The sequence below is a fragment of the Ovis aries genome, chromosome 20, assembly GCF_016772045.2.
Source record: "Ovis aries strain OAR_USU_Benz2616 breed Rambouillet chromosome 20, ARS-UI_Ramb_v3.0, whole genome shotgun sequence".
Taxonomy (NCBI): domain Eukaryota; kingdom Metazoa; phylum Chordata; class Mammalia; order Artiodactyla; family Bovidae; genus Ovis; species Ovis aries.
In genome coordinates this window covers 33,911,204-34,199,561 of record NC_056073.1, presented here as the reverse complement: position 1 = coordinate 34,199,561, position 288,358 = coordinate 33,911,204, and the positions used below count along the sequence as shown (strand labels likewise).

Genomic DNA, 288,358 nt, shown 5'->3' with positions numbered 1-288,358 from the left:
AACAGTGAATGTTTTATAGACAGAGCAGAACAAGTGGATAAAACCAATGTTCTAGGGTCACTTTGTTTTGCAGTCAAAGACAAAATAGTTTTCTCCTAAGCACAATCATCAAGCTCTGGATGTGGCCCTGGTTGCACACATGCAGACTGAGAGCCACAGGCATGTGTGATGTGACATCAGGAAGTGAACAGATGAGTGTATTGGTGCCCAGTCACCTGCATCTGCTAATAATGGGAACTGGGGAAAATTACTTGCTCTCTCCAAGTCATTGCATCTTTATTAACAGAACTTGATGATCATAGTGAAGATTAAGGCTATCTCACAAGGTTCTTGTGAAACACAAATTTTAAGATGTTTTAAAGCTTTGGGGAAAGTATCAAAAACATGCATGGGGTTACTAAGGTGAGTGAGCAGATCCAAGGTACAATAACCTTTTCTCTTAGTATTCTCTTTTGTACTCAATAGTAGTAATCAGTCAGTAATGTGTTTCCTCTTAAGCCAATGTGATGGTAAACCACACAGATCAACTGGGCTTTTCTTGTCATTTCAGTGTCTAAAATGCAAGCATTAGTCAATGTAGAGTGAAAAAAGTACAAACTCCTAGAGGGCCTTGCTGCCAAAGTCTGCAGACTCCAAACATTAAACTGTCTTTAAAAAATGGCCTAAAAATTCTTGCTCAGAATTAAGTTACAAATGTTTGCAGAGCACAGAAATACTTCTGGGAGCAATATAAAATTACAGGGAGTAACATGCTTCTCCAACTAGCTATCTGTGCAAATATCATCATCCTTTTAAACTGACACAGAAAACACTCCTTCTTCCCCAACCCAGCTACTACAGTACCAACTCCTGCTCAGAGCAACAAGGAAGGAGAAGGCTTTCCTCCACGGGACAGATTTGATAACCTCAGGTGACTAGATCATCTCAGAATGGCTCGTGTTTTTAATTAAACAGGGTCCTGCCTGCTGCTGCTGCTGGTCATGTCAAATCTGCTCCTGTGCCACGGCAACTCATACCAGTCTTCCTGTCCTAACGTGACTGACATCCCCCTGGAATCCTTTACAGTACTGGTACTCAATGCCTCCAGGCTGTCCCACAACATCTTTAAGCATTCCAGAATAATGTTCAATGAGTTTGTAAGTACTGCGGTGGTGGTTTAGTTGCTAAGTTGTTTCCGACTCTTGTGACCCCATGGACTATAGCCTGCCAGGCTCACAGATGGAGCCCTTGCGTAAGTGACTGGGCTATACTGTCCTTTCAACAAGAAGGCTGCCTCAGCCAAACTTCAAATAACACAGTCTCTAGGTCAAAGAAGCCATCAACTCATAAGATGTGGAATACGAAGAATGGATCAGTTTTGCGAAATCTCAAGGATTCCTAAGAAGTGCATTTAGTTTTTCAATTTCCTTTCATTCATTTTCTTCAGTAAATTTCCAAAATAAATGATTTTGTATTTGTCAGCCAAGAATGCCATAAAATAATACAATAGACTCAGTGGAATAAACAAAATAAATTTATTTCCTCACAGTTCTGGGGGCTAGAAGTTCCAGATCAGGGTGCCAGCAAGATGAGGTTCTGGTAAGAATTCTTTCCCCCCAGGCTGGATTCTCCATGCATCCTCACACAGGGTGGGGGGTGGGGAAGAGAGATAGAGGAAAAGACACAGAGACACAGAGACATGTATTGCTTCAGTGTTCCACCCTAAGAGCTCATTTCACCTTAATGGGCTTCACTGGTGGCTCAGATGGTAAAGAATCTGCGCGCAATGTGAGAGACCTGGGTTCTATCCATGGGTCTGGAAGATTCCCTGGAGAAGGGAATGGCAAGCCACTCCAGTATTCTTGCCTGAGAAATCCCACAGACAGAGGAGTCTGGTGGGCTAGGGTCCATTTCAAAACACAGTACTTTGGCAGTTAGGGCTCTAATACATGAAGTTGAAGAACACGCATTCAGTCCACAATACTACCTGACATAAAGCACCTTTAGGTGGGACTGGGGAAAAGGAAGCATGTTGATTTTCTGGTCCTTCAGTGTCTCTCTGGGCTTTCTTCTCCAGGCTCAGAGTAAATATCCAATAAATGAGAACTGCTCTGCAGTGAACTTGGTGGATGGAACATGTTAAACAAAGCTGAATCCTGGTGTTTTAAGATTTGCAGAGAATAGCTTTAGAGCTACAATAGGAGGGGAGTTTACAGTTGGAAACAATTATTCTGTTTCTAATGAAAGTATTTGAAAGTTGTATGTTCATTCCTTTAGATCAATCAAGGAGCCCAAAGCAGAGCCGACAGCTAATAAAAAGTGGTGCTGAAGGTTTCTATTAAAGAATACTGGAGTAGGCTGCTCAACCATCTTGCAAGGGATGCTCCGCACCTAGGGATCAAACCTGAGTCTTCTTATATCTCCTGCATTCACAGGAATGTTTTTTACCACTACTGTCACCTGGGAAGCACCAAGTATTGGTTCAAAAGTACTATATGTGGTTCAAATACTAAAAAGTAAAAACAAAACAAAACAAAAACAGATTTAAAAAAGAGAATAGAAAAGGTTGAACTTAGAAAAGTTAGATGTAAAATCATTTCTATAGAGACAATTTATAGAAAAAGTAGGAAAAGGATGACTTTCAAATTTTGTGATGGCTGCTCGTTAAAATTACACGACTGTCAAACATGTTGATGTTCTGGTAATGGGTTCACCTACTGAATGCCCAACAACCCTAACTAATTGCCTGATCACTTTCAGGATGTAAAATATGCCCAGGGCCAACTGTACTATATCAATGCCACCAACAGCTGCCACAGCAATTCCCTCCACACTCCTGAAGAAAGAGAAAAAGTCCTAGAGGCAACTGTGAGTCTTTCACCTGGGTTTTTCACCGGATCAAATGAGACAGTATGTAGCTTACCAGGCTTCATAATATTAGAGGTTATGGTAACTGTACATGCAGAAAATGGTGGAGGAACCATAAGCAACTGAAGAGAAATTATATTATGCACTTGATGAAGCATGAGTGAAATCAAGGGATGACTAATGATCTGTAGTAGCAACATAAACAACAGATCTATAAATTGTCCATGCAGACAACGTTAGTTCAACCAAAGCATTAGACACAGGATTGCAGCCAATATACTGTGTGAAAACAGGGAATGAATGGGAACTTCCATGTGCAAAATATAAGATTGCAAAATTCATGAATATGTAAGAAACACACGCCAGTTTTGAGTACTCCCTGTTACTAGTGACGGCTAAGTGGGAGTCCTATACCGCACCACCCAAGCCACCGAGTCTGCCTTTCAAGGCTCTCCTGATTCTGCTTCTACTTCTCTGACACCTCCTTCATTCATCATTCTCAATGACTCTTCTGTCACCTTTTAATTTATAAGTCTCCTCCACAATGGCCTATAAAACATTGCTTTGCTTCTCATGTCCGCAACAATGGCTCTGTTCTGAGGACAACACAGTTTACATATCAAGCCTCAATCATTTATGGCAACTCCAAATTTTCACCATTATAATCTCTCCTTTCTGATATCATGCATTATCCTTCCTCCTAACATTATATAATATCTTTTAACATGCATCCCCCATTAAAATACTATCTTCTCTCTCTACAACCTTCTTAATGATCCCAGAATTCTTTTCCTCTGTTAAGCTCATTAGTAATGAGGATGATCAAGTAAAGAAAAAAGGTCAAAGAGGAAGAAGAGGAGGGATTGTTCAATAAGCTTAAATTTAAAGTTTATTGAGAGTTACCATTAGGCCATACATTTACTAAGCACTTTATGTGCATTACCAATTTAATCCTATTCCGTTCTCTGTTCTTTACCAGTAAAACAGTTTATGGCTGTAAAGAAATCAAGCATATTAATTAGAGATCTTCAGCCCCTGGGATTTTCAGGCTCAATTCTGCTAGTAGTAGTGAACTGGCCGGGGGGAGGGGCGGGATCACTCCATTGTGAATCCCACTGATGCTGTAACTAACTACAATGCTGTGCCATTTTCTGCCTGGAGACATGTCAACAAAACAGACTGCTCTGATGTCAGCAGGGGGCTGGTGTTGGGATCAACTGTGGAGAGAAAGCCAGTTTAGGGAAATCATGTCTCTTTGCTGTAATATCATAAAACAATTACTGATCAAACATCAATATGAATGACTCACTTGATTCATTAATATGAATGAATCACTGGGTGACAATGATGTGGGCACAGGTGAAATCCCTCTTTCCTGGGTTAGGCACTACAGACACATAATGACTTGCCATAAATACTTAGATTCTCTCACGCAAACATACAAACATAAAAGAACTCTCTGAGTGGTGGTAGAACTTCAGAAGAAAAAAGAAAATTATTCATGTTATAAATTAGAATGCATCAGAAGAATTAGTTCCTAAAATAACCTAGATTTTTAATAATTCAGCAAAGTGTGAACTAATAGCTTACATTTTATAATTTTGAAACTTTTACTATCTTCAAAAATCTCTGCATACACACAGGAATAACCAAATTATTTAGGTCGGCTGCTCTGAGCAAAGATCGCATGTTACTAAAACCCCTGAATTATGATTATTTTAATGAGACTGTGTCTTCTGGTTGCTTAGATTGAAGACCTTAGTAAGTGGATACTCATGTTGCTGTACTCCTGGAATAGACCTCTGTGTTATCTAGTCACGGACCTGCGGAGTATGAAAGAAGTCTCAGATACTATCGTATCAAGTGCCAGAGAGAGTGTGAAAAATCTACTAGAACTTCAAGCATTCATAGAGAGGCAATTCTGCCAGGTGAGCATCCTGCAGAGGGCTTTCTTGCTTTGCTCATCAATGAAAGAGGTGACCTCTGTAATGTGTAAGGTGTTTGGAATTATCTCATTTTGCAAGAAAAAGATTCATGACTTCTATATGCTAGACTACTACTACATAAAGCAGGAGCCTAGGCATTCATAGTGATAGACTCTACTGTAAAGGAATCAGAACTTCACTGCAATTTTTGACATGGGCAGCCTTCCCTGCATTGCACACAATTCCACCAAAAGCTTGGCTCTTCCTGAGCACAGTTGGTTGAAATATTTTCAAGAGTAAGAGAGCTAGAGAACAGAATTTCCAAGATCAGCATTTTCTTCAAAGTAACCCAGGACATATGCTATTGAAGTTCCAACTGTCTTCTTTCTCTGTTTTCCTCAAATCAAAGGATGAGAGTGGGAAGGAAGAAAAGAGAAAGTTAAAAGTAACCTTGAGTTATGTTTCTACATTTTAGACTCCTAATAGTTTTTTCATAGGCTGGCTTCAAAATCCACATATAGAGAATTTTATATACATATGTCTTCCCCAAATCTTAATTTGATAATTAGAAGCAAAGAAAAAATAAGCAAATCTTAATAAAATACATAAGAAGTCTTTATCCTTTGGGTATTCAGATTATTGTTCCAGTAAGGCAGAAGATGTTGAAGGCTCACATTTACTGGTATGCACTCCCATCCCTGGAGTCCAGCAATGAAGATGTGCGCCATTCTGCATTTTATAAGCTGTTCAAGTGCCTGTATAGGGATTCACGTAAAGTTGACACATATATGAAGATGCTGGGATGCCGAATCACCAATTCGTGCCAAATCCACATCCATCCCATCCGGCTCTGAGGTGGTCATGATGATGTATCCCATAGCAAGCTTTTTTGAACTTATAGCTTTTTAATGTATGCTCTGTGAAATTGGTCCCCTTTTAAAAAAATAAACACAGACTCTGTATAGATGTCAAAATCTAAGAGGCCAATTTCTTAACATTTCTTATCTTCATTTAATAGAAAATCAAAAGAAAATCCACCCCTACAATTGAGAGAATGAAGCTCTATTACAATTAGTCACAAGTAGCAGAAGCTGGCACTCCACTCCAGTACTCTTGCCTAGAAAATCCAATGGACGGAGGAGCCTGGTAGGCTGTAGTCCACGGGGTCGCTAAGAGTCAGACATGACTGAGTGACTTCCTTTTCACTTTTCACTTTCATGCATTGTAGAAGGAAATGGCAACCCACTCCAGTGTTCTTGCCTGGAGAATCCCAGGGATGGGGGAGCCTGGTGGGCTTCAGTTTATGGGGTCGTACAGAGTCGGACACGACTGAAGTGACTTAGCAGCAGCAGCAGCAGCAGCAGCAGCAGCAGCAGCAGCAGAAGCTGGCATTACAAAGAAGACCATTAAGATATTACTTCATAATCACAGTCAATTATTCTGGTCAAGTTATTAGAATCAAAGAATTAGATAATTGTTCATCGTTCTGGTCATACCAATTCTACCAAGAGAATTCTCAAGATTCTTTATGAAAGCCAGCCATGAACTCTCAGGCAACTATCACAATGTTACATCAGACAATATAAGTACTTCACACCTTTGTATAAATAGCATGAGGTTTACTGAACTGTCTAAAGATTGTTAGGATGCTGTCTTAGTCCTTCTGGGTTGCAATAACACAGGCTTAAAAACAATGGAAATGGATTTCCACAACATGGTCATGCAGGATCCTTACTGGTCATACACTTCTTACTGTATCCTCACACGGGGGGAGGGCTCGGGAGCTCTGTGTTTCTCTTGTATATAAAAGCATTCATCTTATTGAAGAGGCTTCATCCTTATAACTCCATCACTTCACAAAGGCTCCACCTAGGGTTACCATAACCATGGGAATCAGGATTTCATAATATGAAACTTCTGGGGGACACAAAGTTTGAGACCATAGCAGATACAAAGGTGAACTGGCTCATCCTACTCCAGGGGCTATCGTCACCCACACTCCACTGCATCCTCATCTCCTGCATCACCTTGCAGCCATTCATACATTGCATCACTCTGGGTTTCCCAAGTCCAGGTCAGTCAAGTGTCAGCTCCTTCTCATATTCAGCCTATTCAATGTTTCCCTCTCCCCTGCTGAGGCCCAGGGGACCTACCAGGAAGTGCAGATGTGTCCATTCTGCAAGGTTCCTTCTCTCTCCCTCCCTGGATCTTCATTCCTTGGGCCATATTGGAACAGGGCAGATGGTAATGAGATGGGAATAGCTTTCTCTTGGTCCAGATGGACTGATCTGAAATTCCCCCTGACTGACAAGTGTTTCTCTTGAGGGTTATCCTTTTGATTTTCCAGGACATTCACAAGTTGGGGATCCCCAATGTCATAGTTTCCTTTTTAATCAGGGGAAATGTTCTGGAACCCACAGCTCCCCACCTGCAGTAGTCATCAGAGCTTCTCTGTTTCCCTCACTCTGCAAGCATCATCTGGAGAATATTAAGCAGCCTACAGTTAGCTGCCTACTAGCTGACACACAGGAAACCCATGTGTCATAAACACTCTAAACAATTGAATGGCAGAAATTCTAGTGTGCATCTGCCCCCCGCCCAGGGATTTTGGACAATTGTCCAACTGGTCACATAGACACTGAGTAGATCAGAATACTTGATTTAAAAACACATTTATCTGAGATGTGAGATACCATTTTCTCTTCCTTTTAGAGTAACTATCCTTTTCATTAATTATTTGGCCTTACAAACATACCGTAGTAGGTCCCAGAATTATAAAATCCTCCAAATAGACTGAGTCTCTACTGAGACTGGATTAGGGTTGCTCAGCTTGTTCAACAGCCTTCAAACAAACTGGTGTGAGGGCCAATCTCTTGACTGGCTGTCCTAAGAAGTCAGTGATGTTGTTGGGCTGGTTTTGTAGCATCTTTAGGGCTTCAGAAGTAATTCCTAGTAAACAGCAAATGGGAAATCAAAAGGTAGAAGGCAAAGGAGGATGAATATGAGAGAAGGAAGAGAGAGACAGAAGGAGGAAAAGCAGCAAAGAAAAAGTGAGCCAAGAACTCGCAGGAAGGAAATTGCAACTATTTCTAGTGACACATGTTCACCAGACTTATTGCAGTGATCATTTTTGCAGTATGTATCAAATAATTACATTGTACCCCTGAAACCAAAATAACATTATATGTCAATATGATCTATGTATAATGATACCTGAAACTGAAATACAATACTTGTCAATGTGACCTATATATAATGATCATATAATCATTGTGTTATATACATAACACATATGCATACCTTCAGTTTAAGTTCAGTCATCAGGCTCCCCTGTCCTCCACCATCTCCTGGACCTTGCTCAAACTCATGTCCATCAAGTCGGTGATGCCATCCAACCATCTCATCCTCCATCTCCTTCTCCTCCTGCCATCCATCTTTCCCATCATCAGAGTCATTTCCAATGAGTCAGTTTTTTTGCATCAGGTGGAAAAATCACTGAAGCTTCAGCTTCAGTACCAGCCCTTTCAATGAATATTCTGGGCTGATTTCCTTTAGTATTGACTGGTTTGATCTCCTTGCAGTCCAGGGGACTCTCAAGAGTCTTCTCCAACAGTGCAGTTCAAAAACATCAATTCCTCTGTGCTCAGTTTCCTTATGGTCTAGCTCTCACATCCATACTGACTGTTGGAAAAACCATAGCTTTGTCTAGATGGAATTTTACTTATATATATATAAACATATATGTACACAGAACTATGTAAGGAAAAGTTTTGAAAAGGAATATAATTCTATTTTGGATGAAGAAAACAAATCAACTTGTATATATTTGTTTGCAAATGTGCATTTTAGCTATCATGTTAGGTCTAAAACTTTATCTTCAAATGTAGGTTATGTTTATGCTGATGAAACAGAAACGTGTCTTAACCTTGTAACATTAACTGCAGAACAGCTTATTTACAACAGCTAACCGAAACCACAAAATTTTGAAACCTATAGGCCTGCCCAATACTCTGCTTTTTGTCATTTAACCAATTGATCATTGACTTAATTCCTCCCTGACTCAGATACTCTTATAGGTGCTTAGTCTACATCAATAAACTAAGCAGGCAGACACTTATTCTCATGGAACTGATATTACAGCCTGGGGAAGACAGATAATCTGCAATAAACATGAATCCAAACTAATTAACCTCCAATTAAAATAAATAAATTTATATTTATGAAAAAGTTTTAGTCTTGCAAGTACATTATATGATATGTTAACAGGTGATCTGTACTATGGGAAAAGAAATAGGAAAGCAGAGGATGGGGTTTCGGGAATGAATGTGAAGAAAGGGACATGACTTAAAGAAAAACAATTTAGACCACACTGAGGGGAGCAAACATGCTCTCTTGCATTCAAGATTCAAGTTTTCCCCTGTCCAATCAAGACTCTTGGTCTTCTACCCAACTTCAAAAATGTTTCCGTCTCTGAGGCTCTATGCAGACTCATGCAAACATGGATGTTCTGAACATTCTGCCTCTCTTCAGTTGAACTGGTTTCATAAAAATTGTTGGCAAACTCCCCCAAATTAAGTAACATTTTATGCAGCAAATTTTGATAATTTTCTGATTCCTGGAGATCTAATATCCAAATTATTTTCCATTTTTCAACACACTGTCAGTGACCTAATTATATTATGTAAAAATATTATATATGCATTGCTATTCTAATATATTATGACTTTTAAAAATATACACAAAATATAAACTAAATTACAGTGAGATAAAAATAAATAAAAATAGAAATGGTAACATTTTCTTCCCCAGGGCATGAAGATATTCATTTTTATGGCCACTGGACTAATAGATTCTGAATGTACACACATAATTATACCAGTTGTTTAACTATAATAATAATGTAGTTTCTTTTATGTATAGCTTCAGTCAAAGTTCTCAGAATACCACAAGGGGCCAAGAATGAAATTAGTGAATAACTCTCTTCATATGCATATATAAAATTTTGAGCTCAATTAAGTAATCACCTAAAGTTCTATTGTCATTCCATCAATGCATCTACTGGTAAGTAATCCAAACTCTACAATAGATTTCTTTTTTTTTTTTTCAGGATTTAAATCACAAATCATAATAAAGGCAGAGCAATGGACTTGAAAAAAATGGCCTAGTGAAAAATTTGGCTTAAAGCTCAACATTCAGAAAACGAAAATCATGGCATCTGGTCCCATTACTTTATGGCAAATAGATGGGGAAATAGTGGAAAACATTGGCTGACTTTATTTTTCTGAGCTCCAAAATCAATGCAGATGTTGACTGAATCTGAACATTAAAAGACGCTTACTCCTTTGAAGGAAAGTTATGACCAACCTAGACAGCATATTAAAAAACAGAGACATTTTTCTGGAATTGAACTGCAGGAGTTGCTTGTATATTTTTGAGATTAATTGTTTGTCAGTTGCTTCGTTTGCTATTATTTTCTCCCATTCTGAATGCTGTTTTTTCACCTTGGTTATAGTTTCTTTTGTTGTGCAGAAGCTTTTAAGTTTAATTAGGTCCCATTTGTTTATTTTTGCTTTTATTTCTAATATTCTGGGAGGTGGGTCATAGAGGATCCTGCTGTGATTTATGTCGGAGAGTGTTTTGCCTATGTTCTCCTCTAGGAGTTTTATAGTTTCTGGTCTTACGTTTAGATCTTTAATCCATTTTGAGTTTATCTTTTTGTATGGTGTTAGAAAGTGTTCTAGTTTCATTCTTTTACAAGCGGTTGACCAGTTTTCCCAGCACCACTTGTTAGAGATTGTCTTTAATCCATTGTATATTCTTGCATCCTTTGTTGAAAATAAGGTGCCCATAGGTGCGTGAATTTATCTCTGGGCTTTCTATTTTGTTCCATTGATCTATACTTCTGTCTTTGTGCCAGTACCATACTGTCTTGATGACTGTGGCTTTGTAGTAGAGCCTGAAGTCACGCAGGTTGATTCCTCCAGTTCCATTCTTCTTTCTCAAGATTGCCTTGGCTATTTGAGGTTTTTCATATTTCCATACAAATTGTGAAATTATTTGTTCTAGCTCTGTGAAAAATACCGCTGGTAGCTTGATAGGGATTGCATTGAATCTGTAGATTGCTTTGGGTAGTATACTCATTTCCACTATATTGATTCTTCCGATCCATGAACATGGTATATTTCTCCATCTATTAGTGCCCTCTTTGATTTCTTTCACCAGTGTTTTATAGTTTTCTATATATAAGTCTTTAGTTTCTTTAGGTAGATTTATTCCTAAGTATTTCATTTTTTTTCATTTTAATGGTGAATGGACTTGTTTCCTTAATTTCTCTTTCTATTTTCTCATTGTTAGTGTATAGGAATGCAAGGGATTTCTGTGTGTTGATTTTATATCTGAAACTTTACTATATTCATTGATTAACTCTAGTAATTTTCTGGTGGAGTCTTTAGGGTTTTCTATGTAGAGGATCATGTCATCTGCAAACAGTAAGAATTTTACTTCTTTTTTTCCAATCTGGATTCCTTTTATTTCTTTTTCTGTTCTGATTGCTGTGGCCAAAACTTCCACAACTATGTTGAATAATAATAGTGAAAGTGGGCATCCTTGTCTTGTTCCTGACTTTAGGGGAAATGCTTTCAATTTTTCATCATTGAGGATAATGTTTGCTGTGGGTTTGTCATATATATCTTTTATTATGTTGAGGTATGTTCCTTCTATTCCTGCTTTCTGGAGAGTTTTTATCATAAATGGATGTTGAATTTTGTCAAAGGCTTTCTCTGCATCTATTGAGATCATCATATGGCTTTTATATTTCAATTTGTTAATGTGGTGAATTACATTGATTGATTTGAGGATATTGAAGAATCCTTGCATCCCTGGGATAAAGCCCACTTGGTCATGGTGTATGATCTTTTTAATGTGTTGTTGGATTCTGATTGCTAGAATTTTGTTGAGGATTTTTGTATCTATGTTCATCAGTGATATTGGCCTGTAATTTTCTTTTTTTTTTTTTGGCCTCTTTGTCAGGTTTTGGTATTAGGGTGATGGTGGCCTCATAGAATGAGTTTGGAAGTTTACGTTCCTGTGCAATTTTCTGGAAGAGTTTGAGTAGGATAGGTGTTAGGTCTTCTCCAAATTTTTGGTAGAATTCAGCTGTGAAGCCGTCTGGGCTTGGGCTTTTGTGCACTGGAAGATTTCTGATTACAGTTCAATTTCCATGCTTGTGATGGATCTGTTAAGATTTTCTATTTCTTCCTTGTTTAGTTTTGGAAAGTTGTACTTTTCTAAGAATTTGTCCATTTCTTCCACGTTGTCCATTTTATTAGCATATAATTGCTGTATATATTATTTTTTTAATTTACTTTTAATTGGAGTATAATTGCTTTACAATGTGTTGGTTTCTGCTGTACAACAATGAGAATCAGCCATAAGTATACATGTATCCCTCCCTCTTGAATCCCCCCACCACGCACCCCATCCCACTTCTCTAGGTTGTCACAGAGCACTGGCTAAGCTTCCTGTGTCACACAGCCACTTCCCACTAGCTACCTATTAATATTTTACATTTGGTAATGTACTAAGTGTCAACGCTACTCTCTCAATTCAACTTGCCCTCTTCTTCCCCCATTGTATCCACAAATCTCTTCTCTGTCTGTGTCTCTCTTCCTGCCCTGAAAATAGGTTAACCAGTGCCATTTTTCTAGATTCCATACATACATTAATATACAATATTTGCTTTTCTCTTTCTGACTTACTTCATTCTACATAACAGGCTGCAGGTTCATCCACCTCAGCTCAAGTGACCCAAATCGCTTCCTTTTAAGGTTAATTAAAATTCCCTTGTATAGATGTACCACACCATCTTTATCCATTCCTCTCTCAAAGCACGTCTAGATTACTTTCATGTCCTGGCTATTGTAAACACTGTTGCAATGAATTTTGGGGTACATGTGTCTTTATTAATTATGGTTTTCTCAGCGTATATGCCCAATAGTAGTATTTCTAGGACATATGGTAGTTTTGTTAGGACTTCCCTGATGGCTCAGCAGCTAAAGAATCTGCCTGCAATGCAGGAGACACAGGAGACGGTTCAATCCCTAGGTCGGGAAGCTCCTTGGAGGAGGAAATGGCAACCCACTCCAGTATATTTGCCATTTCCACCTACCCCTCTGCCATAGTGCTGACCCTCATTTACATATATATTAGAAAAGATTTTCCCTGTTTATTAATAAGTCACATTCCTGTCATCTGACATGTTTACCTTTTATTTTTTGAAGAGAACACAGGTAAGTTTCACTCTATTATACAGCATCAATTGTACAACACAATTTTATCAGTTATAGTCATCATGCTACACATTAGATCTTCAAACCTTATGATTTTCATATGTTAAGATGTGAATAAAAATATGTGTTTTACAAATACATTCCTATTTCCTCCACTTCAAGCCCTGGCAACCACTTTCCTACACTGTTTCTGAGTTCTACTTTTTTTTTTTTAAGATTCCTCACAATTGAGGTCATACAGTATCTGTCTTTCTTCAACTTATTTAACTTAGCATAAGCCCCTCCAATTTCATCCATGCTGCCACAAATGGAAGAATTTGCTTCTTTATTAATGGCCAAATAAAATTCATATATATATATATAATATATATATCACATCACATTATTTTAATCTCTTCGCCTGCTGACAGATACTTAGATTGTCCTATAAAAGGTTGTTTTTAGGCTTCTGTGATGGAGAAGGAAATGGAAACCCACTCCAGTATCTTGCCTGGAAAATATCATGAATGAGGAGCCTGGTAGGCTGCAGCATGGGGTCACTAGAATCAGACACGAGTGAGCGACTTCACTTTCACTTTTCACTTTCATGCATTGGAGAAGGAAATGGTAACCCATGCCAGAGTTCTTACCTGGAGAATCCCATGGATGGGGGAGCTTGGTGGGCTGCCATCTATGGGGTCGCAAAGAGTCAGACACGACTGAAGCGACTTAGCAGCAGCAACAGGTTACTGTCAATATTGATATAATGAATAAGGGAGTACAGATTTCTCTTTGAGATAATTATTTCATTTCCTTTGAATGTATATTCGGAAATAAATATACATCCAGAAGTGGGATTAATGGCTACATAACAGTTCTTTGTGAAACTTCCAGAAGCTATTCCATGGGAGTTGCACCAATATACATGCCAATCAATAATCCATTAAGACCTCCATTTTCTACACATCCTCAATCACACTTATTTCTTACTTTTTGGTAAAAGCCATTTAAACAGGAATGAGGTGGTATATGTTGCACTTCCTTGATAGTGATGTTGAGCAACTTGCCATATACTACTTGGGCATTCTGTATGTTTTATTGGGGAGATGGGATTGTCTATTCTGTAAAAAAAATAGCATGCATTTTTTAAACTGTGTTTGAATATACAAAACTCAGTTAACTATCCATACACCAAAACAAATTACAGAAATACAAATAATTATGTTTATAATTGCACACCAAAAATAAAATACTTAGAAATAAATTTAAGCAAGGTTTTTAAAGAACAATGTATGAAAACATTCAAGACACTCATGAGAGAAATGTTTAAAAGACACAAAAGGAAACGTATTTCATATTTATTGACTGGAAGAATTAATATTGTTAATACATCCATACTACCCAAAGCTATCTACATATTCACTGCAGTCTCTTTCAAAATTCCAAGGCATTTTTCACAAAACAGAAATAAAAAATTCTACAACTTGTATAAAATTGTTGTTCTCTTTCAGTTGCCAGGTCATGTCTGACTCTTTGTGACTCCACAGCCTTCAACATGCCAGACTTCCCTGTCTTTTACCATCTCCTAGAATTTGCCCAAGTTTGTGCCCATTGAATTGGTGATGCCATCCAACAATCCCGTCCTCTCTCAGCCTCTTTTTCTTATGTCTTCAATCTTTCCCAGCATCAGGGTCTTTTCCAATGAGTCAGCTATTCACATTAGGTGGCCAAAGTATTGGAGCTTCAGCTTCAGCATCAGTCCTTCAGAAGAGTATTTGGGGTTGATTTCCTTTAAGGTTGATCGGTTGATCTCCTTGCTGTCCAAGGGACTCTCGAGTCTTTTACAGTACCAGACTTGGGAAAACATCAGTTCTTCTGCAATCTGCCTTCTTTATTGTCTGTCCACTCATACATGCATACATGACTACTGGAAAGAGCATAGCCTTGACTATACAGACCTCTGTCGGCAAAGTGATGTTTTTGCTTTTAACACACTGTCTAGGTTTGTCATAGCTTTCCTGCCAAGAAGCAATCATCGTCTAATTTCATGGCTGCAGTCATAATCCACAGTGATTTTAGAGTCCAAAAAGAGGAAATCTGTCACTGCTTCCACCTTTTCCACTTCTATTTGCATGTAAGTGATGGCACCAGATGCCATCATCTTAGCTTTTTTGATATTGAGTTTTAAGCCAGCTTTTTCACTCTCTGTTTTCATCCATATCAAGAGGCTCTTTAGTTCCTCTTCACTTTCTGCCATTAGAGTGGTATCATTCACATATCTGAGGTTGTTGATATTTCTCCCAGCAGTCTTGATTCTAGCTTTTAGGACTCATCCAGTCCAGCATTTCACATGACATGCACTGTATATAACTTAAATGAACAGGGTGACAATATTCAGCCTTGACAGACTTCTTCACTAATTTTGAACCAGTTTATTTTTCTTCGTCTGCTTCTAACTGTTGCTTTTTGAACTGCATACAGGTTTCTCAGAAGACAGGTAAGGTTGGTCTGGTGTGCCCATCTCCTCAAGAATTTTCCACTTTGTTGTGATCCACACAGTTTGGTGAGATCAATGAAGCAGATGATTTTCTGGGATTCCCTTACTTTCTCTATGTTCTAGCGAATGTTGCCAATTTGATCTCTGGTTCTTCTGCCTTTGCTAAACCCAGCTTGAACATCTGGAAATTCTAGGTTCACTTAATGCTGAAGCCTAACTTGGAGGAATTGAGCATAACCTTGCTAGCATGGGAGATGAGTACAACTGTTTAGTGGCTTCAACATTCTTTAGTACTACCCTTCTTGGGAACTGGGATGAGGATTGACCTCTTCCTGTCATCTGGCCCCTGATAGCTTTTCCAAATTTTCTAACATATTGAGTGGATCTCTTCAATAGCATCATCTTTGAGGATTTTAAATAGCTTTGCTGGAATTCTATCACCTCAAATAGCTTTATGGGCAGAAGTGCTTCTTAAGACCCACTTGACTTCACATTGCAGAATGTCTGGCTCTGAGTGAGAAACTACACCATTGTGATTATATGGGTCATTAATATATTTTTTGTATAGTTCTTCTGTGTACTTTTTCCATTTCTTCTTGGTCTATTCTGCTGTATTAAATCACAAAAAACCAAAGAGTGAAAATGATCCTGGGAAAGAAGAACAAATTCCGACACTAGGGTTGCTGATTTCAAATTGTATTAGAAAGCTATAGTAATCAAAACAGAATGATTTGCTTCTGGCACGAAAATAGACACATAGGTCAACAGAGCAGAACAACGAAGCCAGAAAGAAATGCACACCCATATATTGTCGGTTAGCTTATGAACAAGGAGCCAAGAATATCCAGTGGGGAAAGGACAAGCTTGTTAAAAATGGCACTGGAAAAACTGGATAGTCCTATGAAAAAATGAAACTCTACCCGTCTTTTACCATGCATAAAAATCAGCTAAAAAGGGGTTAAAAGTTGAATATAAGACTTTAAGCAATTAAACCTCTAGAAGAAAACATTGTGGTAATCTTGCCATCAGTCTTTGCAATGAGTTTTTGGGTTTCACACCAAAAGCAAAGGCAACAACTCCAAAAACAAACTAGTGGGACCACATCAAACTCCAAAGAAAGGAACATCAACAAAATCAAATGGCAACTTACAGATTGACAGAAGATATTTTCAAATCATATATTTGATAAGGGCTTAATATCCAAAAACACATGAGACATACAACTCAAGGGCAAAATACCACAAATAATCAAAAAATTTATTGGAGCATAAGAAAAGTAACAGTTTCATGAATCTGAAGATTAGACTGTAGATGAGAGACACAGCAAGGTTTTCCTTCTAGAACAACAAAAGCATGTTCCTTCCTGGCATTAATTTATTCATCTCCACTCACTTGTTTGACAATTACAGTTTACAGTGTACATTCTCCGGTCAATAGCAATCACCCCTCAGTGAGCTGTAATATGTACTAAGAACAACCCACTGGGGGCAGGGAGAGTGGTGAAAAAAACCAACAAACTAATATTTGCATACTTACCAATGAGGCATATCAAAAGGAAGATAATTTCCAGAGTTTACCATCCATTGTTTTCTATATTTTCATTTCAAAATTGAGCCATCTAGTAAGGAGAATGAGTTAAGAGACGTCAATAATATATAGATAGAAAATCAGTTTTAAATGGGAGCATTAATGGATTATAATTTGGGGGTAATTTATTACTACTCTTGTAACTATAGTCCTTTTGGTTCTCTATAGCATCAGGTTAATTATTTATTATAAATATTATTACCAACACAGGGACACATACTTCTAAAGTTATAGTGAATAGAGAAAGACATAGAATATATTAGGCAAGAAGTCAAAGTATGGGAAGTCAGCAATGGTAGTAAAGGAAAGGGCAGTTTTGCAGTGAGAGGAAGGAAGGTTCTCAAAGTTTCTTTAAACACCAAGAATAAGCCAGTTGTGAGGAATTAGCTTAATTTTAAACCAGAAACTCTACCAGAAGAAATTTAAGTTCATAAAAACATTATGATGCTAAAACCAAGAATTTAGACAGAGAATAGGGTTCAGTTCAGTTCAGTTGCTCAGTCGTGTCCGACTCTTTGTGACCCCATGAATCGCAGCACACCAGGCCTTCCTGTCCACAACTATCTCCCGGAATTCACTCAAACTCACATCCATCAAGTCCATGATGCCATCCAGCCATCTCATCCTCGGTTGTCTCATGAGTCAACTCTTCGCATGAGTTGGCCAAAGTACTGGGTAGGGTATATAGACATTTAAAATTCTCCATTGCTTAGTGCATCAGCCACTCAAGGACCACCTGCACTTAAGTATTTCTCTATTGCTCACCCTACAGGTACCAGCATGGAGAAAGAGATAGCTACTCCACGGCAGGAGAACCCTACTTGTATGGCCTCATGGCTTTCATTAAGAAGCATTCCATGCAGCAGATTTCCACCATCCCATCCTGCTGGGAGCCAGTGTGGAGAATCCCGCCCAAGGCAAAGGTCATGAGGAAGAGGCCTGATGGGCAAAGGGGAGATCAGGCCTTGAGGGGCCCCCCTTCTCAAGCATCTACCCCAAAACCAGAATCTGTCTGTCTTACTATTTTATGTCTTTCACCAACTCTTCTGACATTAACAGGGGGTGGAAATCTGCTGCATGTATTCTGCATTTGGATGGAATGTGCTGAAGATATCAGTTAGGTCTGTTTGCTCTAATATTTCCTTTTAGGCTTATGTTTCTTTACTAACTTTCTGTTCTGTTGATCTGTCCATTGGTATAGGTGTGGTGTTAACATGCCCTACTATTATTGTGTTACTATCAATTTCCCCTTTTAAGTCAGTTAGTGTTTAACTTATATATTGTGGTGCTCCTATGTTGGGTACATAAATAGTTAAAACTGTTATGTGTTTTCTTGGACTGACCCCTTGATCATTTGGTAGTGTCCTTCTTTATCTCTGATAATAGTTTTGATTTTCTGGTCTATTTTTTTCTGATATGAGAATTGCCAATCTGGCTTTCTTTTGATTTCCATTTGCATGGAATATCTCTTTCCGTCCTCTCACTTTCAGTCTGTATGTGTCTCTAGGACTGAAGAGGGTCTCTTGTAGACAGCATATTTGTGGGTCTTGTTTTCATATCCGTTCAGCCAGTCTGTGTGTTTTGGCAAGAATGGCAGAAGATAATAGCAAATAAAGCAATTGATAAAGGATTGCTTTCCAAAATACAAGCATCTCAAACAACTCAGTCATCAAAAGCCAAGGGAAGAACTGCAAAAATAAACTAGTGAGACCACATCAAACTCAAAACCTTCTGCATAGTAAAAGAAGCCATCCATAAAATGAAAATGGAATTCTATTTCAAAATTGAAACACCTAGTCAGGAAAAGTAGGGGACCTCAATAATACATGGATAGAAAGTCATTTAAAACTGAGCATTACCGGATTATAATTTGGAGGAATGTATTATTTCTAATACTATTGTAATTTTATTCCCTTTAATTCTCTGCTATACTAGGTTGATATTTATTTAAAATAGTAATACAGCCATTAAGGAGAACAGGGTGGAGATTCCTTTAAAACTGGAAATAGAACTGCCACATGACCCAGCAATCCCACTGCTGGGCATACACAGCGAGGGAACGAGAATTGAAAGAAACATGTGTACCCCAATGTTCACTGCAGCACTGTTTATAATAGCCAGGACATGGAAGCAACCTAGATGCCCATCAGCAGATTAATGGTTAAGAAAGCTGTGGTACATATACACAACGGAATATTACTCAGCCATTAAAAACAATACATTTGAATCAGTTCTAATGAGGTGGATGAAACTGGAGCCTATTATACAGAGTGAAGTAAGGCAGGAATACCAATACAGTATACAATTCATATATGTGAAATTTAGAAAGATGGTAACAAAAACTCTGTATGCGAGATGGCAAAAGAGACACAGATAGATATATAGAACAGTCTTTTGGACTCGTGGAAAGGGCTAGGGTGGGATGACTTCGGAGAATGGCGTAGAAACATGTATATTTATCACATGTGAAATGAATCTCCAGTCCAGGTTCGATGCATGATACAGGATGCTTTGTGCTGGTACTCTGGGATGACCCAGAAGAATGGGATAGGGAGGGAGATGAGAGGGATGTTCAGGATGGGGAACACATGTATACACATGGCAAGTTCCTGTCAATGTATGGCAAAACAAATAAGATATTGTAAAGGAATTAGCCTCCAATTAAAATTAACACAATAAAATAAAATAGTAATACCAATATAGAGACACATAGTACTCAAGTTACAGTAGATTGAGAAAGGCAAACCTTATGAGGCAGGAAGTGAAATCATAGAAAATTAGCAATGTTACCAAAACAAGGGGCAGTATTGCCTAGAAAGAAAGCAGAGTTCTCTAATTGTTTGGAGACAACACGAACAAGCCAGATGGAAGCCAGCCAGCTTAAACTGTGTACCAGGAACCACACCAGAAGGAAAATGAAGTTCATAAAAATATGCTGATGCTAAACACCAAAATCCAGACAGTAAGAGAATAGGGTAGGGTTTATGCAGATGCTAAAAACGACTCAGAGAGGTAGACATGGAAGCAAGTACACTAATGAGCATCAGAGAAATCAAAGCACAAAAGGGTCGGAAAAATAAAGAGACTTGGTAGTCTTATTAAAAGAATACGAGAATCAAATTAGAAAACCAAAATATAAAGACTTGTGCACATGATAGACCCAGAGAATGCTCAGCAGAGAAAATTTCAGCCTTAGTGACAAGCAAACAGAAGCCTCTAGCATCAGGAACAAACACCCTGGGCAGGACTCAAGACTATGCACTTTTGGAAACAGTCTCAGTTTCAAAGTTTGGGCACTGTACCACCTAAAAGTGAACACAGACAAGAATTATAGCTTGCTATGGCACTGACTCACAGACAGTAGTGTTTGTTAGTTTATTTTTCTCATTCAACTATAAAGTTAATGAATCATTAACCAAAGATAATTGACACCATCAGTTTCCAGTCAGATCCTCATTAGTCATACAGTGGCTATCTGAACCTGTTATACGATCCACAATAACAGTTTTTAAAATTGAATTTATTGATGTTTAATTGATGGGGAATTGCTTTACAATACTGTACTGCTTTCAGCCAAACATCAACATGGATCAGCCGTAGGTATACCTATGTCCCCTGCTCTTGAACCTCCTTGCCACCTTCCTTTCCATCCCAACCCTTGAAGCTGTTAGAGAAAAATATGGAAGACTTCACAAATTTGAGCATCATCCTTGGGCAGAGACCATGCTAATCTTCTCAGTATTATTCCAATTTTTTTAATACATGTGCTACCAAAGCAAACACATGAATAACAATTTAACAGAAAAAATTATCATATAGTTAGTCATCTACCAATAAATGATCAATTACATTAGGAATTAGGATATTCTGCTATATTTCAGTTCAGTTCAGTTCAGTTTAGTCCCTCAGTCGTGTCTGACTCTTTGCAACCCCATGAATTGCAGTACGCTGGACCTCCCTGTCCATCACCAACTCCCAGAGTTCACTCGGACTCACGTCCATCGAGTCAGTGATGCCATCCAGCCATTTCATCCTCTGTCGTCCCCTTCTCCTTCTGCCCTCAATCCCTCCCAGCATCAAAGTCTTTTCCAATGAGTCAACCCTTCGCATCAGGTGGCCAAAGTACTGGAGTTTCAGCTCTAGCATCATTCCTTCCAAAGAAATCCCAGGGCTGATCTCCTTCAGAATGGACTGATTGGAGCGCCTTGCAGTCCAAGGGACTCTCAAGAGTCTTCTCCAACATCACAGTTCAAAAGTATCAATTCTTCGGTGCTCAGCCTTCTTCACAGTTCAACTCTCACATCCATACATGACCACAGGAAAACCATAGCCTTGACTAGACGGACCTTAGTTGGCAAAGTAATGTCTCTGCTATTGAATATGATATCTAGGTTGGTCATAACGTTTTTTCCAAGGAGTCTTTTAATTTCATGGCTGCAGTCACCATCTGCAGTGATTTTGGAGCCCGAAAATATAAAGTCTGACACTGTTTCCACTGTTTCCCCATCTATTTCCCATGAAGTGATGGGACCAGATGCCATGATCTTCGTTTTCTGAATGTTGAGCTTTAAGCCAACTTTTCACTCTCCTCTTTCACTTTCATCAAGAGGCTTTTTTGTTCCTCTTCACTTTCAGTCATAAGGGTGATGTCATCTGCATATCTGAGATTATAGATATTTCTCCTGGCAATCTTGAATCCAGCTTTTCTTTCTTCCAGTCCAGCATTTCTGCTGTATTTACCACCTCTAATAAAATCGAATTTTATAAGGTCCAAAGTTCCAAGAAGGAATTAAGCATATATTTATGCATAACACATGTATACATGCACAGAAAGATATACACACAAATGCATCTATGTTATATAAGCTATTATCCTCCTTGCCTGTCACAATAAGCTCTTTAGTTGATGAAAGAGATAGTCCCAGATTTCTCCACCTTATATGTCTCTTTTTTGAGAACCACTTCTTTTATTTTCATCACCTAATTTTGCCGTGAAAATGCTGAGCTCAATATGCCAACAAATTCGGAAAACTCAGCAGTGGCCACAGGATGGGAGAAGGTAAGTTTTCATTCCAATCCCAAAGAAAGGCAACGCCAAAGAATGCTCAAATTACCACACAATTGCACTCATCTTACATGCTAGTAAAGTAATGCTCAAAATCCTCCAAGCAAGGCTTTGTGAGCCGTGAACTTCCTGATGTTCAAGCTGGTTTTAGAAAAGGCAGAGGAACCAGAGATCAAATTGCGAACATCCTCTGGATCATGGAAAAAGCAAGAGAGTTCCAGAAAAAACATCTATTTCTGCTTCATTGACTACGCCAAAGTCTTTGACTGTGTGGATCACAATCAACTGTGGAAAATTCTGAAAGAGATGGGAATACAGACCACCTGACCTGCCTCTTAAGAAATCTGTATGCAGGTCAGGAAGCAACAGTTAGAACTGGACATGGAACAGCAGACTGGTTCCAAATAGGAAAAGGTGTACGTCAAGGCTGTATATTGTCACCCTGCTTATTTAACTTCTATGCAGAGTACATCATGGGAAACGCTGGACTGGAAGAAACACAAGCTGGAATCAAGATTGCTGGGAGAAATATCAATAACCTCAGATATGCAGATGATGCCACCCTTATTGCAGAATGTGAAGAGGAGCTAAAAAGCCTCTTGATGAAAGTTAAAGAGGAGAGTGAAAACGTTGGCTTAAAGCTCAACATTCAGAAAACGAAGATCATGGCATCTAGTCCCATCATTTCATGGGAAATAGATGGGGAAACAGTGGAAACAATGTCAGACTCTATTTTGGGGGGCTCCAAAATCACCACAGATGGTGACTGCAGCCATGAAATTAAAAGACACTTACTCCTTGGAAGAAAAGTTATGACCAACCTAGATAGTATATTCAAAAGCAGGGACATTACTTTGCCAACTAATGTCCGTCTAGTCAAGGCTATGGTTTTTCTTGTGGTCATGTATGGATGTGAGATTTGGACTGTGAAGAAGGCTGAGCACTGAAGAATTAATGCTTTTGAACTGTGGTGTTGGAGAAGACTCTTGAGAGTCCCTTGGACTGCAAGGAGCTCGAATCAGTCCATTCTGAAGGAGATCAACCCTGGGATTTCTTTGGAGGGAATGATGCTGAAGCTGAAACCCCAGTACTTTGGCCACCTCATGTGAAGAGTTGACTCATTGGAAAAGACTCTGATGCTGGGAGGGATCGGGGGCAGTAGGAGAAAGGGATGAGCGAGGATGAGATGGCTGGATGGCACCACGGACTCCATGGACATGAGTCTGAGTGAACTCCGGGAGATGGTGATGAACAGGAAGGCCTGGTGTGCTGCGATTCATTGGGTCACAATGAGTCGGACACGACTGAGTGACTGAACTGAACAGAACTGAACTGAATTGAACTGAATTTTAAATAACGATTTTATTCTTAGATACCATGCCCCTTTAAACTAAAAGCAGAGAAAACCTAGTAAATGCTTATATCTTATCCTTAATTAAATTATCTCTCTTCTAGTAAATTGGAAAAAAAGAATCATGCTCAGATCTCATTCAGAAGGATATAATCTCTATTTTATCAGTTCTCTTTGTCCAAACTCAATTCTTGCTCACTTCAGTCTTAAATTCTGCTTACTTACAAAGGGTGCACAGGAAAAGTAATATTAAAATCATGCTAGCAAGAGTCTATGATTTTATGCTTCTGTTGGCCAAAGGTAGGGCTAGGAATAATATCTGAAATATTACAATTCATCATGGAAGAATGAAGGTCTAGTTCTACTGTCAAAGAGGTGATGCTTTGAGACGGTTCAAAAACTAAGCCCCATGGGTTGTTAGGATGTACTCCCGACCAGACAAGTAAATTTTGTCCCTAAAAAGTCAACGTCAGGAAAGGGCAGGCCTTGTTCGCAGAGCCGATGACGTTGTCTTGGGTGCTGACCAGGTAATAGTGTTGTATTACCATTTGGAGATTTATTTGCTATTTTTTAAAGAAAGAAACATAACAAGAAGATTAAAGATGCATATAAGGAGCAGATCTCTCAAGGTGCCTAGAAGAAAGGCTAGCCAGGAGACCAGGCCCCCACACTGATAGTCAAAGATTTTAACAGTGAGTATTTTATAGACAGAGCAGAACAAGTGGATAAAACCAATGTTCTAGGGTCACTTTGTTTTGCAGTCAAAGACAAAATATTTTTCTCTTTAAGCAGAGTCATCACAGCTCCTGCTGTGGTCCTGGTTACACACATGCAGACCGAAAGCCACAGGCATGTGTGATGTGACATCAGGAAGTGAACAGATGAGTGTATTGGTGCCCAGTCACCTGCATCTGCTAATAATGGGGCCTGGGGAAAATTATTTGCCCTCTCCAAGTCATTGCATCTTCATTAACATAACTTGATGATCATAGTGAAGATTAAGGTTATCTCACAGGGTTCCTGTGAAACACAAATTTTAAGATGTTTTAAAGCTTTTGGGGAGGTCCTAAGATGGCGGAGGAATAGGACATGAAGACCACTTTCTCCCTCACAAATTCCTCAAAAGAACATTTCAACACTGAGCAAACTCCACAAAACAACTTCTGTATGCTGGCAGAGGACATCAGGCAACCAGAAAAGCAGACCATTGTCTTCACAAACAGGTAGGGAAAAATATAAAAGACGAGAAAGGAGACAAAGGAGGTGGGGAGGGAGCTCTGTCCCGGGAAGGGAAGCCCATCCCGGGAAGGGAATTTTAAGAAAAGAGGTTTCCAAACACCAGGAAACACTCTCCCTGCCAAGTCTGTGGCGAGCCTTGGAAACACAGAGGGCAACATAACAGGAAGGGAAAAATAAAGAAATAATTAAAACCAAGAGATTACAAGCCCAACAGTAACTCCCCCAGCGGAAAAGCAGCACAGATGCCTGCATCCGCCACTGGGAAGTGGGGGCAGGGCAGGGAAGAGCGTGAAGTGCGGGCTGCAGTGCTTTGTAAGAATCGGGCAGGAACGCCCCACGCACAGCCAGAACGATCTAACTTGGGCTAGCAAACCAGACTGTGGGATAGCTATCACACGAAAAGCTTGAACATAAGACACCTCCAGGACCGAGCACAGAACAAAGGAAGAAACGGAATAAGCCGGCTGCAGACCATCCCCCACCGGGGACAGGCAGCCAGAGCCATAAGGGCTGGAAAGGGGCACTTGCAGACCCGGAGAGACTTCACTTACCAAACTGCAAGCAGGCTTCTTTTCTAAGACTTCTGGGGGTGCTGGACAGTCATCATCTGCCTCACAAGGGGAGCCAGCGGTCCACCCAGAAAACTGAGCAGCAGAGGCAGAAAAGGCAACAAGTCGCAGCTATAGCGCTCGCCAAACTTCTGAGCTACTTGGACCTGGGAAGGGCACAAAACACATTCCCAACCAAATCTGTGCCTCTGAGGGCTACCTGAGCGCCGAAACTGAGCAGCTTAGACTGGGAAAGTACACGCAGCCTAGGGCCGGCCTCAGACAGTTCCTGGCTGAGCATCATAGAGCTGGAGCGGTTTGTACGCCACGAGAAGGGACAGGTCCAGCGGGGCTGAGACACTGTGTGCACAGGACAGCACTATTTGTTTGCAGCATCCCCCCTCCCCACAGCGCGACTGAACTAGTGAGCCTAAAAAACCATCATAAAGAAGAAGTTAAACAGAGGGAACCGCCTTGGAAGCGACCCCACAATGCCCACAACATCAGAGAAGGGCCAATATATTTTTACTATTTTAATAATCATTCCTTTCTTTTTCTTTTTTTCTCTTTTCTGACTTTTTCTAAATAGTTAAGTCTTCTATTTCTCCTCTAATTTTTATTTCTATAACCTAATATTAATATTCAAAAAAAGACTTTTTTTTTTTTTAAGGCAAACACCATATATAGTCTTTGGGTGGTTATTGGTGTTTTTTTTTAATAATTCTTGTGGCTTTTTTTTTCTTTTTTCCTTTTTCCTTCTGCTTCTTTTCTTTAATATTGTATTTTTGAAAATCCAACCTCTTCTCTAGATTTTTAATCTTTGCTCTTCAGTTTTTGTTGTCAATTTTGTACATTTAAAAACCCAGACTTCACTACCCAACTTTACCTGAGAGCGAGATTACAGGCTTGGCCACTCTCTCCTCCTTTGGACTCTCCTTTTTCTCCACCAGGTGGCCTCTGTCTCTTTTCTCCCCCCTCTCTTCTCTATCCAACTCTGTGAATCTCTGTGTGTTCCAGACGGTGGAGAACACCTAAGGAACTGGTTACTGGCAGGATTTGTCTCTCTCCTTCTCATTCCTCTCTCTTATCCTCCTGGCCACCTCTGTCTACTTCTTCCCTCTCCTCTTCCCTGTATAACTCCGTAAATACCTCTGAGTGGTCCAGACTATGGAGCGCACATAAGGAAGTGACTACTGGCTAGCTTGTTCTCTCCTCTTTTGATCTCACCGCATCTCATTCCAGTCACCTCTAACTACCCCCTCCCTCTTCTCTTCTCCTTGTAACTCAGTGAACTTCTCTGGGTGTCCCTCAATGTGGAGAAACTTTTCATCTTTAACCTAAATGTTTTATCATCAGTGCTGTATAGATGGAGAATTCTAGAGGCTACTGTAAAAATAAAACTGAAAACCAGAAGCAGGAGGCTTAAGTCCAAAGCCTGAAAACATCAGAGAACTCCTGAATTCAGGGAACATTAAGGAATAGGAGCTCATCAAATGCCTCCATACCTACACTGAAACCAAGCTCCACCCAAGGACCAACAAGTTCCAGAACAAGACATACCACGCAAATTCTCCAGCAACACAGGAACACACTCCTGAGCTTCAATATACAGGCAGCTCAAAGTTACTTCAAAACCTTTGACGTCCCATAACCCATTAATGATCACTCCACTGCACTCCAGAGAGAAGAAACCCAGCTCCACCCACCAGAACTCCAACACAAGCCTCCCTAACCAGGAAACCTTGACAAGCCACTGATACAACCCCACCCACAGTGAGGAAGCTCCATAATAAAGAGAACTCCACAAATTCCCAGAATATAAAAAGGCCACCCCAAACGCAGCAATATAACCAAGATGAAGAGACAGAGGAATACTCAGCAGGTAAAGGAACAGGAGGGTTGCCCACCAAACCAAACAAAAGAGGAAGAGGTAGGGAATCTACCTGAGAAAGAATTCCAAATATTGATAGTGAAAATGATCCAAAATCTTGAAATCAAAATGGAATCACAGATAAATAGCCTAGAGACAAGGATTGACAAGATGCAAGAAAGGTTTAACAAGGACCTGGAAGAAATAAAAAAAAGAGTCAATATATAATGAATAATGCAATAAATGAGATCAGAAACACTCTGGAAGCAACAAATAGCAGAATAACGGAGGCAGAAGATAGGATTAGTGAAATAGAAGATAGAATGGTAGAAATAAATGAATCAGAGAGGAAACAAGAAAAATGAATTAAAAGAAATGAGGACAATCTCAGAGACCTCCAGGACGATATGAAATGCTCCAACATTCGAATTATAGGAGTCCCAGAAGAAGAAGACAAAAAGAAAGACCATGAGAAGATCCTTGAGGAGATAATAGTTGAAAACTTCCCTAAAATGGGGAAGGAAATAATCACCCAAGTCCAAGAAACACAGAGAGTTCCAAATAGGATAAACCCAAGGCAAAACACCCCAAGACACATATTAATCAAATTAACAAAGATCAAACACAAAGAACAAATATTAAAAGCAGCAAGGGAAAAACAACAAATAACACACAAGGGGATTCCCATAAGGATAACAGCTAATCTTTCAATAGAAACTCTTCAGGCTAGGAGGGAATGGCAAGACATACTTAAAGTGATGAAAGACAATAACCTACAGCCCAGATTACTGTACCCAGCAAGGATCTCATTCAAATACGAAGGAGAAATCAAAAGCTTTACAGACAAGCAAAAGTTGAGAGAATTCAGCACCACCAAACCAGCTCTCCAACAAATTCTAAAGGATATTCTCTAGACAGGAAACACGAAAAGGGTGTATAAACCCGAACCCAAAACAATAAAGTAAATGGTAACAGGATCATACTTTTCAATAATTACCTTTTATGTAACTGGGTTGAATGCCCCAACCAAAAGACAAAGACTGGCTGAATGGATACAAAAACAAGACCCCTCTATATGCTGCTTACAAGAGACCCACCTCAAAACAAGGGACACACACAGACTGAAAGTGAAGGGCTGGAAAAGATATACCATGCAAATAGAGACCAAAAGAAAGCAGGAGTGGCAATACTCATTTCCGATAAAATAGACTTTAAAACAAAGGCTGTGAAAAGAGACAAAGAAGGCCACTACATAATGATCAAAGGAACAATCCAAGAAGAAGATATAACAATTATAAATATGTATGCACCCAATATAGGAGCACCGTAATATGTAAGACAAATGGTAAAAAGCATGAAAGGGGAAATCAACAATAACACAATAATAGTGGGAGACTTTAATACCCCACTCACACCTATGGACAGATCAGCTAAACAGAAAATCAACAAAGAAATGCAAACTTTAAATGATACGTTAGACCAGTTAGACCTAATTGATATCTATAGGACATTTCACCCCAAAACAATGAATTTCACCTTTTTCTCAAGTGCTCATGGAACCTTCTCCAGGATAGATCACGTCCTGGGCCATAAATCTAAACTTGATAAATTCAAAAAAATTGAAATCATTCCAAGCATCTTTTCTGACCATAATGCATTAAGATTAGATCTCAATTACAGGAGAAAAACTATTAAAAATTCCAACATATGGAGGTTGAACAACACACTTCTGAATAACCAACAAATCGCAGAAGAAATCAAAAAAGAAATCAAAATATGCATAGAAACTAATGAAAATGAAAACATAACAACCCAAAACCTGTGGGACACTGTAAAAGCAGGGCTAATGGGAAAGTTCATAGCATTACAGACATACCTCAAGAAACAAGAAAAAAGTCAAACAAATAACCTAACTCTCCACCTAAAGCAACTAGAAAAGGAAAAATTGGAGAACCCCAGAGTTAGTAGAAGGAAAGAAATCTTAAAAATTAGGGCAGAAATAAATGCAAAAGAAACAAAAGGGACCATAGCAAATATCAACAAAGCCAAAAGCTGGTTCTTTGAAAGGATAAATAAAATTGACAAACCATTAGCCAGACTCATCAAGAAGCAAAGAGAGAAAAATTAAATCAATAAAAATAGAAATGAAAATGGAAAGATCACAACAGACAACACAGACATACAAAGAATCATAGGAGACTACTATCAGCAGTTATATGCCAATAAAATGGACAACGTGGAAGAAATGGACAAATTCCTAGAAAAGTACAATTTTCCAAAACTGAACCAGGAAGAAATAGAAAATCTTAACAGAACCATCACAAGCACGGAAATTGAAACTGTAATCAGAAATCTTCCAGCAAACAAAAGCCCAGGTCCAGACGGCTTCACAGCTGAATTCTACCAAAATTTCGAGAAGAGCTAACACCTATCCTACTCAAACTCTTCCAGAAAATTGCAGAGGAAGGTAAACTTCCAAACTCATTCTATGAGGCCACCATCACCCTAATACCAAAACCTGACAAAGATACTACAAATAAAGAAAACTACAGGCCAATATCACTGATGAACATAGATGCAAAAATCCTCAACAAAATTATAGCAATCAGAATCCAACAACACATTAAAAAGATCATACACCATGACCAAGTGGGCTTTATCCCAGGGATGCAAGGATTCTTCAATATCTGCAAATCAATCAATGTAATTCACCACATTCACAAATTGAAAAATAAAAACCATATGATTATCTCAAAAGATGCAGAGAAGGCCTTTGACAAAATTCAACATCCATTTATGATAAAAACTCTCCAGAAAGCAGGAATAGAAGGAAGATACCTCAACATAATAAAAGCTATCTATGACAAACCCACAGCAAACATTATCCTCAATGATGAAAAATTGAAAGCATTTCCCCTAAAGTCAGGAACAAGACAAGGGTGCCCACTTTCACCGCTACTATTCAACATAGTTCTGGAAGTTTTGGCCACAGCAATCAGAGCAGAAAAAGAGATAAAAGGAATCCAAACTGGAAAAGAAGAAGTAAAACTCTCACTGTTTGCAGATGACATGATCCTCTACATGGAAAACCCTAAAGACTCCACCAGAAAATTACTAGAGCTCATCAATGAATATAGTAAAGTTGCAGGATATAAAATCAACACACAGAAATCCCTTGCATTCCTATACACGAATAATGAGAAAGTAGAAAAAGAAATTAAGGAAACAATTCCATTCACCATTGCAACAAAAAGAATAAAATACTTAGGAATCTATCTACCTAAAGAAACTAAAGACCTATACATAGAAAACTATAAAACACTGGTGAAAGAAATCAAACAGGACACTAATAGATGGAGAAATATACCATATTCATGGATCAGAAGAATCAATATAGTGAAAATGAGTATACTACCCAAAGCAATTTACAAATTCAACGCAATCCCTATTAAGCTACCAGCCATATTTTTCACAGAACTAGAACAAATAATTTCAAGATTTGTATGGAAATACAAAAAACCTAGAATAGCCAAAGCAATCTTGAGAAACAAAAATGAAACTGGAGGAATCAAATTGCCTGACTTCAGGCTCTACTACAAAGCCACAGTCATCAAGACAGTATGGTACTGGCACAAAGGCAGACATATAGATCAATGGAACAAAATAGAAAGCCCAGAGATAAATCCACACACATATGGACACCTTATCTTTGACAAAGGAGGCAAGAATATACAATGGAGTAAAGACAATCTCTTTAACAAGTGATGCTGGGAAAACTGGTCAATCACTTGTAAAAGAATGAAACTAGATCACTTTCTAACACCATACACAAAAATAAACTCAAAATGGATTAAAGATCTAAATACAAGACCAGAAACTATAAAACTCCTAGAGGAGAATATAGGCAAAACACTCTCCGACATAAATCACAGCAGGATCCTCTATGATCCACCTCCCAGAATACTGGAAATAAAAACAAAAATAAACAAATGGGATCTAATTAAAATTAAAAGCTTCTGCACAACAAAGGAAAATATAAGCAAGGTGAAAAGACAGCCTTCTGAATGGGAGAAAATAATAGCAAATGAAGCAACTGACAAACAACTAATCTCAGAAATATACAAGCAACTTACGCAGCTCAATTCCAGAAAAATAAACGACCCAATCAAAAAATGGCCCAAAGAACTAAATAGACATTTCTCCAAAGAAGACATACAGATGGTTAACAAACACATGAAAAGATGCTCAACATCACTCATTATTAGAGAAATGCAAATCAAGACCACAATGAGGTACCACTTCACACCAGTCAGAATGGCTACTATCCAAAAATCTGCAAGCAATAAATGCTGGAGAGGGTGTGGAGAAAAGGGAACCCTCCTACACTGTTGGTGGGAATGCAAACTAGTACAGCCACTATGGAGAACTGTGTGGAGATTCCTTAAAAAATTGCAAATAGAACTACCTTATGACCCAGCAATCCCACCGCTGGGCATACACACCGAGGAAACCAGAATTGAAAGAGACACATGTACCCCAATGTTCATCGCAGCACTGTTTATAATAGCCAGGACATGGAAACAACCTAGATGTCCATCAGCAGATGAATGGATAACAAAGCTGTTAGTACATATACACAATGGAGTATTACTCAGCCATTAAAAAGAATACATTTGAATCAGTTCTGATGAGATGGATGAAACTGGAGCCAATTATACAGAGTGAAGTAAGCCAGAGAGAAAAACACCAATACAGTATACTAACACATATATATGGAATTTAGAAAGATGGCAATGACGACCCTGTATGCAAGACAGGAAAAAAGACACAGCTGTGTATAATGGACTTTTGGACTCAGAGGGAGAGGGAGAGGGTGTGATGATTTGGGAGAATGGCATTGTAACATGTATACTATCATGCAAGAATCGAATCGCCAGTCTATGTCCGACGCAGGATACAGCATGCTTGGGGCTGGTGCATGGGCATGACTCAGAGAGATGTTATGGGGAGGGAGGTGGGAGGGGGTTCATGTTTGGGAACGCATGTACACCCGTGGTGGATTCATGTCAATGTATGGCAAAACCAATACAGTATTGTAAAGTAAAATAAAGTAAAAAAGAATAATAATAATATTACATTATTATATTAAAAAAATAAATAAATAAAGCTTTTGTTTGGGAACACATGTAAGAATTAAAGATTTTAAAATTTAAAAAATAAAAAACTAAAAAAAAAGATAAAAATAAAAAAAATTTAAAAATTAAAAAAAAATCATTATAAAATGCTGAAAAGAAATAAAAAGCACTCTTTAAGAATAAAAAAAATTAAAAAAAATAAAGCTTTTGGGAAAGTGTCAAAGACATGCATGGGGTTACAAAGGTGAGTGAGCAGATCCAAGGTACAGTATCCTTTTTCTGTTAGTATTCTCTCTGTATTCAATAATAGTGATCAGTCAGTCATGTGTTTACCCTTACCCCAGTGTGATGGTAAACCACACAGAACAACTGGACTTTTCTTGTCATTTCAGTGTCTAAAATTCAAGCATTAGTCAATGTAGAGTGAGAAAATTACAAACTCCTCGAAGGCCTCGCTGCTCAGAGTCTGTAGATTCCCAATATTAAACTGTCTTAAAAGAATGGCCTAAACACTCTGGCTCAGAATTAAGTTCCAAATGTTTGCAGAGCACAGAAATACTTCTGGGAGCAATTCAAAAATACAGGAAATAACTTACTTCTCCAAGTATCTATCTGTGCAAATATCATCATCCACGTAAATTTTACACAGAAGGCACTCCTTCTTGCCCACCCCAGCTTCTACAGCAACAACTCCTGCTCAGAGCAACAGAGAAATAAAGGCTTACCTCCACAGGATGGATTTGATAACCTCAGGCAAATAGATCATTTCAGAATGGCTCATGTTTTTATTTAAACAGGGTTCTGCCTGCTGCTGCTGGTGGTCATGTCAAATCTGCTCCTGTGCAAAGGCAACTCATGCCCCTCCTGCGGTCCTGACGTGTTTGTCACCTCCCTGAAATCCCTTACAAACGTGTTTATTGATGCTGCCAGGCTCTCCCGCAACTTCCATAACCTTTCTGCAATAATGTTCAAGGAGTTTGTAAGTACTATGGTAGTGGTGTTTTAGTTGCTAAATCGTGTCCGACACTTGCGACCCCATGGACTGTAGCCCACCAGGCTCCTAGAAGTAAACTTTGCCTAAGTGATGGTGCTATACTATCCTTTAAACAAGAAGGCTGCAATAACATACTCTCTTGGGCAAAGAAGCTGTCAGCTCATAAGATGTGGAAATTGAAGAAAGGATCAGTTTTGTGAAATCTCAAAGTTTCCTAAGAAGTGCAATAACTTTTTCAGTTTCCTTTCATTCATTTTCTTTTTAAAATAAGCAAAATAAATGATTTTGTATTTGTCAGCTAGGAATGCCATAAAATAATACATTAGATTCAGTGGAATAAACAACAGAAATTTATTTCCTCACAGTCCGGGGGCTAGAAGTCCAAGATCAGGGTGCCAGCAAGGTGAGGTTCTGGTGAGAATTATTTCTTCCCAGGCTGGCTTCTTCGTGAGTCCTCACAAAGGGGGGGTGGGGGTGGGGAAGAGAGATAGAGGAAAAGACACAAAGACACAGAGAGAATTCTCTGGTGTTTCGCTTCATGAAGACACTAAACCTATCGAATGAGTGTTCCACCCTAAGAGCTCATTTACCATTAATGGGCTTCACTGGTGGCTCAGATGGTAAAGAATCTGCCTGCAATGTGAGAGACTTAGGTTCTATCCCTGGGTCTGGAAGATTCCCTGGAGAAGGGAATGGCAAGCCACTCCATTATTCTTGCCTGAGAAATCCCATGGAGAGAGGAATCTGGTTGGCTATAGACCATGGGATCCCAAAAAGTTGGAACCCTTTTCAAAACACAGTATTTTGGCAGTTAGGTCTCTAACACATTAATTAGAAGAACACAGATTCAGTCCACAATACTACCTGACACAAAGCACTTTTAGGTGGGACTGGGGAAAGGAAGCATATTGATTTTCTGATCTTTCAGTGTCTCTGGGCTTTCTTCCCCAGGTTCAGAATAAATAGGCAATAAATGAGACATGCTCTGCAGTGAACTGGGTAGATGGAACTTATTAAACAAAGCTGAATCCCGATCACAAAAACAAATACTGGTAGTTCTTTTAATGCTACAAATTATTGTTTTAAGATTTGCAGTGAATAGGTTTCGAGCTACAATAGAAGGGGTGTTTACAATTGGAAACAATTATTCTCTTTCTGAGGAAAGTATTTGGAAGTTGTATGTTAATTCTTTACAGTCAATCAGGGAGCACACAGTAGAACAGACAGCTAATAAAAGGCGGTGCTAAAGGTTTCTATTAAAGTCACGCAGTTCTTTTTACTCACTAGAATTTCTTTCATCCTCCATTTTGACTGTCCATTTTTTTTTCCCAACTCTTGCAAGTAGACAAAAGATTAAATGGTTAAGTATAGGTGCATGCATACATTCTAAGTCAATTCAGTTGTGCCCAGCTCTTTGCAATCCTACTGACTCTAGCCCAACAGTCTCCTCTGTCCATAGGATTGGCCAGGCAAGAATACTGGAGTATGCTGCTGTACTCTCTTGCAAGGGATGCTCCACACCTAGGGATCAAACCTGAGTTTTCTTATATCTCCTGCATTGGCTGGAATATTCTTTATTACTACCATCCCCTGGGAGGCACCAAATATTGGTACATATGTACTATATTTGGTTTAAATAGTAAAAAAAAAAAAAAAAGATAATAATAGAACAGAGAAGGGAAAAGGTTAAACTTAGAAAAGTTATACGTAAAATCATTTTTATAGAGACAAGGTACAGAAGAGTAGGAACAGAAGGACTTTCACATTTTGTGATGCCCCCTGTTAAAAAAAAATACGTCTATGAAGCATGTTAATGTTCTGTTAATGGGCCCATCTACTGAATGCCCAACAACCGTAACTTACTGCCTGATCACTTTCAGGATGAAAATTATGCCCAGGGCAAACAGTACTATATCAATGCAACCAACAGCTGCCACACCAATTTTTTCCATACTTCTGAAGAAACAGATAAAGCTCACCAGATGAACGTGAGTTTACCCTGGGTTTTTCATCGGATCAAATGAGACAGTATGTAGGTTACCAGACTTCAGATTATTAGAGGTTATGTAACTGTGCATGCAGCAAAAGGTGGAGGTAATCAATTGAAGAGAAATTATATTATGCAGTTGATGAAGCATGAGCGAAATCAAGGGATGACTAAAGATCTGTAGTTCAGTTCAGACGCTCAGCCGTGTCTGACTTTTGCGACCCCATGATTCGCAGCATGCCAGGCCTCCCTGTCCATTACCAACTCCCGGAGTTCACTCAGACTCATGTCCATCGAGTCAGTGATGCCTTCCAGCCATCTCATCCTCTGTTGTCTCCTTCTCCTCTGCCCCCAATCCCTCCCAGCATCAGAGTCTTTTCCAATGAGTCAACTTTTTGCATGAGTTGGCCAAAGTATTGGAGTTTCAGCTTTAGCATCATTCCTTCCAAAGAAATCCCACGGTTGATCTCCTTCAAAATGGACTGGTTGAATCTCCTTGCTGTCCAAGGGACTCTCAAGAGTCTTCTCCAACACCGTAGTTCAAAAGCATCAGTTCTTCAGTGCTCAGCCTTCTTCACAGTCCAACTCTCACATCCATACATGACCACTGGAAAAACCATAGCCTTGACTAGAGGGACCTTAGTCGGCAAAGTAATGTCTCTGCTTTTCAATATACTATCTAGGTAGGTCATAACTTTCCTTCCAAGGAGTAAGCGTCTTTTAATTTCATGGCTGCAATCACCATCTGCAGTGATTTTGGAGCCCAAAAAAATTCAGTCTGACACTGTTTCCACTGTTTCCCATCTATTTCCCATGAAGTGATGGGATTGGATGCCATGACCTTCGTTTTCTGAATGTTGAGCTTTAAGCCAACTTTTTCACTCTCCTCTTTCACTTTCATCAAGAGGCTTTTTCATTCCTCTTCACTTTCTGCCATAAGGGTGGTGTCATCTGCATATCTGAGGTTATTGATATTTCTCCCAGCAATCTTGATTCCAGCTTGTGTTTCTTCCAGTCCAGCATTTCTCATGATGTACTCTGCATAGAAGTTAAATAAGCAGGATGACAATATACAGCCTTGATGTCCTCCTTTTCCTATTTGGAACCAGTCTGCTGTTCCATGTCCAGTTCTAACTGTTGCTTCCTGACCTGCATAAAGATTTCTCAAGAGGCAGGTCAGGTGGTCTGTATTCCCATCTCTTTCAGAATTTTCCACAGTTGATTGTGATCCACACAGTCAAAGGCTTTGGCATAGTCAATAAAGCAGAAATAGATGTTTTTCTGGAACTCTCTTGCTTTTCCATGATCAAGCTGATGTTGGCAATTTGATCTCTGGTTCCTCTGTAGTAGCAACATAAATAATAGATCTATTGATTGTCCATGCAGACAACTTTAGTTCAACCAATGCATTAGACACAGGATTGCAGCTGTTATTCTTTATGAAAACAGGAAATGAATGGGAACTTCCATGTGTAAAATATAAGATTGCAAAATTCATAAATATGTAAGAAACACACCTCAGTTTTGAGTCCTTCCTCTTACTAGTGACTCCTACTTGGGAATCCTATACTGCACCACCCATGCTCCCACATCTGCCTTTCAAGGCTCTCCTGATTCTTCTACTTCTCCTATACCTCCTTCATTTGTCATTTCAATGACTCTCTGTCACATTTTATTCTTAATTTGTAAGTCTCCCCCACAATGGCCTATAAAACATCGTTTTGCTTCTCATGGCTGCAACAATTGCCTCTGTTTTGAGGACAACACAGTTTATATATCAAGCCTCAATCACTTATGGCAACTCCAAATTTTCACTGTTATAATCTCTCCTTTCTGATTTCGTGCATTATCCTTCCTCCTAACATTATTTAAACTATTTTCACATGCATCCCCCCTTAAAATTCTTTCTCTCTCTACAACCTTCTTATGATACCGGCATTGTTTTCCTCTGTTAAGCTCATTTATTAATGAGGGTGAACAAGTAAAGGAAAAAGGACAAAGAGGAAGAAGAGGAGGGATTGTTCAATAAACTTATTGAGATTTACTACATGGCCTCACATTTTACTAAGCACTTTATGTGCATTAGTATATTTAATCCTACTCAGTTGTCTGTTCTTTACCAGTAAAACAGTTCATGATTGTAAAAAAAAAAAAATCAAGCATATTAACTAGAGATCTTCAGCCCCTGGGATTTTCAGGCTCAATTCTGCTAGTAGTAGTGAACTGGGGAGGGAACCCTAGTATGAAAGAAGTGTCAGAGATTTTCCTATCAAGCGCCATAGAGATTGAGAACATGTCAGACAAACTTCAAGCATTCACAGAGAGTCAATTCAGCAAGGTGAGCATCCTGCAGAGGGCTTTCTTGCTTTGTTCATGAATGAAAGAGGTGACCTCTGTAATGCGTAAGGAGTTTGGAAATATCTCATTTTGTAAGAAAAAGATTCATGACTTCTATATGCTAGACTGCTACTACATAAAGCAGGAGCCTAGTCATTCATAGTGATAGATTCTACTGTGAAGGAATCAGAATTTCACTGCAATTTTTGACATGTGCAGCTTTGCCTGCATTGCACACAATTCTACCAGAAGCTTTCCTCTTCCTGGGCACAGGTGGTTGAAATATTTTCAAGAGTATTAGTACTAGAGAACAGAATTTCCAAGATCAGCATTTTTCTAAAGTATGCCAGAAAGAAAAACATCAATACAGTATACTAACACATATATATGGAATTTAGAAAGATGGTAATGATAACCCTGTATGCAAGACAGCAAAAGAGACACAGATGTATAGAATGGACTTTGGGACTCTGGGGGAGAGGGAGAGAGTGGGATGATGTGGGAGAATGACATTGAACATGTATACTATCATGTGAGAAATGAATCACCAGTCTATGTTTGATACAGGATACAGGATGCTTGGGGCTGGTGCATGGGAATGATCCAGAGAGATGATATGGGGTGGGATGTGGGAGGGGGCTCAGGATTGGGAACTCATGTACATCTGTGGCAGATTCATGTCAATGTATGGCAAAACCAATACAGTATTTCAAAGTAAAGTAAAGTAAAAATTAAAAAAAGTTGAAAAATAAAAATACAGTATCCCAGAACATCTGCTATTAAGTTCCACTTGTCTTCTTTCTCTGTTCTCCTCAAACCAATGGATGAGAGTAGGAAGGAAGAAAAGAGAATGTTAAAATTAGACTTGTGTTATGTTTCTACTTTTTAGATTTCTAATAGTTTTCTCATAGGCTGGTTCCCAAATCCATATCTAGAGTTTTATATTCATATGTCTTCCCCAAATCTTAATTTGATAATTAGAAGAAAAAAAGATAAGCAAATACTAATAAAATGCATAAGAAGTCATTATCATTTGGGTATTCAGATTATTGTTCCAGTCTTGCAGACGATATAGGAGGCTCGCATTACCTGGTCAGGACTCCCATCCCTGACGTCCAGCGATGAAGATAGGCGTGATTCCGAATTTTATAACCTGGTCCACTGCCTGCGCAGGAATTCATGTAAAGTTGACATGTACATCAAGATCCTAGTGTGCCAAACCCGCAAAATGTGCCAAATTCACATCCATCCCATCCAGCTCTGAGATGGTCATAATGATCTATCCCATAGCAAGCTATTTTGAAATTTACAGCTTTTTAATGCATGCTCTGTAATGGGTCTTTTCTTAAAAAAATAAACACAGACGCTTTAGAGATGTCAAAATCTGAGAGGGCATTTTGTTAACATTTCTTATCTTAATTTAATAGAAAATCAAAAGAAAATCCACTCTTACATTGAGAGAATGAAGCGCCTATTAAAATTAGTCACAAATAGCAGAACCTGGCATTACAAAGAAGACCACTAAGCGATTATGCAAGAATCACAGCCAATTATTCTGGGTCAAGTTATTAGAATCAAAGATTTAGACAATTGTTCATGGTTCTGGTCATGCCACCAAGAAGACTGAATTCTCAGGATTCTTTATGAAAGCCAGCCACGAACTGTCAGCCAACTATCACAGTGTAAAACCAGACAAGATAAGTGTTTTGCACTTTTGTGGAAATAGTATGAGGTTTATTGAACTGTCTAAAGATTGTTAGGATGCTGTCTTAGTCCTTCTGGGTTGCTATAACAAAATATCACAGACTTAAAAACAATGAAAATGAATTTCCACAGCGTGGTCATGCAGGGTCCTTTTTGGTCATACACTTATTACTGTATCCTCGCACAGGGGATGGCTCGGGAGCTCTGTGTGTCTCTTATATATAAAAGTGCTCATATCTCATTGAGGAGGCTCCACCCTTATAACTCCATCACCTCACAAAGGCCCCACTTAGGGTTACCATAACCATGAGAATCAGGGTTTCATCATATGAAATTTCTAGGGGACACAAAGGTTGAGACCATAGCAGATACAAAGGTGATCCTGCTCATCCTCCTCCAGGGGCTGTCGTCACCCACACTCCACTGCATCCTCATCTCTTGCATCACCTTGCAGCCATTCCGCACATTCCATCACTCTGGGTTTCACAAGTCCAAGTCAGTCAAGTGTCAGCTCCATCTCATATTCAGCCTATTCAATGTTTCCCTCTCCCCTGCTGAGGCCCAGGGGACCTACCAGGAAGTGCAGATGTGTCCATTTCTGCAAGGTTCCTTCTCTCTCCCTCTCTGGATCTTCATTCCTGGGGCCATGTTGGAACAGGGTAGATGGTAACAAGAGGGAAAGTTCTGACATCACTGACTTGCATGGTGCTGTTTTAGCCTTCTCTTGGTCCAGATGGACTGATCTGAAATTCCTCATGACTGACAAGTGTTCCCTTGAGGGGTATCCTGGAGATTTACCAGGACATTCACAAGTTGGGGATCCCCAAATTCATAGTTTCCTTTTTAATCAAGGGAAAAGTTCTCGAACCCATAGCTCCCCGCCTGCAGTAGTCACCAGAGCCTCTCTGTTTCCCTCACTCTGCAAGCACCATCTGGAGAAAATTAAGCAGCCCACAGTGAGCTGCCTACTAGCTGACCCACAGGATACCCATGTATCATAAACACTCTGAACAACTGAATGGCAGAAATACTGATGGGCATCTGTCCCTGCCTGAGGCCTCTGGACAATTGTCCAATTGGTCATGTAGACACTGAGTAGATCAGAAAGCTCAATTCAAAAACACATTTATCTGAAAAGTGAGATATCATTCTCTCTTCCTTTTAGAGTAACTATCCTTGTCATTAATTATTCGGCCTTACAAACATGCCCTAGCAGGTCCCTGAATTATAAAATTCTCCTAATAGACTGAGACTGGAGCAATGTGACTGGATTAGGGATGCTCAGCTTGTTAAACAGCCTCCAAACAATCTGGGATGAGGGCCAATCTCTTGACTGGCTCTGCTAAGAAGTCAGTGATATTGCTGGGCTGGTTTTGCAGCATCTTTAGGGCTTTAGCAGTAATTCCTGGTAAAGAAAATGGAAATCAAAAGGTAGATGGGAAAGGGGGATGCATAAGAGAGAAGCAGAGAAAGACAGAAGGAAGGAAAAGCAGCAAAAAGAAAGTGAGCCTAGGGCATGGGTAGTGAAGGATGAAATGCTGTTAGAACACTTTATTTTTAAGGACCCAAATATATAGGCCTTTTTTTTTTTTTAATATCCTAAGAGCAAATATTTCATATTACCTTTCCATGAAAAAACCTTGTAAGCACTTTCTAAGTCAATTACTGCCCTAAACATCTAATTCTGTTACTTGTTTAACTTTCTTTCCTTCAATGTCTCTATATTTCCAGCAGATAGGATGGCATTTATTAGAGGGATAATTTGGCAATTAGGGGGACAATACAATTGGAGGAAATACACACACAACAATAGACCACACACATCTTCATGTATTTGTCTCTTATAAAATTTATTTCAAGCATAAATTTATGTCTTTAGATCAACAACAGTAGTGGTGACATTCAGAGGTCTCTCCTTGCTTGACTATGACATAAAAAGTGAATACTGTAGGTTTCAGACAATATTGAACAGAGCCATGGATATACTATAGAGTCAGTCAGGAATAGCCAAAGTGGGGATACTTGGACAGCATTTAACAATCACTCCCTTGCCATCCACAAAGTGTTGATTTCCCCCTCTTTTACACATTTCCATGTAATATTACATTTGAAGAAATGGCCCTGTTATATCAAGAATAGTAGTAGTGGTTACCGAAAAGAAACAAACAAATGAAGAACCTCTGAAGTTCAGTGACCTTATAAATTAGTAAATCACATGTCATGTATACAATGAGGACTTAAACTGAGGTTTAATAAAATCTCTATTTTCCAGAAGCAGGCCCTCAGTTTGTGGAGAAGGAGAGGGTGATATAAACACACAAAGTGCTATATTGCATGGTAGCGTGAAGAAGAAGAAGTGATGCCACCACAGAGCTACGGTGGATTGAAGTACAGCTAGGAGTTGTCTGAGTGTGTCCTAGGAGTGATGCTCATGGGATAGCGTTATGATGGAGTTTTGAAACGTTGATGGGACCTTGATGTGCAAAAATAGGAAAACAGTATATCTGTCAATTCATTTAGGATCATCTTATGAAGTAAGGATCTCTGACATTCCATATCAAGGAAACTGAGATATTACTATATATAGCATTATAAGGTATTAGTGAATAATCAAGTCTGACAAAAACACAAGAAATGTTCATTTTTTTTACCATTCATGTTTATCTCTCATGATTATGCTTCCATGATATACTGCGTATATTATTGTAGGGTTAGAATGGGGAAATACTTGTATGGATTTTTATGCATTAGGGAGAATCATATATTGCAAAATGGACAGTTTCTCTTTATTCTTCAACCCAACAGGAATCCAAGAACATTCAGTCCAAGACAGCAATATGTCCAGACTTAGAAAAGAGAAACTTTAATGTGGATTGTGGAGTTGTGGCTATTGGATTTGGTAGAGAAAAAGAAAGAGATCAGAAAGAGCTGGGAATATTATGGCAATAAAAATCAAAGTGGGTTCATGTTGATGTATGGCAAAACCAATAAAATATTGAAAAGTAATTAACCTTCAATTAAAATAAATAAATTTAATTTTAGAAAATCAAAGAAGGCTCTGCCAAGTAAACCGATGCAAAGCATGTGAGAGGTATAGGAAATGAAATAGCCCTTAACCACATGCAAGGAATGAGGCAGACATAACAGTCAAAAAAGGTATCCAACAATATGGGACTAGTTCAGTCAATAAATGACTGAAAAGTGAGAGAGAAGGGGGGGAGATAAATTACAATTTTATCCAAAATCACCTGAGTTCTATTTTCCTGTATTTCATCAACTTAGTACCAGAAATCACCAAAAAATGTTAAGGTTCTGCAACAAATGATAGAAATATGTACCTTAAGGTGCCTCTGCTAGACCCTATGGAATACCAGAACCAAAGAAAGACTACCCAGTGATAACAAGCAGTAAGTCACTAGTCACTCTCAACACTTAAATAAGACATACATTGTAAAGCATAGAGGATGAATGGAAATCAAATGGAAACAACCCATACCTTTACAGAGACAGCCTAGACAAAACCTAAAACCCAAACAAACTAGAGGTAACGGTCTCCTTAATCATGTGTCCACTTTCTCCAAGAGTTTCTCATTCCTTTTGCCTGAATCCTCCCTTGTTTGCTAACTCTTCATTGCCCTACTCTCAGCAGACTGTCACCTAATCACTAATCAAATAAATAATTAAACAGTGTTCACTCCTGAGACATATTTGTATTGATGGATTCTTCACACTGAAAAGCTTTCTAATCCCCTGAAAGTAAAATGCTAATCCTGGAAGGACTCCATCCCAGCCTCTTTCCAAAGTGCCCAGTGGGCAGCAATTGCAAGTCTAGCTATTTAGACGTCTTCTGCCATAATTATAACATCTTTGGATAGTGAAGACAGGAGACGGATGAAGCACTGAAAGATGTCGAGAAAGAAATGGATGGACAAGTGGAAAATATACCATAAGCCTTAAACACTGATCTATGCCTGCATACCATACTATGTGTGACAGGAGCCAGATAGGCCTAATGAGGGATGGATTTTTCAAGAAAGCTCTCTATGAATGGGCACTGAGAAGTTTGATTCAATTCAACTGTTTCAACATGATTCTTTGATTCTAAGACTCACAGTCACTTGTCTCATTTAACTGCACTAAGTCAGAAAGGGAATATACTTATGGCCTATTTGAACATTGCCAAGAGATCGTAAAAGTTTTCATCACAAGGAAAAAATTGTAACTATTTCTAATGATGGATGGTCACTAGAATTATTACGGTGATCATTTCGCAATATATATCAAATAATTATGTTGTACACCTGAAAACAAAATAACAGTATATCTCAATATTATCTACGTATAATGATACATTAAACTGAAATAGCATATTTGTCAATGCGACTTATATAATAACTTACATAATGATCATATAATCATTATGTTATGGACATAATGCATATGCATACCTTCAATTAACTTCAGTCTCTCAGTCATATCCAATTATTTGAGACCCCACTGACTGAAGCACATCAGGCTCCCCTGTCCTCCACCATCTCCTGGAGCTTCCTCAAACTCATGTCCATCGACTCGGTGATGCCATCCAACCATCTCATCCTCTGCCATCACCTTCTCTTCCTGCCATCAATATTTCCCAGCACCAGGGTCTTTTCCAGTGAGTCAATTCTTTTCACAGTTGGTCAAAATATTGGAGCTTCAGCATCGGTATCAGTACTTTCAATGAATATTCAGGGCTGATTTCCTTTAGTATGGACTGGTTTGATCTCTTTGAAGTCCAAGGGACTCTCAAGAGTCTTCTCCAGCACTGCAGTTCAAAAGCATCAATTCCCTGGTACTCAGTTTTGCTATAGTCCAGCTCTCACATCCATCCTGAATACTAGGAAAACAATAGCTTTGACTAGATGGAATTTTATTTATATATATAAACATATATGTACACACACCTATGTAAGGAAAAGTTTTTGAAAAGCAATATAATTATATTTTGGATAAAGAAAACAAATAAACTAGCATAATTTTTTTTCAAATATGCATTTTGGCTATCATGTTTTGTCTAAAACCTTATCTTTAAATGTAGTTTATTTTTATGCTGATAATAGATACAGAAACATGTCTTAACCTTGTAATATTAACTGCAGAACAGCTTATTTACAACAGCTAATCAAAGTCACAAAATTTTGAAACCTATAGGCTTGCCTAGTACTCTGCTGTTGGTCATTTAACCAACTGATCATTGACTTCATTCCTCCTTGACTCAGAAACTCTTTATAGGTGCTTTATTTACATCAATAAACAAAGCAGGCAGACACTTATCCTCAGGGAACTGATATTCTAGCTGGGAGAAGACAGATAATCTGCAATAAACATGAATCCAAGTACATTATATGGTATGTTAACAGGTGATCTGTACTATTGGAAAAGAACTAGTAAAGCAGAGGATGGGGTTTAGGGAATAAAGGTGAAGAAATGGAGGTGATTTAAAGAAAAACAACGTAGACCACACTGAGGGGAGCAAACATGCTCTCTTGCATTCAAGATTCAAGTTTTCCCCTGTCCAGTCTTGGTCTTCTACCCAACTTCAAAAATGTTTCCATCTCTGAGGCTCTATGCGAACTTATGCAAACATGGATGTTCTGAACATTCTGCCTTTCTTCAGTTGAATTGGTTTCTTAAAAAAATTTTTGGTAAACTCCCCCAAATTAAGTAACATTTTATGCAGCAAATTTTGACAATTTTCTGACTCCTGAAGAAGTAATCTCCTAAGTATTTTCCATTTTTCAACACACTGTCAGTGACCTAATTATGTAAAAGTATCATATATGCAATGCTATTCTAATATATTATGATATTTAAAAAATATACACAAAATATAAAGTAAATGACACTGAGATAAATATAAATGGAAATGTTAATAGAAATAGTAATATTTTCTTCCCCAGGGCATGAGGACACTCATTTTTATGGCCACTGGACTGAAGGATTCGGAATGTACACACATAATTATAACAGTTATTTAACTATCATGATAAAGTAATTTCTTTTACATATAGTTTCAATCAAAGTTCTCAGAATATCACAAGTGGCCAAGAATACAATTATATGTGAATAACTCTCTTCATATACATATGTAAAATTTTGAGAGCTCAATTAAGTAATCATCTTTAGTTCTTTTGTTATTCCATCAGTTCATCCACTGGGAAATAATCCAAACTCTACAAGAGGTATCTTTTACTCAGGGTTTAAATCTCAAGTCATAATAAAAGCGGAGCAATGGCCTAGAAGAATGAATAAAATGTCATATGAATATCATCATATATATGCATTTGTAAAGAAAATTAATGAAAAAATATAGGCTTACAGTTTGCTGAAACAGAAAGTGTACTCATTCAGAACTGAATATACATATCACCTAGAAAAAATACTTTCTCAGCTTCTGATGACTTCTAAAGAAAGGGACTCCATAACTTTCATCTCCAGCCTGCTGTGGACTCTTTTCCACTTTCCTCCTCAACTTCCCTCCATGAAATCTCTTCCTTAGGTTATAAAACACACCTTGGGCTTCTGGTTCTGACAAGATGACATTAATCTCTTTGTGCCCAGTCCTCTGTTCTGAAAAAAAGAAGAGACCACTAAAGGGGACTTTGTATATTTGGCAAGAAGAAGGTGAACTAGTTTAGGGCCTGAAGAATGGCAGAGCAACACAGCAGCACCTAAGAGAAGACAAGCCAGGCCCAGCATTCCTGACTTCCAACCTAGCATCAGAAGGCAGTCTGAGTAGGGCTGTTCCTCCCAAGCAACAAATGTGAAGGAACACCAAGTGGTGGTTTAGTTGCCAGGCTGTGCCTGACTCTTTAGGACCCTATGGACTATAGCCCACAAGATTCCTCTATCCATGGAATTCTCCAGGTAAGAATACAGATTCCCATGTCCTCCCCCGCGGGATCTTCCCAACCCAGGGGTTGAATCCAGGTCTTCATGAGGCAAGTGGATTCTTTACTGTCTGAGCCACCTGGAAAGCCCAAAAACTCAATAATGGCATTAATACCTAGAAAATAAAAGGATAAAAGCATATGTTAATATTAGATAAAGTAGAGTTGAGAGCAAAGAAAATTTCCAAAGACAAAGGAATACAAGGACATTACAAAAGAATAAAGAGTTGAATCCCTGGGTCAGGAAGATCCCCTGGAGGAGGGCATGGGAACCCACCTTAACATTCTTCCCTGGAGACTCGCCTGGACAGAGGAGCCTGGCAGACTATATAGTCCACGGGGTCACAAAGAGTTGGACATGACTGAAATCACTTAGCACACATGTAAGGGAGTAAAACTTAAAAGTCCTCACCAAAAAGATTTTGAAAGGTAAATATGTGAGGTGATATTAATAGATATGTTAATTAAATCAATCAGGTAATCCATTCATAATGTATACCTATTTAAATTGTAAGGTATTCTTTAAATATCTTGCCATTTTATCTGGAAAATATATTTTTAAAGTAACTAGCCTCCAATTAAAATTAATAATTTTAAATTTAATTTTAAAAAAGAATGGCATTCTAACATGTATATTATCATGTAAGAATCGAATCGTCAGTCTATGTCTGACGCAGGATACAGCATGCTTGGGGCTGGTGCATGGGGATGACCCAGAGAAATGTTATGGGGAGGGAGGTGGGAGGGGGGTTCATGTATAGGAACGCATGTAAGAATTAAAGATTTTAAAATTAAAGAATAAATAAATAAATAAAATTTTTTTTTAAAAAAGAGAGATGCTCACCATACTCTGAGTTGTTTTTACTGCAGAAGAAAGGCTATGGCCCAAGTTTATTCAAGGGACTTATCTATAGCAAAATTTTCTGCTTCACTCTAGAGGCCTATTTAGTAACATACTTAAGTTAAATATCAGTAGCAGGATGTAGAGTAGCCAAAAGCACCTCTTAGCAAAATCAAACCTATTTTTGACATAGGAGTTGGCGTAACTTCCAGTTAAATCTGCAGAACTAAAAAAATCCTTAAATTCATATACATGTATACAAAAGTGTCCCAGCTCTTCAAAGACCATGAGAAATTACCAACAAGTAACAAAGAAAGCAATTATAATAAAATAGTAAATATTTCATTTCATTAGAGAAAAAAATCAACCACATATTCTTTGTTCAAAAGAATGGAGAAGTGAAGGACCTCTTCCCAAAAGCAACTGCAGTGCATAACTATTAAATATGAACTAGTCCAGGTTCGATGCAAGACACTGGATGCTTGGGGCTGGTGCACTGGGAAGACCCAGAGGGATGGTGCGGGAAGGAAGGAAGGAGGGAGGGGGTTCAGGATGGAGAACAAGTGTTACCTGTGGCAGATTCGTGATAATGTATGGCAAAACCAATACAATATTGTAAAGTAATTAACCTCCAATTAAAATAAACAAATTTATATTAAAAAACCTGAAAAAATAGCAAGAATTTCAATGCTTTTTATATAATTTGTTTCAGACATTACACTTGGTATGTAAAGGGTTTTTTTTTTTTTTTTTTTTAATTCCAGATAATAACCAGTGGGATTCATTCATCAGATTTTCAGAAAAGTCAGACACCTTGGAAATTATCTAGGCAATCCTCCCATATTAAGGATATATAAGTAAATCCAAGAATGATTATGTCACTTATCTAAATTTATAAAACTTGATGCAAAAGTAGCAATAGAAACCAGGTTTCCTAGGTTTATGTGAATCTTTACCGAACTACCCGGCAAATTGAAATATCTCCTATGCTCTGAAAAACTTGATTCTTATCTCTTTCACAGAACTGATCATATTCCACTGTGTATTCATTGTCCAGTTAGCATAAGTTTTACCAAGTAAATTGAATTCCCTGAAGGTTCAATCCTGGCATGTCTGTTCTCACTCTATATTCTCACATATGGCTAAAGCTCTTTATAAATGCCTTCTTCTCCCTGAACACCCTTTCTCTCTTACATGATTACCTCCTTGACATCTTTCAGATCTCAGTAAAAACAATCACCTCCAAACACCGTTTCCTGACTCTGACAGCTCAGGTCTCCTTGTTATGTGGACATATGGCATTCTGTGCTTGTCCCTCTCGACAGGTATCCCAATTGTGGCACAACATTTAACTTTGAAATTCAACTCATTTCTGATTTTCTATTAAAATTTAAGTCCTAGTTCACAAAGTCCACATGTGTGCTCTTCGCTGCTGTCCATTCTTTGCATCCAGCAGGCCTTGCTTAGGTGTTTGTTCAATGAAACACTTTTATTCGTGCAGAATAAAATTTCAATGAATTTTTGAGCTGCTCTCACAGCATACAGTGAACTAAAACCTGTTTGGTCTTTTATTCCACCTACACTAGCCCTCACAGTTTCATGTCCTAAGATAATGTGATAATCGATCACTGACAAAAAGGCTGAATAGGACAGAATCTTAACTGCTATTCCAGATAAAAGTTCCTTTTGTGTGTGTGTGTGTGTTTTTTTTTTTTTTCCTTTCAGAAAGAACTTGCATTCTAGATTGCTTTCAGGTGAATAGAAACTGGACCGACATGTTAACCGGGGGGAAAAAAAATAACACTGTTGCAGTAAACAAAAGTAGACAAATCACACATCTTCTGTATACGTCAAGAATCATTTTATCAGGAGCTGTTGGCTCAGACCGTAGAGTCCCCCTGCAGTACGGGAGACCTGGTTTCCATCCCTAGACAGGAAGATCCCTGGAAGAGGGCAGGTCAAACCACTCTAGTATTCTTGCCTAGAGAATCCCCATGGACTGAGGAGCCTGGTGGGTCGTCAGACCATGTAGCTGTAAAGTGTTGGGCTCGACTGAGCAACTACACATAGAAAAATTCCTCAAGGTAACATACTGACATTTAGAAACAGTATCTCTCACTAGTGTGCTTAACTACAACTTCTGCTTTTCAATGAAAGACCAAAGATAAAAGTAGTATTCCATAACAATCAAGTAATTATTTCTATCAAGGAATTTTTCTTAAAGGTAAGCCAGAGAAATACACAGTGAGATAGAGCAGAAAATGTGAAGTAGAAGAGTTCAAAACAAGGAGGCTTCATGGCTGATAATTTCCTTTTCAGGAAAAAGAATAAAACCTCAGTTTGGGATCATGTTTTATACAGAGATTTGCATACTCTTTGGAAATGTAAAAAATGTTCTACTCTAATTTCCTTGTTTAGTTGAGAAAACCAAGGCCTAGAGAAGTGAAGATAAGTTTTCTAAGTCAAAGAGAAATTATGTTAGGATCTGATGAGAACCCAGTGATAGGCCTTAGGGTCCAGTTGCTTCACCTTTAGGCTGACAGGCTGGAGATTGGGAAACCAGTAATGGTGCCGTCTTCAAGCTGAATTGCTTTTACTTTGGGAAACCTCTGTCTTTGCTCTTAACACCCTAAACTGATTGCATAAAATCCATAATCTATTGGTTTAAATGTTAATTACATCTAAGAAAATATCTTCCCAGGTGAGCATGTCAAAGAACTGCAATTTGAAGGAAATGCACAATTCTATGGAATATGTACCACGTGCCACTGGAATTGAATATCTATGCTACCTGTTCCACATTCATAACCTAGGAGGGGAAAACAAGATTGACAATTTTTTTTTTTTTTTTTTTAGCACTTAACCATATCCAGTGTTTTAGTGCATGCAGGCTTCTATTACAAAATGCCAGAGGCTGGGTGGTTTATAAACCACATTGTTTATCACAGTTCTGGAGGCTAGAAGTCCAAGATCAGGGTGCCAGCATGGTTGAGTGAGTGAGAGCCCCTTCCTGGATATATCCCTAAATAAAAGGGATGAGCAAGTATTTCAGGCCTCTTTCACAGGAGCCGTAATCCCATTCATGTGGGCTCTGCCTTCATGTGGGTTCTGAACTCATGACCTAATTATTTACAAATGGTCCCACCATCTAAAATCGTCACTTTGGGGATTAGGTTTTCAACATATGAATTTTGGGACAACACAGTATAAGACCATGGCACCCAACAAGGAGACTGTCTTGGCTAAGGTAACTCAAAGCTTCATCCATACTGAACGCTCTGTGGTGTTGATACGAAGCCAAGGACTAAGGAATTATAGATTACTCCTGGTATACACCCAGGGTATTGCAGGGTTTTGATAGGTACAGATAAAAAACTGCCCAGATTAAAAAATTTTTTATTTGAGGGAAAATTGTCTATTCTGTAAAAAATAGCATGCATTTTGTATACTGCATTTAAATGTATAAAACTGGTGTATCTATCCATACACCAAAACACATTATAGAAATACAAATAATCCCATTTACAATTGCATCAAAAAAATAAAATACTTAAAAATATATTTAAGCAAGGTGTTGAAAGATCTATGTATGAAAACATTCAAGACACTCATGAAAGAAATGTTTAAAACACACAAAAGGAACATATTTCATATTTATTGACTGGAAGAATTAATATTGTTTATACATCCATTCTATCCACAGCTATCTACGTATTCACTGCAATCTCTTTCAAAATTCGAAGGCATTTTTCACAAAACAAACAAAAAAATTCTGCAACTTGTATAAAACTGTTGTTGTTCAGTTGCCAGGTCATGTCTGACTCTCACTGACTGCATAGACTGCAACATGCCAGACTTTTCTGTCCCTTACTGTCTCCTAGAATTTGCTGAAGTTCATGCCCTTTGAATTAGTGATGCCATCCAATCATCTCATCCTCTGTCACCCTCTTTTTCTTCTGCCTCAATCTTTCCCAGCATCAGGGTCTTTTTCAATGAGTCAGCTGTTCACATTAGGTGGCAAAAGTATTGGAGCTTGAGCTTCAGCTTCAGCATTAGTCCCTCTGAAGAGTATATGACGTTGATTTCCTTTAAGGTTGACTGGTTTTGAACTCCTTGGTGCCCAGGGACTCTCAAGAGTCTTCTAAAGCACCACAGTTCAAAAACATCAATTCTTCAGCACTCTGCCTTCTTTATTTTCTGTCCAGCTCTTACATGTGCACATGACTATTGGAAAGAGCCTAGCCTTGACTATACAGACCTCTGTCCACAAAGTGATGTTTTTGCTTTTAACACACTGTCTAGGTTTGTCATAGCTTTCCTGCCAAGAAGCAATCGCCTTATAATTTCATGGCTGCAGTCACCACCCACAGTGATTTTAGAGCCCAAGAAGAGGAAGTCTGTCACTGCTTCCACCTTTTCCCCTTCTATTTGCATGTAAGTGATGGCACCAGATGCTATGATTTTAGCTTTCTTGATATTTAGTTTTAAGCCGGCTTTTTCACTCTCCTCTTTCACCTCCATCAGAGGCTCTTTAGTTCCTCTTCACTTTCTGCCATTAGAACGGTATCATTCACATATCTGAGGTTGTTGATATTTCTCCCAGAAATCTTGATTCCAGCCTTTAGGACTCATCCAGTTCAACATTTTGCATGACATGCTCTGCATATAAGTTAAATCAGCAGGGTGACAATATTCAGCCTTGATGGACTCCTTCACCAATTTTGAACCAGTTTATTGTTCCTTGTCTGCTTCTAACTGTTGCATTTTGAACTGCATGCAGATTTCTCAGAAGATAGCTAAGGTTCATCTGGTATTCCAATTTCCTTAAGAATTTTCCACTTTGTTATGATCCACACAGTTTGGTGAGATCAATGAAGCAGATGATTTCCTGGAATTCCTTTGCTATATCTATGTTTTAGCAAATGTTGCCAATTTGATCTCAGGTTCCTCTGCCTTTTCTAAACCCAGCTTGAACATCTGGAAGTTCAAGGTTCACATAATTCTGAAGCCTAGCCTGGAAGATTTTGATCATAACCTTACTAGCACTGGAGATGACTGCATCTGTTCAGTGGCTTTAACATTCTTTAACACTGTCCTTCTTAGGAATTGGGATGAAGATTGACATTTTCCAGACCTCTGGTCACTGCTGGCTTTTCCAAATTTTCTGACATATTGAGTGGAGCATTTTAATAGCATCATCTTTCAGGATTTTAAATAGCTTTGATGGAATTCTATCACCTCCACTAGCTTTGTTGACAGCAGTGCTTTTTAAGACTCACTGGAGTTCACATTCAGAATTTCTGGCTCTGAGTGAGAAACTATACCATTGTGATTATCTGGGTCATTAAGATATGTTTTTGTAGTTTTATTTGTATTATTTTCCATCTCTTGGTCTATTCTGCTGTATTAAATCACAAAACACCAAAGATAAAAGTGATCTTGAGAAAGAACAAAGTTTCGACTAGGGTTGCTGATTTCAAATTGTATTAGAAAGCTATAGTAATCAAAATGATTTGCTTCTGGCACGAAAACAGACACATAGATCAACAGAGCAGAATAGCAAGCCAGAAAGATACACACACCCATATATTGTCGATTAGCTTATGAAAAAGGAGCCAAGACTGTCCAGAGGAGAAAGGACAAGCTTGTCAAAAATGGCACTGGGAAAACTGGATAGTCCTATGAAAAAATGAAACTGTACCCCTGTCTTTGCCATGACGAAAAATCAGCTAAAAAGAGATTAAAAAGTTGAACATAAGACTTTAAGCGATTAAACACTTAGAAGAAGACATTGAGGTAATCTTCTTGCCATCGGTCTTTGCAATTGTTTTTTGGGTTTCACACCAAAAACAAAGGCAACAATTGCAAAAACAAACTAGTGGGACCACATCAAACTCCAAACAAAGGAACGCCAGTAAAATCAAATGGCAACTTACAGATTGACAGAAGGTATTTCCAAATCATATATTTGATAAGGGCTTAACATCCAAAAATACATGAGACATACAACTCAAGGGGCAAAAAACCCAAATAATCAAAAAAATTTAATGGAGCATAATAAAAGAGTTTCAATAAATCTGAAGATTAGAATGTAGATGACAGACCCAGCAGGGTTTTTCTTCTAGAACAACAAATGCCTGTGCATTCCTGGCATTACTTTCTTAATCTCCACTCACTTGTTTAATAATTACAGTTCAATGTGTACATTCTTCAATCAATAGCAATCACCCCACAGTGAGCTGTAATGTGTACTAAGAACAGCCCCACTGTGGAAAAAAACTAATATTTGCATCCTTACTAATGAGGCATATAAAAAGGAAAGTAATTTCCAGAGTTTACTACTCCATTGTTTTCTATATTTCATTTCAAAATTGAGCCATCTAGTAAGGAAAATGAGTTGAGACCTCAATAATATATAGATAGAAAACCAGTTTTAAATGGGAGCATTAATGGATTATAATTTGGGGTAATTTCTTATTATTGCTGTAACTCTATTCCTTTTGATTCTCTACTGTATCAGGTTAATAATTTATCATAACTATTAATACCAATAGGGACACCTACTGGTAAATTACAGTGAGTAGAGAAAGAAAGAATATATTAGGCAAGAAGTCAAAGTATGGGAAGCCAACATTGGCAGTAAAGTAAAGGTCAGTATGGCCCTGAGAGGAAGGAAGGTTCTGAGAGTTTCTTGAAACACCAAGAGTCGGATGTGAGGAATTAGCTTAATTTGTAAACCAGAAACTCTACCAGAAGAAATTTAAGTTCATAAAATAGTATGATGGTAAAGCTCAAAATTTAGACAGAGAATAGGGTAGGGTCGGGTATATAGACATTCAAAATTCTCCATTGCTTAGTGCATTGCTCAGGCACTCAAGGACCACCTTCACTGAAGTCTTTCTCTATTGCTAACCCTACAGGTACCAGCATGGAGAAAGAGATAGCTCTACTCCACAGGCAGTAGAACTCTCTTTTATGGCCTCCTGGCTTTCCTTAAGAAGCATCCCATGCAGCAGATTTCCTCCATCCCATCCCATCAGGCTGACTCCTGACAGTCAACAGGAGTTCTCTCCCTGGGATCATTCCACAATCCCCATGGCTCCAGCTCCCAGCTTCCGTGGACACCAGTGGACTTACAAGCCTGTCCAAGGTATGAAAGGCTGCAGCATGGCTTGTCTATGTGGTTCTCACTCTGTTCAGACTGTCACAGAGTAGTGAGTTCACTGCCCAACTGCTCAAATGCCTCCATCATCCCAGTGAACGGCCATGGACGTGGGGATCTCTCCCCTGCACTTCAGGTCCCTCTTCCACTGATGCAGGCTGGTCCCCTTGCTCTCCTACTTCTTCCCCTCCACCTTGCCCCTTCTTTCCTTTGTCCTACCAAGTTCCGTATGGATCCAGATAATCCTTCTCAGTAGTCAGGAAGTCCCTCCAGTATTCGCCTGGTCTTCTGTGAGAACTGCGGCATCTTTAGACGTTCCTGATGCATCCGCGGAGGGAGGTGTACCCCACTTCCACCTACCCCTTTGGCATCTTGTGCACCCCCATTTGTGTATGTATTTTTGAAATGAGTTTCCCTTTCTATTAAGTAATATTGCCATCACCACACATGTTTAACTTTTGCTTTTTGAAGAGGACACAGGTAAGTTCCACTGTCTTCAGTTGAGTCAGTCATCCAGTTGTGGCCGACTAATTGAGAACCCACGGACTGCAGCATGCCAGGCTTCCCTGTATATCCCAGACTCCCAGAGCTTAGTCAAACTCAAGTCCATTGAGCCGGTGATGCCACTTGATGATGTCCACTTTCTCAGAATATTTCAAAAATACAACGCAATCTTACTGGTTAAGGTAACCATTCTCTACATCAGATCCTCAGTCCAGTTCAGTTGCTCATTCATTTCTGACTCTTTGTGACCCCGTGGACTGCAGCAACACAGGCTTCCTTACCCATAACCAACTCCAGAGCTTGCTCAAACTCATGATTAGGTCTCATGATTAGATCACGAAGCTAAAATTTAGATCTTCAGACCTTATTAATTTTTTATATATGAAAGTGTGTAACCTTTCAAAATCTCTTTCTATTTCCCCCTACCCTCCAGTCTTTTTTTTAATTTTAAAATCTTTAATTCTTACATGCATTCACAAACATGAACCCCCCTCCCACCTCCCCTCCCCATAACATCTCTCTGGGTCATCCCCATGCACCAGCCCCAAGCATGCTGCATCCTGCGTCAGACATAGACTGGCGATTCTATTCTTACATGATAGTATACACGTTACAATGCCATTCTCCCAAATCATCACACCCTCTCCCTCTGCCTCTGAGTCCAAAAGTCCCTTATACACATCTGTGTCTTTTTTGCTGTCTTGCATACAGGGTCGCCATTGCCATCTTTCTAAATTCCATATATATGTGTTAGTATACTGTATTGGTGTTTTTCTCTCTGGCTTACTTCACTCTGTATAATCGGCTCCAATTTCATCCATCTCATCAGAACTGATTCAAATGAATTCTTTTTAACAGCTGAGTAATACTCCATTGTGTATATGTACCACAGCTTTCTTATCCATTCATCTGCTGATGGACATCTAGGTTGTTTCCATGTCCTGGCTATTATAAACAGTGCTGCGATGAACATTGGGGTACATGTGTCTCTTTCAATTCTGGTTTCCTCGGTGTGTATGCCCAGAAGTGGGATTGCTGGATCATATGGTAGTTCTATTTGCAATTTTTAAAGGAATCTCCACACTCTTCTCCATAGTGGCTGTACTAATTTGCATTCCTACCAACAGTGTAGGAGGGTTCCCTTTCTCCACACCCTCTCCAGCATTTATTGCTTGCAGATTTTTGGATAGTAGCCATTCTGACTGGTGTGAAGTGGTACCTCATTGTGGTTTTGATTTTCATTTCTTTGATAATGAGTGATGTTGAGCATCTTTTCATGTGTTTGTTAGCCATCATTATGTCTTCTTTGGAGAAATGTCTATTTAGTTCTTTGGGCCATTTTTTGATTGGGTCGTTTATTTTTCTGGAATTGAGCTGCATAAGTTGCTTGTATATTTTTGAGATAAGTTGTTTGTCAGTTGCTTCATTTGCTATTATTTTCTCCCATTCAGAAGGCTGTCTTTTCACCTTGCTTATATTTTCCTTTGTTGTGCAGAAGCTTTTAATTTTAATGAGATCCCATTTGTTTATTTTTGTTTTTATTTCCAGAATTCTGGGAGGTGGATCATAGAGGATCCTGCTGTGATTTATGTCGGAGAGTGTTTTGCCTATGTTCTCCTCTAGGAGTTTTATAGTTTCTGATCTTACATTTAGATCTTTAATCCATTTTGAGTTTATTTTTGTGTATGGTGTTAGAAAGTGATCTAGTTTCATTCTTTTACAAGTGGTTGACCAGTTTTCCCAGCATCACTTGTTAAAGAGATTGTCTTTACTCCATTGTATATTCTTGCCTCCTTTGTCAAAGATAAGGTGTCCATATGTGTGTGGATTTATCTCTGGGCTTTCTATTTTGTTCCATTGATCTATATGTCTGTCTTTGTGCCAGTACCATACTGTTTTGATGACTGGAGCTTTGTAGTAGAGCCTGAAGTCAGACAAGTTGATTCCTCCAGTTCCATTCTTCTCTCTCAAGATTGCTTTGGCAATTCGAGGTTTTTTGTATTTCCATACAAATCTTGAAATTATTTGTTCAGGTTCTGTGAAAAATATGGCCGGTAGCTTGATAGGGATTGCATTGAATTTGTAAATTGCTTTGGGTAGTATACTCATTTTCACTATATTGATTCTTCTGATCCATGAACATGGTATATTTCTCCATTTATTAGTGTCCTCTTTGATTTCTTTCATCAGTCCAGACAGCTTCACAGCTGAATTCTACCAAAAGTTTCGAGAAGAGCTAACACCTATCCTACTCAAACTCTTCCAGAAAATTGCAGATGAAGGTAAACTTCCAAACTCATTCTATGAGGCCACCATCACCCTAATACCAAAACCTGACAAAGATACTACAAAAAAAGAAAACTACAGGCCAATATCACTGATGAACATAGATGCAAAAATCCTCAACAAAATTATAGCAATCAGAATCCAACAACACATTAAAAAGATCATACACCATGACCAAGTGGGCTTTATCCCAGGGATGCAAGGATTCTTCAATATCCGCAAATCAATCAATGTAATTCACCACATTAACAAATTGAAAAATAAAAGCCATATGATTATCTCAATAGATGCAGAGAAGGCCTTTGACAAAATTCAACATCCATTTATGAAAAAACTCTCCAGAAAGCATGAATAGAAGGAACATACCTCAACATAATAAAAGCTATCTATGACAAACCCACAGCAAACATTATCCTCAATGATGAAAAATTGAAAGCATTTCCCCTAAAGTCAGGAACAAGACAAGGGTGCCCACTTTCACCGCTACTATTCAACATAGTTCTGGAAGTTTTGGCCACAGCAATCAGAGCAGAAAAAGAGATAAAAGGAATCCAAACTGGAAAAGAAGAAGTAAAACTCTCACTGTTTGCAGATGACATGATCCTCTACATGGAAAACCCTAAAGACTCCACCAGAAAATTACTAGAGCTCATCAATGAATATAGTAAAGTTGCAGGATATAAAATCAACACACAGAAATCCCTTGCATTCCTATACACGAATAATGAGAAAGTAGAAAAAGAAATTAAGGAAACAATTCCATTCACCATTGCAACGAAAAGAATAAAATACTTAGGAATATATCTACCTAAAGAAACTAAAGACCTATATAGAGAAAACTACCCTCCAGTCTTTGGCAATCATTTTTCTACTCTGAGTTCCATCTGTTTTTTGTTTTGTTTTGTTTTATTTTATTTTTTTGAGATTGCTTATAGTTGAGATCATATGGTATTTGTCTTTCTATGACTTAGTCCACTTAGTGTAATGCCCTCCAGTTACATCCATGTAGTCACAAATGGGAGGGTTTCTTATTCTAACGGCTAAGTGATGTTTATCTCTATATCACACTGTTTTCATCCATTCCCCCATTGAAGGATTCTTGTTTCTATACCAAGGCTACTGTGAATAATACTGCAATGATGATGGGAATACAGATCTCTCTTTGAGACAATTTCATTTCCTTTGACTATATATCCAAAAGTGACATAACAGTTCTCTTAAATTTCTTGAGGAACCTCCACACTGTGATTCCATGGGAGTTGCACCTGTATACATTCCTACCAATAGTGCACAAGCACTCCTTTTTCTCCTCATCCTCAATAACATTTGTCATTTCTTACATTTTGGTACTAGCCATTCAAAGAGGTATGAGGTGATATCTGTTGTGCTTTTGATCTGCATTTCCTTTGATTATTAATGATGCTAAGAATCTTGTCATATACTTCTTGATCTTATTTGTGGGAAAATGTCTTATTTGTGGGAAAATCTCATTCTTTAAAGATGTAGCATACATTATGTTTATCATATTCCATTATACGAAACTCAGTTGCCGACCTAGATATCAACAATGAACTATCAGAAAGTGGAATAAAGAAAACAATTCCATTGCTATTGCATCAGAAGATGATAAAACACTTAGAAATAAAAGTAAGCAAGGTGTTAAAAGATTTTATGCAAAACCTTTAAGACATTGATATAAGAAATTTAAAGAGTTAAAGATATGTAAGTTAGGTTGTCAATTCAACGTGGTTCTTGAGGTAGAATTTTTATTTCTAAAAACGTCCCTCCTAGAACTGCTTTTGTTGCTTCCTCTAGGTTTTAGATCATCACGTTTTCATTGTTCCTTGTTTCTAGGAATGTTTTGATTTCCCTTATTTCTTCAGTAACCTGTTCATGATTTAGAAATGTGTTGCTTAATCTCCATATGTTTGTGTTCTTTACAGATTATTTCCCCCCGTATAATCGGTATCTACTCTTATACTGCTGTGGACAGAGAAAATACTTGATATAATTTTAATTTCCTTAAATTTACTGAGGTTTGATTTGTGACCCAAGATGAGGAAAATGTTCCATGTGCACTTGAGAAGACAGTATATTCTTCTGCATTAGGATGGAATGTATGAGATATCAATTAGGTCTGTTCGAATATTTCCCTTTAGGCTTATGTTTTCTTATTAATTTTCTGTTTTGATGATCTGCCCACTGGAATAGCTGCAGTGAAAATGTGCCCTACTATTATTGCGTTACTGTCAATTTCCCCTTTTATGTCAGTTAGTGTTTACATTATGTGTTGAGGTGCTCTATTGTGGGTAAATAATATTTAAAATTGCTATGTCTTTTCTTGGACTGGTCCCTTAATCATTTGTTAGTGTCCTTCTTTATCTCTTATAATAGTTTTCATTTTAAGGTCTATTTTTTCTGATATGAGAATTGCCAATCTGGCCTTCTTTTGATTTCCATTTGCATGGAATATCTTTTTCATCCTCACTTTCAGCCTGTATGTGTCTCAAGGACTGAAGCGGGTCTCTTGTAGACAACATATATATGGGTCTTATTTTTATATCCATTCAGCCAGTCTGATTCTTTTGGTAAGAATGGGAGAAGATAACAGCAAATAAAACAACTGATAAAGGATTGCTTTCCAAAATAGAAGCAACTCAAACAACTCAGTTGTCAAAAGCAAAGGCAAGAACTGCAAAATAAACTAGTGGGACTGCATCAAACTCAATACCTTGTGCATAGTAGAAGAAGCCATCATTAAAATGAAAAGACAACCTATGGAATGAAAAAAAATTATTTGCAAATCACATGTTTGGTAAGGGCTTCATATCCAGTATATATAAGAGATTCATGAAACTCAGCAGGAAAAAAAATCAAACAACCAAAATTATTAAATGAGCAAAGGAAGAGTTTGTGGTTTTAAAAATCTGAAGAGTAGATGGTAGATGAAAGACACTGTAAGTTTTTCCTTCCAAAAAAGAACCCTGTGTCTTCCTGACATTGCTTTCTTTGTTTTCAATCACCTATTTGGTGATTACAGTTCATAGTACACATCCTTCACTCAATAGCAATCACCCTACACCGAGCTATATGTGCTAAGAATAGCCACACTAATTATAAAAAAAATAATAATTACATACTTAATCTTGAGGCATCTAAAATCCAAGGTGATTTTCAGAATGTTCACTCCATCATTTTCAACATTCTATTTCAAAATTGGAACTTCTAGTAAGGAAAAATGAGTAGGGGACCTCAACAATACATGGATAGAAAGTCATTTAAAACTGGCAGCATTACTGGATTATAATTTAGGGGAATGTATTATTCCTAATACTATTGTAATTTTATTCCCTTTAATTCTCTGCTATACTAGGTTGATATTGATTTAAAATAGTAATACCAACATAGAGGCACATGGTGCTCAAGTTACAGTAGGTAGAGAAAGACAAAGCTTATGTGGCAGGAAGCGAAATCACAGAAAATTAGCAATGGTTTCAAAACAAGGAGCTGTATGCCTAGAAAGAAAGCAGAGTTCTCCAATTATTTGAGACAACACGAACAGGCCAGATGTGAGCCAACCAGCTTAAGCTGTATACCAGAAACAGCACCAGAAGAAAAATGAATTTCATAAAAATATGCTGATGCTAAACGCCCAAATCCAGACAGTAAGAGAATAGGGTAGGGTTTATGTAGATGCTGAATACTACTCAGAGAGGTAGATATGGAAGCAAATACACTAATGAGCATCAGAAAAATCAGCACACAAATGGGTGTGAAAAATAAATCGTAAAGAGACTTGGTAGTCTGGTCTAAACAATAAGAGAATCAAATTAGAAAGCCAAAATATAAAAACTTGTGCACATGATAGACCCAGGGAATGCTCAGCAGAGAAAATTTCGGCCTTAGTGACCAGCGAACAGAAGCCTCCAGCATCAGGAACAGACACCCTGGGCAGGACTCACGACTGTGAGCTTCTGGGAACAGCCTCAGTTTCAAAGTTTGGGCACTATACCACCTAAAAGCGAACGTAGACAAGGATTATAGCTTGCTATGACATGGAATCACAGACAATACTGTTTGTTAGTTTACTTTTCTCATTCAACTATAAAGTTAATGAATCACTGACCAATAATAATTGACACCATGAGTTTCCAGTCAGACCCTCTGTTATATGATCCCCCAGTTTTAATAATTTAATTTATTGATGTTTAATTGAAGGGGAATTGCTTTACAATACTGTACTGCTTTCGGCCAAACATCAACATGAATCAGCCTTAGGTATACCTATGTTCCCTTGCCCTTGGACCTCCTTCCCACCATCATCCAGTCCCACCCCTCAAAGTTGTTAGAGAAAAAATCATATGGTTAGTCATCTACCAATAAATGATCAATTACATTAGAAATTAGGATATCTGCTATATTTACTGGCTCTAATAAAATCGAATTTTATAAGGTCCATAGTTCCATGAAGGAATTAAGCATACATTTATGCATAGCACATGTATACATGCACAGAAATAGATGCACGCAAATACATCTATGTTATACAAGCTATTATTCTACTGTCCTGTCACAATAAGCTATTTAGTTGATGAGAGAGATAGTCACAAGTTTCTCCAACTTATATGTCTTCCTTTTGAGAACCGCTTCTTTTATTTTCCTTTTTTTTTTTTTTTCAGTTTTATTTTATTTTTGGAGTCTTTTCTCTCCACACTTTGAACTTATTATGTTGTATTGGGGAACAGTTGATAAACAATTTTGTGATAGTTTCAGTTGAATGAAGGGACTCAGCTATACATATCTATGTATCCATTCTCCCACAAATTCGCCTCCCATCCAGGCTGCCACATAATTGAACAGAGTTCCATATGCTATACAATATATCCTTGTTGTTATCCATTTTAAATGTAGCAGTGTGCACATGACCATTCCAAACTCCCTAACTATCCCTTCCCCCCAGCAACCATAAGTTCATTTCTTCAGTCTGTGAGTCTCCTTCTGCTTTGTAAGTAAGTTCATTTGTATCATTTCTTTTTAGATACCACCTGTAAGGAATATTGTATGATATTTCTCCTTCTCTGTCTGACTTAATATACTCAGCATGCCTCTCTAGGTCCATCTATGGACCTAGCATATGCAGTAATCTATGTTGCTGCAAATGGCATTATTTCATTCTTTTCAATGACTGAGTAATATTCTGCTGTATATATGTACCACATCTTTTTTTGTTGTTTATATGTATCTATTTATTAATATTTACCACTTAGTAGAGTCACCATTTCTTTCCTGTATCCTTTTTGTTTTCTTTTTTGGATGTATCAATTTATTTAAAACTTTTTTAAAAATATAAATTTATTTATTTTAATTGGAGACTAATTCCTTTACACTATTGTATTGGTTTTGCCATATATCAACATGAATCTGCCACAGGTGTACATATGTTCCCTATCCTGAACCCCCTCTCACCTCTTTCCCTTTACCATCCCTCTGGGTCATCCCAGTGCACCAGCCCCGAGCATCCTGTATCATGCATCAAACCTGGACTGGTGATTCGTTTCACATATGATATTATACATGTTTCAGTACCATTCTCCCATATAATCCCACCCTCTCCCTCTCCCACATCATCCCACCCTCTCCCTCTCCCTCAGAGTCCAAAAGACTGCTCTATACATCTGTGTCTCTTTTGCTGTCTCACATACAGGGTTATCATTACCATCTTTCTAAATTCCATATATATGTGTTAGTATACTGTGTTGGTGTATTTCTTTCTGGATTACTTCACTCTATAATAGGCTCCAGTTTCATTCACCTCATTAGAACTGATTCACATGTATTCTTTTTAATGGCTGAGTAATATTCCATTGTGTATATGTACCACAGCTTTCTTATCCATTCATCTGCTAATGGACATCTAGATTGCTTCCATGTCCTGGCTATTATAAACAGTGCTGTGATGAACATTGGGGTACATGTGTCTCTTTTAATTCTGGTTTCCTCGGTGTGTATGCCCAGAAGTGGGATTGCTGGGTCATAAGGCAGTTCTATTTCTAGTTTTTAAGGAATCTCCACACTCTTCTCCATAGTGGCTGTACTAGTTTGCATTCCCACCAGCAGTGTAAGAGGGTTCCCTTTTCTCCACACGCTCTCCAGCATTTACTGCTTGTAGACTTTTCGATTGTAGCCATTGTGACTGCTGTGAAGTGGTACTTAATTGTGGTTTTGATTTGCATTTCTCTGATAATGAGTAATGTTAAGCATCTTTTCATGTGTTTGTTAGCCATCTGAGTGTCTTCTTTGGAGAAATGTCAGTTTAGTTCTTTGGCCCATTTTTTGATTGGGTCATTTATTTTTCTGAAATTGAGCTTCAGGAGATGCTTGTATATTTTTGAGATTAATTCTTTGTCAGTTGCTTCATTTGCTATTATTTTCTCTCATTCTGAAGGCCGTCTTTTCACTTTGCTTATAGTTTCCTTTGTTGTGCAGAAGCTTTTAATTTTGATTAGGTCCCATTAGTTTATTTTTGCTTTTATTTCTAATATTCTGGGAGGTGGGTCATAGTGGATCCTGCTGTGATTTATGTCGGAGAGTGTTTGCCTATGTTCTCCTTTAGGAGTTTTATAGTTTCTGGTCTTACATTTAGATCTTTATTCCATTTTAGTTTATTTTTGTGTGTGGTGTTAGAAAGTGTATTTTCATCACCTAATTTTAAATAACCATTTTATTCTTAGATGCCATGCCCCTTTAAACTAACTAAGAGCAGAGAAAACCTAGTAACTGTTAATATTTATCCTTAATTAAATTACCACTGTTCTGGTAAATTGGAAGAGTAATCATGTTCAGATCTCATTCAGGTGGATAAAATTTCTATTTTATCAGTTCTCTTGTCCAAACTCAATTCTTGCTCACTTCAGTCTTAAATTCTGCTTCCCTACAAAGGATGGACAGGAAAAGTAATATTAAAATCATGCTTGCAAGAGTCAATTATTTTATGCTTCTGTTGCCAAAGGTAGGGCCAGGAATAATTTCTGAAATATTACAATACATCATGGAAGCATGAAGGTCTGGTTCTAGTATCAGAGAGAAGATGTTTGGAGATGGTTCAAAAACTAAGCTCCATGGGTTGTCAGGATGTACTCCAGACCAGACAGATAAATTTGGTCCTTAAAAAGTCAAAGTCAGGAAAAGGCAGGCCTTGTTCAGAGAGCCAATGACGTTGTATTAGTGCTGACGAGGTAATATTCTTGTATCACCATTTGGAGATAAATTGTTATTTTCTCAAAGAAGCAAATGTAATGAGAGGATTAAAGATGCATAAAAGTAGAAGAGCTGTCAAGGGGCCCCCACACTGATAGTCAAAGAATTTATTTAACAGTGAGTGTTTTATAGACAGAGCAGAACAAGTGGATAAAACCAATGTTCTAGGGTCACTTTGTTTTGCAGTCAAAGACAAGATATTTTTCTCTTTAATCAGAGTCATCTCAGCTCCCGATGTGGTCCTGGTTACACACATGCAGACCAAGAGCCACAGGCATGTGTGATGTGACATCAGGAAGTGAACAGGTGAGTGTATTGGTGCCCAGTCACCTGCATCTGCTAATAATGGGACCTGGGGAAAATTACTTGCCCTCTCCAATTCATCACATCTTCATTAACATAACTTGATAATCATAGTGAAGATTAAGACTATCTCACAGAGTTCCTGTGAAACACAAATTTTAAGATGTTTTAAAGCTTTTGGGAAAGTATCACAGACATGCATGGGATTACTAAGGTGAGTAAGCAGGTCCAAGGTACAGTACCATTTTTCTCTTAGTATTCTCTTTGAACGCAATAGTAGCAATCAATCAGTCACGTGTTTACTCTCACCCCAGTGTGATGGTAAACCACACAGATCAACTGGACTTTTCTTGTTATTTCAGTGTCTAAAATTCAAGCATTAGTCAATGTAGAGTGAAACAATTACAAACTCCTTGAAGGCCTCCCTGTCAGAGTCTGCAGAGTTCCAACACTAAACTGTCTTAAAAATATGGCCTAAACAGTCTGGCTCAGAATTAAGTTCCAAATGTTTTTAAAGCACAGAAGTTCTTCTGGGAGCAATAGAAAAATGCAGGGAGTAACCTACTTCTTCAACTATCTATCTGTGCAAATATCATCATCCATCTAAATTTATACAGAAGGCACCCCTTCTTCCCCACCCCAGGTACTACAGCACCAACTCCTGCTCAGAGCAACAGGGAAAAGAAATGGCTTCCCTCCACAGGAATGATTTGATAACCTCAGGTGACTACATCATCTCAGAATGGCTCATGGTTTTATTTAAACAGGGTCCTGCCTGCTGCTGCTGCTGGTCATGTCAAATCTGCTCCTGTGCCAAGGCAACTCATGCCCATCCTGCTTTCCTGACGTGTTTGACATCCCCCTGGAATCCCTTACAGACCTGTTTCTCAAGCCACCATGCTGTCCCACTACATTTTTGGCCTTTCCTGGATAATGTTCACTGAGTTTGTAAGTACTATGGTGGTGTTGGTTTAGTTGCCAAGTCATGTCTTGCTGTTGCAACCCCATGGACTATAGCCGGCCAGGCTCCCAGATGGAACCTTCGCATAAGTGACTAGCTATACTGTGCTTGCAACAAAATGGCTGCATCAGCCAAACTTCAAATAACACAATCTCTAGGTCAAAGAAGCCTTCAGCTCATAAGATGTGCAAATGAAAGAAAGGGTCAGTTTCGTGAAATCTCAAAGATTCCTAAGAAGTGCAATAACTTTTTCAATTTCCTTTCATTCAATTTCCTTTATAAATTTCCAAAATAAATGAGTTTGTATTTGTCAGCCACAATGCCGTAAAAGAATATAATAGACTCAGTGAAATAAACAACAGAAATTTATTTCCTCACAGTTCTGGAGACTAGAAGTCCCAGATCAGGGTGCCAGCAAGGTTAGGTTCTGGTAAGAATTATTTCTTCCCAGGCCGGCTTCTCCATGAGTCCCCACACAGGGTGGTCGGTAGGGAAGAGAGATAGAGGAAAAGACACAGAGACACAGAGAGAATTCTCTCGTGTTTCACTTCATGAAGACACTAAACCTATTGGATGAGTGTTCCACCTAAGAGCTCATTTAACCTTAATGGGCTTCACTGGTGGCTCACATGGAGAAGAATCTGCCCACAATGTGAGAGACCTGGGTTCTTTCCCTGAGTCTAGAAGATTCCCTGGAGAAGGGAATGGCAAGCCACTCCAGTATTCTTGGCTGAGAAATCCCATTGACAGATTAGTCTGGTGGGCTATAGTTCATGGGGTCCCAAAATTCAGAACTCTTTTCAAAACAAGGTACTTTGGAAGTTAGGGCTAAAACACATGAATTTGAAGAACACACATTCAGTCCATAATATTACCTGACATAAAGAACTAAAGTGAAACAGGAAAGTGAAAAAGTTGCTTAAAGCTCAACATTTAGAAAACTAAGATCATGGCATCTTGTCCCATCACTTCACGGGAAATAGATGGGGGACAGTGGAAGCAGTGTCAGACTTTATTTTGGGGGGCTCCAAAATCACTGTAGATGGTGACTGCACCCACGAAATTAAAAGATGCTTACTCTTTGAAAGGAAAGTTATGACCAACCTAGATAGCATATTCAAAAGCAGAGACATTACTTTGCCCGCTAAGGTCTGTCTAGTCAAGGCTATAGTTTTTCCAGTAGTCATGGATGGATGTGAGAGTTGGACTGTGAAGAAAGCTGAGTGCTGAAGAATTGATGCTTTTGTACTGTGGTGTTGGAGGAGACTTTTGAGAGTCCCTTGGACTGCAAGGAGATCCAACCAGTCCATTCTAAATTAGATCAGTCCTGATTGTTCTTTGGAAGGACTGATGCTAAAGCTGTCCTTTACTTTGGCCACCTCATGTGAAGAGTTGACTCATCAGAAAAAACTCTGATGCTGGGAGGGATTGGGGGCAGTAGGAGATAGGGACGACAGAGGATGAGATGGCTGGATGGCATCACCGACTCGATGGATGTGAGTTTGAGTGAACTCCGGAGATGGTGATGGATAGGGAGGCCTGGCATGCTGTGATTCATGGGGTCGCAAAGATTCAGACAGGACTGAGCGACTGAAATGAACTGAACTGAGGACAGGGAAGCATGTTGATTTTCTGGTCCTTCGGTGTCTCTCTGGGCATTCTTCTCCAGGTTCAGAATAAATAGCCAACGAATGAGAACTGCTCTGCAGTGAACTGGGTGGATGGAACATGTCAAACAAAGCTGAATCCTGGTCACAAAGGTGAATTCTGGTAGTTTTTTTTTTTAATGCTACAAGTTATTGTTTTAAGATTTGCAATATATAACTTTAGAGGTATAGTAGAATGGGAATTTACATCAGAAACAATTATTCTGTTTCTGATGAAGGTATCTGGAAGTTTTATGTTAATTCTTTTAGGTCAATCAAGGAGCTCACAATAGAGCAGACAGCTAATAAAATGCAGTTTTAAAAGTTTTTATTAAATTGATGTTCTTTTTACTCACTAGTTTTTGTTTCATCCTTCATTTTTGACTACCCATTTTTTCCAAATCTTCCAAGTATTATCTTTAAGTGTTCATAACTTTCGCTAAAGAGTAGTTTTTCTCTATCAATGTGTTAGCTAGATTTTTCTACTCTTATTATTCTCAGTCCTTTTCTTAGTATTTCCTATAACTTTATGACAAGTTTTTCTGCCATTCCAATTTTGTCACCATAAACAACATTGTATTTGCACCAGGGATGAACACTAAGCTTTTTGGTGTGCGGATAAGTCAAAGTCATAACGGTATAAAACTTTATAAGGGAATATATTGGTTCTAACCCACAGCAAACAAGAAACTAAATGGTTAAATAGAGGTGCATGCATGCATTCTAAGTCACTTCAGTTGTGTCCAACTCTTTGCAACCCTACTGACTGTAGTCCAACAGGCTCCTCTGTCCATAGGATTGGCCAGGCAAGAATACTGGAGTATGTTGCTGTACCCTCTTGCAAGGGATGCTCCTCACCTAGGGTCAAACCTGAGTCTTCTTATATGTCCTGCATTGGCAGGAATGTTCTTTACCACTGCCGTCACCTGGGAAGCATCAAATATTGGTACGTATGTACTATATTTGGTTCAAACACCAAAAAATAAAAAATATATAATAATATAACAAAGAGAGGAAAAGGTTAAACTTCAAAAACTTAGATGTTAAATCAATTTTTTAGAGACAATATATAGAAAAAAATAGGAAAGGAATAACTCAAATACTGTGATGCCCCCCAATAAAAAAATTATACATCTATCAACATGTTAACAACTGTAACTAATTGTCTGATCACTTTCAGGATGAACAGTATGCCCAGAGGAAACTGTACCATATCAATGCCTCCAACAACTGCCACACCAATTCCCTCCATAGCCCTGAAGATAAAGAACATGTCTTTTACCTGGGTTTTTTTTTTTACTGGATCAAATGAGACAGTATGTAGGTTACCAGGCTTCAGATTATTAGAGGTAATGGTAAGTGTACATGCAGGAAAAGGTGGAGGCCTGTAAGCAATTGAAGAGAAATTATATTATGCAGTTGATGAAGCATTAGTGAAATCAAGGGATGACTAAAGATCTGTAGTAGCAACATAAATAACAGATATATAAATTGTCCATACAGACAAGTTTAGTTTATCCAATGCATTAGACACAGGATTGCAGTTATTATACTGCACAAAAACAGGAAATGAATGGGAACATCCATGTGTAAAATAAAAGATGCAAAATTCATGAATATGTAAGAAACACACCCCGGTTTTGAGTAATCCCTGTTACTAGTGACTCCTACATGGAAGTCTTCTACTGCACCACTTGAGCCATTTCGTCTACCTTTCAAGCCTCTCCTGACTCTGGTTCTAGAGGAGCTAAAAAGCCTCCTGATGAAACTGAAAGAGGAGAGTGAAAAAGTTGGCTTAAAGCTCAACATTCAGAAAACTAAGATCATGGCATCTGGTTCCATCATTTCATGAGAAATAGATGGGGAAACAGTAGAAACAGTGTCAAACTTTATTTCTTCGGTCTCCAAAATCACTGTAGATGCTGACTGCAGCCATGATTTTAAAAGACACTTACTCTTTGGAAGGAAAGATATGACCAACCTAGATAGCATGTTAAGAAGCAGAGATATTACTTTGCCAACAAAAGTCCGTCTAGTCAAGGCTATGGTTTCTCCAGTGGTCACGTATGGATGTGAGAGTGGGACTGTAAAGAAAGCTGAGCACCGAAGAATTGATGCTTTTGAACTGTGGTGTCAGAGAAGACTCTTGAGAGTCCCTTGGACTTCAAGGAGATTCAACCAGTCCATTGTAAAGGAGATCAGTCCTGGGCGTTCATTGGAAGGACTGATGAGAAAGCTGAAACTCCAATACTTTGGCCACCTCATGTGAAGAGTTGACTCATTGGAAAAGACTCTGATGCTGGGAAGGATTGGGGGCAGTAGGAGAAGGGGATAACATACGATAAGATGGCTGGATGGCATCACCGACTCGATGGACGTGAGTTTAATTTAACTCCAGGAATTGGTGATAATTAGGGAGGCCTGGTGTGCTGTGATTCATGGGGTCTCAAAGAGTTGGACACGACTGAGCGAATGAACTGAGCTGAACTGAAGAGATCATACAAGTTCTCATTGCAAGAAGAAAATTGTAACTAATTTTAGTGAGAGATGTTCACCAGACATATTGCGGTGAACATTTTGTAATATATTTCAGATAATTACATTGTACACCTGAAACCAAAATAACATTATATGTCAATATTATGTATGTATAATTATACCTGAAACTGAAATAGCATATTTGTCAATGTGACCTGTGTATGATGTCATATAATCATTATGTTATATACATGACATATATGCATACCTTCAGGTAAGCTCAGTCACTCAGTCATATCCACTCTTTGAGACCCCATGGACTACAGCACATCAGGCTCCTGTGTCCTCCACCATCTCCTAGAGCTTGCTCAAACTCATGCCCATCGAGTCAGTGATGCCATCCACCATCTCATCCTCTGCCATCTCCTTCTCCTCCTGCCTTCAATCTTTCCCAGCGTCAGGGTCTTTTCCAGTGAGTCAACTCTTTGCATCAGGTGGCCAAAGTATTGGAGCTTCAGCTTCAGTATCAGTCCTTTCAATGAATATTCAGGGCTGATTTGCTTTAGTATTGACTGGTTATTTAGTATTGGGCTTCTGTTTCAGACAAGATGGCCTTGTTCTCCTTGAGCCCACTGCTTTGTTTGCTCTGGATGGAAGAAGAGACCACTAAGGAGACCTTGTATATTTGACAAGAAGAAGGTAACTAGATTAGGGCCTGAAGAATGGAATATAAACACAGCAGCACCTAAGAGAAGACAAGTCAGGCCCAGCATTCCTGACTTCCAACCTAGCATCAGAAGGCAGCCTGAGTAGGGCTGTTCCTCCCAAGGAATAAACGTGAAGGAACACCAGGTGGTGGGTTAGTTGCCAGGCTGTGCCTGACTCTTTAGGATCCTATGGACTGTAGCCCACCAGGTTCCTCTATTCATGGGATTCGCCAGGCAAGAATAAGGATTCCCATGTCCTCCTCCAGGGGATCTTCCCAACCCTGGGATTGAATCCAGATCTTCACAAGGCAAGTGGATTCCTTACTGTCTGAGGCACCAGGAAAGCCCAAGAAACTCAATAATCACGTGGATATTTGGAAAATAAAGGGATAAAAACAGATGTTAATATTAGATAAAGTAGATTAGAGCAAAGAAGATATCTAAGAACAGGGGAATACAAGGACTTTACGTAAGTGAAAAAGAGTCAATTCAGCAGGAATTCATAATAATCCTAAATATGCATACACCAAACAACAAAATCTCAAAATTCTTGAAGCAAAAATAGATACATCATCTGAATACTCCTATAAACTTTAATGAGATTGAAACTATGACATAGAACTTTTGAAAAAGAATCATCAATCCAAGATAGTTTGACCATAGAATTCTAATAAATATTTTAAAAATTAAGATCAATTTGATGTAATCTCTTCAAGAATATGAAAGAATGAGAAAGCATTCCCAACTAATGAGATGGGGCCAATATTGATCTATATCAAAATCAGACAAAGGCAGTACAAAAATAAATTTTAGACTAACGTCTCTCACAAATTTGGAATTAAAAGTTTTCACTCTCACACATACAAATCAACGAAATGAATTCAGCAATGCATAAAAACATCCCTTTATAGTTTCTGGTCCCTTCCAAGTCTGGCCACATTAACTATCTCTTCAAAGGGTTTAAGTGAATCAAGGATACAGTCAGTTAGGGTCCCAGTAATAATATTTTGATACCAGAAATACAGTGACACATACTCAAGTCTAGGTCAAATCAGAAACTGACTTCTCCCATTAAAGTTAATCCTACCCAGACAACCTAAATGTCTAGCAAAATTAACCACAACTAGAATCGTAAGAGAAAGAAAACATAGCTACTATATAGAAATGGTGGTTGTGTTTGATATGTCCCTTGGGAACTCTGTTGATCATTTTCTATTATATTATGAAACTTTGGAGGCTGAGAAGACCAGACTTTATCCCTCTAGCACTCCTTGAAACTGAGTTCTACTTGAGTTTGGCCAGGGGTGGACAAAAGAGATTGGAGAGTCAGTGGGAAAGAGATTAGTGGATTGATTATTTCCTCTGACTCCTTTCTTGCTGGGAAGTGGCCAAGTTTCTCCACTGAACCCCAGAGCTCTGGTCAGAGGCCCTCGCTTTTAGCTGCCGCTTGTACAAGACTTTTTAGAGACTGCAGTATCCATTCTCTTCCTTTGCCCTGTTGGCCGATAAGTGTTCTTGCATCCATGTTCTTGCCTGTCTCAGAGAGTTTTGCTATTCCTTTTAAGCTATCCTTAGTTCTGATACAGCTTCCAAATCCTTAAAGTTCATTGTGTGTTAGTTGCTCAGACATGTCTGACATTTTGTGCTCCCCAGGGACTGTAGCCTACAAGCCTCCTCTATCCAAAGGATTCTTCAGAGAAGAATGCTGGAGTGGGTAGCCATTCCCTTCTATATGGATCTTCCCTACCCCAGGTATGCAACCCAGGTCTCCCACATTGCAGGCAGATTCTCTACCATTTGAGCCACCAGGGAAGCCAGTTTTCTTTATTTTCCTTACCTGTGTAAATCATCTTGATTTCTGACAATGATAGGGGTGGCTATGGAGCTGCTAGATAAAGATGATCCCTCAAAGATCTAATGCTAAACTGCTTAAACAGGAGGGTGACATCTTTTCTCCTGACTCCAAAATCATAAATACAAGAACATGTCACAGGTCATGTAAAAATAAGTGCTGGGAAATCAATGATTTAAGAATGAATTTGGTCATAGTGCACAAACTTTAAACTGTAAGATGATGAATAAGGTCTCAGGATCTAATGTGTAACCTGGTGACTATGGTTTGTAATGTGTTATTGACATTTGTGGGGCTTCCCAGGTGATGTTAGTGGTAAAGACCCCTCCTACCAGTGCAGGATGCATAAGAGACATGGGTTGAATCCCTGGGTCAGGAAGATCCCCTGGAGGAGGGCATGGCCACCCACTCTAGTATTCTTTCCTGGAGAATCCGCATCCACAGAGGAGCCTGGCAGGCTATATAGTCCATGGGGTCACAAAGAGTTGGACATGATTGAAGTCAGTTAGCACACATGTAAGAGAGTTAAACTTAAAAGTTCTCACCAAAAAGATCTTGAAAGGTAAATATGTGAGGTGATATTAATAGATATGTTAATTAAATCAGTGAGGAAATCCATTAATCATGTACACCTATTTAAATTTAATGTATACTTTAAATATCTTGCCATTTTATCCAGAAATCATATTTTAAAAAACTGAAAAAAGAAAAAAAAAACAAGAACTTCAATATTTTTATATCATATTAAAGATATTCCAGCCAGTATTCTTGGTATGTAAAAGGTTTTTTTTTATTCTAGATAATAACCAATGGGATTCACTGGATATTCAGAAAAGGAAGAAATCTTGGAAATTATCTAGAAAATCCTCTCATATTAAGGATATATAAGGAAATCCAAGGATGATTAAGTCACCCATCTAAACTTATAAAACTTGATGTAAAAGTAGCAATAGAAACCAGCTTTCCTAGCTAGGTTGCTGCTGCTGCTGCTGCTAAGTCGCTTCAGTTGTGTCTGACTCAGTGTGACCCCAGAGATGGCAGCCCACCTGACTCCCCCGTCTCTGGGATTCTCCAGGCAAGAACACTGGAGTGGGCTGCCACCTCCTTCTCCAATGCATGAAAGTGAGAAGTGAAATTGAAGTCGCTCAGTCGTGTCCAACTCCTAGTGACCCCATAGACTGCAGCCCACCAGGCTCCTTCGTCCATAGGATTTTCCAGGCAAGAGTTCCTAGGTTAGGTGAAACTTTACCTAGTTACTCGGCAAATGGGAATATATCTGATGCTCTGCAAAACTTGATTCTTATTTCTATTACAGAATTAATCATATTCCTCCTTGTATTCACTGTCCAGTTAGCCTAAGTTTTAGCAAGTAAATTGAATTCCTTGAAGGTTCAATCCTGGCATGTCTGTTCTTCCCACTCTATACTCTCACATATGGCTAACTCTTTATAAATGCCATTCCTTCTCCCTGGAAGACCCTCACTTTTTTAACCTCATGACTTCCCTGACATCTTTCAGCTCTCATTAAAAACCACTTCCCCAAAGCAGCTGTTCTTGACTCTGACACAGCTCAGGGCTCCTTGTTATGTGGACATATGGCATTCTGTGCTTTTCCCTCTTGACACATGCCCCAATTGTGGTGCAACATTTAACTTTGAAATTTACCTCTTTCTGTTTTTCTATTAAAATTTAAGTCCTAATTCACAAAGTCCACATATGTGCTCTTCACTGCTGTCCATTCTTTGCATCCAGCAGGCCTTCATTATGTGTTTGTTCAATGAAACACTTTTATTCATACAGAGTTAAATTTCAATGAATTATTGATGCTGCTCTCACAGCATACAGTGAACTAAAACCATGGAGGACTTCTCTCCCCACCCAAACCCTTGTATCCTGGTTATTTGGACATAATTACAGAACTAGAACTGTGGGGGCTTCCCTTGTGGCTCAGCTGGTGAAATATCTGCCTACAATGTGGGAGGCCTGGGTTTGATCCCTGGGTTGGGAAGAGTCACTGGAGAAGGGAAAGACTACCCACTCAAGTTTTCTGGCCTGGAGAATTCCATGGACTCTATAGTCCATGGGGTCACAAAGATTTAGCCATGCTGAGCGACTTTTACCTTCACAAAATTGTGGATGCATTTGTTTTTTTTTTTTAATATAAACTTATTTATTTTAATTGGAGGTTAATTACTTTACAATATTGTATTGGTTTGCCATACATCAACATGAATCCACCACAGGTATACATGTGTTCCCCATCTTGAACCCCCCCTCCCTCCTCCCTCCCCGTACCATCCCTCTGGGTCGTCTCAGTGCACCAGCCTCAAGCATCCTGTATCCTGCATCAAACCTGGACTGGGAATTCATTTCATATATGATATTATACATGTTTCAATGCCATTCTCTCAAATCATCCCCCCCCCCTCACGTAGTCCAAAAGACTGTTCTATACATCTGTGTCTCTTTTGTTGTCTTGCATACAGGGTTATCGTTACCATCTTTCTAAATTCCATATATATGCATTGCTATACTGTATTGGTGTTTTTCTTTCTGGCTTACTTCACTTGGTATAATAGGCTCCAGTTTCATCCACCTCATTAGAACTGATTCATTTGTTTTTAATCATCACCTTATTAGATAGAAACCACTAGATTTGCAGTCTGTTATCCATATACACCATCCCTCACAGTTCATATCCTGAGATAATGTGATAATCCAGCCACGGACTAAAAGGCTGAATAGAACAAAACTAGAGATAGTGCTCTGAACTTGCCGCTTGAGTCTACTATTTACCATAGGATTCTCACCTTCACTAAAGTAGCTCAATTTCTTAGCTGATGATGACAGATAAAAATACTTAAAGGCGAGCCTACAAATCAAATATTATTACATTGTACAAAAACACCTAATCTCTCTTGGAAGGTACAAAAGAAATTCACTTCCTTGATGAATTGTTACTTACTTTTCCCAGATGAAAGTACCATCTTCAACCTTATGGCTTCCTAATTTTATTCTCACAATTTTTATCTCAATGACCACATTCTGACCTACATTATAGTTAATTATCTGAACAACACCAATTCCCACTCCTTTAATTCAGTTCCATTGGGTCTACAGGGTTACACCAACTGCTCTGAAGTTACTATATATTGCATATCAAACATGGCAGAAACTGGCCAGTCATTTGTTCTTTCTGAGGCAAATATTATAATTAAAAGCAAATATCCAGCCTCTGGTATTTTGGATAAACTGACAACTGGACAAAATCTTAACTGCTATTCCAGATAAAAGTTACTTTTGTGTGGATTTTTTTTTTCTTTTAGAGAGAACTTGCCTTCTAGATAGCACTCAGGTAAATGGAAACTGGACTGATATGTTGGCTGGAAAAAACCCACTGTTGCAGGAAAAAAAAAGTAGACAAGTCATGCATCTTCTATATACTTCAAGACCTATTTTATTAGGAGCTGGCAGCTCAGACTGTAAAGAGAGTTCCCCTGCATACAAGAGACCAGGGTTCCATCCCTGGTCAGGAAGATCCCTGGAAGAGGCCATGTCAAACCACTCCAGTATTCTTGCCTAGAGAATCCCCATGGACAGAGGAATCTGGCGGGCTGTAGTCCAAGGGGTCTTCAGTCCAGGGGGGTCGCAAAGTGTTTGAGCAACTTCGCACAGCAAACTTCCTACAGTGACATCCTGACATTTAGAAACAGTTTCTCTCACTAGTGTGCTTAACTACAACTCCTGCTTTTCAGTGGAAGATCAAAGATAAAGGTAATATTCCATAACAGTCAAGTAATTATTTCTATCAAGGTATTTTCTGAAATCTAAGCTAGAGAAATACACTGTGGGATAGAGCAGATAATGAGAAGTGTAAGAGATCCAAACAGGGAAGCTGCACAACCAATTGATAATTTTCTTTTCGGGAAAAAGAATAAAACCTCAGTTTGGAATCATGTTTTATACAGAGATTTGCACAATCTTTGGAAATATAAAGGCTTTTCTACTCTAACTTTCCTTTTCCAGTTGAGAAAGCCAAGTCATAGAGAATTGAAGATAAGTTTTCTAAGTCAAAGAGCATTTAAGTTAGGATTCTGATGAGAGCCCAGAGACAGGCCTTAGGGTCCAGTTGCTTCATCTTTAGGCTGACAGGCTAGAGATTGGGATACCAGTAATGGTGCCGTCTTCAGGCTGAATTGCCTTTATTTTGGGAAACCTCTATCTTTGCTCTTAACACCCTCAACTGATCGCATAAAATCCACAATCTATTGGTTTAAATGTAAATTACATCTAAGAAAATATGTACCCATGTGAGCATGTCAAAGCACATACAATTTGAAAGAAATGTACAGTTCTATGGAATATGTCACCATGTGCCTCAGAAATTGAATATCTATGCTACCTGTTCCACATTTATGACCTTGGAAGGGAAAACAAGATTGACAATTTTTTCCCTCCATTTAATCACATTACTTGTTTTAGTGCATGCAGGCTGCTGTTACAGAATGCCAGAGGCTGGGTGATTTATAAACCACAATCACAGTTCTGGAGGCTAGAAGTTCAAGATCAGGGTGGCAGCATGGTTGAGTGAGTGAGGGCCTCTTCTGGGACATATCCCTAAATAGAAGGGATGATCAAGTATTGCAGGCCTCTTTGACAAGAGCCCTAATCCCATTCATGTGGGCTCTGCCTCATGACCTAATCATTTCCAATGGTCCCACTTCCTAAAATCGTTACTGTGGGGATTAGGTTTTCAACATATGAACTTGGGAGACCACAAGCATTTAGACCATGGCACCCAATGAGGAGACTGACTTGTCTAAGCTAACCCAATGCCTCATCCATACGGAATGGTCTGTGATGCTGATAGGAAGCCAAGGACTAAGGAAGCTGAATCAGGAAGAGCAGCCCCAGGTGGAAGGTCTCAGATGGCAAACTCCTTGATGGATTTCACAACAATATAAGAGTGTTTCCAGGGTCTTCCTTGGTTATCAGTCATTGAGCAATCCCCCCGCCCCTCTTATACATGTGCCTATTTGAAATATGAATTAATTACTGAGTTCTTAGACAAATTACCTGTTGACCAAAATGGAAACATCACGACTATGCATATGAAGAAAAGGGTCTTTGACAGATACAAATTTCAGTGTGGAAAGTCCTCAAGACTTTATTCACTTCAGATAGCAGTTATAAGTTTGGGGATCTCCCAAGAACATTTTGGTGTTCCATAATCAGCTAGGACTCCAAGAGTTCACTGAAAGCTGTTATACATGTGGTTATGGTTTATTCCAGATCTTTGATTTATTTTTCATTCAATTTTTATTTTTACAACAGTATAATTTATTTGCAATGCTATAAATGGCAGTTTTTGTTGAACAGTGAATAAGTTATACATATAGTATATACACTCTTATTTAGATTCTTTTCTCATGGAGCACATACAGGTTCCAAATAGAAAAAGGAGTACGTCGAGGCTGTATATTGTCACCCTGCTTATTTAACTTATATGCAGAGTACACAATGAGAAATAGTGGGCTAGATGAAGCACAAGCTGGAATCAAGATTGCCGGGAGAAACATTGATAACCAGATATATGGAGATGACACCACCCTTATGGCAGAAAGTGAAGAAGAACTAAAGAGCCTCTTGATGAAATTGAATGAGGAGAGGGAAAAAGTTGGCTTAAAACTCAACATTCAAAAAACTAAGATCATGGCATCCAGTCCCATCATTTCATGGCAAATAGATGGGGAAACTGGAAACAGTGGCTGACTCTATTTTGGGGGGCTCCAAAATCACTGCAGATGGTGATTGCAGCTATGAAATTAAAAGACGCTTACTCCTTGGAAGGAAAGTTATGACCAACGTAGGCAGCATATTAAAAAGCAGAGACATTACTTTGTCAATGAAGGTGCATCTAGGCAAGGCTAAGGTTTTTTCAGTAGTCAGGTATGGATGTGAGAGTTGGACTGTAAGGAAATCTGAGCGCTGAAGAATAGATGCTTTTGAACTGTGGTGTTGGAGAAGACTCTTGAGAGTCCCTTGGAGTGCTAGAGTATCCAACCAGTCCATTCTAAAGGAGATCAGTCCTGAGTGTTGTTTGGAAGTTCTGATGCTTATGCTGAAAATCCAATACTTTGGCCACCTCAAGCGAAGAGTTGACTCATTGGAAAAGACCCTGATGCTGGGAGGGATTGGGGTCAGGAGGAGAAGGGGACGACAGAGGATGAGATGGCTGTATGGCACCACCGACTCGATGGATGTTAATTTGAGTGAACTCTGGGATTTGGTGATGGACAGGGAGGCCTGGCATGGGGTAACAAAAAGTCAACAGAACTGAGCAACTGAATTGAACTGAACTGATGGGACTAGATGACATGATCTTAGCTTTTTTGATACTGAGTTTAAGCTGGCTTTTTCATTCTCCTCTTTCACCCTCATCCGAGGCTCTTTAGTTCCTCTTGCTTTCTGCCATTACAGTTGTATCACTCACATATCTGAGGTTTTTCATATTTCTCCCAGCAATTTGATTGCAGCTTTTCGGACTCATCCAGTTCTGCAATTCACATGGCATGCTCTGCAAATACATTAAATCAGCAGGGTGACCATATTTAGCCTTGAAGGACTCCTTCACTAGTTTTGAACCAGTTTATTGTTCCTTCTCTGCTTCTAACTGCTGCTTTTTGAACTGCATACAGGTTTCTCATAAGACGGCTAAGGTTCGTCTGGTATGCCCATCTCCTTAAGAATTTTCCACTTAGCTATGATTCACACAGTTTGCTGAGGTCAATGAAGCAGGTGTTTTTTTGGAGTTGCCTTGCTTTCTCTGTATTCCAGCAAATGTTGCCAATTTGATCTCTGATTCATCTGCTTTTTCTGTTTTTTTTAAACCTAGGTTGAACATCTGGAAATTCTAGGTTCACATAATGCTGAATCCCTTTCTGGAGGATTTTGAGCATAACCTTACTTGCATGAGAGATAAGTGCAACTGTTCAGTGACTTGAACATTCTTTAATACTGCCCTTCTTGGGAATTGGGAGAAGGTTGACCTCTTCCTGTCATTTGGCCACTGCTGGCTTTTCCAAATTTTCTGACATATTGACTGGAACCCTTATTAGTGTCATCTTTTAGGATTTTAAATAGCTTTGCTGGAATTCCATCACCTCCAATAGCTTTATGGCAGCAGTGCTTCTTAGACCCACTTGACTTCACATTCTAGAATGTCTGGCTCAGAATGAGAAATTACATCATTGTGATTATCTGGGTCATTAAGATATTTTTTTTGTATAGTTCTTCTGTGTACTTTTCCCATCTCTTCTTGGTCTATTCTGCTTTATTAAATCACAAAATACTAAAGAGTCAAAGTGATCTTGAGAAAAAAGAACAAAGTTTGAGACCATGGTTGCTGACTTCAAATATATTAGAAAGCTATAGTAATCAAAATGGAATGATTTGCTTCTGGCACGAAAACGGACATATAGATCAACAGAGCAGAACAACGAAGCCAGAAAGAAAGGCACACCCATATATTGTTGGTTAGCTTATGAACAAGGAGCCAAGAATATCCAGTGGGGAAAGGACATGCTTTTCAAAATGGCCCTGGGAAAACTTGGCCACCTTATGATATAATGGAACTATACCCCTGTCTTTTACCATACAATTATATCAGTTATAAAGGGATTAAAAATTTGAACATAACGACTAGAGCAATTAAACCCCTAGAAGAAGACATGGAGTTATTCTTCTTGCCATTAGTCTTTGCAGTGAGTTTCTGGGTTTCAACCAAAAGCAAAGGCAACAACTGCCAAAACAAACAAGTGGAACTACATCAAACTCCAAAGAAAGGAACATCAACAAAATCAAATGGCAATTTACAGATTGACAGAAGATATTTCCAAATCATATATTTGATAAGGGCTTAATATCCAAAAATACATGAGACTTACAACTCAAGGGCAACAAAACCCCAAATAATTCAAATTTTTAATGGAGTGTAAGAAAAGTAAGAGTTTCAATAAATCTGAAGATTAAACTGTAGATGAGAGACTCAGCAAGGTTTTCCTTCTAGAACAATAAAAACATGTGACTTCATGGCATTACTTTCTTCATCTCCACTCACTTATTTGACAATTACAGTTCAATGTATACATTCTTCAATCAATAGCAATCACCCCACAGTGAGCTATAATATGTACTAAGAACAGCCCCACAGGGGGAAAAACGTATCCTAATATTTGCATCCTTACTAATGAGGCATATCAAAAGAAAAGTAATTTCCAGAGTTTACCACTCCATTTTTTTCTATATTTCATTTTGAAATAGAGCTACCTATAAGGAAAATGTGTTAGGAGACCTCAATAATATATAGATAGAAAATCAGTTAAAATGGGAGAATTAATGGATTATAATTTGGGGGTAATTTATTATTCCTGTTGTAATCATCCTTTTCGATTTCTACTGCATCCATTATTAATTTATTATAAATATTAATACCAACACAGGGACACATACTACTAAAATTATAGTGAATAGAGAAAGACATAGAATATATTACGCAAGATGTGAAAGTATGGGAAGTCAATAATAATAGTAAAATAAAGGGCAGTATTGCCTTGAGAGGAGGAAGGTTCTCAAAGTTTCTTGAAACACAAAGATTGAGCCAGATGTGAGGAATTAGCTTAATTTGTAAACCAGAAACTCTACCAGAAGAAATTTAAGTTCATACCCAGAAAGATGTTATGGGGAGGGAGGTGGGAGGGGGGTTCATGTTTGGGAATGCATGTAAGAATTAAAGATTTTAAAACTTAAAAAATAAAAAACTAAAAATTAAAAAAAAAAAACATTGCAATGCTAAAACCCATAATTTAGACAGTGAATAGGATAGGGTCAGGCATATAGACATTCAAAATTCCCCTTTGCTTAGTGCGTCAGGCACTCAAGGACCACCCTCACTGAAGTCTTTCTCTATTGCTCAACCTGCAAGTACCAGCATGGAGAAAGAGATAGCTCTACTACACAGGCAGTTGAACCCTCTTTTATGGCCTCATGGCTTTCCTTAAGAAGCATTTCATGGAGCAGATTTCCTCCATCCCATCCCATCAGGCTGACTCCCCACAGTCAACAGGAGTCCTCACCCTGGGATCATTCCACAATCCCCATGGCTCCAGCTCCCAGCTTCCGTGGACACCAGTGGACTTACAACTCTGTCCGAGGTATGAAAGGCTGCAGCATGGCTTGTCTATGTGGTTCTCACTCCGTTTAGACTGTCACAGATTAGTTAGTTCACTCTCCAACTGCTTCAAATGCATCCCTCATCCCAGTGGATGGCCATGGATGCGGGGATCTCTCCCCTGCGCTTCAGCCCCCTCACCCCCTGGTGCAGGCTGGTCCCCTGCTCTCCTCCTCCTTTCCCCTTCCTCCTTGTCCCTTCTTTCCTTTGTTCTACCAAGTTCTATATGGATCCGGATATTCCTTCTCAATATTCAGGGAGTCCTGCCAGTATTCACCTGGTCTTCTGTGAGAACTGCTGCATCTTTAGATGTTCTTGATGCATTGGTGGAGAAAGGTGTACCCCACTTCTACCTACCACTCTGTCATCTTGTCCATCTCCATTTGTGCTTGCATTAGAAATGATTTTCCCTTTCTATTAAGTAACATTGTCATCACCATTAACTTTTACCTTTTGAGGAGAACACAGGTAAGTTTTCAGTCAGTCATTCAATTGTGTCCCACTCTTTCTGACCCCAGGGACTGCAGCGCTCCAGGCTTCCTTGTATATCCCTGACTCTCAGAGCTTGTTCAATCTCATGATTAGATCATGAAGCTCAAACTTAGATCCTCACCTTATTAATTTTTTATACATGAAAATATGTAACCTTTAAAAATCTCTCCCTATTTGTCCTACCTTCCAGGCTTTGGCAATCGTTTTTCTACTCTGAGTTCCTTTTTTTTTTTTTTTTTTTGTGAAACTCCTTATAGTTGAGATCATATGGCATTTGTCTTTCTCTGACTTAGTTTACTTAGTGTAATGCCCTCCAGTTTCACCCATGTTGCCACAAATGGAAGGATTTCTTTCTAATTCTAATGGCTAAATAATATTTACCTATATATGTCACGTCACATTGTTTTAACCCATTCACCTGTTGAAAGATACTCAGGTTGTGCCTATACCAAGGCTACTGTGAATAATGCTGCAATGAACATGGGGATACAGATCTCTCCTTGAGACAATGATTTCATTTCCTTTGACTACATATCCAGAAGTGGGATAATGGATCACATAAACGTTCTCTTTTAAATTTCTTGAATAACCTCCACAGTATGTTTCCATAGGAGTTGCACTGGTATACATACCTACCAACACTACATAAGCATTCCTTTTTCTCCTTATCCTCAATAATGTTTGTCATTTCTTACATTTTTGGTTCTAGACATTCAAACAGCTAAGAGGTGACATCTCTTGTGCTTTTGATCTGCATTTCCTGTGATTATTAGTGATGCTGAGCATCTTGTCATATACCTTTTGATAGTTTATATGTCTTATTTGTGGGAAAATGTCTATTCTTTAAAGATGTAGCATATGTTATGTTTACTATATTCCAATATATGAAACTCAGTTGCCTACCTATATATCAACCACAAACTATCAGACAGTACAATAAAGAAAACAATTTCATTTACTATTGCATCTCAAAAAGATAAAACACCAATACAATATTGTAAAGCAATTAACCCCCAATTAAAGTAAATAAATTTATTTTTTAAAGAAAATCAAACCAGAAAAAAGAAAGAAAGAAACTTAAGCAAGGTGTTGAAAGATTTTATGCAAAACCTTTAAGACATTGATAAGAGAAATTTAAAAAGAGTTAAAGATGTGCAAAGTTAGGTTGTCTATTCAATGTGTTTCCTGATGTAGGATTTATATTTCTATAAACTTCCCTCTTAGAACTGCTTTTGTTTCATCCTCTAGGTTTTTGATCATTAAGTTTTTGTTGTTCTTTGTTTCTAGGACTGTTTTGATTTCTCTTATTTCTATAATAATCTGTTCATTATTTAGTAATGTGTTGCTTAATCACCATGTGTTTGTGTTCTTTAAAGTTCTTTTTAAATTTTTTTCCTATAATTGATATCTAGGATGAAAGTACTCTTGCCTGGAAAATCCCTTGGATGTAGAAGCCTGGTGGGCTGCAGTCCATGGGGTTCCCAAGAGTCGGACACGACTGAGCAAGTTCACTTTCACTTTTCACTTTCATGCATTGGAGAAGGCAATGGCAACCAACTCCAGTGTTCTTGCCTGGAGAATCCCAGGGACAGAGGAGCCTGGTGGGCTGCCGCCTATGGGCTCACACAGCGTCGGACACGACTGAAGCGACTTAGCAGCAGTAGCAGTAGCAGTATCATAGTGTTGTGGTCAGAGAAAATTCTTGATATAATTTCAATTTCCTTAAATTTACTGAGGTTTGATTTGTGACCCAAGATGAGGAGAATGTTCCATGTGCACTTGAGAAGAAAGCGTATTCTTCTGCATTTGGATGGAATATGTTGAAGATATCAATTAGGTCTGTTTGCTCCAATATTTCCTTTTAGGCTTATGTTTCCTTATTAATTTTATGTTTTGTTGATATGTCCATTGGCATAGGTGTCATATTAACATGCCCTACTATTATTGTGTTACTGTCAATTTCTCCTTTTTTGTCAGTTAGTGTTTACCTTATGTATTGAGGTGCTCTTATGTAGAGTACATAAATAGTTAAAATTGTTATGCCTTTTTCTTGGACTGATCCCTTGATCATTTGGTAATATCCTTCTTAATCTCTTATAATAGTTTTGATTTTAAGGCCTATTTTTTCTTTTTTCAGATTTTATTTTATTTATTTATTTACTTTACAATATTGTATTGGTTTTGGCATACATCAACATGAATCCACCACGAGTGTACATGTGTTCCCAATCCTGAACCCCTCTCCCACCTCTCTCCCCATACCATCTCTCTGGGTCATCCCAGTGCACCAGCCCCAAGCATCCTGTTCTGATACAAGAATAGCCAATCCAGCTTTCTTTTGATATCCATTTGCATGGAATATCTTTTTCCATCCTCTCACTTTCAGTCTGTGTGTGTCTCTAGAACTGAAGTGGGTCTCTTGTAGGCAGCATATATATGGGTCTTGTTTTTGTATCCATTCAGCCAGTCTGTGTCTTTTGGTAAGAATTGAAGAAGATAATAGCAAATAAAACAACTGATAAAGGATTGCTTTCCAAAATACAAGCAGCTCAAACAACTCAGTCATCAAAAGGCAAGGGAAGAACTGCAAAAATAAACTGGTGAGACCACATCAAACTCAAAACCTTCTGCATAGTAAAAGAAGCCATCCATAAAATGAAATGACAACTAATGGAATGAAAAAAAATACATTTGCAAATCACATATTTGGTAAGGGCTTCGTATATAAGAGACTCATGCAACTCAGTATTGAAAGAAATCAAACAACCCAAATTATTAAATGAGCAAAGGAAGAGTAAGTGTTTTGAAAAATCTGAAGAGTAGACTGTAGATGAGAGACACTGTAAGTTTTTCCTTCCAGAACAAAAGCCTTTGTCTTCCTGGCATTGCATTCTTTATCTCCAATCACCTGTTTGGTGATTACAGTTCACAGTATACATCCTTCATTCAATAGCTATCACCCTACACTGAGCTATATGTGCTCAGAATAGCCTTATTAACTATAACAAACTAATAATTACATACTTATTCTTGAAGCATCTAAAATCCAAGGTGATTTTCAGAATTTTCCACTCCATTGTTTTCTACATTCTATTTCAAAATTGAAACACCTAGTAAGGAAATATGAGTAGGGGTCCTCAGTAATACATGGATAGAAAGTCAGTTAAAACTGGGAGCATTACTGGATTATATTTGGGGGGAATGTATTATTACTAATACTGTTGCAATTTTCTTCCCTTTAATTCTCTGCAATACTAGTGGATATTTATTTAAAATAGTAATACCAGTATAGAGGCCCATAGTACTCACGTTATAGTAGATTGAGAAAAACAAAGCTTATGAGGTAGGAAGCGAAATCACAGAAAATTAGCAATGGTATCAAAACAAGGGGAAGTACTGCCTAGAAAGAAAGTAGAGTTCGGTAATTATTTGGAGACAACACGAACAAGCCAGATGTGAGCCAACCAGCTTAAACTGTGCATCAGAAACAGCACCAGAAGAAAAATGAAGTCCATAAAAATATGCTGATGCTAAATGCCAAAATCCAGATGGTAAGAAAATAGGGTAGTGTTTATGTAGATGCTTAAAACTACTCAGAGAGGTAGACATGGAAGCAAATACACTAATGAGCATCAGAAAGATCAAAGCCAAAAGAGTCTGAAAAATAAATCGTAAAGGGGCTTGTTAGTCTGATCAAAAGAATAAGAGAATCAAATTAGAAAACCAAAATATAAAAACTTGTGCACATGATAGACCCAAAGAATGGTCAACAGAGAAAATTTTGGCCTTACTGACCAGCAAACAGAAGCCTCCAGCGTCAGGAACAAACACCCCTGGGCAGGACCCAAGACTGTGCGCTTCTGGGAACAGCCTCAGTTTCAAAGTTTGGGCACTATACCACCTAAAAGCGAATGCAGACAAGGATTGTAGCTTGCTATGGCACTGAATCACAGACAGTAGTGTTTTTTAGTTTACTTTTCTCATTCAGCTATAAAGTTAATGAATTACTAACCAATGATAATTGATACCATCAGTTTCTAGTCAGACCATCTTTAGTCATACAATGGATATCTGAACCTGTTATATGATCCCCAATAACAGTTTTAATAATTGAATTTATTGATGTTTAATTGAAGGGGAATTGCTCTACAATATTGTACTGCTTTCTGCAAAACATCAACATGAATCAGCCTTAGGTATACCTATGTCCCCTTGCTCTTGAAACTCCTCCCACCTTCCTTCCCATCCCATTCCTCGAAGCTGTTACAGAAAAAAATATGGAAGGCTTCACAAATTTGTGTGTTATCCTTGGGCAGAAGCCATGTGAATCTCCAACTTATTAATATATGTACTACCAAAGGAAACACATGAAAAACAGTTTAACAGAAAAAAATCCCATAGTCACCAACAAATAAATGATCACTTACATTAGGAATTAGGGTATTCTGCTATATTTACCATCTCTTATAAAATCGAATTTTATAAGGTCCAAAGTTCCATGATAGAATTAAGCATATATTTAGGCATAAGACATGTATAAATGCACAAATATATGCAAACAAATACATCTATGTTATACAAGCTATTATTCTCCTTGCCTGTCACAATAAGCTCTTTAGTTGATGAAAGATATAGCACCAAATTTCTCCAACTTGTATGTCTTCCTTTGGAGAACCACTTCTTTTGTTTTTATCACCTAATTTTAAATAACCATTTTATTTTAGATACCATGCCCCTTTAAACTAAGAGTAGTGAAAACCTAGTAAATGTTGATATCTTATCGTTAATTATATCACCATTTTTCTGGTAAATTGGAAAAAGAATCATGTTCAGATCTCATTCAGGAGGATAAAATTTCTATTTTATCAGTTGTCTTGTCCAAACTCAGTTCTTGCTCACTTCAGTCTTTAATTTGGTTTACTTTGATGGATGAACAGGAAAGGGAATATTAAAATCACACTTGCAAGGGTCTATGATTTTATGCTTCTGTTGGCCAAAGGTAGGGCCAGGAATAATTTCTGAAATATTACAATACATCATGGAAGCATGAAGGTCTAGTTCTACTGTCAAAGAGCAGATACTTGCAGATGGTTCAAAAACTAAGCCCCATGGGTTTTCAGGATGTACTCCCGACCAGACAGATAAATTTTGTCCCTAAAAAGTCCAAGTCAGGAAAGGGCAGCCCTTGTTCACAGAGCCAATGATGTTGTCTTGGGTGCTGTCCAGGTAATATTCTTGTATTACCATTTGGAGATTTATTTGCTATTTTCAGGAAGAAACAAATGTAACGAGAAGAATAAAGATGCATATAAGTAGAAGAGCTGTCAAGGTGCCTAGAAGAAAGGCTAGCCAGCAGAACCAGGCCCCCACACTGATAACTGTCAAAGACTGTAACAGTGAGTGTTTTATAGACAGAGCAGAACAAGTGGATATAACCAGTGCTCTAGGGTCACTGCTGTTTTGCAGTCAAAGACAAAATAATTTTTTCTTTAAGCAGAGTCATCACAGCTCCTGCTGTAGTCCCGCTTACATACATGCAGACAGAGAGCTCACAGGTATGTGTGATGTGACATTCAGGAAGTGTACAGATGACTGTACTGGTGCCCAGTCACCTGTATCTGCTAAGAAAGGGACCTGGGAAAAATTTCTTGCCCTCTCCAAGTCATCACATCTTCATTAGCAGAACTTGATGATCATAGTGAGATTAAGGCTATCTCACAGGGTTACTGTGAAACACAAATTTTAAGATGTTCTAAAGCTTTTGGGAAAGTATCAAAGACATGCATGAGGTTATTAATGTGAGTGAGCAGATCCAAGGTACGGTATTCTTTTTCTCTTAGTATTCTCTTTGTACTCAGTAGTAGCGATCAGTCAGTCATGTGTCACTCTTACCCCACTGTGATGGTATACCACACAGATCAACTGGACTTTATTTGTCATTTCAGTGTCTAAAATTCAAGCATTAGTCAATGTAGAGTGAAAAAATTACAAACTCCTAGAGGGCCTCCCTGCCAGAGTCTGCAGAGTCCCAACATTAAACTGTCTTAAAAGAATGGCCTAAAAACTCTGGCTCAGAATTAAGTTCCAAATGTTTGCAGAACACAGAAGTAATTCTGAGAGCAATACAAAAATACAGGGAGTAACCTACTTCTCCATCTATCTGTGCAAATATCATCATCCATCTAAATTTACACAGAAAACACTCTTTCTTCCCCACCCCAGGTACTACAGCACCAACTCCTGCTCAGAGCAACAGGGAAAGAGAAAGCTTCCCTCCGCAGGATGGATTTGATAACCTCCGCTGACTAGATCATCTCAGAATGGCTCATGTTTTTATTTAAACAGGTTCCTGCCTGCTCCTGCTGCTGGTCATATCAAATCTGCTCCTGTGCCAAGGCAAACCATTTCCGTGCTGCAGTCCTAATGTGTTTGACATCCCCCGGGAATCCCTTACAGACCTGTTTCTCAATGCCATGAATCTGTCCTACAGCATCTATAACCATTCCAAAATAATGTTCACTGAGTTTGTAAGTACTGTGGTGGTGGTGGTGGTGGTTTAGTTGCTAAGTTGTTTCCAACTCTTGCGACCCCATGGACTGTAGCCTGCCAGCCTCACAGATGTAACCCTCACATAAGTGACTGGGCTATACTGTCCTTTCAACAAGAAGGCTGCATCAGCCAAACTTCAAATAACACACTCTCTAGGTCAAAGAAGCCATCAGCTCATAAGATGTGGATTATGAATAAAGGATCCATTTTGTGAAGTCTCAAAGATTCCTAAGAAGTGCAATAACATTTTCAATTTCCTTTCATTCATTTTCTTTTGTAAATTTCTGAAATAAATGAGTTTCTATTTGTCAGCCAAGAATGCCATAAAAGACTACAATAGACTCGGTAGAATAAACAACAGAAATTTATTTCCTCACAGTTCTGGGGGCTAGAAGTCTCAGATCAGGGTGCCAGCAAGGTAAGGTTCTGGTAAGAGTTCTTTCTTCCCAGGCTGGCTTCTCCGTGTGTCCTCACACAGGGAGTGGGGCTGGGGAAGAGAGATAGAATAAAAGACACAGAGAGACAGAGAAACAAGAGAGAATTCTCTGGTGTTTCGCTTCATGAAGACACTAAATGTATTGGTTCAGTGTTCCACCCTAAGAGATCATTTAACCTTAATGGGCTTCACTAGTGGCTCAGATGGTAAAGAATCTGCCCTCAATGTGAGAGAGAGACCTGGGCTCTATCCATGAGTCTGGAAGATTCCATGGAGAAGGGAATGGCAAGCCACTCCAGTATTCTTGCCTGAGAAATCCCATTGACAGATTAGACTGGTGGGCTATAGTCCGTGGGGTCCCAAATTCAGAACCCTTTTCAAAACCCAGTACTTTGGCAGTTAGGGCTCAAACACATGAATTTGAAGAACACAGATTCAGTCCACAATACTACCATAAAGCACTCTTAGGTGGGACTGAGGAAAAGGAAGCATGTTGATTTTCTGGTCCTTCAGTGTCTCTCTGGGCTTTCTTCTCCAGGCTCAGAGTAAATAGCCAATAAATGAGAACTGCTCTGCAGTGAACTTGGTGGATGGAACATGTTAAACAAAGCTGAATGCCAGTCACAAAAATGAATACTGGTATTATTCCTTTAAGATTTGCAGTGAATAGATTTAGAGCTACAGTAGAAGGGGAGTTTACAATTTGAAACAGGTAGTCACTTTGAGGAAGGTATTTGAAAGTTGTATGTTCATTCTTTTAGGTCAATCAAAGTCTTGCAAGGGATGCTCCTCACCTAGGGTCAAACCTGAGTCTTCTTATATCTCCTGCATTGGCAAGAATGTTCTTTACCACTACTGTCACCTGGGAAGCACCAAGTATTGGTACAAAAGTACTATATTTGAGTCAAGTACTAAAAAATAATATAATAATAAAATAGAGAAGGGAAAAGGTTGAACTTAGAAAAGTTAGATGTAAAATCATTTTTATAGGGGCAATGTATAGAAAATGTAGGAAAAGAATAACTTTCAAATGTTGTGATGCCTCCTGTTAAAAAAAATACATGACTGTCAAACATGTTAATGTTCTGGTAATGGGTTCATCTATTTAATGCCCCAAAACCTTAATTAATTGCCTGATCACTTTCAGGAAGAAAAATATGCCAAGGGCAAACTGTACAATATCAATGCCACCATTAGCTGCCATACCGATTCCCTCAATACTCCCAAAGAAAGAGAAGAAGCTGAAGAGACGGATGTGAGTCTTTCACCTGGGTTTTTCACCATATCAAATGAGACAGTATGTAGGTTACCAGGCTTCAGATTATTAGAGGTTATGGTAAATGTACATGCAGAAAAAGGTGGAGGAACAATAAGCAATTGAAGAGAAATTATATTATGCAGTTGATGAAGCATGAGTGAAATCAAGGGATGACTAAAGATCTGTAGTAGCAATATAAATAACAGATCTATAAATTGTCCATGCAGACAACTTTAGTTCAACCAATGCATTAGACACAGGACTGCAGCTATTATTCTGGATGGAAACAGGAAATTAATGGGAACTTCCATGCGTAAAATATAAGATTGCAAAATTCATGAATATGTAAGAAAGAAACCCCAGTTTTGCGTACTCCCTGTTACTAGTGAGTTCTACATGAGAGTCCTATACTGCACCACCCGAGTCCCCGCATCTGCCTTTCAAGGCTCTCCTGATTCTGCTTGAACTTCTCTGACACCTCCTTCATTTTTCATTCTCGATGACTCCTCTGTCACCTTTTATTCTTAATTTGTAAGTCTCCCCCACAATGGCCTATAAAACATTGCCTTGCTTCACATGGCCTCAACAATTGCTTCTGTTCTGAGGACAACAAAGTTTACATATCAAGCCTCAATCATTTTTGGCAGCTCCAAATTCTCACAGCTATAACATCTTTTTTTCTGATTTCCTGTATTATCCTTCATCCTAACATTATTTAAAATATTTTCACATGCATCCCCCCTTAAAATACTATCTTCTCTCTCTACAACTTTCTTAATGATACCAGCATTCTTTTCCTCTGTCAAGCTCATTAATAAAGAGGATGATCAAGTAATGGAAAAAGTCAAATACAAAAAAGAGGAGGGATTTTTCAACAAGCTTAAATTTAAAGTTTACTGAGAGTTAATACATTTTACTGAGCATTTTATGTGCATTACTATATTTAATCTATTCAGTTCTCTGTTTTTATCAGTAAAACAGTTCATGACTGTATAGAAATCAAGCATATGAACTAGAGATCTTCAGCCCCTGGGATTTTCAGGCTCAATTCTGCTAGTAGTGGTGAACTAGAGGGGAAAACCCTCCATTGTGAATCCCACTGATGCTGTTACTAATGACAACACTGTGCCATTTTCTGCCCGGAGACATGTCAACAAAACAGACTGTTCTGATATCAGCAGGAGGCTGGTGTTGGGATCAGCTGAGGAGAGAAGCCTGTTTAGGAATGCCATGTCTTCCTCCTTGTCTCTTTGTTGTAATATCATAAAACAATTACCGATCAAACATTGATATGAAGGACTCATCTGATTCATTAATACAAATGAATCACTGGGTGACAATGACGTGGGCACAGGTGGAATCCCTCTTTCCTGTGTCAGGCACTGCAGGCACGTACTGACTTGCCATAAATACTTAGATTTCTCTCACGCAAATATACAAACATAAAAGAACTCACTGAGTGGTGGTAGAATTTCAGGGGAAAAAAAGAAAATTCTTCATATTATAAATTCGAATGCATCAGAAGAATTACTTCCTAAAATAAACTAGATTTTTTAATAATTCAGCAAAGTGTGAACTAATAGCTTACATTTTATACTTTTCCAACTTTCACTACCCTCTAAAATCTCTGCATACACATAGGAATAACCAAGAGTTTTTTAGGTCAGCTGCTCTGAGCAAAGATCACGTTACCAAAACCACTGAATTATGATTATTTTAATGAGACTGTTTCTTCCGGTTGCTTAGATTGAAGATCTTAGCAAGTGGATACTCATTTTCCTGTACTCCTGGAGTAGACCTCTGAATCTTCTAGTCACGGACTTGCAGAGTGTGAAAGAAGTCTCAGAAACTATCCTATCAAGTGCCAAAGAGAATGTGAAAAAAGTAGAAGAACTTCAAGAATTCATAGAGAGGCATTTCTGCCAGGTGAGCATCCTGCAGAGGGCTTTCTTGCCTTTTTCATGAATGAAAGAGGTGACCTCTGTATTGCGTAAGAAGTTTGGAAATATCTCATTTTGTAAGAAAAAGATTCATGACTTCTGTATTCTAGACTGCTACTACATAAAGCAGGAGTCTAGTCATTCATAGTGGTAGACTCTACTGTAAAGGACTCAGAATTTCACTGCAATTTTTGACATGTGCAGCCTTCCCTGCATAGCACATAATTACCCCAAAAGCTTGCCTCTTCTTGGGCACTGGTGGTTGAAATATTTTCAAGAGTAAGAGAACTAGAGAACAGAATTTCCAAGATCAGCATTTTCTTCAAGGTAACCCAGTACATCTGCTATTGAAATTCTGCTTGTCTTCTTTCTCTGTTCTCCTCAAATCAAAGGATGAGAATAGGAAGGAAGAAGAGAGAAAGTTAAAACTAAACGAGTTACAGTTCTACTTTTTAGATTACTAATAGTTTTCTCACAGGCTGGTCCAAAATCCATATCTAGATAGTTTTATATTCATATGTCATCCCCAAATCTTAATTTGATATTTAGAAGGAACAAAGATAAGCAAATCCTAATAAAACACATAAGAAGTCATTATCTTTTGGATATTCAGATGATTATTCCAGCAATGCGGAAGATGTTGAAGGCTCATGTTTACTGGTCAGAACTCCCATCCCTGATGTCCAGCGATGAAGATGTGCGTCAGTCTGCATTTTATAACCTGTTCCAGTGCCTGCACAAGGATTTTCTTATAATGGACCTTTATAACATATTCCTGGCGTGCCTACATATTGAGTGCTAAATCCACGTCCATGCCATCCAGGTCTGAGATGGTCATAATGATCTATCCCATAGCAAGCTTATTTGAAATTTACAGCTTTTTAATGCATGTTCTGTGAAATGGGCCCCCTCTTAAATAAAAGAAACAAAGACTCTGTAGCGATGTCAAACTCTAAGAGGGCAATTTGTCAACATATCTTATTTTCATTTAATAGAAAATCAAAAGAAAATCCACCCCTACAATTGAGAGAATAAAGCTCCTATTAAAATTAGAAATGAATCATCAGTCCAGGTTCGATCCATGACACTGGATGTTTGGGGCTGGGGCACTGAGACGACCCAGAGGGATGGTACGGGGAGGGAGGAAGGAGAGGGGTTCAGGATGGGGAACACGTGTATACCTGTGTCGGATTCATGTTGATGTATGGCAAAACCAATACAATATTGTAAAGTAAAAATAAATAAATAAGTAAACCACATACACACACAAAAAAATTAGTCACAAATAACAGAAGCTGGCATTACAAAGATCATTAAGAGATTACTTAAGAATCACAGCCAGTTATTCTAGGTCACATTATTAGAATCAAAGAATTAAACAATTGTTCATGGTTCTGGTCATGCTACCAAGAAGACTGAATTCTCAGGATTCTTTATGAAAGCCAGGCACGAACTGTCAGCCAGCTATCACAGTGTTACATCAGACAATACAAATGATTTGAACCATTGTATAAATAGCATGAGGTTTACTGAACTGTCTAAAGATTGTTAGGATGCTGTCTTAGTCCTTCTGGGTTGCTATAACAAAATATCACAGGCTTAAAAACAATGGAAATGGATTTCCACAGTGTGGTCATGCAGGGTCCATTCTGGCCACACACTTCTTACTATAGCCTCACATTGGGGAGGGCTCCCCCCAGCTCCCCACCTGCAGTAGTCTCCACAGCTTCTCTGTTTCCCCCAATCTGCAAACACCATCTGAAGAAAATTAAGCAGCTCGCAGGAAACCCATGTATCATAAACACTCTGAACTATTGAATGGCAGAAATACTGGTGTGCATCTGTCCACCCCTGGATTCTGGACAATTGACCAACTGGTCACATAGACACCAAGTAGATTAGAAAGATGGATTTAAAATACATTTATCTGAGAAGTGAGATACCAACCTCTCTTCTTTTAGAGTAACTATCTTCTGCTTCTGTTAGGACCATACCATTTCTGTCCTTTATCGAGCCCATCGTTGCATGAAATGTTCCCTTGGTATCTCCAATTTTCTTGAAGAGATGTCTAGTCTTTCCTATTCTGTTGTTTTCCTCTATTTCTTTGCATTGATTGCTGAAGAAGGCTATCTTATCTCTTCTTGCTATTCTTTGGAACTCTACATTCAGATGCTTTTTTTTTTTTTTTTTTAATCTTTAATTCTTACATGCATTCCCAAACTTTTCCTTTTCTTCTTGGCTTTTCGCTTCTCTTCTTTTCACAGTTATTTGTTAGGCCTCCCCAGACAGCCATTTTGCTTTTTTTCATTTATTTTCCATGGGGATGGTCTTGATCCTACAGTTCAGTTCAGTTCAGTTCAGTGGCCTCGGTCGTCCCCTTTTCCTCCTGCCCCCAATCCCTCCCAGCATCAAAGTCTTTTCCAATGAGTAAAATCTTCGCATGAGGTGGCCAAAGTACTGGAGTTTCAGCATTAGCATCATTCCTTCCAAAGAAATCCCAGGGTTGATCTCCTTCAGAATGGACTGGTTGGATCTCCTTGCAGTCCAAGGGACTCTCAAGAGTCTTCTCCAACACCACAGTTCAAAACCATCAATTCTTCAGCACTCAGCCTTCTTCACAGTCCAACTCTCACATCCATACATGACTACGGGAAAAACCATAGCCTTGACTAAATGGACCTTGGTTGGCAAAGTAATGTCTCTACTTTTGAATATGCTATCTAGGTTGGTCATAACTTTTCTTCCAAGGAGTAAGCGTCTTTAATTTCATGGCTGCAATCACCATCTGCAGTGATTTTGGAGCCCCCCAAAATAAAGTCTGACACTGTTTCCACTGTTTCTCCATCTATTTCCCATGGAGTGATGAGACTGGATGCCATGATTTTTGTTTTCTGAATGTTGAGCTTTAAGCCAACTTTTTCACTCTCCTCTTTTACTTTCATCAAGAGGCTTTTTAATTCCTCTTCCTTTCTGCCGTAAGGGTGGTGTTATCTGCATATCTGAGGTTATTGATATTTCTCCCAGCAATCTTGATTCCAGCTTGTGTTTCTTCCAGTCCAGCGTTTCTCATGATGTACCCTGCATAGAAGTTAAATAAGCACGGTTGACAACATACAGCCTTGACGTCCTCCTTTTCCTATTTGGAACCAGTCTGTTGTTCCATGTGCATTTCTAACTGTTGCTTCCTGACCTGCATACAGATTTCTCAAGAGGCATGTTAGGTGGTCTGGTGTTCCCATCTCTTTCAGAATTTTCCACAGTTTATTGTGATCCACACAGTCAAAAGCTTTGGCATAGTCAATAAAGCAGAAATAGATGTTTTTTCTGAAACTCTCTGGCTTTTTCGATGATCCAGCGGATGTTGGCAATTTGATCTCTGGTTCCTCTGCCTTTTCTAAAACCAGCTTGAACCTCAGGGAGTTCACGGTTCATGTATTGCTGAAGCCTGGCTTGGAGAATTTTGAGCATTACTTTACTAGCGTGTGAGATAGTACAATTGTGCAGTAATTTTAGCATTCTTTTGCACTGCCTTTCTTTGGGATTGGAATGAAAACTGACCTTTTCCAGTCCTGTGGCCACTGCTGAGTTGTCCAAATTTGCTGGCATATTGAGTGTCGCACTTTCACAGCATCATCTTTCAGGATTTGAAATAGCTCTACTGGAAGTCCATCACCTCCACTAGCTTTGTTCATAGTGATGCTTTTTAAGGCCCACTTGGCTTCACATTCCAGGATATCTGGCTCTAGATGAGTGATCACACCATCGTGATTATCCAGGTCGTGGAGATCCTTTTTGTACAGTTCTTCTGTGTATTCTTGGCATCTCTTCTTAATATCTTCTGCTTCTGTTAGGTCCAGACCATTTCTGTCCTTTATTGAGCCCATCTTTGCATGAAATGTTCCCTTGGTATCTCTAGTTTTCTTGAAGAGATCTCTAGTTTTTCCATTCTGTTGTTTTCCTCTATTTCTTTGCCTTGATCGCTGAAGAAGGCTTTTTTATCTCTTCCTGCTATTCTTTGGAACTCTGCATTCAGATGCCTATATCTTTCCTTTTCTCCTTGGCTTTTCACTTCTCTTCTTTTCACAGCTATTTGTAAGTCTTCCCCAGACAGCCATTTTGCTTTTTTGCATTTCTATTCCATGGGGATGGTCTTGATCCCTGTCTCTTGCACAATGTCATGAACCTCATTCCATAGTTCATCAGGCACTCTATCTATCAGATCTAGGCCCTTAAATCTATTTTTCACTTCCACTGTATAATCATAAGGGATTTGATTTAGGTCATACCTGAATGGTCTAGTGGTTTTTCCTACTTTCTTTAATTTAAGTCTGAATTGGTAATAAGGAGCTCATGATCTGAACCACGGTGAGCCCCTGGTCTTGTTCTTGTTGACTGTACAGAACTTCTGCATCTTTGGCTGCAAAGAATATAATCAATCTGGTTTCGGTGTTGACCATCTGGTGATGTCCATGTGTAGAGTCTTCTCTTGTGTTGCTGGAAGAGGGTGTTTGCTATGACCAGTGCATTTTCTTGGCAAAACTCTATTAGTCTTTGCCCTGCTTCATTCTGCATTTCAAGGCCAAATTTGCCTGTTACTCCAGGTGTTTCTTGACTTCCTACTTTTACATTCCCATCCCCTATAATGAAAAGGACATCTTTTTTAGGTGTTAGTTATATGGGAAATAGATGGGGAAACCATGGAAACAGTGTTAGACTTTATTTTTGGGGGCTCCAAAATCACTGCATATGGTGATTGCAGCCATGAAATTAAAAGACGCTTACTCCTTAGAAGAAAAGTATGACCAATCTAGATAGCGTATTCAAAAGCAGAGACATTACTTTGCCGACTAAGGTCCGTCTAGTCAAGGCTATGGTTTTTTCCAGTAGCCATGCGTGGATGTGAGAGTTGGACTGTGAAGAAAGCTGAGCACAGAAGAATAGATGGTTTTGAACTGTGGTGTTGGAGAAAACTCTTGAGCGTCCCTTGGACTGCAAAGAGATCCAACCAGTCCATTCTGAAGGAGATCAACCCTGGGATTTCTTTGGAAGGAATGATGATAAAGCTGAAACTCCAGTACTTTGGCCACCTCATGGGAAGAGTTGACTCATTGGAAAAGGCTTTGATGCTGGGAGGGATTGGCGGAAGGAGGAGAAGGGAATGACAGAGTATGAGATGGCTGGATGGCATCACGGACTCAATGGACATGAATCTGCATGAACTCCAGGAGTTGGTGATGGACAGGGAGGCCTGGCATGCTGCAGTTCATGGGGTCACAAAGAGTTGTACACAACTGAGCGACTGAAGTGAAATGATCCTTGTCATTAATTATGTGGCCTTGCAAACATGCCCTAGTAGGTCCCTAAATGATAAAATTATCCAACTAGACTGAGTCTCTACTGAGACTGTAGCAGTGTGACTGGATTAGGGATGCTCAGCTTGTTCAACAGCCTCCAAACAACCTGGAATGAGGGCCAATCTTGACTGGCTCTCCTAGGAAGCCAGTGATGTTGCTGGGCTGGTGTTGTAGCATCTTTAGGGCTTTAGCTGTAGTTCCTGGCAAAGAAATTGGGAAATCAAAAGGTAGAAGGGAAAGGGGCATGAAAAAAAGAAAAGGAAGAGAAAGACAGAAGGAAGGAAAGGCAGCAAAGGGAAAGTGAGTCTAGGACTTGGGTAGTGAAGGATAAAATGCTGTTAGAACACTTTATTTTTAAGGACCCAAATATATACGCTTTTTTAAATATCCCAACAGCAAATATCTCACATTTCCTTTTATTTCCATTTTCTCTTCTCCTCTTTTTTCTGAAATTGTCCTTTATATTAGGAGTATTCTTTTGTTGTTACTAAAGGTCATAGTTATAGAGATGAACAAAGCTTAACAACTCCTCAGGGCACAATCCAGCCAAATCATCTTCTTTTAGGCAGACACCTTTCACCCACATACAGGAACACTGTCCAGCAAAACCAATCTCTTCTCTCATAGCCAGGGTTATTCTTGCCTGAGTCCTCCCCCTGCCTCTGCCTGGGATGACACAAACTTTTCAGAACATGACAGAATACTCTCTCCCAAAGCAATCTATCAATCCCTCCTTTGACTCCTTCATGCATGTAAAGTGTCAGCTTTCTTGTACTTTCACTTTCTTCTTTCAAAAGGTAAAAGACTTTCAAACACCCTGTAAGCACTTTGTAAGTCATTTACTGCCCAAAACAACTAATTCTATTTTGTTACATGCTTAACTTTCTTTCCTTCAATGTCTAGATATTTCCAGCAGAGAAAATGGTATTAATTAGAGTGAAAATTTGGCAAAAAGGGGGAAAATGTAACTGGAGGAAATATACACACACCAATAGACCACACACATCTTCATGTATTTGTCTCTTATAATATTTATTCCAAGCATAAATTTAGGACTTTACATCAAGAACAGAGGTGGTGACATTGAGAGTGCTCTCCTTGCTTGACTGTGACATATAAAGTGAATACTGTAGATTTCAGACAATATTGAACAGAGCCACAGAAACATTATAGAGTCAGTCAGGAATAGCCAGAGCAGGGATACTTGGACAGGATTTAAGAATCATTCCCTTGCCATCCAGAAAGCATTGATTTTCCCCTCTTTTACGAATTTCCAAGTAGGATTACATTTGAAAAAATGGCCCTGGTATATCAAGAATAGTATCAGTGGTTACCGAATGGAAACCAACAAATGAAAAACCTTCAAAGTTCACTGACTTTATAGATTAGAAATCACATGTCATGGATACAAAGACTTAAACTGAGGTTTTAAAAAATCTCTATTTTCCAGAAGCAGGCCCGCAAGTTGTGGAAGAGGAGAGGGTGATATAAACACACAAACTGCTATATTATATGATAGTTTGAAGAAGAATAAGATGTGATGTCAACATGGTGCTACAGTATATTGAAGTAAAGCTAGGAGCCATGTGAATGTGTCATAGGAGTGACGCTGATGGGATGGCTTTATGATGAAGTTTTGAAAAGTTGATGGGATATTGATGTGCAAAAATGGGAAAACAGTATATCTGTCAATTAACTTAGGATCATGTTATGAAGTAAGGATCTCCAACATCCTAGATCAAGGCAACTGAGATATTAATACGTATAGCATTAAGAAATTTTCATTTTTTACCATTTGTGTTGTATCTCTCATGATTATGCTCCCATGATATACTGTATACATTATTGTAGAGTTAGAATGGAGAAATAATTGTATGGATTTTTATGCATTAAGGAGGATCATATATTGCAAAATGGACAGTTTGTCTTTATTTCACAACGCAACAGGAAACTGAGAACATTTAGTCCAAGAGAGCAGTATGTCCAGTATTAGAAAAGAGAAACTTTAATGTGGATTGAAGAGTTATGGCTGGTTGAGAAAAAGAAAGAGAACAGAAAGAGCAGGGAATATTATGACACTAAAAATCAAAGTGGGTTCATGTTGATGTATGGCAAAACCAATACAATATTGTAAAGGAATTAACCTCCAATTAAAATAAATAAATTTAATTTAAAAAAATCAAAGAGGGCTCTGCCAAGTAAAAAGATGCAAAGCATACAAGAGATATAGGAAATGAAATAGACCTTGACCACAGGCAAGGAATGAGGCAGACATAAGAGTCAAAAAAGACATCCAACAATATGGGACTAGCTGAGTCAATAAATGACTGAAAAGTGAGAGAGAAGGGGGGAGATAAATTAGTTTTATCCAAAAGCATCTGAGTACTACTTTTCTGTATTTCATCAACTTAGCACCAGAAATCACCAAAGAATGTTGAGGTTCTGCAGCAAATGATAGAAATAAGTACTCTAAGGTGCATCTGCTAGGCCCTATGGAATACCAGAACCAAAGTAGGACTACCCAGTGATAACAAGCAGTAAGTCACTAGTCACTCTCAACACTTAAATAAGACATACATTGTAAAGCATAGAGGATGAATGGAAATCAAATGGAAACAACCCATACCTTTACAGAGCCAGCCTAGACAAAACCTAAAACCCAAACAAACTAGAGGTAATGGTCTCCTTAATCATGTGCCCACTTTCTCCAAGAGGTTCTCATTCCTTTTACCTGAATCCTCCCTTGTTTGTTAACCCTTCATTGCCTTACTCTCAGCACACTGTCACCTAATCATTAATCAAATAAATAATTAAACAGTGTTCACTCCTGAGACATATTTGTATTGATGGACTCTTCAAACAAAAAAGCTTTCTAATCCCCTGAAAGTAAAACACTAATACTGGAAGGACTCCATCCCATCATGTTTCCGAAATGCCCAATTTTGGGCAGCAATTGCGAGTCTAGCTACTTAGATGTCTTCTGCCGTAATTATAACCTTTTTGGATAGTGAAGACAGGAGATGGATGAAGCACTGAAAGATGTCGAGAAAGAGATGCATGGACAAGTGGAAAAGATATCATAAGACTTAAACACTGATCTATGCCAGCACACCATACTATGTGTGATGGGAACCAGGTAGGCCTAATGAGGGATGGATTTTTCAAGAAAGCTCTCCATGAGTGGGCACTGAGAAGTTTGATTCAATTCAACTGTTTCAACATGATTCTTTGATTCTAAGACTCAGAGCCACTTGTCTCATTTAACTGCACTAAGTCAAAAAGGGAATATACTTATGGCCTATTTGAACACTGCCAAGAGATTGTAAAAGTTTTCATCACAAGGAGAAAATTGTAACTATTTCTAATGAGGGATGTTCACTAGAATTATTGTGGTGATCATTTCACAATATATATCAAATAATTATGTTGTACATCTGAAACCAAAATAACATTATATGTCAATATTATCTATGTATAATGATATCTGAAATTGAAATAGCATATTTGTCAATGTGACTTATATAATGACTTATATAATATAATAATCATATAATCATTATGTTATGGACATAATACATATGCATACCTTCAATTAACTTCAGTCACTCAGTCATATCCAATTGTTTGAGACCACACTGACTGCAGCACATCAGGCTCCCCTGTCCTCCACCATCTCCTGGAGCTTGCTCAAACTCATATCCATCAACTCGGTGATGCCATCCAACCATCTAATCCTCTGCCATCACCTTCTCTTCCTGCCATCAATATTTCCCAGCACCAGGGTCTTTTCCAATGAGTCAATTCTTTGCATCAGTTGGCCAAAATATTGGAGCTTCAGATTAAGTATCAGTCCTTTCAATGAATATTCAGGGCTGATTTCCTTCAGTATGGACAAGTTTGTTCTCCTTGAAGTCCAAAGGACTCTCAAGAGTCTTCTCCAACACTGCAGTTCAAAAGCATCAATTCCCTGGTGCTCAGTTTCCTTATAGTCCAGCTCTCACATCCATACTCACTACTGGGAAAATCATAGCTTTGACTAGATGGAATTTTATTTATATATATAAACATATATGTACACATACCTATGTAAGGGAAAGTTTTTGACAAGCAATAGAATTATATTTTTGAGAAACAAAACAAACTAGTATAATTTGTTTTTTCAAATGTGAATTTTGGCTATCATGTTTCATCTAAACCCTTATCTTTCTTTTTTTTCTTTTTTTTTTTCTACAGCTTTGTATTTCCCCTTTTTTTTAAAAAAAAATTACTTTTACTTTACAATACTGTATTGGATTTGCCATACATCAACATGAATCTGCCACAGTTGTACACATGCTCCCAATCCTGAACCCCCCTTCCACCTCCCTCCCCATACCATCTCTCTGGGTCATCCCAGTGCACCAGCCCCAAGCATCCTGTATCCTGCATCGAACCTAGACTGGTGATTTGTTTCTTATATGATATGATACATGTTTCAATGCCATTCTCCCAAAAAATCCCACCCTCTCCCTCTCCCACAGAGTCCAAAAGGCTGTTATATATATATGTGCCTCTAAATTCCATATATATGCATTAGTATGCTGAATTGGTGTTTTCCTTTCTGGCTTGCTTCACTCTGTATAATAGGCTCCAGTTTCATTCACCTCATTAGACCTGATTGAAATGCATTCTTTTTAATGGCTGAGTAATACTCCATTGTGTATATGTACCACAGCTTTCTTATCCATTCGTCTGCTGATGGACATCTAGGTTGCTTCCATGTCCTGGCTATTATAAACTGTGCTGCGATGAACATTGGGGTACACGTGTCTCTTTCAATTCTGGTTTCCTCGGTGTGTATGCCCATAAGTGGGATTCCTGGGTCATAAGGCAGTGGTATTTCCAGTTTTTTAAGGAAGCTCCACACTGTTCTCCAAAGTGGCTGTACTAGTTTGCATTCCCATCAACAGTGTAAGAGGGTTCCCTTTTCACACCCTCTCCAGCATTCATTGCTTCTAGACTTTTGGATCGCAGCCATTCTGACTGGTATGAAATGGTACCTCATTGTGGTTTTGATTTGCATTTCTCTGATAATGAGTGATGTTGAGTATCTTTTCATGTGTTTGTTAGCCATCTTTATGTCTTCTTTGGAGAAATGTTTATTTAGTTCTTTGGCCCATTTTTTGATTGGGCCATTTATTTTTCTGGAATTGAGCTGCAGAAGTTGCTTGTATATTTTTGAGATTAGTTGTTTGTCAGTTGCTTCATTTGGTATTGTTTTCTTCCATTCTGAAGGGTGTCTTTTCACCTTATTTATAGTTTCCTTTGTTGTGCAGAAGCTTTTAATTTTAATTAGATCCTATTTGTTTATTTTTGCTTTTATTTCCAATATTCTGGGAGGTGGGTCATAGAGGATCCTGCTGTGATTTATGTCTGAGAGTGTTTTGCCTATGTTCTCCTCTAGGAGTTTTATAGTTTCTGGTCTTACATTTAGATCTTTAATCCATTTTGCGTTTATATTTGTGTATGGTGTTATAAAGTGTTCTAGTTTAATTCTTTCACAAGTGGCTGACCAGTTTTCCAAGTACCATTTGTTAAAGAGATTGTCTTTAATCCATTGTATATTCTTGCCTACTTTGTCAAAGATAAGGCGTCCATAGGTGCATGGATTTATCTCTGGGCTTTCTATTTTGTTCCATTGATCTATATTTCTGTCTCTGTGCCAGTACCATACTGTCCTGATGACTGTGGCTTTGTAGTAGAGCCTGAAGTCACGCAGGTTGATTCCTCCAGTTCCATTCTTCTTTCTCAATATTGCTTTGGCTATTTGAGTTTTTTTTTTTTTTTTTTTTGTATTTCCATACAAATTGTGAAATTATTTGTTCTAGCTCTGTGAAAAATACCATTGGTAGCTTGATAGAGATTGCATTGAATCTGTAGATTGCTGTGTGTAGTATACTCATTTCAATATATTAATTCTTGTGATCCATGAATATGGTATATTTCTCCATCTATTAGTGTCCTCTTTGATTTCTTTCGTCAGTGTTTTATAGTTTTCTATATATAGGTCTTTAGTTTCTTTAGGTAGATAGATTCCTAAGTATTTTATTCTTTTTGTTGCAATGGTGAATGGAATTGTTTCCTTAACTTCTTTTTCTACTCTCTCATTGTTAGTGTATAGGAATGCAAGGGATTTCTGTGAGTTGATTTTATATCCTGCGACTTTACTATATTCATTGATTAGCTCTAGTAATTTTCTGGTGGAGTCTTTATGGTTTTCTATGTAGAGGATCATGTCATCTGCAAACAGTAAGAGTTTTACTTCTTCTTTTCCAATTTGGATTCCTTTTATTTCTTTTTCTGCTCTGATTGCTGTGGCCCAAACTTCCGCAACTATGTTGAATAGTAGCAGTGAAAGTGGGGTCTTGTTCCTGACTTTAGGGGATATGCTTTCAATTTTTTACCATTGAGGATAATGTTTGCTGTGGGTTTGTCATAGATAGCTTTTATTATGTTGAGGTATGTTCCTTCTATTCCTGCTTTCTGGACAGTTTTTATCATAAATGGATGTTGAATTTTGTCAAAGGCTTTCTCTGCATCTATTGAGATAATCATATGGCTTTTATTTTCAATTTGTTAATGTGGTGAATTGCATTGATTGATTTGCTGATATTGAAGAATCCTTGCATCCTTGGGATAAAGCCCACTTGGTCATGATGTATGATCTTTTTAATGTGTTGTTGGATTCTGATTGCTAGAGTTTTGTTAAGGAATTTTTGCATCTGTGTTCATCAGTGATATTGGCCTGTAGTTTTCCTTTTTTGTGGTATCTTTGTCAGGTTTTGGTATTAGGGTGATGGTGGCCTCATAGAATGAGTTTGGAAGTTTACCTTCCTCTGCAATTTTCTGGAAGAGTTTGAGTAGGATAGGTGTTAGCTCTTCTCGAAATTATTGGTAGAATTCAGCTGTGAAGCCGTCTGGACCTGGGCTTTTGTTTCCTGGAAGATTTCTGACTACAGTTTCAATTTTTGTGCTTGTGATGGGTCTGTTAAGATTTTCTATTTCTTCCTGGTTCAGTTTTGGAAAGTTGTATTTTTCTAACAATTTGTACATTTCTTCCATGTTGTCCATTTTATTGGCATTTAATTGCTGATAGTAGACTCATGATCTTTTGTATTTCTGTGTTGTCTGTTGTGATCTCTCCATTTTCTTTTCTAACTTTATTGATTTGATTTTTCTCCCTTTGTTTCTTCATGAGTCTGGCTAATGGTTTGTCAATTTTATTTATCCTTTCAAAGAACCAGCTTTTGGCTTTGTTGGTTTTTGCTATGGTCTCTTTTGTTTCTTTTGCATTTACTTCTATCCTAATTTTTAAGATTTCTTTCCTTCTTCTAATCCTGGGGCTCTCCATTTCTTCCTTTTCTAGTTGCTTCAGGTGTAGAGTTAGGTTATTTATTTGACTTTTTTCTTGTTTCTTGAGGTATGCCTGTAATGCTATGAACTTTCCCCTTAGCACTGCTTTTACAGTGTCCCACAGGTTTTGGGTTGTTGTGTTTTCATTTTCATTCATTTCTATGCCTATTTTGATTTCTTTTTTTGATCTCTTCTGTGATTTGTTGGTTATTCAGAAGTGTGTTGTTCAGCCTCCATATGTTGGAATTTTTAATAGTTTTTCTCCTGTAATTGAGGTCTAATCTTATTGCATTATGGTCAGAAAAGATGCTTGGAATGATTTCAACTTTTTTGAATTTACCAAGGCTAGATTTATGGCCCAGGATGTGATCTATCATGGAGAAGGTTCCATGAGCACTTGAGAAAAAGGTGAAATTCATTGTTTTGGGGTGAAATGTCCTATAGATATAAATTAGATCTAACTGGTCTATTGTATCATTTAAAGTTTGTGTTTCTTTGTTAATTTTCTGTTTAGTTGTTTATCGATAGGTGTGAGTGGGATCTTAATGTCTTCCACTATTGTTGTGTTATTGTTAATTTCCCTTTCATACTTGTTAGCATTTGTCTTACATATTGCAGTGCTCCTATGTTGGGTGCATATATATTTATAATGGTTATATCTTCTTCTTTGATTGAGCCTTTGATCATTATGTATTGTCCTTCTTTGTCTCTTTTCACAGCCTTCGTTTTAAAGTCTATTTTATCTGAGATGAGTATTGCTACTCCTGCTTTCTTTTGGTCTCTATTTGCATGGAATACCTTTTTCCAGCCCTTCACTTTCAGTCTTTACGTGTCCCTTGTTTTGAGGTGGGTCTCTTGTAGACAACATATATAGGGATCCTATTTTTGTATACATTCAGCCAGTCTTCATCTTTTGGTTGGGGCATTCAATCCATTTACGTTTATGGTAATTATTGAAAAGTATGATCCTGTTGCCATTTACTTTATCATTTTGGGTTTGGGTTTATACACCCTTTTGTGTTTCCTGTCTAGAGAATATCCTTTAGCATTTATTGGAGAGCTGGTTTGGTGGTGTTGAAATCTCTCAGCTTTTGCTTGTCTGTAAAGCTTTTGATTTCTTGTTCATATTTGAATGAGATCCTTGCTCGGTACAGTAATCTTGGCTGTAGGTTATATTTTTTTCATCACTTTAAGTATGTCTTGCCATTCCCTCCTTGCCTGAAGATTTTCTATTGAAATATCAGCTGTTTTCCTTATGGGAACTCCTTGTGTGTTATCTGTTGTTTTTCCCTTGCTGCTTTTAATATTTGTTCTTTGTGTTTGATATTTGTTAATTTGATTAATATGTGTCTTGGGGTGTTTCACCTTGGGTTTATCCTGTTTGGGACTCTCTGGGTTTCTTGGACTTGGGTGATTATTTCCTTCCCCATTTTAGGGAAGTTTTCAAATATTATCTCCTCAAGTATTTCTCATGGTCTTTCTTTTTGTCTTCTTTCTGTGACTCCTATAATTCAAATGTTGGAGCGTTTCATATTGTCCTGGAGGTCTCTGCGTTTGTCCTCTTTTCTTTTAATTTGTTTTTCTTTTTTCCTCTCTGATTCATTTATTTGAATAATTCTATCTTCTACTTCACTAATCCTATCTTCTGCCTCCATTATTCTACTATTTGTTGCCTCCAGAGTGTTTTTTATCTCTTTTATTGCATTATTCATTATATATTGACTCTTTTTTATTTCTTATAGGTCCTTGTTAAACCTTTCTTGCATCTTCTCAGTCCTTGTCTCTAGGCTATTTATCTGTGATTCCATTTTGATTTCAAGATTTTGGATCATTTTCACTATCATTATTTGGAATTCTTTATCATGTAGATTCCCTATCTCTTCCCATTTGTTTGGATTGGTGGGCATTTTATCCTGTTCCTTTACCTGCTGGGTATTCCTTTGTCTCTTCATCTTGTTTGTATTGCTGCGTTTGGGTGGCCTTTCTGTATTCTGGCAGTTTGTGGAGTTCTCTTTATTGTGGAGTTTCCTCACTGTGGGTGGGGTTTGTACAGGTGGCTTACCAATGTTTCTTGGTTAGGGAAGCTTGTGTTGGTGTTCTGGTGGGTGGAGCTGGATTTCTTCTCTCTGGAGTGCAATGAAGTGTCCAGTAATGAGTCATGAGACGTCAATGGTTTTGGAGTAACTTTGGGCAGCCTATATATTGAAGCTCAGGGGTGTGTTCCTGTGTTGCTGGAGAATTTGCATGGTATGTCTTGCTCTGGAACTTGTTGGCCCTTGGGTGGTGCTTGGCTTCAGTGTAGGTATGGAGGCGTTTGATGAGCTCCTATTGATTAATGTTCCCTGGAGTCAGGAGTTTTCTGATGTTCTCAGGATTTGGACTTAAGCTTCCTGCTTCTGGTTTTCAGTCTTATTTTTACAGTAGTCTCAAGACTTCTCCTCTATACAGCACTATTGATAAAGCATCTAGGCTAAAGATGAAAAGTTTCTCCACAGCAAGGGGTGCCCAGAGAGGTTCACAGAGTTACATGGAGAAGAGAAGAGGGAGGTGGGAGTTAGAGGTGACCCGAATGAGATGAGGTGGAATCAAAAGAGAAGAGAACAAGCTAGCCAGTCATCACTTCCTTATGTGTTCTCCATAGTCTGGACCGCTCAGAGATGTTCACTGAATTATACAGAGAAGAGAAGAGGGAGGAAGGAGACAGAGGTGGCCAGGAGGATAAAAGGGGGGAATGAATAGGAGAGAGACAGATCCAGCCAGTAATCAGTTCCCTAAGTGTTCTCCACCATCTGGAACACACAGAGATTCACAGAGTTGAGTAGAGAAGAGAAGGAGGAGGGAGGAGACACAGGCGACCTGGTGGAGAAAAAGGAGTGTCCAAAGGAGGAAAGAGCAGTTAAGCCAGTAATCTCACTCTCAGGTAAAAATGGGTACTGAGCATTGGGTTTTGAAGGTACAAAATTGATAACAAATACCAAAAAGCAAAGATTAAAAATCTAGAGGAGAGGTTGGATTTTCAAAAATACAATATTAAAGAGAAGAAGAAGAAAAAGAAAGTCACAAGAATTATTAAAATATATATATACATATATGAAGTTTGCTTTAAAAATAGGGTCTTTTTTTAAGTAATAGTAGGTTATAAAAATGAAAATTAAAGGGAGTAATAGAGGACTTAAAAATTTTAAAAGGTTAAAAAAAGAAGGGAGAAAAAAAGAAAAAGAATGATCATAAAAATAGTGAAGCTATATCTAGGACTTCCTCTGGTGTTGATGTGGGCAGTGTGGGGTCAGTTCATTTTCGGATAGTTCCATGGTCTGTCTTACACTTCTCAAGATCTATAGGTCCCTTCCTATGTAGTCAGTACTAACGACAGGGTTTTAATCTATTGCATCTGTCATTTCCAAGGTGGTTCCCTCTGTTTTAGCTTCTTCTGTTTGCTGGTCTCTTCAGTGTCTCATTTCCACCCTGACACAAGGGGGGCGGTGGTGGACACGTTTTTTAGGCTCACTTGTTCAGTTACGCTGTGGTGAGGGAGGGACACTGCAAACAAATAACACTGGCGTGTACTCACAGTGTCTCAGCCACACTGGGCCTGCCCCCACTTATGGCGCACACAGCTCAGGCTCTAGGTTGCTCCACCGGGAACCGTCTGAGGCCAGCCCTGGGCTGCATACACCTCCCAGGTCTAAGCCGCTCAGGCTCAGGCACTCAGGTAGTCCTCAGAGGCACAGACTCGGTTGGGACGGCATTCTGTGCCCTTTCCAGGTCCGAGTAGCTGAGGTGTTTGGCGAGTGTGGTTGCTGCGACTTATCACCTCTCCTGTCCCTGTTGCTCGGTTTTCTGGGTGTACAACTGGTGCACCTTCTCAGGCGGATGATGACTATCCAGAACCCCAAGAAGTCTTAGTTAACAAAGAAGCCTGCTTGCAGTTTGGTAGATAATGTCTCCCTGGGGCTGCAATTGCCCCCTTCCAGCCCTTCTGGCTGCCTGTCACCAGAGGGGGATGGTCTGCAGATGGCTAATTCTGTTCCATCCTGTGTTCTGTGCAAGGTCCTGGTGGTGTCTTAGAAAGTGAAATTGAAGTCACTCAGTCGTGTCTCGCTCTTTGCGACCTATGGACTCTAGCCCACCAAGCTCCTCCATCCATGGGATTCTCCAGGCAAGAATACTGGAGTGGGTTGCCATTTCCTTCTCCAGGGGATCTCCTCGACCCAGGGATCGAACCCAGGTCCCCCACATTGCAGGCAGAAGCTTTAACCTCTGCACCTTGTTAGAGCTTTTCGCTTGGTAGCTATCCCACAGTCTGGTTTGCTAGCTCAACATAGTTTGTTTTAGTTACCCTCAGGGTTACCCTCGGGGCATTTGGGCCTGATCCTAAAAAAGCAATGCAGCCCACGCCTCTCTGCCCCTGCTTGATAGTGGCAGATGCAGGTGTCTGTGCTGCTTCTCTGCTGGGGGAGTTACTATTGGGCTCATAATCTGTGGGTTTTAATTATTTATTTATTTTTCCTCCCTGTTATGTTGCCCTCTGCAGTTCCAAGGCTCACCACAGACTCAGCAGTGAGAGTGTTTCCTGGTGTTTGGAAACTTCTCTCTTTTTAAGACTCCCTTCCTGGGACGGAGCTCCCTCCCTACCTCTTTTGTCTTATTTTTGTCTTTTATATTTTTTCCTACCTCTTTTTGAAGACAATGAGCTGCTTTTCTGGATGCCTGATGTCCTCTGCCAGCATTCAGAGGTTGTTTTGTGGAATTTACTCAGCGTTTAAATGTTCTTTTAATGAATTTTTGGGGGAGAAGGTGGTCTCCCCATTCTATTCCTCCGCCATCTTAGGACCACCATCTAAAACCTTATCTTTAAATGTAGTTTATCTTTATAATGATAATAGATACAGAAATGTGTTTTAACTTTGTAACATTAACTGCAGAACGGCTTATTTACAATAGCTAATCAAAGTCACAAAATTTTGAAACCTATAGGCCTGCCCAGTACTCTGCTATTGGTCATTTAACCAACTGATCATTGAGTTAATTCCTCCTTGACTCATAAACTTTTTTTTTTTTTTCAATTTTACTAAATTTTTATTTTTACTTTATTTTACTTTACAATACTGTATTTGTTTTGCCATACATTGACATGGATCCACCACGGTGTACATGCATTCCCAAATATGAACCCCCTCCCACCTCCCTCCCTATAACATCTCTCTGGGTCATCCCCGTGTACCAGCCCCAAGCATCCTGTATCCTGCACCGGACATAGACTGGCGATTCATTTCTTACATGATAGTATACATGTTTCAATGCCATTCTCCCAAATCATCCCACCCTCTCCCTCTCCCTCAGAGTCAAAAAGTCCGCCCTACACATCTGTGTCTCTTTTGTTGTCTCGCATACAGGGTCGTCATTCCCATCTTTCTAAATTCCATATATATGTGTTAGTATACTGTATTGGTGTTTTTCTTTCTGGCTTACTTCACTCTGTATAATTGGCTCCAGTTTCATCCATCTCATTAGAACTGATTCAAATGAATTATTTTTCATGGCTGAGTAATACTCCATTGTGTATATGTACCACATCTTTCTTATCCATTCATCTGCTGATGGACATCTAGGTTGTTTCCATGTCCTGGCTATTATAAATATTGTTGTGATGAACATTGAGGTACATGTGTCTCTTTCAATTCTGGTTTCCTCGATGTGTATGCCCAGCAGTGGGATTATAGATGCTTTGTTTAAATCAATAAACAAAGCAGGTAGACATTTATCCTCATGGAACTGATATTCTAGCTGGAGGAAGACAGATAATCTGCAATAAACATGAATCCATGTACATTATATGGTATGTTAACAGGTGATCTGTACTATTGGAAAAGAACTAGTAAAGCAGAGGATGAGATTTAGGGCATAAGGGTGAAGAAAGGGAGGTGATTTAAAGAAAAACAACTTAGACCACACTGAGGGGAGCAAACATGCTTTCTTGCATACAAGATTCAAGTTTTCCCCTGTCCAGTCAGGTCTCTTGGTCTTCTACCCAACTTCAAAAATATTTCCATCTCTGAGGCTGTATGCAAACTTATGCAAACATGGATGTTCTGAACATTCTGCCTCTCTTCAGTTGAACTGGCTTCACAAAAAATGGCTGGTAAACTCCCCCAAATTAAGTAACATTTTATGCAGCAAATTTTGACAATTTTCTGTTTCCTGAAGAAGTAGTCTCCAAAGTATTCTCCATTTTTCATCACACTGTCAGTAACCTATTATATTATGTAAAAGTATTATATAGACATTGCTATTCTAATATATTATGACATTTAAAAAATGTACACAAAATATAAACTAAATGACACTGAGATAAATATAAATAGAAATGGAAATAGTAACATTGCTTCCCCAGGGCATGAGGACACTCATTTTTATGGCCACTGGACTAATGGATTCTGAATGTACACACATAATTATAACAGTTATTTAACTATCATGATAAAGTAATTTCTTTTACATATAGTTTCAATCAAAGTTCTCAGAATATCACAAGGGTCCAAGAATACAATTATATGTGAATAACTCTCTTCATATACATATGAAAAATTTTGTGAGCTCAATTAAGTAATCATCTTTAGTTCTTTTGTTATTCCATCAATTCATCTACTGGAAAATAATCCAAACTCTACAAGAGGTATTTTTTATTCAGGGTTTAAATCTCAAGTCATAATAAAAGCAGAGCAATGACCTAGAAGAATGAATAAAATGTCATATGGATATATTCATATATATGCATTTGTAAAGAAAATTAATGAAAAAATACAGACTTACAGTTTGCTAGAATAGAAGGTGTACTCAGTCAGAGCTGAATATACATATCACCTAGAAAAAAATACTTTCTCAGCTTCTGATGACTTCTAAAGAAAGGGACTCCACGACTTTCATCTCCAGCCTGCTGTGGACTCCTTTCCTCTTTCCTCCTCAACTTCCCTCCATGAAATCTCTTCCCTAGGTTATAAAACACACCTTGGGCTTCTGGTTCTGAAAAGATGACATTAATCTCTTTGTGCCCAGTCCTCTGTTTGTTCTGGGAAAAAGAAGAAACCACTAAAGGAGACTTTGTATATTTAGCAAGAAGAAGGTGAACTAGTTTAGGGCCTGAAGAATGGAAGAGCAACACAGCAGCACCTAAGAGAAGACAAGCCAGGCTCAGCATTCCTGACCTCCAACCTAGCACCAGAAGGCAGCCTGAGTAGGGCTGTCCCTCCCAAGGAACAAATGTGAAGGAACACCAGGTGGTGGTTTAGTTGCCAGGCTGTGCCTGACTCTTTAGGACCCTATGTACTGTAGCCAACCAGGTTCCTCTGTTCATGGAATTCTCCAGGCAAGAATACAGATTCCCATGTCCTCCTCCAGGAGATCTTCCAAACCCAGGAGTTGAATCCAGTTCTTCACGAGGCAAGTGGATTCCTTACTGTCTGAGCCACCTGGAAAGCCCAAGAAACTCAATAATGGCATGAATATTTGGAAAATAAAAGGATAAAAGCATATGTTAATATTAGATAAAGTAGAGTTGAGAGCAAAGAAAATTTCCAACGACAAAGGAATACAAGGGCATTCAGTTCAGTTCAGTTCAGTCACTCAGTCGTTTCCTACTCTTTGCGACCCCTTGAATCACAGAATGCCAAGCCTCCTTGTCCATCACCAACTCTCGGAGTTCACTCAGACTCATGTCCATTGAGACAGCGTTGAATCCTTGTGTCAGGAAGATCCCCAAGAGAAGGGCATGGCAACCCACCTTAACATTCTTCCCTGGAGACTCTCCATGGACAGAGGAGCTTGGCAGACTATATAGTCCATGGGGTCACAAAGAGTTGGACATGACTGAAATCGCTTAGCACACATGTAAGGGAGTAAAACTTAAAAGTCCTCACCAAAAAGATCTTGAAAGGTAAATATGTGAGGTGATGTTAATAGATATGTTAATTAAATCAATCAGGGAATCCATTCATAATGTATACCTATTTAAATTGTAAGGTATTCTTTAAATATCTTGCCATTTTATCTGGAAAATATATTTCAAAAGTAATTAGCCTCCAATTGGAATAAATAATTTTAAATTAAAAAAACCTGAAAAAATAGCAAGAATTTCAATGCTTTTTATATAATTTATTTCAGACATTATACTTGGTATGTAAAAGGTTTTTGTTTTGTTTTGTTTTGTTTTGTTTTGAAATTCAGATAATAACCAGTGGGATTCATTGGATATTCAGAAAAGTCAGAAACCTTGGAAATTATCTAGGCAATCCTCCCATGTTAAGGATATACAAGTAAATCCAAGAATGATTATGTCACTTATCTAAACTTATAAAACTTGATGCAAAAGTAGCAATAGAAACCAGGTTTCCTAGGTTTAGATGAATCTTTACCGAATTACCCAGCAAATGCAAATATCTCCTATGCTCTGCAAAATTTGATTCTTATCTCTTTCACAGAACTGATCATATTCCACCTTGTATTCATTGTCCAGTTAGCCTAAGTTTTACCAAGTAAATTAAATTCCCTGAAGGTTCAATCCTGGCATGTCTGTTCTCACTCTATATTCTCACATATGGCTAAAGCTCTTTATAAATGCCTTCTTCTCCATGGAACTCCCTCTCTCTCTTACATAATTACCTCCTCGATATCTTTCAGATCTCAGTAAAAACCACTTCCTCCAAACACCGTTTCCTGACTCTGACACAGCTTAGATCTCCTTGTTACGTGGACATATGGCATTCTGTGCTTTTACCTCATGACACGTGTCCCAATTGTGGTGCAACATTTAACTTTGAAATTCAACTCATTTTTGTTTTTCTATTTAAATTTAAGTCCTAATTCACAATGTCCACATGTGTGCTCTTCACTGCTATCCATTTTTTGCATCCAGCAGGCCTTGCTTAGGTGTTTGTTCAATGAAACACTTTTATTTGTGCAGAATAAAATTTCAATGAATTTTTGAGCTGCTCTCACAGCATACAGTGAACTAAAACCTGTTTGGTCTTTTATTCCACCTACACTAGCCCTCACAGTTTCATGTCCTAAGATAATGTGATAATTTACCACTGACAGAAATTTTGAATAGGACAGAATTTTCATTGCTATTTCAGATGAAAGTTTCTTTTGTGTTATTTATTTATTTTTTTCTTTCAGAAAGAACTTGCATTCTAGATTGCTTTCAGGTGAATAGAAACTGGACCGACATGTTAACTGGGGAAATAACAAAACAAAACAAAACACTGTTACAGTAAACAAAAGTAGACAAATCACATATCTGTATACATCAAGACTCATTTTATCAGGAGCTGTTGGCTCAGACAGTAGAGTCCCTCTGCAGTACAGGAGACCTGGATTTCATCCCTAGTCAGGAAGATCCCTGGAAGAGGGCATGTCAAACCACTCTAGTATTCTTGCCTAGAGAATCCCCATGGACTGAGGAGCCTGGTGGGTCGTCAGACCATGTAGCTGTAAAGTGTTGGGCTGGACTGAGCAACTACACATAGAAAAATCCCTCCAGGTGACATACTGACGTTTAGAAACAATTTCTCTCACTAGTGTGCTTAACTACAACTTCTGCTTTTCAATGAAAGACCAAAGATAAAAGTAGTATTCCATAACAATCAAGTAAGTATTTCTATCAAGGGATTTTTCTTAAAGCTAAGCTAGAGAAATACACTGTGAGATAGAGCAGAAAATGCGAAGTAGAAGAGATCCAAACAAGGAAGCTTCATGAACAATCAATAATTTTCTTTTCAGGAGAAAGAATAAAACCTCAGTTTGGGATCATGTTTTATACAGAAATTTGCATACTCTTTGGAAATGTAAAAAAATTTCTACTCTAATTTCTTTGTTTAGTTGAGAAAACCAAGGCCTAGGGAAGTGAAGATAAGTTTTCTAAGTCAAAGATAAGTTGCCTTAGGATTCCATGAGAGCCCAGTGACAGGCCTTAGGGGCCAGTTGCTTCATGTTTAGGCTGATGGGCTGGAGATTGGGGCCAGTAATGGTGCCGTCTTCAGGCAGAATTGCTTTTACTTTGGGAAACCTTTATCTTTGCTCTTAACACCCTCAACTGATCCCATAAAATCCAAAATCTATTGGTTTAAATGTTAATTACATCTAAGAAAATATCTTCCCTGGTGAGCATGTCAAAGAACTGCAATTTGAAAGAAATTTACAATTCTATCGAGCATGTTATCACGTGCCATTGGAAATTGAATATCTATGCTACTTTTCCACATTCGTGACAAAGGAAGGGAAAACAAGATTGACAATTTTTTACTTTTTTCCCCACTTAATCATGTCCAGTGTTTTAGTGCATGCAGGCTGCTATTACAAAATGCCAGAGGCTGAGAGGTTTATAGACCATGTTTTTTATCACAGTTCTGGAGGCTAGAAGTCCAAGATGAGGATGCCAGCATGGTTGAGTGAGTGAGAGCCTCTTCCTGGATATATCCCTAAATAGAAGGGATGAGCAAGTATTTCAGGCCTCTTTCACAAGGGCTTTAATCCCATTCATGTGGGCTCTGCCTACATGTGGATTCTGAACTCATGACCTAATTATTTTCAAATGGTCCCACCATCTAAAATCATCACTTTGGGGATTAGGTTTTCAACATATGAATTTTGAGAGAACACAAGCATTAGATCATGGCACCCAATGAGGAGACTGACTTGTCTAGGGTAACTCAAAGTGTCATCCATACTGAACGCTCTGTGGTGCTGATATGAAGCCAAGGACTAAGGAATTATAGATTTCTCCTGGTATATACCCAGGGGATTGCAGAGTTTTGAAAGATACAGATAAAAAACTGCCAGGATAAAAAAATTGTTTTATTTGGGGGAAAACTGTCTATTCTGTAAAAAATGGCATGCATTTTTTATACTGTATTTGAATATATAAAACTCGGTTACCTATCCATATACCAAAACACATTACAGAAATACAAATAATCCCATTTACAATTGCATCAAAAAAATAAAATACTTAGAAATACATTTAAGCAAGGTGTTGAAAGATCTATGTATGAAAACATCCAAGATACTCATGAAGGAAATGTTTAAAACACACAAAAGGAGCATATTTCATATTTATTGACTGGAAGAATAACATTGTTGATACATCCATTCTATCCACAGCTATCTATGTATTCACTGCAATTTCTTTCAAAATTCGAAGGCATTTTTCACAAAACAAACAAAAAAATTCTACAACTTGTATAAAATTGTCATTGTTGTTCAGTTGCCAGGTCATGTCTGACTCTTACTGACTGCATAGACTGCAGCACACCAGGTTTTCCTGTCCCTTACCATCTCCTAGAATTTGCCCAAGTTCATGCCCTTTGAATTGGTGATGCCATCCAACCGTCTCATCCTCTGTCACCCTCTTTTTCTTCTGCCTTCAATCTTTCCCAGCATCTGGGTCTTTTCCAATGAGTCAGCTATTCATATTAGGTGGCCAGTGTTTTGGAGCTTCAGCTACAGCATCAGTCCTTCTGAAGAGTATATGGGGTTGATTTCCTTTAAGCTTGACTGGTTTTGTACTCCATGGTGCCCAAGGGACTCTCAAGAGTCTTCTACAGCACCACAGTTCGAAAACGTCAGTTCTTCAGCACTCTACCTTCTTTATTGTCTGTTCAGCTCTTACACGTGTACTTGACCTGACAATACAGACCTCTGTTGGCAAAGTGATGTTGTTTCTTTTAACACACTGTCCAGGTTTGTCATAGCTTTCCTGCGAAGATGCAATCGTGTTCTAATTTCATGGCTGCAGTCACCATCCACAGTGATTTTAGAGTCCAAGGAGAGGAAATCTGTCACTGCTTCCACCTTTTCCCCTTCTATTTGCATGTAAATGATGGGACCATATGCCATGATTTTAGCTTTCTTGATATTGAGTTTTAAGCTGTCTTTTTCACTCTCCTCTTTCACCACCATCAGAGGCTCTTTAGCTCCTCTTCGCTTTCTGCCATTAGAGTTGTATCATTCACATATCTGAGGTTGTTGATATTTCTCCCAGCAATGTTGATTCCAGCCTTTAGACTCATCCAGTCCAACATTTTGCATGACATGCTCTGCATATAAGTTAAATCAGCCAGGTGACAATATTCATCATTGATGGACTCTTTCACCAATTTTGAACCAGTTTATTGTTCCTTGTCTGCTTCTAACTGTTGCTTTTCGAACTGCATAAAGTTTTCTCAAAAGACAAGTAAGGTTCGTCTGGTATTTACATCTCCTTAAGAATTTTCCACTTTGTAATGATCCACCCAGTTTGGTGAAATCAATGAAGCAGATGATTTTCTGAAATTCCCTTGCTATCTCTATGTTCCAGCAAATGTTGCCAATTTGATCTCAGGTGCCTCTGCCTTTTCTAAACCCAGCTTGAATACCTGGAAGTTCAAGGTTCACATAATTCTGAAGCCTAGCCTGAAAGATTTTGATCATAACCTTATTAGCATTGGAGATGACTGCATCTGTTCAGTGGCTTGAACATTCTTTGACACTGTCCTTCAGAATTGGGATGAGGATTGACATTTTCCAGTCCTCTGTTCACTGCTGGCATTTCCAAATTTTCTGACATAATGAGTGGAGCACTTTAATAGCATCATCTTTCAGGATTTTAAATAGCTTTGTTGGAATTCTATTACCTCCACTAGCTTTGTTGGCACAGTGCTTTTTAAGACCCACTGGAGTTCACATTCCAGAATTTCTGGCTCTGAGTGACAGACTACACCATTGTGATTATCTGGGTCATTAAGATTTTTTTTGTACAGTTCTTCTGTGTGCTTTTCCCATCTCTTCTTGGTCTATTCTGCTGTATTAAATCACAAAACACCAAAGATAAAAGTGATCTTGGAAAAGAAGAACAAATTTCGAGAATCGGGTTGCTGATTTCAAACTGTATTAGAAAGCTATAGTAATCAAAACAATGATTTGCTTCTGGCATGAAAAAAAAGACACATAGATCAACAGAGCAGAATAGCAACCAAGAAAGAAACGAACATCCATATATTGCCGGTTAGCTTATGAAAAAGGAGCTAAGACTATCCAGTGGGGAAAGGACAAGCTTGTCAAAAATGGCCCTGGCAAAACTGGAGAGTCCTATGAAAAAATGGAACTGTACCCCTGTCTTTTACCATGCACAAAAATCAAATAAAAATGGATTAAAATTTTGAACATAAAACTTTAAGTGATTAAAGACTTAGAAGAAGACATTGAGGTAATCTTCTTGCCATCGGTCTTTGCAGTTGATTATGGGTTTCACACTAAAAGCAAACGCAACAACTGCAAAAGCAAACTAATGGGACTACATCAAACTCCAAACATAGGAACATCAGCAAAACCAAATGGCAACTTACAGATTGACAGAAGATATTTCCAAATCATATATTTGATAAGCGCTTAACATCCAAATATACATGAGACATACAACTCAATGGCAAAAAAAAAAAAAAAAAAAAAAAAAAAAACAAAAACTCAAATAATCCAAAAATGCAATGGAGCATAATAAAAGTAAGAGTTTGAATGAATCTGAAGATTAGACTATAGATGAGAGACTCAGCAAGGTTTTCCTTCTAGAACAACAAAAGCCTGTGCATTCCTGGCATTACTTTCTTCATCTCCACTCACTTGTTTGACAATTATAGTTCAACGTGTACATTCTTCAATCAATAGCAATCATCCCACAGTGAGCTATAATGTGTCCTGAGAACAGCCCCACTGGGGAAAAAAAACGAATATTTGCACCCTTACTAATGACGCATATCGAAAGGAAAGCAATTTCCAGAGTTTACCACTCCATTGTTTTCTATATTTCATTTCAAAATGAAGCCTCCTAGTAAAGAAAATGAGTTAAGAGACCTCAATAATATATAGATAGAAAATCAGTTTTAAATGGGAGCATTAATGGATTATAATTTGGGGTAATTTCTTATTATTGTTTGAATTCTATTCCTTTTGATTCTCTACTGCATCAGGTTAATAATTTATCATAAGTATTAATACAAATAGGGACACATACTGCTAAATTTATAGTGATGAGAAAGAAAGAAAGAATATATTAGGCAAGAAGGCAAAATATGGGAAGCCAACATTGGCAGTAGAGTAAAGGTCAGTAAGGCCTTAAGAGGAAGGAAGGTTCTGAAAGTTTCTTGAAACATCAAGAAAGAGTCAGATGTGAGGAATTAGCTTAATTTGTAAACCAGAAGAAATTTAAGTTCATAAAATATTATGATGCTAAAACTCAAAATTTAGACAGAGAATAGTGTAGAGTCGGGTATATAGACATTCAAAATTCTCCATTGCTGAGTGCATCAGCCACTGAAGGACCACGCTCACTGAAGTCTCTATTGCTCACCCTACAGGTACCAGCATGGAGAAAGAGATAGTTCTACTACACAGGCAGTTGAACTCTCTTTCATGGCCTCCTGGCTTTCCTTAAGAAGCATTCCATGCAGCAGGTTTCCTAACCCCATCCCATCAGTCTGACTCCTGACAGTCAACAGGAGTCCTCTCCCTGGGATCATTCCACAATCCCCATGGCTCCAGCTCCCAGCTTCCGTGGACACCAGTGGACTTACAGGCCTGTCCGAGGTATGAAAGGCTGCAGCATGGCTTGTCTATGTGGTTCTCACTCTGTTCAGACTGTCCCAGATTAGTGAGTTCACTCCCCAATGGCTTCATATGCCTCCCCCGTCCCAGTGGACGGCCATTGATGCAGGGATCTCTCCCCTGAGCTTCAGCTCCCTCACCCCCTGGTGCAGGCTGGTCACCTTGGTCTCCTCCTCCTTTCCCCTTCCTCCTTGTCCCTTCTTTCCTTTGTCCTACCGAGTTCTGTATGGATCCGGATATTCCTTCTCAGTACTCAGGGAGTCCCTCCCGTGCTCACCTGGTCTTCTGTGAGAACTGCTGCGTCTCTAGACATTCTTGACGCATCCGTGGAGAGAGGTGAACCCCACTTCCACCCACCGCTCCGTCATCTTGTCCACCCCCATTTGTGCACGTATTAGAAACAAGTTTCCCTTTCTGTTAAGTAACACTGTCATCACCACACATGTTTAACTTTTGCTACTTGAAGAGAACACAGGTAAGTTTTAATCCATTCCCCTGTTGAAAGATTCTTGCTTCTATACCAAAGCTACTATGAATAATGCTGCAATGAACATGGGAATACAGATCTCTCTTTGAGACAATGATTTCATTTCCTTTGACTATACATCCAGAAGTGACATAACAGTTCTCTTTTAAGTTTCTTGAGGAACCTCCACACTGTGATTCCATGGGAGTTGCACTGGTATACATCCCTACCAACAGTGCATAAGCACTCCTTTTTCTCCTCATCCTCAATAATATTTGTCATTTCTTACATTTTGGTACTAGCCATTCAAACAGTATGAGGTGATATCTGTTGTGCTTTTGATGTGCATTTCCTTTTATTATTAGTGATGCTGAGCATCTTGTCAAAAACCTCTTGATCATCTACATGTCTTATTTGTGGGAAAGTGTCTATTCTTTAAAGATGTAGCATACATTATGTTTACTATATTCCAAAATACAAAACTCAGTTGCCGACCTAGATATCAACAATGAGGTATCAGAAAGTGGAATAAACAAAACAATCCCTTTTGCTATGCATTAGAAAAAGATAAAACACGTAGAAATAAACTTAAGCAAGGTGTTGAAAGATGTTATGCAAAACCTTTAAGATATTGATAAGAGAAATTTAAAAAGAGTTAAAGATATGTAGAGTTAGGTTGTCAATTCAACGTGATTTTTGAGGTAGAATTTGTATTTCTATAAACTTCCCTCTTATAACTCCTTTGTTGCATCCTCTAGGTTTTAGATCATCACGTTTTCATTGTTCCTTGTTTCTAGGAATGTTTTGATTTCCCTTATTTCTTCAGTAACCTGTTCATGATTTAGAAATGTGTTGCTTAATCTCCATGTGTTTGTGTTCTTTACAGATTTTTTTCCCATATAATCTATCAATTGTAACACTATTTAGTCTCAAGTGTTGTGGTCAGAGAAAATGCTTGATATAATTTCAATTTCCTTAAATTTCTGAGGTTTGATTTGTGACCCAAGATGAGGAAAATGTTCCATGTGCACTTGAGAAGAAAGTATATTTTTCTGCATTTGGATGGAATGTGCTGAGATATCAATTAGGTCTGTTTGCCCGAATATTTCCTTTTAGGCTTATGTTTCCTTATTACTTTTCTGTTTTGATGATCTGTCCATTGGTATAGCTGCAGTGAAAACATGCCCTACTATTATCGTGTTACTGTCAATTTCCCCTTTTATGTCAGTTAGTGTTTACATTATGTGTTGAGGTGCTCTATTGTGGGTAAATAATATTTAAAATTGCTATGTCTTTTCTTGGACTGGTCCCTTAATCATTTGTTAGTGTCTTTCTTTATCTCTTATAATAGTTTTCATTTTAAGGTCTATTTTTTCTGATATGAGAATTGCCAATCTGGCTTTCTTTTGATTTCTATTTGCATGGAATCTTTTTCATCCTCTTACTTTCAGTCTGTATGTGTCTCAAGGACTGAAGTGGGTCTCTTATAGAAAACATATATGTGGGTCTTATTTTTGTATCCATTCAGCCAGTCTGAGTCTTGGTAAAAATGGGAGAAGATAACAGCAAATAAAACAACTGATAAAGGATTGCTTTCCAAAATATAAGCAACTCAAACAACTCAGTCATCAAAAGCAAAGGCAAGAGCTGCAAGAATAAACTAGTGGGACTGCATCAAACTCAATACCTTGTGCATAGTAGAAGAAGCCATCATTAAAATGAAAAGACAACCTATGGAATGAAAAAAAAAGTATTTGCAAATCACATGTTTGGTAAGGGCTTCATATCCAGTATATATAAGAGATTCATGAAACTCAGCAGGAAAAAAAATCAAACAACCAAAATTATTAAATGAGCAAAGGAGAGTGTTTTGAAAAATCTGAAGAGTGGACTATAGATGACAGACACTGTAATGTTTTCAGTGTAATGTTTTCAGTGTAATGTTTCACTGTAATGTTTTCTTCTTGACATTGCTTTCTTTGTTTTCAATCACCTTTTTGGTGATTGCAGTTCATAGATGCATCCTTCGTTCAATAGCAATCACCCTACACCGAGCTATATGTGCTAAGAATAGCCACACTAATTATAAAAAAAATAATAATTACATACTTAATCTTGAGACATCTAAAATCCAGGTGATTTTCAGAATGTTCACTTCATCATTTTCAAGATTCTATTTCAAAATTGGAACTTCTAGTAAGGAAAAATGAGTAGGGGACCTCTATAATACATGGATAGAAAGTCATTTAAAACTGGGAGCATTACTGGTTTATAATTTGGGGGAATGTATTATTCCTAATACTATTATAATTTTACTCCCTTTAATTCTCTGCTATACTAGGTTGATATTGATTTAAAATAGTAATACCAACATAGAGGCACATGGTACTAAGTTACAGTAGATTGAGAAAGACAAAGCTTATGTGGCAGGATGTGAAATCATAGAAAATTAGCAATGGTATCAAAACAAGGGGAAGTACTGCCTAGAAAGAAAGCAGAGTTCTCTAATTTTTTGGAGACAACACAAACAAGTCAGATGTGAGCCAACCAGCTTAAACTGTGTATCAGAAACTGCACCAGAAGGAAAATGAAGTTCATAAAAATATGCTGATGCTAAACGCCCAAATCCAGACAGTATCAGAATAGGGTAGGGTTTATGTAGATGCTGAAAACTACTCAGAGAGGTAGACATGGAAGCAAATACACTAATGAGCATCAGAAAGATCAAAGCACAAAAGGGTCAGAAAAATAAATCGTAAAGGGACTTGAAGTCTGATCAAAAAAATAAGAGAATCATATTAGAAAACCAAAATATAATAATTTGTGCACATGATAGAACCAGAGAATGCTCAGCAGAGAAAATGTCGGCGTTAGTGACCAGTGAACAGAAGCCTCCAGCATCAGTAACAAACATCCTGGGCAGGGCTCACAACTGTGCGCTTCTGGGAACAGGCTCAGTTTCAAAGTGTGGGCACTATACCACCTAAAAGCGAATGCTGATAAGGATTATAGCTTGCTATGGCACTGAATCGCAGACAGTAGTGTTTGTTAGTTTACTTTTCTCATTCAACTATAAAGTTAATGAATCACTAATCAATGATAATTGACACCATCAGTTTCTAGTCAGACCCTCTTTAGTCATACAATGGATATGTGAACCTGTTATATGATCCCCAATAACGGTTTTAATAATTGAATTTATTGATGTTTAATTGAAGGGGAATTGCTTTACAATGCTGCACTGTAAATTCATCAACATGAATCAGCCGTAGGTATACCTATGTCCCCTTGCTCTTGCACCTCCTTCCCACCATCCTTCCAGTCCCACCCTTTGAAGTTGTTAGAGAAAAATATGGAAGACTTCACAAATTTGTGCATCATCCTTGGGCAGGGGCCATGCTAATCTTCTCAGTATTATTCCCATTTTTTAATATATGTGCTACCACAGCAAACACAAGAATAACATTTTAAGAAAAAAAATTCATATAGTTAGTCATCTACCAATAAATGATCAATTACATTAGGAATTAAGGTGTTCTGCTATATTTACCGCCTCTAATAAAATCGAATTTTATAAGGTCCATGTTCCATGAATGAATTAAGCATATATTTATGCATAACACATCTATACATGCACAAAAATATATGCACACAAATACATCTATGTTATACAAGCTATTATTCTACTTTCCTGTCACAATAAGCTATTTAATTATGAGAGAGATAGTCCCAAATTTCTCCAATTATATGTCTTCCTTTTGAGACCCTCTTCTTTTATTTTCCTTTTTTTTTTCAATTTTATTTTAGTTTTTTGCAATCTTTTCTCTCCACACTTTGAACTTATTAAGTTGTATTGGGAAACAGCTAATTAATAATATTGTAATAGTTCAGGGGAATGGTGAAGAGACTCAGCTATACATATCTATGTATCCATTCTCCCACAAATTCCCCTCCCATCCAGGCTGCCACATAATTGAACAGAGTTCCATATGCTATACAATACGTCCATGTTGTTATCCACTTTAAATGTAGCAGTGTGCACATGAGCATTCCAAACTCCCTAACTATCCCCTCCCCCCAGCAACCATAAGTTCATTTCTTCAGTCTGTGAGTCTCCTTCTGCTTTGCAAGTAAGTTCATTTGTATCGTTTCTTTTTAGATACCACCTGTAAGGAATATTGTATGATATTTCTCCTTCTCTGTCTGACTTAATATACTCAGCATGACTCTCTAGGTCCATCTATAGACCTAGCATATGCAGTAATCTATGTTACTGCAAATGGCATTATTTCATTCTTTTCAATGACTGAGTAATATTCTGCTGTGTATATGTACCACATCTTCTTTCTTTGTTGTTTATATGATCTATTTATTAATACTTACCACTTAATAGAGTCATCATTTCCTTCCTGCACCCTTTTTTTTTTTTGGCTGTATCAATTTATTTTTTTTAATTTTAAATATAAATTTATTTATTTTAATTGGAGGCTAATTCTTTTACAATATTGTATTTGTTTTGCCATGTATCAACATGAATCTGCCACGGGTGTACATGTGTTCCCTATCTTGAACACTCCTCTCACCTCCCTCCCCGTACCATCCCTCTGGGTCATCCCAGTGCACCAACCCAGAGCATCTTACATTGAAACTGGGTTGGCAATTCATTTCACATATGATATTGTGCATGTTTCAGTGGCATTCTTCCAAATCATCCCACCCTCTCCCTCTCCCACAGAGTCCAAAAGTCCATTTTATACATCTGTGTCTCTGTTGCTGTCTCACATGCAGGGTTATCGTTACCATCTTTCTAAATTTCATATATATACGTTAGTATACTGTGTTGGTGTTTTTCTTTCTGGATTACTTCACTCTGTATAATAGGCTCCAGTTTCATCCACCTCATTAGTACTGATTCCCATGTACTCTTTTTAATGGCTGAGTAATACTCCATTGTGTATATGTACCACAGCTTTCTTATCCATTCATCTGCTAATGAACATCTAGATTGTTTCCATGTCCTGGCTATTATAAACAGTGCTGTGATGAACATTGGGGTACACGTGTCTCTTTCAATTCTGGTTTCCTCAGTGTGTATGCCCAGCAGTGGGATTGCTGTGTTGTATGGCAGTTCTATTTCCAGTTTTTAAGGAAGCTCCACACTGTTCTCCATAGTGACTGTACTAGTTTCCATTTTCACCAGCAGTGTAAGAGGGTTCCCTTTTCTCCAGCATTTACTGCTTGTAGACTTTTGGATAGCAGCCATTCTGACTGGAGTGAAATGGTACTTAATTGTGGTTTTGATTTGCATTTCTCTGATAATGAGTAATGTTGAACATCTTTTCATGTGTTTGTTAGCCATTTGTATGTCTTCTTTGGAGAAATGTCAGTTTAGTTCTTTGGCCTATTTTTTGATTGGGTCATTTATTTTTCTGGAATTGAGATTCAGGAGATGCTTGTATATTTTTGAGATTAATTCTTTGTCAGTTGCTTCATTTGCTGTTATTTTCTCCCATTCTGAAGGCTGTCTATTCACTTTGCTAATAGTTTCCTTTGTTGTTCAGAAGCTTTTAATTTTGATTAGGTCCCATCAGTTTATTTTTTCTTTTATTTCCAATATTCTGGGAGGTGGGTCATAGAGGATCCTGCTGTGATGTATGTCGGAGAGTGTTTTGCCTATGTTCTCCTCTAGGAGTTTTATAGTTTCTGGTCTTATGTTTAGATCTTTAATCCATTTTGAGTTTATTTCTGTGTATGGTGTTAGAAATCATATTTTAATCACCTAATTTTAAATAACAATTTTATTCTTAAATACCATTACCTGTTAAACTAACTAAGAGCAGAGAAAACCAAGTAAATGCTGATATCTTATCCTTAATTAAATTACCTCTCTTCTGGTAAATAGGAAGAAGAACATGTTCAGACCTCATTCAGGAGGATAAAATTTCTATTTTATCAGTTCTTTTGTCCAAATACAGTTCTTGTTCTCTTCAGTCTTAAATTCTGCTTGCTTACAAAGGATGGACAGGAAAAGTAATATTAAAATCATGCTTGCAAGAGACAATGATTTTATGCTTCTATTGGCCAAAATAGGGCCAGGAATAATTTCTGAAACATTATAATACATCATGGAAGCCTGAAGGTCTAGTTCTACTATCAAAGAGATGTTTGGAGATGGTTCAAAAACTAAGCTCCATGGGTTGTCAGGATATACTCTACCAGACAGGTAAATTTGGTCCCTAAAATGTCAAAGTCAGGAAGAGGCAGGCCTTGTTTGCAGAGCAATAACTTTGTGTCAGTGCTGACCAGGTAATATTCTTGTATTTCCATTTGGAGATTAATTTGTCATTTTCTAAAAGAAACAAATGTAATGAGAGGATTAAAGATGCATAAAAGTAGAAGAGCTGTCATGGTGCCTAGAAGAAAGGCTAGCCAGGAGAACCAGGCCCCCACACTGATAATTGTCAGAGACGGTAACAGTGAGTGTTTTGTAGACAGAGCAGAACAAGTGGATAAAACCAATGTTCTAGGGTCACTTTGTTTCACAGTCAAAGACAAAATATTTTTCTCTTTAAGCAGAGTCATCACAGCTCCTGATGTGGTCCTGGTTACACACATGCAGACCGAGAGCCCACAGGCATGTGTGATGTGACATCAGGAAGTGAACAGATGAGTGTATTGGTGCCCAGTCACCTGCATCTGTTAATAATGGGACCTGGGGAAAATCACTTGCCCTCTCCAAGTCATCACATCTTCATTAACATAACTTGATTATCATAGTGAAGATTAAGGCTATCTCAGAGGGTTCCTGTGAAACACAAATTTTAAGATGTTTTAAAGCTTTCGGGAAAGTATCAAAGACATGCATGGGGTTACAAAGGTGAGTGAGCAGATCCAAGGTACAGTATCCTTTTTCTGTTAGTATTCTCTCTGTACTCAATAGTAGTGATCTCTTAACCAGTGTGATGGTATACCACACAGATAAATTGTACTTTTCTTGTCATTTCAGTGTCTAAAATTCAAGCATTAGTGGATGTAGAGTAAAAAAATTGCAAACTCCTAGAGGGCCTCATTGCTCAGAGTCTGCAGAGTCCCAACATTAAACTGTCTTAAAAGAATGGCCTAAATACTCTGGCTCAGAATTAAGTTCCAAATGTTTGCAGAGCACAGAAGTACTTCTGGGAGCAATTCAAAAATACAGGGAGTAACCTACTTCTTCAACTATCTATCTGTGCAAATATCATCATCCATCTAAATTTACACAGAAGTCGCTCCTTCTTCCCCACCCCAGCTTCTACAGCAGCAACTCCTGCTCACGGCAACAGGGAAAGAGAAGGCTTCCTTCCACAGGATGGATTTGATAACCTCAGGTGACTAGATCATCTCAGAATGGCTCACGTTTTATTTAAACAGGGTCCTGCCTTCTGCTGCTGCTGGTCATGTCAAATCTGCTCCTGTGCCAAGGCAACCCATGCCCGTCCTGCAGTCCTGACGAGTTTGACACCTTCCTGCAAAACGTTACAGACTTGTTTATCGATGCCTCCTGGCTGTCTCACGATTTCCATAACCATTCCACAATAATGTTCAAGGAGTTTGTAAGTACTATGTTGGTGGTGGTTTAGTTGCTAAATCGTGTCCGACTCTTGCGACCCCATGGACTGTAGTGCGCCAGGTTCCCAGAAGGAAACTTCCCCTAAGTGACGGGGCTAGACTATCCATTAAACAAGAAGGCTGCAGAAGCACACTCTCTCGGTCAAAGAAGCTGTCAGTTCATAAGATGTGGAAATGGACAAAAGGATCAGTTTTGTGAAATCTCAAAGTTTCCTAAGAAGTGCAATAAATTGTTCAATTTCCTTTCATTCATTTTCTTTTTAAATAAGCAAAACAAATGATTTTGTATTTGTCAGGTAGGAATGCCAGAAAAGACTCTGAGGAATAAACAACAGAAATTTATTTCCTCACAGTCTGGGGGCTAGAAGTCCAAGATCAGGGTGCCAGCAAGGTGAGGTTCTGGTAAGGACTCTTTCTTCCCAGGCTGGCTTCTCTGTGAGTCCTCACGAAGGGTGGGGGGTGGGGAAGAGAGATAGATGAAAAGACACAGAGACACAGAGAGAATTCTCTGGTGTTTCGCTTCATGAAGACACTAAACCTACTGGATGAGTGTTCCACCCTAAGAGCTCATTTAACCTTAATGGGCTTCACTGGTGGCTCAGATGGTAAAGAATCTGCCTGCAACGTGAGAGACCTGGGTTCTATTCCTGGGTCTGGAAGATTCCCTGGAGAAGGGAATGGCAAGCCATTCCAGTATTCTTGCCTGAGAAATCCCGTGGACAGAGGAATCTGGTGGGCTATAAACCATGGGATTCCAAAAGGTCAGAATCCTTTTCAAAACACAGTATTTTGGCAGTTCGGTCTCTAACACATGAATCTGAAGAACACACATTCAGTCCACAATACTACCTGACACAAAGCACTTTTAGGTGGGACTGGGGAAAGGAAGCATATTGATTTTCTGGTCCTTCAAGGTCTTCGTGGGCTTTCTTCTCCAGGCTCAGAGTAAATAGCCAGTAAATGAGAACTGCTCTGCAGTGTGAAGGCAATGGCAACCAACTCCAGTACTCTTGCCTGGAAAATCCCATGGATTGAGGAGCCTGGTAGGCTGCAGTTTATGGAGTCGCTAAGAGTCGGACATGACTGAGCGACTTCATTTTCACTTTTATGCATTGGAGAAAGAAATGGCAACCCACTCTAGTGTTCTTTCCCAGAGAAAGCAGGGACGGGGGAGACTGGTGGCTGCCGTCTATGGGGTTGTACAGAGTCGGACATGAATGAAGCAACTCAACAGCAGCAGCAGCAGCAGCAGCTCTGCATTGAACTTGGTGGATGGAACATGTTAAACAAAGCTGAATCCGGTCAAAAACGAATACTTGTAGTTTTTTAAAGCTACAAATTATTGTTTTAAGATTTGCAGTGAATAGGTTTCTAGCTACAATAGAAGGGACATTTATAATTGGAAACAATTATTCTTTTTCTGCAAAGGTATTTGAAAGTTGTATGTTAATTCTTTTAGGTCAATCAAGGAGCCTTCAGCAGAACAGACAGCTAATACAAGGGGGTGCTAAAGGTTTCTATTAAATTCACGCAGTTCTTTTTACTCACTAGATTTTCTTTCATCCTTGATATTGACTGTCCTTTTTTTTTTCCCCCAACTTTTCCAGGTAAACAAGAGATTAAATGGTTAAATATAGGTGCATGCATGCATTCTAAGTAACTTCAGTTGTGTCCAACTCTTTGCAACCCTACTAACTGTAGCCCAACAGGCTCCTCTGTCCATAGGATTGGCCAGGCAAGAATACTGGAGTATGCTGCTGTACCCTCTTGCAAGGGATGCTCCTCACCTAGGGATCAAACCTGAGTCTTGTTATATCTCCTGCATTGGCAGGAATATTCTTTACCACTACTGTCCCATGGGAAGCACCAAATATTGGTACATACATACTATATTTAGTTCAAATAGTAAAAAAAAAAAAAAAAAGATAATAATAAAACAGAGAAGGGAAAAGGTTAAACTTAGAAAAGTTATAAGTAAAATCATTTTTATACAGACAATGTATAGAAAAAAATAAAAAGAATGACTTTCAAATTTTGTGATGACCCCCCGTTAAAAAAAATTCATGTCTATCAAACATGTTAATGTTCTGTTAATGGGTTCATCTACTGAATGTCCAACAACACTAACTAATTGCCTGATCACTTTCAAGATGAAAAATATGCCCAGGGCAATCTGTACCATATCAATGCGACTGACAGCTGCCACACCAATTCCTTCCATTCTCCCGAAGAAAGAGATAAAGCCCACCAGCTGAACGTAGGTCTTTCACCTGGGTTTTTCACCGTTTCAGATGAGACAGTATGTAGGTTACCAGATGTCAGATCATTAGAGGTTATGGTAACTGTAAGCAATTGAAGAGAAATTATATTATGCAGTTCATGAAGCATGAGCAAAATAAAGGGATGACTAAAGATTTGTAGTAGCAAGATAAATAACAGATCTATTAATTGTCCATGCAGACAACTTTAGTTCAACCAATGCATTAGACACAGGACTGCAGCTATTATTCTGTATGGAAACAGGAAATGAATTGGAACTTCCATGTGTAAAATATAAGATTGCAAATTTCATGAATATGAAAGAAACACACACCAGTTTTGAGTACTGCCTGTTACTAGTGACTCCTACTTCGGAATCCTATACTGCACCACCCACGCCCTCACATCTGACTTTCAAGGCTCTCCTCATTCTGCTTGTAATTCTCTGATATGTCCTTCATTTGTCATTCTCAATGACTCCTCTGTCACCTTTTATTCTTCATTTGTAAGTCTCCCCCACAATGGCCTATAAAACATTGCTTGCTTCTCATGGCCGCAAAACTTGCTGCTGTTCTGAGGACAACAAAGTTTGCATATCAAGCCTCAATCATTTATTGCAGCTCCAAATTTTCACAGTTATAATCTCTCCTTTCTGATTTCCTGCATTATTGTTCCTCCTAACATTATTTAAAATATTTTCACATGCATCCCCCCTTAAAATTCAATCTTCTCTTTCTACAACCTTCTTAATGATACCAGCATTCTTTTCCTCTGTTAAGCTCACTAATAATGAGGGTGAACAAGTAAAGGAAAAAGGACAAAGAGGAAGAAGAGGAGGGATTGTTCAATAAGCTTAAATTTAAAGTTTATTGAAAGTTACTACGTGGCCTCACATTTTACTAAGCACTTTATGTGCATTACTATATTTAATCCTGTTCAGTTCTCTGTTCTTTACCAGCAAAATGGTTCATGGCTGTAAAGAAATCAAGCATATTAACTAGAGATCGTCAGGCCCTGGGATTTTCAGGCTCAATTCTGCTAGTAGTGGTGAACTAGGGGGGAAAACCCTCCATTGTGAATCCCACTGATGCTGTTACTAAAGACAATGCTGTGCCATTTTCTGCCTGGAGACATGTCAACAAAACTGACTCTTCTGAGTCAGCAGGGAGCTGGTGTCAGGATCAGTTGAGGAGAGAAGCCTGTTTAGGAATGCCATGTCTTCTTCCTTGTCTCTTTGTTGTAATATCATAAAACAATTACCGATCAAACATCAATACGAAGGACTCCTCTGATTCTTTAATACAAATGAATCACTGGGTGACAATGATGTAGGCACAGGTGGAATCCCTCGTTCCTGGGTCAGGCACTGCCAGGCACGTACTGACTTGCCGTAAATCCTTAGATTCTCTCGTGCAAATATACAAACACAGAAGAACTCACTGAGTGGTGGTAGAATTTCAGAGGAAAAAGGAAAATTCTTCATGTTATATATTAGAACGCATCAGAAGAGTCAGTTCCTAAAATAACCTAGATTTTTAATAATTCAGCAAAGTGTGAACTAACAGCTTACATTTTATACTTTTGCAACTTTTACTACCTTCAAAAATCTTTGCATGCACATAGTAAAGTCGCTCAGTCGTGTCCGACTCTTTGTGACCCCATGGACTGGGCTTCCCGTCCTACCAGGCTTCTCCGTCCATGGGATTCTCCAGGCAAGAATACTAGACGGGGTTACCATTTCCATCTCCAAAGATCTTCTCGAACCCAGGTCTCCCGCATTGGAGGCAGACGCTTTAACCTCTGAGCTAAGAGGGAAGCCCCATGCACATAGGAATAACCAAAAGTTTTTTAGGTCAACTGCTCTGAGCAAAGATCACATGTTACCAAAACCACTGAATTATGATTATTTTAATGAGACTGTTTCTTATGGTGGCTTAGAATGAAGACCTTAGTAAGTGGACACTCATGTTACTGTACTCCTGGAATAGTCCTCTGTGTCATCTAGTCACGGAGCTGAAGAGTATGAAAGAATTGTCAGAGGCTTTCCTATCAAGCGCCATAGAGATTGAGAACATGTCAGAGAAACTTCAAGCATTCATAGGGAGTCAATTCAGGAAGGTGAGCATCCTGCAGAGGGCTTTCTTGCTTTGTTCTTGAATGAAAGAGGTGACCTCTGTAATGCATCAGGATTTGGAAATATCTCATTTTGTAAGAAAAAGATTCATGACTTCTATATGCTAGACTGCTACTACATAAAGCAGGAGCCTAGTCATTCATAGTGATATACTCTACTGTAAAGGAATCAGAATTTCACTGCAAATTTTGACATGTGCAGACTTCCTTGCATTGCACACAATTCCACCAAAAGCTTTCCTCTTCCTGGGCACAGGTGGTTGAAATATTTTCAAGAGTAATAGCACTAAAGAATTGAATTTCCAAGATCAGCATTTTTCTTTAAAGTAACCCAGGACGTATGCTATTGAAGTTCCACTTTTCTTCTTCCTCTGTTCTCCTCAAATCAAAGGATGAGAGTGGGAAGGAAGAAAAGAGAAATTTAAAATTAAACTGGAGTTACGTCTCTACTTTTTAGATTTCTAATATTTTCTCATATGCTGGCTCCAAAATCCATATATAGAGAGTTTTATATTCATATGTCTTCTCCAAATCTTTATTTGATAATTAGAAGAAAAAAAGATAAGCAGATACTAATAAAATGCATAAGAAGTCATTATCATTTGGGTATTTAGATTACTGTTCCAGTCCTGCAGACGATGCACGAAGTTCCCAGCACCTGGTCAGGACTCCCATCCCTGAAGTCCAGCGATGAAGATAGGTGTCATTCTGAATTGTATAACCTGTTCCACTGCCTGCACAGGGATTCACGTAAAGTTGACATGTACATCAAGATCCTGGCGTGCCGAGCCCTCAAAACGTGCTAAATCCACAGACATCCCATCTAGCTCTGAGGTGGTCGTAATGATCTATCCCATAGCAAGCTTCTTTGAAATTTACAGCTTTTTAATGCATGCTCTGTCATGGGTCTCCTCCTAAAAAATAAACACAGACTCTTTAGAGTGTCAAAACCTAAGAGGGCAATTTCTTAACATTTCTTATCTTCCTTTAAGAGTAAATCAAAAGAAAATCCACCCCTACAATTGAGAGAATGAAGCGCCTATTGCAATTAGTCACAAATAGTAGAACCTGGCATTACAAAGAAGACCATTAAGAGATTATGTAAGAATCACAGCCAATTATTCTAGGTCAAGTTATTAGAATCAAAGAATTAGACAATTCCTCATGGTTCTGATCATGCTACCAAGAAGACTGAATTCTCAGGATTCTTTATGAAAGCCAGACACAAACTGTCAGTCAACTATCTCAGTCTTACACCAGTCAAGATAAGTGCTTTGCACTTTTGTGTAAATAGCATGAAGTTTACTGAACTGTCTAAACATTGTTAGGATGCTGCTTAGTCCTTCTGGGTTGCAAAAACACAGGCTTAAAAACAATGGAAATGGATTTCCACAGCGTGGTCATGCAGGGTCCTTTCTGGTCACACACTTCTTACTGTATTGTCACACAGGGGATGGCTCAGGAGCTCTGAGTGACTCATATATAAAAGCACTTATCTCATTGAAGAGGTTCCATCCTTATAACTCCATCACCTCACAAAGGCCCCACCTATAGATGCCATAACCATGAGAATCAGGGTTTCATCATATGAAATTTCTGGGGAAACACAAAGACTGAGACCATACCAGAAACAAAGGTGATCTGGCTCATCCTCTTCCAGGGGCTGTCGTCACCCACACTCCACTGCATCCTCATCTCCTGCATCACCTTGCAGCCATTCCATACATTCCATCACTCTGGGTTTCCCAAGTCCAGGTCAGTCAAGTGTCAGCTCCATCTCATATTCAGCCTATTCAGTGTTTCCCTCTCCCCTGCTGAGGCCCAGGGGACCTACCAGGAAGTGCAGTTGTGTCCATTTCTGCAAGGCTCCTTCTCTTTCCCTCTCTGGATCTTCATTCCTGGGGCCATGTTGGAACAGGGTAGATGGTAACGAGATGGGAAAGTTCTGACATCCCTGACTTACATGGTGCTGTTTTAGCCTTCTCTTGGTCCAGATGGACTGATCTGAAATTCCTCCTGACTGACAAGTGTTTCTCTTGAGGGGTTATCCTGGTGATTTTCCAGGACATTCACAAGTTGGGGATCCCCAAATTCATAGTTTCCTTTTTAATCAGGGAGAATGTTCTGTAACCCATAGCTCCCCACCTGCAGTAGTCACCAGAGCCTCTCTGTTTCCCTCACTCTGCAAGCACCATCTGGAGAAAATTAAGCAGCCCACAGTGAGCTGCCTACTAGCTCACCCACAGGAAACCCATGTATCATAAAAGCTCTGAACGATTGAATGGCAGAAATACTGGTGTGCATCTGTCCCCCACCTGGGGATTCTGGACAATTGTCCCAGTGGTCACATAGACACTGAGTAGATCAGAAGGCTGGATTGAAAACCACATTACATGAGAAGTGAGATGCCATTCTCTCTTCCTTTTAGATTAACTATCCTTTCATTAATTATTTGGCTTTACAAACATGCCCTAGTAGGTCACTGAATTATAAAATCCCCCAAATAGACTGAGCCTCTACTGAGACTGGAGCAATGTGACTCGATTAGAGATACTCCGCTTGTTTAACAGACTCCAAACCACCTAGAATGAGGGCCAATCTCTTGACTGGCTCTCCTAAGAAATCAGTGATGTGGCTGAGATGGTTTTATAGCATCTTAGGGCTTTAGTAGCAATTCCTGACAAAGAAAATGGGAAATCAAAAGGTAGAAATGAAAATGGGATGAATAAGAGAGAAGGAAGAGAAAGACAGAAGGAAGGAAAAACAGCAAAGGGAAAGTGAGTCTAGGATGTGGGTAGTGAAGGATGAAAGGCTGTTAGAACACTTTATTTTTAAGGACCCAAATATATATGCTTTTTTAAATATCCTAATAGCAAACATCTCAGCATTTAACAATCACTCCCTTGCCATCCAGAAAGTGTTGATATCCTCCTCCTTTACAGATTTCCATGTGAGATTACATATAAAGAAATGGCCCTATTGTATCGAGACTAGTAACAATGGTTCCCAAAAGGAAACAAACAAATGAAGAACCTTTGAAGTTCACTGACGTTATAGATTAGTAAATCACATGTCATGGGTAAAATGAGGATTTAAACTGAGGATTAAAAAATCTCTGTTTTCCAGAAGCAGGCCTGCAAGTTGTAAAGAAGGAGAGGGTGATATAAACACACCAACTGCTAAATTGCATGGTAGCGTGAAGAAGAAGAAGATGTGATGCCACCACGGGGCCACAGTGGATTGAAGTACAGCTAGGAGCCATCTGAGTGTGTCATAGGAGTGATGCAAATGGGATACTTTATGATGGAGTTTTGAAATGTTGATGGGACCTTGATGTGCAAAAATAGAAAAACAGTACATCTGTCAATTCATTTACGATCATCCTATGAAGTAAGGATCTCTGACATCCAAGATCAAGGCAACTGAGATATTAACACATATAACATTATAAGGTATCAGTGGAAAATCAAGTCTGACAAAAACACGAGATATGTTCATTTTTTACCATTCATCTTGTATCTCTCATGATTATGCTCCCATGATATACTGCATATATTATTGCAGGGTGAGAATGGAGAAATACTTGTATAAATTTTTATGCATTAGGGAGAATCATTTATGGCAAAATAGAGAGTTTGTCTTTATTCTTCAATACAATAGAAAGCCAAGAATATTCAGTCCAAGAGAGCATAATGTCCAGAATTAGAAAAGAGAAACTTTAATATGGATTGAGGAGTTGTGGCTGTTGGGGCTGATAGAGGAAAAGAAAGGGATGAGAAAGAGCTGGGAATATTATGACACTGAAAATCAAAGAGGGCTCTGCCAAGTGAAAAGAAGCAAAGCATGTGAGAGATACAGGAAATGAAATAGACCTTGACCACATGCAACGAATAAGGCAAACGTAAGAGTCAAAAAAGGCATGGAATAATATGAGACTAGCTGAGTCAATAAGTGACTGAAAAGTCAGAGAGAAGGGGGGAGATAAATTAACGTTTTATCCAAAAGCACCTGAGCTCTAGGTTCCTGTATTTCATCATCTTAGTAGCAGAAATCACCAAAAAATGGTAAGGGTCTGCAGCAAATGATAGAAATAAGTACTCTAAGATATTTCTGTTAGACGCTATGGAATAACAGAACCAAAGCGGGGCTACCCAGTGATAACAAGCAGTAAGTCACTAGTCACTTTCAACACTTAAATAAGACATACATTGTAAAGCACAGAGGATGAATGGAAATCAAATGGAAACAACCAATACCTTTACAGAGCCAGCCTAGACAAAACCTAAAACTTAAACCAAATAGAGGTCATGGTCTCCTTAATCATGTGTCCACTTTCTCCAAGAGGTTCTCATCCTTTTTCCTGAATTCTCCCTTGTTTACTCACCCTTCTTTGCCTTACTCTCAGCAGACAGTCATCTAATCACTAATCAAATAAATAATTAAACAGTTTTCACTCGTGAGACATATTTGCATTGATTGTCTCTTCAAACTGCAAAGCTTTGTAATCCCCTGAAAGTAAAACACTAATACTGGAAGGACTCCTTCCCAGCCTCTTTCCAAATTGCCCAGTGGGCAGCAATTGCGAGTCTAGCTACTTAGACATCTTCTGCCATAATTATAACCTCTTTGGATAGTGAAGACAGGAGACGGATGAAGCACTGAATGATGTCGAGAAAGACATGCATGGATACCTGGAAAAGATACCATAGCCTTAAACACCTAACTATGCCTGCACAGTATACTATGTGTGATGGGAGCCAGGTGGGCCTAATGAGGGATGGATTTTTCAAGAAAGCTCTCTCTGAGTTGGCACTGAGAAGTTTGATTCAACTCAACTATTTCAACATGATTCTTTGATTCTAAGACTCAGAGCCACTTGTCTCATTTAACTGCACTAAGTCAAAAAGGGAATATACTTATGGCCTATTTGCACACTGCTAAGAGATTGTAATAGTATTCGTCACAAGGAGAAAATTGTAACTATTTCTAATGAGGGATGTTCACCAGACTTATTGTGGTGATCATTTTGCAATATATATCAAATAATTATGTTGTACACCTGAAATGAAAATAACAGTATATCTCAATATTATCTACGTATAATGATACCTGAAACTGAAATAGCATATTTGTCAATGTGACTTAGTTTAATAATTATATAATCATTATGTTATGGACATAACACATATGCATACCTTCAATTGACTTTAGTCACTCTGTCATTTCCAATTGTTTGAGACCCCACCAACTGTAGCACATCAGGCTCCCCTGTCCTCCACCATCTCCTGGTACTTGCTCAAACTCATGTCCATCGACTCGGTGATGCCATCCAACCATCTCATCCTCTGCCTTCTCCTTCTCCTCCTGCTATCAATCTTTCCCAGCATCAGGTTCTCTTCCAGTGAGTCAATTCTTTGCATCAGGTGGCCAAAATATTGGAGCTTCAGCTTCAGTATCAGTCCTTTGAATGAATATTCAAGGCTGATTTCCTTTAGTATGGACCAGTTTGATCTCATTGCAGTCCAAGGGACTCTGAAGAGTCTTCTCCAACACCGCAGTTCAAAAGTATCAGTTCCTGGGGTCTCAGTTTCCTTATGTTCCAGCTCTCACAACCATACTGACTACTGGGAAAACTATAGCTTTGACTAGATGGAATTTTATTTATATATACAAACATATATGAATACACACATATGTAAGGAAAAGTTTTTGAAAAGGAATATAATTATATTTTGGACAAGGAAAACACATAAACTAGTATAATTGTTTTCAAATGTGCATTTTGGCTATCATGTTGGGTCTAAAATGTTTTCTTCAAATGTAGTTTATGCTTATGCTGATCATAGATACAGAAACGTGTCTTAACCTTGTAACATTAACTGCAGAACAGCTTATTTACAATAGCTAATGAAAATCACAAAATTTTGAAACCTATAACCATCCCAGTACTCTGCTATTGGTCATTTAAGCAATTGATCATTGACTTAATTCCTCCCTGAGTCAGAAAGTCTTATAGGTGCTTAGTTTACATCAACAAACAAACCAGGCAGACACTTGTCCTCAGGGAACTGATATTCTAGCTGGGGGAAGACAGATAATCTGCAAGAAACATGAATCCAAGTACATTATATGGTATGTTAACAGGTGATCTGTACTATTGGAAAAGAACTAGTAAAGCAGAGGATGGGGTTTAGAGAATAAAGGTGAAGAAAGGGAGGTGATTCAAAGAAAAACAACTTAGACCATACTGAGGGGAGCAAACATGTTCTCTTGCATTCAAGATTCAAGTTTTCCCCTGTCCAGTCAGGTCTCTTGGTCTTCTATCCAACTTCAAAAATGTTTCTGTCTCTGAGCTTTATGCAAACTCACGCAAATATGCATGTTCTGAATATTCTGCCTCTCTTCAGTTGAACTGGTTTCATAAAAACATTTTGGTAAACTCCCCCAGCTTCAGCTTCCTCACCCCCAGGTGCAGGCTGGTCCCCTTGCTCTCCTCCTTCTTCCCCCAAACTTGTCCCTTCTATACTTTGTGCTACCGAGTTCTGTATGTATCCGGATATTCCTTCTCAGCGCTCTGGAAGTCCCTCCAGTGCTCACCAGGTGTCTGTGAGAACTGCTGCGTCTCTAGACGTTCCTGACGCACTGTGGAGAGAGGTGAACCCCACTTCCACCCACCCCTCCGTCATCTTGTCCACCCCCATTTTTGCATGTTAGGAACGAGTTTCCCTTTCTATTAAATAACATTGCCATCACACACATGTTTAACTTTTCCTATTTGAAGAGAACACAGGTAAGTTCCACTCTCTTCAGTTGAGTCAGTCATCCATTCATGGCCGACTATTTGAGACCCAATGGACTGCAGCATGACAAGATTCCCTGTACATCCCATACTCCCAGATCTTAGTCAAACTCATGTCCATCGAGTCGGTGATGCTGCTTGATGATGTTCACTCTCTCAGACAATTTAAAAAATACAACACAATCTTATTACTTAAGGTAACCATTCTGTACATCAGATCCTCAGTTAGGTTCATTTGCTCATTCATATCTGACTCTTTGTGACCCTGTGGACTGCAGCAACACAGGCTTCCTGATCCATAACCAACTCCCAGAGCTTGCTCAAACTCATGATTAGATCTCATGATTAGATCATGAAGCTCAAATTTAGATCTTCAGATCTTATTAATTTTTTATATATGAAAGTGTGTAACCTTTAGAATTCTCTCCCTATTTCCCCTACCCTCCAGTCTTTGGCAATCATTTTCTACTATAAGTTCCATCTTTTTTTCTTTTTTTGGAGATTCCTTATAATTGAGATCATATGGTATTTGTCTTTGACTTAGTCCACTTAGCATAATGTCCTCCAGTTTCATCCATGTTGCCACAAATGTGAAGATTCCTTCTTTTTCTAATGGCTAAATAATATTTACCTATATATGTCACATGACATTGTTTTAATCCATTCACCTGTTGAAAGATACTGAGGTTGTGCCTATACCAAGTCTACTGTGGATAATGCTGCAATGAACATGGGAATACAGATCTCTCTTTGACACAATGATTTCATTTCCTTTGACTATATATCTAGAAGTGGGATAAGGGATCACATAACAGTTCTCTTCTAATGGGTGGATGGCATCACCGACTTGATGGACATGAGTTTGAGTGAACTCCAGGAGTTGGTGATGGACAGGGAGGCCTGGCATGCTGCAATTCATGGGGTCACAAACAGTCGGACATGACTGAGTGACTGAACTGAACTGAACTGAACTCTGCACATGACCATCCAAAACTCCCTAGCTATCCCTTCCCCCAGCAACCATAAGTTCGTTTTTTCAGTCTGTGAGTCTCCTTCTGCTTTGTAAGTAATTTCATTTGTCTCATTTCTTTTCAGATACCACCTGTAAGGAATATTGTATGATATTTCTCCTTCTCTGTCTGACTTAATCTACTCAGCATGACTGTCTAGGTCCATCTATGGACCTAGCATATGGAACAATCTATGTTGCTGCAAATGGCATTATTTCATTCTTTTCAATGACTGAGTAATATTTTGCTGTATATATGTAGCACATCTTCTTTTTTAATGACATTCTAACATGTATACTATCATGTAAGAATTGAATCGCCAGTCTATGTCTGACGCAGGATGCAGCATGCTTGGGGCTGGTGCATGGGGATGACCCAGAGAGATGTTATGAGGAGGGAGGTGGGAGGGGGGTTCATGTTTGGGAACGCATGTAAGAATTAAAGATTTTAAAATTTAAAAAATAAAAAAATTAAAAACTAAAAAAAATAAAAAATGTATCTATTTATTAATATTTACCACTTAATAGAGTCACCATTTCCTTCCTGCATCCTTTTTTTTTTTTTGGCTATATCAAATTATTTTTCATTTTTTTAATATACATTTATTTATTTTAATTGGAGGCTAATTCCTTTACAATATTGTATTGATTTGCCATGCATCAACATGAATCCACCACAAGTGTACACGTGCTCCCCATCCTGAACCCCCTCCCACAACCCTCCCCATCCCATCCCTCTAGGTCATCCCAGTGCACCAGCCCCAAGCCTCCTGTATCATGCATCCAACCTGGACTGGCGATCTGTTTCGCATATGATATTATATGTTTCAATGCCATTCTCCCAAATCATCACACCCTCACCCTCTCCCACAGAGTCCAAAAGGCTGTTCTATACATCTGTGTCTCTTTTGCAGTCTCACATACAAGGTTATAGTTACCATCTTTCTAAATTCTATATTTTTGCATTAGTATACTGTATTGGTGTTTTTCTTTCTGGCATACTTCACTCCGTATAATAGGCTCCAGTTTCATCCACATCATTAGAACTGATTCAACTGTATTCTTTTTAATGGCTGAGTAATACTCCATTGTGTATATGTACCACAGCTTTCTTATCCATTCATCTGCTGATGGACATCTAGGTTGTTTCCATGTCCTGGCTGTTATAAACAGTGCTGTGACACTTTTACATTGGGGTAATAGTGTCTTTTTCAATTCTGGTTTCCTTGGTGTGTATGCCCAGCAGCTGGATTGCTGGATCATATGGCAGTTCTATTTCCAGTTTTTAAGGAATCTCCACACTGTGCTCCATAGTGGCTGTACTAGTTTGCATTCCCACCAGCAGTGTAAGAGGGTTCCCTTTTCTCCACAGGCTCTCCAGCATTTAGTACTTGTAGACTTTTGGATAGCAGCCATTCTGACTGGAGTGTGATGGTACCTCATTGTGGTTTTGATTTGCATTTCTCTGATAATGAGTAATGTTGAGCTTCTTTTCATGTGTTTGTTAGCCATCTGTATGTCTTCTTTGGAGAAATGTCAGTTTAGTTCATTGGCCCATTTTTTGATTGGGTCGTTTATTTTCTGGAATTGAGCTGCAGGAGATGCTTGTATATTTTTGAGATTAATTCTTTGTCAGTTGCTTCATTTGCTATTATTTTCTCCCATTCCTTTGCTGTGCAGAAGCTTTTAATTTTGACTAGCTCCCATTTGTTTATTTTTGCGTTTATTTTCAATATTCTGGGAGGTGGGTCATCGAAGATCCTGCTGTTCTTTATGTCGGAGAGTGTATTGCGTATGTTCTCCTCTAGGAGTTTTATCGTTTCTGGTCTTATGTTTAGATCTTTAATCCATTTTGAATTTATTTTTGTGTATGGTGTTAGAAAGAGTATTTCCGTCATCTAATTTTAAATAACCATCTTATACTTAGATACCATGCCCCTTTAAACTAAGAGCAGAGAAAATGTAAATGCTATAATAATCAGTAGTAAATGCTGATATGTTATCCTTAATTAAATTACCACTCTTCTGGTAAGTTGGAAGAAGACTCATTTTCAGATCTCATTCAGGAGGATGAAATATCTAATTTGTAAGTTTTCTTGTCCAAACACAATTCTTGCTCACTTCAGACTTAAATTCTGCTGACCTAAAAAGAGTGGATAGGAAAAGTAATATTAAAATCACGCTTGCAAGAGTCAATGATTTTATGCTTCTGTTGGCCAAAGGTAGGGCCAGGAATAATTTATGAAATATTACAATACATCATGGAAGCCAAAGGTCTAGTTCTAATATCAAAGAGGAGATGTTTTGAGATGGTTCAAAAACTAAGCTCCATGGGTTGTCATGATGTACTCTGTACCAGACAGGTAAATTTGGTCCCTAAAAAGTCAAAGTCAGAAAAAGACAGGCCTTGTTCACAGATCAAATGATATGTTGGTGCTGACCAGATAAAATTCTTATACTATCATTTGCAGATTCATTTGCTATTTTCTTGAAGAAACAAATGTAATGAGAAGATTAAAGATGCATAAAAGTAGAAGAGCTGTCAAGGTGCCTAGAAGAAAGGATAGTCAGCAGAACCATGCCCCCGCACTGATAATTGTCAAAGACTTTAACAGTGAGTGTTATAGACAGAGCAGAACAAGTGGATAAATACAACGTTGTAGGGTCACTTTGTTTTGCAGTTAAAGACAAAATAATTTTCTCTTTAAGCCAAGTCATCACAGCTTCCACTGTGGTCCTAGTAACACACATGCAGACGGAGGGCCCACTGGCATGTGTGATGTGACATCAGGAAGTGGACAGATGAGTGTATTGGTGCCCTGTCACCTGCATCTGCTAATAATGGGACCTGGGGAAAACTACTTCCCTCTCCAAGTAGTGGCAGCTTCATTAACATAACTTGATGATCATAGTGAAGATTAAGGTTATCTCACAGGATTCTTGTGAAACACAAATTTTAAGATGTTCTAAAGGTTTGGGGAAAGTATCAAAGACATGCATGGGGATATTAAGGTGAGTGAGCAGATCCAAGGTACAGTATCCTTTTTCTGTTTGTAAGTACTTTGGTGGTGGTGGTTTAGTTACTAAGTCATGTCTGACTCTTGCAACCCCATGGACTCTGTATCCCGCCAGGCTCCCAGATGGAACCTTTGCCTAAGTGACTGAGCTATCCTTTGCTTTCAACAAGAAGGCTTCATCAGCCAAACTTCAAATAACACAGTCTCTAGGTCAAAGAAGCCATCAGCTCATAAGATGTGGAAATCAAAGAAAGGATCCATTTTGTGAAATCTCAAAGATTCCTAAGAAGTACAATAACTTTTTCAATTTCCTCATTTTTTTTTTTTTTGGTAAATTTCCAAAATAAATGATTTCGTATTTGTCAGCCAAGAATGCCAGTGAAGAATACAATAGACTCAGTGGAATAATCAACAGAAATTTATTTCCTCACAATTCTGGGGGGTACAAGTCTCAGATCAGGGTGCCAGCAATGTGAGGTTCTGGTAAGAATTCTTTCTTCCCAGGCTGGCTTCTCCGTGCGTCCTCACACAGGGTGGTGATTGGGGAAGAGAGACAGAGGAAAAGGCACAGAGACAGAAGAGAGAAGTCTCTGGTGTTTCCCTTCATGAAGACACTAAACCTATTGGATGAGTGTTCCACCCTAAGAGCTCATTTAACCTTAATGAGCTTCTCTGGTGGATCAGATAGTAAGGAATCTGCCCACAATGTGAGAGACTGGGGTTCAATCCCTGGGTTTGGAAGGTTCCCTGGAGAAGGGAACGGCAAGCCCCCCCCCCCAGTATTCTTGCCTGAGAAATCCCATGGACAGAAGAGTATGGTGGGCTAAAGAACATGGGGTCCCCAAAAGTTGAACCCTTTTAAAAACACAGTACTTTAGCAGTTAAGGCTTAACATACGAATTTGAAGAAAACACATTCAGTCCATAATACTACCTGACATAAATCACTGAAGTAAAAGAGGAGAGGGAAAAAGTTGCTTAAAGCTCAACATTCCAAAACTACGAATATGGCATCTGGTCTCATCACTTCAGGGGAAATAGATGGGGAAACAGTGCACACAGTGTCAGACTTTATTTTGGGGGGCTCCAAAATCACTGCAGATGGTGACTGCAGCCATGAAATTAAAAGACGCTTACTCCTTGGAAGGAAAGCTTTGACCAACCGAGACAGCATACGGAAAAGCAAAGGCATTACTTTGCCAACAAGTTCTGTCTAGTCAAGGCTATGGTGTTTCCAGTGGTCATGTACGGATGTGAGATTGGACTGTGAAAAAAACTGAGCACTGAAGAACTGATGGTTTTGAACTGTGGTGTTGGAGAAGACTCTTGAAAGTCCCTTGGACTGCAAGGAGATCCAACCCATCCATCTAAAGGAGATCAGTCCTGGGGGTTCATTGGAAGGAATGATGCTAAAGCTGAAACTCCAATACTTTGGCCACCTCATGTGAAGACTTGACTCATTGAAAAGACTCTGATGCTGGGACGGATTGGGGGCAGGAGGACATGGGGATGACAGAGGATGAGATAGCTGGATTGCATCACCGACTCGACAGATGTGAGTTTGAGTAAACTCCGGGAGTTGGTGATGGACAGGGAGGCCTGGCGTGCTGTGATTCATGGGATTGCAAAATGTAGGACATGAGGTAGCGACTGAACGGAACTGAACTGAACTGGGGAAAGGGAAGCATGTTGATTTTCTGGTCCTTCAGTGTTGCTCTGGGCTTTCTTCTCCTGGCTCAGTATAAATAGGCAATAAATGAGGACTGCTCTGCAGTGAACTGAGTGGATGAAATATGTTAAACAAAGCTGAATCTCGGTCACAAAAATGAATACTGGTAGTTTTTTTTCATGCTACAAGTTATTGTTTTAAGATTTGCAGTGAATAGCTTTAGAAAGGGAGTTTAGAATGGGAGTAGAATGGGAGTTTACAATTGGAAACAATTATTCTCTTTCTGATGAAGGTATTTGGAAGTTGTATGTTAATTCTTTTAGGTCAATCAAGGAGCACACAGTAGAACTAATAAAAAGTGGTGCTAAAGGTTTCTATTCCATTCACTTTGTTCTTTTTACTCACTAGTTTTTGTTTCATCCTCCATTTTTGACTACCCATTTTTTCCCATGTCTTCCAAGTAATCTCTTGAAATTTTATAACTTTTGCTAAAAACTAGTTTTTCTCTATCAATGCGTTAGCTAGATTTTTCTATTCTCATTATGCTCAGTCCATTGCTTAGTATTTCCTATACCTCTATGCAAAGTTTTTCTGCTGTACCATTTTCCCATCATCAACAACATTGCCTTCTGCACCTGGGACAAACACTAAGCTTTTTGGTGTGTGGATTCAGTGATAAGTGAAAGTCATAACTGTATAATACCTTATAAGGGAATATATTGGCTCTAACCCACAGTAAACAAGAGATCAAATGGTTAAATATAGGTGCGTGCATGCATGCATTCTAAGTCACTTCAGTTGTGTCTAACTCTTTGCAACCCTACTGACTGTAGCCCAACAGGCTCCTGTGTCCAGTGGATTGGCCAGGCAAGAATACTGGGTTATGCTGCTGTACCCTCTTGCCAGTGATGCTCCTCACCTAGGGATCAAACCTGAGCCTTCGTATATGTCCTGTATTGGCAGGAATGTTCTTTACCACTACCATCACCTGAGACGCACCAAATATTGGTACATATGTCCTATATTTGGTTCAAACACTAAAGAATAATTAAAAAAAGCTAAAATAATATAACAGAGAAGGGAAAACACTAAACTTAGAAAAGTTAGATGTTAAATCAATTTTATAGGACCACGCATAGAAAAGATAGGAAAGGAATGGCTTTCAAATATTGACACCCCCCCCCAGTAAAAATATATATATATATATATATATATATATATATATATATATACACCTCTATCAACATATTAGTGTCCTGGTAATGGGTTTATCTACTGAATGCCAAACAACTATAACTAATTGTCTGATCACTTTCAAGATGAACAGTATGGCCAGGGCAAACTGTACCATATCAATGCCTCTAACAACTGCCACATCAATTCCCTCCATACCCCTGAAGATAAAGAACACATCCATCGCATGCACGTGAGTCTTTTATCTGGATTTTTACCAGATCAAATGAGATAGTATGTAGTTTACCAGGCTTCAGATTATTAGAGGTAATGGTATGCAGGAAAAGGTGGAGGCCTGTAAGCAATTGCAGAGAAATTATATTATGCATTGATAAAGTATGAGTGAAATCAAGGGATGACTAAAGATCTTTGAAGCAACATAAATAACAGATCTATAAGTTGTCCATGGAGACAAGTTTAGTTCAACCAATGCACTAGACATAGGATTGCAGCTATTATACTGTACAAAAACAGGAAATGAATGGGAACATCCATGTGTAAAATAAAAGATGCAAAATTCATGAATATGTAAGAAACACACCCAGTTTTGAGTACTCGCTGTTACTAGTGACTCCTGCGTGGAAGTCCTCTACTGCACCACTCAAGCCATTTTGTCTGCCTTTCAAGCCTCCCTGATTCTGCTTCAAGAGGAGAGTGAAAAGTTGGCTTAAAGCTCAACATTCAGAAAACTAAGATCATGGCATCATATTATCTATGTATAATGACACCTGAAACTGAAATAGCATATTTGTCAATGTGACCTATGTATGATGATCATATAATCATTATATTATATACATGGCACATATGCATACCTCCAGTTAAGTTCAGTCACTCAGTCATATCCACTCTTTGAGTCTCCAAGAACTATAACACATCAGGCTCCTGTGTCCTCCACCATCTCCTGAGCTTACTCAAACTCATGCCCATCAAATCAATGATGCCATCCAACCATCTCATCCTTTGCCATCTCCTTCTCCTCCTGCCCTCAATCTTTCCCAGCATCAGGGTCTTTTCCAGTGAGTCAGTTCTTTGCATCAGGTGGCCAAAGTATTGGAGCTTCAGCTTCAGTATCAGTATTTTCAATGAATATTCCGGGCTGATTTCCTTTAGTATTGACTGGTTTGTTCTCCTTGCAGTCCAAGGGACTCTCAAGACTCTTCTCCAACAGCGCAGTTCAAAAGCAATAGTTCCTTGGGCTTCAGTTTCCTTATGGCCCAGCTCTCACATCCATACATAACTACTGGAAAAACCATAGCTTTGACTAGATGCAATTTTATTTATATATATAAACATATATGTACACACACCTATGTATGTAAAAGTTTTTGAAAAGGAATATAATTATATTTTAGATAAAGTAAACAAACTAGTATAATTTGTTTTGTCAAATGTGCATTTTGGCTATCATGTTGGGTCTAACCCTTTTCTTCAAATATAGTTTATCTTTCTGCTGGTAAAAGAAACAGAAATGTGTCTTAACCTTGTAACATTAACTGTAGAACAGCTTATTTACAATAGCTAATGAAAATCACAAAATTTTGAAACCTATAGGGTTGCCCAGTACTCTGCTATTGGTCATTTAACCAACTGATCATTGACTTAATTCCTCCTTGACTCAGAAACTCTTATAGGTGCTTACTTTACACAACTAAACAAAGCAGGCAGACACTTGTCCTCATGGAACTGATCTTCTAGCTGGGGGAAGACAGATACTTTGCAATAAATATGAATGTTTATTGCATTGTATGTTAACAGGTGACCTCTACTACGGGAAAAGAACTAGTAGAGGAGAGGACAGGGATTGGGGAATAAAGGTGAAGAAGGGATGTGATTTAATGAAAAACAACTTAGACCACACTGAGGGGAGCAAACATGCTCTCTTGCATTCAAGATTCAAGTTTTCCCCTGTCCAGGCAGGTCTCTTGGTCTTCTACCCAATTTCAAAAATGTTTCTGTCTCTGAGGCTGTATGCAAACTCATGTAAACATGGATGTTCTGAACATTCTGACTCTCTTCTGTTGAACTGGTTTCATAAAAAATTGCTGGTAAACTCTCCCAAATTAAGTAATGTTTTATGTAGGAAATTTTTATAATTTTGTTTCCTGAAGAACTAATCTCCACATTATTTTCCATTTCTCAACACACTGTCAGTGACATAATTTTATTATGTATAAATCTTATATATGCATTGTTATTCTAATATATTATGACATTTAAAATATATAAACAAAATATAAATTAAATGACAGTGAGATAAAAATAAATGGAAATGGTAACATTTTCATTTGCAGGGGATGAGGACACTCATCTTTATGGCCACTGGACTAATGGATTCTAAATGTACACATATAATTATATCAGTTGTTTACCTACCATAATAAAGTAATTTCTTTTATATATAGCTTCAATCAAAGTTCTCAGAATGCCACAAGGGGCCAAGACTACAAGTAAATGTGAATAACTCTCTTCATATGCATATATAAGATTTTGTGAGTTCAATTCAGTAATTATTTTTAGTTCTTTTGATATTCCATCAGTTCATCTACTGGGAAATAATCCAAACTGTGCAATAGATTTCTTTTTTACAGGGTTTAAATCTCCAATCATAATAAAAGCAGAGCAACACCCTTGAAAAAAATGGCCTCTTGAAAGAGTTGGCTTAAAGCTCAACATTCAGAAAACTAAGATCATGGCATCTGGTCATATTACTTCATGGCAAATAGATGGGGATACAGTGGAAACAGTGGCTGACTTTATTTTGGGGGGTTCCAAAATCACTGAAGATGGTGATTGCAGCCACAGAATTAAAAGATACTTACTCTTGGAAGGAAAGTTATGACCAGTGTAGACATTATATTAAAAAGCAGAGACATTACTTGGCCAATGAAGGTGCATCTAGCCAAGGCTATGGTTTCTTCAGTAGTCACGTGTGGATGTGAGAGTTGAACTATAAAGAAAGCTAAGCACCAAAGAATTGATGGTTTTGAACTGCGGTGTTGGAGAAGACCCTTGAGAGTCCCTTAAACTGCAAGGAAGTCCAACCAGTCCATCCTAAAGGAGATCAGTCCTAGGTGTTCACTGGAAGGACTGATGTTGAAGCTGAAACTTCAATACTTTGGCCACCTGATGTGAAGAGCTGACTCATTTGAAAAGACCCTGATGCTGGGAAAGATTGAGGGCAGGAGAAGGGGATGACAGAGGATGAGATGGTTAAAGACATCACCGAATCAATGGACGTGGGTTTGGGTGGACTCCGAGTGCTGGTGATGGACAGGGAGGCCTGACGTGCTGCAGTTCATGGGGTTACAAAGAGCAGGATATAACTGAGAGACTGAACTGAACTGAAATGAAATGGCCTAGAAAAATAAATAAGATGCCATAGGGATATCATTATATATATGCATTTGTAAAGGAAATTAATGAAAACATACAGAAGGCTTACAGTTAGCTGAAACAGAAAGTGTACTCACTCAGAGCTGAATATATATATAACCTAGAAAATATGCTTTCTCAGCTTCCGATGACTTCTAAGAGGGGGACTCCACAACTTTCATCTCCAGCCTGCTGTGAACTCCCTTCCACTTTCCTCCTCAACTTCCCTCCATGAAATCTCTTCTCTAGGTTCTGAAACACACCTTGGGCTTCTGGTTCAGACAACATGACATTTATCTCTGTGCCCACTCCTTTGTTCTGGAAATAAGAAGAGACCACTAAAGGAGACCTTGTATATTTGGCAAGAAGAAGGTGAACTAGTTTAGGGCCTGAAGAATGGAAGAGCAACACAGCAGCACCTAAGAGAAGACAAGTCAGGCCCAGCATTCCTGACCTCCAACCTAGATCAGAAGGCAGCCTGAGTAGGGCTGTTCCTCCCAAGGAAGAAATGTGAAGGAACACCAGGTGGTGGTTTAGCTACTAGACTGTGCCTGACTCTTAAGGATCCTATGGACTGTAACCCACCAGGTTCCTCTGTCCATGGAATTCTCCAGGCAAGAATACAGATTCCCATGTCCTCCTCCAGAGGATCTTCCCAACTCAGGGACTGATCCAGGTCTTCACAAGGCAAGTGGATTCCTTACTGTCTGAGGCATCAGGAAAGCCCAAGAAACTCAATAATCACATGGATATTTGAAAAGGATACAAACTGATGTTAGTATTTGATAAAGTAGACTTCAGAGCAAAGAAAGTATCTAAGAACAAAGGAATACAAGGAATTTACATAAGTGAAAAAGAGTCAATTCAGCAGGAATTCATAATAATCCTAAATATGTATACACCAAACAACATAACTTCAAAATACTTGAACCAAAAATAGATATATCATCTGAATACTCCTATAAACTTTAATGAGATTGAAATTGTGACATGAAACTTTTGGAAAAGAAATAATCAATCCAACAGAGTTTGACCAGAGATATCTAGTGAATATTTTAAAAATTAATATCAATTTGATATAATCTCTTCAATAAAATGAAAGAGGGAGAAACCATTCCCAACTAATGAGTGGGGCCAATATTGATCTATATCAAAATCAGACAAAGGCAGTACAAAAATAAATTTCAACTAACGTCTCTCACAAATTTGGAATTAAAAGCTTTCACTCTCACACACACAAATTAACAAAAGGAAGTCAACAATGCATAAAGACATCTCTTGATAGTTTCTGGTCCCTTCCGAAGTCTGGTCACATTACCTATCTCTTCAAAGTGTCTAAGTGAATAAAGACACAGTCAGTTAGGGTCCCAGTAATAATATTTTGATACCAAAAATACAGTGACAAATACTCAAGTCTAGGTCAAATCAGAAACTGACTTCTCCCATTAAAGTTAATCCTACCCAGGCAACCTAAATGTCTAGCAAAATTAACCACAACTAGAATCATAAGATAAAGAAAACATAGCTACTATATAGAAAGAGTGGTTGTGTTTGATATTCTTTATATGCCCCTCGGGAACTCTGTTGATCATTTTCTGTTATGTTATGAACCTTTGGAGGCTGAGAAGACAAGACTTCATCCCTCTAGCACTCTTTGCATCTGACTTCTAATTGAATTTGGCCAGGGGTGGACAAAAGAGATTGGTGAGTCAGTGGAGAAAGAGATCAGTGGATTGATTCTTTCCTCTGACTCCTTTCTTGCTGGGAAGTGGCCAAGTTTCTCCACTGAAGCCCAAAGCTCTGGTCAGAGGCCGTCGTTTTTAGCTGCAGCTATGTACAAGACTCTTTAGAGACTACAATATCCATTCTCTTCCTTTGCCTTGTTGGCCGATAAGTGTTCGTGCATCCATGTTCTTGCCTGTCTCAGAGTTTTGCTTTTCCTTTTAAACTATCCTTAGTTCTGATACGGCTTCCAAATCCTTAAATTTTCTTGTATGTTAGTCGCTCAGGCATGTCTGACATTTTGTGATCCCCAGGAACTATAGCTTACAAGGCTTCTCTGTCCAAAGGTTTCTTTAGACAAGAATGCTAGAGTGGGTAACCATTCCCTTCTGCATGGATCTTTCCTTCCCCAGGGGTATAACCCAGGTCTCCCACATTGCAGGCATATTCTCTACCATCTGAGCCACCATGGAATCCAGTTTTCTTTATTTTCCTTACCTGTGTAAATAATATTGATTTCTGACAATGATAGGGGTGGCTATGGAGCTGCTACATAAAGATGGTCCCTCAAAGATCTAATGCTAAACTGCTTACAACAGGAGGGGACATCTTTTCTCCTGACTCCAAAATCATAAATACAAGAACATGTCACAGGTTGTGTAAAAATAAGTTCTGAGAAATCAGTGATTTAAGAATGACTTTGGTCAAAGTATACAAACTTTAAGCTATAAGATGATGAATAAGGTCTGAGGATCTAATGTGTAACCTGGTGACTACGGTTTGTAATGTGTTACTGACATTTGTAGGTTTTCCCAGATGGTGTTAGTGGTAAAGACCCCTCCTGCCAGTGCAGGATGCATGAGACATGGGTTGAATCCCTGGGTCAGGAAGATCCCCTGGAGGAGGGCATGGCCACCCACTCTAGTATTCTTTCCTGGAGAATCCCCATGGACAGAGGAGCCTGGCAGGCTATATAGTCCATGGGGTCACAAAGAGTTGGACATGACTGAAGTCAGTTAGCACACATGTAAGAGAGTTAAACTTGAAGGTTCTCACCAAAAAGATCTTGAAAGGTAAATATGTGTGGTGATATTAATAGATATGTTAATTTAATCAATGAGGAAATCCATTAATCATTTATACCTATTTAAATTATAGGGTATACTTTAAATATCTTGCCATTTTATCCGGAAATAATATTTTAAAAAACTGAAAAAAGAAAAAAACAAGAATTTCAATACTTTTGATATCATATTATAGATATTTCAGCCATTACTCTTAGTATGTAAAAGGGTTTTTTTATTCCAGATAATAATCAATGGGATTCACTGGATATTCAGAAAAGGAAGAAACCTTAGAAATTATCTAGCAAATCCTCTCATATTAGGGATATATAAGGAAATCCAAGAATGATTAAGTCACTTATCAAAACATAAAAATCGATACAAAAGTAGCAATGGAAACCAGGATTCCTAGGTTTAAGTGAATCTTTACCGAATTACCCGGCAAATGGAAATATCTCCTATGCACCTCAAAACTTGATTCTTATCTCTTTCACAGATCTGATCATATTCCACCTTGTATTCTCTGTCCAGTTTGCATAAGTTTTACCAAATAAATTGAATTCCTTGAAGGTTCAATCCTGGCATGTCTGATCTTCTCACTCTATATTCTCACATATGGATAAAGTTCTTTATAAATGCCATTCCTTCTCCCTGGAAGACTGTCGCTCTTTTCCTCATGACTTTCCCGACATCTTTCAGATCTCAGTAAAAGCCACTCCCAAAGCAGCCTTTCGTGACTCTGACACAGCTCAGATGTGGACATACGGCATTCTGTGCTTTTCCCTCTCGACAGGTGCCCAAATTGTGGTGCAATATTTAACTTTGAAATTTACCTCTTTCTGTTTTTCTATTAAAATTTAAGTCCTAATTCACAAAGTCCATAAGTGTGCTCTTCACTGCTGTCCATAGTTGCATCCAGCAGGGCTTTCCTTATGTGTTCATTCAATGAAACACTCTCATTCATGCAGAGTAAAATTCCACTGAATTATTAATGCTGCTCTCACAGCACACAGTGAACTAAAACCATGGAGGACTTCTCTCCCCACCCAAACCCTTATATCCTGATTATTTGAACATAATTACAGAACTAGAACTGTGGGGCCTTCCCTTGTGGCTCAGCTGGTGAAATATCTGCCTGCAATGTGGGAGGTCTGGGTTTGATCCCTGGGTTGGGAAGAGTCCCTGGAGAAGGGAAAGGCTATCCACTCCAGTTTTCTGGCCTGGAGAATTCTGTGGACTGTATAGTCCATGGGGCCACAAAGATTTGGCATGACTGTGTGACTTTTACTTTCACAAAACTGTGGATGCATTTGTTTTTAATCATCACCTTATTAGATAGAAACCACTAGATTTGAAGTATATTATTCCATACACACTAGCCCTGGCAGTTCATGTCCTAAGATAATGTGATAATCCAGTCACGGACTAAAAGGCTGGATAGGACAGAACTAGAGATAGTGCTCTGAACCTGCCGCTTGTGTCTAATATTTGCCATAGGATTCTCAACTTCACTGCTAGGTCACTTCAGTCTAACTCTGTGCGACCCATAGACAGCAGCCCAACAGGCTCTCCCATCCCTGGGACTCTTCAGGCAAGAACACTGGAGTGGGTTGCCATTTCCTTCTCCAATGCATGAAAGTGAAAAGTGAAAGTGAAGTCGGTCAGTCTTGTCCAACTCTTAGCAACCCAATGTACTGCAGCCTACCAGGCTTCTCCACCCATGGGATTTTCCAGGCAAGAGTACTGGAGTGGGCTGCCATTGGAGTTCAATTTCTTAGCTGTGCTCGCTGATGATGACAGATAACAATACTTTAAGGCAAGCCTACAAATCAAATATTCTTACATTGGACAAAAACACCTAGTCTCTCTTGGAAGGTACAAAAGAAATTTACCTCCTTGATGAATTGTTACCTACTTTTCCCAGATGAAATACCATCTTCCTTCTTATGGCTTCCTAATACCATCCTCACAATTTTTATCTCACTGACCACATTCTGACCTATATTATAGTTAATTGTATGAAAAACAACAATTCCCAATCTTTTAATTCAGTTCCATTGGGTCTACAGAGTTACACCAACTGCCCTGAAGTTGCTATTTATTGCATATCAAACATGGCAGAAACTGGCCAGCCATTTGTTCTTTTTGAGGTAAATACTATAATTTAAAGCAAATACCCAGCCACTGGTATTTTCGACAAAATGACAACTGGACAAAATTTTAACTGCTATTCCAGATATAAGTTCCTTTTGTGTTGATTTTTTTTTTTTTAGAGAACTTGCATTCTGGATAGCATTCAGGTAAATAGAAACAGGAATGATATGTTAGCTGGAAAGAAACCCACTGTTGCAGGAGACAAAGGCAGATGAATCATGCGTCTTCTGTATAGTCAAGACCCATTTATTAGGAGCCTACAACTCAGACAGTAAAGAGAGTGCCCTGCATACAAGAGACCTGGGTTCCATCCCAGTTCAGGAAGATCCCTGGAAGAGGCCATGTCAAATCAGTCCAGTTTTCTTGCTGAGAGAATCCCCATGGACAGAGGAGCCTGGCGGGCTGCAGTCCAAGGGGTCATCAGTCCAGGGGGTTGTAAAGTGTTTGACATGACTGAGCAACTACGCACAGTAAACTTCCTACATTGACAACCTGACATTTAGAAATAGTTTCTCACACTAGTGTACTTAACTACAACTCCTGCTTTTCAGAGGAAGATCAAAGATAAAAGTAATATTCCATAACAGTCAAGTAATTATTTCTATCAAGGTATTTTCTAAAATCTAAGCTAGAGAAATACACTGTGGGATAGAGCAGATAATGAGAAGTGTAAGAGATCCAAACAGGGAAGCTGCACAACCAAGCGATAATTTTCTTTTCGGGGAAAAGAATAAAACCTCAGTTTGGAATCATGTTTTATACAGAGATTTGCATACTCTTTGAAAATGTAAAGGATTTCCTACTTTAATTTTCCTTTTCCAGTTGAGAAAACCAAGCCCTAGAGAATTAAAGATAAGTTTTCCAAGTCAAAGAGCATTTAAGTTAGGATTCTGATGAGAGCCCAGTGACGGGCCTTAGCGTCCAGTTGATTCATCTTTAGGCTGATGGGCTGGTGATTGGGGTACCAGTAATGTGCTGTCTTCAGGCTGAATTACTTTTATTTTGGGAAACCTGTATCTTTGCTCTTAACATCCTCACCTGATCGCATAAATCCATAATCTATTGGTTTAAATGTCAATTACCTCTAAGAAAATATGTTCTCAGGTCAGCATGTCAAAGAAGTACAATTTGAAAGAAAATGTACAATTCTATGGAATATGTCACCATGTGCCTCAGAAATTGAATATCTATGCTACCTGTTCCACATTTATGACCTTGGAAGGGAAAACAAGATTGACACTTTTTTTCCCCATTTAATCACAGTCCGTGTTTTAGTGCACGCAGGCTGCTGTTACAGAATGCCAGCGGCTGGGGGGTTTATAAACCACATTATTTGTCACAGTTCTGGAGGGTAGAAGTCCAAGATCAGGGTGCCAGCATGGTTGCTTGACTGAGGGCCCCTTTCAGGACATATCCCTAAATAAAGGGATGAGCAAGTATTTCAGGCCTCTTTCACAAGAGCCCTAATCCCATTCATGTGGGCTCTGCCTCATGACCTAATCATTCTCCAATGGTCCCACTTCCTAAAATCGTTACTGTGGGGATCAGGTTTTCAACGTATGAATTTTGGGAGACCACAAGCATTTAGACCATGGCACCCAATGAGAAGACTGACTTGTCTAAGGTAACCCAATGCCTCATCCATACTGAATGCACTATGGTGCTGATAGGAAGCCAAGGACTAAGGAAGCTGAATCACGACCAGCCGTCCCAGGTGGAGGGTCTGAGATGGCAAACTCCTGGATGGATTTCACAACAATCCATCCAGAGTGTTTTCAGGTTCTTCCTTGGATATCAGTTATTAAGCAATCCCCCCACCCCTCTAATACATGTCCCATTTGAAATATGAATTAATTACTGAGTTCTTAGACAAAGTACCTGTTGACCAACGTGGAAACATCACGACTATGCATATGACGAAAAGGGCCTTTGACAGATACAAATTTCAGTGTGGAAAGTCCTCAAGACTTTATTCACTTCAGATAGCAATTACAAGTTTGGGGGTCTCCCAAGACCATTTTGTTGTTCATAATAAGCTAGGACTCCAAGTTCACTGATATCTGTTATACATATGGATATGGTTTTTTCCAGATCTTTGATTTATTTCAATTCATTTTTTATTTTTAGTGCAGTATAATTGAATTGCAATGCTATAGATGTCAGTTTTTGTTGAACAGTGAAAAAGGTATACATATACGTATAAACACTCTTATTTAGATTCTTTTCTCATGGAGCACATACGGGTTCCAAATAGGAAAAGGAGTACATCACGGTTGATATTGTCACCCTGCTTACTTAACTTATATGTAGAGTACATCATGAGAAATGCTGGGCTGGATGAAGCACAAGCTGGAATCAAGATTGCCAGAAGTAATATCGATAACCACATGTATGCAGATGACACCACCCTTATGGCAGAAAGTGAAGAACTAAAGAGCCTCTTGATGAAAGTGAAAGAGGAGAGTGAAAAAGTTGGTTTAAAGCTCAACATTCAGAAAACTAAGATCATGGCATCTGGTCCCATCATTTCATGGCAAATAGAAGGAGAAATAGTGGAAACAGTGACAGACTTTATTTTTGGGGGGGTGGGGGGGCTCCAAAATCACTGCAGATGTTGATTGCAGCCATGAAATTAAAAGATGCTTACTCCTTGGAAGGAAAGTTATGACCAAGCTACACAGCATATTAAAAATCACAGACATTACTTTGCCAACAAAGATTCGTCTAGTCAAGGCTGTGGTTCTTGCCGTGGTCATGTATGGATGTGAGTGTTGGCCTGTGAAGAAAGCTGAGTGCTGAAGAATGATGCTTTTGAACTGTGGTGTTGGAGAAGACTCTTGCGAGTACCTAGGACTTCAAGGAGATCCAACCAGTCCATTCGAAAGGAGATCAGTCCTGGGTGTTCTTTGGAAGAACTGATGCTAAAGCTGAAACTCCAATACTTTGGCCATCTCATGCGAAAAGTTGACTCATTGGAAGACTCTGATGCTGGGAGGGGTCAGGAGGAGAAGGGGACGACAGAGGATGAGATGGCTGGATGGCATCACTGACTCGATGGACGTGAGTTTGAGTGAACTCTGGGAGTTGGTGATGGACAGGGAGGCCTAGCATGTGGCAATTCATGGCATCGGAAAGAGTTGGACATGACTGAGCTACTGAACTGAACTGAACTGATGGGACCAATTGCATGATTTTAGCTTTTTTGATATTGAATTTTAAGCTGACTTTTTCATTCTCCTCCGTCACCCTCATCGGAGGCTCTTCAGTTCCTCTTCACTTTCTGACATTAGAATTGTATCACTCACATATCTGATGTTGTTGATATTTCTTCCAGAAATCTTGATTCCTGCTTTTAGGTCTCATCCAGTCCAGCAATTCACATGACATGCTCTGCATATATGTTAAATCAGCAGGGTGACCATATTTAGCCTTGAAGGACTCCTTCACTAATTTTGAACCAGTTTATTGTTCCTTCTCTGCTTCTAACTGCTGCTTTTTGAACTGCATACAAGTTTCTCATAAGATGGGTAAGGTTGGTCAGGTATGCCCATTTCCTTAAGAATTTTCCTCTTTGTTATGATCCACACAGTCTGGTGAGGTCAATGAAGCAGATGTTTTACTGGAATTGCCTTGCTTTCTCTGTGTTCCAACAAATGTTGCCAATTTGATCTCTGGTTTCTCTGACTTTTCTAAACACAGCTTGAACATCTGGAAATTCTGGGTTCACATAATGCTGAAGCCCTACCTGGAGGATTTTGAGCATAACTTTATTAGCATGGGAGATGAGTGCACCTGTTCAGTGGCTTGAACATTCTTTAGTACTGCCCTTCTTGGGAATTGGGATGAGGATTGACCTCTTCCTGTCCTCTGGCCACAGCTGGCTTTTCCAAATTTTCTGACACATTGAGTGGGGGCACTTTAATAGCATCATCTTTGAGGATTTTAACTAGCTTTGCTGGAATTCTATCACCTCCAATAGCTTTATGGGCAGCAGTGCTTCTTAAGACCCACTTGACTTCACATTCTAGAATGTCTGGCTCAGAGTTAGAAACTACACCATTGTGATTATCTGGGTCATTAACATATATATATATATATATATATATATTTGTATAGTTCTTTTGTGTACTTTTCCCATCTCTTCTTGGTCTATTCGGCTTTATTAAATCTCAAAATACCAAAGAGTCAAAGTGGTCTTGAGAAAGAAGAACAAAATTTGAGACCATGGTTGCTGATTTCCAATATATTAGAAAGCTATAGTAATCAAAACAGAATGATTTGCTTCTGGCTAGAAAACAGACACATAGATCAATAGAGTACAACAACGAAGCCAAAAAGAAATGCACACCCATATATTGTTGGTTAGCTTGTGAAAAAGGAGCCAAGAATATCCAGTGAGGAAAGGACACTTTTCAAAATGGCCCTGGGAAAACTGGAGAGTCCTATGAAAAAAATGAAACTGTACCCCTGTCTTTTACCATACAAAAAAATCAGCTAAAAAGGGATTAAAAAGTTGAACATAAGACTTGAAGTGATTAAACCCCTAGAAGAAGACATTGAGGTAATCTTCTTGCCATCAGTCTTTGCAATGAGGTTTTGGGTTTCACAGCAAAAGCAAAGGCAACAACTGTCAAAACAAACAAATGAAATCAATCAAACACCAAAGAAAGGAACATCAAGAAAATCAAATGGCAATTTACAGATTGACAGAAGATATTTCCAAATCATATATTTGATAAGGGCTTAATATCCAAAAATACATGAGACATACAACTCAAGGGCAAAAAACACTAAATAATCCAAAATTTTTAATGGAGTGTAAGAAAAGTAAGAGTCTCAATAAATCTGAATATTAGACTGTAGATGAGAGGCACAGCAAGGTTTTCCTTCTAGAACAATAAAAGCCTGTGCCTTCCTGGCGTTACTTTCTTCATCTCCACTCACTTGTTTGACAATACAGTTCAATGTGCACATTCTTCAGTCGGTAGCAATCACCCCACTGTGAGCTGTAATATGTACTAACAGCCCCACTGGGGGAAAAAAATCCTAATATTTGCATATTTACTAATGAGGCATATCAAAAGGAAGGTAATTTCCAGAGTTTACCACACCATTGTTTTCTATATTTCATTTCAAAATTGAGCTACCTAGTAATGAAAATGAGTTAAGAGACCTCAATAATTTATAGATAGAAAATCATTTTAAATGGGAGAATTAATGGATTATAATTTGGGGGTAATTTATTACTACTGTTGTAACTGTAGTCCTTTTGGTTCTCTACTGCATCCATTAATAGTTTATTATAAATATTAATATCAACAAGGACTGCTGCTGCTCCTGCTGCTGCTGCTGCTGCATCGCTTCAGTCATGTCCGACTCTGTGCGACCCCATAGACAGCAGCCCACCAGGCTCCTCTTTCCCTGGGATTCTCTAGGCAAGAACACTGGAGTGGGTTGCCATTTCCTTCTCCAATGCATGAAAGTGAAAAGTGAAAGTGAAGTCACTCAGTTGTGTCTGACTGTCAGGGACCTCATGGACTGAAGCCGACCATGGGATTTTCAGGCAAGAGTACGAGAGTGGGTTGCCATTGCCTACTAAAGTTATAGTGAATAGAGAAAGACATAGAATGTATTAGGCAAGAAGTGAAAGTATGGGAAGTCAGCAATGGTAGTAAAGTAAAGGGCAGTATTGCCTTGAGAGGAAGGAAGGTTCTCAAAATTTCTTGAAACACGAAGATTGAGCCAGATGTGAGAAATTAGCCTAATTTGTAAAGCAGAAACTCTACCAGAAGAAATTTAAGTTCATAAAACATTATGATGCTAAAACCCAAAATGTAGACAGAGAATAGGGTAGGGTCGGGTATAAAGACATTCAAAATTCTCCATTGCTTAGTGCATCAGGCACTCAAGGACCACCCTCACTGAAGTCTTTCTCTATTGCTCAACTTACAGGTACCAGCATGGAGAAAAGCACTACTCCACAGGCAGTAGTACCCTAGTTTTATGGCCTCAAGGCTTTCTTTAAGAAGCATCCCATGCAGCATATTTCCTCCATCCCATCCCATTAGGCTGACTCCCCACTGTCAACAGGAGTCCTCACCCAGGGATTATTCTGCAATCCCCATGGCTCGAGCTCCCAGCTTCCGTGGACACCAGTGGACTTACAACCCTGTCCGAGGTATGAAAGGCTGCAGCATGGCTTGTCTATGTGGTTCTCACTCCGTTCAGACTGTCCCAGATTAGTGAGTTCACTCCCCAACTGCTTCAAATGCCTCCCCCGTCCCAGTGGATGGCCATGGATGCGGGGATCTCTCCCAGAGCTTCAGCTCCCTCATCCCTGGGTGCAGGCTGGTCGCCTTGGTCTCCTCCTTCTTTCCCCTTCCTACTGTCCCTTCATTCCTTTCTCCTATGAAATTCTATACGGATACGGATATTCCTTCTCAGTACTCAGGGAGTCCTGCCAGTATTCACTTGGTCTTTTGTGAGAACTGCTGCATCTTTGGACATTCTTGATGCATCCACGGAGAGAGGTGTACCCCACTTCCACCTACCCCTCCATCATCTTGTGCATGTATTAGAAACGAGTTTCCCTTTCTATTTAGTAACACTGTCATCACCACACATGTTTAACTTTTGCTTTTTGAGGAGAACACAGGTAAGTTCCACTCTCTTCAGGTCAGTCAGCCATTCATCGTGTCCCACTCTGTGTGACCCCAGGGACTGCAGCATGCCAGGCTTCTCTGTACATCCCTGACTCCCAGAGCTTGTTCAATCTCATGATTAGATCATGAAGCTCAAACTTAGATCCTCACCTTATTAATTTTTTATACAGGAAAATATGTAACCTTTAAAAATCTCTCCCTATTTGTCCTACCCTCCAGTCTTTGACAATCATTTTTCTACTCTGATTTCCTTTTTTTTTTTTTTTTTGTGAAACTCCTTATAGTTGAGATCATATGGCATTTGTCTTTCTCTGACTTAGTTTACTTAGTGTAATGCCCTCCAGTTTCATCCATGTAGCCACAAATGGAAGGATTTCTTTCTAATCTAATGGCTAAATAATATTTACCTATATATGTCACGTCACATTGTTTTAATCCAGTCACCTGTTGAAAGATACTCAGGTTTTGCCTATACCAAGGCTACTGTGAATAATGCTGCAAAGAACATGGGAATACAGATCTCTCTTTGAGACAATTATTTCATTTCCTTTGATTACATATCCAAAAGTGGGATAATGGATCACATAAACGTTCTCTTTTAAATTTCTTGAATAACCTCCACAGTGTGTTTCCATGGGAGTTGCACCGGTATACATACCTCTCGATAGTACATAAGCACTCCTTTTTCTCCTCATCCTCAGTAACATTTGTCATTTCTTCCATTTTTGGTACTAGACATTCAAACAGGTAAATGGTGATATCTCTTGTGTTTTGATCTGCATTTCCTTTGATTATTAGTGATGCTGAGCATCTTGTCATATACCTTTTGATCGTCTATATGGCTTATTTGTGGGAAAATGTCTATTCTTTAAAGATGTAGTATACCTTATGTTTACTATATTCCAATATGTGAAACTCAATTGCTTAGCTGTATATCAACAACAAACTATCAGAAACTGGAATAAATAGAAAACAATTCCATTCACTATTGCATCACAAAAAGATAAAACACTTAGAAATAAACTTAGGAAGATGTTGAAAGATTTTATGCAAAACCTTTAAAACATTGATAAGAGAAATTTTAAAAGAGTTAAAGATATGTAAAGTTAGGTTGCCTATTCAATGTGTTTCTTGAGGTAGGATTTGCATTTCTATAAACTTCCCTCTTAGAACTGCTTTTGTTGTATCCTATAGGTTTTAGATCATCATGTTTTCATTGTTCTTTGTTTCTAAGAATGTTTTGATTTCCCTTATTTCTATACTAATCTGTTCATTATTTAGAAATGTATTGTTTAATCTACATGTGTTTGTGTTCTTTATAGTTTGTTGGTTTTTTCCTATAATCGATATCTAGTATGATAGTACTCTTGCCTGGAAAATCCCTTGGATGTAGGAGCCTGGTAGGCTGCAGTCCATGGGGTTGCCAAGAGTCGGACACGACTGAGCGACTTCACTTTCAGTTTTCACTTTCATGCATTGGAGAAGGAAATAGCAACCCACTCCAGTGTTCTTGCCTGGAGAATCCCAGGGACAGAGGAGCCTGGTGGGCTGCCGCCAGTGGGGCCGCACAGAGTCAAACACGACTGAAGCAACTTAGCAGCAGTAGCAGTATCATAGTGTTGTGGTCAGAGAAAATTCTTGATATAATTACAATTTCCTTAAATGTACTGAGGTTTGATTTGTGACCCAAGATGAGGAGAATGTTCCGTGTGCACTTGAGAAAAGAGTGTATTCTTTTGCATTTGGATGGAATGTGTAAAGATATCAATTAGGTCTGTTTGCTCTAATATTTCCTTTTGGGATTATGTTTCTTTATTAATTTTCTGTTTTATTGATCTGTCCATTGGTACAGGTGTGGTGTTAACATGCCCTACTATTATTGTGTTACTGTTAATTTCGCCTTTTTTGTCAGTTAGTGTTTACCTTATGTATTGAGGTGCTCTTATGTAGGGTACATAAATAGTTAACATTGTTATACCTTTTTCTTGGACTGATCCCGTGATCATTTGGTAGTGTCCTTCTTAATCTCTTATAATAGTTTTGATTTTAAGGTCTATTTTTTCTGATATGAGAATTGCCAATCCAGCAATTTTTGATTTCCACTTGCATGGAATATCTTTTCCATCCTCTCATTTTCAGTCTGTATGTGTCTCTAGGACTGAAGTGGGTCTATTGTAGACAGCATATATATGGTTCTTGTTTTTGTATCCATTCAGCCAGTCTGTGTCTTTGGTGAAAATTGAGGATAATAGCAAATAAGACAACTGATAAAGGATTACTTACCAAAATACAGTTATCAAAAGCAAAGGCAAGAACTGCAAAAATAAACTAGTGAGACCACATCAAACTCAAAACCTTCTGCATAGTAAAAGAAGTCATCAATAAAACGAAATGACAACCTATGGAATGAAAAAAAAATTATTTTCAAATCACATATTTGGTAAGGGCTTCGTATCCAAGTATATATAAGAGACTCATGCAACTCAGTTTTGAAAGAAATCAAACAACCCAAATTATTAAATGAGCAGAGGAAGAGTAAGCCTTTTGAAAAATCTGAAGAGTAGACTGTAGATGAGAGACACTGTAAGTTTTTCCTTCCAGAACAAAAGCCTGTGTCTTCCTGGCATTGCATTTTTTATCTCCAATCACCTGTTTGGTGATTGGAGTTCACAGCATACATTCTTCATTCAATAGCTATCACTCTACAGTGAGCTATATGTGCTCAGAATAGCCATATTAACTATAACAAACTAATTATTACATACTTAATCTTGTGGCATCTAAATTCCAAGGTGATTTTCAGAATTTTCTACCCCATTGTTTTCTGTATTCTATTTCAAAATTGAAACACCTAGTATGGAAAAAATGAGTAGGGGACCTCAATAATACATGGACAGAAAGTCAGTTAAAACTGGGAGCACTACTGGATTATATTTGGGGGGAATGTATTATTACTAATACTATTACAATTTTCTTCCCTTTAATTCTCTGCAATACTAGTAGATATTTATTTAAAATAGTAATACCAGTATAGAGGCACATAGTACTCACATTACAGTAGACTGAGAAAGACAAAGCTTATGAGGCAGGATGTGAAATCACAGAAAATTATCAACAGTATCATAACAAGGGGGAGGACTGACTAGAAAAAGCAGAGTTCTCTAATTTTTTGGAGACAACACAAGCAAGCAAGATGTGAGCCAACCAGCTTAAACTGTGCATCAGAAACTGCACCAGAAATAAAATGAAGTTCATAAAAATATGCTGATGCTAAATGCCAAAATCCAGGCAGTAAGAGAATAGGGTAGGGTTTATGTAGACCCTGAAAACTACTCAGAGAGGTAGACATGGAAGCAAATACACTAATGAGCATCAGAAAAATCAAAGCACAAAAGGGTCTGAAAATAAATCATAAAGAGACTTGTTAGTCTGATCAAAAGAATAAGAGAATCAAATTAGAAAACCAAAATATAAAGACTTGTGCACATGATAGACCCAGAGAATGCTCAGCAGAGAAAATTTTGGCCTTAGTGATCAGCGAACAGAAGCCTTTAGCATCTAAAACAGACAGATGAATGGATGAGAAAGCTGTGGTACATATACACAATGGAGTATTACTCAGCCATTAAAAAGAATTCATTTGAATCAGTTCTGATGAGATGGATGAAACTGGAGCCAATTATACAGAGTGAAGTAAGCCAGAAAGAAAAACACCAATACAGTATGCTAACACATATATATGGAATTTAGAAAGATAGCAATGACGACCCTGTATGCAAGACAGGAAAAAAGACACAGATGTGTATAACGAACTTTTAGACTCAGAGGGAGAGGGAGAGGGTGGGATGATTTGGGAGAATGACATTCTAACATGTATACTATCATGTAAGAATTGAATCGCCAGTCTATGTCTGACGCAGGATACAGCATGCTTGGGGCTGGTGCATGGGGTTGACCCACAGAGATGTTATGGGGAGGGAGGTGGAAGGGGGGTTCATGTTTGGGAATGCATGTAAGAATTAAAGATTTTAAAATTAAAAAAATAAAAAACCCCAAAAAATCACCTAAGCACAATAATAAAAAATATAAAATAAAATAAAATATTTAAGTCAACAAAAAATAGCCATCAATGTAATGAATAAAACAATTACGTGATTAAAAATTTAAAAAAAAAAAATTTAAAAAAAAAAAAAAACCCTAGGCAGGACTCAAGACTGCGCTTCTGAGAACAGACTCAGTTACAAAGTTTGGGCACTATAGCACCTAAAAGCGAACACAGACAAGGATTATATCTTGCTATGACACTGAATCAAGACAGTAGTGTTTGTTAGTTTACTTTTCTCATACAACTGTAACGTTAATGAATCACTAACCAATGATAATTGACACCACCAGTTTCCAGTCAGAACTCTTTAGTCATACAATGGATATGTGAACCTGTTATATTATCCCTAATAACAGTTTTTATAATTAAAATTATCGATGTATAATTGAAGGGGACTTGCTTTACAATACTGTACTGCTTTCGGCCAAACATCAGCATGAATCGGCCATAGGTATGCCTATGTCCTCTGCTCTTGAATCTCCTTGCCACCTTCCTTCCCATCCCAACCCTCGAAGCTGTTACAGGAAAATATGGAAGACTTCACAAATTTGTGTGTCATCCTTGGGCAGGGGCCATGCTAATCTACTCAGTATTATTCCAATTTTTAAATATATGCGCTATCAAGGCAAACACATGAATAAGAATTGGCGGAATGTCATGGAAACGTGTAATATCACATAAGAAATGAATCGCCAGTCCAGGTTCGATACAGGATCCTTAGGCTGGTGTACTGGGATGACCCGGAGGGATGGTATGGAGAGGGAAGTGGGTGGAGGTTCAGGATGGGGAATACGTGTACATCGGTGGCAGATTCATGGTGATGTGTGGCAGAACCAATACAATATTGTAAAGTAATTAGCCTCCAATTAAAATAAATAAATTTAAATTTAAATAAATTTTTGAGATAAAATATTAAAAAAACAATTTAACAGAAAAAATAATATAGTTAGTCATCTACCAATAAATGATCAATTACATTAGGAATTAGCGTATTCTGCTATATTTACTGCCTCTTATAAAATCGCATTTATAAGGTCCAAAGTTTCATAAAGGAATTAAGCATATATTTATGCATAGCTTATGGATACATGCACCAAAATACATGCACACAAATATGTTTATGTTATATAAGCTATTATCCTCTTTGCCTGTCACAATAAGCTCTTTAGTTGATGAGAGAGATAGTTCCAAATTTCTCCAACTTATAAGTCTCCTTTTTGAGAACCACTTCTTTTATTTTCATCACCTAATTTTAAATAACCATTTTATTCTTATCATGCCCCTTTAAAATAACTAAAAGCAGAGAAAACCTAGCAAATGCTAATATCTTATCCTTAATTAAATTACCACTCTTCTAATAAATTGGTCTTCCCTGGTGGCTCAGAGGTTAAAGCGTCTACCTCCAATGTGGGAGACCCCAGGTTCGATCCCTGGGTCGGGAAGATCACCTGGAGAAGGAAATGGCAACCCTGTCCAGTATTCTTGCCTGGAGAATCCCATGGACTGAGGAGCCTGGTGGGCTGCAGTCCACGAGGTCACCAAGAATTGGACACAACTGAGTGACTTTACTTACTTAGTTACTCTGATAAATTGGAAAAAGAATGATGTTCAGATCTCATTCAGGAGGATAAAATCTCTATTTTATCAGTTCTCATGTCCAAACTCAATTCTTGCTCACTTCAGTCTTAAATTCTGCTTACTTACAAAGGACGCACAGGAAAAGTAATATTAAAATCATGCTAGCAAGAGTCTATGATTTTATGCTTCTGTTGGCCAAAGGTAGGGCCAGGAGTAATTTCTGAAATATTGCAATACCTCACGGAAGCATGAAGGTCTAGTTCTGCTGTCAAAGAGGAGATGTTTGGAAATGGTTCAGAAACTAAGCCCCATGGGTTGTCAGGATGTACTCCCGACCAGACAGGTAAATTTTGTCCCTACAACGTCAACGTCAGGAAGAGACAGGCCTTGTTTTCAGAGCCAATGACGTTCTCTTGGGTGTTGACCAGGTAATATTCTTGTATTACAATTTGGAGATTTATTTGTTATTTTCTCGAAGAAACAAACATAACGAGAGGATTAAAGATGCATAAAAGTAGAAGAGCTGTCAAGGTGTCTAGGAGAAAAGCTAGCCAGGAGAACCAGGCCCCCACACTGATAATTGTCAGAGACTGTAACAGTGAGTGTTTTATAGACAGAGCAGAACAAGTGGATAAACCAATGTTCTAGGGTCACTTTGTTTTGCAGTCAAAGACAAAATATTTTCCTCTTTAAGGAGAGTCATCACAGCTCCTGCTGTGGTCCTGGTTACACACATGCAGACCGAGGGCCCACTGGCATGTGTGATGTGACATCAGGAAGTGAACAGATGAGAGTGTATTGGTGCCCAGTCACCAGCATCTGCTAATAATGGGACCTGGGGAAAATTACTTGCCCTCTCCAATTCATCACATCTTCATTAACATAACTTGATGATCATAGTGAAGATTAAGGCTATCTCAGAGGGTTCCTGTGAAACACAAATTTTAAGATGTTTTAAAGCTTTTGGGAAAGTATCAAAGACATGCATGGGGTTACAAAGGTGAGTGAGCAGATCCAAGGTACAGTATCCTTTTTCTCTTAGTATTCTCTCTGTACTCAATAATAGTGATCAGTCAGTCTCGTGTTTACTCTTACCCCAGTGTGATGGTATACCACAGATAAACTGGACTTTTCTTGTCATTTCAGTGTCTAAAATTCAAGCATTAGTCAATGTAGAGTAAAAAATTGCAAACTCCTAGAGGGCCTTGCTGTTCAGAGTCTGGAGAGTCCCAACATTAAACTGTCTTAAAAGAATGGCCTAAATACTCTGGCTCAGAATTAAGTTCCAAATGTTTGCAGAGCACAGAAGTACTTCTGGGAGCAATTCAAAAATACAGGAAGTAACCTATTTCTCCAACTATCTATCTGTGCAAATATCATCATCCATGTGAATTTACACAGAAGGCACTCCTTCTTCCACACCCCAGCTTCTACAGCAGCAACTCCTGCTCACAGCAAGAGGGAAAGAGAAGGCTTCCTTCCACAGGATGGATTTGCTAACCTCAGGTGACTAGATCATCTCAGAATGGCTCATGGTTCTATTTAAACAGGGTCCTGCCTGCTGCTACTGCTGGTCATGTCAAATCTGCTCCTGTGCCAAGGCAACCCGTGCCCCTCCTGCAGTCCTGACGTGTTTGCCACCTCCCTGAGATCCCGTACAGACTTGTTTATCAATGCCACCTGGCTGTCCCACGAGTTCCATTACGTTTCCTCAGTAATGTTCAAGGAGTTTGTAAATGTTATGATAGTGGTGCTTTAGTTGCTAAATCGTGTCCGACTCTTGTGACCCCATGGACTGTAGGCCACCAGGCTCCCAGAAGGAAACTTCCCCTAAGTGTCGGGGCTAGACTATCCTTTAAACAAGAAGGCTGCAGAAGCACACTCTCTCGGTCAAAGAAGCCGTCAGTTCATAAGATGTGGAAATCGAAGAAAGGATCAGTTTTGTGAAATCTCAAAGTTTCCTAAGAAGTGCAATAAATTGTTCAATTTCCTTTCATTCATTTTCTTTTTAAATAAGCAAAATAAATGATTTTGTATTTGTCAGGTAGGAATGCCAGAAAAGACTCTGAGGAATAAACAACAGAAATTTATTTCCTCACAGTCTGGGGGCTAGAAGTCCAAGATCAGGGTGCCAGCAAGGTGAGGTTCTGGTAAGGACTCTTTCTTCCCAGGCTGGCTTCTCTGTGAGTCCTCACAAAGGGTCGGGGTGGGGAAGAGATAGAGGAAAAGACACAGAGACGCAGAGAGAATTCTCTGGTGTTTCGCTTCGTGAAGACACTAAACCTATTGGATGAGTGTTCCACCCTAAGAGCTCATTTACCACTAATGGGCTTCACTGGTGGCTCAGATGGTAAAGAATCTGCGTGCAATGTGAGAGACTTGGGTTCTATTCCTGGCTCTGGAAGATTCCCTGGAGAAGGGAACGGCAAGCCGCTCCAGTATTCTTGCCTGAGAAATCCCATGGACAGAGGAATCTGGTGAGCTATAGAGCATGGGATCCCAAAAAGTCAGAACCCTTTTCGAAACATAGTACTTTGGCAGTTAGGTCTCTAACACATGAATCTTAAGAATACCCATTCAGTCCACAATACTACCTGACACAAAGCACTTTTAGGTGGGACTGAGGAAAGGAAGCATATTGATTTTCTGGTCCTTCAAGGTCTCCATGGGCTTTCTTCCCCAGGCTCAGAGTAAATAGCCAATAAATGAGAACTGCTCTGCAGTGTGAAGGCAATGACAACCCACTCCAGTACTCTTGCCTGGAAAATCCCATGGAGTGAGGAGCCTGGTGTGCTTCAGTATATGGAGTCGCTAAGAGTCGGACACAACTGAGTGAAATTCATTTTCACTTTTCACTTTCATGCATTTGAGAAGGAAATAGCAACCCACTCTAGTGTTCTTTCCCGGAGAATGCCAGGGACGGAGGAGCCTGGTGGGCTGCCGTCTATGGGATGGTACAGAGTTGGACACGACTGAAGCAACTCAACAGCAGCAGCAGCAGCTTTGCAGTGAACTGGGTGATGGAACATGTTAAACAAAGCTGAATTCTGGTCACAAAAATGAAAACTTTTAGTTTTATAAAGCTACAAATTTTTGTTTTAAGATTTGCAGTGAATAGGTTTCCAGCTACAATAGAAGGGGTGTTCACAACTGGAAACAATTATTCGTTTTCAGAGGAAGGTATTTGAAAGTTGTATGTTACTTCTTTTAGGTCAATCAGGGAGCACACAGTAGAGCAGACAGCTAATAAAAGGCGGTGCTAAAGGTTGCTATTAAATTCACGCAGTTCTTTTTACTCACTAGATTTCCTTTTATCCTCCATTTTGACTGTCCTTTTTCTTTTTCCAACTCTCCCAGGTAAACAAGAGATTAAATGGTTAAATATAGGTGCATGGATGCATTCTAAGTCACTTCAGTTGTGTCCAGTCCTTGCAATCCTACTGACTATAGCACAACAGGCTCCTCTGTCCATAGGACTGGCCAGGCAAGAATACTGGAGTACGCTGCTGTACCCTCTTGCAAGGGATGCTCCTCACCTAGAGATCAAACCTGAGTCTTGTTATATCTCTTGCATTGGCAGGAATATTCTTTACCACTACTGTCCCCTGGGAAGCACCAAATATTGGTACATATGTACTATATTTGGTTCAAATAGTAAAAAAAAAAAAAAAGATAATAATAAAACAGTAAGGGAAAAGGTTAAATTTAGAAAAGTTATACGTAAAATCATTTTTTAGGGACAACGTACAGAAAAGTTTTAAAAGAATTACTTTCAAATTTTGTGATGACCCCCTGTTAAAAAAAAATTCACGTCTATCAAACATGTTAATGTTCTGTTAATGGGTTCATATAGTGAATGCCCAACAACAATAACTAATTGCCTGATCACTTTCAGAATGAAAAATATGCCCAGGGCAAACTGTACCATATCAATGCGACTGACAGCTGCCACACGAATTCCTTCCATTCTCCCGAAGATAGATATAAAGCCTACCAGCTGAACGTGAGTCTTTCACCTGGGTTTTTCACTGTTTCAGATGAGACAGTATGTAGGTTACCAGACGTCAGATCATTAGAGGTTATGGTAACTGCACATGCAGAAAAATGTGGAGGAACCGTAAGCAATTGATGAGAAATTATTTTACGCAGTTCATGTAGCATGAGCAAAATCAAGGGATGACTAAAGATTTGTAGTAGCAAGATGAATAACAGATCTATAAATTGTCCATGCAGACAACTTTAGTTCAACCAATGCATTAGGCACAGGATTGCAGCTATTATTCCTTATGAAAACAGGACATGAATAGGAATTTCCATGTGTAAAATATAAGATTGCAAAATTCATGAATATGTAAGAAACACACCACAGTTTTGAGTACTGCCTGTTACTAGTGACTCCTACTTCGGAATCCTATACCGCACTACCCAAGCCCTCGCATCTGCCTTTCACGGCTCTCCTGATTCTGCTTGTAATTCTCTGATATGTCCTTCATTTGTCATTCTCAATGACTCCTCTGTCACCTTTTATTCTTAATTTGTAAGTCTCCCCCACAATGGCCTATAAAACATTGCTTTGCTTCTCATGGCCGCAAAAATTGCCTCTGTTCTGAGACCACACAGTTAACATATCAAACCTCAATCATTTATTGCAGCTCCAAATTTTCCCAGTTATAATCTCTCCTTTCTGATTTCCTGCATTATCATTCCTCCTAACATTATTTAAAATATTTTCTCTTGTATCCCCCCTTAAAATTCAATCTTCTCTCTCTACAACCTTCTTATAATACCAGCATTCTTTTCCTCTGTTAAGCTCACTAATAATGAGGGTGAACAAGTAAAGAAAAAAGGACAAAGAGGAAGAAGAGGAGGGATTGTTCAATAAGCTTAAATTTAAAGTTTATTGAGAGTTATTACATGGCCTCACATTTTACTAAGCACTTTCTGTGCATTACTATATTTAATCCTATTCAGTTTTCTATTCTTTGCCAGTAAAACAGGTCATGGCTGTAAAGAAATCAAGCATATTAACTAGAGATCTTCAGGCCCCGGGATTTTCAGGCTCGATTCTGCTAGTAGTACTGAACTAGGGGGGAAACCCTCCATTGTGAATCCCACTGATGCTATTACTAAAAACAATGCTGTGCCATTTTCTGCCCGGATACATGTCAACAAAACAGACTCTTCTGAGTCAGCAGGGGGCTGGTGTCAGGATCAGCTGAGGAGAGAAGCCTGTTTAGGAATGTCATGTCTTCTTCCTTGTCTCTTTGTTGTAATATCATAAAACAATTACCAATCAAAAATCAATACAAAGACTTATCAGATTCATTAATACGAATGAATCACTGGGTGACAATGACGTGGGCACAGGTGGAATCCCTCTTTCCTGGGTTAGGCACTGCAGGCATGTACTGACTTGCCATAAATACTTAGATTCTCTCACGCAAATATACAAACATAAAAGAAATCACTGAGTGGTGGTAGATTTTCAGAGGAAAAAAGAAAACTCTCCATGTTATAAATTAGAACGCATCAGAAGAATCAGTTCCTAAAATAACCTAGATTTTTATATTTCAGCAAAGTGTGAACGAACAGCTTACCTTTTATACTTTTGCAACTTTTACTACCTTCAAAAGTCTCTGCATGCACATAGGAATAACCAAAAGCTTTTTAGGTCAGCTGCTCTGAGCAAAGATCACATGTTACCAAAACCACTGAATTATGATTATTTTAATGAGACTGTTTCTTATGGTGGCTTAGAATGAAGACCTTAGTAAGTGGACACTCGTGTTACTATACTCCTGGAATAAGCCTCTGTATCATCTGGTCATGGAGCTGCCAAGTATGAGAGAATTGTCAGAGACTTTCTTATCAAGCGCCAGGAAGATGGAGACCATGTCAGACAAACTTCAAGCATTCATAGAAAGTCATTTCAGGAAGGTGAGCATCCTGCAGAGGGCTTTCTTGCTTTCTTCATGAATGAAAGAGGTGACCTCTGTAATGCATCAGGATTTGGAAATATCTCATTTGATAAGAAAAAGATTCATGACTTCTATATGCTAGACTGCTACTACATAAAGCAGGAGCCTAGTCATTCATAGTGATATACTCTACTGTAAAGGAATCAGAATTTCACTGCAATTTTTAACATGGGCAGCCTTCCCTGCATTGCACACAATTTCACCAAAAGCTTTCCTCTTCCTGGGCACAGGTGGTTGAAATATTTTCAAGAGTAATAGCACTAGAGAACTGAATTTCCAAGATCAGCATTTTTCGTTAAAGTAACCCAGGGCATATGCTATTGAAGTCCCACTTGTCTTCTTCCTCTGTTCTCCTCAAATCAAAGGACGTGAGTGGGAAGGAAGAAAAGAGAAATTTAAAACTAAACTGGAGTATCGTATCTATGTTTTAGATTTCTCATAGTTTTCTCATAAGCTGGCTCCAAAATCCATGTATAGAGAGTTTTATATTGATATGTCTTCCCCAAATCTTTATTTGATAATTAGAAGAACAAAAGATAAGCAAATAGTAATAAAATGCATAAGAAGTCATTATCATTTGGGTATTTAGATTATTGCTGCAGTCCTGCAGACTATGCACGATGCTGACAGTAGCTGGTCAAGACTCCCATCCCTGACGTCCAGCGATGAAGATATGCGTCATTCTGAATTGTATAACCTGTTCCACTGCCTGTACAGGGATGCAGGTAAAGTTGACACGTACATCAAGATCCTGGCGTGCCGAACCCGAGGAACGTGCTAAATCCACAGACATCCCATCCAGCTCTGAGGTGGTCATAATGATCTATCCCATAGCAAGCTTCTTTGAAATTTACAGCTTTTTAATGCATGCTCTGTAATGGGTCTCCTCCTAAAAAATAAACACAGACTCTTTAGAGTGTCAAAAACTAAGGGGGCAATTTCTTAACATTTCTTATCTTCCCTTAAGAGTAAATCATTTATTTCTGCCCTAATTTTTAAGATTTCTTTCCTTCTACTCACTCTGGGGTTCTCCAACTCTTCCTTTTCTAGTTGCTTTAGTTGTAGAGTTAGGTTATTTATTTGACTTTTTTCCTGTTTCTTGAGGTATGCCTGTATTGCTATGAACTTTCCTCTTAGCACTGCTTTTATAGTGTCCCACAGGTTTTGGGTTGTTGTGTTTTCATTTTCATTCGTTTCTATGCATATTTTGATTTCTTTTTTGATTTCTTCTGTGATTTGTTGGTTATTCAGAAGTGTGTTGTTCAACCTCCATATGTTGGAATTTTTAATAGTTTTTCTCCTGTAATTGAGATCTAATCTTAATGCATTATGGTCAGAAAAGATGCTTGGAATGATTTCGATTTTCTTGAATTTATCAAGTTTAGATTTATGGCCCAGGATGTGATCTATCCTGGAGAAGGTTCCATGAGCACTTGAAAAAAAGGTGAAATTCGTTGTTTTGGGGTGAAATGTCCTATAGATATCAATTAGGTCTAACTGATCTAATGTATCATTTAAAGTTTGCGTTTCTTTGTTAATTTTCTGTTTAGTTGATCTGTCCATAGGTGTGAGTGGGGTATTAAAGTCTCCCACTATTATTGTGTTATTGTTGATTTCCCTTTCATACTTGTTAGCATTTGTCTTACATATTGTGGTGCTCCTATATTGGGTGCATATATATTTATAATTGTTATATCTTCTTCTTGGATTGTTCCTTTGATCATTATGTAGTGGCCTTCTTTGTCTCTTTTCACAGCCTTTGTTTTAAAGTCTATTTTATCGGACATGAGTATTGCCACTCCTGCTTTCTTTTGGTCTCCATTTGCGTGGTATATCTTTTTCCAGCCCTTCACTTTCAGTCTGTATGTGTCCCTTGTTTTGAGGTGGGTCTCTTGTAAGCAGCATATAGAGGGGTCTTGTTTTTGTATCCATTCACTCAGTCTTTGTCTTTTGGTTGGGGCGTTCAACCCATTTACATTTAAGGTAATTATTGATAGGTATGATCCCGTTGCCATTTACTTTATTGTTTTGGGTTCGGGTTTATACACCCTTTCGTGTTTCCTGTCTAGAGAATATCCTTTAGAATTTGTTGGAGAGCTGGTTTGGTGGTGCTGAATTCTCTCAGCTTTTGCTTGTCTGTAAAGCTTTTGATTTCTCCTTCGTATTTGAATGAGATCCTTGCTGGGTACAGTAATCTGGGCTGTAGGTTATTGTCTTTCATCACTTTAAGTATGTCTTGCCATTCCCTCCTGGCCTGAAGAGTTTCTATTGACAGATCAGCTGTTATCCTTATGGGAATCCCCTTGTGTGTTATTTGTTGTTTTTCCCTTGCTGCTTTTCACCATTGCAACGAAAAGAATAAAATACTTAGGAATATATCTACCTAAAGAAACTAAAGACCTATATATAGAAAACTATAAAACACTGATGAAAGAAATCAAAGAGGACACTAATAGATGGAGAAATATACCATGTTCATGGATTGCAAGAATCAATATAGTGAAAATGAGTATACTACCCAAAGCAATTTACAAATTCAATGCAATCCCTATCAAGCTACCAGCCACATTTTTCACAGAACTAGAACAAATAATTTCAAGATGTGTATGGAAATACAAAAACCTCGAATAGCCAAAGCAATCCTGAGAAAGAAGAATGGAACTGGAGGAATCAACTTGCCTGACTTCAGGCTCTACTACAAAGCCACAGTCATCAAGACAGTATGGTACTGGCACAAAGACAGACATATAGATCAATGGAACAAAATAGAAAGCCCAGAGATAAATCCACACACATATGGACACCTTATCTTTGACAAAGGAGGCAAGAATATACAATGGAGTAAAGACAATCTCTTTAACAAGTGGTGCTGGGAAAACTGGTCAACCACTTGTAAAAGAATGAAACTAGATCACTTTCTAACACCGCACACAAAAATAAACTCAAAATGGATTAAAGATCTAAATGTAAGATCAGAAACTATAAAACTCCTAGAGGAGAACATAGGCAAAACACTCTCAGACATAAATCACAGCAGGATCCTCTATGATCCACCTCCCAGAATTCTGGAAATAAAAGCAAAAATAAACAAATGGGATCTAATTAAAATTAAAAGCTTCTGCACAACAAAGGAAAATATAAGCAAGGTGAAAAGACAGCCTTCTGAATGGGAGAAAATAATAGCAAATGAAGCAACTGACAAACAACTAATCTCAAAAATATACAACTTATGCAGCTCAACTCCAGAAAAATAAACGACCCAATCAAAAAATGGGCCAAAGAACTAAATAGACATTTCTCCAAAGAAGACATACGGATGGCTAACAAACACATGAAAAGATGCTCAACATCACTCATTATTAGAGAAATGCAAATCAAAACCACAATGAGGTACCACTTCACACCAGTCAGAATGGCTGCGATCCAAAAATCTGCAAGCAATAAATGCTGCAGAGGGTGTGGAGAAAAGGGAACCCTCCTACACTGTTGGTGGGAATGCAAACTAGTACAGCCACTATGGAGAACGGTGTGGAGATTCCTTAAAAAATTGCAAATAGAACTACCTTATGACCCAGCAATCCCACTTCTGGGCATACACACCGAGGAAACCAGAATGGAAAGAGACACATGTACCCCAATGTTCATCGCAGCACTGTTTATAATAGCCAGGACATGGAAACAACCTAGATGTCCATCAGCAGATGAATGGATAAGAAAGCTGTGGTACATATACACAATGGAGTATTACTCAGCCGTTAAAAAGAATTCATTTGAATCAGTTCTGATGAGATGGATGAAACTGGAGCCGATTATACAGAGTGAAGTAAGCCAGAAAGAAAAACACCAATACAATATACTAACACATATATATGGAATTTAGGAAGATGGCAATGATGACCCTGTATGCAAGACAGGGAAAGAGACACAGATGTGTATAACGGACTTTTGGACTCAGAGGGAGAGGGAGAGGGTGGGATGATTTGGGAGAATGCCATTCTAACATGTATACTATCATGTGAATTGAATCGCCAGTCTATGTCTGACGCAGGATGCAGCATGCTTGGGGCTGGTGCATGGGGATGACCCAGAAAGATGTTATGGGGAGGGAGGTGGGAGGGGGGTTCATGTTTGGGAATGCATGTAAGAATTAAAGATTTTAAAATTTAAAAAAAAAAAAAAAACTTTAAAAAAAAAAGAGTTAATCAAAAGAAAATCCATCCCTACAATCGAGAGAATGAAGCGCCTATTAAAATTAGTCACAAATAGCAGAACCCGTCATTACAAAGAAGACCATTAAGAGATTACTTAAGAATCACAGGCATTATTCTGGGTCAAGTTATTAGCATCAAAGAATTAGACAATTCCTCATGGTTCTGGTCACTCTACCAAGAAGACTGAATTCTCAGGATTCTTTATGAAAGCCAGACACAAACTGTCACCATCTATCTCAGTGTTACAACAGACAAGATTAAGTGCTTTGCACTTTTGTGTAAATAGCATGAGGTTTACTGAACTGTCTAAACATTGTTAGGATGCTGTCTTAGACCTTCTGGGTTGCTATAAAACAGGCTTAAAAACAGTGGAAATGGATTTCCACAGTGTGGTCATGCAGGGTCCTTTCTGGTCACAAACTTCTTTCTGTATCGTCACACGGGGGAGGGATTGGGAGCTCTGAGTGTCTCTTATATATAAAAGCACTCAACTCATTGAGGAGGCACCACCCTTATAACTCCATCACCTCACAAAGACCCCACCTATGGATGCCATAACCATGGGAATCAGGGTTTCATCATATGAAATTTCTGGGGGACACAAAGGCTGAGACCATAGCAGATGCAAACGTGATCTGGCTCATCCTCCTCCAGGGGCTATCGTCACCCACACTCCACTGCATCCTCATCTCCTGCATCACCTTGCAGCCATTCCACACATTCCATCACTCTGGGTTTCCCAAGTCCAGGTCAGTCAAGTGTCAGCTCCATCTCATATTCAGCCTATTCAGTGTTTCCCTCTCCCCTGCTGAGGCCCAGGGGACCTACCAGGAAGTGCAGTTGTGTCCATTTCTGCAAGGTTCCTTCTCTCTCCCTCTCTGGATCTTCATTCCTGGGGCCATGTTTGAACAGGGTAGATGGTAACGAAATGGGAAGGTTCTGACATCACTGACTTACATGGTGCTGTTGTAGCCTTCTCTTGGTCCAGATGGACTGATCTGAAATTCCTCCTGACTGACAAGTGTTTCTCTTGAGGGGTTATCCTGGTGATTTTCCAGGACATTTACAAGTTGGGGATCCCCAAATTCATAGTTTCCTTTTTAATCAGGGGGAATGTTCTGGAACCCACAGCTCCCCACCTGCAGAGCCTCTCTGTTTCCCTCACTCTGCAAGCACCATCTGGAGATATTAAGCAGCCCACCAGTGAGCTGCCTACTAGCTCACCCACAGGAAACCCATGTATCTTAAACACTCTGAACGATTGAATGGCAGAAATACTGGTGTGCATCTGTCCCCCACCTGGGGATTCTGGACAACTGTCCAAGTGGTCACATAGGAACTGAGTAGATCAGAAAGCTGGATTGAAAACCACATTACATGAGAAGTGAGATGCCATTCTCTCTTCCTTTTAGATTAACTATCATTTTCATTAATTATTTGGCCTTACAAACATGCCCTAGTAGGTCACTGAATTATAAAATCCTCCAAATAGACTGAGCCTCTACTGAGATTAGAGCAATGTGACTCGATTAGGGATACTCAGCTTGTTTAACAGCCTCGAAACAACCTGGGATGAGGGCCAATCTCTTGACTGGCTCTCCTAAGAAATCAGTGATGTGGCTGAGATGGTTTTACAGCATCTTAGAGCTTTAGTAGCAATTCCTGGCAAAGAAAATGGGAAATCATAGAGGATCCTGCTGTGATTTATGTCTGAGAGTGTTTTGCCTATGTTCTCCTCTAGGAGTTTTATAGTTTCTGATCTTACATTTAGATCTTTAATCCATTTTGAGTTTATTTTTGTGTGCGGTGTTAGAAAGTGATCTAGTTTCATTCTTTTACAAGTGGTTGACCAGTTTTCCCAGCACCACTTGTTAAAGAGATTGTCTTTACTCCATTGTATATTCTTGCCTCCTTTGTCAAAGATAAGGTGTCCATATGTGTGTGGATTTATCTCTGGGCTTTCTATTTTGTTCCATTGATCTATATGTCTGTCTTTGTGCCAGTACCATACTGTCTTGATGACTGTGGCTTTGTAGTAGAGCCTGAAGTCAGGCAAGTTGATTCCTCCCGTTCCATTCTTCTTTCTCAAGATTGCTTTGGCTATTCGAGGTTTTTGTATTTCCATACAAATCTTGAAATTATTTGTTCTAGTTCTGTGAAAATGTGGCTGGTAGCTTGATAGGGATTGCATTGAATTTGTAAATTGCTTTGGGTAGTATACTCATTTTCACTATATTGATTCTTGCAATCCATGAACATGGTATATTTCTCCATCTATTAGTGTCCTCTTTGATTTCTTTCATCAGTGTTTTATAGTTTTCTATATATAGGTCTTTAGTTTCTTTAGGTAGATATATTCCTAAGTATTTTATTCTTTTCGTTGCAATGGTGAATGGAATTGTTTCCTTAATTTCTTTTTCTACTTTCTCATTATTCGTGTATAGGAATGCAAGGGATTTCTGTGTGTTGATTTTATATCCTGCAACTTTACTATATTCATTGATTAGCTCTAGTAATTTTCTGGTGGAGTCTTTAGGGTTTTCCATGTAGAGGATCATGTCATCTGCAAACACTGAGAGTTTTACTTCTTCTTTTCCAATTTGGATTCCTTTTATTTCTTTTTCTGCTCTGATAAAAGCAAAAATAAACAAATGGGATCTAATTAAAATTAAAAGCTTCTGCACAACAAAGGAAAATATAAGCAAGGTGAAAAGACAGCCTTCTGAATGGGAGAAAATAATAGCAAATGAAGCAACTGACAAACAACTAATCTCAAAAATATACAAGCAACTTATGCAGCTCAATTCCAGAAAAATAAACGACCCAATCAAAAAATGGCCCAAAGAACTAAATAGACATTTCTCCAGAGAAGACATACGGATGGCTAACAAACACATGAAAAGATGCTCAACATCACTCATTATCAGAGAAATGCAAATCAAAACCACAATGAGGTACCACTTCACACCAGTCAGAATGGCTGCGATCCAAAAATCTGCAAGCAATAAATGCTGCAGAGGGTGTGGAGAAAAGGGAACCCTCCTACACTGTTGGTGGGAATGCAAACTAGTACAGCCACTATGGAGAACGGTGTGGAGATTCCTTAAAAAATTGCAAATAGAACTACCTTATGACCCAGCAATCCCACTTCTGGGCATACACACCGAGGAAACCAGAATTGAAAGAGACACATGTACCCCAATGTTCATCGCAGCACTGTTTATAATAGCCAGGACATGGAAACAACCTAGATGTCCATCAGCAGATGAATGGATAAGAAAGCTGTGGTACATATACACAATGGAGTATTACTCAGCCGTTAAAAAGAATTCATTTGAATCAGTTCTGATGAGATGGATGAAACTGGAGCCGATTATACAGAGTGAAGTAAGCCAGAAAGAAAAACACCAATACAATATACTAACACATATATATGGAATTTAGGAAGATGGCAATGACGACCCTGTATGCAAGACAGGGAAAGAGACACAGATGTGTATAACGGACTTTTGGACTCAGAGGGAGAGGGAGAGGGTGGGATGATTTGGGAGAATGACATTCTATCATGTATACTATCATGTGAATTGAATCGCCAGTCTATGTCTGACGCAGGATGCAGCATGCTTGGGGCTGGTGCATGGGGATGACCCAGAAAGTTGTTATGGGGAGGGAGGTGGGAGGGGGGTTCATTTTTGGGAATGCATGTAAGAATTAAAGATTTTAAAATTTAAAAAATAAAAAACTAAAATTAAAAAAATAAATAAATAAATAAATAAAATAAAATAAAAAAAGAAAATGGGAAATCAAAAGGTAGAAATGAAAGGGGAATGAATAAAAAAGAAGGAAAAGCAAGACAGAAGGAAGGAAAAACAGCAAAGGGAAAGTGAGTCTAGGATGTGGGTAGTGAAGGATGAAATGCTGTTAGAACACTTTATTTTTAAGGACCCAAATATATATGCTTTTCTTAATCCTAAGAGCAAACATCTCAGCATTTAACAATGACTTCCTTGCCATCCAGAAAGTGTTGATTTTCCCCTCTTTTACAGATTTCCATGTAAGATTACATTTAAAGAAATGCCCTATTATATCATGACTAGTAACAGTGGTTCCCAAAAGGAAACAAACAAATGAAGAACCTTTGAAGTTCACTGACATTATAGATTAATAAATCACATGTCATGGGTAAAATGAGGATTTAAACTGAGGATTAAAAAATCTCTGTTTTCCAGAACCAAGCCCACAAGTTGCAGAGAAGGAGAGGGTGATATAAACACACCAACTGCTATATTGCATGGTAGCGTGAAGAAGAAGAAGATGTGATGCCACCACGAGGCTACAGTGGATTGAAGTACAGCTAGGAGCCATCTGAGTGTGTCATAGGAGTGATGCAAATGGGATGGCTTTATGATGGAGTTTTGAAACGTTGATGGGACCTTGATGTGCAAAAATAGGAAAACAGTATATCCGTCAATTCATTTAGGATCATCCTATGAAGTAAGGATCTGTGACATCCAAAAACAAGGAAACTGAGATATTAACACATATAGCATTATAAGGTATCAGTGGAAAATCAAGTCTGACAAAAACATGAGATATGTTCATTTTTTTACCATTCATGTTATATCTCTCATGATTATGCTCCCATGATATACTGCATATATTATTGTAGAGTTAGAATGGAGAAATACTTGTATCGATTTTTATGCATTATGGAGAATCATATATTGCAAAATGGAGAGTTGGTCTTTGTTCTTCAATGCAACAGAAAACCAAGAATATTCAGTCCAAAAGAGCAGAATGTCCAGAATTAGAAAAGAGAAACTTTAATGTGGATTGAGGCATTGTGGTTGTTGGGGCTGATAGAGAAAAAGAAAGGGATGAGAAAGAGCTGGGAATATTATGACACTGAAAATCAAAGAGGGCTCTGCCAAGTGAAAAGATGATGCGAGAGATAGGGGAAATGAAATAGACCTTGACCACATGCAACGAATGAGGCAGAAATGAGTCAAAAAAGGCATGGAATAATATGAGACTAGCTGAGTCAATAAATGACTGAAAAGTCAGAGAATGGGGGAGATAAATTAACGTTTTATCCAAAAGCACCTGAGCTCTAGGTTCCTGTATTTCATCATCTTAGTAGCAGAAATCACCAAAAAATGGTAAGGGTCTGCAGCAAATGATACAAATAAGTACTGTAAGGTATCTCTGCTAGATGCTATGGGATACCAGAAGGAAAGCAGGACTACCCAGTGATAACAAGCAGTAGGTCACTAGTCACTTTCAACACTTAAATAAGACATACATTGTAAAGCATAGAGGATGAATGGAAATCAAATGGAAACAACCCATACCTTTACAGAGCCAGCCTAGACAAAACCTAAAACCTAAACCAAATAGAGGTCATGGTCTCCTTAATCATGTGTCCACTTTCTCCAAGAGGTTCTCATCCTTTTTCCTGAATTCTCCCTGTTTACTCACCCTTCTTTGCCTTACTCTCAGCAGATGAGAGTCATCTTATCACTAATCAAATAAATAATTAAACAGTGTTCACTCCTGAGACATATTTGCATTGATTGACTCTTCAAACTGCATAGCTTTCTAATCCCCTGAAAGTAAAATGCTAATACTGGAAGGACTCCTTCCCAGCCTCTTTCCAAAGTGCCCAGTGGGCAGCAACTGTGAGTCTAGCTACTTAGACGTCTTCTGCCATAATTATACCCCCTTTGGATAGTGAAGACAGGAGACGGATGAAGCACTGAATGATGTTGAGAAAGACATGCATGGACACCTGGAAAAGATACCATAGCCTTAAACACCGATCTATGCCTGCACACCATACCATGTGTGATGGCAACCAGGTGGGCCTAATGAGGGATGGATTTTTCAAGAAAGCTCTCTCTGAGTTGGCACTGAGAAGTTTGATTCAACTCAGCTGTTTCAACATGATTCTTTGACTCTAAGACTCCAAGCCACTTGTCTCATTTAACTGCACTAAGTCAAAGAGGGAATATACTTATGGCCTATTTGCACACTGCCAAGAGATCGTTAAATTTTCATCACAAGGAGAAAATTGTAGCTCTTTCTAATGAGGGATGTTCACCAGACTTATTGTGGTGATCATTTTGCAATATATATCAAATAATTATGTTGTACACCTGAAACCAAAATAACAGTATATCACAATATTATCTACATATAATGATATATGAAACTGAAATAGCATATTTGTCAATGTGACTTATGTATAATGATCATATAATCATTATGTTATGTACATAACACATCATACCTTCAATTGACTTCAGTTACTCGGTCATATCCAATTGTTTGGGACCCCACGGACTGTAGCACATCAGGCTCCCCTGTCCTCCACCATCTCCTGGAGCTTGCTCAAACTCATGTCCATCGACTCAGTGATGCCATCCAACCATCTCGTCCTCTGCCTTCTCCTTCTCCTCCTGTCATCAATCTTTCCCAGCATCAGGGTCTTTTCCAATGAGTCAATTCTAGCATCATGTAGCCGAAGTATTGGAGCTTCAGCTTCAGTATCAGTCCTTTCAGTGAATATTCATGGCTAATTTTCTTTAGTATGGACCAGTTTGATCTCATTACAGTCCAAGGGACTCTCAAGAATCTTCTCCAACACTGCAGTTCAAAAGCATCAGTTCCTGGCGTCTCAGTTTCCTTTTGGTCCAGCGCTCACATCCATACTGACTACTGGGAAACCATAGCTTTGACTAGATGGAATTTTATTTATATATATAAACATATATGAATACACACATATGTAAGGAAAAGTTTTTGAAAAGGAATATAATTATATATTGGTCAAAGAAAATATATAAAATAGTATAATTGTTTTCAAACGTGCATTTGGCTATCATGTTGGGTCTAAAACATTTTCTTCAAATGTAGTTTATGTTTATGCTGATCATAGATACAGGAATGTGTCTTAACCTTGTAACATTAACTGCAGAACAGCTTATTTACAATAGCTAATGAATATCCCAAAACTTTGAAACCTATAGGCCTGCCCAGTATTCTACTATTGGTCACTTAACCAACTGATCATTGACTTAATTCCTCCTTGACTCAGAAACTCTTATAGGTGCTTTGTTGACATCAATAAACAAAGCAGGCAGACACTTATCCTCAGGAAACTGATATTCTAGCTGGAGGAAGACAGATAATCTGCAATGAGCATGAATCCAAGTACATTATATGGTATGTTAACAGGTGATCTGTACTATTGGAAAACAACTAGTAAAGCAGAGGATGGGGTTTAGGGAATAAAGGTGAAGAAAGGGAGGTGATTCAAAGAAAAACAACTTAGACCATACTGAGGGGAGCAAACATGCTCTCTTGCATTCAAGATTCAAGTTTTCCCCTGTCCAGTCAGGTCTCTTGGTCTTCTATCCAACTTCAAAAATGTTTCAGTCTCTGAGGCTCTATGCAAACTCACGCAAATATGCATGTTCTGAATATTCTGCCTCTCTTCAGTTGAACTGGTTTCATAAAAACGTTTTGGTAAACTCCCCAGCTTTAGCTTCCTCACCCCCAGGTGCAGGCTGGTCTTTCTTGCTCTCCTCCTTCTTCTCCCTTCCTCCTTGTCCGTTGTTTCCTTTGTTCTACCAAGTTCTATATGGATCTGGATATTCCTTCTCAGTATTCAGGAGTCCTGCCAGTATTCACCTCGTCTTCTGTGAAAACTGCTGCATCTTTAGATGTTTTGATGCATCCGTGGAGAGAGGTGTACCCCACTTCCACTTACCCCTCCGACATCTTGTCCACCCACATTTGTGCATGTATTAGGAACGAGTTTCCCTTTCTATTAAGTAACATTGCCATCACCACACATGTTTAACTTTTGCTTTTGAGGAGAACACAGGTAAGTTCCACTCTCTTAAGTTGAGTTAGTCATTCAGTCATGGCCGACTATTTGAGACCCAATGGACTGCAGCATGCCAGGCTTCCTGTATATCCCAGACTCCCAGAGCTTACTGAAACTCATGTCCATCGGGTCAGTGATGTCCCTTGATGATGTCCACTCTCTCAGACAATTTTAAAATTACAACACAATCTTATTAGTTAAGGTAACCATTCTCTACATCAGATCCTCAGTTCAGTTCAGTTGCTCATTCATTTCCCACTCTTTGTGACCCCTTGAACTGCAGCAACACAGGCTTCCCTATTCATAACCAACTCCAGAGCTTGCTCAAACTCATGATTAGATCTCATGATTAGATCATGAAGCTCAAATTTAGATCTTCAGATCTTATTAATTTTTCATATATGAAAGTGTGTAACCTTTAGAATTCTCTCCCTATTTCCCCTACCCTCCAGTCTTTGGCAATCATTTTCTACTATAAGTTCCATCTTTTTTTCTTTTTTTGAGATTCCTTATAATTGAGATCATATGGTATTTGTCTTTGACTTAGTCCACTTAGCATAACGTCCTCCAGTTTCATCCATGTTGCCACAAATGTGAAGATTCCTTCTTTTTCTAATGGCTAAATAATATTTACCTATATATGTCACATGACATTGTTTTAATCCATTCACCTGTTGAAAGATACTCAGGTTGTGCCTATACCAAGTCTACTGTGAATAATGCTGCAATGAACATGGGAATACAGATCTCTCTTTGACACAATGATTTCATTTCCTTTGACTATATATCTAGAGTGGGATAAGGGATCACATAACAGTTCTCTTCTAATGGCTGGATGGCATCACCGACTCGATGGACGTTGAGTTTGAGTTAACTCTGGGAGTTGGTGATGGACAGGGAGGCCTGGTGTGCTGCAATTCATGGGGTCACAAAGAGTCGCACACAACTGAGCGACTGAACTGAACTGAACTGAACTCTGCACATGACCGTCCCAAACTCCCTAACTAACCCTTCCCCCCAGCAACCATAAGTTCGTTTTTTCAGTCTGTGAGCCTCCTTCTGCTTTGTAAGTAATTTCATTGTATCATTTCTTTTCAGATACCACCTGTAAGGAATATTGTAAGATATTTCTCCTTCTCTGTCTGACTTAATCTACTCAGCATGACTCTCTAGGTCCATCTATGGACCTACATATGGAACAATCTATGTTGCTGCAAATGGCATTATTTCATTCTTTTCAATGACTGAGTAATATTTTGCTGTATATATGTACCACATCTTCTTTTTTTGTTGTTTATATGTATCTATTTATTAATATTTACCACTTAATAGAGTCACAATTTCCTTCCTGCATCCTTTTTTTTTTTTTGGCCGTATCAATTTATTTTTCATTTTTTTAATATACATTTATTTAAATTGGAGGCTAATTCCTTTACAATATTGTATTGGTTTTGCCATACATCAACATGAATCCACCACAAGTGTACACATGCTCCCCATCCTGAACCCCCCTCCCACCTCCCTCCCCATCCCGTCCCTCTAGGTCATCCCAGTGCACCAGCCCCAAGCGTCCTGTATCATAAATCGAACCTGGACTGTCAATCCATTTCTCGTATGACGTTATATATGTTTCAATGCCATCCTCCCAAATCATCACACCCTCACCCTCTCCCACAGAGTCCAAAAGTCTGTTCTATACATCTGTGTCTCTTTTGCAGTCTCACATACAGGGTTATAGTTACCATGTTTCTAAATTCCATATTTATATTTTAGTATATTGTATTGGTGTTTTTCTTTCTGGCATACTTCACTTTGTATAATAGGCTCCAGTTTCATTCACCTCATTAGAACTGATTCAAATGTATTCTTTTTAATGGCTGAGTAATACTTCTTAGTGTATATGTACCACAGCTTTCTTATCCATTCATCTGCTGATGGATATCTAGGTTGCTTCCATGTCCTGGCTATTATAAAGACTGCTGTGACACTTTTACATTGGGGTAATAGTGTCTCTTTCAAGTCTGGTTTCCTTGGTGTGTATGCCCAGCAGCTGGATTGCTGGATCGTAAGGCAGTTCTATTTCCAGTTTTTTAAGGAATCTCCACACTGTGCTCCATAGTGGCTGTACTAGTTTGCATTCCCACCAGCAGTGTAAGAGGGTTCACTTTTCTCCACAGGCTCTCCAGCATTTACTGCTTGTAGACTTTTGGATAGCAGCAGTTCTGACTAGCATGAAATGGTACCTCGTAGTGGTTTTGATTTTCATTTCTCTGACAATGAGTAATGTTGAGCTTCTTTTCATGTATTTGTTAGCCATTTGTATGTCTTCTCTGGAGAAATGTCAGTTTAGTTCTTTGGCCCATTTTTTGATTGGGTCATTTATTTTTCTGGAATTGAGCTGCAGGAGATGCTTGTATATATTTGAGATTAATTCTTTGTCGGTTGCTTCATTTGTTATTATTTTCTCCAATTCTGAAGGCTGTCTTTTCACCTGGCATATAGTTTCCTTTGTTGTGCAGAAGCTTTAAATTTGGTTAGCTCCCATTTGTTTATTTTTGCTTTTATTTCCAATATTCTGGCAGGTGGGTCATAGAGGATCCTGCTGTGATTTATGTCGGAGAGTGTTTTGCCTATGTTCTCCTCTAGGAGTTTTAATCATTTTTGGTCTTATGTTTAGATCTTTAATCCATTTTGAGTTTATTTTTGTGTATGGTGTTAGAAAGAGTATTTCCATCATCTAATTTTAAATAACCATTTTATTCTTAGATACCTTGCCCCTTTAAACTAACTAAGAGCAGAGAAAATGTAAATGCTGCAATAAATCAGTAGTAAATGCTGATATGTTATCCTTAATTAAATTACCACTCTTCTGGTATATTGGAAAAGACTCATGTTCAGGTCTCATTCAGGAGGATGAAATCTCTATTTTGTAAGTTCTCTTGTCCAAACTCAATTTTTGCTCACTTCAGACTTAAATTCTGCTTACTAACAAAGAATGGACAGGAAAAGTAATATTAAAAACACGCTTGCAAGAGTCAATGATTTTATGCTTCTGTTGGCCAAAGTAGGGCCAGGAATAATTTATGAAATATTACATCATGGCAGCATGAAGGTCTAGTTCTAGTATCAAAGAGGAAATGTTTGGCGATGGTTCAAAAACTAAGCTCCATGGGTTGTCACGATGTACTCTGTACCAGACAGATAAATTTGGTCCCTAAAAAGTCAAAGTTAGGAAAAGAGAGGCCTTGTTCACAGATCCAATGATGTGTTGGTGCTGACCAGGTAATATTCTGATACTATCATTTGGAGATTTATTTGCTATTTTCTCAAAGAAACAAATGTAATGAGAAGATTAAAGATGCATAAAAGTAGAAGAGCTGTCAAGGTGCCTAGAAGAAAGGATAGTCAGCAGAACCAGGTCCCTGCATTGATAATTGTCAAAGACTTTAACAGCGAATGTTATAGACAGAGCAGAACAAGTGGATAAAACCAACGTTCTAGGGTCACTTTTTTTGCAGTCAAAGACAAAATATTTTTCTTTTTAAGCAGAGTCATCACAGCTTCCGCGGTGGTGTTGGTTACACACATGCGGACCGAGGGCCCACTGGCATGTGTGATGTGACATCAGGAAGTGAACAGATGAGTGTATTGGTGCCCAGTCACCTGCATCTGCTAATAATGGGACCTGGGGAAAATTACTTGCCCTCTCCAAGTCATTGCATTTTCATTAACACAACTTGATGATCATAGTGAAGATTAAGGCTATCTCACAGGGTTCTTGTGAAACACAAATTTTAAGATGTTCTAAAGGTTTGGGAAAGTATCAAAGACATGCATGGGGATATTAAGGTGAGTGAGCAGATCCAAGGTACAGTATCCTTTTTCTGTTTGTCAGTACTTTGGTGATGGTGGTTTAGTTGCTAAGTCATGTCTGACTCTTGCAACCCCATGGACTGTGTATCCCGCCAGGCTCACAGATGGAACCTTTGCCTAAGTGACTGAGCTATCCTCTGCTTTCAACAAGAAGGCTTCATCAGCCAAACTTCAAATAACACAGTCTCTAGATCAAAGAAGCCATCAGCTCATAAGATGCGGAAATCAAAGAAAGGATCCATTTTGTGAAATCTCAAAGACTCCTAAGAAGTGCAATAACTTTTTCAATTTCCTGATTTTTTTTTTGGTAAATTTCCAAAATAAATTATTTTGTATTTGTCAGCCAAGAATGCCAGCAAAGAATACAATAGACTCAGTGGAATAATCAATAGAAATTTATTTCCTCACAATTCTTGGGGCTAGAAGTCTCAGATCAGGGTGCCAGCAATGTGAGGTTCTGGTAAGAATTCTTTCTTCCCATGCTGGCTTCTCCATGTTTCCTCACACAGGATGGGGAGTGGGAAGAGAGATAGAGGAAAAGACTCAGAGACAGAAGAGAGAAGTCTCTGCTGTTTCCCTTCATGAAGACACTAAACCTATTGGATGAGTGTTCCACCCTAAAGGCTCATTTATCCTTAATGGGCTTTTCTGGTGGGTCAGATGGTAAGGAATCTGCCCACAATGTGAGAGACCAGGGTTCAATCCCTGGGTTTGGAAGTTTCCCTGGAGAAGGGAACAAACAGCAAGCCACTACAGTATTCTTGCCTGAGAAATCCCATGGACAGAGGAGTCTGGTGGGGTAAAGAATATGAGGGCCCAAAAAGTTGAACCCTTTTAAAAACACAGTATTTTGGCAGTTAAGGCTTAACATTCGAATTTGAAGAAAACACATTCAGTGCATAATACTACCTGACATAAATCACTAAAGTAACAGAGGAGAGGGAAAAAGCTGCTTAAAGCTCAACATTCCAAAACTAAGATCATGGCATCGGGTCTCATCACTTCATTGAAATAGATGGGGAAACAGTGCAAACAGTGTCAGACTTTATTTTTGGGGGCTCCAATATCACTGCAGATGGTAACTGCAGCCATGAAATTAACAGGCGCTTACTCCTTGGAAGGATAGCTGTGACTAACCTAGATAGCATATGGAAAATAAAGACATTAATTTGCCAACAAGTTCCGCCTAGTCAAGGCTATGGTTTCTGCAGTATTCATGTATGGATGTGAGAGTTGGACTGTGAAGAAAGCTGAGCACCGAAGAACTGATGGTTTTGAACTGTGGTGTTGGAGAAGACTCTTGAGAGTCCCTTGGACTGCAAGGAGATCCAACCCATCCATCTAAAGGAGATCAGTCCCGGGGGTTCATTGGAAGGAATGATGCTAAAGCTGAAACTCCAAAACTTAGGCCACCTCATGTGAAGACTTGACTCATTTGAAAAGACTCTGATGCTGGGAGGGATTGGGGGCAGGAGGACATGGGGATGACGGAGGATGAGATGGCTGGATGACATCACCGACTCGATGGATTTGAGTGTGAGTAAACTCCGGGTGTTGGTGATAGACAGGGAGGCCTGGCGTGCTGTGATTCATGGGGTCGCAGAGTGTCAGCCAGACTGAGCAACTGAACTGAACTGAACTGGGGAAAGGGAAGCATGTTGATTTTCTGGTCGTTCAGTGTTGCTCTGGGCTTTCTTCTCCAGGCTCAGTATAAATAGGCAATAAATGAGAACTGCTCTGCAGCGAACTGGGTTGAGGAAATATGTTAAACAAAGCTGAATCCTGGTCACAGAAACAAATACTGGTAGTTTTTTTTCATGCTACAAGTTATTGTTTTAAGATTTGCAGTGAATAGCTTTAGAATGGGAGTTTAGAATAGGAGTAGAATGGGAGTAGAATGGGAGTTTACAATCGGAAACAATTATTCTCTTTCTGATGAAGGTATTTGGAAGTTGTATGTTAATTCTTTTAGGTCAATCAAGGAGCACACAGTAGAGCCGACAGCTAATAAAAAACGGTGCTAAAGGTTTCTATTAAATTCACTTTGTTCTTTTTACTCACTAGTATCTGTTTCATCCTCCATTTCGACTACCCTTTTTCCCCATATCTTCCAAGTAATCTCTTGAAATGTTCATAACTTTGGCTAAAGACTAGTTTTTCTCTATCAGTGTGTTAGCTAGATTTTTCTATTCTTATTATTCTCAGTCCATTGCTTAGTATTTCCTATAACTCTATGTCAAGTTTTCCTGCCATACCATCGTCCCACCATAAACAACATTGCCTTCTGCACCTGGAACAAACACTGATTTTTGGTGTGCGGATTCAGTGATAAGTGAAAGTCATAACTGTATAACACCTTATAAGGTGTTATACATTGGCTCTATATTGGCTCTAACCCACAGTAAACAAGAAATTAAACGGTTAAATATAGCTGCATGCATGCATTCTAAGTCACTGCATTTGTGTCCAACTCTTTGCAACCCTACTGACTGTAGCCCAAAAGGCTCCTGTGTCCAGTGGATTGGCCAGGCAAGAATTCTGGGGTATGCTGCTGTACCCTCTTGCCAGTGATGCTCCTCACCTAGGGATCAAACCTGAGTCTTCGTATATGTCCTGCATTGGCAGGAATGTTCTTTACCACCACCATCACCTGGGAAGCACCAAATATTGATACATATGTCCTATATTTGGTTCAAACACTAAAGAATAATAAAAATCCATAATAATATACAGAGAAGGGAAAAGGTTAAATTAGAAAAGTTAGATGTTAAATCAATTTTATAGGACCATGTATAGAAAAGATAGGAAAGGAATGAGTTTCAAATATTGTGATGCCCCACCAGTGAAAAAAAAAGTGTACATCTATCAACATGTTAATGTTCTGGTAATGGGTTTATCTACTGACGGCCAAACAACTATAACTAATTGTCTGATCACTTTCAGGATGAACAGTATGCCCAGGGCAAACTATACCATATCAATGCCTCTAACAACTGCCACATCAATTCCCTCCATACCCCTGAAGATAAAGAATACATCCAACGCATGCACATGAGTCTTTTTTCTGGATTTTTCCGGATCAAATGAGATAGTATGTAGGTTACCAGGCTTCAGATTATTAGAGGTAATGGTAACTGTACATGCAGGAAAAGGTGGAGGCCTGTAAGCAATAGCAGAGAAATTATACTATGCAGTTGATGAAGCATGAGTGAAATCAAGGGATGACTAAAGATATTTGAAGCAACATAAATAACAGATCTATAGTTGTCCATGGAGACAAATTCAATTCAATCAATGCATTAGACACAGGATTGCAGCTATTATACTGTACAAAAACAGGAAATGAATGGGAATATCCATGTGTAAAATAAAAGATGCAAAATTCATGAATATGTAAGAAACACACCCAGTTTTGGGTACTCCTTATTACTAGTGTCTCCTGCGTGGAAGTCCTCTACTGCACCACTCAAGCCATTTTGTCTGCCTTTCAAGCCTCTTCTGATTCTGCTTCTAAAGGAACTAAGAGCCTCTTGATGAATGTGAAAGAGGAGGGTAAAAAGTTGGCTTAAAGCTCAACATTCAGAAAACTAAGATCATGGCATCCTATTATCTATGTATAATAACACCTGAAACTGAAATAGCATATTTGTCAATGTGACCTATGTATAATGATCATATACTCATTATATTATATACATGGCACATATGCATACCTCCAGTTAAGTTCAGTCACTCAGTTATCCACTCTTTGAGACCTCATGGACTACAACACATCAGGCTCCTGTGTCCTCCACCATCTCCTGAGCTTGCTCAAACTCATGCCCATCCAGTCGATGATGCCATCCAACCATCTCATCCTTTGCCATCTCCTTCTCCTCCTGCCTTCAATCTTTCCCAGCGTCAGGGTCTTTTCCAGTGAGTCAGTTCTTTGCATCAGGTGGCCAAAGTATTGGAGCTTCAGCTGCAGTATCAGTCTTTTCAATGAATATTCCGGGCTGATTTCCTTTATTATTGACCTGTTTGTTCTCCTTGCAGTCCAAGGGACTCTCCAGAGTCTTCTCCAACAGCGCAGTTCAAAAGCAACAGTTGCTTGGGCTTCAGTTTCCTTATGGCCCAGCTCTCACATCCATGCATAACTACTGGAAAAACTATAGCTTTGACTGGATGGAATTTTATTTATATTTATAAATATATATGTACACACACCTATGTAAGGAAAAGTTTTTGAAAAGGAATATAATTATATTTTAGATAAAACAAACTAGTATAATTTGTTTTTTCAAATGTGCATTTTGGCTATCATGTTGTGTCTAACCCTTTTCTTCAAATATAGTTTATCTTTATGCTGGTAAAAGAAACAGAAGTATGTCTTAACCTTGTAACATTAATTGCAGAACAGCTTATTTACAATAGCTAACGAAAATCCCTAAACTTTGAAATCTATAGGCCTGCCCAGTACTCTGCTATTGGTCACTTAACCAACTGATCATTGGCTTAATTCCTCCTTGACTCAGAAACACTTATAGGTACTTACTTTACATCACTAAACAAAGCAGGCAGACACTTGTCCTCATGGAACTGATCTTCTAGCTGGGGAAGACAGATACTTTGCAATAAACATAAATGTTTATTGCATTGTATGTTACCAGGTGACCTCTACTTCAGGAAAAGAACTAGTAAAGGAGAGGACAGGGATTGGGGAATAAAGGTGAAGAAAGGGGTGTGATTTAAAGAAAAACAACTTAGACCACACTGAGGGGAGCAAACATGCTCTCTTGCATTCAAGATTCAAGTTTTCCCCTGTCCAGGCAGGTCTCTTGGTCTTCTACACAACTTCAAAAATGTTTCTGTCTCTGAGGCTGTATGCAAACTCATGCAAACATGGATGTTCTGAACATTCTGCCTCTCTTCAGTTGAATTGGTTTCAAAAAAATTGTTGGTAAACTCCCCAAATTAAGTAACTTTTTATGTAGCAAACTTTGTAATTCTGTTTCCTGAAGAACTAATCTCCACATTATTTTCCATTATTCAACACATTGTCAGTGATGTAATTTTATTATGTATGAATATTATATATGCATTGCTATTAAAATATATTATGACATTTAAAATATATAAACAAAATATAAATTAAATTACAGTGAGATAAAAATAAATGGATTTGGTAACATTTTCTTCTGCAGGGGATGAGGACACTCATCTTTATGGCCACTGGACTAATGGATTCTGAATGTACACACATAATTATATCAATGGTTCACGTATCATAATAAAGTAATTTCTTTTATATATAGCTTCAATCAAAATTCTCAGAATACCACAGGGGCCAATAATACAGTTATATGTGAATAACTCTCTTTGTAAGCATAGATAAGATTTTGTGAGTTCAATTCAGTAATCATTTTTAGTTCTTTTGATATTCCATCAGTTCATCTACTGGGAATAATCCAAACTGTACAATAGATTTCTTTTTACAAGGTTTAAATCTCAAATCATAATAAAAGCAGAGCAACACTCTTGAAAAAAAATGGCCTTGTGAAAAAGTTGGCTTAAAGCTCAACATTCAGAAAACTAAGTTCATGGCATCTGGTCCCATCATTCATGGCAAAAGACGGAGAAACAGTGGAAACAGTGGATGACTTTACTTGGGGGGTTCCAAAATCACTGCAGATGGTGATTGCAGCCACAGAATTAAAAGACACTTACTCTTGGAAGGAAAATTATGACCAGTGTACACAGTATATTAAAAAGCAGAGACATTACTTGGCCAACGAAGGTGTGTCTAGCCAAGGCTATGGATTTTCACTAGTCATGTGTGGATGTGAGAGTTGAACTGTGAAGAAAGCTAAGCGCCAAAGAATTGATGCTTTTGAACTGTGCTGTTGGACAAGACCCTTGAGAGACCCTTGGACTGCAAGGAGATCCAGCCAGTCCATCCTAAAGGAGATCAGTCCTAGGTGTTCATTGGAAAGACTGATGTTGAAGCTGAAACTTCAATACTTTGGCCACCTGATGTGAAGAGCTGACTCATTTGAAAAGACCCTGATGCTGGGAATGATTGAGGGCAGGAAAAGGGGATGACAGAGGATGAGATGGTTAAAGACATCACCGAATCCATGGACATGGGTTTGGGTGGACTCCGAGTGTTGGTGATGGACAGGGAGGCCTGGTTTAGTGCAGTTCACGGGATTACAAAGAGTAGGATATAACTGAGAGACTGAACTGAACTGAAATGAAATGGCCTAAAAGAATAAATAAAATGTCATATGGAAATCATTATATATATATATATATATATATATATATGTATGTGTATATATATATATATATGCATTTGTAAAGGAAATTAATGAAAACATACAGAAGGCTTATAGTTAGCTGAAACAGAAAGTGTACTCCCTCAGAGATGAATATATATATATATATATATATATATATATATATATAACCTGGAAAATATACTTTCTCAGCTTCCGATGACTTCTAAGAGGGGGACTCCACAACTTTCATCTCCAGCCTGCTGTGAACTCCCTTCCACTTTCCTCCTCAACTTCCCTCCATGAAATCTCCTCCCTACGTTCTAAAACACACCTTGGGCTTCTGCTTCAGACAAGAAGACATTTATCTCTGTGCCCACTCCTTTGTTTGTTCTGGAAATAAGAAGAGACCTCTAAAGGGACCTTGTATATTTGGCAAGAGGAAGGTGAACTAGTTTAGGGCCTGAAGAATGGAAGAGCAACACAGTAGCACCTAAGAGAAGACAAGCCAGGCCCAGCATTCCTGACCTCCAACCTAGATCAGAAGGCAGCCTGAGTAGGGCTGTTCCTCCCAAGGAACAAATGTGAAGGAACCCCAGGTGGTGGTTTAGTTGCTAGGCTGTGCTTGACTCTTAAGGACCCTGTGGACTGTAACCCACCAAGTTCCTCTGTCCATGGAATTCTCCAGGCAAGAATACAGATTCCCATGTCCTCCTCCAGAGGATCTTCCCAACTCAGGGATTGATCCGGGTCTTCACAAAGCAAGTGGATTCCTTGCTGTCTGAGGCATCAGGAAAGCCCAAGAAACTCAATAATCACGTGGATATTTGGAAATAGAAGGATACCAACTGATGTTAATATTTGATAAAGTAGACTTTAGAGCAAAGAAAATATCTAAGATCAAAGGAATACAAGAACTTTACATAAGTGAAAAAGAGTCAATTCAGCAGGAATCCATAATAATCCTAAATACGTATACACCAAACAACATAACCTCAATATACATGAAGCAAAAAAGGATACATCATCTGAATACTCATATAAACTTTATTATTTTTATTATTTATTTTTTTATTTTTTTGTATAAACTTTAATGAGATTGAAACTGTGACATAAAACTTTTGAAAAAGAAATAATCAATCCAAGATAGTTTGACCAGAGAATTCTAATAAATATTTTAAAAGTTAAGATCAATTTGATATAATCTCTTCAAGAAAATGAAAGAGTAGGAAACCATTCCCAACTAATGAGATGGGGCCAATATTGATCTATATCAAAATCAGACAAAGGCAGTACAAAAAAAAATTTCAGACTAACGTCTCTCACAAATTTGCAGTTCAGTGTTTTCACTCTCACACATACAAATCAACCAAATGAATTCAACAATGCATAAAAACATCTCTTGATAGTTTCTGGTCCCTTCCTAAGTCTGGTCACATTACTTATATCTTCAAAGGGTTTAAGTGAATCAAGGTTACAGTCAGTTCATTTCAGTCCAGTTCAGTTGCTCAGTCGTAACCTACTCTTTTGCAACTGTATGAATCGCAGCATGCCAGGTATCCCTGTCCATCACCATCTCACGTCCATCGAGTCATGATGTCATCTAGTCATCTCACCTCGGCCGTCCCCTTCTCCTCCTGCCCCCAATACCTCTCAGCATCACAGTCTTTTCCACTGAGTCAACTCTTCTCATGAGGTGGCCAAAGTACTGGAGTTTCAGCTTTAGCATTATTCCTTCCAAAGAAATCCCAGGGTTGATCTCCTTCAGAATGGACTGGTTGGATCTCCTTGCAGTCCAAGGGACTCTGAGGAGTCTTTTCCAACAACACAGTTCAAAAGCATCAATTCTTCGGCGCTCAGCCTTCTTCACAGTCCAAATCTCACATCCATTAATGACCACAGGGAAAACAATAGCCTTGACTAGACGGACTTTGGTCGGCAAAGTAATGTCTCTGCTTTTGAATATACTATCTAGGTTGGTCATAACTTTTCTTCCAAGAAGTAAGCGTCTTTTAATTTCATGGCTGCGGTAACCATCTGCAGTGATTTTGGAGCCCAGAAAAATAAACTCTGACACTGTTTCTACTGTTTCCCCATCTATTTCCCATGAAGTGATGGGACCAGATGCCATGATCTTCATCTTCTGAATTTTGAGCTTTAAGCCAACTTTTTCACTCTCCTCTTTCACTTTCATCAAGAGGCTTTTTAGCTCCCTTCACTTTCTGCCATAAGGGTGGTATCATCTGCATATCTGAGGTTATTGATATTTCTCCCTGCAATCTTGATTCCAGCTTGTGTTTCTTCCAGTCCAGCATTTCCCATGATGTACTCTGCATATAAGTTAAATAAGCAAGGTGACAATATACAGCCTTGACGTTCTCCTTTTCCTATTTGGAACCAGTCTGTTGTTCCATGTGCAGTTCTAACTGTTGCTCCCTTACATAGTTAGGGGCCCAGTAATAATATTTTGATACCAAAAATACAGTGACAAATGCTCAAGTCTAGGTCAAATCAGAAACTGACCTCTCCCATTAAAGTTAATCCTACCCAGGCAACCTAAATGTCTAGCAAAATTAAGCATAACTAGAATCATAAGATAAAGAAAACATAGCTACTATATAGAAATGGTGGGTGTGTTTGATATTCTTTATGTGCCCCTCAGGAACCCTGTTGATTATTTTCTATTATGTTATGAAACTTTGGAGGCTGAGAAGATCAGACTTTATCCCTCTAGTGCTCCTTGCATCTGACTTCTAATTGAGTTTGGCCAGGGGTGGACAAAAGAGATTGGAGAGTCAGTGGAGAAAGAGATCAGTGGATTGATTCTTTCCTCTGGCTCCTTTCTTGCTGGGAAGTGGCCAAGGTTCTCCACTGAAGCCCAAAGCTCTGGTCAGAGGCCCTCGATTTTAGCTGCAGCTATGTACAAGGCCTTAGAGACTGCAATATCCATTCTCTTCCTTTGCCTTGTTGGCCGATAAGTGTTCGTGCATCCATGTTCTTGCCTGTCTCAAAGAGTTTTGCTTTTCCTTTTAAGCTATCCTTAGTTCTGATACGGCTTCCAAATCCTTAAATTTCCTTGTATGTTAGTCGCTCAGGCATGTCTGACGTTTTGTGATCCCCAGGGACTGTAGCCTACAAGGCTTCTCTGTCCAAAGGTTTCTTTAGACAAGAATGCTAGAGTGGGTAACCATCCCCTTCTGCATGGATCTTCCCTGCCCCAGGGGTGTAACCCAGGTCTCCCACATTGCAGACAGACTATCTACCATCTGAGCCACCAGGAAATCCAGTTTTCTTTATTTTCCTTACCTGTGTAAATCATCTTAATTTCTGACAATGATAGGGGTGGCTATGGAGCTGCTAGATAAAGATGGTCCCTCAAAGATCTAATGCTAAACTGCTTATGACAGGAGGGGGACATCTTTTCTCCTGACTCCAAAATCATAAATACAAGAACAGGTCACAGGTCATGTAAAAATAAGTGTTGAGAAATCAGTGATTTAAGAATGACTTTGGTCAAAGTGTACAAACTTTAAGCTATAAGATGATGAATAAGGTCTCAGGATCTAATGTGTAACCTGATGACTATGGTTTGTAATGTGTTATTGACATTTGTGGGGCTTCCCAGGTGGTGTTAGTGGTAAAGACCCCTCCTGCCAGTGCAGGATGCATAAGACATGGGTTGAATCCCTGGATCAGGAAGATCCCCTGGAGGAAGGCATGGCAATCCACTCTAGTATTCTTCCCTGGAGAATCCCCATGGACAGAGGAGCCTGGCAGGCTATATAGTCCATGGGGTCACAAAGAGTTGGACATGACTGAAGTCAGTTAGCATACATGTAAGAGAGTTAAACTTGAAGGTTCTCGCCAAAAACATATTGAAAGGTAAATATGTGTGGTGATATTAATAGATATGTTAATTTAATCAATGAGGAAATCCATTAATCATTTATGCCTATTTAAATTATAATGTATACTTTAAATATCTTGCCATTTTATCTAGAAATCACAATTTATGAAACTGAAAAAAGAAGAAAAAACAAGAATTTCAATACTTTTTATATCATATTATAGATATTTCAGCCATTACTCTTAGTATGTAAAAAGGTTATTTATTCCAGATAATAACCAATGGGATTCACCTGATATTTAGAAAAGGAAGAAACCTTGGAAATTATCTAGAAACTCCTCTCATATTAAGGATATATAAGAAAATCCAAGAATGATTAAGTCACTTATCAGAACTTATAAAACTCGATGCAAATGTAGCAATAGAAAGCAGGTTTCCTAAGTGAATCTTTAAGTGAATCTTTACCGAAATACCTGGCCAATGGAAATATATCCTATGCGCTGCCAAACTTGATTCTTCTCTCTTTCACAGATCGGATCATATTCCACCTTGTATTCACTGTCCAGTTTGCATAAGTTTTCAAAGTAAATCGAATTCCCTGAAGATTCAATCCTGGATGGCTCTTCTTCTCACTCTATATTCTCACATATGGCTAACTCTTTATAAATGCCATTCCTTTTCCCTGGAAGACCCTCTCTCTTTTACCTCATGACTTCCCCAACATCTTTCAGGTCTCAGTAGAAACCACTTCCCCAAAGCAGCCGTTCCTGACTCTGACACATTTCCCTTCTCCTTGTTATGTGGACATATGGCATTCTGTGCTTACGTGTCCCAACTGTGGTGGAACATTTAACTTTGAAATTTACCTCTTTCTGTTTTTCTATTAAAATTTAAGTCCTAATTCCCAAAGTCCACATGTGTGCTCTTCACTGCTGTCCATTCTTTGCATCCAGCAGGCCTTCCTTATGTGTTCATTCAATGAAACACTTTCATTCATGCAGAGTAAAATTCCAATGAATTATTGATGCTGCTCTCACAGCATACAGTGAACTAAAACCATGGAGGACTTCTCTCCCCACCCAAACCCTTATATCCTGGTTATTTGGGCATAATTACAGAACTAGAACTGTGGGGCCTTCCCTTGTGGCTCAGCTGGTGAAATATCTGCCTGCAATGTGAGAGGTCTGGGTTTGATCCCTGGGTTGGGACACGGCCCTGGAGATGGGAAAGGCTGCTCACTCTAGTTTTCTGGCCTGGAGAATTCCGTGGACTCTAGAGTCCATGGGGCCACAAAGATTTAGACATGACTGAGCGACTTTTACTTTCACAAAACTGTGGATGCAATTGTTTTTAATCACCACCTTATTAGATAGAAACCACTAGATTTGCAGTCTGTTATTCCATATACACTAACCCTGGCAGTTCATGTCCTAAGATAATGTTTTAATCCAGTTACGGACTAAAAGGCTGAAGAGGACACAATTAGAGATAGTGCTCTGAATCTGTTGCTTGAATTTACGATTTGCCATAGGATTCTCAACTTCACTAGAGGAGTTCAATTTCTTAGCTGAGCTCTCTGATGATAACAGATAAAAATACTTTAAAGCAAGCCTACAAATCAAATATTCTTACATTGGACAAAAACACCTAGTCTCTCTTGGAAGGTACAAAAGAAATTTCCCTCCTTGATGATTGTTACCTACTTTTCCAGATGAAAGTACCATCTTCCTCCTTATTGCTTCCTAAATTCATTCTCATAATTTTTATCTCACTGACCACATTCTAATCTATATTATAGTTAATTATATGAAAAACACCAATCCCACTCCTTTAATTCAGTTCCATTGGGTCTACAGAGTTACGACAACTGCCCTGAAGTTACTATTTATTGCATATCAAACATGGCAGAAACTGGCCAGCCATTTGTTCTTTCTGAGGTAAATATTATAATTAAAAGCAAATACCCAGCCACTGGTATTTTGGACAAAATGACAACTGGACAAAACCTTAACTGCTATTCCAGATATAAGTGCCTTTTGTGTTGATTTTTTTCTTTTAGAGAACTTGCATTCTAGATAGCATTCAGGTAAATAGAAACGGGACTGATATGTTAGCTGGAAAAAAAAAAAACCACTGTTGCAGGAGACAAAGGCAGGTGAATCATGCATCTTCTCTATAGTCAAGAGCCATTTATTAGGAGCCAGCAGGTCAGACAGTAAAGAGTCCCCCTGCATACAGGAGACCTGGGTTCCATCCCTGGTCAGGAAGATCCGTGGAAGAGGGCATGTCAAACCACTCCAGTATTCTTGCTGAGAGAATCCCCATGGACAGAGGAGCCTGGCGGGCTGCAGTCCAAGGGATCGTCAGTCCAAGGGGTTGTAAAGTGTTGGACATGACTGAGCAACTACACACAGCAAACTTCCTACCTTGACATCCTGACATTTAGAAATAGTATCGCTCACTAGTGTCCTTAACTACAATGCATGTAAGAATTAAAGATTTTAAAATTTTAAAAATTTAAAAAAAAAAATAATTAAAAAAAAAAAATTAGTAGTCAAAAAAAAAAAAAAAAAACTACAACTCTTGCTTTTCAGTGGAAAATCAAAGGTAAAAGTAATATTCCATAACAGTCAAGTAATTAGTTCTATCAAGGTATTTTCTGAAATCTAAGCTAGAGAAATACACTGTGGGATAGAGCAGATAATGAGAAGTGTAAGAGATCCAAACAGGGAAGCTGCACAACCAAGCGGTAATTTTCTTTTCGGGGAAAACAATAAAACCTCAGTTTGGAATCATGTTTTATACAGAGATTTGCCTAATTTTTGAAAATGTAAAGGATTTCCTACTTCAATTTTCCTTTTCCAGTTGAGAAAACCAAGCACTAGAGAAATAAGATAAGTTTTCCAGTCATTAGCATTTAAGTTAGGATTCTGATGAGAGCCCCGTGATGGGCCTTAGCGTCCAGTTGATTCATCTTTAAGCTTACAGGCTGGTGATTAGGGTACCAGTCTCCAGGTTGAATTGGATTTTTTTTTGGGAAACCTCTATCTTTGCTCTTAACACCCTCAACTGATTACATAAAATCCACAATCTATTGATTTAAATGTTAATTACCTCTAAGAAAATGTGTTCTCAGGTCAGCATGTCAAAGAAGTACAATTTGAAAGAAAATGTACCATTCTATGGAATATGTCACCATGTGCCTCCGAAATTGAATATCTACGCTACCTGTTCCACATTTATGACCTTGGAAGGGAAAACAAGATTGACACTTTTTTCCCCATTTAATCACAGACAGTGTTTTAGTGCATGCAGGCTGCTGTTACAGAATGCCAGAGGCTGGGTTGTTTATAAGCCATGTTATTTGTCACAGTTCTGGAGGCTAGAAGTCCAGGATCAGGGTGCCAGCATGGTTGCGTGAGTGAGGGCCCCTTTCAGGACATATACTTAATAGAAGGAATGAGCAAGAATTTCAGGCCTCTTTCACAAGAGCCCTAATCCCATTCATGTGGGCTCTGCCTCATGACCCAATCATTTTCCAATGGTCCCACTTCCTAAAATCGTTACTATGAGGATTAGGTTTTCAACATATGAGTTTTGGGAGACCACAAGCATTAGACCATGGCACCCAATGAGGAGACTGACATGTCTAAGGTAACCCAATGCCTCATCCGTACTGAATGCTCTGTGGTGCTGATAGGAAGCCGAGGACTAAGGAAGCTGAAACACAACCAGCCGTCCCAGGTGGAGGGTCTGAGATGGCAAACTCCTGGATGGATTTCACAACAATATAAGAGTGTTTTCAGGTTCTTCTTTGGATATCAGTTATTGAGCAATCCCCCGCCCCCATAATACATGTTCCTATTTGAAATATGAGTTAATTACTGAGTTCTTAGACAAAGTACCTGTTGACCAACATGGAAACATCACACCTATGCATATGAAGAAAAGGGCCTTTGACAGATACAAATTTCAGTGTGGAAAGTCCTCAAGACTTTACTCACTTCAGATAGCAATTACAAGTTTGAGGATCTCCCAAGACCATTTTGGGGTTCCATATTCAGCTGGGAGTCCAAGAGTTCACTGAAAGCTCTTATACATATGGATATGGTTTATTCCAGATCTTTGATTTATGTTAATTCATTTTTTATTTTTACTGCAGTATAATTGAATTGCAATGCTATAAATGTCAGTTTTTGTTGAACAGTGAAAAAGGTATACATATACGTATTAACACTCTTATTTAGATTCTTTTCTCATGGAGCACAAAAGAGTTCCAAATAGGAAAAGGAGTACGTCACGGTTGTATATTGTCACCCTGCTTATTTAACTTAGATGTAGAGTACATTATGAGAAATGCTGGGTGGGATGAAGACCAGCTGGAATCAAGATTGCCAGGAGAAATATCAATAACCACATATATGCAGATGACACCACCATTATGGCAGAAAGTGAAGACGAACTAAAGAGCCTCTTGATGAAAGTGAAAGAGGAGAGTGAAAAAATTGTTTTAAAGCTCAACCTTCAGAAAACTAAGATCGTGGCATCTGGTCCCATCACTTCATGGCAAATAGAAGGAGAAATAGTGGAAACAGTGACAGACTTTATTTTGGAGGGGCTCCAAAATCACTGCAGATGGTGACTGCAGTCATGAAATTAAAAGATGCTTACTCCTTGGGAGGAAAGTTATGACCAAGATAGACAGCATATTAAAAAAACACAAACATTACTTTGCCAACAAAGGTCGGTCTAGTCAAGGCTATGGTTTTGCAGTGATCATGTATGGATGTGAGAGTTGGCCTGTGAAGAAAGCTAAGTGCCAAAGAATTGACGCTTTTGAACTGTGGTGTTGGAGAAGACTTGAGATCTTGAGAAAGAAGAACAAAGTTTGAGACCATGGTTGCTGATTTCAAATATATTAGAAAGCTATAGTAATCAAAACAGAACGATTTGCTTCTGGCTCAAAACAGACACATAGATCAATAGAGTGCAACAATGAAGCCAGAAAGAGATGCACACCCATATATTGTTGGTTAGCTAATGAAAAAGGAGCCAAGACTATCCAGTGGGAAAGGACAAACTTTTCAAAATGGCCCTGGGAAAACAGGAGAGTCCTACGAAAAAATGAAACTGTACCCCTATCTTTTACCATACAAAAAATCAACTAAAAAGGGATTAAAAAGTTGAACATAAGACTTGAAGTGATTAAACCCCTAGAAGAAGACATCGAGGTAATCTTCTTGCCATCAGTCTTTGCAATGAGGTTTTGGGTTTCACACCAAAAGCAAAGGCAACAACTGCCAAAACAAACAAGTAAAATCCAATCAAACTCCAAAGAAAGGAACATCAAGAAAATCAAATGGCAATTTACAGATTGACAGAAGATATTTCCAAATCATATATTTGATAAAGGCTTAATATCCAAAAATACATGAGACATACAACTCAAGGGCAAAAACCCCAAATAATTCAAAATTTTAATGGAGTGTAAGAAAAGTAAGAGTCTCAATAAATCTGAATATTAGACTGTAGATGAGAGACACAGCAAGGTTTTCCTTGTAGAACAGTAAAAGCCTGTGCCTTCCTGGCATTACTTTCTTCATCTCCACTCACTTGTTTGACAATTACAGTTCAATGTGTACGTTCTTCAGTCAATAGCAAACACCCCACAGTGAGCGATAATACATACTAAGAACAGCCCCATCGGGGAAAAAATATCCTAATATTTGCATATTTATTAATGAGGCATATCCAAAGGAAGGTAATTTCCAGAGTTTACCATGCCATTGTTTTCTATATTTCATTTCAAAATTGAGCTACCTAGTAAGGAAAATGAGTTAAGAGACCTCAATAACATATAGACAGAAAATCATTTTAAATGGGAGAATTAATGGTTATAATTTGGGAGTAATTTATTACTACTGTTGTAACTGTAGTCCTTTTGGTTCTCTACTGCATCCATTAATAATTTATTATAAATATTACTATCAACACAGGGACTGATGCTGCTGCTGCTGCTGCTGCTGCTGCTGCTGCTGCTGCTGCTGCTGCTGCTAAGTCGATTCAGTCATGTCTGCCTCTGTGTGACCCCATAGAAGGCAGCCCACCAGGCTCCTCTGTCCCTGGGATTCTCCAGGCAAGAACACTGGAGTGGGTTGCCATTTCCTTCTCCAATGCATGAAAGTGAAAAGTGAAAGTGAAGTTGCTCAGTTGTGTCTGACCCTCAGGGACCTCATGGACTGTAGCCTACCAGGCTCCTGCACCCATGGGATTTTCCAGGTAAGACTGGATTTCCATTGCCTACTAAAGTAATAATGAATAGAGAAAGACATAGAATATATTAGGCAAGAAGTGAAAGTATGGGAAGCCAGAAATGCTAGTGAAAGGCAGTATTGCCTTGAGAGGAAGGAAGGTTCTCAAAGTTTCTTGAAAGACAAAGATTGAGCCAGATATGAGAAATTAGCCTAATTTGTAAAGCAGAAACTCTACCAGAAGAAATTTAAGTTTGTAAAAACATTATGATGCTAAAACCCAAAATGTAAACAGAGCATAGGGTAGGGTTGTGTATATAGACATTCAAAATTCTCCAATGTTTAGTGCATCAGGCTCTGAAGGACCACCCTCACTGAAGTATTTATTGCTCAACCTACAGGTACCAGCATGGAGAAAGAGCACTAATCCACAGGCAGTAGAACCCTACTTTTATGGCCTCATGGCTTTCCTTAAGAAGCATCCCATGCAGCAGATTTCCTCCATCCCATCCCATCAGGCTGACTCTCCTCAGTCAACAGGAGTCCTCACCCCCTGGAATCATTCTGCAATTCCCATGGCTCCAGCTCCCAGCTTCCTTGGACACCTGTGGACTTACAACCCTGTCCGAGGTATGAAAGGCTGCAGCACGGCTTGTCTATGTGGTTCTCACTCCATTCAGACTGTCCCAGATTAGTGAGTTCACTCCCCAACTGCTTCAAATATCTCCTGCGTCCCAGTGGACGGCCATGGATGTGGGGATCTCTCCCCTGCACTTCAGCTCCGTCATCCCCAGGTGCAGGCTGGTTCCACTTGCTCTCCTCCTCTTTTCCCCCTCCTTGTTGTCCATTCTTTCCATTGCGTTGAGAAGTTCTATATGGATCCGGATATTCCTTCTCAGTAATCAGGGAGTCCTGCCAGTATTCACTTGGTCTTCTGTAACAACTGCTGCATCTTTAGACGTTCTTGATGCATCCGTGGAGAGAGGTGTACCCCACTTCTACCTACCCCTCCATCATCTTGTCCACCCCATTTGTGCACGTAGTAGAAATGAGTTTCCCTTTCTATTAAGTAACAATGCCAGCACCACAGATGTTTAACTTTTGCTTTATGAGGAGAACACAGGTAAGTTCCACTCTCTTCAGGTCAGTAGGACATTCAGTCGTGTCCCTCTCTGTGTGACCCCAGGGACTGCAGCATGCCAGGCTTCCCTGTACATCCCCGACTCCCAGAGCTTGTTCAATCTCATGATTAGATCATGAAGCTCAAACTTAGATCCTCACCTTATTAATTTTTTATACAGGAAAATATGTAACCTTTAAAAATCTCTCCCTATTTGTCCTGCCTTCCAGGCTTTGGCAACCATTTTCTACTCTGACTTCCTTTTTTTTTGTTGTTGTTTTGAAACTCCTTATAGTTGAGATCATATGGCATTTGTCTTTCTCTGACTTAGTTTACTTAGTGTAATGCCCTCCAGTTTCATCCATGTAGCCACAAATGGAAGGATTTCTTTCTAATCTAATGGCTAAATAATATTTACCTATATATGTCACGTCACATTGTTTTAATCCAGTCACCTGTTGAAAGATACTCAGGTTGTGCCTATACCAAGGCTACTGTAAATAATGCTGCAATGAACATGGGAATACAGATCTCTCTTTGAGACAATGATTTCATTTCCTTTGACTACATATCCAGAAGTGGGATAATGGATCACATAAACGTTCTCTTTTAAATTTCTTGAATAACCTCCACAGTGTGTTTCCATGGGAGTTGCACCAGTATACATACCTCTCAACAGTGCATAAGCACTCCTTTTTCTCTTCATCCTCAATAACATTTGTCATTTCTTCCATTTTTGGTACTAGACATTCAGACAGGTAAATGGTGATATCTCTTGTGTTTTGATTTGCATTTCCTTTGATTATTAGTGATGCTGAGCATCTTGTCATACACCTTTTGATTGTCTATATGGCTTATTTGTGGGAAAACATCTATCCTTTAAAGATGTAGCATACATTATGTTTACTATATTCCAATATATGAAACTGAGTTGCCTAGCTGTATATCAACAACAAACTATCAGAAAGTGGAGGAAAGGAAACAATTCCATTTACTATTTCATCACAGAAAGATAAAACACTTAGAAATAAACTTAGGAAGGTGTTGAAAGATTTTATGCAAAACCTTAAGACATTGATAAGAGAAATTTTAAAAGAGTTAAAAATATGTAAAGCTAGGTTTTCAATTCAATGTGTTTCCTGAGGTAGGATTTGTATTACTATAAACTTCCCTCTTAGAATTGCTTTTGTTGCATCCTCTAGGTTTTAGATCATCATGTTTTCATTGTTCTTTGTTTCTAGGAATGTTTTGATTTCCCCTAGTTCTATAGTAATCTGTTCATGATTTGGAAATGTGTTGTTTAATCAACATGTGTTTGTGTTCTTTATCTTTTTTTTTTCCTATAATCGATATCTAGTATGATAGTACTCTTGCCTGGAAAATCCCTTGGATGCCTCGAGGAGCCTGGTAGGCTGCAGTCCATGGGGTTCCCAAGAGTTGGACACAATTGAGCGACTTCACTTTCAGTTTTCACTTTCATGCATTGGAGAAGGAAATGGCAACCAACTCCTGTGTTCTTGCCTGGAGAATCCCAGGGACAGAGGAGCCTGGTGGGCTGCCGCTTATGGGGCTGCACAAAGTTGGACAAGACTGAAGCGAGTTAGCAGCAGCAGCAGTATCATAGTGTTGTGGTCAGAGAAAAATTTGATATAATTTCAATTTCCTTAAATGTACTGAGGTTTGATTTGTGACCCAAGATGAGGAGAATGTTCCGTGTGCACTTGAGAAAAGAGTGTATTCATCTGCATTTGAATGGAATGTGCTAAAGATATCAATCAGGTCTGTTTGCTCTAATATTTCCTTTTGGGCTTATGTTTCTTTCTTAACTTTCTGTTTTGTTGATCTGTCCATTGGCATAGGTGTGGTGTTAACATGCCCTACTATTATTGTGTTACTGTTAATTTCTCCTTTTTGTCAGTTAGTATTTACCATATGTATTGAGGTGCTCTTATGTAGTGTACAAAAATAGTTAAAATTGTTGTGCCTTTTTATCAGGATGATCCCGTGATCATTTGGCAGTGTCCTTCTTAATCTCTTATAATAGTTTTGTTTTTAAGGTGTATTTTTTCTGATACAAGAATTGCCAATCCGGCAATCTTTTGATTTCCATTTGCATGAAACATCTTTTTCCATCCTCTCACTTTCGGTCTGTATCTGTCTCTAGGACTGAAGTGGATGTCTTGTAGACAGCATATATATGGTTCTTGTTTTTGTATCCATTCAGCCAGTCTGTGTCTTTTGGTGAGAATTGAGGAAGATAATAGCAAAAAGACAACTGATAAAGGATTACTTACCAAAATACAAGCATCTCAAACAACTCAGTCATCAAAAGCAAAAGCAAAAACTGCAAAAATAAACTAGTGAGACCACATCAAACTCAAAACTTTCTGCATAGTAAAAGAAGCCATCCATAAAATGAAATGACAACCTATGGAATGAAAAAAAAATATTTGCAAATCACATATTTGGTAAGGGCTTCATATCCAAGTATATATAAGAGACTCATGCAATTCAGTTTTGAAAGAAATCAAACAACCCAAATTATTAAATAAGCAGAGGAAGAGTAAGTGTTTTGAAAAATCTGAAGAGTAGACTGTAGATGAGAGACACTGTAAGTTTTTCCTTCCAGAACAGAAGCCTGTGTCTTCCTGGCATTGCTTTCTTTATCTCCAATCACCTGTTTGGTGATTGGAGTTCACAGTATACATCCTTCATTCAATAGCTATCACTCTACAATGAGCTATATGTGCTCAGAATAACCTTATTAACTATAACAAACTAATAATTACATACTTAATCTTGAGGCATCTAAAATCCAAGGTGATTTTCAGGATTTTCTACCCCTTTGTTTTCTATATTCTATTTCAAAATAGAAACACCTAGTACAGAAAAATGAGTATGGGACCTCAGTAATACATGGATAGGAAGTCCATTAAAACTGGGAGCATTACTGGATTATATTTTGGGGGAATGTATTATTACTAATACTATTACAATTTTATTCCCTTTAATTCTCTGCTATACTAGTGGATATTTACTTAAAATAGTAGTACCAAAAGAGAGGCACATAGTCTCAAGTTACAGTAGATTGAGAAAGACAAAGCTTATGAGGCAGGATGTGAAATCACAGAAAATTATCAACAATATCAAAACAAGGGGAAGTACTGACTAGAAAAAGCAGAGTTCTCTAATTTTTTGGAGACAACACAAGCAAGCAAGATGTGAGCCAACCATCTTAAACTGTGTATCAGAAACCGCACCAGAAGGAAAATGATGTTCATAAAAATATGCTGATGCTAAACGCCAAAATCCAGACAGTAAGACAATAGGGTAGGGTTTATGTAGATGCTGAAAATTACTCAGAGAGGTAGACATGGAAGCAAGTACACGAATGAGTGTCAGAAAGATCAAAGCACAAAAGTGTCAGAAAAATAAATCGTAAAGGGACTTGGTAGTCTGATCAAAAGAATAAGAGAATCAAATGAGAAAACCAAAATATGAAGACTTGTATACGTGAGAATGCTCAAGAGAAAAAATTTCGGCCTTAGTGAGCAGTAAACAGAAGCCTCCAGCATCTGGAACAAAAACCCTGGGCAGGACTCATGACTGCGCTTCTGGGAACAGGCTCAGTTTCAAAGTTTGGGCACTATACCACCTAAAAGCGAACACAGACAAGGATTATAGCTTGCTATGGCACGGAATCATGACAGTAGTGTTTGTTAGTTTACTTTTCTCATTCAACTATAATGTTAATGAATCACTAACCAATGATAATTGGCACCATCAGTTTCCAGTCAGATCCTCTTTAGTCATACAATGGATATGTGAACCTGTTATATGATCCCTAATAACAGTTTTTATAATTGAATTTATTGATGGTTAATTGAAAGGGACTTGCTTTACAATACTGTACTGCTTTCAGCCAAACATCAGCATGAATCAGCTATAGGTATGCCTATGTGCCCTGCTCTTGAACCTCCTTGCCACCTTCCTTCCCATCCCAACCCTCGAAGCTGTTACAGAAAAACATGGAAGGCTTCACAAATTTGTGTGTCATCCTTGGGCAGGGGCCATGCTAATCTTCTCAGTATTATTCCAATTTTTAAATATATGTGCTATCAAGGCAACACATGAATAAGAATGGGCAGAATGTCATGGAAACATGTGTAATATCACATAAGAAATGAATCGCCAGTCCAGGTTCAATATAGGATCCTTAGGCTGGTGCACTAGGATGACCTGGGGGGATGGTATGGGGAGGGAGGTGGGAGGGAGGTTCAGGATGGGGAATATGTGTACACCCGCAGCAGATTCATTGTGATATGTGGCAGAACCAATACAACATTGTAAAGTAATTAGCCTCCAAATAAAAAAATTTAAATTAAAACTAAATATTTGAGATAAAATATTAAAAAAAAACAATTTAACAGGAAAAATAATATAGTTAGTCATCTACCAATACATGATCAATTACATTAGGAATTAGGGTATTCTGCTATATTTACTGCCTCTTATAAAATCTCATTTATAAGGTCCAAAGTTTCATGAAGGAATTAAGCATATATTTATGCATAGCACATGGATACCTGCACACAAATACGTTTATGTTATATAAGCTATTATTCTCTTTGCCTGTCACAATAAGCTTTTAATTGATGAGAGAGATAGTCCCAAATTTCTCCAACTTATAAGTCTCCTTTTTGAGAACCGCTTCTTTTATTTCATCATCTAATTTTAAATACGCATTTTATTCTTAGTTACCATGCCCCTTTAAAATAACTAAAAGCAGAGAAAACCTAGTAAATGCTGATATCTTATCCTTCACTAATTTATCACTCTTCTGGTAAATTGGGAAAAGAATGATGATCAGATCTCATTCAAGAGGATAAAATCTCTATTTTATCAGTTCTCTTGTCCAAACTCAGTTCTTGCTCACTTCAGTCTTAAATTCTGCTTACTTACAAAGGACAGACAGGAAAAGGAATATTAAAATCATGCTAGCAAGAGTCTATGATTTTATGCTTCTGCTGGCCAAAGGTAGGGCCAGGAATAATTTCCGAAATATTACAATACATCACGGAAGCATGAAGGTCTAGTTCTGCTGTCAAAGAAGAGATGCTTGGAGGTGGTTCAAAACCTAAGCTCCGTGGGTTGTCAGGATGTACTCCCGACCAGACAGGTAGATTTTGTCCCTAAATAGTCAACGTCAGGAAGAGACAGGCCTTGTTTTCAGAGCCAATGATGTTGTCTTGGGTGTTGACCAGGTAATATTCTTTTTTTTTTTTTTTTTGCCTTTTTATTTATTTTTTTTTTAGTATTTTATTTTTTTAAATTTTAAAATCTTTAATTCTTGCATGCATTCCCAGACACGAACCCCCCTCCCACCTCCCTCCCCATAACATCACTCTGGGTTATCCCCATGCAGCAGCCCCAAGCATGCTGCATCCTGTGTCAGACATAGACTGGCGATTCAATTCTTACATGATAGTGCACACGTTAGAATGCCATTCTCCCAAATCATCCCACCCTCTCCCTCTGCCTCTGAGTCCAAAAGTCCGTTATACACAGCTGTGTCTTTTTTGCTGTCTTGCATACAGGGTCATCATTGCCATCTTTCTAAATTCCATATATATGTGTTAGTATACTGTATTGGTGTTTTTCTTTCTGGCTTACTTCACTCTGTATAATCAGCTCCAGTTTCATCCATCTCATCAGAACTGATTCAAATGAATTCTTTTAATGGATGAGTAATACTCCATTGTGTATATGTACCGCAGCTTTCTTATCCATTCATCTGCTGATGGACATCTAGGTTGTTTCCATGTCCTGGCTATTATAAACAGTGCTGCGATGAACATTGGGGTACATGTGTCTCTTTCCATTCTGGTTTCCTCGGTGTGTATGCCCAGAAGTGGGATTGCTGGGTCATAAGGTAGTTCTATTTGCAATTTTTAAGGAATCTCCACACTGTTCTCCATAGTGGCTATACTAGTTTGCATTCCCACCAACAGTGTAGGAGGGTTCCCTTTTCTCCACACCCTCTCCAGCATTTATTGCTTGCAGATTTTTGGATCACAGCCATTCTGACTGGTGTGAAGTGGTACCTCATTGTGGTTTTGATTTGCATTTCTCTGATAATGAGTGATGTTGAGCATCTTTTCATGTGTTTGTTAGCCATCCGTATGTCTTCTCTGGAGAAATGTCTATTTAGTTCTTTGGCCCATTTTTTGATTGGGTCGTTTATTTTTCTGGAATTGAGCTGCATAAGTTGCTTGTATATTTTTGAGATTAGTTGTTTGTCAGTTGCTTCATTTGCTATTATTTTCTCCCATTCAGAAGGCTGTCTTTTCACCTTGCTTATATTTTCCTTTGTTGTGCAGAAGCTTTTAATTTTAATTAGATTCCATTTGTTTATTTTTGCTTTTATTTCCAGAATTCTGGGAGGTGGATCATAGAGGATCCTGCTGTGATTTATGTCAGAGAGTGTTTTGCCTATGTTCTCCTCTAGGAGTTTTATAGTTACTGGTCTTACATTTAGATCTTTAATCCATTTTGAGTTTATTTTTGTGTGGGTGTAAGAAAGTGATCTAGTTTCATTCTTTTACAAGTGGTTGACCAGTTTTCCCAGCACCACTTGTTAAAGAGATTGTCTTTACTCCATTGTATATTCTTGCCTCCTTTGTCAAAGATAAGGTGTCCATATGTGTGTGGATTTATCTCTGGGCTTTCTATTTTGTTCCATTGATCTATATGTCTGTCTTTGTGCCCGTACCATACTGTCTTGTTGACTGTGGCTTCGTAGTAAAGCCTGAAGTCAGGCAAGTTGATTCCTCCAGTTCCATTCTTCTTTCTCAGGATTGCTTTGGCTATTCGAGGTTTTTTGTATTTCCATACAAATCTTGAAATTATTTGTTCTAGTTCTGTGAAAAATGTGGCTGGTAGCTTGATAGGGATTGCATTGAATTTGTAAATTGCTTTGGGTAGTATACTCATTTTCACTATATTGATTCTTCCAATCCATGAACATGGTATATTTCTCCATCTATTAGTGTCCTCTTTGATTTCTTTCACCAGTGTTTTATAGTTTTATATATATATATATATAGGTCTTTAGTTTCTTTAGGTAGATATATTCCTAAGTATTTTATTCTTTTCGTTGCAATGGTGAATGGAATTGTTTCCTTAATTTCTTTTTCTACTTTCTCATTATTCGTGTATAGGAATGCAAGGGATTTCTGTGTGTTGATTTTATATCCTGCAACTTTACTATATTCATTGATTAGCTCTAGTAATTTTCTGGTGGAGTCTTTAGGGTTTTCCATGTAGAGGATCATGTCATCTGCAAACAGTGAGAGTTTTACTTCTTCTTTTCCAATTTGGATTCCTTTTATTTCTTTTTCTGCTCTGATTGCTGTGGCCAAAACTTCCCGAGCTCTGTTGAATAGTAGCGGTGAAATTGGACACCCTTGTCTTGTTCCAGACTTTAGGGAAAATGCTTTCAATTTTTCACTATTGAGGATAATGTTTGCTGTGGGTTTGTCATATATATTTTTTATTATGTTGAGGTATGTTCCTTCTATTCCTGCTTTCTGGAGAGTTTTTATCATAAATGGATGTTGAATTTTGTCAAAGGCCTTCTCTGCATCTATTGAGATAATCATATGGTTTTTATTTTTCAATTTGTTAATGTGGTGAATTACATTGATTGATTTACGGATATTGAAGAATCCTTGCATCCCTGGGATAAAGCCCACTTGGTCATGGTGTATGATCTTTTTAATGTGTTGTTGGATTCTGATTGCTAGAATTTTGTTGAGGATTTTTGCATCTATGTTCATCAGTGATATTGGCCTGTAGTTTTCTTTTTTTGTAGTATCTTTGTCAGGTTTTGGTATTAGGGTAATGGTGGCCTCATAGAATGAGTTTGGAAGTTTACGTCCCAGTGCAATTTTCTGGAAGAGTTTGAGGAGGATAGGTGTTAGCTCTTCTTGAAATTTTTGGTAGAATTCAGCTGTGAAGCCGTTTGGACCTGGTCTTTTGTTTGCTGGAAGATTTCTGATTACAGTTTCAATTTCTGTGCTTGTGATGGGTCTGTTAAGATTTTCTATTTCTTCCTGGTTCACTTTTGGAAAATTGTACTTTTCTAAGCATTTGTCCATTTCTTCCACGTTGTCCATTTTATTGGCATACAACTGCTGATAGTAGTCTCTTATGATCCTTTGTATGTCTGTGTTGTCTGTTGTGATCTCTCCATTTTCATTTCTAATTTTATTGATTTGATTTTTCTCTCTTTGCTTCTTGATGAGTCTGGCTAATGGTTTGTCAATTTTATTTATCCTTTCAAAGAACCAGCTTTTGGCTTTGTTGATTTTTGCTATGGTCTCTTTTGTTTCTTTTGCACTTATTTCTGCCCTAATTTTTAAGATTTCTTTCCTTCTACTAACTCTGGGGTTCTCCAATTCTTCCTTTCTAGTTGCTTTAGGTGGAGAGTTAGGTTATTTATTTGACTTTTTTCTTATTTCTTGAGGTATGCCTGTATTGCTATGAACTTTCCTCTTAGCACTGCTTTTATAGTGTCCCACAGGTTTTGGGTTGTTGTGTTTTCATTTTCATTCGTTTCTATGCATATTTTGATTTCTTTTTTGATTTCTTCTGTGATTTGTTGGTTATTCAGAAGTGTGTTGTTCAACCTCCATGTGTTGGAATTTTTAATAGTTTTTCTCCTGTAATTGAGATTTAATCTTAATGCATTATGGTCAGAAAAGATGCTTGGAATGATTTCCATTTTTTTGAATTTATTAAGTTTAGATTTATGGCCCAGGATGTGATCTATCCTGGAGAAGGTTCCATGAGCACTTGAGAAAAGGTGAAATTCATTGTTTTGGGTTGAAATGTCCTATATATATCAATTAGGTCTAACTGATCTAATGTATCATTTAAAGTTTGTGTTTCTTTGTTAATTTTCTGTTTAGTTGATCTGTCCATAGGTGTGAGTGGGGTATTAAAGTCTCCCACTATTATTGTGTTATTGTTGATTTCCCCTTTCATACTTGTTAGCATTTGTCTTACATATTGTGGTGCTCCTATATTGGGTGCATATATATTTATAATTGTTATATCTTCTTCTTGGATTGTTCCTTTGATCATTATGTAGTGGCTTTCTTTGTCTCTTTTCACAGCCTTTGTTTTAAGGTCTATTTTATTGGATATGAGTATTGCCACTGCTGCTTTCTTTTGGTCTCTATTTGCGTGGTATATCTTTTCCAGCCCTTCACTTTCAGTCTGTATGTGTCCCTTGTTTTGAGGTGGATCTCTTGTAAGCAGCATATAGAGGGGTCTTGTTTTTGTATCCATTCGGCCAGTCTTTGTCTTTTGGTTGGGGTGTTCAACCCATTTACGTTTAAGGTAATTATTGATAAATATGATCCCGTTACCATTTACTTTATTGTTTTGGGTTCGGGTTTATACAACATTTTCGTGTTTCCTGTCTAGAGAATATCCTTTAGAATTTGTTGGAGAGCTGGTTTGGTGGTGCTGAATTCTCTCAGCTTTTGCTTGTCTGTAAAGCTTTTGATTTCTCCTTCGTATCTGAATGAGATCCTTGCTGGGTACAGTAATCTGGGCTGTAGGTTATTTTCTTTCATCACTTTAAGTATGTCTTGCCATTCCCTCCTGGCCTGAAGAGTTTCTATTGAAAGATCAGCTGTTATCCTTATGGGAATCCCCTTGTGTGTTATTTGTTGTTTTTCCCTTGCTGCTTTTAATATTTGTTCTTTGTGTTTGATCTTTGTTAATTTGATTAATATGTGTCTTGGGGTGTTTTGCCTTGGGTTTATCCTATTTGGAACTCTCTGTGTTTCTTGGACTTGGGTGATTATTTCCTTTCCCATTTTAGGAAAGTTTTCAGCTATTATCTCCTCAAGGATTTTCTCATGATCTTTCCTTCTGTCTTCTTTTGGGACTCCTATAATTCAAATGTTGGAGCGTTTCATATTGTCCGGGAGGTCTCTGAGATTGTCCTCATTTCTTTTAATTCGTTTTTCTAGTTTCCTCTCTCATTCATTCATTTCTACCATTCTATCTTCTATTTCACTAATCCTATCTTCTGCCTCCGTTATTCTACTATTTGTTGCCTCCAGAGTGTTTCTGATCTCATGTATTGTGTTATTCATTATATTTTGACTCTTTTTTATTTCTTCTAGGTCCTTGTTAAACCTTTCTTGCATCTTCTCAATCCTTGTCTCTAGGCTATTTATCTGTGATTCCATTTTGATTTCAAGATTTTGGATCATTTTCACTATCAATATTCGGAATTCCTTCTCAGGTAGATTCCCTACTTCTTCCTCTTTTGTTTGGTTTGGTGGGCAACTCTCCTGTTCCTTTACCTGCTGAGTATTCCTCTGTCTCTTCATCTTGGTTATATTGCTGCGTTTGGGGTGGCCTTTTTATATTCTGGAAATTTGTGGAGTTCTCTTTATTATGGAGCTTCCTCACTGTGGGTGGGGTTGTATCAGTGGCTTGTCAAGGTTTCCTGGTTAGGGAGGCTTGTGTTGGAGTTCTGGTGGGTGGAACTGGGTTTCTTCTCTCTGGAGTGCAGTGGAGTGACCCGTAATGGGTTATGAGACATCAAAGGTTTTGGGATAATTTTGAGCTGCCTGTATATTGAAGCTCAGGGGAGTGTTCCTGTGTTGCTGGAGAATTTGTGTGGTATGTCTTGTTTTGGAACTTGTTGGCCCTTGGGTGGAGCTTGGTTTCGGTGTAGGTATGAAGGCATTTGATGAGCTCCTATTGCTTAATGTTCCCTGAATTCAAGAGTTCTCTAATGTTTTCAGGCTTTGGATTTAAGCCTCCTGCTTCTGGTTTTCAGTTTTATTTTTACAGTAGCCTCTAGACTTCTGCATCTATACTGCACTGATGATAAAACATCTAGGTTAAAGATGAAAAGTTTCTCCACATTGAGGGACACTCAGAGAGGTCCACTGAGTTACAAGGAGAAGAGAAGATGGAGGGGGTAGTTAGAGGTAACTGGAATGAGATGCAGTGAGATCAAAAGAGGAGAGAGCAAGCTAGCCAGTAGTCACTTCCTTATGTGTGCTCTATAGTCTGGACCGCTCAGAGGTATTTACAGAGTTATATGGGGAAGAGGAGAGGGAGGAAGTAGACAGAGGTGACCAGGAGGATAAGAGAGAGGAATGAGAAGGAGAGAGACAAATCCTGCCAGTAACCAGTTCCTTAGGTGTTCTCCACCGTCTGGAACACACAGAGATTCACAGAGTTGGATAGAGAAGGGATAGGGGAGAAAGAGACAGAGGCCACCTGGTGGATAAAAAGGAGAGTCCAATGGAGGAGAGAGTGGTCAAGCCAGTAATCTCACTCTCAGGTAAACTTGGGTAGTGAAGTTTGGGTTTTTAAATGTACAAAATTGACAACAAAAACCTAAGAGCAAAGATTAAAAATCTAGAGTAGAGGTTGGATTTTCAAAGATACAATATTAAAGTAAAGCAGAAGGAAAAAGGAAGAAAGAAAAAAAAAAGAATTATTTAAAAAAAGAAACACCCCCCCCCCAAAAAAAAAAACCCCACCAACAACCATCCAAAAACTATATATGGTGTTTGTCTTAAAAAAAAAAAAGTCTTTTTTTAAAAATAGTAATAGTAGGTTATAGAAATAAAAATTAGAGGAGAAATAGAAGACTTAACAATTAAAAAAAGTTAGAAAAAAAAACAAAAACAAACAAACAAACAAAAAAGGAATGATTTTAAAAATAGTCAAAATAAAGCTGGCCCTTCTCTGATGTTATGGGCCATGTGGGATCACTTCCAAGGTGGTTCCCTCTGTTTAACTTCTTCTGTTTGCTGGTTTTTTAGGCTCACTAGTTCAGTCGCACTGTGGGGAGGGGGGATGCTGCAAACAAATAGCACTGTCGTGTGCTCACAGTGTCTCAGCCCCGCCTGACCTGTCCCTTCTCGCGGCGCACAAACTGCTCCGGCTCTACGATGCTCAGCTGGGAACCATGTGGGGCCGGCCCTAGGCTGCGTGCACCACCCCGGTCCAAGCCGCTCAGGTTCGGCGCTCAGGCAGCCCTCAGAGGCACAGATTCAGCTGGGACTGTGCTTTGTGCCCTTCCCAGGTCCGAGCAGCTCAGGAGTTTGGCGAGCGCGATCGCCGTGACTTGTCTCCTTTTCTGCCGCCGCTGCTCAGCTTTCTGGGTGGACCGCTGGCGCCCCCTGTGAGGCAGAGTGTGACTGTCCAGCACCCCCAGAAGTCTTAGCAAAGGAGCCTGCTTGCAATTAGGTAAGTCAAGTCTCTCCGGGTCTGCAATTGCCCCTTTCCAGTCCTTACAGCTCTGGCTGCCTGTCCCCGGCGGGGGATGATCTGCAGCCGGCTTTTTCCGTTCTGTCCTTCGTTCTGTGCTTGGTCCTGGCAGTGTCTTATGTTTGAGCTTTTCGCATGGTAGCTATCCCACAGTCTGGTTTGCTAGCCCAAGTTAGATCGTTCTGGTTGCACGTGGGGCATTCCTGCCAGATTCTTACAAAGCACTGCAGCCTGCGCCTCCCGCGCGTCCCTGCCCTGTCCCCACTTCCCAATGGTGGATACAGGCGTCTGTGCTGCTTTTCCGCTGGGGGAGTTACTGTTGGGCTTGTAATCTATTGGTTTTAATTATTTATCTATTTTTCCTTCCTGTTATGTTGCCCTCTGTGTTTCCAAGGCTCGTCACAGACTCGGCAGGGAGAGTGTTTCCTGGTGTTTGGAAACCTCTCTTTTTAAAATTCCCTTCCCGGGATGGAGCTCCCTCCCCACCTTCTTTGTCTCCTTTCTCGTCTTTTATATTTTTTCCTACCTGTTTTTGAAGACAATGGTCTGCTTTTCTGGTTGCCTGATGTCCTCTGCCAGCCTACAGAAGTTGTTTTGCGGAGTTTGCTCGGCGTTGAAATGTTCTTTTGAGGAATTCGTGAGGGAGAAAGTGGTCTTCCCGTCCTATTCCTCCGCCATCTTTTCCTCTCCCCGACCAGGTAATATTCTTGTATTACCATTTGGAGTTTTATTTGCTATTTTCTCAAAGAAACAAATGTAACGAGAGGATTAAAGATGCATAAAGGTAGAAGAGCTGTCAAGGTGCCTAGAAGAAAGGCTAGCCAGGAGAACCAGGCCCCCACACTGATGACTGTCAGAGACTGTAACAGTGAGTGTTTTATAGACAGAGCAGAACAAGTGGATAAAACCAGTGTTCTCAGACCACTGCTGTTTTGCAGTCAAAGACAAACTATTTTTCTCTTTAAGGAGAGTCATCACAGCTCCAGCTGTGGTTCTGGTTACACACATGCAGATTTAGGGCCACTGGCATGTGTGATGTGACATCAGGAAGTGAACAGATGAGTAGTATTGGTGCCCAGTCACCTGCATCTGCTAATAATGGGAACTGGGGAAAACTACTTGCCCTCTGCAAGTCATCACATCTTCATTAACATAACTTGATGATCATAGTGAAGATTAAGGTTATCTCACAGGGTTCCTGTGAAACACAAATTTTAAGATGTTTTAAAGCTTTCAGGAAAGTATCAAAGACATGCATGGGGTTACAAAGGTGAGTGAGCAGATCCAAGGTACAGTATCCTTTTACTGTTAGTATTCTCTCTGTACTCAATAATAGTTATCAGACAGTCTCGTGTTTACTCTTACCCCAGTGTGATGGTATACCACAGATAAACTGGACTTTTCTTGTCATTTCAGTGTCTAAAATTCAAGCATTAGTCAATGTAGAGTAAAAAAATTTCAAACTCCTAGAGGGCCTTGCTGTTCAGAGTCTGCAGAGTCCCAACATTAAACTGTCTTAAAAGAATGACCCAAACACTCTGGCTCAGATTTAGTTCCAAATGTTTGCAGAGCACAGAAGTACTTCTGGGAGCAATTCAAAAATACAGGGAGTAACCTACTTATCCAACTGTCTATCTGTGCAAATACGATCATCCATCTAAATTTACACAGAAGGCGCTCCTTTCCCACCCCAGCTTCTACAGCAACAAGTCCTGCTCACAGCAACAGGAAAGAGAAGGCTTTCTTCCACAGGATGGATTGGATAACCTTAGGTGACTAGATCATTTCAGAATGGCTCATGGTTTTATTTAAACAGGGCCCTGCCTTCTGCTGCTGCTGGTCATGTCAAATCTGCTCCTGTGCCAAGGCAACCCATGCCCCTCCTGCGGGCCTGACGTGTTTGCCACCTCCCTGAGATCCCCTACAGACTTGTTTATCAAAGTTGCCTGGCTGTCCCATGACTTCCATAACCGTTCCACAATAATGTTCCAGGAGTTTGTAAGTACTATGGTAGTAGTGGTTTAGTTGCTCAATCATGTTCGACTCTTGCGACCTCGTGGACTGTAGCCTGCCAGGTTCTCAGAAGGAAACTTCCCTAAGTGATGGGGCTAGACTATCCTTTAAACAAGAAGGCTGCAGAAGCATACTCTCTCGGTCAAAGAAGCCGTCAGTTCGTAAGATGTGGAAATGGACGAAAGGATCAGTTTTGTGAAATCTCAAAGTTTCCTAAGAAGTGCAATAAATTGTTCAATTCCCTTTCATTCATTTTCTTTTTTAAATAAGCAAAATAAATGATTTTGTATTTGTCAGGTAGGAATGCCATAAAAGAATACAATAGACTCTGAGAAATAAACAACAGAAATTTATTTCCTCACAGTCCAGGGGCTAGAAGTCCAAGATCAGGGTGCCAGCAAGGTGAGGTTCTGGTAAGGACTCTTTCTTCCCAGGCTGGCTTCTCCGTGAGTCCTCACAAAGGGTGTGGGGTAGGGAAGAGAGATAGATGAAAAGACACAGAGAGAATTCTCTGGTGTTTCGCTTCATGAAGACACTAAGCCTATTGGATGAGTGTTCCACCCTAAGAGCTCATTTACCATTAACGGGCTTCACTGGTGGCTCAGATGGTAAAAATCTGCCTGCAACATGAGAGACTTGGGTTCTATCCCTAGCTCTGGAAGTTTCCCTGGAGAAGGGAATGGCAAGCCACTCCAGTATTCTTGCCTGACAAATCCCATGGACAGAGGAATCTGGTGGGTTATAGACCATGGGATCCCAAAAAGTCAGAATCCTTTTCAAAACACAGTATTTCGGCAGTTAGGGCTCTAACAGATGAATCTGAAGAACACACATTCAGTCCACAATACTACCTGACACAAAGCACTTTTAGGTGGGACTGGGGAAAAGGAAGCATATTGATTTTCTGGTCCTTCAAAGTCTCCGTGGGCTTTCTTCTCCAGGATCAGAGTAATAGCCAATAAATGAGAACTGCTCTGCAGTGAGAAGGCAATGGCAACCCACTCCAGTACTCTTGCCTGGAAAATTGGATGGATTGAGGAGCCTGGTAGGCTACAGTATATGTGGTCCCCAAGAGTCGGACACGACTGAGCGACTTCATTTTCACTTTTCACTTTCATGCATTTGAGAAGGAAATAGCAACCCACTCTAGTGTTCTTGCCTGGAGAATGTCAGGGACGGGGGAGCCTGCTGGGCTGCTGTCTATGGGGTCGCACAGAGTTGGACACGACTGAAGCGACTTAGCAGCAGCAGCAGCTCTGCAGTGAACTGGGTGGATGGAACATTTTAAACAAAGCTGAATCCTGCTCATAAAAACGAATACTTGCAGTTCTTTTAAAGCTACATATTATTGTTTTAAGATTTGCAGTGAATAGGTTTCCAGCTACAATAGAAGGGGTGTTTACAATTGGAAACAGCTATTCTCTTTCTGAGGAAGGTATTTGGAAGTTTTATGTTAATTCTTTTAGGTCAATCAGGGAGCACACATAGGGCAGACAGCTAATAAACGGCGGTGCTAAAGATTTCTATTAAATTCACATAGTTCTTTTTACTCACTAGATATCCTTTCGTCCTCCATTTTGACTGTCCTTTCTTTTTTCCAACTCTTTCAGGTAAACAAGAGATTAAGTGGTTAAATATAGGTGCATGGATGCATTCTAAGTCATTTCAGTTGTGTCCAATCTTTGCAATCCTACTGACTGTAGCCCAACAAGCTCCTCTGTCCATAGGACTGGCCTAGTAAGAATACTGGAGTATGCTGCTGTACCCTCTTGCAAGGGATGCTCCTCACCTAGGGATCAAACCTGAGTCTTCTTATATCTCCTGCATTGGCAGGAATGTTCTTTACCACTACCGTCCCCTGGGAAGCACCAAATATTGGTACATACATACTAGATTTGGTTCAAATAGTAAAAAAAAAAAAAAAAAAGATGATAAAGCAGAGAAGGGAAAAGGTTAAATTTAGAAAAGTTGTATCTAAAATCATTTTTATAGAGACAATGTATAGAAAAGGAGAAAAAGAATGACTTTTTGTGATGACCCACCACTAAAACAAATTCACGTCTATCAAAGATGCCAATGTTCTGTTAATGGGTTCATCTAATGAATGCCCAACAACACTAACTAATTGCCTGATCACTTTCAGAATGAAACATATGCCCAGGGCAAACTGTACCATATCAATGCTGCCAACAGCTGCCAAACCAATGCCTTCGATTTTCCGAAGATAGATATAAAGCCCACCAGCTGAACGTGAGTCTTTCACCTGGGTTTTTCACCGTTTCAGATGAGACACTATGTAGATTACCAGACGTCAGATCATTAGACGTTATGGTAACTGTACATGCAGAAAAAGGTGGAGGAACCATAAGCAATTGAAGAGAAATTATATTATGCAGTTCATGAAGCATGAGCAAAATCAAGGGATGACTAGAGATTTGTAGTAGCAAGATAGATAACAGATCTATAAATTGTCCATGCAGACAACTTTAGTTCAACCAATGCATTAGACACAAGATTGCAGCTATTATTCTGGATGGAAACAGGAAATGAATGGGAACTTCCATGTGTAAAATATAAGATTGCAAAATTCATGAATATAAAGAAACACACCCCAGTTTGAGTCCTCCCTGTTACTAGTGACTCCTACTTTGCAATCCTATACTGCACCACCCGAGCCCTCGCAACTGCCTTTCAAGGCTCTCCTCATTCTGCTTGCACTTCTCTGATATGTCCTTCATTTGTCATTCTCAATGACTCCTCTGTCACCTTTTATTCTTAATTTGTACGTCTCCCCTACAATGACCTGTCTAACATTGCTTTGCTTCTCATGGCCGCAAAAATTGCCTCTGATCTGAGGACCACACAGTTTACATATCAAGCCTCAATCATTTGTTGCAGCTCCAAATTTTCACAGTTATAATCTCTCCTTTCTGATTTCCTGCATTATCGTTCCTCCTAATGTAATTTAAAATATTTTCACATGCATCCCCCCTTAAAATACTATCTTCTCTCTCTACAACCTTCTTAATGATACCAGCATTGTTTTCCTCTGTCAAGCTCACTAATAATGAGGGTGAACAAGTAAAGGAAAAAAGACAAAGAGGAAGAAGAGGGGGGATTGTTCAATAAGCTTAAATTTAAAGTTTATTGAGAGTTACTACATGGCTCACATTTTACTAAGCACTTTATGTGCATTACTATATTTAATCATATTCAGTTTTCTGTTCTTTACCAGTAAGACAGTTCATGGCTGTAAAGAAATCAAGCATATTAACTAGAGATCTTCAGGCCCCGGGATTTTCAGGCTCAATTCTGCAAGTAGTACTGAACTAGGGGGGAAAACCCTCCATCCCACTGATGCTGTTACTAAGACAATGCTGTGCCATTTTCTGCCGGGAAACATGTCAACAAAACAGACTCCTCTGAGTCAGCAGGGAGCTGGTGTTGGGATCAGTTGAGGAGAGAAGCCTGTTTAGGAATGCCATGTCTTCTTCCTTGTCTCTTTGTTGTAATATCATAAAACAATTACCGATCAAACATCAATACGAAGGACTCATCTGATTCTGTAATACAAATGAATCACTGGGTGACAGTGATGGGGGCACAGGTGGAATCCCTCTTTCCTGGGTCAGGCACTGCAGGCACGTACTGACTTGCCATAAATACTTAGATTCTCTCACGCAAATATACAAACACAGAAGAACTCACTGAGTGGTGGTAGAATTTCAGAGGAAATTGAAAAATCTTCATGTTATATAGAACTCATCAGAAGAATTAGTTTCTAAAATAACCTAGATTTTTATATTTCAGCAAACTGTGAACGAACAGCTAATTTTTTATACTTTTGCAACTTTTACTGCCTTCAAAAATCTTTGCATGCACATAGGAATAACCAAAAGTTGTTTAGGTTAGCTGCTCTGAGCAAAGACCACATGTTACCAAAACCACTCAATTATGATTATTTTAATGAGACTGTTTCTTATGGTTGCTTAGAATGAAAGCATTACTAAGTGGGCATTCGTGCTACTGTACTCCTGGAATAATCCTCTGTATCATCTAGTCATGGAGCTGCAGAGGACGAAAGAATTGCCAGAGACTTTCATATCAAACACCGAGGACATTGAGGACATGTCAGAGAGACTTCAAACATTCTTAGAGAGTCATTTCAGGAAGGTGAGCATCCTGCAGAGGGCTTTCTTGCTTTGTTCATGAATGAAAGAGGTGACCTCTGTAATGCATAAGGAGTTTGGAAATATCTCATTTTATAAGAAAAAGATTCATGACTTCTATATGCTAGACTGCTACTACATAAAGCAGGAGCCTAGTCATTCACAGTGATAGATTCTACTGTGAAGGAATCAGAATTTTACTGCAATTTTTGACATGTGCAGCCTTCCCTGCATTGCACACAATTCCACCAAAAGCTTTCCTCTTCCTGGGCACAGGTGGTTGAAATATTTTCAAGAGTAATAGCACTAGAGAACTGAATTTCCAAGATCAGCATTTTTCTTTAAAGTAACCCAGGACGTATGCTATTGAAGTCCCACTTTTCTTCTTCCTCTGTTCTCCTCAAATCAAAGGATGAGAGGGGGAAGGAAGAAAAGAGAAATTTAAAACTAAACTGGAGTTAGTATCTACTTTTCATATTTCTAATAGTTTTCTCATAAGCTGGCTCCAAAATCCATATATAGAGAGTTTTATATACATATGTCTTCCCCAAATCTTTATTTGATAATTAGAACAAAAGATAAGCAAATACTAGTAAAATGCATAAGAAGTCATTATCATTTGGGTATTTAGATTATTGCTCCAGCCCTGATGATGATTCGCGATGATCCCATTGTCTGGTCAGATATCCCATACGTGAAGTCCAGCAATGAAAATGCTGTCATTCTGAATTTTATAACCTGTTCCACTGCCTGCGCAGGGATTCACATAAAGTTGACATGTACTTCAAGATCCTGGCGTGCCGAGCCCTCAAAACGTGCTAAATCCACAGCCATCCCATCCAGCTCTGAGGTGGTCATAATGATCTATCCCATAGCAAGCTTCTTTGAAATTTACAGCTTTTTAATGCATGCTCTGTGAAATGGGTCTCTTGTTAAAAAAATAAACACAGACTCTGCAGAGATGTCAAAATCTAAGAGGGCAATTTCTTAACATTTCTTATCTTCCTTTAAGAGTAAATCAAAAGAAAATCCACCCCTACAACTGAGAGAATGAAGCGCCTATTACAAGTAGTCCCAAATAGCAGATCCTGGCATTACAAAGAAGACCATTAAGAGATTATGTAAAAGTCACAGCCAATTATTCTGGGTCAAGTTATTAGAATCAAAGAATTAGACAATTCTTCATGGTTCTGGTCATGCTACCAAGAAGACTGAATTCTCAGGATTCCTTATGAAAGCCAGCCACAAACTGTCAGCCAACTGTCACAGTGTTACACCAGACAAGATAAGTGCTTTGCACTTTTGTGTAAATAGCATAAGGTTTACTGAACTGTCTAAACATTGTTAGGGTGCTGTCTTAGTCCTTCTGGGTTGTTATAACAAAATATCACAGGCTTAAAAACAATGGAAATGGATTTCCACAGCGTGGTCATGCAGGGTCCTTTCTGGTCACACACTTCTTACTGTATCCTCACATGGTGAGGGGAGGGAAGGGGGGGGGGGGGGGGGGGGGGGGGGGGGGGGGCCTCGGGAGCTCTGAGTGTCTCTTATATATAAAAGCACTCAACTCACTGAGGAGGCTCCATCCTTATAATTCCGTTATCTCACAAAGGCCCCACCTATGGATACCATAGGCATGGGAATCAGGGTTTCATCATATGAAATTTCTGGGGGACACAAAGGCTGAGACCATAGCAGATACAAAGGTGATCCTGCTCATCCTCCTCCAGGGGCTGTCGTCACCCACACTCCACTGCATCCTCATCTCCTGCATCACCTTGCAGCCATTCCACACATTCCATCACTCTGGCTTTCACAAGTCCAGGTCAGTCAAGTGTCAGCTCCACCTCATATTCAGCCTATTCAGTGTTTCCCTCTCCCCTGCTGAGGCCCAGGGGACCTACCAGGAAATGTACATGTGTCCATTTCTGCAAGGTTCCTTCTCTCTCCCTCTCTGGATCTTCATTCCTTGGCCATGTTGGAACAGTGTAGATTGTAACAAGATGGGAAAGTTCTGACATCACTGACTAATTGGTGCTGTTGTAGCCTTCTCTTGGTCCAGACAGACTGATCTGAAATTCCCCCTGACTAACAAGTGTTTTTCTTGAGGGCTTATCCTGGTGATTTTCCAGGACATTCACAAGTTAGGGTTCCCCAAATTCATAGTTTCCTTTTTAATCAGGGGAAATGTTCTGGAACCCACAACTCCCCACCTGCAGTAGTCACCAGAGCCTCTCTGTTCCCCTCACTCTGCAAGCACCATCTGGAGAATATTAAGCAGCTCACAGTGAGCTGCCTACTAGCTCACCCACAGGAAACCCATGTATCATAAACACTCTGAATGATTGAATGTCAGAAATACTGGTGTGCATCAGTCCATCACTGTGGATTCTGGACAATTGTCCAAGTGGTCACATAGGAACTGAGTAGATCAGAAAGCTGGATTGAAAACCACATTACATGAGAAGTGAGATTCCATTCTCTCTTCCTTTTAGATTAACTATCCTTGTCATTAACTATTTGGCCTTACAAACATGCCCTAGTAGGTCACTCAATTATAAAATCCTCCAAATAGACTCTCTACTGAGACTGGAGCTTGAGACTTGATTAGGGATACTCAGCTTGTTTAACAGCCTCCAAACAACCTGGGATGAAGGCCAATCTCTTGACTGGCTCTCCTAAGAAGTCAGTGATGTGGCTGGGTTGGTTTTACAGCATCTTGGGGGCTTTAGTAGCAATTCCTGACAAAGAAAATGGGAAATCAAAAGGTAGAAGTGAAAGAGGGATGAGTAAGGGAGAAGGAAGAGAAACACAGAAGGAAGGAAAAACAGCAAAGGGAAAGTGAGTCTATGATGTGGGTAGTGAAGGATGAAATGCTGTTAGAACACTTTATTTTTAAGGACCCAAATATATATGCTTTTAACATTCTAATAGCAAACCTCTCATATTCTCTTTCCATGAAAAAACCCTGTAAGCACTTTTTAAGTCATTACTGCCCAAAACATCTAATTCTGTTCTGTTACTTGCTTAACTTTCTTTCATTCAGATATTTCCAGCAGAGAGGATGGCATTTATTAGAGGGGAAAATTGGCATAAGGGGGACAATGTAATTGGAGGAAACATACACACACCAATAGACCACACGCAATTTCATGTATTGTCTCTTCAAGCCCAAATTATGACTTTAGATCAACAACAGAGGTGGTGATGTTGAGAGCTCTCTCCTAGGTTGACTGTGACCAAAAAAGTAACACTGTAGATTTCAGACAATATCGAACAGAGCCATGGTTATACTGTAGAGTAAGTCAGAAATAGCCAAAGCGGGGATACTTGGACAACATTTAACAATCAGTCCCTTGCCATCCAGAAAGTGTTGATTTTCCCCTCTTTTACAGATTTCCATGTAAGACTACATTTAAAGAAATGGCCCTATTATATCAAGACTAGTAAGAGTGGTTCCTGAAAGGAAACAAACAAATGAAGAACCTTTGAAGTTCACTGATGTTATAGATTAGCAAATCACATGTCATGGATACAATGAGGATTTAAACTGAGGTTTAAAAAAAATCTCTATTTTCCAGAAGCAGGCCTGCAAGTTGTAGAGAAGGAGAGGGTGATATAAACACACCAACTGCTATATTGCATGGTAGCGTGAAGAAGAATAAGATGTGATGCCACCATGGGGCTACAGTGGATTGAAGTACAGCTAGGAGCCATCTGAGTGTGTCATAGGAGTGATGCAAATGGGATGGCTTTATGATGGAGTTTTGAAATGTTGATGGGACCTTGATGTGCAAAAATAGAAAAACAGTACATCTGTCAATTCATTTAGGATCATCCTATGAAGTAAGGATCTCTGACATCCAAGATCAAGGAAACTGAGATATTAATACAGATAGCATTATAAGGTATCAGTGGAAAATCAAGTCTGACAAAAACACGAGATATGTTCATTATTTACCATTCATGTTGTATCTCTCATGATTATGCTCCCATGATATACTATATATATTATTGTAGGGTTAGAACGGAGAAATACTTGTATGGACTTTTATGCATTAGGGAGAATCATTTGATAGATGATTCTATCAAATAGAAATAGAGTTTTTCTTTATTCTTCAATGCAACAGAAAGCCAAGAATATTCAGTCCAAGAGAGCATAATGTCCAGAATTAGAAAAGAGAAACTTTAATATGTATTGAGGAGTTGTGACTGTTGGGGCTGATAGAGAAAAAGAAAGGGATGAGAAAGAGCTGGGAATATTATGACACTGAAAATCAAAGAGGGCTCTGCCAAGTGAAAAGAAGCAAAGCATGTGAGAGATACAGGAAATGAAATAGACCTTGACCACATGCAAGGAATGAGGCAGACATAAGAGTCAAAAAAGGCATGGAATAATATGCGACTAGCTGAGTCAAAAAATGACTGAAAAGTCAGAGAGAAGGGGGGGAGATAAATTAACGTTTTATCCAAAAGCAACTGAGCTCTAGGTTCCTGTATTTCATCATCTTAGTAGCAGAAATCACCAAAAAATGTTAAGGGTCTGCAGCAAATGATAGAAATGAGTACTGTAAGGTATCTCTGCTAGACGGTATGGAATACCAGAAGCAAAGTAGGACTACCCAGTGATAACAAGTAGTAAGTCACTAGTCACTCTCAACACTTAAATAGGACATACATTGTAAAGCATAGAGGATGAATGGAAATCAAATGGAAACAACCCATACCTTTACAGAGCCAGCCTAGACAAAACCTAAAACCTAAACCAAATAGAGGTCATGGTCTCCTTAATCATGTGCCCACTTTCTCCAAGAGGTTCTCATTCCTTTTTACTAAATTCTCCCTTATATACTCACCCTTCTTTGCCTTACTCTCAGCAGACAGTCATCTAATCACTAATCAAATAAATAATTAAACAGTGTTCACTCCTGAGACATATTTGCATTGATTGACTCTTCAAAATGAAAAGCTTTCTAATCCCCTGAAAGTAAAATGCTAATACTGGAAGGACTCCTTCCCAGCCTCTTTCCAAATTGCCCAGTGGGCAGCAACTGTGAGTCTAGCTACTTAGACGTCTTCTGCCATAATTATACCCTCTTTGGATAGTGAAGACAAGAGACGGATGAAGCACTGAATGATGTCGAGAAAGACATGCATGGACACCTGGAAAAGATACCATAGCCTTAAACACTGATCTATGCCTGCACACCATACCAAGGGTGATGGCAGCCAGGTGGGCCTAAAGAGGGATGGATTTTTAAGAAAGCTCTCTCTGAGTTGGCACTGAGAAGTTTGATTCATCTCAACTGTTTCAACATGATTCTTTGATTCTAAGACTCAAAGCCACTTGTCTCATTTAACTGCACTAAGTCAAAAAGGGAATATACTTATGGCCTATTTGCACACTTCCAAGAGATTGTAAAGTTTTCATCACAAGGAGAAAATTGTAACTCTTTCTAATGAGGGATGTTCACCAGACTTATTGTGGTGATCATTTTGCAATATATATCAAATAATTATGTTGTACACCTGAAACCAAAATAACAGTATATCTCAATATTATCTACGTATAATGATACCTGAAACTGAAATAGCATATTTGTCAATGTGACTTATGTATAATGATCATATAATCATTATGTTATGTACATAACACATCATACCTTCAATTGACTTCAGTCACTCAGTCATATCCAATTGTTTGAGACCCCACCGACTGTAGCATATCAGGCTCCCCTGTCCTCCACCCTCTCCTGGAGCTTGCTCAAACTCATGTCCATCCAGTCGATGATGCCATCCAACCATCTCATCCTCTGCCTTCTCCTTCTCCTCCTGCCATTAATCTTTCCCAGCATCAGGATCTTTTCCAATGAATCAATTCTTTGCATCACGTGGCCAAATATTAGAGCTTCAGCTTCAGTATCAGTCCTCTCAATGTATATTCAGGGCTGGTTTTCTTTAGTATGGACTAGTCTGATCTTCTTGCAGTCCAAGGGACTCTCCAGAGTCTTCTCCAACACCGCAGTTCAAAAGTATCAGTTCCTTGGGTCTCAGTTTCCTTTTGGTCCAGCGCTCACATCCATACTGACTATTGGGAAAACCATAGCTTTGACTAGATGGAATTTTATTTATATATTTAAACATATATGAATACACACATATGTAAGGCAAAGTTTTTGAAAAGGATATAATTACATATTAGATAAAGAAAACTAATAAACTAGTATAATTTGTTTTTTCAAATGTGCATTTTGGCTATCATGTTGGGTCTAAACCTTTTCTTCAAATGTAGTTTATGTTTATGCTAATAGTAGATACAGAAACGTGTCTTAACCTTGAAACATTAACTGCAGAACAGCTTATTTACAATAGCTAATGAAAATCACAAAATTTCGAAACCTATAGGCCTGCCCAGTACTCTTCTGTTGGTCATTTAACCAACTGATCTTTGACTTAATTCCTCCCTGACTCAGAAACTCTTATAGGTGCTTAGTTTACATCACTAAACTAAGCAGGCAGACACTTATCCTCATGGAACTGATATTCTAGCTGGGGGAAGACTATAGATAATCTGCAAGAAACATGAATCCAAGTACATTATATGGTATGTTAACAGGTGATCTGTACTAGGGGAAAAGAACTAGTAAAGCAGAGGATGGGGTTTAGGGAATAAAGGTGAAGAAAGGGAAGTGATTCAAAGAAAAACAACTTAGACCACACTGAGGGGAGCAAATGCTCTCTTGCCTTCAAGATTCAAGTTTTCCCTATCCAGTCAGGTCTCTTGATAGTCTATGCAACTTCAAAAATGTTTCCGTGTCTGAGTCCCTATGCAAACTCACGCCAAATATGCATGTTCTGAATATTCTGCCTCTCTTCAGTAGAACTGGTTTCATAAAAAAAAATTTTTGGTAAATTCCCCAAATTAAGTAACATTTTATGCAGCAAATTTTGATAGTTTTCTGATTCCTGAAGAACTAATCTCCAAAGTGTTTTCCATTTTTCAACACATCGTCAGTGACCTAATTATATTATGTAAAAGAATCATATATGCATTGCTATTCTAATATATTATGACATTTTAAAAAATATACACAAATATAAACTAAATTAAATTGAGACAAAAATAAATAGAAATGGAAATAGTAACATTTTCTTCCCCAGGGGATGAGGACACTCATTTTTATGGCCACTGGACTAATGGATTCTGAATATACACACATAATTATACCAGTTATTTAACTATCATAATAAAGTAATTTCTTTTATATACAGTTTAAATCAAAGTTCTCAGAATACCACAAGTGGCCAAGAATACAATTATATGTGAATAACTCTCTTCATCAGTTCAGTTCAGTTCAGTCACTCAGTCGTGTCCGATTCTTTGCGACCCCATGAATTGCAGCAGGCCAGGCCTCCCTGTCTATCACCAACTCCTGGGGTTCACTCAAACTCACATCCATCGAGTCGGTGATGCCATCCAGCCATCTCATCCTATGTCGTCCCCTTCTCTTCCTGCACCCAACCCCTCCCAGAGTCAGAGTCTTTTCCAATGAGTCAACTCTTCAAAGTAGGTGACCAAAGGCCTGGAGTTCAGCTTTAGCATCAGACCTTCCAAAGAAAACCCAGGGTTGATCTCCTTTAGAATGGACTGGTTGGATCTCCTTGCAGTCCAAGGGACTCTCAGGAGTCTTTTCCAGCACCTCATTTCAAAAGCATCAATTCTTCGGTTCTCAGCTTTTTTCACAGTCCAATCCTCACATCCATACATGACCACAAGAAAAACTATAGCCTTGACTGGATGGGCCTTTGTTGGCAAAGTAATGTCTCTGGTTTTCAATATGCTATCTAAGTTGGTCATAACTTTTCTTCCAAGGAGTAAGTGTCCTTTAATCTCATGGCTGCAGTCACCATCTGCAGTGATTTTGGAGCCCCCCAAAATAAAGTCTGACACTATTTCCACAGTTTCCCCATCTATTTCCCATGAAGGAATGGGACCAGATACCATGATCTTAACAAAGCTAGTGGAGGTGATGGAATTCCAATTGAGCTATTTAAAATCCTGAACGATGATACTGTGAAAGTGCTGCACTCAATATGCCAGCAAATTTGGAAAACTCAACAGTGGTCACAGGACAGGAAAAGTCAGTTTTCATTCAAATCCCAAAGAAAGGCAATGCTAAAGAATGCTCAAAATACTGTACAATTACACTAATCTCACAGGCAAGTAAAGTAACTCTCTTCATATGCATATGTAAAATTTTGTGAGCTGAATCAAGTAATCATTTTAGTTCTTTTGTTTTCCATCAATTCATCTACTGGTAAATAATCCAAACTCTACAACAGAAATCTTTTTTTTCAGGGTTTAAATCTCAAGTTATAATAAATGCGGAGCAATGGCCTAGAAGAATGAATAAAAAGTCATATGGATATCATCATTTATATGCATTTGTAAAGGAAATTAATGAAAAAATACAGAAGCCTTACAGTTTGCAGAAACAGAAAGTGTACTCACTCAGAGCTGAATATACATATCACCTAGGAACAATACTTTCTCAGCTTCTGATGACTTCTAAAGAAAGGGACTCCACGACTTTCATCTCCAGCCTACTGTGGACTCCTTTCACTTTCCTCCTCAACTTCCCTCCATGAAATCTCTTCCCTAGGTTCTAAAACACACCTTGGGCTTCTGGTTCAAACAAGATGGGCTTGATCTCTTTGTGCCCACCCCTTTGTTTGTTCTGGAAATAAGAAGAGACCACTAAAGGAGACCTTGTATAGTTGGCAAGAGGAAGGTTAACTAGATTAGGGCCTGAAGAATGGAAGAACAACACAGCAGCACCTAAGAGAAGACAAGCCAGGCCCAGCATTCCTGACCTCCAACCTAGATCAGAAGGCAGCCTGACTAGGGCTGTTCCTCCCAAGGAACAAATGTGAAGGAACACCAGGTGGTGCTTTAGTTGCCAGGCTGTTCCTGACTCTTTGTGACCCCATGGACTGTCGCCCACCAAGCTCCTCTGTCCATGGAATTCTCCAGGGAAGAATATGGATCTCATGTATTCCTCCAGGGGATCTTCCCAACCCAGGGGTTGAACCCAGGTTTTCACAAGACAAGTGGATTCCTTACTGTCTGAGCCACCAGGAAAGCCCAAGAAACTCAATAATGGCATGGATATTTGGAAAATAAAAGGATAAAACCATATGTTAAAATTCGATAAAGTAGACTACAGGGCAAAGAAAATTTCCAAAGACAAAGGAATACAAGGACATTACATAAAGAATAAAGAGTTGAATCCCTGGGTCAGGAAGATCCCCTGCAGGAGGGCATGGCAACCCACCTTAACATTCTTCCCTGGAGACTCCCCATGGACAGAGGAGCCTGGCAGACTATATAGTCCATGGGGTCACAAAGAGTTGGACATGACTGAAATCACCTAGCACACTTGTAAGGCAGTAAAACTTAAAAGTCCTCACCAAAAAGATCTTGAAAGGTAAGTATGTGAGGTGATATTAATAGATATGTTGATTAAATCAATGAAGAATCCATTGACAATGTATACCTATTAAACTGTCAGGTATTCTTTAAGTATCTTGCCATTTTATCTGGAAAATATATTTTTAAAAAACTGAAAAAAGAAAAACAGGAAGATTTCAATAATTTTTATATAATTATGTAGGTATTTCAGACATTACACTTGGTATGTAAAGGGTTTTTTATTTTTATTCCAAATAATAGGGATTCATTGGATATTCAGAAAAGTCAGAAACCTAGGAAATCCTCCCATAATAAAGATATATACGTAAATCCAAGAATGATTATGTCACTGATTTAAACTTATAAAACGTGATGCAAATGTAGCAATAGAAACCCTGTTTCCTAGGTTTAGGTGACTCTTTACCGAATTACCTGGCAAATTGAAATATCTCCTATGCTCTGAAAAACTTGATTCTTACCTCTTTCACAGCTGATCATATTCCACATTGTATTTACTGTCCAGTTAGCATAAGTTTTACCATGTAAATTGAATTCCCTGAAGGTTCAATCCTGGCATTTCTGATCTTCTCACTCTATATTCTCACATGTGGCTAAAGCTCTTTACAAATGCCTTCTTCTCCCTGGAACACCCTCTCTCTCTTACAAGATTACCTCCTCGACATCTTTCAGAACTCAGTAAAAACCACTTCCTGCAAACAGCGTTTCCTGACTCTGGCACAGCTCAGGTCTCCTTGTTATGTGGAAATATGGCATTCTGTGCTTCTCCCTCTTGACAGGTATCCCAATTGTGGCGCAACATTTAACTCTGAAATTCACATCATTTCTGTTTTTCTATTAAAATTTAAGTCCTAATTCACAAAGTCCACATGTGTGCTCTTACTACTGTCCATTCTTTACATCCAAGAGGACTTCATTAAGTGTTTGTTCAACGAAAACACTTTTATTTGTGCAGAATAAAATTTCAATGAATTTTTGATGCTGTTCCTACAGCCTACAGTGAACTAAAACCTGTTTGGTCTTTTATTCCACCTACACTAGCCCTCACAGTTTTATGTCCTAAGATAATGTAATAATCAAGTCAGTGACAAAAAGGCTGAATAGGACAAAATGTTAACTGCTATTCCAGATAAAGGTTCCTTCTGTGTTTTTGTTTTCTTTTTTTTTCTTTCAGAAAGAACTTGCATTCCAGAGTGTGTTCAGGTGAATAGAAACAGGACTGAGATGTTAACAGGAATAAAACCACTGTGGCAGTAAACAAAAGTAGACAATTCACGCATCTTCTGTATACATCAAGAATCATTTTATCAGGAGCTGTTGGCTCAGACAGTAGAGAGTCCTCCTGCAGTACAGGAGACCTGCATTCCATCCCTAGTCAGGAAGATCCCTGGAAGAGGGCATGTCAAACCACTCTAGTATTCCTGCCTAGAGAATTCCCATGGACTGAGGAGCCTGGTGGGTCGTCAGACCATGGAGTCATAAATTGTTGGACCTGACTCAGCAACTACGTATAAAAAAATTCCTCAAGGTGACATACTGACATTTAGAAACAATTTCTCTCACTAGTGTGCTTAACTACAACTTCTGCTTTTCACTGAAAGACCAAAGATGAAAGTAGTATTCCATAACAATCAAGTAATTATTTCTATCAAGGAATTGTTCTTAAAGCTAAGCCAGAGAAATACACCGTGAGATAGAGCAGAAAATGCAAAGTAGAAGAGATCCAAACAGGGAAGCCTCATGAACAATCGATAATTTTCTTTTCAGGAAAAAGAATAAAACCTCAGTTTGGGATCATGTTTTCTAGAGAGATTTGCATACTCTTTGGAAATATAAAAATAATTTCCTTGTTTAGTTGAGAAAACCAAGGCCTAGAGAAGTGAAGATAAGTTTTCTAAGTCAAAGAGCAGTTATGTGAGGATTCCGATGAGAGCTCAGTGACAGGCCTTAGGGGCCAGTTGCTTCATGTTTAGGACAACGGGCTGTAGATTGGGGTACCTGTAATGGTGCCCTCTTCAAGCCAAATTGCTCTTACTTTGGGAAACCTCTATCTTTGCTCTTAACACCCTCAACTGATTCTATAAAATCCAAAATTTATTGGTTTAAAATTTAATTACGTCTAAGAAAATATCTTCCTATGTGAGCATGTCAAAGAACTATAATTTGAAAGAAATTTACAGTTCTATGCAGTATGTTATCATGTGCCACTGGAATTGATTATCTATGTTACTTGTTCCACATTCATGATCTAGGAAGGGAAAACAAGATTGACTTTTTTTTTTTCCCCACTTAATCATGTCCAGAGTTTTAGTGCATGCGGGCTGCAATTATAAAATGCCAGAGGCTGGGTGGTTTATAAACCATGTTATTTATCACAGTTCTGAAGGCTCGAAGTTCAAGATCAGGATCCCAGCATGGTTGAGTGAGTGAGGACCTCTTCTGGATATATCCCTAAATAGAAGGGATGAGCAAGTATTTCAGGCCTCTTTCACAAGGGCCCTAAACCCATTCATGTGGGCTCTGCCCTCATGCGGGTTCTGAACTCATGACCTAATTATTTTCAAATGGCCCCAACGTCTAAAATCATCACTTTAGGGATTAGGTTTTCAACATATGAATTTGGGAGAACACAAGCATTAGACCATGGCACCCAACGAGGAGAGTCTCTTGGCTAAGGTAACCCAAAGCCTCATGCATACTGAATGCTCTGTGGTGCTGATATGAAGCCCAGGACTAAGGAATTATAGATTTCTCCTGGTATATACCTTGGGGATTGCACAGTTTTGAAAGATAAAGTTAAAAAGCTCCCAGATAAAAAATTGTCTTATTTGGGGGAAAATTGTCTATTCTGTAAAAAAACAGCATGCATTTTGTATACAGTATTTGAATATATAAAACTCAGTTTCCTATCCATACACCAAAACACGTTATAGAAATACAAATAATCCCATTTACCATTGCATCAAAAAAATAATATACTTAGAAACAAATTTAAGCAAGGTGATGAAAGATCTATGTATGAAAACATTCAAGACACTCATGAAGGTAATGTTTCAAACACACAAATGGAACATATTTCATATTTATTGACTGGAAGAATTAATATTGTTAATACATCCATACTAGCCACAGCTAGCTACATATTCACTGCTGCTGCTGCTGCTACTGCTGCTAAGTCACTTTAGTCGTGTCTGACTCTGTACGACCCCATAGACGGCAGCCCACCAGGCTCTGCCGTTCCTGGGACTCTCCAGGCAAGAACACTGGAGTGGGTTGCCATTTCCTTCTCCGATGCAGGAAAGTGAAAAGTGAAAATGAAGTCGCTCAGTCATGTCCAACTCTTCGTGACCTCATGGATTGCAGCCTACCAGGCCCCTCCGTCCATGGGGTTTTCCGGGCAAGAGTACTGGATTGGGGTGCCACTTCCTTCTGCAAACATGCAGTCTCTTTCAAAATTCCAAGGCATGTTTCACAAAACAGAAAAAAAAAAATATTCTACAACTCGTATAAAACTCTTGTTGTTGTTCAGTTGTCAGGTCACGTCTGACTCTTACTGACTGCATAGACTGCACCATGCCCGCCTTCCCTGTTCCTTACCATCTCCTAGAATTTGCCCAAGTTCGTGCCCTTTGAATCGGTGATGCCATCCAACCATCTCATCCTCTGTCACCCTCTTTTTCTTCTGCCTTCAATCTTTCCCAGCATCAGGGTCTTTTCCAATGAGTCAGCTATTCACATTAGGTGGCCAATGTATTGGAGCTTCAGCTTCAGCATCAGTCCTTCCAAAGTGTATATGGGGTTGATTTCCTTTAAGGTTGACTGGTTTGATCTCCTTGGTGCCTAAGGGGCTCTCAAGAGTCTTCTACAGCACCACAGTTTGAAAACATCAGTTCTATAGCACTCTGCCTTCTTTACTGTCTGTCCAGCTCTTACATGCGTACATGACTACTGGAAAGAGCATAGCCTTCACTATACAGACCTCTGTTGGCAAAGTGATGTTTTTGCTTTTAACACACTGTCTAGGTTTGTCATGACTTTCCTGCCAAGAAGCAATTGTCTTGTAATTTCATGTCTGCAGTCACCATGCACAGTGATTTTAGAGCCCAAGAAGAGGAAATCTGTCACTGATTCCACCTTTTCCCCTTCTATTTGCCATGTCAATGACGGGATCACATGCCATGATCTTAGCTTTTTTGATATTGAGTTTTAAGCCAGCTGTTTCACTCTCCTCTTTCACCTTCATCGGAGGCTGTTTAGTTCCCCTTCGCTGTCTGCCATTAGAGCGGAATCATTCACATATCTGAGGTTGTTGATATTTCTCCCAGCAATCTTGCTTCCAGCCTTTAGGACTCATCCAGTCCAACATTTTGCATGACATGCTCTGCGTATAAGTTAAGTCAGCAGGGTGACAATATTCAGCCTTGACAGACTCCTTCACCAATTTTGAACCAGTTTATTGTTCTTTGTCTGGTTCTAACTTGTTGCTTTTTGAACTGCATACAGGTTTCTCAGAAGACAAGTAACGTTGGTCTGGTATGCCCGTCTCCTTAAGAATTTTCCACTTTGTTGTTAGTGTACTGTATTGGTGTTTTTCTTTCTGGCTTACTTCACTCTGTATAATAGGCTCCAGTTTCATCCACACAGTTTGGCGAGATCAATGAAGCAGGTGTTTTCTGGAATTCCCTTGCTTTCCCTTATGTTCCACCAGATGCTGCCAATTTGATCTCTGGTTCCTTTGCCTTTTCTAAAGCCAGGATGAACATCTGGAAGTTCTAGGTTCGCATAATGCTAGAGCCTAGCCAGGAAGATTTTGATCATAACCTTACTAGAACTGGAGATGACTGCATCGGTTCAGTGGCTTGAACATTCTTTAATACTGTCCTTCTTGGGAACTGGGATGAGCATTGACCTTTTCCGGTCGTCTTGTCACTGCTGGCTTTTCGAAATTTTCTGACATATTGAGTGGAGCACTTATATAGCATCGTCTTTCAAGATTTTCATAGCTTTGCTGGAATTCTATCACATCCACTTGCTTGGTTGGTAGCATGCTTTTTAAGCCCACTGGAGTTCACATTCCAGAGTTTCTGGCTCTAAGTGAGAAACTACACCATTGTGATTATCTGGGTCATTAAGATATTTTTTGGTATAGTTCTTCTGTGTACTTTTCCCATCTCTTCTTCGTCTATTCTGCTGTATTAAATGACAAAACACCAAAGATAAAAGTGATCTTGGGAAAAAAAGAACAAGTTTCAAGACTAGGGTTGCTGATTTCAGATTGTATTAGAAAGCTATAGTAATCAAGACAGAATGAATTGCTTCTGGCGCAAAAATAAACACATAGATACACAGAGCTGATCGGCAAAGCCAGAAAAAAATGAACACCCATATAATGTCGGTTAGCTTATAAAAAAGAAGCTAAGACTGTCCAGTGGGGAAAGGACAAGTTTGTCAAAAATGGCACTGGGGAAACTGGAGAGTCCTATGAAAAAATGGAACTGTGCCCCTGTCTTTTCCATGCACAAAAATAAAAAAGGAATAAAGTTTTGAACGTAAGACTTTAAGCGATTAAACTCTTAGAAGAAGCCATTGAGATAGTCTTCTTGCCATCAGGCTTTACAACTGTTTTTTGGTTTCACACCAAAAGCAAAGGCAACAACTGCAAAAAAAAAAAACCAGTGGGACCACATCAAACTCCAAACAAAGGAACATCAGCAAAATCAAATGGCACCTTACAGATTGACAGAAGATATTTCCAAATCATACATTTGATATGGGCTTAACATCCAAAAATATATGAGACATGCAACTCAAGGGCAAAAAACCCAAACAATCAAAAAATTTAATGGAGCATAATTAAAGTAAGAGTTTCAATAAATCTGAAGTTTAGACTGTAGATGAGAGACTCAGCAAGGTTTTCCTTCTAGAACAGCAAAAGCCTGTGCCTTCCTGGCATTACTTTCTTCATCTCCACTCACTTGTTTGACAATTACAGGGCAATGTGTACATTCTTCAATCAATAGCAATCACCCCACAGTGAGCTATAATGTGTACTAAGATTAGCCCCACTGGGGGAAAAAAACTAATATTTGCATCCTTACTAATGATGCATATCAAAAGGAAAGTAATGTCCAGAGTTTACCATTCCATTGTTTTCTATATTTCATTTCAAAATTGAGCCACCTAGTAAGGAAAATGAGTTAGGAGAGCTCAATAATATATAGATAGAAAATTAGTTTTAAATGGGAGCATCAAAAGCAGAGACATTACTTTGCCGACTAAGGTCTGTCTAGTCAAGGTTATGGTTTTTCCTGTGGTCATAGATGGATGTGAGAGTGGACTGTGAAGAAGGGTGAGCACCAAAGAATTGATGCTTTTGAACTGTGGTGTTGGAGAAGACTCTTGAGAGTCCCTTGGACTGCAAGGAGATCCAACCAGTCCATTCTGAAGGAGATCAGCCCTGGGATTTCTTTGGAAGGAATGATGCTAAAGCTGAAGCTCCAGTACTTTGGCCACCTCATGTGAAGAGTTGACTCTGATGCTGGGAAGGATTGGGGGCAGGAGGAGAAGGGGACGACCGAGGATGAGATGGCTGGATGGCATCACGGACTCAATGAACATGAGTCTGAGTGAACTCCGGGAGATGGTGATGGATAGGGAGGCCTGACGTGCTGTGATTCATGAGGTGAATTGAATGGATGATAACCTGAGGTAAGTTCTTATTATTGCTGTAACTCTATTCCTTTAGATTCTCTATAGCATCAGCCTAATAATTTATCGTAAGTACTAATACCAATAGGGACATCTACTGGTAAATTTACAGTGAGTAGAGAAAGAAAGGATATATTAGGCAAGAAGTCTAAGTATGGGAAGTCAACATTGGCAGTAAAGTAAAGGTCAGTATGGCCTTGAGAGGAAGGAAGGTTCTGAAAGTTTCCTGAAACACCAAGAAGGACTCAGATGTGAGGAATTAGCTTAATTTGTAAACCAGAAACTACCAGAAGAAATTTAAGTTCATAAAAATATTACAATGCTAAAATCCAAAATTTAGACAGAGAATAGGATAGGGTCGGGTATATAGACATTCAGAATTCTCCATTGCTTAGTGCATCAGGCACTCAAGGACCACCCTCACTGAAGGCTTTCTCTATTGCTCACCCTACAGGTACCAGCATAGAGAAAGAGATAGCTCTACTCCACAGGCAGTTGAACCCCCTTTAATGGCCTCCTGGCTTTCCTTAAGAAGCATTTCATGGAGCAGATTTCCTCCATCCCATCCCATCAGGCTGACTCCCCACGGTCAACAGAGGTCCTCACCATGGGATCATTCCACAATCCCCATGGCTCCAGCTCCCAGCTTCCATGGACACCAGTGGACTTACAACCCTGTCCGAGGTATGAAAGGCTGCAGCATGGCTTGTCTACGTGGTTCTCACTCCATTCAGACTGTCACAGATTAGTGAGTTCACTCCCCAACTACTTCAAATGCATCCCCGGTCACTGTGGACGGCCATGGATGCGGGGATCTCTCCCCTGCGCTTCAGCTTCCTCACCCCCAAGTGCAGGCTGGTCCCCTTGCTCTCCTCCTCCTTTCCCCTTCCTCCTTGTCTGTTCTTTCCTTTATCCTACCGAGTTCTGTATGGATCCGGATATTCCTTCTCAGTTCTCAGGGAGTCCCTCCAGTGCTCACCTGGTCTTCTGTGGGAACTGCTGCATCTCTAGACATTCCTGAATATCCGTGGAGAGAGGTGAACCCCACTTCCACCCACTGCTCTGTCATCTTGTCCACCCACATTTGTGCATGTATTAGGAACGAGTTTCCCTTTCTATTAAGTAACACTGTCATCACCACACATGTTGAACTTTTGCTTTTTGAAGAGAACACAGGTAAGTTCCACTCTCTTCAGTTGAGTCAGTCATCCATTCATGGCCGACTATTAAAGACTGCATGGACTGCAGTATGCCAAGCTTCCCTGTACATCCCAGACTCCCAGAGCTTAGTCAAACTCATGTCCATCAAGTTGGTGATGCCGCGTGATGATGTCCAGTCTCTCAGACAATTTCAAAAATACAACACAATCTTATTAGTTAAGGTAACCATTCTCTACGTCAGATTCTCAGTTCAGTTCTGTTGCTCATTCATTTCCGACTCTTTGTGACCCTGTGGACTGCAGCAACACGTTTCCCTATCCATAACCAACTCCCAGAGCTTGCTCAAACTCATGATTAGATCTCATGATTAGATCATGAGGCTCAAATTTAGATCTTCAGATCTTATTAATTTTTTAATATATGAAATGTGTAACCTTTAGAATTCTCTCCCTATTTCCCCTACCCTCCAGTCTTTGGCAATCATTTTCTACTATGAGTTCCATCTTTTTTTTCTTTTTTGGAGATTCCTTATAATTGAGATCATATGGTATTTGTCTTTGACTTAGTCCACTTAGCATGATGTCCTCCAGTTTCATTCATGTTGCCACAAATGTGAAGATTCTTTCTTTTTCTAATGGCTAAATAATATTTACCTATATATGTCAATGACATTGTTTTAATCCATTCACCTGTTGAAAGATACTCAGGTTGTGCCTATACCAAGTCTACTGTGAATAATGCTGCAATGAACATGGGAATACAGATCTCTCTTTGGCACAATGATTTCATTTCCTTTGACTATATATCTAGAGTGGGATAAGGGATCACATAACAGTTCTCTTCTAATGGCTGGATGGCATCACCGACTTGATGGACGTGAGTTTGAGAGAACTCCAGGAGTTGGTGATGGACAGGGAGGCCTGGCATGCTGCAATTCATGGGGTCACAAAGAGTTGGACACAACTGAGCAACTGAACTGAACTGAACTGAACTCCCTTCCCCCCAGCAACCATAAGTTCGTTTTTTCAATCTGTGAGCCTCCTTCTGCTTTGTAAGTAATTTCATTTGTATCATTTCTTTTTAGATACCACCTGTAAGGAATATTGTATGATATTTCTCCTTCTCTGTTTGACTTAATCTACTCAGCATGACTCTCTAGGTCCATCTATGGACCTAGCATATGGAACAATCTATGTTGCTGCAAATGGCATTATTTCATTCTTTTCAATGACTGAGTAATATTTTGCTGTATATATGTACCACATCTTCTTTTTTTGTTGTTTATATGTATCTATTTATTAATATTTACCACTTAATAGAGTCACCATTTCCTTCCTGCATCCTTTTTTATTTTTTTTGGCTGTATCAATTTATCTATTTTTTATTTTTGTAATATATATTTATTTATTTTAATTAGAGGCTAATTCCTTTACAATACTGTATTGGTTTTGCCATACATCAACATGAATCCATCATGGGTGTACACATGCTCCCCATCCTGAACCCCTCTGCCACCTCCCTCCCCATCCCATCCCTCTATGTCATCCCAGTGCACCAGCCCCAAGCCTCCTGTATCATGCATCCAACCTGGACTAGCAATCCATTTCGCATATGATATTATATATGTTTCAATGCCATTCTCCCAAATCATCACACCCTCACCCTCTCCCACAGAGTCCAAAAGGCTGTTCTATACATCTGTGTCTCTTTTGCAGTCTCCCATACAGGGTTATAGCTAACATCTTTCTAAATTCCATATATATGCATTAACATACTGTATTGGTGTTTTTCTTTTGGCATACTTCACTCTGTATAATAGGCTCCAGTTTCATCCACCTCATTAGAACTGATTCAACTGTATTCTTTTTAATGGCTGAGTAATACTCCATTGTGTATATGTACCACAGCTTTCTTATCCGTTCATCTGCTGATGGACATCTAGGGTGCTTCAATGTCCTGGCTGTGATAAATAGTGCTGCAACACTTTTACATTGGGGTAAAAGTGTGTCTTGCAAGTCTGGTTTCCTTGGTGTGTATGCCCAGCAGTGGGATTGTGGGGTCATATGACAGTTCTATTTCCAGTTTTTTAAGGAGTCTCCACACTGTTCTTCATAGTGGCTATACTAGTTTTCATTCCCACCAGCAGTGTAAGAGGGTTCCCTTTTCTCCACAGGCTCTCCAACATTTACTGCTTGTAGACTTTTGGATAGCAGCCATTCTGACTGGCGTGAAATGATACTTCATTGTGGTTTTGATTTGCATTTCTCTCATAATGAGTAACGTTGATCATCTTTTCATGTGTTTGTTAGCCATCTGTATGTCTTCTTTGGAGAAATGTCAGTTTAAATCTTTGGCCCATTTTTTGATTGGGTGGTTTATTTTTCTGGAATTGAGCTCCAGGAGATGCTTGCATATTTTTGAGATTAATTCTTTGTCAGTTACTTCATTTGTTATTATTCTCTCCCATTCTGAAGGCTGTCTTTTCACCTTGCTTATAGTTTCCTTTGTTGTGCAGAAGCTTTTAATTTTGATTAGCTCCCATTTGTTTATTTTTGCTTTTGTTTCCAATATTCTGGGAGGTGGGTCATAGAGGATCCTGCTGTGATGTATGTCGGAGAGTGTTTTGCCTATGTTCTCCTCTAGGAGTTTTATCATTTCTAGTCTTATGTTTAGATCTTTAATCCATTGTGAGTTTATTTTTGTGTATGGTGTTAGAAAGACTATTTCCATCATCTAATTTTAAATAACCATTTTATTCTTCGATACCACGCCCCTTTAAACTAAATAAGAGCAGAGAAGATGCAAATGCTATAGTAAATCAGTATTAAATGCTGATACGTTATCCTTAATTACATTACTGCTCTTCTGGTAAATTGGAAGAAGACTCATGTTCAGGTCTCATTCAGGAGGATGAAATCTCTATTTTGTAAGTTCTCTTGTCCAAACTCAATTCTTGCTCACTTCAGTCTTAAATTCTGTTACCTACAAAGAATGGACACGAAAGTAATATTAAAATCATGCTTGCAAAAGTCAATGATTTTATGCTTCTGTTGGCCAAAGTAGGGCCAGGAATAATTTCTGAAATATTATAATACATCATGGAAGCATGAAGGTATAGTTCTAATATCAAAGAGGAGATGTTTGGAGATGATTCAAAAACTAAGCTCCATGGGTTTTCAGGATGTACTCTGGAGCAGACAGGTAAATTTGGTCCCTAAAAAGTCAAAGTCAGGAAAAGAGAGGCCTTGTTCACAGATCCAATGATGTAGTATTGGAGCTGATCCAATGATGTTGTATTGGTGCTGACCAGGTAATATTCTTATATTATCATTTGGAGATTTATTTGCTATTTTCTTGAAGAAACAAATGTAACAAGAAGATTAAAGATTCATTAAAGTAGAAGAGCTCTCAAAGTGCCTAGAAAAAGGATAGTCAGCAAAACCAAGCCCCCATACTGATAGTTGTCAAAGACTTTAACAGTGAGTATTATAGACAGAACAGAACAAGTGGATAAAACCAATGCTCTGGGGTCACTGCAATTTTGTAGTCAAAGACAAAATATTTTTCTCTTTCAGCACAGTCATCACAGCTTCCGCTGTGGTCCTGGTTACACACATGCAGACCGAAGGCCCACTGACATGTGTGATATGACATCAGGAAGGGAACAGATGAGTGTTATGGTGCCCAGTCATCTGCATTGGCTAATAATGGGACCTAGGGAAAATTACTTGCCCTCTCCAAGTCATTGCATCTTCATTGACATAACTTGATGATCATAGTGATGATTAAGGCTATCTCACAGGGTTCCTGTGAAACACAAATTTTAAGAGGTTCTGAAGCTTTGGGGAAAGTATAAAAGACATGCATGGGGTTGTTAATGTGAGTGAGCAGATCCAAGGTACAGTATCCTTTTTCTCTTAGTATTCTCTTTGTACTCAACAGGAGTGATCAGTCAGTCATATGTTTACTCTTACCCCAGCGTGATGGTAAACCACACAGATCAACTGGACTTTTCTTGTCATTTCAGTGTCTAAAATTCAAGCATTAGTCAATGTAGAGTGAAAAAATTACAAACTCCTTGAGGGCCTCCCTGACAGAGTCTGCAGAGTCCCAGCACTAAATTGTCTTAAACAAAACAAAACAAAACAAAACAAAACAAAACAAAAGGCCTAAACACTCTGGCTCAGAATTTAGTTCCAAATCTTTACAGAGCACAGAAGTAGTTCTGGGAGAAATAGAGAAAATGCAGAGAGTAATCTACTTCTCCACATTCTGTGCAAATATCATCATCCATCTAAATTTACACAGAAGGCGCTCCTTCTTCCCCACCCGAGCTAGTATAGCACCAACTCCTCAGTGCAACAGGGAAAGAAAAGGCTTGCCTCCACAGGATGGATTTGATAACCTCAAGTAACTAGATCATCTCAGAATGGCTCATGTTTTTATTTAAACAGGGTCCTGCCTGCTGCTGCTGCTGGTCATGTCAAATCTGCTCCTGTACCAGGGCAACACATGCCCATCCTGCTTTCCTAACATGTTTGCCATCCCACTTACATCCCTTAGAGATCTGTTTCTCAATGCCACCAGGCTCATCCATGATATTTTTGGCCTTTCCTGGATAATGTTCCCTGAGTTTCTAAGTACTTTGGTGGTGGTGTTTTAGTTCCTAAGTCATGTCTGACTACTGTAACCCCATGGACTGTGTATCCCACTAGGCTCCCAGATGGAACCTTTGCCTTTGTTACTGAGCAATACTGTGCTTTCAACAAGAAGGCGGCATCAGCCAAACTTCAAATAACAGAGTCTCTAGGTCAAAGAAGCCGCCAGCTCATAAGATGTGGAAATCAAAGAAAGGATCCATTTTGCGAAATCACAAAGATTCCTAAGAAGTGCAATAACTGTTTCAATTTCCTCCTGATTTTTTTGGTAACTTTCCAAAATAAATGAGTTTGTATTTGTCAGCCAAGAATGCCAGTGAAGAATACAATAGACTCAGTGGAATAATCAATAGAAATTTATTTCCTCACAATTCTGGGGGCTAAAAGTCTCAGATCAGGGTGCCAGCAAGGTGAGGTTCTGGTAAGAATTCTTTCTTCCCAGGCTGGCTTCTCCCTGTGTCCTCACACAGGGTGGGGGGTTGGGAAAAGAGATAGAGGAAAAGACACAGAGACACAGAGAGAATTCTCTGGTGTTTCCCTTCCTGAAGACACTAAACCTATTGGATGAGTGTTCCACCCTAAGAGCTCATTTAACCTTAATGGGCTTCTCTGGTGGCTCAGATGATAAAGAATCTGCCCACAGTTGAGAGACCGGGGTTCAATCCCTGGGTCTGGAAGGTTCCCTGGAGAAGGGAACAGCAAGCCACTCCAGTATTCTTGCCTGAGAAATCCCATGGACAGAGGAGTCTGGTGGGCTAAAGAACATGAGGTCCCAAAAATTGAACCCTTTTCAAAACACAGTACTTTGGCAGTTAAGGCTTAACATTCGAATTTGAAGAAAACACATTCAGTCCATAATACTACCTGACATAAAGCACTAAAGTAAAAGAGGAGAGGGAAAAAGTTGCTTAAAGCTTAACATTCCAAAAACTAAGATCATGGCATCTGGTCTCATCACTTCATGGGAAATAGATGCAGAAACAGTGCAAACAGTGTCAGACTTTATTTTGGGGGGCTCCACAATCACTGCAGATGGTGACTGCAGCCATGAAATTAAAAGATGCTTATTCCTTGAAAGGAAAGCTTTGACTAACCTAGATAGCATATGCGAAAGCAAAGACATTAGTCTACCGACAAGTTCCTTCTAGTCAAGGCTATGGTATTTCCAGTAGTTATGTATGGATGTGAGAGTTGGACTGTGAAGAAAGCTGAGCACTGAAGAATTGACGGTTTTGAACTGTGGTGTTGGAGAAGACTCTTGAGAGTCCCTTGAACTGCAAGGAGATCCAACCAGTCCATTCTAAAGGAGATCAGTCCTGGGGGTTCTTTGGAAGGAATGATACTAAAGCTGAAACTCCAAAACTTAGGCCACCTCATGTGAAGACTTGACTCATTGGAAAAGACTCTGACACTGGGAGGCATTGGGGGCAGGAGGACATGGGGATGACAGAGGATGAGATGGCTGGATGGCATCACCGACTCGATGGATGTGTTGGTGATGAACAGGGAGGCCTGGCGTGCTGTGATTCATGGGGTCGCAAAGTGTAGGACATGACTGAGTGACTGAACTGAACTGAACTGAACTGGGGAAAGCGAAGCATGTTGATTTTCTGGTCGTTCAGTGTTGCTCTGGGCTTTCTTCTCCAGGCTCAGTATAAATAGGCAATAAGTGAGAACTGCTCTGCAGTGAACTGGGTGGATGAACTATGTTAAACAAAGCTGAATCCTGGTCACAGATACAAATACTGGCAGGTTTTTTTTTTTTTTTATGCTAAAAGTTATTGTTTTAAGATTTGCAGTGAATAGCTTTAGAGCTACAGTAGAATGGGAGTTTACAATTGGAAACAATTATTCTCTTTCTGATGAAGGTATTTGGAAGTTGTATGTTAATTCTTTTAGGTCAATCAAGGAGCACGCAGTAGAGCAGACAGCTAATAAAAAGTGGTGCTAAAGGTTTCTATTCCACTCACTTTGTTCTTTTTACTCACTAGTATTTGTTTCATCCTCCATTTTGACTACCCATTTTTTCCCATATCTTCCAAGTAATCTCTTGAAATGTTCATAACTTTTGCTAAAGACGAGTTTTTCTCTATCAGTGTGTTAGCTAGATTTTTCTACTCCTATTATTCTCAGTTCATTGCTTAGTATTTCCTATAACTCTATGTCAAATTTTTCTATCATACCATTTTCCCACCATAAACAACATTGCCTACCTGGGACGAACGCTAAGCTTTATGGTGTCCGGATTCAGTGATAAGCGAAAGTCATAACTGTATAACACCTTATAAGGGAATATATTGGCTCTAACCCACAGTAAACAAGAGATCAAATGGTTAAATATAGGTGCATGCATGCATTCTAAGTCACTTCATTTGTGTCCAACTCTTTGCAACCCTACTGACTGTAGCCCAACAGGCTCCTGTGTCCAGTGGATTGGCAAGGCAAGAATACTGGGGTATGCTGCTGTACCCTCTTGCCAGTGATGCTCCTCACCTAGGGATCAAACCTGAGTCTTTGTATATGTCCTGTATTGGCAGGAATGTTCTTTACCACTACCATCACCTGAGAAGCACCAAATATTGGTACATATGTCCTATATTTGGTTCAAACACTAAAGAATAATTTAAAAAACCCTATAATAATATAACAGAGAAGGGAAAACATTAAACTTAGAAAAGTTAGATGTTAAATCAATTTTATAGGACCATGTATAGAAAAGATAGGAAAGGAATGACTTTCAAATATTGTGATTCCCTCCCAATAAAAAAATTATACCTCTATCAACTTGTTAATGTTCTGTTAATGGGTTCATCTACTGAATGCTGAACAACTGTAACTAATTGTCTGATCACTTTTAGGATGAGCAGGATGCCCAGGAAAACTATACTATATCAATGCCTCTAACAACTGATATATCAATTCCCTCCATACCCCTGAAGATAAAGAACACCTCCAACGCATGCATGTGAGACTTTTACCTGGGTTTTTTACGAGCTCAAATGAGACAGTATGTAGGTTACCAGGCTTCAGATTATTAGAGGTAATGGTAACTGTACATGCAGGCAAAGGTGCAGGACTGTAAGCAATTGCAGAGAAATTATACTATGCAGTTGATGAAACATGAGCAAAATTAAGGGATGACTAAAGATCTTTGAAGCAACATAAATAACAGATCTATAAATTGTCCATGGAGACAAGTTTAGTTCAATCAATGCATTAGACACAGGATTGCAGCTATTATACTGTACAAAAACAGGAAATGAATGGGAACATCCATGTGTAAAATAAAAGATGCAAAATTCATGAATATGTAAGAAACACACCCAGTTTTGAGTACTCCCTGTTACTAGTGACTCCTGCATGGAAGTCCTCTACTGCACCACTCGAGCCATTTCGTCTGCCTTTCAAGCCTCCCCGATTCTGCTTCTAGAGGAACTAAGAGCCTCTTGATGAACGTGAAAGAGGAGGGTAAAAACGTTGGCTTAAAGCTCAACATTCAGAAAACTAAGATCATGGCATCCTATTATCTATGTATAATGACACCTGAAACTGAAATAGCATATTTGTCAATGTGATCTATGTATGATGATCATATAATCATTATGTTATATACATGGCACATATGCATACCTCCAGTTAAGTTCAGTCACTCAGTCATATCCACTCTTTGAGACCTCATGGACTACAACACATCAGGCTCCTGTGTCCTCCACCATCTCCTGAGCTTGCTCAATCTCATGCCCATCAAATCGATGATGCCATCCAACCATCTCATCTTTTGCCATCTCCTTCTCCTCCTGCCTTCAATCTTTCCCAGCGTCAGGGTCTTTTCCAGTGAGTCAGTTCTTTGCATCAGGTGGCCAAAGTATTGGAGCTTCAGCTTCAGTATCAGTCTTTTCAATGAATAGTCCGGGCTGATTTCCTTTATTATTGACCTGTTTGTTCTCCTTGCAGTCCAAGGGACTCTCAAGAGTCTTCTCCAACAACGCAGTTCAAAAGCAACAGTTCCTTGGGCTTCAGTTTCCTTATGGCCCTGCTCTCACATCCATACATAACTACTGGAAAAACTATAGCTTTGACTAGATGGAATTTTATTTATATATATAAACATATATGTACACACACCTACGTAAGGAATAGTTTTTGAAAAGGAATATAATTATATCTTAGATAAAACAAACTAGTATAATTTTTTTTTCAAATGTGCATTTTGGATATCATGCTGTGTCTAACCCTTTTCTTCAAATATAGTTTATCTTTATGCTGGTAAAAGAAACAGAAGTATGTCTTAACCTTGTAACATTAATTGCAGAACAGCTTATTTACAATAGCTAATGAAAATTCCTAAACTTTGAAACCTATAGGCCTGCCCAGTACTCTGCTATTGGTCACTTAACCAACTGATCATTGGCTTAAGTCCTCCTTGACTCAAAAACTCTTATAGGTACTTAATTTACATCACTAAACAAAGCAGGCAGACACTTGTCCTCATGGAACTGATCTTCTAGCTGGGGGAAGACAGATACTTTGCAATAAACATGAATGTTTATTGCATTGTATGTTACCAGGTGATCTCTACTTCAGGAAAAGAACTAGTAAAGGAGAGGACAGGGATTGGGGAATAAAGGTGAAGAAAGGGGTGTGATTTAAAGAAAAACAACTTAGACCACACTGAGGGGAGCAAACATGCTCTCTTGCGTTCAAGATTAAAGTTCTCCCCTGTCCAGGCAGGTCTCTTGGTCTTCTACACATCTTCAAAAATGTTTCTGTCTCCGAGGCTGTATGCAATCTCAAGCAAACATGGATGTTCTGAACATTCTGCCTCTCTTCAGTTGAATTGGTTTCAAAAAAAATTGTTGGTAAACTCCCCCAAATTAAGTAACTTTTTATGTAGCAAACTTTGTAATTCTGTTTCCTGAAGAACTAATCTCCACATTATTTTCCATTATTCAACACACTGTCAGTGATGTAATTTTATTATGTATGAATATTATATATGCATTGCTATTAAAATATATTATGACATTTAAAATATATAAACAAAATATAAATTAAATTACAGTGAGATAAAAATAAATGGATTTGGTAACATTTTCTTCTGCAGGGGATGAGGACACTCATCTTTATGGCCACTGGACTAATGGATTCTGAATGTACACACATAATTATATCAATGGTTCACGTATCATAATAAAGTAATTTCTTTTATATATAGCTTCAATCAAAATTCTCAGAATACCACAGGGGCCAATAATACAGTTACATGTGAATAACTCTCTTTGTAAGCATAGATAAGATTTTGTGAGTTCAATTCAGTAATCATTTTTAGTTCTTTTGGTATTCCATCAGTTCATCTACTGGGAATAATCCAAACTGTACAATAGATTTCTTTTTTACAAGGTTTAAATCTCAAATCATAATAAAAGCAGAGCAACACTCTTGAAAAAAAATGGCCTTGTGAAAAAGTTGGCTTAAAGCTCAACATTCAGAAAACTAAGATCATGGCATCTGGTCCCATCACTTCTTGGCAAATAGACGGAGAAACAGTGGAAACAGTGGATGACTTTACTTGGGGGGTTCCAGAATCACTGCAGATGGTGATTGCAGCCACAGAATTAAAAGACACTTACTCTTGGAAGGAAAATTATGACCAATGTACACAGTATATTAAAAAGCAGAGACATTACTTGGCCAACGAAGGTGTGTCTAGCCAAGGCTATGGATTTTTCACTAGTCATGTGTGGATGTGAGAGTTGAACTGTGAAGAAAGCTAAGCGCCAAAGAATTGATGCTTTTGAACTGTGCTGTTGGACAAGACCCTTGAGAGACCCTTGGACTGCAAGGAGATCCAGCCAGTCCATCCTAAAGGAGATCAGTCCTAGGTGTTCATTGGAAAGACTGATGTTGAAGCTGAAACTTCAATACTTTGGCCACCTGATGTGAAGAGTTGACTCATTTGAAAAGACCCTGATGCTGGGAATGATTGAGGGCAGGAAAAGGGGATGACAGAGGATGAGATGGTTAAAGACATCACCGAATCCATGGACATGGGTTTGGGTGGACTCCGAGTGTTGGTGATGGACAGGGAGGCCTGGTTTAGTGCAGTTCATGGGGTTACAAAGAGCAGGATATAACTGAGAGACTGAACTGAACTGAAATGAAATGGCCTAGAAGAATAAATAAAATGTCATATGGAAATCATTATATATATATATATATATATACACACATATATATATGTATATATATATGTATATATATGTATATATGCATTTGTAAAGGAAATTAATGAAAACATACAGAAGGCTTATAGTTAGCTGAAACAGAAAGTGTACTCCCTCAGAGATGAATATATATATATAACCTAGAAAATATACTTTCTCAGCTTCTGATGACTTCTAAGAGGGGGACTCCACAACTTTCATCTCCAGCCTGCTGTGAACTCCCTTCCACTTTCCTCCTCAACTTCCCTCCATGAAATCTCCTCCCTACGTTCTAAAACACACCTTGGGCTTCTGCTTCAGACAAGAAGACATTTATCTCTGTGCCCACTCCTTTGTTTGTTCTAGAAATAAGAAGAGACCTCTAAAGGGACCTTGTATATTTGGCAAGAGGAAGGTGAACTAGTTTAGGGCCTGAAGAATGGAAGAGCAACACAGTAGCACCTAAGAGAAGACAAGCCAGGCCCAGCATTCCTGACCTCCAACCTAGATCAGAAGGCAGCCTGAGTAGGGCTGTTCCTCCTGAGGAACAAATGTGAAGGAACCCCAGGTGGTGGTTTAGTTGCTAGGCTGTGCTTGACTCTTAAGGACCCTGTGGACTGTAACCCACCAAGTTCCTCTGTCCATGGAATTCTCCAGGCAAGAATACAGATTCCCATGTCCTCCTCCAGAGGATCTTCCCAACTCAGGGATTGATCCGGGTCTTCACAAAGCAAGTGGATTCCTTGCTGTCTGAGGCATCAGGAAAGCCCAAGAAACTCAATAATCACGTGGATATTTGGAAATAGAAGGATACCAACTGATGTTAATATTTGATAAAGTAGACTTTAGAGCAAAGAAAATATCTAAGAACAAAGGAATACAAGGACTTTACATAAGTGAAAAAGAGTCAATCAGCAGGAATCCATAATAATCCTAAATACGTATACACCAAACAACATAACCTCAATATACATGAAGCAAAAAAGGATACATCATCTGAATACTCGTATAAACTTTAATGAGATTGAAACTGTGACATAAAACTTTTGAAAAAGAAATAATCAATCCAAGATAGTTTGACCAGAGAATTCTAATAAATATTTAAAAAGTTAAGACCAATTTGATATAATCTCTTCAAGAAAATGAAAGAGTAGGAAACCATTCCCAACTAATGAGATTGGGCCAATATTGATCTATATCAAAATCAGGCAAAGTCAGTACAAAAAGAAATTTCAGACTAACATCTCTCACAAATTTGCAGTTCAATGTTTTCACTCTCACACATACAAATCAACAAAAGGAAGTCAACCATGCATAAACACATCTCTTGATAGTTTCTGGTCCCTCCTGAAGTCTGGTCACATTACCTATCTCTTCAAAGTGTCTAAGTGAATAAAGATACAGTCAGTTAGGGTCCCAGTAATAATATTTTGATACCAAAAATACAGTGACAAATGCTCAAGTCTAGGTCAAATCAGAAACTGACCTCTCCCATTAAAGTTAATCCTACCCAGGCAACCTAAATGTCTAGCAAAATTAACCACAACTAGAATCATAAGATAAAGAAAGCATAGCTACTATATAGAAATGGTGGGTGTGTTTGATATTCTTTATGTGCCCCTCAGGAACCCTGTTGATTATTTTCTATTATGTTATGAACCTTTGGAGGCTGAAAAGACCAGACTTTATCCCTCTAGCACTCTTTGCATCTGACTTCTAATTGAGTTTGGCCAGGGGTGGACAAAAGAGATTGGAGAGTCAGTGGAGAAAGAGATCAGTGGATTGATTCTTTCCTCTGGCTCCTTTCTTGCTGGGAAGTGGCCAAGGTTCTCCACTGAAGCCCAAAGCTCTGGTCAGAGGCCCTCGCTTTTAGCTGCAGCTATGTACACGGCTCTTGGAGACTGCAATATCCATTCTCTTCCTTTGCCTTGTTGGCCGATAAGTGTTCGTGCATCCATGTTCTTGCCTGTCTCAAAGAGTTTTGCTTTTCCTTTTAAGCTTTCCTTAGTTCTGATACGGCTTCCAAATCCTTAAATTTCCTTGTATGTTAGTCGCTCAGGCATGTCTGACGTTTTGTGATCCCCAGGGACTGTAGCCTACAAGGCTTCTCTGTCCAAAGGTTTCTTTAGACAACAATGCTAGAGTGGGTAACCATCCCCTTCTGCATGGATCTTCCCTGCCCCAGGGGTGTAACCCAGGTCTCCCACATTGCAGGCAGACTATCTACCATCTGAGCCACCAGGAAATCCACCTTTTATTTTCCTTACCTGTGTAGATCATCTTAATTTCTGACAATGATAGGGGTGGCTATGGAACTGCTAGATAAAGATGGTCCCTCAAAGATCTAATGCTAAACTGCTTATGACAGGAGGGAGGAGGGGAACATCTTTTCTCCTGACTCCAAAATCATAAATACAAGAACAGGTCACAGGTCATGTAAAAATAAGTGCTGAGAAATCAATGATTTAAGAATGACTTTGGTCAAAGTGTACAAACTTTAAGCTATAAGATGATGAATAAGGTCTCAGGATCTAATGTGTAACCTGATGACTATGGTTTGTAATGTGTTATTGACATTTGTGGGGCTTCCCAGGTGGTTTTAGTGGTAAAGACCCCTCCTGCCAGTGCAGGATGCATGAGACATGGGTTGAATCCCTGGGTCAGGAAGATCCCCTGGAGGAGGGCATGGCAATCCACTCTAGTATTCTTCCCTGGAGAATCCCCATGGACAGAGGAGCCTGGCAGGCTATATAGTCCATGGGGTCACAAAGAGTTGGACATGACTGAAGTCAGTTAGCATACATGTAAGAGAGTTAAACTTGAAGGTTCTCACCAAAAACATATTGAAAGGTAAATATGTGTGGTGATATTAATAGATATGTTAATTTAATCAATGAGGAAATCCATTAATCATTTATACCTATTTAAATTATAATGTATACTTTAAATATCTTGCCATTTTATCTAGAAATCACAATTTATGAAACTGAAAAAAGAAGAAAAAACAAGAATTTCAATACTTTTTATATCATATTATAGATATTTCAGCCATTACTCTTAGTATGTAAAAAGGTTATTTATTCCAGATAATAACCAATGGGATTCACCTGATATTTAGAAAAGGAAGAAACCTTGGAAATTATCTAGAAACTCCTCTCATATTAAGGATATATAAGGAAATCCAAGAATGATTAAGTCACTTATCAAAACTTATAAAACTCGATGCAAATGTAGCAATAGAAAGCAGGTTTCCTAGGTTTAAGTGAATCTTTACCGAAATACCTGGCCAATGGAAATATCTCCTATGCGCTGCCAAACTTGATTCTTCTCTCTTTCACAGATCGGATCATATTCCACCTTGTATTCACTGTCCAGTATGCATAAGTTTTCAAAGTAAATCGAATTCCCTGAAGATTCAATCCTGGATGGCTCTTCTTCTCACTCTATATTCTCACATATGGCTAACTCTTTATAAATGCCATTCCTTTTCCCTGGAAGACCATCTCTCTTTTACCTCATGACTTCCCCAACATCTTTCAGGTCTCAGTAGAAACCACTTCCCCAAACAGCCGTTCCTGACTCTGACACATTTCCCGTCTCCTTGTTATGTGGACATATGGCATTCTGTGCTTACGTGTCCCAACTGTGGTGGAACATTTAACTTTGAAATTTACCTCTTTCTGTTTTTCTATTAAAATTTAAGTCCTAATTCCCAAAGTCCACATGTGTGCTCTTCACTGCTGTCCATTCTTTGCATCCAGCAGGCCTTCCTTATGTGTTCATTCAATGAAACACCTTCATTCATGCAGAGCAAAATTGAAATGAATTATTGATGCTGCTCTCACAGCATACAGTGAACTAAAACCATGGAGGACTTCTCTCCCCACCCAAACTCTTATATCCTGGTTATTTGGGCATAATTACAGAACTAGAACTGTGGGGCCTTCCCTTGTGGCTCAGCTGGTGAAATATCTGCCTGCAATGTGGGAGGTCTGGGTTTGATCCCTGGGTTGGGACACGGCCCTGGAGACGGGAAAGGCTGCCCACTCTAGTTTTCTGGCCTGGAGAATTCCGTGGACTCTAGAGTCCATGGGGCCACAAAGATTTAGACATGACTGAGCGACTTTTACTTTCACAAAACTGTGGATGCAATTGTTTTTAATCACCACCTTATTAGATAGAAACCACTAGATTTGCAGTCTGTTATTCCATATACACTAGCCCTGGCAGTTCATGTCCTAAGATAATGTTTTAATCCAGTTACGGACTAAAAGGCTGAAGAGGACACAATTAGAGATAGTGCTCTGAATCTGTTGCTTGAATTTACGATTTGCCATAGGATTCTCAACTTCACTAGAGGAGTTCAATTTCTTAGCTGAGCTCTCTGATGATAACAGATAAAAATACTTTAAAGCAAGCCTACAAATCAAATATTCTTACATTGGACAAAAACACCTAGTCTCTCTTGGAAGGTACAAAAGAAATTTCCCTCCTTGATGATTGTTACCTACTTTTCCCAGATGAAAGTACCATCTTCCTCCTTATTGCTTCCTAAATTCATTCTCATAATTTTTATCTCACTGACCACATTCTGATCTATATTATAGTTAATTATATGAAAAACACCAATCCCACTCCTTTAATTCAGTTCCATTGGGTCTACAGAGTTACAACAACTGCCCTGAAGTTACTATTTATTGCATATCAAACATGGCAGAAACTGGCCAGCCATTTGTTCTTTCTGAGGTAAATATTATAATTAAAAGCAAATACCCAGCCACTGGTATTTTGGACAAAATGACAACTGGACAAAACCTTAACTGCTATTCCAGATATAAGTGCCTTTTGTGTTGATTTTTTTCTTTTAGAGAACTTGCATTCTAGATAGCATTCAGGTAAATAGAAACGGGACTGATATGTTAGCTGGAAAAAAAAAAAACACTATTGCAGGAGACAAAGGCAGGTGAATCATGCATCTTCTCTATAGTCAAGAGCCATTTATTAGGAGCCAGCAGGTCAGACAGTAAAGAGTCCCCCTGCATACAGGAGACCTGGGTTCCATCCCTGGTCAGGAAGATCCGTGGAAGAGGGCATGTCAAACCACTCCAGTATTCTTGCTGAGAGAATCCCCATGGACAGAGGAGCCTGGCGGGCTGCAGTCCAAGGGATCGTCAGTCCAAGGGGTTGTAAAGTGTTGGACATGACTGAGCAACTACACACAGCAAACTTCCTACCTTGACATCCTGACATTTAGAAACAGTATCGCTCACTAGTGTCCTTAACTACAACTCTTGCTTTTCAGTGGAAAAACCTCGAATTGCCAAAGCAATCTTGAGAGAGAAGAATGGATCTGGAGGAATTATCTTGCCTGACTTCAGGCTCTACTACAAAGCCACAGTCATCAAAACAGTATGGTACTGGCACAAAGACAGACATATAGATCAATGGAACAAAATAGAAAGCCCAGAGATAAATCCGCACACATATGGACACCTTATCTTTGACAAAGGAGGCAAGAATATACAGTGGATTAAAGACAATCTCTTTAACAAGCGGTGCTGGGAAAACTGGTCAACGACTTGTAAAAGAATGACACTAGATCACTTTCTAACACCGCACACAAAAATAAACTCAAAATGGATTAAAGATCTAAATGTAAGACCAGAAACTATAAAACTCCTAGAGGAGAACATAGGCAAAACACTCTCAGACATAAATCACAGCAGGATCCTCTATGATCCACCTCCCAGAATTCTGAAAATAAAAGCAAAAATAAACAAATGGGATCTAATTAAAATTAAAAGCTTCTGCACAACAAAGGAAAATATAAGCAAGGTGAAAAGACAGCCTTCAGAATGGGAGAAAATAATAACAAATGAAGCAACTGACAAACAACTAATCTCAAAAATATACAAGCAACTTATGCAGCTCAATTCCAGAAAAATAAATGACCCAATCAAAAAATGGGCCAAAGAACTAAATAGACATTTCTCCAGAGAAGACATACAGATGGCTAACAAACACATGAAAAGATGCTCAACATCACTCATTATCAGAGAAATGCAAATCAAAACCACAATGAGGTACCACTTTACACCAGTCAGAATGGCTGCGATCCAAAAATCTGCAAGCAATAAATGCTGGAGAGGGTGTGGAGAAAAGGGAACCCTCCTACACTGTTGGTGGGAATGCAAACTAGTACAGCCACTATGGAGAACAGTGTGGAGATTCCTTAAAAAATTGCAAATAGAACTACCTTATGACCCAGCAATCCCACTTCTGGGCATACACACTGAGGAAACCAGAATGGAAAGAGACACATGTACCCCAATGTTCATTGCAGCACTGTTTATAATAGCCAGGACATGGAAACAACTTAGATGTCCATCAGCAGATGAATGGATAAGAAAGCTGTGGTACATATACACAATGGAGTATTACTCAGCCGTTAAAAAGAATTCATTTGAATCAGTTCTGATGAGATGGATGAAATCGGAGCCGATTATACAGAGTGAAGTAAGCCAGAAAGAAAAACACCAATACAGTATACTAACACATATATATGGAATTTAGAAAGATGGCAATGACGACCCTGTATGCAAGACAGGAAAAAAGACACAGCTGTGTATAACGGACTTTTGGACTCAGAGGGAGAGGGAGAGGGTGGGATGATTTGGGAGAATGGCATTCTAGCATGTATACTATCATGTAAGAATTGAATCACCAGTCTATGTCCGATGCAGGATACAGCATGCTTGGGGCTGGTGCATGGGGATGACCCAGAGAGATGTTATGGGGAGGGAGGTGGGAGGGGGGTTCATGTTTGGGAACACATGTAAGAATTAGAGATTTTAAAATTAAAAAAATAAATAAAAATAAATAAATAAATAAATAATTTTAAAAAAAATCAAAGGTAAAAGTAACATTCCATAACAGTCAAGTAATTATTTCTATCAAGGTATTTTCTGAATTCTAAGCTAGATAAATACACTGTGGGATAGAGCAGATAATGAGAAGTGTAAGAGATCCAAACAGGGAAGCTGCACAACCCAGCGGTAATTTTCTTTTCGGGAAAAAGAATAAAACCTCAGTTTGGAATCATGTTTTATACAGAGATTTACATATTCTTTGAAAATGTAAAGGATTTCCTACTTTAATTTTCCTTTTCCAGTTGAGAAAACCAAGCCCTAGAGAATTAAAGATAAGTTTTCCAAGTCAAAGAGCATTTAAGTTAGGATTCTAATGAGAGCCCCGTGACGGGCCTTAGCTTCCAGTTGATTCACCTTTAGGCTGATGGGCTGGTGATTAGGGTACCAGTCTTCAGGCTGAATTGGGTTTTTTTGGGGGAAACCTCTATCTTTGCTCTTAACACCCTCAACTGATTACATAAAATCCACAATCTATTGATTTAAATGTTAATTACCTCTAAGAAAATAAGTTCTCAGGTCAGCATGTCAAAGAAGTACAATTTGAAAGAAAATGTACCATTCTATGGAATATGTCACCATGTGCCTCCGAAATTGAATATCTATGCTACCTGTTCCACATTTATGACCTTGGAAGGGAAAACAAGATTGACACTTTTTTCCCCATTTAATCACAGTCAGTGTTTTAGTGCACACAGGCTGCTGTTACAGAATGCCAGAGGCTGGGGGTGTTTATAAACCATGTTATTTGTCACAGTTCTGGAGGCTAGAGGTCCAAGATCAGGGTGCCAGCATGGTTGCGTGAGTGAGGGCCCCTTTCAGGACATATCCCTAAATAGAAGGAATGAGCAAGTATTCCAGGCCTCTTTCACAAGAGCCCTAATCCCATTCATGTGGGCTCTGCCTCATGACCCAATCATTTTCCAATGGTCCCACTTCCTAAAATCGTTACTATGAGGATTAGGTTTTCAACATATGAGTTTTGGGAGACCACAAGCATTTAGACCATGGCACCCAATGAGGAGACTGACTTGTCTAAGGTAACCCAATGCTTCATCCATACTGAATGCTCTGTGGTGCTGATAGGAAGCCGAGGACTAAGGAAGCTGAATCACAACCAGCCGTCCCAGGTGGAGGGTCTGAGATGGCAAACTCCTGGATGGATTTCACAACAATATAAGAGTGTTTTCAGGTTCTTCCTTGGATATCAGTTATTGAGCAATCCCCCTGCCCCCATAATACATGTTCCTATTTGAAATATGAGTTAATTACTGAGTTCTTAGACAAAGTACCTGTTGACCAACATGGAAACATCACACCTATGCATATGAAGAAAAGGGCCTTTGACAGATACAAATTTCAGTGTGGAAAGTCCTCAAGACTTTACTCACTTCAGATAGCAATTACAAGTTTGGGGATCTCCCAAGACCATTTTGGGGTTCCATATTCAGCTGGGAGTCCAAGAGTTCACTGAAAGCTCTTATACATATGGATATGGTTTATTCCAGATCTTTGATTTATGTTAATTCATTTTTTATTTTTACTGCAGTATAATTGAATTGCAATGCTATAAATGTCAGTTTTTGTTGAACAGTGAAAAAGGTATACATATACGTATTAACACTCTTATTTAGATTCTTTTCTCATGGAGCACAAAAGAGTTCCAAATAGGAAAAGGAGTACGTCACGGTTGTATATTGTCACCCTGCTTATTTAACTTAGATGTAGAGTACATTATGAGAAATGCTGGGTGGGATGAAGACCAGCTAGAATCAAGATTGCCAGGAGAAATATCAATAACCACATATATGCAGATGACACCACCATTATGGCAGAAAGTGAAGGCGAACTAAAGAGCCTCTTGATGAAAGTGAAAGAGGAGAGTGAAAAAATTGTTTTAAAGCTCAACCTTCAGAAAACTAAGATCGTGGCATCTGGTCCCATCACTTCATGGCAAATAGAAGGAGAAATAGTGGAAACAGTGACAGACTTTATTTTGGAGGGGCTCCAAAATCACTGCAGATGGTGACTGCAGTCATGAAATTAAAAGATGCTTACTCCTTGGGAGGAAAGTTATGACCAAGATAGACAGCATATTAAAAAACACAAACATTACTTTGCCAACAAAGGTCGGTCTAGTCAAGGCTATGGTTTTTGCAGTGATCATGTATGGATGTGAGAGTTGGCCTGTGAAGAAAGCTAAGTGCCAAAGAATTGATGCTTTTGAACTGTGGTGTTGGAGAAGACTTGAGATCTTGAGAAAGAAGAACAAAGTTTGAGACCATGGTTGCTGATTTCAAATATATTAGAAAGCTATAGTAATCAAAACAGAACGATTTGCTTCTGGCTCAAAACAGACACATAGATCAATAGAGTGCAACAATGAAGCCAGAAAGAGATGCACACCCATATATTGTTGGTTAGCTAATGAAAAAGGAGCCAAGACTATCCAGTGGGGAAAGGACAAACTTTTCAAAATGGCCCTGGGAAAACAGGAGAGTCCTACGAAAAAATGAAACTGTACCCCTATCTTTTACCATACAAAAAATCAACTAAAAAGGGATTAAAAAGTTGAACATAAGACTTGAAGTGATTAAACCCCTAGAAGAAGACATCGAGGTAATCTTCTTGCTATCAGTCTTTGCAATGAGGTTTTGGGTTTCACACCAAAAGCAAAGGCAACAACTGCCAAAACAAACAAGTAAAATCCAATCAAACTCCAAAGAAAGGAACATCAAGAAAATCAAATGGCAATTTACAGATTGACAGAAGATATTTCCAAATCATATATTTGATAAAGGCTTAATATCCAAAAATACATGAGACATACAACTCAAGGGCAAAAAACCCCAAATAATTCAAAATTTTAATGGAGTGTAAGAAAAGTAAGAGTCTCAATAAATCTGAATATTAGACTGTAGATGAGAGACACAGCAAGGTTTTCCTTGTAGAACAGTAAAAGCCTGTGCCTTCCTGGCATTACTTTCTTCATCTCCACTCACTTGTTTGACAATTACAGTTCAATGTGTACGTTCTTCAGTCAATAGCAAACACCCCACAGTGAGCGATAATACATACTAAGAACAGCCCCATTGGGGAAAAAATATCCTAATATTTGCATATTTATTAATGAGGCATATCCAAAGGAAGGTAATTTCCAGAGTTTACCATGCCATTGTTTTCTATATTTCATTTCAAAATTGAGCTACCTAGTAAGGAAAATGAGTTAAGAGACCTCAATAACATATAGACAGAAAATCATTTTAAATGGGAGAATTAATGGTTATAATTTGGGAGTGATTTATTACTACTGTTGTAACTGTAGTCCTTTTGGTTCTCTACTGCATCCATTAATAATTTATTATAAATATTACTATCAACACAGGGACTGATGCTGCTGCTGCTGCTGCTGCTGCTGCTGCTGCTAAGTCGATTCAGTCGTGTCCACCTCTGTGCGACCCCATAGAAGGCAGCCCACCAGGCTCCTCTGTCCCTGGGATTCTCCAGGCAAGAACACTGGAGTGGGTTGCCATTTCCTTCTCCAATGCATGAAAGTGAAAAGTGAAAGTGAAGTTGCTCAGTTGTGTCTGACCCTCAGGGACCTCATGGACTGTAGCCTACCAGGCTCCTGCACCCATGGGATTTTCCAGGTAAGACTGGATTTCCATTGCCTACTAAAGTAATAGTGAATAGAGAAAGACATAGAATATATTAGGCAAGAAGTGAAAGTATGGGAAGCCAGAAATGCTAGTGAAAGGCAGTATTGCCTTGAGAGGAAGGAAGGTTCTCAAAGTTTCTTGAAAGACAAAGATTGAGCCAGATGTGAGAAATTAGCCTAATTTGTAAAGCAGAAACTCTACCAGAAGAAATTTAAGTTCATAAAAACATTACGATGCTAAAACCCAAAATGTAAACAGAGCATAGGGTAGGGTTGTGTATATAGACATTCAAAATTCTCCAATGTTTAGTGCATCAGGCTCTGAAGGACCACCCTCTCTGAAGTCTTTATTGCTCAACCTACAGGTACCAGCATGGATAAAGAGCACTAATCCACAGGCAGTAGAACCCTTCTTTTATGGCCTCATGGCTTTCCTTAAGAAGCATCCCATGCAGCAGATTTTCTCCATCCCATGCCATCAGGCTGACTCTCCTCAGTCAACAGGAGTCCTCACCCCCTGGAATCATTCTGCAATCCCCATGGCTCCAGCTCCCAGCTTCCATGGACACCTGTGGACTTACAACCCTGTCCGAGGTATGAAAGGCTGCAGCATGGCTTGTCTATGTGGTTCTCACTCCATTCAGACTGTCCCAGATTAGTGAGTTCACTCCCCAACTGCTTCAAATATCTCCCGCGTCCCAGTGGACGGCCATGGATGCGGGGATCTCTCCCCTGCGCTTCAGCTCCGTCATCCCCGGGTGCAGGCTGGTTCCACTTGCTCTCCTCCTTCTTTCCCCCTCCTCGTTGTTCATTCTTTCCATTGCCTTGAGAAGTTCTATATGGATCCGGATATTCCTTCTCAGTAATCAGGGAGTCCTGCCAGTATTCACTTGGTCTTCTGTAACAACTGCTGCATCTTTAGACGTTCTTGATGCATCCGTGGAGAGAGGTGTACCCCATTTCCACCTACCCCTCCATCATTTTGTCCACCCCATTTGTGCACGTAGTAGAAATGAGTTTCCCTTTCTATTAAGTAACAATGCCAGCACCACAGATGTTTAACTTTTGCTTTATGAGGAGAACACAGGTAAGTTCCACTCTCTTCAGGTCAGTAGGACATTCAGTCGTGTCCCTCTCTGTGTGACCCCAGGGACTGCAGCATGCCAGGCTTCCCTGTACATCCCCGACTCCCAGAGCTTGTTCAATCTCATGATTAGATCATGAAGCTCAAACTTAGATCCTCACCTTATTAATATTTTATACAGGAAAATATGTAACCTTTAAAAATCTCTCTCTATTTGTCCTACCTTCCAGGCTTTGGCAATCATTTTTCTACTCTGGCTTCCTTTTTTTCTTTTTTTGAAACTCCTTATAGTTGAGATCATATGGCATTTGTCTTTCTCTGACTTAGTTTACTTAGTGTAATGCCCTCCAGTTTCATCCATGTAGCCACAAATGGAAGGATTTCTTTCTAATCTAATGGCTAAATAATATTTACCTATATATGTCACGTCACATTGTTTTAATCCAGTCACCTGTTGAAAGATACTCAGGTTGTGCCTATACCAAGGTACTGTAAATAATGCTGCAATGAACATGGGAATACAGATCTCTCTTTGAGACAATGATTTCATTTCCTTTGACTACATATCCAGAAGTGGGATAATGGATCACATAAACGTTCTCTTTTAAATTTCTTGAATAACCTCCACAGTGTGTTTCCATGGGAGTTGCACCAGTATACATACCTCTCAACAGTGCATAAGCACTCCTTTTTCTCTTCATCCTCAATAACATTTGTCATTTCTTCCATTTTTGGTACTAGACATTCAGACAGGTAAATGGTGATATCTCTTGTGTTTTGATCTGCATTTCCTTTGATTATTAGTGATGCTGAGCATCTTGTAATATACCTTTTGATTGTCTATATGGCTTATTTGTGGGAAAATGTCTATCCTTTAAAGATGTAGCATACATCATGTTTACTATATTCCAATATATGAAACTGAGTTGCCTAGCTGTATATCAACAACAAACTATCAGAAAGTGGAAGAGAGGAAACAATTCCATTTACTATTTCATCACAGAAAGATAAAACACTTAGAAATAAACTTAGGAAGGTGTTGAAAGATTTTATGTGAAACCTTTAAGACATTGATAAGAGAAATTTTAAAAGAGTTAAAAATATGTAAAGCTAGGTTTTCAATTCAATGTGTTTCCTGAGGTAGGATTTGTATTACTATAAACTTCCCTCTTAGAATTGCTTTTGTTGCATCCTCTAGGTTTTAGATCATCATGTTTTCATTGTTCTTTGTTTCTAGGAATGTTTTGATTTCCCTTATTTCTATAGTAATCTGTTCATTTTTTAGAAATGTGTTGTTTAATCAACATGTGTTTGTGTTCTTTATCATTTTTTTTTTCCTATAATCGATATCTAGTATGATAGTACTCTTGCCTGGAAAATCCCTTGGATGGAGGAGCCTGGTAGGCTGCAATCCATGGGGTTCCCAAGAGTTGGACACAATTGAGCGACTTCACCTTCAGTTTTCACTTTCATGCATTGGAGAAGGAAATGGCAACCCACTCCAGTGTTCTTGCCTGGAGAATCCCAGGGACAGAGGAGCCTGGTGGGCTGCCGCTTATGGGCTGCACAAAGTCGGACAAGACTGAAGCGAGTTAGCAGCAGCAGCAGTATCATAGTGTTGTGGTCAGAGAAAAATTTGATATAATTTCAATTTCCTTAAATGTACTGAGGTTTGATTTGTGACCCAAGATGAGGAGAATGTTCCGTGTGCACTTGAGAAAAGAGTGTATTCTTCTGCATTTGAATGGAATGTGCTAAAGATATCAATTAGGTCTGTTTGCTCTAATATTTCCTTTTGGGCTTATTTTTCTTTCTTAATTTTCTGTTTTGTTGATCTGTCCATTGGCATAGGTGTGGTGTTAACATGCCCTACTATTATTGTGTTACTGTTAATTTCTCCTTTTTGTCAGTTAGTATTTACCTTATGTATTGAGGTGCTCTTATGTAGTGTACAAAAAATAATTAAAATTGTTGTGCCTTTTTATTGGACTGATCCCATGATCATTTGGCAGTGTCCTTCTTAATCTCTTATAATAGTTTTGTTTTTAAGGTGTATTTTTTCTGATACGAGAATTGCCAATCCGGCAATCTTTTGATTTCCATTTGCATGAAACATCTTTTTCCATCCTCTCACTTTCAGTCTGTATGTGTCTCTAGGACTGAAGTGGATGTCTTGTAGACAGCATATATGTAGTTCTTGTTTTTGTATCCATTCAGCCAGTCTTTTGGTGAGAATTGAAGAAGATAATAGCAAAAAAGACAACTGATAAAGGATTGCTTTCCAAAATACAAGCATCTCAAACAACTCAGTCATCAAAAGCAAAGGCAAAAAATGCAAAAATAAATTAGTGAGACCACATCAAACTCAAAACTTTCTGCATAGTAAAAGAAGCCATCCATAAAATGAAATGACAACCTATGGAATGAAAAAAAATATATTTGCAAATCACATATTTGGTAAGGGCTTCATATCCAAGTATATATAAGAGACTCATGCAACTCAGTTTTGAAAGAAATCAAACAACCCAATTATTAAATAAGCAGAGGAAGAGTAAGCCTTTTGAAAAATCTGAAGAGTAGACTGTAGATGAGAGACACTGTAAGTTTTTCCTTCCAGAACAGAAGCCTGTGTCTTCCTGGCATTGCTTTCTTTATCTCCAATCACCTGTTTGGTGATTGGAGTTCACAGTATACATCCTTCATTCAATAGCCATCACCCTACACTGAGCTATATGTGCTCAGAATAGCCTTATTAACTACAGCAAACTAATAATTACATACTTAATCTTGAGGCATCTAAAATCCAAGGTGATTTTCAGGATTTTCTACCCCATTGTTTTCTATATTCTATTTCAAAATTGAAACACCTAGTACGGAAAAATGAGTATGGGACCTCAATAATACATGGATAGGAAGTCAATTAAAACTGGGATCATTACTGGATTATATTTGGGGGGAATGTATTATTACTAATACTATTACAATTTTATTCCCTTTAATTCTATGCTATACTAGTGGATATTTACTTAAAATAGTAATACCAAAAGAGAGGCACATAGTCTCAAGTTACAGTAGATTGAGAAAGACAAAGCTTTTGAGGCAGGATGTGAAATCACAGAAAATTATCAACAATATCAAAACAAGGGGAAGTACTGACTAGAAAAAGCAGAGTTCTCTAATTTTTTGGAGACAACACAAACAAGCAAGGTGTGAGCCAACCAGCTTAAACTGTGTATCAGAAACCGCACCAGAAGGAAAATGATGTTCATAAAAATATGCTGATGCTAAACGCCAAAATCCAGACAGTAAGACAATAGGGTAGGGTTTATGTAGATGCTGAAAATTACTCAGAGAGGTAGACATGGAAGCAAGTACACGAATGAGTGTCAGAAAGATCAAAGCACAAAAGTGTCAGAAAAATAAATCGTAAAGGGACTTGGTAGTCTGATCAAAAGAATAAGAGAATCAAATGAGAAAACCAAAATATGAAGACTTGTATACGTGAGAATGCTCAAGAGAAAAAATTTCGGCCTTAGTGAGCAGTAAACAGAAGCCTCCAGCATCTGGAACAAAAACCCTGGGCAGGACTCATGACTGCGCTTCTGGGAACAGGCTCAGTTTCAAAGTTTGGGCACTATACCACCTAAAAGCGAACACAGACAAGGATTATAGCTTGCTATGGCACGGAATCATGACAGTAGTGTTTGTTAGTTTACTTTTCTCATTCAACTATAATGTTAATGAATCACTAACCAATGATAATTGACACCATCAGTTTCTAGTCAGATCCTCTTTAGTCACACAATGGATATGTGAACCTGTTATATGATCCCTAATAACAGTTTTTATAATTGAATTTATTGATGTTTAATGAAAGGGACTTGCTTTACAATACTGTACTGCTTTCAGCCAAACATCAGCATGAATCAGCCATAGGTATGCCTATGTGCCCTGCTCTTGAACCTCCTTGCCACCTTCCTTCCCATCCCAACCCTTGAAGCTGTTACAGAAAAACATGGAAGGCTTCACAAATTTGTGTGTCATCCTTGGGCAGGGGCCATGCTAATCTTCTCAGTATTATTCCAATTTTTAAATATATGTGCTATCAAGGCAAACACATGAATAAGAATGGGCAGAATGTCATGAAAACATGTGTAATATCACATAAGAAATGAATCGCCAGTCCAGGTTCGATACAGGATCCTTAGGCTGGTGCACTAGGATGACCCGGAGGGATGGTATGGGGAGGGAGGTGGGAGGGAGGTTCAGGATGGGGAATATGTGTACACCCGCAGCAGATTCATGGTGATATGTGGCAGAACCAATACAACATTGTAAAGTAATTAGCCTCTAATTAAAAAAAATAATTTAAAAATAAATATTTGAGATAAAATATTAAAAAAACAATTTAACAGAAAAAATAATATAGTTAGTCATCTACCAATACATGATCAATTACATTAGGAATTAGGGTATTCTGCTATATTTACTGCCTCTTATAAAATCTCATTTATAAGGTCCAAAGTTTCATGAAGGAATTAAGCATATATTTATGCATAGCACATGGATACCTGCACACAAATACGTTTATGTTATATAAGCTATTATTCTCCTTGCCTGTCACAATAAGCTTTTAATTGATGAGAGAGATAGTCCCAAATTTCTCCAACTTGTAAGTCTCCTTTTTGAGAACTACTTCTTTTATTTTCATCATCTAATTTTAAATAAGCATTTTATTCTTAGTTACCATGCCCCTTTAAAATAACTAAAAGCAGAGAAAACCTAGTAAATGCTGATATCTTATCCTTCATTAATTTATCACTCTTCTGGTAAATTGGGAAAAGAATGATGTTCAGATCTCATTCAGGAGGATAAAATCTCTATTTTATCAGTTCTCTTGTCCAAACTCAGTTCTTGCTCACTTCAGTCTTAAATTCTGCTTACTTACAAAGGACAGACAGGAAAAGGAATATTAAAATCATGCTAGCAAGAGTCTATGATTTTATGCTTCTGCTGGCCAAAGGTAGGGCCAGGAATAATTTCCGAAATATTACAATACATCACGGAAGCATGAAGGTCTAGTTCTGCTGTCAAAGAAGAGATGCTTAGAGGTGGTTCAAAACCTAATCTCCGTGGGTTGTCAGGATGTACTCCCGACCAGACAGGTAAATTTTGTCCCTAAATAGTCAACGTCAGGAAGAGACAGGCCTTGTTTTCACAGCCAATGACGTTGTCTTGGGTGTTGACCAGGTAATATTCTTGTATTACCATTTGGAGATTTATTTGCTATTTTCTCAAAGAAACAAATGTAACGAGAGGATTAAAGATGCATAAAGGTAGAAGAGCTGTCAAGGTGCCTAGAAGAAAGGCTAGCCAGGAGAACCAGGCCCCCACACTGATGACTGTCAGAGACTGTAGCAGTGAGTGTTTTATAGACAGAGCAGAACAAGTGGATAAAACCAGTGTTCTCAGACGACTGCTGTTTCGCAGTCAAAGACAAACTATTTTTCTCTTTAAGGAGAGTCATCACAGCTCCTGCTGTGGTCCTGGTTACACACATGCAGACCAAGGGCCACTGGCATGTGTGATGTGACATCAGGAAGTGAACAGATGAGTAGTATTGGTGCCCAGTCACCAGCATCTGCTAATAATGGGACCTGGGGAAAACTACTTGCCCTCTCCAAGTCATCACATCTTCATTAACATAACTTGATGATCATAGTGAAGATTAAGGTTATCTCACAGGGTTCCTGTGAAACACAAATTTTAAGATGTTTTAAAGCTTTGGGGAAAGTATCAAAGACATGCATGGGGTTACAAAGGTGAGTGAGCAGATCCAAGGTACAGTATCCTTTTACTGTTAGTATTCTCTCTGTACTCAATAATAGTGATCAATCAGTCTCGTGTTTATGCTTACCCCAGTGTGATGGTATACCACAGATAAACTGGACTTTTCTTGTCATTTCAGTGTCTAAAATTCAAGCATTAGTCAATGTAGAGTAAAAAAATTTCAAACTCCTAGAGGGCCTCGCTGCTAGAGTCTGGAGAGTCCCAACATTAAACTGTCTTAAAAGAATGACCCAAACACTCTGGCTCAGATTTAGTTCCAAATGTTTGCAGAGCACAGAAGTACTTCTGGGAGCAATTCAAAAATACAGGGAGTAACCTACTTATCCAACTGTCTATCTGTGCAAATACGATCATCCATCTAAATTTACACAGAAGGCGCTCCTTTCCCACCCCAGCTTCTACAGCAACAAGTCCTGCTCACAGCAACAGAGAAAGAGAAGGCTTTCTTCCACAGGATGAATTGGATAACCTTAGGTGACTAGATCATTTCAGAATGGCTCATGGTTTTATTTAAACAGGGTCCTGCCTTCTGCTGCTGCTGGTCATGTCAAATCTGCTCCTGTGCCAAGGCAACCCATGCCCGTCCTGCGGTCCTGACGTGTTTGCCACCTCCCTGAGATCCCGTACAGACTTGTTTATCAAATTTGCCTGGCTGTCCCATGACCTCCATAACCGTTCCACAATAATGTTCCAGGAGTTTGTAAGTACTATGTTGGTGGTAGTTTAGTTGCTCATTCGTGTTCGACTCTTGCAACCCCGTGGACTGTAGCCTGCCAGGCTCCCAGAAGGAAACTTCCCCTAAGTAATGGGGCTAGATTATCCTTTAAACAAGAAGGCTGCAAAAGCACACTCTCTCGGTCAAAGAAGCCATCAGTTCGTGGAAATGGACGAAAGGATCAGTTTTGTGAAATCTCAAAGTTTCCTAAGAAGTGCAATAAATTGTTTAATTTCCTTTCATTCATTTTCTTTTTTAAATAAGCAAAATAAATGATTTTGTATTTGTCAGGTAGGAATGCCATAAAAGAATACAATAGACTCTGAGAAATAAACAACAGAAATTTATTTCCTCACAGACCAGGGGCTAGAAGTCCAAGATCAGGGTGCCAGCAAGGTGAGGTTCTGGTAAGGACTCTTTCTTCCCAGGCTGGCTTCTCCGTGAGTCCTCACAAAGGGTGTGGGGTAGGGAAGAGAGATAGATGAAAAGACACAGAGACACAGAGAGAATTCTCTGGTGTTTCGCTTCATGAAGACACTAAGCCTATTGGATGAGTGTTCCACCCTAAGAGCTCATTTACCATTAACGGGCTTCACTGGTGGCTCAGATGGTAAAGAATCTTCCTGCAATGTGACAGACTTGGGTTCTATCCCTGGGTCTGGAAAATCCCCTGGAGAAGGGAATGGCAAGCCACTCCAGTATTCTTGCCTGACAAATCCCATGGACAGAGGAATCTGGTGGGTTATAGACCATGGGATCCCAAAAAGTCAGAATCCTTTTCAAAACACAGTATTTCGGCAGTTAGGGCTCTAATAGATGAATTTGAAGAATACACATTCAGTCCACAATACTACTTGACACAAAGCACTTTTAGACAGATCTGGGGAAAGGAAGCATATTGATTTTCTGGTCCTTCAAAGTCTCCGTGGGCTTTCTTCTCCAGGCTCAGAGTAATAGCCAATAAATGAGAACTGCTCTGCAGTGAGAAGGCAATGGCAACCCACTCCAGTACTCTTGCCTGGAAAATCCCATGGATTGAGGATCCTGGTAGGCTGCAGTATATGTGGTCCCTAAGAGTCGGACACGACTGAGCGACTTCATTTTCACTTTTCACTTTCATGCATTTGAGAAGGAAATAGCAACCCACTCTAGTGTTCTTGCCTGGAGAATGTCAGGGACGGGGGAGCCTGCTGGGCTGGGGATCAAACCTGAGTCTTCTTATATCTCCTGCATTGGCAGGAATGTTCTTTACCACTACCGTCCCCTGGGAAGCACCAAATATTGGTACATACATACTAGATTTGGTTCAAATAGTAAAAAGAAAAAAAAAAGATAATAAAACAGAGAAGGGAAAAGGTTAAATTTAGAAAAGTTGTATCTAAAATCATTTTTATAGAGACAATGTATAGAAAAGGAGAAAAAGAAAGACTTTCAAATTTTGTGATGACCCACCACTAAAAAAAATTCACGTCTATCAAAGATGCTAATGTTCTGTTAATGGGTTCATCTAATGAATGCCCAACAACACTAACTAATTGCCTGATCACTTTCAGAATGAAACATATGCCCAGGGCAAACTGTACCATGTCAATGCCGCCAACAGCTGCCAAACCAATGCCTTCGATTTTCCCGAATCAAGAGATAAAGCCCACCAGCTGAGCGTGAGTCTTTCACCTGGGTTTTTCACCGTTTCAGATGAGACACTATGTAGATTACCAGACATCAGATCATTAGACGTTATGGTAACTGTACATGCAGAAAAAGGTGGAGGAACCATAAGCAATTGAAGAGAAATTATATTATGCAGTTCATGAAGCATGAGCAAAATCAAGGGATGACTAAAGATTTGTAGTAGCAAGATAGATAACAGATCTATAAATTGTCCATGCAGACAACTTTAGTTCAACCAATGCATTAGACACAGGATTGCAGCTATTATTCTGGATGGAAACAGGAAATGAATGGGAACTTCCATGTGTAAAATATAAGATTGCAAAATTCATGAATATAAAGAAACACACCCCAGTTTGAGTCCTCCCTGTTACTAGTGACTCCTACTTCGCAATCCTATACTGCACCACCCGAGCCCTCGCATCTGCCTTTCAAGGCTCTCCTCATTCTGCTTGTACTTCTCTGACACCTACTTCATTTGTCATTTTCCTCAATGACTCCTCTGTTACCTTTTATTCTTAATTTGTACGTCTCCCCCACAATGGCCTATAAAACATTGCTTTGCTTCTCATGGCCGCAAAAATTGCCTCTGATCTGAGGACCACACGGTTTACATATCAAACCTCAATCATTTATTGCAGCTCCAAATTTTCACAGTTATAATCTCTCCTTTCTGATTTCCACATTATTGTTCCTCCTAACATAATTTAAAATATTTTCACATGCATCCCCCCTTAAAATACTATCTTCTCTCTCTACAACCTTCTTAATGATACCAGCATTATTTTCCTCTGTCAAGCTCACTAATAATGAGGGTGAACAAGTAAAGGAAAAAAGACAAAGAGGAAGAAGAGGGGGGGATTGTTCAATAAGCTTAAATTTAAAGTTTATTGAGAGTTACTACATGGCTCACATTTTACTAAGCACTTTATGTGCATTACTATATTTAATCCTATTCAGTTTTCTGTTCTTTACCAGTAAGACAGTTCATGGCTGTAAAGAAATCAAGCATATTAACTAGAGATCTTCAGGCCCCGGGATTTTCAGGCTCAATTCTGCAAGTAGTACTGAACTAGGGGGGAAAACCCTCCATTGTGAATCCCACTGATGCTGTTACTAAAGACAATGCTGTGCCATTTTCTGCCGGGAAACATGTCAACAGAACAGACTCCTCTGAGTCAGCAGGGAGCTGGTGTTGGGATCAGTTGAGGAGAGAAGCCTGTTTAGGAATTTCATGTCTTCTTCCTTGTCTCTTTGTTGTAATATCATAAAACAATTACCGATCAAACATCAATACGAAGGACTCATCTGATTCTGTAATACAAATGAATCACTGGGTGACAATGACGTGGGCACAGGTGGAATCCCTCTTTCCTGGGTCAGGCACTGCAGGCACGTACTGACTTGCCATAAATACTTAGATTCTCTCACGCAAATATACAAACACAGAAGAACTCACTGAGTGGTGGTAGAATTTCAGAGGAAATTGAAAAATCTTCATGTTATATAGAACTCATCAGAAGAATTAGTTTCTAAAATAACCTAGATTTTTATATTTCAGCAAACTGTGAACGAACAGCTAATTTTTTATACTTTTGAAACATTTACTGCCTTCAAAAATCTTTGCATGCACATAGGAATAACCAAAAGTTGTTTAGGTTAGCTGCTCTGAGCAACGATCTCATGTTACCAAAACCACTGAATTATGATTATTTTAATGAGACTGTTTCTTATGGTTGCTTAGAATGAAATCATTACTAAGTGGGCACTCGTGCTACTGTACTCCTGGAATGATCCTCTGTATCATCTAGTCACGGAGCTGCAGAGGACGAAAGAATTGCCAGAGACTTTCATATCAAACACCGAGGACATTGAGGACATGTCAGAGAGACTTCAAAAATTCTTAGAGAGTCATTTCAAGAAGGTGAGCATCCTGCAGAGGGCTTTCTTGCTTTGTTCATGAATGGAAGAGGTGACCTCTGTAATGCATAAGGAGTTTGGAAATATCTCATTTTATAAGAAAAAGATTCATGACTTCTATATGCTAGACTGCTACTACATAAAGCAGGAGCCTAGTCATTCATAGTGATAAACTCTACTGTGAAGGAATCAGAATTTCACTGCAATTTTTGACATGTGCAGCCTTCCCTGCATTGCACACAATTCCACCAAAAGCTTGCTTCTTCCTGGGCACAGGTGGTTGAAATATTTTCAAGAGTAATAGCACTAGAAAACTGAATTTCCAAGATCAGCATTTTTCTTTAAAGTAACCCAGGACGTATGCTATTGAAGTCCCAGTTTTCTTCTTCCTCTGTTCTCCTCAAATCAAAGGATGAGAGGGGGAAGGAAGAAAAGAGAAATTTAAAACTAAACTGGAGTTAGTATCTACTTTTCATATTTCTAATAGTTTTCTCATAAGCTGGCTCCAAAATCCATATAGAGAGAGTTGTATATTGATATGTCTTCCCGAAATCTTTATTTGATAATTAGAAGAACAAAAGATAAGCAAATACTAGTAAAATGCATAAGAAGTCATTATCATTTGGGTATTTAGATTATTGCTCCAGCCCTGATGATGATTCGCGATGATCCCATTGTCTGGTCAGATATCCCATACGTGAAGTCCAGCAATGAAGAATGCCGTCATTCTGAATTTTATAACCTGTTCCACTGCCTGCGCAGGGATTCACGTAAAATTGACATGTACTTCAAGATCCTGGAGTGCCGAGCCCTCAAAACATGCTAAATCCACAGCCATCCCATCCAGCTCTGAGGTGGTCATAATGATCTATCCCATAGCAAGCTTCTTTGAAATTTACAGCTTTTTAATGCATGCTCTGTGAAATGGGTCTCTTGTTAAAAAAATAAACACAGACTCTGCAGAGATGTCAAAATCTAAGAGAGCAATTTCTTAACATTTCTTATCTTCCTTTAAGAGTAAATCAAAAGAAAATCCACCCCTACAACTGAGAGAATGAAGTGCCTATTACAAGTAGTCCCAAATAGCAGATCCTGGCATTACAAAGAAGACCATTAAGAGATTATGTAAAAGTCACAGCCAATTATTCTGGGTCAAGTTATTAGAATCAAAGAATTAGACAATTCTTCATGGTTCTGGTCATGCTACCAAGAAGACTGAATTCTCAGGATTCCTTATGAAAGCCAGCCACAAACTGTCAGCCAACTATCACAGTATTACACCAGACAAGATAAGTGCTTTGCACTTTTGTGTAAATAGCATAAGGTTTACTGAACTGTCTAAACATTGTTAGGGTGCTGTCTTAGTCCTTCTGGGTTGTTATAACAAAATATCACAGGCTTAAAAACAATGGAAATGGATTTCCACAGCGTGGTCATGCAGGGTCCTTTCTGGTCACACACTTCTTACTGTATCCTCACACAGTGGGGGGTGGGGGGGAAAGAGGGGGCGGTGGAGTGGCAGGGGCGGGGGGCCTCAGGAGCTCTGAGCGTCTCTTATATATAAAAGCACTCAACTCACTGAGGAGGCTCCATCCTTATAACTCCATCACCTCACAAAGGCCCCACTTAGGGTTACCATAACCATGAGAATCAGGGTTTCATCATATGAAATTTCTGGGGGACACAAAGGCTGAGACCATAGCAGATACAAAGGTGATCCTGCTCATCCTCCTCCAGGGGCTGTCGTCACCCACACTCCACTGCATCATCTCCTGCATCACCTTGCAGCCATTCCACACATTCCATCACTCTGGCTTTCACAAGTCCAGATCAGTCAAGTGTCAGCTCCACCTCATATTCAGCCTATTCAGTGTTTCCCTCTCCCCTGCTGAGGCCCAGGGGACCTACCAGGAAATGTACATGTGTCCATTTCTGCAAGGTTCCTTCTCTCTCCCTCTCTGGATCTTCATTCCTTGGCCATGTTGGAACAGTGTAGATTGTAACAAGATGGGAAAGTTCTGATATCACTGACTAATTGGTGCTGTTGTAGCCTTCTCTTGGTCCAGACAGACTGATCTGAAATTCCCCCTGACTAACAAGTGTTTTTCTTGAGGGCTTATCCTGGTGATTTTCCAGGACATTCACAAGTTAGGGATCCCCAATGTCATAGTTTCCTTTTTAATCAGGGGAAATGTTCTGGAACCCACAACTCCCCACCTGCAGTAGTCACCAGAGCCTCTCTGTTCCCCTCACTCTGCAAGCACCATCTGGAGAATATTAAGCAGCCCACAGTGAGCTGCCTACTTGCTCACCCACAGGAAACCCATGTATCATATACACTCTGAATGATTGAATGTCAGAAATACTGGTGTGCATCAGTCCATCACTGTGGATTCTGGACAATTGTCCAAGTGGTCACCTAGGAACTGAGTAGATCAGAAAGCTGGATTGAAAACCACATTACACGAGAAGTGAGATTCCATTCTCTCTTCCTTTTAGATTAACTATCCTTGTCATTAATTATTTGGCCTTACAAACATGCCCTAGTAGGTCACTCAATTATAAAATCCTCCAAATAGACTGAGCCTCTACTGAGATTTGAGCAATGTGACTCGATTAGGGATACTCAGCTTGTTTAACAGCCTCCAAACAACCTGGGATGAAGGCCAATCTCTTGACTGGCTCTCCTAAGAAGTCAGTGATGTGGCTGGGTTGGTTTTACAGCATCTTGGGGGCTTTAGTAGCAATTCCTGACAAAGAAAATGGGAAATCAAAAGGTAGAAGTGAAAGAGGGATGAGTAAGGGAGAAGGAAGAGAAACACAGAAGGAAGGAAAAACAGCAAAGGGAAAGTGAGTCTATGATGTGGGTAGTGAAGGATGAAATGCTGTTAGAACACTTTATTTTTAAGGACCCAAATATATATGCTTTTAACATTCTAATAGCAAACCTCTCATATTCTCTTTCCATGAAAAAACCCTGTAAGCACTTTTTAAGTCATTACTGCCCAAAACATCTAATTCTGTTCTGTTACTTGCTTAACTTTCTTTCATTCAGATATTTCCAGCAGAGAGGATGGCATTTATTAGAGGGGAAAATTGGCATAAGGGGGACAATGTAATTGGAGGAAACATACACACACCAATAGACCACACGCAATTTCATGTATTGTCTCTTCAAGCCCAAATTAGGACTTTAGATCAACAACAGAGGTGGTGATGTTGAGAGCTCTCTCCTTGGTTGACTGTGACCAAAAAAGTAACACTGTAGATTTCAGACAATATTGAACAGAGCCATGGTTATACTGTAGAGTAAGTCAGAAATAGCCAAAGCGGGGATACTTGGACAACATTTAACAATCAGTCCCTTGCCATCCAGAAAGTGTTGATTTTCCCCTCTTTAACAGATTTCCATGTAAGATTACATTTAAAGAAATGGCCCTATTATATCAAGACTAGTAAGAGTGGTTCCTGAAAGGAAACAAACAAATGAAGAACCTTTGAAGTTCACTGATGTTATAGATTAGCAAATCACATGTCATGGATACAATGAGGATTTAAACTGAGGTTTAAAAAAAATCTCTATTTTCCAGAAGCAGGCCTGCAAGTTGTAGAGAAGGAGAGGGTGATATAAACACACCAACTGCTATATTGCATGGTAGCGTGAAGAAGAATAAGATGTGATGCCACCATGGGGCTACAGTGGATTGAAGTACAGCTAGGAGCCATCTGAGTGTGTCATAGGAGTGATGCAAATGGGATGGCTTTATGATGGAGTTTTGAAATGTTGATGGGACCTTGATGTGCAAAAATAGAAAAACAGTACATCTGTCAATTCATTTAGGATCATCCTATGAAGTAAGGATCTCTGACATCCAAGATCAAGGAAACTGAGATATTAATACAGATAGCATTATAAGGTATCAGTGGAAAATCAAGTCTGACAAAAACACGAGATATGTTCATTATTTACCATTCATGTTGTATCTCTCGTGATTATGCGCCCATGATATACTGTATATATTATTGTAGGGTTAGAATGGAGAAATACTTGTATGGATTTTTATGCATTAGGGAGAGTCATTTGATAGATGATTCTATCAAATAGAAATAGAGTTTTTCTTTATTCTTCAATGCAACAGAAAGCCAAGAATATTCAGTCCAAGAGAGCAGAATGTCTAGAATTAGAAAAGAGAAACTTTAATGTGGAGTTGTGGTTGTTGGGGCTGATAGAGAAAAAGAAAGGGATGAGAAAGAGCTGGGAATATTATGACACTGAAAATCAAAGAGGGCTCTGCCAAGTGAAAAGAAGCAAAGCATGTGAGAGATACAGGAAATGAAATAGACCTTGACCACATGCAAGGAATGAGGCAGACATAAGAGTCAAAAAAGGCATGGAATAATATGCAACTAGCTGATTCAAGAAATGACTGAAAAGTCAGAGAGAAGGGGGGAGATAAATTAAGGTTTTATCCAAAACACCTGAGCTCTAGGTTCTTGTATTTCATCATCTTAGTAGCAGAAATCACCAAAAAATGTTAAGGGTCTGCAGCAAATGATAGAAATGAGTACTGTAAGGTATCTCTGCTAGACGGTATGGAATACCAGAAGCAAAGTAGGACTACCCAGTGATAACAAGTAGTAAGTCACTAGTCACTCTCAACACTTAAATAAGACATACATTGTAAATCATAGAGGATGAATGGAAATCAAATGGAAACAACCCATACCTTTACAGAGCCAGCCTAGACAAAACCTAAAACCTAAACCAAATAGAGGTCATGGTCTCCTTAATCATGTGTCCACTTTCTCCAAGAGGTTCTCATCCTTTTTCCTGAATTCTCCCTTATATACTCACCCTTCTTTGCCTTACTCTCAGCAGACAGTCATCTAATCACTAATCAAATAAATAATTAAACAGTGTTCACTCCTGAGACATATTTGCATTGATTGACTCTTCAAACTGCAAAGCTTTCTAATCCCCTGAAATTAAAATGCTAATACTGGAAGGACTCCTTCCCAGCCTCTTTCCAAATTGCCCAGTGGGCAGCAACTGTGAGTCTAGCTACTTAGATGTCTTCTGCCATAATTATACCCTCTTTGGATAGTGAAGACAGGAGATGGATGAAGCACTGAATGATGTCGAGAAAGACATCCATGGACACGTGGAAAAGATACCATAGCCTTAAACACCGATCTATGCCTGCACACCATACCATGTGTGATGGCAGCCAGGTGGGCCTAACGAGGGATGGATTGTTTCAAGAAAGCTCTCTCTGAGTTGGCACTGAGAAGTTTGATTCAACTCGATTCTTTGATTCTAAGACTCAAAGCCACTTGTCTTATTTAACTGCACTAAGTCAAAAAGGGAATATACTTATGGCCTATTTGCACACTGCCAAGAGATTGTAAAAGTTTTCATCACAAGGAGAAAATTGTAACTCTTTCTAATGAGGGATGTTCACCAGACTTATTGTGGTGATCATTTTGCCATATATATCAAATAATTACGTTGTACACCTGAAACCAAAATAACAGTATATCTCAATATTATCTACGTATAATGATACCTGAAACTGAAATAGCATATTTGTCAATGCGACTTATGTATAATGATCATATAATCATTATGTTATGTACATAACACATCATACCTTCAATTGACTTCAGTCACTCAGTCATATCCAATTGTTTGAGACCCCACCGACTGCAGCATATCAGGCTCCCCTGTCCTCCACCATCTCCTGGAGCTTACTCAAACTCATGTCCATTGAGTCGGTGATGCTATCCAACCATCTCATCCTCTGCCTTCTCCTTCTCCTCCTGCCATCAATCTTTCCCAGCATCAGGATCTTTTCCAATGAGTCAATTCTTTGCATCACGTGGCCAAGCATTAGAACTTCAGCTTCACTATCAGTCCTCTCAATATATATTCACTGCTGGTTTTCTTTAGTATGGACTAGTCTGATCTCCTTGCAGTCCAAGGGACTCTCCAGAGTCTTCTCCAACACCGCAGTTCAATAGTATCAGTTCCTTGGGTCTCAGTTTCCTTTTGGTCCAGCTCTCACATCCATACTGACTATTGGGAAAACCATAGCTTTGACTAGATGGAATTTATATATATATATATATATATATATATATATATATATATAAACATATATGAATACACATATGTAAGGAAAAGTTTTTGAAAAGGATATAATTATATATTAGATAAAGAAAACAAATAAACTAGTATAATTTGTTTTTTCAAATGTGCATTTTGGCTATCATGTTGGGTCTAAACCTTTTCTTCAAATGTAGTTTATGTTTATGCTAATAGTAGATACAGAAACGAGTCTTAACCTCAAAACATTAACTGCAGAACAGCTTATTTACAATAGCTAATGAAAATCACAAAATTTCGAAACCTATAGGCCTGCCCAGTACTCTTCTGTTGGTCGTTTAACCAATTGATCATTGACTTAATTCCTCCCTGACTCAGGAACTCTTATAGGTGCTTAGTTTACATCACTAAACTAAGCAGGCAGACACTTATCCTCATGGAACTGATATTCTAGCTGGGGGAAGACAGATAATCTGCAAGAAACGTGAATCCAAGTACATTATATTGTATGTTAACAGGTGATCTGTACTAGGGGAAAAGAACTAGTAAAGCAGAGGATGGGGTTTAGGGAATAAAAGTGAAGAAAGGGAAGTGATTCAAAGAAAAACAACTTAGACCACACTGAGGGGAGCAAATGCTCTCTTGCCTTCAAGATTCAAGTTTTCCCTACCCAGTCAGGTCTCTTGATCTTCTATGCAACTTCAAAAATGTTTCCGTGTCTGAGTCTCTATGCAAACACACGCCAAATATGCATGTTCTGAATATTCTGCCTCTCTTCAGTTGAACTGGTTTTATAAAAAAATTTTTGGTAAATTCCCCAAATTAAGTAACATTTTATGCAGCAAATTTTGATAGTTTTCTGATTCCTGAAGAACTAATCTCCAAAGTGTTTTCCATTTTTCAACACATCGTCAGTGACCTAATTATATTATGTAAAAGAATCATATATGCCTTGCTATTCTAATATATTATGACATTTTAAAAAATATACACAAATATAAACTAAATTACATTGAGACAAAAATAAATAGAAATGGAAATAGTAACATTTTCTTCCCCAGGGCATGAGGACACTCATTTTTATGGCCGCTGGACTAATGGATTCTGAATATACACACATAATTATACCAGTTATTTAACTATCATAATAAAGTGATTTCTTTTATACACAGTTTGAATCAAAGTTCTCAGAATACCACAAGTGGCCAAGAATACAATTATATGTGAATAACTCTCTTCATCAGTTCAGTTCAGTTCAGTCACTCAGTCGTGTCTATTCCTTTGCGACCCCATGAATTGCAGCACGCCAGGCCTCTCTGTCCATCACCAACTCCTGGGGTTCACTCAAACTCACATCCATCGAGTCGGTGATGCCATCCAGCCATCTCATCCTATGTCGTCCCCTTCTCCTCCTGCCCCCAATCCCTCCCAGAGTCAGAGTCTTTTCCAATGAGTCAACTCTTCAAAGTAGGTGGCCAAAGGCCTGGAGTTCAGCTTTAGCATCAGACCTTCCAAAGAAAACCCAGGGTTGATCTCCTTTAGAATGGACTGGTTGGATCTCCTTGCAGTCCAAGGGACTCTCAGGAGTCTTTTCCAGCACCTCATTTCAAAAGCATCAATTCTTCGGTGCTCAGCTTTTTTCACAGTCCAACCCTCACATCCATACATGACCACAGGAAAAACTATAGCCTTGACTGGATGGGCCTTTGTTGGCAAAGTAATGTCTCTGGTTTTCAATATGCTATCTAAGTTGGTCATAACTTTTCTTCCAAGGAGTAAGTGTCCTTTAATCTCATGGCTGCAGTCACCATCTGCAGTGATTTTGGAGCCCCCCAAAATAAAGTCTGACACTATTTCCACAGTTTCCCCATCTATTTCCCATGAAGTAATGGGACCAGATACCATGATCTTAACAAAGCTAGTGGAGATGATGGAATTCCAATTGAGCTATTTAAAATCCTGAAAGATGATACTGTGAAAGTGCTGCACTCAATATGCCAGCAAATTTGGAAAACTCAACAGTGGCCACAGGACTGGAAAAATCAGTTTTCATTCAAATCCCAAAGAAAGGCAATGCCAAAGAATGCTGAAAATACTGCACAATTACGCTCATCTCACAGGCTAGTAAAGTAACTCTCTTCATATGCATATGTAAAATTTTGTGAGCTGAATTAAGTAATCATTTTAGTTCTTTTGTTTTCCATCAATTCATCTACTGGTAAATAATACAAACTCTACAACAGAAATCTTTTTTTCAGGTTTTAAATCTCAAGTTATAATAAATGCGGAGCAATGGCCTAGAAGAATGAATAAAAAGTCATATGGATATCATCATTTATATGCATTTGTAAAGGAAATTAATGAAAAAATACAGAAGCCTTACAGTTTGCAGAAACAGAAAGTGTACTCACTCAGAGCTGAATATACATATCACCTAGGAACAATACTTTCTCAGCTTCTGATGACTTCTAAAGAAAGGGACTCCACGACTTTCATCTCCAGCCTACTGTGGACTCCTTTCACTTTCCTCCTCAACTTCCCTCCATGAAATCTCTTCCCTAGGTTCTAAAACACACCTTGGGCTTCTGGTTCAAACAAGATGGGCTTGATCTCTTTGTGCCCACCCCTTTGTTTGTTCTGGAAATAAGAAGAGACCACTAAAGGAGACCTTGTATAGTTGGCAAGAGGAAGGTTAACTAGATTAGGGCCTGAAGAATGGAAGAACAACACAGCAGCACCTAAGAGAAGACAAGCCAGGCCCAGCATTCCTGACCTCCAACCTAGATCAGAAGGCAGCCTGACTAGGGCTGTTCCTCCCAAGGAACAAATGTGAAGGAACACCAGGTGGTGCTTTAGTTGCCAGGCTGTTCCTGACTCTTTGTGACCCCATGGACTGTCGCCCACCAAGCTCCTCTGTCCATGGAATTCTCCAGGGAAGAATATGGATCTCATGTATTCCTCCAGGGGATCTTCCCAACCCAGGGGTTGAACCCAGGTTTTCACAAGACAAGTGGATTCCTTACTGTCTGAGCCACCAGGAAAGCCCAAGAAACTCAATAATGGCATGGATATTTGGAAAATAAAAGGATAAAACCATATGTTAAAATTCGATAAAGTAGACTACAGGGCAAAGAAAATTTCCAAAGACAAAGGAATACAAGGACGTTACATAAAGAATAAAGAGTTGAATCCCTGGGTCAGGAAGATCCCCTGCAGGAGGGCATGGCAACCCACCTTAACATTCTTCCCTGGAGACTCCCCATGGACAGAGGAGCCTGGCAGACTATATAGTCCATGGGGTCACAAAGAGTTGGACATGACTGAAATCACCTAGCACACTTGTAAGGCAGTAAAACTTAAAAGTCCTCACCAAAAAGATCTTGAAAGGTAAATATGTAAGGTGATATTAATAGATATGCTGATTAAATCAATGAAGAATCCATTGACAATGTATACCTATTAAACTGTCAGGTATTCTTTAAGTATCTTGCCATTTTATCTGGAAAATATATTTTTAAAAAACTGAAAAAAGAAAAATAGGAAGATTTCAATGCTTTTTATATAATTATGTAGGTATTTCAGACATTACACTTGGTATGTAAAGGGTTTTTTATTTTTATTCCAAATAATAGGGATTCATTGGATATTCAGAAAAGTCAGAAACCTAGGCAATCCTCCCATAATAAAGATATATAAGTAAATCCAAGAATGATTATGTCACTTATCTAAACTTATAAAACGTGATGCAAATGTAGCAATAGAAACCAGGTTTCCTAGGTTTAAGTGACTCTTTACCGAATTACCTGGCAAATTGAAATATCTCCTATGCTCTGAAAAACTTGATTCTTACCTCTTTCACAGCTGATCATATTCCACATTGTATTCACTGTCCAGTTAGCATAAGTTTTACCACGTAAATTGAATTCCCTGAAGGTTCAATCCTGGCATGTCCGATCTTCTCACTCTATATTCTCACATGTGGCTAAAGCTCTTTACAAATGCCTTCTTCTCCCTGGAACACCCTCTCTCTCTTACAAGATTACCTCCTCGACATCTTTCAGAACTCAGTAAAAACCACTTCCTGCAAACAGCGTTTCCTGACTCTGGCACAGCTCAGGTCTCCTTGTTATGTGGAAATATGGCATTCTGTGCTTCTCCCTCTCCACAGGTATCCCAATTGTGGCGCAACATTTAACTTTGAAATTCACCTCATTTTTGATTTTCTATTAAAATTTAAGTCCTAATTCACAAAGTCCACATGTGTGCTCTTACTACTGTCCATTCTTTGCATCCAAGAGGACTTCATTAGGTGTTTGTTCAACGAAACACTTGTATTCGTGCAGAATAAAATTTCAATGAATTTTTGATGCTGTTCCTACAACATACAGTGAACTAAAACCTGTTCGGTCTTTTATTCCACCTACACTAGCCCTCACAGTTTCATGTCCTAAAATAATGTGATAATCAAGTCACTGACAAAAAGGCTGAATAGGAAAGAATCTTAACTGTTATTCCAGATAAAGGTTCCTTCTGTGTTTTGTTTTGTTTTGTTTTTTTTTCAGAAAGAACTTGCATTCTAGAGTGTGTTCAGTTGAATAGAAACAGAACTGATATGTTAATGGGAATCAAACCACTGTGGCAGTAAACAAAAATAGACAATCACATATCTTCTGTATACATCAAGTATCATTTTATCGGGAGCTGTTGGCTCAGACAGTGAAGAGTCCTCCTGCAGTACAGGAGGCCTGCATTCCATCCCTAGTCAGGAAGATCCCTGGAAGAGGGCATGTCAAACCGCTCTAGTATTCCTGCCTAGAGAATTCCCATGGACTGAGGAGCCTGGTGGGTCGTCAGACCATGGAGTCGTAAATTGTTGGACCTGACTCAGCAACTACGTATAAAAAAATTCCTCAAGGTGACATACTGACATTTAGAAACAATTTCTCTCACTAGTGTGCTTAACTACAACTTCTGCTTTTCACTGAAAGACCAAAGATAAAAGTAGTATTCCATAACAATCAAGTAATTATTTCTATCAAGGAATTGTTCTTAAAGCTAAGCCACAGAAATACACTGTGAGATAGAGTGATAATGTGAAGTAGAAGTGATCCAAACAGGGAAGCCTCATGAACAATCGATAATTTTCTTTTCAGGAAAAAGAATAAAACCTCAGTTTGGGATCATGTTTTCTAGAGAGATTTGCATACTCTTTGGAAATATAAAAATAATTTCCTTGTTTAGTTGAGAAAACTAAGGCCTAGAGAAGTGAAGATAAGTTTTCTAAGTCAAAGAGCAGTTATGTGAGGATTCTGTTGAGAGCTCTGTGATAGGCCTTAGGGGCCAGTTGCTTCATGTTTAGGACAACGGGCTGTAGATTGGGGTACCTGTAATGGTGCCCTCTTCAAGCCAAATTGCTCTTACTTTGGGAAACCTCTATCTTTGCTCTTAACACCCTCAACTGATTCTATAAAATCCAAAATTTACTGGTTTAAAATTTAATTACGTCTAAGAAAATATCTTCCTATGTGAGCATGTCAAAGAACTATAATTTGAAAGAAATTTACAGTTCTATGCAGTATGTTATCATGTGCCACTGGAATTGATTATCTATGTTACTTGTTCCACATTCATGATCTAGGAAGGGAAAACAAGATTGACTTTTTTTTTTTTTCCCACTTAATCATGTCCAGAGTTTTAGTGCATGTGGGCTGCTATTATAAAATGCCAGAGGCTGGGTGGTTTATAAACCATGTTATTTATCACAGTTCTGAAGGCTCGAAGTTCAAGATCAGGATCCCAGCATGGTTGAGTGAGTGAGGACCTCTTCTGGACATATCCCTAAATAGAAGGGATAAGCAAGTATTTCAGGCCTCTTTCACAAGGGCCCTAATCCCATTCATGTGGGCTCTGCCCTCATGCGGGTTCTGAACTCATGACCTAATTATTTTCAAATGGTCCCACCATCTAAAATCATCACTTTAGGGATTAGGTTTTCAACATATGAATTTGGGAGAACACAAGCATTAGACCATGGCACCCAACGAGGAGAGTCTCTTGGCTGAGGTAACCCAAAGCCTCATGCATACTGAATGTTCTGTGGTGCTGATATGAAGCCCAGGACTAAGGAATTATAGATTTCTCCTGGTATATACCTTGGGGATTGCACAGTTTTGAAAGATAAAGTTAAAAAGCTCCCAGATAAAAAATTGTCTTATTTGGGGGAAAAATTGTCTATTCTGTAAAAAAAAAGCATGCATTTTGCATACAGTATTTGAATATATAAAACTCAGTTATCTATCCATACACCAAAACATGATATAGAAATACAAATAATCCCATTTACCATTGCATCAAAAAAATAATATACTTAGAAACAAATTTAAGCAAGGCGATGAAAGATCTATGTATGAAAACATTCAAGACACTCATGAAGGTAATGTTTCAAACACACAAATGGAACATATTTCATATTTATTGACTGGAAGAATTAATATTGTTAATACATCCATACTAGCCACAGCTATCTACATATTCAGTGCTGCTGATGCTACTGCTGCTAAGTCACTTCAGTCGTGTCTGACTCTGTACGACCCCATAGACGGCAGCCCACCAGGCTCTGCCGTTCCTGGGACTCTCCAGGCAAGAACACTGGAGTGGGTTGCCATTTCCTTCTCCAATGCAGGAAAGTGAAAAGTGAAAGTGAAGTCGCTCAGTCATGTGCGACTCTTCGCGACCTCATGGATTGCAGCCTACCAGGCTCCTCCGTCCATGGGGTTTTCCGGGCAAGAGTACTGGATTGGGGTGCCACTTCCTTCTCCAAACATGCAGTCTCTTTCAAAATTCCAAGGCATGTTTCACAAAACAGAAAAAAAAAAAAATTCTACAACTCGTATAAAACTCTTGTTGTTGTTCAGTTGTCAGGTCACGTCTGACTCTTACTGACTGCATAGACTGCACCATGCCCGCCTTCCCTATTCCTTACCATCTCCTAGAATTTGCCCAAGTTCATGCCCTTTGAATCGGTGATGCCATCCAACCATCTCATCCTCTGTCACCCTCTTTTTCTTCTGCCTTCAATCTTTCCCAGCATCAGGGTCTTTTCCAATGAGTCAGCTATTCACATTAGGTGGCCAATGTATTGGAGCTTCAGCTTCAGCATCAGTCCTTCCAAAGTGTATATGGGGTTGATTTCCTTTAAGGTTGACTGGTTTGATCTCCTTGGTGCCTAAGGGGCTCTCAAGAGTCTTCTACAGCACCACAGTTTGAAAACATCAGTTCTTCAGCACTCTGCCTTCTTTACTGTCTGTCCAGCTCTTACATGCGTACATGACTACTGGAAAGAGCATAGCCTTGACTATACAGACCTCTGTTGGCAAAGTGATGTTTTTGCTTTTAACACACTGTCTAGGTTTGTCATGACTTTCCTGCCAAGAAGCAACTGTCTTGTAATTTCATGTCCGCAGTCACCATGCACAGTGATTTTAGAGCCCAAGAAGAGGAAATCTGTCACTGATTCCACCTTTTCCCCTTCTATTTGCCATGTTAATGATGGGATCACATGCCATGATCTTAGCTTTTTGGATATTGAGTTTTAAGCCAGCTGTTTCACTCTCTTCTTTCACCCTCATCGGAGGCTGTTTAGTTCCCCTTTGCTGTCTGCCATTAGAGCGGTATCATTCACATATCTGAGGTTGTTGATATTTCTCCCAGCAATCTTGCTTCCAGCCTTTAGGACTCATCCAGTCCAGCATTTTGCATGACATGCTCTGCGTATAAGTTAAGTCAGCAGGGTGACAATATTCAGCATTGACAGACTCCTTCACCAATTTTGAACCAGTTTACTGTTCTTTGTCTGGTTCTAACTTGTTGCT

General features: G+C 38.9%; 5 protein-coding genes, 5 non-coding genes and 3 pseudogenes across 16 annotated transcripts in view; 8 read left to right on the top strand and 5 right to left on the bottom strand.

The window, feature by feature from the left end:
- LOC101109654 (placental prolactin-related protein 3-like) overlaps positions 1-13,198 on the top strand; it is a 19,005-nt gene extending 5,807 nt beyond the window's left edge. The window contains exons 2-5 of one of the 2 annotated variants that reach the window (XM_042237521.2): positions 955-1,136; positions 2,740-2,847; positions 4,596-4,775; positions 9,880-13,198. In XM_042237521.2, coding sequence (XP_042093455.1) covers positions 955-1,136; positions 2,740-2,847; positions 4,596-4,775; positions 9,880-9,900 — 491 coding nt within the window. In that variant the 3' untranslated portion in view covers positions 9,901-13,198. Of the gene's footprint in view, positions 1-954; positions 1,137-2,739; positions 2,848-4,595; positions 4,776-5,407; positions 8,022-9,879 lie in introns of those variants that run through there. The other variant, XM_015102813.4, reaches the window with a different exon arrangement.
- A 7,598-nt stretch (positions 13,199-20,796) lies between these two features.
- LOC114109808 (U6 spliceosomal RNA) lies at positions 20,797-20,906 on the bottom strand. Its single transcript, XR_003586383.1, has one exon. It is a non-coding gene; the product is annotated as a U6 spliceosomal RNA (small nuclear RNA).
- An 11,651-nt stretch (positions 20,907-32,557) lies between these two features.
- LOC105603944 (chorionic somatomammotropin hormone 2-like) lies at positions 32,558-38,913 on the top strand (annotated as a pseudogene).
- A 13,230-nt stretch (positions 38,914-52,143) lies between these two features.
- On the top strand, positions 52,144-69,914 carry LOC114109586 (placental prolactin-related protein 1-like; annotated as a pseudogene).
- LOC101109399 (placental prolactin-related protein 3-like) lies at positions 68,948-93,243 on the top strand. The gene is made up of 6 exons (XM_004019337.6): positions 68,948-70,419; positions 79,175-81,491; positions 88,346-88,527; positions 90,133-90,240; positions 91,990-92,169; positions 92,797-93,243. The coding sequence occupies exons 2-6, from the start codon at positions 81,317-81,319 to the stop codon at positions 92,983-92,985; spliced, it is 834 nt and encodes a 277-aa protein (XP_004019386.4). The 5' UTR covers positions 68,948-70,419; positions 79,175-81,316; the 3' UTR covers positions 92,986-93,243.
- Positions 93,244-119,313: 26,070 nt separating this feature from the next.
- On the top strand, positions 119,314-135,537 carry LOC114108610 (chorionic somatomammotropin hormone 2-like). Of its 2 annotated transcripts, XM_042237524.2 has the most exons (6): positions 119,409-119,542; positions 127,437-127,618; position 128,014; positions 129,785-129,891; positions 131,832-132,011; positions 132,641-132,981. In XM_042237524.2, the coding sequence occupies exons 1-6, from the start codon at positions 119,488-119,490 to the stop codon at positions 132,830-132,832; spliced, it is 717 nt and encodes a 238-aa protein (XP_042093458.1). In that variant the 5' UTR covers positions 119,409-119,487; the 3' UTR covers positions 132,833-132,981. The 2 variants fall into 2 exon arrangements, with proteins under 2 accessions (XP_042093457.1, XP_042093458.1); XM_042237523.2 differs by lacking the exons at position 128,014; positions 129,785-129,891 and having other exon boundaries at positions 119,314-119,542; positions 132,641-135,537.
- LOC114109796 (U6 spliceosomal RNA) lies at positions 123,373-123,474 on the bottom strand. Its single transcript, XR_003586371.1, has one exon. It is a non-coding gene; the product is annotated as a U6 spliceosomal RNA (small nuclear RNA).
- Positions 135,538-160,019: 24,482 nt separating the features above from the next.
- Positions 160,020-191,102, top strand: LOC101102796 (chorionic somatomammotropin hormone 2-like). 3 transcript variants are annotated; one of them, XM_042237522.2, is made up of 6 exons: positions 160,071-160,245; positions 167,963-168,144; positions 170,308-170,415; positions 172,170-172,349; positions 172,980-173,115; positions 180,831-191,102. In XM_042237522.2, the coding sequence occupies exons 1-6, from the start codon at positions 160,071-160,073 to the stop codon at positions 180,869-180,871; spliced, it is 822 nt and encodes a 273-aa protein (XP_042093456.2). In that variant the 3' UTR covers positions 180,872-191,102. The 3 variants fall into 3 exon arrangements, with proteins under 3 accessions (XP_027814419.2, XP_042093456.2, XP_060259437.1); XM_027958618.3 differs by lacking the exon at positions 180,831-191,102 and having other exon boundaries at positions 160,020-160,245; positions 172,980-176,415; XM_060403454.1 differs by lacking the exon at positions 172,980-173,115.
- LOC114109799 (U6 spliceosomal RNA) lies at positions 165,359-165,469 on the bottom strand. Its single transcript, XR_003586374.1, has one exon. It is a non-coding gene; the product is annotated as a U6 spliceosomal RNA (small nuclear RNA).
- Positions 191,103-205,180: 14,078 nt separating the features above from the next.
- On the top strand, positions 205,181-225,312 carry LOC114109614 (chorionic somatomammotropin hormone 2-like; annotated as a pseudogene).
- LOC114112417 (U6 spliceosomal RNA) lies at positions 209,863-209,972 on the bottom strand. Its single transcript, XR_003587829.2, has one exon. It is a non-coding gene; the product is annotated as a U6 spliceosomal RNA (small nuclear RNA).
- A 37,556-nt stretch (positions 225,313-262,868) lies between the features above and the next one.
- PRP1 (prolactin-related protein 1) lies at positions 262,869-275,360 on the top strand. Of its 3 annotated transcripts, none has more exons than XM_060402977.1 (6): positions 262,869-263,133; positions 263,507-263,735; positions 270,594-270,775; positions 272,344-272,451; positions 274,206-274,385; positions 275,068-275,360. In XM_060402977.1, the coding sequence occupies exons 1-6, from the start codon at positions 263,032-263,034 to the stop codon at positions 275,080-275,082; spliced, it is 816 nt and encodes a 271-aa protein (XP_060258960.1). In that variant the 5' UTR covers positions 262,869-263,031; the 3' UTR covers positions 275,083-275,360.
- On the bottom strand, positions 268,235-268,345 carry LOC114109790 (U6 spliceosomal RNA). The gene has a single exon (XR_003586365.1). It is a non-coding gene; the product is annotated as a U6 spliceosomal RNA (small nuclear RNA).
- Positions 275,361-288,358: the final 12,998 nt, after the last annotated feature.

Excerpts from the sequence above, each read along its gene's own strand:
- LOC101109399 (XM_004019337.6), top strand. The coding sequence starts at position 81,317 with ATGGCCTCATGGCTTTCCTTAAGAAGCATTTCATGGAGCAGATTTCCT. Across the intron at positions 81,492-88,345 it reads GACTTACAACTCTGTCCGAG|GTTCCTGCCTGCTCCTGCTG; the intron begins GTATGAAAGGCT and ends TTATTTAAACAG. Across the intron at positions 90,241-91,989 it reads AAGAAGCTGAAGAGACGGAT|ATTGAAGATCTTAGCAAGTG; the intron begins GTGAGTCTTTCA and ends CCGGTTGCTTAG.
- PRP1 (XM_027958328.3), top strand. The coding sequence starts at position 263,032 with ATGAAAGTGAAAAGTGAAAGTGAAGTTGCTCAGTTGTGTCTGACCCTC. Across the intron at positions 263,134-263,506 it reads GCACCCATGGGATTTTCCAG|GTACCAGCATGGATAAAGAG; the intron begins GTAAGACTGGAT and ends CTCAACCTACAG. Across the intron at positions 272,452-274,205 it reads ATAAAGCCCACCAGCTGAGC|AATGAAATCATTACTAAGTG; the intron begins GTGAGTCTTTCA and ends ATGGTTGCTTAG.
- LOC101102796 (XM_027958618.3), top strand. The coding sequence starts at position 160,071 with ATGGCCTCAAGGCTTTCTTTAAGAAGCATCCCATGCAGCATATTTCCT. Across the intron at positions 168,145-170,307 it reads CAGTAATGTTCAAGGAGTTT|AATGAAAAATATGCCCAGGG; the intron begins GTAAATGTTATG and ends GATCACTTTCAG. Across the intron at positions 170,416-172,169 it reads ATAAAGCCTACCAGCTGAAC|AATGAAGACCTTAGTAAGTG; the intron begins GTGAGTCTTTCA and ends ATGGTGGCTTAG.
- LOC114108610 (XM_042237524.2), top strand. The coding sequence starts at position 119,488 with ATGGCTCCAGCTCCCAGCTTCCGTGGACACCAGTGGACTTACAGGCCT. Across the intron at positions 129,892-131,831 it reads ATAAAGCCCACCAGCTGAAC|AATGAAGACCTTAGTAAGTG; the intron begins GTAGGTCTTTCA and ends ATGGTGGCTTAG. Across the intron at positions 132,012-132,640 it reads TAGGGAGTCAATTCAGGAAG|ATTACTGTTCCAGTCCTGCA; the intron begins GTGAGCATCCTG and ends TTGGGTATTTAG.